Source organism: Homo sapiens, chromosome 4 (genome assembly GCF_000001405.40).
Source record: "Homo sapiens chromosome 4, GRCh38.p14 Primary Assembly".
Lineage (NCBI taxonomy): Eukaryota > Metazoa > Chordata > Mammalia > Primates > Hominidae > Homo > Homo sapiens.
Genome location: NC_000004.12, coordinates 149040369 through 149328726, shown reverse-complemented (window position 1 = coordinate 149328726; position 288358 = coordinate 149040369). Strand labels below are relative to the sequence as shown.

Here is a 288358-nt window from a genome sequence, read left to right as displayed (position 1 = left end):
TTCACTGTAGCTCATCCTCCCACATTCTAGTCATTGACTCCTTTATCCAACACGTTTTACCCATTCCTCATGTTAATGAGAATACACACATCAGCCTGCAGGAAACGGTATTTGTTCCCTGGCAAATTTAGAGGTTCGTGAAAACCAAACAAGAAGAAAATCCAGAGGGAATGGTGAGACCAAAAGGCTCAATTTCCTTTAATCACACTTCTGACTCTTTTTTGGTCCTTTAGCAGATGGACTTGGGTTTATTTAGGGGATTGTTGAAATCCCTAAAAGATGGGTGCCGTTGGGGTAGAGTTATCCACAGGGACAAAGCTTAGAGCAAAACAAATGTCTTACTTCCTAGGAACTGAAAATGTCAACAGGATAAGCTTAAAAATCAATCTGCTCATTCGCAGAAAGGATCAGAAAAAGTGTAAAGTGATCACAGATGCTCAATTTTCAGAGCAGACATGGTGTGGATTGAAAGAAGAAAAAGTACTCTTGCTAACCACCCAGATTCACTTTTCTCTAGACTGAGGAAGCAGTGTTTGTGAGAAGGCAAGGCTAATACGTATTTCTCAAGGAAAAACTGAAAAATTCACTTGTTTGGCATAAAGGTCGAAAGAATACAACAATACTAATAAGAGCAATTGAAAATATATGTCAGGAGTGCTTCGCATATCAGGAAGTAGCTGTTTATATAACATCTCATTTAATCCTTGCAATACTCTATGTGAGGTACATATTATTACTCCTATTTTGTGGACATATAATTAATGTTCAGGGAAGCTAGTAAACAAGAGTCTGAACTTCAAATCCTATCTGGACTTTTTGTGTTATTATGATTGCCATTCATCAGGGTTTTTCAACGTCAGTACAAGTGACATTTTTGGCCATATAATTCTTTGTGGAGAAGGATTGTTCTATGCATTGTAGGATATCTACTATCATCTTTGTGTTTTGTTAAGACATTTATGGTACTATGAAGAGATGGTAGTACTTCCACACTTGTGACAACCAAAAACACCTTCAAACATTGCCAAATAACTCCTAGAAGTAAAATTACCCACGGTTTAGAGCCATTTCCTGTATCAAACTATTACAAAAAAGAATTATTGTTGGTAAAGATTAAACCTGCCCAGAATTATAGGCAGATTTGAGGTTTATAGATATTACAGGTTTTGTCTGGCATAGAAAAAGAAGGACATATCAGTCATACTCAATAAGAATCCAGGCACTTGCTAAAGCCACTCACAAGAAAGCAACTTTGGACCAAGAATATCTACTGGGCTGTTTGGAGAGGTTATAGTCACACAAAAAAAGCCATGGCTCTATCCTCATCATGTAGGAGGAAATAATGTGATATAGCAGCAAAATAATAGGATTTGAAGTTTGATGAACCTGGGTTTGAACATATGTAGATGTTTTATTTATAGTCCTGTTTGAGTGATCTTGGCAATAATTACTTACACCTGCCAAGCTTTGATTTCTTCATCTATAAATATGAAAACTTTACTCTTTTTCATGTTTCAAGTTCTTAGAGGCTTACATACAAACATGAGCGTATGTGATATACAGTATAGAAATTGGCACAAGTGCAAGCAATTGTTCCATCTATATTAATATAAACTGACTTATGACCAAGAATATTTATAAACTTGCATCTGTATGTTATAACCCCAAATATTAAGACTGATATTCTCATTAGATGTTATGTAACAAAACTTAACAAAAGTCTGAATCTGAACTGCTGTGTGTACAAGCAAAATTGGCCACATTCTTCTAAGTGACAAATGGTTCTGTAAGCAGAATTCACAAGAGACAATTTTGACTTTGAGAACAGTGGGCAGTAATGGGGTGTCACCGACAACTTGGGAAAGAGGCATCAAAGTTGGCTTTTGAGAGTTAAAGTGTAAAATCACAATGGGTCAGAGCATAGATGACCAAACATTTTATACAGCAAATGACTCCCAGGCAATCAAGACAAAAAACATAACCTGATTAAATATACTGGAAAGTCTAGAGATAAATAGCATGTCCTATCTTCAGGAAGTAGGGTGAGAATTTGTGGGCCAGAAGAAGCACAAAAGGAGAATCATTTTTGTAGTGCCACATGTCTTGGGAGAGAAGACTTGACTCCAGCAAACTCCAGGAGTTTTGGACTTATTAGCAAGGCTATCTCCAGAGAGGGATGCATAAAGCCATATTAGCATAATTCTTCCAACATTTCATTTATTCATTTGATAAATATTTATTGTATTCCTACTATGTATTGTTACTGAAATGCCAGCAGTTTGGTCTAGGTCCTGTTGCTCACTGCATGGAAAGCCAATCACTGAGATGATGAGTATCACCAGGGAAGAAAGCTTTAATTGGGTCCTGTAGCCAAGGAGATGGGAGATCAATCTCTAATTTGTCTCCCTGCCTGGCTAAAAACAGGGTTTTATATAGCAGGCAAGAAATGTAACAATGTGTGGGAAGGCAGGAATTAGGGAGGGGTAAGGAAGAGGAATTGGTCAGCAGAAAGCAGGTGATAGGACAGGGAGTCATGATAGGTGAGAGGCCTAGCATCACCTTGTCCAGGTGTCATGATCTGGTAAGTTTCCTTGATACATCAGGAGACTTGATGGTTGGTTTCCTGAGAAAAGAACTCAGATAAGACAAACGTAACTTTCTCAGGTTTTAAGACTGGGAGGATCAATTTCTACATTAAGGTTTAATTTCTAGAAAAACTCTAATTTTATCCCTTAGAATCAGCCCTTACAATCTCACATGCCCACCTTTTCCACAATAGTCTGTGGGCCTAGAGGGATTGAATAGTTTTAATTTTTGGCCTGTGTTTTACAAAAGCAGTTCATTTTAATTATCATCTTCTCCTGGTTCTAAAGAGGAGGCTTTGACTACTATCAAGGCTCAAGATTTAGCAGGAGTCAGTACCTCTTTTACAGTCAGAACTCTGTCACTTAACAGCACAAGGATTAGTTAACAGGACATTTATACACCAGAAAGTCCTATCATTTTTCTCTAACATGTCACAAAACACTGATTTAGTGTCTAATCAGCACATGAACCATTGTATTAAAGTGGTCAGGTTACTTCTTGCACATATCTAATTGCTAGCATTCCGCTGACAGAACTGTGACCAAACACATTAAAAACATGGGATAGGGCCTATATCAAACTTATCAAAGTAAGACAATTAACTTTTCTCTCCATCAAAAAAAAAAAAAAGGTAAATGCAAACATCAGTTTTGGAAATTCAGTATGAGGATAAATAACCTCCTTTCACTTAAATACTGTACAACAGGGGCAAAGTAAGAACAAGCACACAATGATGTCTTTTCAGCTATTTTAAAAGAGCATCATCACACACTTCCAAAATAGATTGGCTTCTAGATGTAGTACTGACAACTGATTAGGCAACTTTCACCATTAGAATCTTCAAACAAGTGCTACACTTGTACATATTTTATTTTCAAGTATGCATATGAAAGCCTAACAGTAATAAAAGGCTTGGGATCAAAAATTATGAGAAAGTCTCACTTTCAAAAATTACTACTTAATCCAAGTGAATTTCACTTAATTTTAATAATGGTAAACACAACTAAAGTAGTTTGAGAGATATCCTAGTCAATATAATTTCCTTAAGGACAAGTCTAATAATTTCTGAACATTAAAACTTTGTACCCATATCACAGTTTTTCTTCATTACTTGAAGGAAAAGATCTGAAACCACTCAAGTTATGAATTCAATTAAATTATCTTGGAAATAAGCACTACTTAAACATTTCTACTCTTAGCTACCTTTCCAAATAACAAAATAATAATGTACTATTTCTGCTCAAAACTTATAAAAATAAGTCTTTTATTTTATTTTATTGCCAGGAAACTTAAAGCTATTATAGGTCTCTAGATCATCAGAGGTAACAAAATCCAATCAGATTTGAGATGGCTGTTGCGCTCTATCAACTTTTGCAGGTTTGACAAAGGTAGCTTAGGAACTTTAGATAAATAGAGCAAATAGTGAACTTTGGAAATGCATCTGGCTATTCATAGACCCAAATACAAGCCTGTCATTAGAAACTAAAAAACACCAATGGTATTATATGTTTATATATGAGTAAAGCCCAAAGGAGAACAAACGGCAAAGAAATGAAATCAGTATTGTGAAAATGGCCATACTGCCCAAAGTAATTTATAGATTCAATGCTATTCCCATCAAACTACCATTGACATTCTTCACATAATTAGAAAAAACTATTTTAAATTTCATATGGAATCAAAAGAAGACCTCGCATAGCCAAGATAATCCTAAGCAAAAAGAACAAAGCTGGAGGGATCATGCTACCTGACTTCAAACTATACTACAAGGCTATGTAACCAAAACAGTGTGGTACTAGTACCAAAACAGACATATAGACCAATGGAGCAGAACAGAGACCTCAGAAATAACACCACAGATCTACAACAATTTGATCTTCAACAAACCTGACAAGAACGAGCAATGGGTAAAGGTTCTTCTATTCAGTAAATTGTGCTGGGAAAACTGGCTAGCCATATGCAGAAAACTGAAACTGGACCACTTCCTTACACTTTGTACAAAAATTAACTCGAGATGGATTAAAGACTTAAATGTAAAACCCAAAATCATAAAAACCCTAGATGAAAACCTACGCAATAGCATTCAGGACATAGGCGTGGGCAAAGACTTCATGACTAAAACACCAAAAGCAATTGCAATAAAAGCCAAAATTGTCAAATTGCATCTACTTAAACTAAAGAGCTTCTGCACAGCAAGAGAAAATGTCAGAGTGAACAGGCAACCTACACAACGGGAGAAAATGTTTGCAATCTATCTATCTGACAAAGGTCTAATATCCAGAATTAACAAGGAACTTAAACATATTTACAAGGAAAAAACCCCATCAAAAACTGGGCAAAGGATATGAACAGACACTTCTCAAAAGAAGATATTTATGTGGCCAAAAAACATATGAAAAAAAGTTCATTATCACTGATCAACAGAGAAATGCAAATCAAAACCACAATGAGATACCATCTCAAGCCAGTTAGAATGGTGATTATTAAAAAATCAGGAAACAATAGATGCTGGAGAGGCTGTGGAGAAATAGGAATGCTTTTACACTGTTAGTGGGAATGTAAATTATTTCAGCCATTGTGGAAGACAGTATGGCAGTTCCTCAAGGATCTAGAACCAGAAATACCATTTGACCCAGCAATCTTATTGCTGGGTATATACCCAAAGGATTATAAATCATTCTACTATAAAGACACGTGCACACATATGTTTATTGCAGCACTATTTACAATGACAAAACATGGAACCAACCAAAATGTCCATCGATGATATACTGGATAAAGAAAATATGGTACATGTACACCATGGAATACTATGCAGCCATATAAAAAGGAATGAGATCATGTCTTTGCAGGGACATGGATGAAGCTGGTAGCCATCATCCTCAGCAAACTAATACAAGAACAGAAAACCAAACACTGCATGTTCTTACTCATAAATAGGAGTTGAACATTGAGAACACATGGACACAGAGAGGGGAACAACACACACCAGGGCCTGTTGAGGGGTTGGGGGAGAGAGGAGGGAACTTAGAGGATGACTCAATACGTACAGTAAACCACCATGGCACACATATACCTATGGAACAAACCTGCATGTTTTGCACATGTATCCTGTTTTTTTTAAGAAATGAATAATAATAATAATAAATAACCACAATATTATTTCACCTGAAAAAAAGGAAATTAAAAGCAAAAACAAATATATGGGAAACCAACCTCCAATTTTTCTCCTACTCAGTTTACCTTGGAGGCTACAGCATTAACCAGACCCTACAAATACATATGATGAATATTTTGTTCCTGATACATGAATTCAGGTTTTTAAGTCCACCAACATCACTATGCATTTTGTACAATTAAGAAATTTACTTCAGGTGTGTGACCAGTAAGTATTTGAGTGCTAGTACTATTTATGCACAATAATAAATACAGTGTGAAAGAAAGCAGTGCAAGCATTTATGTGAAATTTGGCTCCATGCTAAAACTGGCATCATGATTAGCTATATTAAAAAATAATTGCTAAACTGCCAATGTATTTCTTTACAACTTTTCATATTTTACCTTCATTAAGATGAAGAGCTTTAACTATAAGCAATGTTAATTAGCCAAGTTTCTCCAATTTTCTGTCAGGTTTTAAAGAATATTTGATAATCTAAAATTTTTCAACTTTCTATTTTTCTCCATATGTACGTAAGGATAGACACACAGAGAATCAGAAAAAAAAAAACCCTGCCTATGACTTACACAGACCATCTATGACATGCATGGACTTTCTGTTTTGTCCTACATTTTCTCTTTTTAAAATAACCAGTTCATTTTAGTTTAGGACAAAAATTAACCATACAAGATTTTTTTCTCATAAAAATATCTTTTCTTTATAACCTTTCTTACCCAAATACATCTTTATATCCTTAACTAGAAAGTCACCATTTTGCAACCATGATGGTAATAATTGATTAAGGCAAGAATCATCAATGGATGCTAAGACTAGAAGTTGGGAGTTTAATGAGAAGTAGGGTATATATGTCGTCTCAAAGTATCTTCTCATCAATTATTTATTAATTGCAAAGGAAAAAGTGATAACTTTACAGGGAGAAAACTTGGAGGACATTACTTTAACAAAATGATCAGAGATGATGTATACCAATAATGGGACAAGCCAATGCTTTGTGCCACCTGATGAAGATTCACTGATGAGAACATAACATCACTTATGTACTCCTACCAGACATGCAAAGCCCAAATCTCATCATGAAGAAAGCCTCATCCTACCAAAAAAAGGTCCTGTATTCTTTAAAAAGTCAATGTCATGAATGACAAATACAGTTTGAGGAACAATTCTAGATTAAAAGAAGCATGACAGGTAAATGTAGTCATGATCCTGGATTGGATCCCTGACCAGAAAAACAAAATTACTACAAAGAATATTATTGGAAAAATGGTGAAATTTTCTTAATAATGTAAAATAGATAATGGTATTGTATCATGTTATATTTTCTGATTTTGATGACATCATTGATACAATATTATGATTATGCTGACGAATTTTTCTTGGTCTGGGGAAATCCACAGAGAAGTAAAGAAGTAAAAGGGCCTGAGGTCCCTAATCTACTCTCAGTGGTTCTGGAAAATCCATGAATGACAGAAAGAGAGAAAGTGATAAAGTGTAACAAAATGTAAGCAGTTGGTGAATCTGGATAAAGGGTATATAGAAGTTTTTTGTACTATTCATGCACATTTTCTATAATTATGAAATTACTTCAAAATAAAAGTTTAAAAAATTATTGAGAACCAATGTATAGTAGTTGGAATGCTGAGGGAAGATCTTGCCCAGGGGCGTAATGACTCAAAAACCAGAGAAGGAATGTTTTAAGGAGGAGGATGCCAAGTTGCTGAAAGATCAAGCGAGGGTGGACTAAGAATTGGCCATGGGATTTAACAACATGGAGTCCTAATTGGAGTGGGTTCAAGAGAGAATGGAAGGCTGGGGAGACTGCAGAGACAGCAATATAGACAACTTTTCAGAGTTTGTCAGGAAGAGAGCAGAACCATGGAGCTATTGGTGAAGAGAGATAGGTAATCAAAAAGCATATTGTTGACTATTGGATTATTATGGTATATTTCCACACTATAACTGCTCATGGTCCGATTTCTGCTTACCAAGAACCCTTCTAATATGTATTTAGCTTGCATGGAGGTCTACATGCAAGAAATTTGAGTATTTTGGTTTCATTGTAGATATTATTCATTGTAAAATAGCAAATTGTTATTCTAATTTTATATGTGAGCTGATAAATATGATTATGTCCCTCAGCTATACATAAAATCAAATCATGTTTCTGCTGCACACAGAGCTTTTGGGGGTCAAGTAGAGGGATGTGTCTAATTTTGCCATGTTCTTTTAGAAGTGCATTGAAACTTTCAAAGGTACAGTAAGTTGGCTACATAAATTCTATAACATTAGAGTCAGTTCTACTTGTTCTGCAACAGTGTAAAAACAACTTTTCAAGAAAAAAAAGACAACTACCACCTACTGTAATTACACCTCAGTAATTGTGACTCTTAAACACTTTCACCATAACAAGCTTATATCTGAGCATACAAGTTCACTGGTCACTCTTTGCACCATGGGGAAATCACTGGGATAATGAATGTCTCTTTGTGAAGCCTCTTGTGAGACAATCTGCCTGCTTTTTCTTTTGGCAGCACCAGTCCAACTTCACTTTGAGGCTAGGATTTCAGAATGATTTTTCCACTGTAGCCATGTGATGTTTGCAATATCTTGCAAAACCTTACTTGAAAATATTTTAGTAAAAATTTTGACAGAAGCCTCAATGTTTTGTTTTTTTCTTTTATTTAACCAAGGAAAACCTTCATCGATACCATTATAAATTCACTTTGTATAATTTTAATGTGCTTGTCTTACTGGATTATTAATTTTAGAATGATATAGTCATTTAAAAGAAAAAAATGTAAGTAAATTTAGAATAATTTACATAATTGCTACCTATTCATTGAGAATTTACCAACTGCAAAGAAGATACTGTAAGCTTTAAGGTATATCATTATTAGAAAAAAATCCTATGGTTTAGGTTGTTATTATCACATTACAAGAAATGAGACGATTGTGGCTTAACTTGAAGCAACTGAAGCACAATTTGAAATGAGCTGGCCCCAACTGCTTTTTCCACTCTGCACATTGCTTCTCTACCATAATAATTTGCCTATCCACAGCTGTATCTAATCTGATTTTACTTCCTTACTCTTGCTCCTTGTGAATATCCACTGAGATTTTTACATTCCAGGAGAGAGAGCCTAAGATTCTAATACATTCAATTTACAAATGGTCTTTAAACTTGAATCTAAAGAAATTTGAGAGAAAAGAAATTCAAATGGTTTAATCAGAGGACTATATCGAAAAGGAAATCAAAACTAAGATAAAATCTCCATGTTGAGTGATATCTTCCACTGACCACTTGCCTTCTCAGCAATATTGAATTAATCGTGCTATGCTGCAGGTGCAGATGTGTTAGACATTTATTTGTGGTATCTACCTAATTTTCAGGAAACAGTCTATAATTAGAAAGTATTAGCATTCTGTACACTATGCAAAGCAGATAAGATCCTAATGTACCTTTTCATTTGGGAAAATAATGGCTAGAAATATAGTTACTGAAAATGAATGGTGGCCTAGAATCATATTCATTTTCCCCTTTGTTAATAGTAGTTAAGCTCCATAGTCACAGTATATTAACTTGTGCGTTTTCAGCTTCTCTGCTGGGGATAACAAAACTCAAAAGATTCTCTGCTTCAATTAGCAAATTTTATTTTTATAAAATGGAAAATGTTTGACAATTTTTGTCTTACAATTAACTCTTGATGGGGAGACACAAAGTTACTTGTAGACTTACCTAAGCAATGATTTTTATTCAAAAATGTCCCAATGTACTACTTTTTTTGTGAGAAGAACTTAATAACAAGAAGCATCATAGTGAAAAAAATTAAAGAAAGAAATGCATTTATTACTGGACCAAAGAAAATTCAGCTGATCTAAAATGAAGTTATTATTGCCATACATATGATTTTGTTTGTATTTGGTCAAATCTGTATATATTTCAATTTAAGTGACAAATGAATCTTATGAAGGAGGTTTTTATATAAAAGCAAAATAAGAATTAATGATTATTAAAACAGTAAGACAGTTTCTATCTGACTTTAAGGTACAAACATGCAAACATGATAAACTAAGGTAGACTTTTGTTGACTTTTGTAAATTCTTTTTTTCTGCTCAGTGTTTTAAACAATACCTTCATCATTTGAAAGTATTAATGTAGCTTTCAAAGATGACTGAATTACATCCAGGAAAAGATATACATTGAAAATGTCAAAATCTGAATTATGTAAAATATAAAATCTACATAGTTTACATGTTTTCTCATTTGTAGCTAGTTAGCACAATCTAAATTTATGACTATAGCTTTATCATAGTTATCAATATAAACCAATTATTTAAAAATATTATAAAAACACAATATACAGTAAATAAATATTTTTTCATTAGAAAGTGTGGTCAATTATTTCAATTCCTCTCTCATATGCCATTCATAGTTCTAGGCACTTGGAATATGTAAGTGAGCCAAAGATAATGCTCCCTACTATCGTGGGGCTTACTTAAATTCCAATAGGAAGAGATAGGCAACTAAAAAAATATAACAAGGCTGGGTGTGGTGGCCTGTAATCCCAGCAATTTGGGAGGCCAAGGCAGGAGGATTGCTTGAGCCCAGGAGTTTGAGATCAGCCTGGGAGACCTGCTGAAACCCCATCTCTACAAAAAATTCAAAAATTAGACCAGCATGGTGGTGCACACCTATAGTCCCAGCTACTTGGGAGACTGAGGTAGAAGGTTGGATTGAGCCTGGGAGGTCAAGGCTTCAGTGAGCTGTGATTGCACCACTGTACTCCAGCAGGGAGAAATATATATATATATATCTCACTATATATGTATATATCTCACTATATATGTATATATCTCACTATATATATATATATATATATATGTAAACTTTATAATGTTCAAAAGCAATACATTCTATAGACCAAAATACAAATATAGCCCATAAGATGGATTATGATGGAAGGACAGTATTAACTTGGATGGCCAGATAAGGTCTTATTTAAAAGGTGCCATTGGAGCTTACTTGAAAAAGGTGATAGATTTCTGTCAACTCTTGGACTAAGAGCAGACTGGGTAGAGGGAACAGGTAGTACAAAGACCTGCAGGAAGAGGCATACTAGCATATCTGGGTATAATAAGGAGACCTACAGTGTTGGAGTGGAGTGAGAGAGGGAACAGCACTAGGTGATGAGATCAGAGATGTGCATTTTGAGGGATGGAGGCAGCATCATGGATGGACTATCATGATAATTAGACTCTTTGCTTCTTGTGACCTGGAAGCTATTACAAGATACTGAGCAGAAGGGTGAAATAATCCAACTTCCTTTTTAAGAGGATCACTGTGGTTCCTGTGTAGAGCATGGACCATAGGGATGCCAGGGCAGAGGCAGTGAGGTAAGTTAGGAGGCCCCACAGTGATCAGATGAGAGGTTACAGTAGTAGCATGGAGGGGTCAAAGTCATCCAATTCTGAATAGACTTTTTAATGAGCCTTGTGTTGCCCTATGAGGAACAAGTTAACAGAGGGTTGTAATTTTGTGAAAACAAAATATATGCAAGTGAAATGATTTTTAAAAATACAGTATAACTAATAAACCCTGAAATAGCATTAGTTTTGGGGGGGAGTATGTGCATGTGTGGTGGGGTGGAATAACCACTGAATGTCCACTGGGTTCTAGTTGTAGCTCTGTCATTAACTAGCTAAGTGATTTGAGGCAATAGTAACACAATGACCTCTCTTGGCCCCATTTTCTCATCATGTAAAATACTGAGTTTAGATCAATTGATTTCTAAGATGCCCACTATATTAAATGTTTTATAATACATGATCTAAGTTGACTCATATAACAGATATTTATTGATTATAGCCTATTAATAAGACATGGAGCTTATGGCTTTTATTAAAAATATGTGAAAGTGATGAAAATTTCAAGAACAAGGATAGTTAATAGGAATGTGTTCATGCAGAAAGTCACTAGACCCATTTAAGGGATTTTTACCAACTCTTTAGACTCATACGGTTATCTAACTAACATCTTAGAGTTGTATAGAAGTTTTGGTATTTTTCCAAAATATTATATGATGTGATGTTAACTTGATTAATTTTGGTATGATTCCTCAAAATCATGTATTCACAGATTTCAAATCGAATTTTGTATACCTACCAAAATCATCAAAATTTTATTAAAATTAGGCTTATATAAAACTAATTTATATACGGTTATATAAAACTAGCATCTTAGAGTTGTATAGAAGTTTCGATATTTTTCCAAAATATTATATGATATGATGTTAACTTGATTAATTTTGGTATGGTTCCTAAAAATCATGTATTCACAGATTTCAAATCAAATTTTGTATACATACCAAAATCATCAAAATCTTATTAAAATTAGGCTTATAAAAATATATTCATCTTAGAATATATTAATAACTTACTGTTTATGAAAAAACAAGTTTATATGCACTACCCACTAATCTATTAAAATTGCATGAAAATTACATAATTTGAAATTGTTTTCACAATTTACTTTGAAAAATATAAATATTCATTACCTCTGGATTTAACAAGTGAAATGTGGTAAACTGTTTAGCACTTCTCTAAAACTACATAACCATGTAGTATTATTTTTTCCAAATATCTTATGCTAAATAAACTATGTGTCAACTGGTAAAATACCTCACTTGTTAGCAATAATGGAGGAAGTGTACTTGTTCCATGTGTGACCAGTCCAAATTTTCAACTCCATTTCTGTTAATATGAAGATTCTAATATTTGTTAACATGCCTTGTTCTCCTTTCGTGAGCAAACACTTGAGTTCTTTTATATATGAACTCAAGAAACTCAGATTCTTACATCTTCATGAGATGTTCAGAAACTCTACATACTTTATATTTTTAATAATAGATTTCCCACACATTTTTTTCAATTGTTTTTATTTTACATAAAATGACACTACTTGCAGAAAAATCCCTAATTTTTGTATCTTCCTACTTTCTTTAAATTTAGTTCTTAGAAAACCATAAATGCTTTATTTGTACATGCAAATATGTGTCTAATTTATTTTGATATTTTTTCTAATGTGCTGAGATGGTTTGGATTTGTGTCTCTGCCCAAATCTCATGTCAAATTGTAATCCTCAGTGTTGGAGGGGGGACATAGTGGGAGGTGATTGGATCATGGGAGCAGATTTCCCTCTTGCTGTTCTTGTGATAGTGAGTGAGTTCTCATGAGATCTGGGTGTTTAAAAGTGTGTAGCACTTCCTCCTTTGATCTCTTCCTTCTTCTCCAGCCATGTAAGATGCACCTGCTTCCCCTTCACTTTCCGCCATTAGTGTTAAGTTTCCTGAGGCCTTCCCAGCCATGCTTCCTGTACAGCCTAAACAACTGTGAGTCAAATCTCTTTTCTTTATAAATTATCCCGTCTCAGGTAGTTGTTTATAGCAATAGGAAAATGGAATAATACATGCATATTAAAATTTTTCTAATGTGTAAAATTCGAATTTATAGGTGTATTAGTTTGTTCTCACACTGCTAATAAAGACATATCTGAAACTGCGCAATTTATAAAGGAAAGAGGTTTAATGGACTTACAGTTCCACATGGCTGGGAGGCCTAACAATCATGGTGGAAGGTGAAGGAGGAGCAAAGGCACATCTTACATGGCAGCAGGCAAAAGAGTGTGTGCAGGGGAACTGCCCTTTATAAAACCATCAGATCTCATGAGACTTACCCACTATCATGAGAACAGCATGGGAAAAATCTGCCCCCATGATTCAGTTACCTCCCACTGGGTCCTTCCCCTGGTAAGTGGGGATTATGGGCACTACAATTCAAGATGAGTTTTGGGTGGGGACATAGTCAAACCATATCAATAGGCTCTTGATTTTCAGTGTAGCTGGGCACACATAGAAAAATGTTTAGCTAGCAAGTTATCTAACACAGTACATTCTAGTTGCATTCTTATAGACCCAATATTACATCAAAAGTAGTTTTTAATTCCTCTTAAAAAAATCAAAAATTACTTGATTTTGAATAGCCTATGTGTAAAAATATGTATGTGTGCACATGTGTGTATGTGTATATATATGCGTGTATGTATATTTAGGATAACATATATTTCTTAGAACAAACTTTCTAATATTTCAAATTTTCACATGAAACAAGTAAAATGTAATGTAGTGATTTTATATTTTATTTTAATAAAAGTTTTCATTCTTAAAATAGAGTATAACAGTACTACATACTTGTTTATTTCTTGTGTCACTAAACTAAAATATAGAAATACCTCTTGTCTTCATGTTCTACTTATGAAAGCTGATATGTATCTATGTGCCAAGTTAATCTTTCAGTTGGTCTATATGAAATTTTAAAAGTAGGTGATGTATCAATAACAGGCTTTTATTTTGTCTTCACTAAAAACCTATGATTTTTTTTATCAATGTGGAAATTGATGTATTTTTATAATTATATATCATTATAAAACAAATAATTTTAAGAACTTTTACATGTATATGAGTAGAATTTATATGCATGAATAATATATGGAAGTCTGTGCTCACATGTTTGAATTAGAAAGCTATAAGACTTCCAAAAATAACCAGTCAATTCCCTTGAATACAAATGTGGCCCTACTTATATAGTGCCTTGAATATCTTTTGCAAAGGATATTTTAAATTTTTGTTAAATAATGAATTATTTTCAGTAATTTTCTCAAAATATCTAAAATAAGTCTTTCCTGATGCAGTTTGAATTATTTTTTTCTCCTCATTGTTAACTCCCACATTCTATAGGCTTTCTTTTAATTTAAAAACTCAAACAGCCCTGGCCTCAATAACCTGTGACCCCATAACAGTTAAATTTCTAGAAATAATTATGATAATTTTAAGCCTCTTCTTATTTATGCTGCAATTTTCCCTCCATAAGTTGTACATCCCTCGTCTTACAGAATTTCTCAGGGTGTTGCTCTGCGTGTGCTCAGAGAACAGTCCCCCATTTGCTACTTCTCTGGCCTCTTGCATAAATCTTCCACTCCTTGCCCTGCTACTTCTATGTAACTACTGATCCCCCAGGTACAAACTTCCCTGCAGAGATCAGTTGTGTGGCTCACACAACCAACACTCTGGCCTGATGAATGGGGCTGTAATGGGTCCTTATGGCATTTTTATCCTTCTGTTGCAGGCATGGTTCATGATTTTTCTTAATGCCCACAATGAATTAAATAAGACTATACTATATAAAACCATTTACTCAGGTTTAGAGTAACAGAGACTAAGTATCATTTTAAAATGCTATTACATGTAACAGGTCTATATTGGATTTAGCTATGGTCAGAGCCTGGAGGCCAAGATCGTCCCTAATTTTCTTTATTGGATGTCTCCCAGCCAGCTTCCAGTCTAACTGCAGCAGGGGCCATGAGGAGAGCTCTAAACATGTTTGTTCCTTGGTGCCTTGGAATTCCTAAGACTTAGAGGAAAAAACGGGGGGCCTCCTTTCTCTCTAACCTGTGGCTTTCCTTTTAAGTTCTCCATTGCTGACCTAAGATTGTTCTCTTCTCTGAATGATTGACATTGGGAAGGTCCATTGCCTTCAGAAAAATTCCAATATATAAACCATACATGTCTTTTCTTGTGCTGTAACTCTTGCTAGAAAAATTATTTCTATGCTTCATCATGCACATTAGTAAATCCCCACCAACTTAGTCTAAAAAAAAATCATGCAGGATAGCAACTGAGTAGCCCCATTGATTTCCTTTAGTCCAATACCGTTCATATTTGTGAAGCTCATGCTTGCCTATATTATCTGCAGTCTTCTGCTTTTTAGATTATGTTTACTATGAACAAATTTTTGACTGAGAACTATCTCTACAAGGACAAGCCATACAATAATTCCTTGATTCTAAGGCATCATGGAGTGAAAGCAAACCCTAAAATAAAGATTTAAATGCAAGTCATTTATTTTGGAAGTGATTTCAAGAAACACTGCTCGGAGACAGAATTGAGGCAAGGAAGGGAAGAAAGTCAAGAAAGAGTTTTTTTTTTCTTTTTTTTTTTTCTTCAATCAAGTTGCTGATGTGGAGAAATGGTCCTCAAAACCACTGGGGAAACTGGGTGACAGTATAAAACATATCCCAGAGTTATCCTTGCCAACAGGATTTACCCTAGCCATCCATTCTTAATTGCTGCTACTCTGGGATAATTGCTCCCAACACTTATAACTTGAAGGGCACAAAGAATGCTTCTGTGGCTGGATATGGTAAAAGTCCTCAGGCAGAGATGAGGTCTTTGCAGTAAACACTTCAATATGTACAAATGTGTGCCAATGGGCTAAGAGATGGACATTGACTGTGTCGCACCAACCAAATTTACTTGTGTCCCAAATTAAGGCTACTCAGTTTTGTCACTGATTCTCTAGGTAATTACTGGTCACAGTTTTCCATAAAAAAGACTTCTAGCAGGAAGATTCGTGGAACAAACATTTTATCCTATTGCAATTGGCCTGGAGACCATAATTGGTATTTACATTTTCTCCTTTACCACCCATTTTATTATCTTTTACCTTGGCCAGTTTTTTTATTAATCTAAGTAATTTTCTTTGTAAGGTAATCTAGACCTTTAGCTCTGAGGGGTCAGAGATCTTGGTTAAAGCTCCAGAGTCTAGTCATGGATGCCCTATTTCCCTGTTCATAGGAATGGGAAACATGAAAGTACCAAGAGGGGCAACAGTGAAGTGATTCCAATGGAATAGTTTTAGATATGTATTCTAGATATTCTGTTTTCAGGTCACATCATACGCTAGCAATTTTATCCTTCATGATCATCAGGGTCAACAACACTGATAGTCTGCCAACTCCTATCCCACTTACTGCTCTATTGGCACAAGGAGCCCAAAACTATTTAGTGAAATCCTTAATGTGTTTCCTCTGGAAGTATCCCTCTTCTGGGAACCAGACCTATTTTCTGCAAGTGGTTCACTGAGAGTGGGATGACAAGGTCACTCTTATTTCTACCCTTTTTTTTTCCCCAGACCACGTGTTCTACCTTTCAAAGACACAGTGCCATATAACAGCTGCTTCAAAATATAGACCACATATTGAAGGACAAGTCCAACCTCATAGGGTATCATCTTCAAGCAGGCATCATAGATGTACATTTAAAGATTATTGTGTTTTCATTCTGACTGTTTCAGGATGAGGTGGTAATAGTAAGAATAGAAGATTGCACAGTCATGTACTCACTATCTTATCTTTTCCACTATAACGTTGGTCCAGGGTAATGTTGCATAGGATTCCTTGATGGTAGATAAATCAGACACTTTGTGAATCCTTTTATGGTGGTGCTGGCTAAGACAATAAAGGTAAGAAAGACAAACTCGTATTCAGAAACTGCATTTATCTCAATAATTCTGAATCTCTATCCCTTTCAGGAAGGAAGTGGCTCAATGTCATCATCTTTCTTCCACGTGATTCCTTGGTCTCTGCTATGGTTTGACTCTTCCCTCAAAAACTCCTGTCGAAATGTAATTGCCAATGTAATTGTATTGGGAGGTGGGACTTTTAAGAGGTGATGAGGTCGTGGGGACTCTTCCTTATGAAAGGATTAATGCTTTAACTTGGTAATGGGTTAGTTAACATGGGAGTGGATTACTCATAAAAAGGTTATGTTTGGCTTCCTTGTTATGCTCACTCACATCCTCCTCTCTCTCATGTATTCTCACCACATGATGCCTTCTGCCACGCCCTTGCCAGATGCCAGTATCATGCACTTGAACTTTTTGGCCTCCAGAACTGTGAGCTGAATACACTTCTCTTCTTTATAAGTTATCTAGTCTGTGGTATTCTGTTATACCAGCAAAAAATGGACTAAGACAGTCTCGTTGAGGGAGGATTCTTTAGAGAATTCCATCTGGCAGGAATAGCCATGAAACACAAAGAACTGCAGATTCTGCTTGCATTTTCTTAGGGCCAGCCACGGACTTCTTTATCTGTATTTTTTCAGTCATTCTTTTTGTAGGCCTTCTGATCAAACAACCAACCACGCCATTCACAGATGTCCAAGTATACCCATACCTCACAAGATTGATGATCAGCTATACTGCTTAAAACTCTGCCCACTGAAATATTGTCTCTTGCCAATGTTTTCAGGACCACCCCTGAGTGGTGCTATGCTGCTGTGGTGCATTTGCAATTCAATTTTGATTGTCAGAGATGCAACCATCCAGCTCATCTGTGAAATAAGTTAGGTTTTGTTCCATCCCCTTCATTATCTAGTCTAGACAATCCTCAACAAAGCCACATTTGTGAGCTAATAGAGAAAGAGTTAGTTGCAACAGAGGTAGGTGACCTAGCGGTGTGGGCCACCTGTTCACATAACTTGCTTTTGCCTTTCTGACCTGATTAAATCTCATTACAAATATGCCATTTCTGTTGTCTGATGGATTGCTTCTGCACCCATCAATCTTATGAGCTGATGGGTCTGGCAATACCCAGCCCATGATAAGAAGCTCCAGTTATATAGTCACTCTACTGAAACATAGTCGCATGGTAAGGTCATTTTTTCAATGTTGACAATATGGTCTTGCTCCAGAAATCTAGGGGAATGCATTGTGATTTTGCTGTCAGGGTTTGCTAGCAAATCCATATGATGTTTTTATCCACCATGGGTAGCCCCTCTAGTAATGTAAGACCTTTCATGTCATGTGGCCAAATAGCAGGATTGTTTGTACTACAGTCTGTATCTGCTACAGAACCCTCTTGTGGCTCAATATAAATTACCAGGCTTCCAAATCACTTGATAAGTGGGTCAGGGCTACATTCCCAAATGTTTGATGTGTTGTCTCCAAAACTCAAAGTCAGCTAATATGCATCATGCCTCTTTCTTAGTTGTAGGTAATACAAGGTGCAAAAACTTGTTTGTTCTTTATGTGGCAGAAAGCAAGAGAATTAGCTTAGCCCTGAAGCAAAACCAAGAATATCTACTGCTGTTTATCTTAGGTGAATGTAGATTGCTTCAGAACCTCCTTCATGATAGGAATTGAAAAAAAAAAAACCACATTTACTAGGTCAATAGCCACACATCGTTTCACTTTCTGTGGTTTTAGTTACCCATGGTCATCCATGGTTCAAATATATTACATACAGTAAGTCATTTTGAGAAAGATACATCACATTCATATTTGGTTTATTATAATTTTTTTATTATTAGTTATTGCTGTTAATCTCTTACTGTGCCCAATTTATAAATTAAACTTTTTCAGCCAGGCGCGGTGGCTCATGCCTGTAATCCCAGCACTTTGGGAGGCCGAGGCAGGTGGATCACGAGGTTAGGAGATTGAGACCATCCTGGCTAACACAGTGAAACCCCGTCTCTACTAAAAATGCAAAATCAAAATTAGCCAGTCGTGGTGGCGGGCACTTGTAGTCCCAGCTACTCGGGAGGCTGAGGCGGGAGAATGGCGTGAACCTGGGAGGCAGAGCTTGCAGTAAGCAGAGATCATGCCGCTGCACTCCAACCTGGGCAACAGAGTGAGACTCCGTCTCAAACAACAACAACAACAACAACAAACAAAAACAAAAACAAAAAAACTTTATCATAAGTATGTATGTGTAGGAAAAAACATAGTGTATATAGGGATCAGTACTATCCATAATTTCAGGCATCCACTGGGCATCTTGGAACATATCCCCCGCTGGATAAAGGGGAACTACAGCATTTCCAGAGGCTGTGTTGATGTGTTCCAGTAAATATATTACATCTTGCAGAGCAGCTGCATTTGGGGCTACTATTTATTTAAGTTCTCAGCAGTTGGATCTCATCTGCCATGATTTATTTAGTTTTTCAAGGCACCAGACTGGTGAATTTCTCGGAAATATAATGGGGCCACTACTTCTGCATTACTTACAATCTTTATAGGAAACATGGATCTTGTATTTACTGAAGATGTGTTTTTGCTTCTGCTTTGTGATTTGGGCTGAGTATGGGGTTGTTTCAGGAGCTTTTTCTTGTTTGTTATTCTACCTATCGCTATAGCCTTTAATGTACAGATTAGGAAACCAATGTGTGGGGTTCTGCAAGCATTGATTATATCCATGCTGATTATACACTCAGAGATTGGACAAATAACCACTGAGAATGTTTATAGATTTCATTTATCACTAGGCCTCCCAAAGTTGAACTCTATCAGGGAGCCATGCGGGTCTTTTGAGTCCTCTAGCTATCAGTGTCAGGTCATTCCCTTTATCCAGAAACCCTTAAAATATCTGGGTGCAATCCCTCTGGTAAATGTCTGTATGTTTCTTTGGGGGTAAATTGGAGAATAAATGCCATGAATATTTATTCAGACATTTGTAGGTTTCTTCCTCAGACTACCTCACCTTCCCTTCAGTCAATGACCTTTGGGTTTGAGAGCCGATTTATGTCTAATAACTGGTCAAATAATCATGTTTTTCTACTCTATTGACTGACATTAGTATTTTCTTACATTCTTTGATGTTTTTTGGCGGCGATATAGAAGTTAAGCAATACATTTGTTAGAAGTCTATCTTCCCTCTCAAAACACTATGGTTTGTTTGTTATCACAGATATCTCATGGTTGGTTCCCCTTGGTAACATTATGGCTTTTCTGCCCATTATGGTAATTGGCTCCAACGATAAAGTGACGTTACTTGACTTGCATTATTGTAGAAGTCTATCATTTTCATTGACATCGTAGGGACCAGTTACTTAACTGTATCATCTATACTGACTGCAAATGATAGTCATTACGGAATTTCTCAACGTTATCAATTCCCCCTTACTAACCTATTTCTTATCATTTGAATAAAGGGAGTTTATTAGCCAAGGTTCTCCAGAGAAATAGAACCAATAGGTGATATTTATTACAGGAATTGGCTCGTACAACTGTAGAGTCCAAGAAATCCCATGATCAGCCATCACAAGCTGGAGAACCAGGAAAGCTGGTGGTGTAATTCAGTCCATGTTCTGAAGGCCTGAGAACCAGGGGAAGTGTTGGTTGTTAAATCCCAGTCTGAAGGCCTGAGAATGAGGAGCAAGATTCTGGAGAACAGGAGAAGATGAATATCCCCGCTTAAGCAAATGGGAAATTTGCCCTTCCACCTTTTTGTTCTATTCAGACCCACTGAATAGAGAGATTGGATGAATCCCACCTGCAATGGTGAGGGCAGATCTTCTGTACACAGTCTACTGATTCAAATGCTATTGTGTGTGTTTGCGTGTGTGTGTGAGAAACACCATCACAGACACACCAGAAATAATGTTTTGCTAGATATTTGGGCATCCCTTAGCGCAGTTGAGTTGACACATGAAATTAACCATTACAAGGGGTATTCCTTGGGCCCTCCTGGAGAAAACGTTCCCCTGTGTCTTACATAAATAATCCATTCTAGCTTACCCACCTCTCTGAGCCTTTGATCCCTTCCTCAATAGTTTGGCAGGGCAGTTCAGATATCTTCACATCAATTACCATCATTTGTCCTATGCTTGAAATAATCAACCCATCTGTCGTTTAGGTCTGGCTGTAGGTGACCTTACCAGAATGCTGAATCTTACCTCATATGAAAGTGCTTCTTTATCAGTGAACTCTCTTTATTCAACCTTTTATCTAGCAGCCTTGGGCTGTCACTCACAATATCCATTCCCAGGCATGTTCTCCCCATTCTTTCCAGAACATTCTGGCCAGATCTCAAAGCTGTTTTGGTGATAATCCTTTTCCTCCAATAACAGAGACTTTTTTTTTCTATCTGACTCTGCTGAGCCTTATCTCTAGTTATTTATCCAGAAGAACTGAGCAAAGATGGGGACAGATTTTCAGCAGGGGAGTCATAGTCTTGTGAGACATCTGCATCAGGTGAAACATTTACATGCTCTCCAACAAAAGGATAATGACATTCTTTAGTAAAGGAGAGGAGTCCTCGTCTGGCCAGCCCAATAATTTCAGGAGAATCTGCAGATTTATGCCTCTCAAATGTATTCACCCAAATGTTCTGATTTCAAGAACTCTCTCAGGACCCTAACTTTAGCAAAGGAAATTTGTAGGTGTTGGGGTTTTAATCTACTGCAGTTAGCAATAGCCAACATACTTTGCAATCCCTATATTACTGTAGATTCTATATCCTTTAAGACTAGAGGTTTTGCATAAGCCAGGAATTCCCCTCTAGCTGTATTCATCTCAATTCACCACACATGACAGCCTCAATAATTAAGGTGCTACAGCACATCAGGAGTCTTAACCACTCACTTACAGCCATCAGTGGTGCCCTTACTTGCCATCTGATTGATGAATGATTGAATTCAAGAGTATCATAATGAGAGTGTTTTCTCAACAAATTCCTGTACTAGCTATTTTAATCTTAGTTCCTCAAGAAGCAGCTCCTGAGACAAGGATTTGAGTGCAAGTAGCTAATTTTGCTGGTGATTTCAGGAAAAAAAGCAAGTTGGGAGAGTGATGAAGTGAGGCAGGGAAGGAAGTAATAAAGGGTGACTTAGCAAGCCAGCTACCACCATGGACAACTGGGGCTTAATTCTTTCCCCCATTAAAAGAAAGAAAACAACTTGGGAACTCTAGAAGACTGTGTAGAACACACCTCAGAGTTACCACAAAAAGACACAAGTGACCTGAGGCATTTATGTACTAGTTTCCTATCACTAGATGATGAAGTAAGTGTGTGTGTGTGTGTGTGTGTGTGTGTGTGTGTGTAAACATCACTCACTCCAGGGTTGCCCTGCATATAGTTCCAGTGTACAACCACAGCCAGAAAAAAAAAAGAAGTTATTGGGTAGAGAATTTGTAGGTTTCTAATAATTCCTATTATTGAAGCACTCTCTTCCCTTCACTTCTAAGGTGGCATACTCTACTGGGTTTGAGAGACCACCACCAAGGTCCAAATTTATTCTTCTAATCCAGTCTTTCATGTACCCTAGATATTTGCCTGTTAGATAGTTCTACTTAGAGTTCTCAAAAGAATTTGAAATTTAATATATCCAAAACTGAACTCATCATCTCTCCACCTTCTAAAATGGTTCCTCCTTCTGGATTCCCTGAATATACGATTTGCACCTCCACACCCATAGTCGCCTAAATCAGAAATCCAAGGTTACTCTAGCCTTGTCTCCCTCACTGTCTCTTCCTACATTTACCAGTCACTCAGAACCACCATTTTATCTTCTAAATATCTTTTTAATCCATATTTTTATCTCCCCCACCCACAATGTTATATTTCAGATCATCATTATTCTTAACTGGATTACTCTTACAAAGACATAATTTGTCTCTCTGCTCTCCACTGAAACTATTCTTCATAGTGTAGCCACTATAATGTTGCCAAGGGCAAATTTGATGAATTGTTTCTAGACTTAAAATCTGAAAGCCAATCCTACTGAGGTAGTGTTCAAGATCCTTTATGATCTGGCCCCCGCTTCTCCCTTTATCGTCAATTCTTGTCACTTCCACTTTTAGAGACTGGAGTTCAGCTCCTAAACTTCTTTCAGATCCTTCCTCTTCTCCAGACTTTCACTCAAATTGTTTCTCTGCCTGTTACCCTCCCTTTCTGCTACTCACTCTGCCTTGGCCTTGTAACTGCTAATAATACATTAGGTCCCAACTTAGACATTGTCTCCTAAAAGTCTTTACTCTTTGATTATCTTGAATGGCTTAATTGGCCACTTACATGCTCCTATTAGTAATCTTTACTTCCTTGTCAAAATTGATCACACTTCCTTGCAATCATTTTAACTCACTTCCTCTTATGTTAAACTATATGATCTGAAGGTCAGTGATCATGTCTTTCTTATTTGCATTAAAAATCTCAGCAACTAGCCATAGCTTCTTGGATATATTAGGCACTTAATAAATATCTGTTTATAAATAGGTTATTTTTTAACTCATTGAAAACTTAGTATGTACAACATCATGTATTTTATAAGATATTTTTCTTAGTCATTTCTGTTTCTTCAGTGCTTAGTACAGTACTTAACATGTAGAATGCACTTGATAAATGTTAACTGACTTGAGAAATTAGGATCTTATAACATTGATTGGTAATGATAGCAAACACTGCACATTACCAGTACTAGACAAAAATACTTAATGAGAAAATGTGTATGGTCATATTTGTGCTCAGGGTATATGTCATTTTCAGTTTGCTAATGGTATCCCTATTCATAATTACATATGCAATGTAATAATATACCATGCAAATTTTATTTCTAAGTGAATGCAGAATGAAGGAATACTTGTTAAATAATGACTGTGAATATTTCCCTAGTTTTGTTGGGGAAATAAATAATTCACATACTCAAACTAAAAAAAATTTGATGAATCTCCATAAAAGCAATGAAAATCATTACCATTCCGAGATTCAGTGGCGTATTTTAAGACAAGAGTTGAAGAGGCATCCTCAGGGAATTATCTTAGCAGGGAAACCAAAGAATTTCCCCTATAAAGTTTTCGCTCCATGGAGCTAAATATTAAATACCTTCATGGTTAGGAAATGTATTCTCCTTTCCACTAGCTAACTATTTCTCTGTGACTTGTATTATCATTTCCTAAATCTGTCATGACATGCTCCTTTAGATTGCAGCTCGAAGGTGCTTCTGTTGCTTTCCTTCTGCCTTGTAAGGAATATCTAATAACTTCCCACCAAATCCTTCATGTCTTAGTTTTCCATGCTGGAAAACATATGGTCTGTTTCATCCAAAGAGAGTTCTTGTCAGGCAATTGAGAGACCAGGATATCCTGTTTTAAACTGAGGTTATCTACTGGGAAATGATACTTTTTGAAAATATCTGTTATTCGGTGGCTTGTCATGGAAATAGTCATGAAATTTGATGAGAGAAAGAGAATATGGTAATAGAGATGCATTTTCTGTTTTCACCATCCTGTGGTTATTGCCATTCTTTCCCCCACTAAAAGAAAGAAAACAAATGATTTTTTGGAAAAGTTCTAAAATAGTACTGTACTAAAGGATTTCAACTGATAGATAAAGTTGTAAGGCTTGGAAACTGGGTGATTGGACAGGTGAGGGGAGTCAGTCCCCTCAACGGGTCATTTAAGAAAGTGAGCACATATTGGAAAGATGTATTTTTGTCATTTCGCATAAGGCAAAAATCCAGGAAGCTTGACTGAGCAACAGTGTCTGCAGTCAGATACAGTATAGTTCTTTCATTAACCTTTGATTGAATTCTGGAGATGGTCCAAGATCTCTTAATGGAGATCTGCGTGAAAACCTGATTCACATTTGTTGAATTTTCCATGTATTTCTAACTGCCAGATCTGGTATCAATGGAAGTGCTGTATATTAAAACCCCCAAAAGTATTTTCCATTGAGATCAGACAGTCACGAACACCTTGATCTTTTTGTCCAATTGTGTCAGATGCCCTGAGAAAAGCAAAATGGCATCCTTTTATGTTAAAACTACTATAGTAATTTTCTTCACGAAAACTAATAAAAATGTGTAGAATTCTCTAGTGTCCACATAGGGCATGTTTAAATGAGTCCCCTTATTTAAAGCTGCTAGACTAGCACACATACTACACAGAGATAATGAAGATTTTATTTGAGAAAAGAATACCAGTATTCTGGCAAAAAAGAAAAATGTTTTATACTATAGTATTTTGAAGAAAGTTCTAAATAAGTTTCTCTTTGATTTTAAATTCTTATAACCTGCAGAGTTTTATTTTACCATGATTAGATTGCCCTTTCATATATTCAGAGTCCTACTGCCCTCAAAAAGCACCTGGGCATATATCCAATGGTCTGTGGGTAACCTTGAATTTAGTAAGTGAATATTTTCAGAGAGTTTAATTCACTTCTAGGTATAATACAATACAAATGGTTAATGAGGTATTAACCATTGCATTAACCATAATTACTGTTTTAAGCAGTGCTTCAGTATTTGCTTTTTTGTTGTTCTTTTTTTCAGTACAATACCAGTACCTTTTCTTTTTTTCTGATACGTGTCTACTTATATACATGAAAGTTATAATTCTGCTAATTCAAATAGGTGTGAGCAATGTAGTCATAGGTCAAATTCCCGTATGACCCCTCCAACTAAAAAAATGTGTATTTCATTGTGTTCTACTCTAATGTGAATTGAGATGTGATAAGCCTTTTTTTTTTCATTTTCTGGTTCTAATTTTAACAGCAACACCTGTGCACATATTCACAAATCTCTGGCATCCCATTTAAAGTGCATATGTTAGAGACTGAAATTCAGTATAGAATAGAGAAGTAGTTAAGTGACAGGGATTGGAGAAATATAATTATTAAGAAAGTTATGTCAGCAGCTCAGTGCTCTTTCTTCAAAGTAAATCCACCACTAGTGAACATATGGGTTTTTTTTTCCTTCTAAGATACATTCACTAATTCTGGACTGTACTTAGACAATTCAGTACAAGTTATTGGCTAATAGCAGGAGCAGAAATATTCTTGGTAATTTAAAGCTATACATGCTAACTATTTCTATCTTCAAATATATAATTTACTTGCCATATGGAAACCTTTCATCAGCACATTGTATAGGACCGCAATAGATTTAATTTTAATTTTCTAAAGTCCTCTGAAATCATCTATTAAACTTAAAAGATTTACATTGGTATTTATGTGTTATATTTAATAATTCATTGTCAACTGGAAGATACTGATACATTTTTATCTGTATTCCAAACTTATCCCACAGGAAAGTTATTGAGGAAAATGTTATCTCACATCAACATTGTAGACTTAAACTGTCATACTCTTTACTTTCAAGGGAGATAGAAGAACCTATGAATATTTCATGGATTCTTTAATATAAAGTATCTGAGAATAATATTTTCTTCAGAATATTTGTTTGAATTGAACAAGAACAAAGATGAGATGCTTATCTACTTCTACAGCATATGTATACTTCAATGGAAGCTATAGTATAATCTACAAAGAGAGACTCTGCAAGAGGAAGACCTTCAATTTCTACACTGTCATACTTTTTTACTCTGAGGAGGCTATTCATTCCTTTAAATCTTATCTCAGAAAGATGTTCAAGCTCTCAAACATCTAGCTTTGCTTATCAGTTGAAATCCACACCATAATTGCAATAAAAATCAATGACACATTTATTTTACTTGAGGCTTATATGCTTGATATGCATCCTGAACGTCTTCCCTCATTTAATATTTTGGAGTATTACAACACAGTCTAGAAATGTGATTCATTTCAATCTAAGCATCCTGACAAGCTTGACCTCAGAATGATCCTGAAATTTACAAGCTAAATAAAATGATTATATTCTAATCTTGGGAATGGGACCAAAACTATATAGATGATGCAGAGGAAGGCAGATTACAGTTTCTTAGAAAATATGAGGCATGGAAAAATCAGGTTTTAGTGTGCTCACAATTATTGCTATTTGACATTGAAATTGCAGAGTCTATCATTGAATTTCAATGTAGGAGGTGCCATAGAGCTCATCTCAATATAATTGATTTTCTACTCATTTTTACCTCATTTTATGTTGTTCAGGCTAATAATAAATGAGTACCTACGAGGTATTTTTTCCTCCTGACATCAAATACATGGTGTTTTCCCAACACCACTTCTCAAACTCTGCAACACTCACTAGGTATCCAACAATTCAGTCCAATTTTTCCACTATCTGGAGTTAGTACAGGCTCCACAGTTTAAGGGCTCAGCCCCACAAGACTGCTCACTGACTTCATATGCCACTTGTAAGTCTAAGCCCACCTGGACTTCTGACTAACTGTCCATAAACCCAGAAGCTCTGTGAACTCCATTGCATAGGGTTTTTTCTGGAGGTAATCATTAGTAAGCATCATTAATAAAATCACAGGCATTGGTGATGAACTCAATCTCTAGCTCCTCTCTCCTCCCCAGAAGTTGGAGGGTTCAAAGCTTTGAATCCAGCCATGACCATTCTGGTGACTAGCCCCCATCCTGACACTATCTGGAGGCCCACCAAGAATGCCCTCATTAGAACAAAGGCTCTCTGTCTTCCTTGTCACCCAGGACATCACTGTTCTCCCCAATCCTTCTTCCACAGGCTTATCCTACTTTTCTTAAAGCCTTTTGATATCCTCCAAATATAGAAGAAATCCAAACTGGCTCCAGGAAAAAAATAAAAATAAACCCAAATTATCATTTGCTCAACCTCACTGGTAACACGTACTTGGAATAAAAACAGTAACATACATTGGAAAAGTTAAAAACAATGAAGGATGCTTTTGAAGGAATACACTTTATTCCTGTTGAAATTTTAATGTAGCATATAATTCTCTGGAGACACTGTGAGGCAGACATCGTCCAGATTTCAGATTTTTAAAAATATCACATTACAGCAGCCAAAATGCTGTTATTTTGGTAATTACTAGCACCTCTGTTTTCTAGGATAATGGAATACAATGTCACCCAGACCATGACCAGAGTCAGTGTTGCCCTCCCTGTAGGCCACCTATAGGGGAGGGTTTGCCCCAAACCACAGGTTTAAACAGTTTGGTCTCTTTAACAGTGTCTCAGTTGTGGTTTACACAACCATCTTCACTTATTATGATCTGTGTCCACCAAAGACGTTTTTAAATTTACCTAAAAGGTAAATTAATAATATGTCATTTCAAATCTAAATACATAAAAAATAAAGTGTCATTTCAAATTGTGCACCAGCATCTGATGTTCAATTAACATCATTATTCTCAATTAAATCAAGTCCCTGCAGCTATCCTCTTGTAAGTGAAATAGCACAATTCACCTAGATATCAGCAAAATAATTACATATTTTTGGCAATATACTAGCACCTTTTAGTCACTCCATTTGATTTTACCACTCATCTTTCTCTCAGATGATAATCAGTGGTGTTTCAAGATTATTATAATAAATGTACTGAAGTTGGGTGATAAGCAATCTTCTCAGGACTTAGCTCTTTAAATGTTTATGTATAGTAGATGCATAGTGATTGATCAAGATCTTTAATAATATGAAACGTGTTTATACCAATAAGAGTTACAAAAATAAACATGTGATACATAGAGAGGAGAATAACATGATAAAATTCAAGTTTAATATGCACTAGGGAGGAAAAGTTTCTCCAGTGTTCAGGCACATATATATATCAAAGACTCCCAGTAATTTAAAACTTTCTTCTCCAAGAAGCTACAACCAGCTACCAAACCTAAAAAGGCCAGTTATCAGAATCATAGTTCCAACCTGGGAAAGCCAGTATTTCCGCTAAAAGTATTTCTTTCATATTAGCAGAATTGGAGTAAAGGAGAGCTCCAAGTCAGAGATGATTTGAGATTTTCTGTAATACAAATCTCTTATAATACAAAAGATAAACTTCCCACTCCTTTATCTGAAGCCCATAAGATAATGCTAATATCAAAACAATATACCAAAAAGAAAAGATGTTGATGAAAATCCTAAATAAAATATTAGCAAGTAGAATCTAGCAGTACATTAAAAGAATAATTCACCATGGCCAAGTGGGGTTCAATCCAGGAATCCAAAACTGAATCAATATTTTAAAATGCATTAATAATACTCAGCATACTAATAAGTCAGAGGAGAAAAAAACAAATGGTGTCTTTAACATATGCCAATATGACATTTGAAAATTTTCCTTACCCATTCTTGATTCAAGAGGAAAATCTGTTAGAGAAATAAGAATAGATATAAATTTACTTCACGTGAAAAAATATTTATGACAACTAAAAGGATCATGGTGAAGACTGAAGCACTTGAAACATATTAATCAGAAATGTCATAGTGATGCCTACAATTACTGGTAATTTAAGACTAAAGAAGAAACATGTAACTTGTTGGTTAAATGGGAAAATATCAGTATTTTATCCACTTATTCCACAAACATTGATTGAGGGCCTGTCAATGCCAGTCATATATTAAGGTATTATATACAATGGTAATTATTAGATACAGTTGACTCTTGAACGACATGGATTTGAACCTCATGGGCCCGCTTATACACACATTTTTTTCAACCAAACAACGATGGAAAATACAATATTCAGGCATGCAAAACCTGTGAATACGGATGGCCAACGTTTCCTATAGGCAGGTTCAACAGGCTAACTTCAGGACTTGAGCATGAGTGGATTTTGGTGTATACAGGCGGTCCTGCAACCAATCCCCTGTGTATTCCCAGGGAAGACTGTACTGCCATGCAAAGATGAACTGGCTGCCCTCATGGAGTTAACATTCAAGGGTGGTAGCTTATTTACAGATTATGTTACAAGTGCATATCTGGAGGGAAAAAACACAACAGATTTTGTATTTTTTAAATTTAGTTGGGTACAAGTTAAATATTAACCTGCAAAAGTTAATAATCAGAAAAGATGACTGAATGAAAATATTCCAAAGAAATAACAAAAACTCATAGAAATATACAAAAAAATAAATACACAGCACCTATTCTTAAAAATGATAAAACATAAGTGTGAGAATTGTATCTTTAAACGGGAGAGACAATCTTTATTGTACAGAAAGACTCAATGCTGTAATGATATAAATCATTAGTCTATACAGTAAATTAAATCTCAATGTGAATCACAACATAGCTTTTTTAAAAACTTCATACATTTTATCTAGATCTATAAATATCTGAGACTTATATGGAAAATGGTGTATGGAAGAATAATCAGGAGGAAATATTCATATCAGATTTTAAATTGTTTTTATAAAGCTACAGTAATTAAAATAATCTACCAGTAAGAGAAAAGATAATCCAATGCTACAAAATAATGAATCAATAAATTAAAATATTTATTGGAATTCACTGTATGATGAAAATGGCATTTCAAATCAGTGGGGAAATGATAATTATTCAATCACTGATGTTTTGAATAGTTATATAGTCATTCAAAAAATTAGAGTTGGATATCTACCTCAAACTTAACACCAGAATAAATTTCAGATAATTAAAGGTTTAGATGTTTAAAAAAAATACAATCATAGATGTATTGGGATGAGATGCAACTGATAACATGAAAATCTTGGCTTAAGGGAGCTTTTACAAGCCTGACATAAAATCTAGAAGTCCTAAAGAAAAGAATGGATACATTTTTACTATATACCATTTTCTTAATTGACAAATAAATATATACATATAGTGTTCACCATGTTGTTTTGAAATATGTGTATATTTCAGAGTGACCAAGTTGAGCTAATTTGCACATGCATTATCTCACATATTATTTTTGTGTCATGAGGGCATATCTTTTTTTATGGTGAGTAAAATCTACACTTTTAGAGATTTTCAAGTATATAATACCTGAATTACTATAATTTGACTTGGTATGGGATGTAGATGTGTAAATTCATAGAGACAGTTGTACAGTGCTATACATCAGACTGTTAGCAGTTTTTATCCTAGGGAATTGGATTCAGAGGAGGAGGACTGAGCAGGGAGAAGAGAGTATTATATGTTCTACTTTATATCCTTTTGTAATGTCTCATTTTTTAATATATAGGGAGCAATAATTATTTTTATTATTAAAAACTACCTACAAAGACTTAAAAATTATTTCCTAAAAAGAAATCTGGAAACAGAACTCTGTTTTCCATGTTTTCTAAGTCTCTTTGAGAAATTTTTTTTTTTCATTTATCCTGGCATGCTGAATTTCTAGCCAAAGTTAACTTTATGAACAAGTTAATAATCTACATTTTGAATTATTTATATGCACTTTGAAGCTTTAAGGCAGGGAGGACAGCTTCATGTTTTCCTCCCCTTCAGATCATAATCCTCCTTCTGACACCATGGTCTTCTCCATATTAATGAGGTCCATAGAGTGGAAAGAATGTTAGATTTCAGGTTCAGGGTGTGCTATCCCCTCTTATCTGTTACCTTTCACATGTTAACCATGAAGGGCAAAAGAAGTGAATTAAACTGACAAATATGTAGTATTCTGGGCCTTAAAGGCAACATAGCACAGGAAAACAAATTTCTGTAGATATTTTAGGAAGGATTCTTGATGAAAGATTTTTTTCCAATTTTGGCCTAGATCGAGGGATAGTCTTCACCCCTACCACCTCTGCCTCCCAGGCTTAGAGTCAGATTTGATCCTTGGGGAGACCTGGGATTTGATTCCAGATCTTTCAGTGGACCATCTTTGGTCCTGGTTCCTACTCAGGCTAGGGGGCCATTTCAATTCTAGTGTAACCTGAGAAGGTTGTTTCTTGTAAAGAAGGGAGGCAGCTTTTATTTTGGCTACTTGCCATGAAGTTAATTCCAAAGAGCATTCAAGTGGATCCAGCCCTGTGAAGTGATTCTTGTTTCCTTGCAGTTCTCCTGACCAGCCAAGACCCACAGCCAAGCAGCCCACCAGACCAGAAGCGTAGGTAGCCCTGGCCAGGCCAAGAATCTCATAGGTTCTTAAAAAAGAATTCACCTGTTCCTCTATCCATTGTGCTAAAATTTGCCTGAAGAAGAATAGCTGTGTGATTTTCTATTTTCTAGACTATGGCTCTAATCTATCAAGTTGTGTTTTGTCTGTGTGCTGAGCAGATCTCAGAATAAAGCAGTTTTTTAAATGTTTTCTAAACATTCTCATTGTTCATTCATTGCCATTCTGTCAAATATTTGGCACATCAGTTGCCCGGAAATCTGACAGGTGTGATGGCATTGATTTGAGTTATTTCCCCCTCTAAATTCTTTGCCAGAGCTCTGATGTGGTAAGAACCATTACACCATGTCTCATCTGTTCCCTGCATTTCAAAAATGCATTCTTCTAAAAGAATGACCAAGTCCTCCAAAGGCTGGAAAAAGAAGTCACTGCTTCACTTCAAAAGTGATCAGGAAACAATAAAGACACTGGTAGAAAACAGGAGAACCAAAAAGAACCAAGCATGTCTTAGCATTTTGCCATGGAAATTCTGCCTGTTTCTAGTTTTGGAATTACTTGCTTCCAGGATGAAAAAGAAAAGACACATAAGATGGAAGGAACACATTCTATTTTAACAACAGACATTGTTATTGTGGTCACGGCAGATGCAGAACTCTACATCAACACTTTTCTAGCTCTGGATAAGCATTTAAATATTGCAAGAACTCACTCCTTCGATGTTATCATTGGGAACCTGAGAGACTTAAGCCACAGGGAGGTAATATAAAATAACACTAGTGTGATCGAATTTCCTTCTTTTTTTTTTTTTCCATTTCCTTTCCTGAAAATCGTTAACATTTGTTTTAGTGCAGAGATCATTTGATGGATTTATCTTGAAGGAAGAATAATGTGGCCAAGGCTTATATGTGTTTTCTTTCTTATTTCTGAAATCCTGTAAAACCCCAGAGTGTGAAAACTTTTATACTGAGACAAAAACTACCAGGAAATGAGAATAGTCTTGTTGGAACAACAGTAGCATAATAATATTGAAGGTGTAGGAAGCCTGACTGCAGCATAGGGTTTAAGAGGTGTATTAGTCTGCTAGTGCTGTTACAACAAAATTCCACAGACTGGGTGGCTTAAACAACAGAAATGAATTGTCTCAAGTTCTGGAGGTTGGAAGTCCAAGATCAAGGTGTTTGCAGGTTTGGTTTCTCCGGAGACTTCTCTCCTTAGCTTGAAGATGGCCATCTTCTCCCTGTGTCTTCACATGGCCTTTTCTCTCTGTGTGCATTTCCCTCGTGTTTCTCTTTCTTCTTGTCAGGACGCTGATCATATTGATTATGGCCCCATCCTAGCAACCTTAATTTAATCACATCTTAAAGAGCTTATCTTGAAATACAGTTACATTCTGAAGTATTGGAGGTTGGGATTCAACATAGGATTTTGCGAGTTGGGGGCACAATTCAGTTTATAACATGGGATGAGAGAACATGGCTCCAATAAAAAGACATTTAAAGAGGAAGAATGTGCCATTAGAGTTAGCAACATTCACAGGCACTAAGGAGAAACTGTGATGACTGATTAGAGCCAGTGAATTGTAGAAGGGAATTCCCTGATTCTTCAGTCATAATATTGGCTCTTCAGCTAGCTGTGAACCTGGAGAATTCTTTAACCTCTTGTAATCATATTAGATACTTCATCAAAATAGGATAAAAATGGCCACTGAACCCACCAAGCATAGATCAAATACATTCTATATTTTAAATTTTAAAATGCAATCTTAAATATAAAGTATTTTTATAGCTGCCAATTCTCTGGGGAAATTCTCTGGAGGAAGTAAATGTTGAGGAACATTTTGGAAGAGGAGAAAAGGGGAAAGCTGCCAGAAAGAAGAGCACATTTTCCGTGGGAAAATTATTTGTATTCATAAAGCAAGTGTTTTTTTGAATAAGGGACAATTTAGAAGACTTGATTCTTTGTAATGAACAACTCAATACACCATCTCTTTCTTAGGCCTTGCAATCTTCATTTTTTTTTAATTTGGGGAACTGGGTAATTGATTAACTTGTTACATGGCCTTAGTCACAGTGCCTTAGTTTCCACATACATAGAATGGAGAAAACAACATCTGCTTAGCCAATTCACAGAAACTTAAATAATAGATGAGAAATTTCTTCAAATTGGTTAAAAAGAAACTGTGCAGTTGGGAAGTGATAATATTTTAAATAACAGAACTAGCCGGTATCCAGCACCCAGCATATGACAAGAGCTGAATAAATGTTCATTGACTGACAATGATGGTTTAAATAAAACACCAAATTTTTAAGAAGAGTGTAATTCCAAGCTGATACTTTTGGAATTGACTTTTCAGTGTCATGTAGGAAAGAGAAATGACAGAAACAGGATAGCCAACTGGGATGCACACGGGCATGATCCAGTTAGGGCCAATCTAAAGGCTATGAAAATTGAGAGGGAAGGGATAACATACTTTGAAAATTAGGGACATCGGCAGATAAGTATAGAAAGAAGGTTAAACAAACCACCAGTCTTGCAATGATAAGGCAATTTTCTTCATTATAGAATTAAAAAGTGTGTTTTTGCAGGCTTTCTTCAAATGCTTATGCAATGCACAATACATTGCTTTGTCTGCAAGATGATTCTATGGAATAATTTTTCCTCTTAGAACTTTTATGGAATTCTGCTCAAATTTTCTCAATTTCACTCTCCATTACCCCTAGTTATGCCCTAGATACCCACACAATAAAGCTCAAAGTACACTTTATTTTCCTTAATACTCAGCTCTTTTGTCTCTCCCTGTCTCCACCAACAAAAAGTGTCCCTTCCTGTATATTTTAATATTTTCCACAGTTTTATTTCTATCTTTATACGTTTATAATCTCTTTCTTGTGCTGAAAATTGACTTGGAGTAGATTTTTAGATCTCATTATAAAATGGGTGTGGAAAATTGCTTCTAAAACTGGTTATATTATGTTCTTTCCTATCAAAATACCCTTACTGTGTTACTTAGCAGTTCTTCCCATCAAGAGATGAATACAGCCCTACCCATAGAATCTGGGCTGGCCTTATTACTTGCTCTGACCCATAGAATGTGGCAGAAGTGAAAGTTCAGGAATTCCAAGTTTAGGCCCCAAGACAGTCTTGATCATTTGCTGTTTCAGAATTCTGACTTGCCAACATGTGGGCTAGCTTGCTGAAAGATAAGACCTTGTGTTGCAGAAATGAGCCATCCCAGCTGACTGTAGATTTGTAAGTCCAGCCAAGCCCAGAAGAACCAGCCAGTTGAGCCTAACTCAAATTGCTGGCCCACAGAATCAGAAGCTACGTAAATACCATTTTAAAGTAGTTCTTTATGCATTGAAAGCTAACTATTACAGTGGGCTACCTGGGATGTTTATGAAGTCTCCTTCTCATTTATTCTGTAAGTAATGTTTGCAGCAATTCTTACATCAGTGTGCTACTGGATAAAGGATGAGTAATACCTTGAAGACATTTCAAACTCCTTAATTTTATTATGTAGTAACATCCAGATACATTTTTTTATTAATGACATTTGGAACATGCCAATATTCTTAAATATGCCAAAGTAAAAGTCCAGAAGTTATATATTTTCATTTAACTTTGCTCTTGCAAACATCTCCTGTAGGTTCAAATATAAAGAGGATCTGTCAGTGAACAGAATCCAGAAAAGGTTAATTTTCTTGATGCTGTCATGGAGAGATCATTGGCTTGGTGCCATTGCTGGTGTGGGGTCATAGCCAATCTGGGAATGAACAGCTGTTGTTATTCAGAAAAATTCAGACAATATTTGGGAAGACATTATTCAGGAGAAATAATTAAGAGAAAAATGAGAAAAAGGCAAACTAAATCAGAATAGCATTTTTAGACTGTAAAAATACCTAATGATTCCAGAATTGTTTAATATGCTTTCCAATATAGTCCAGAGGGAAGGGAGGTAGAAATAAACAGGATTTGTAATGTCCCTAACAAGACATTTATTTGGAGAGCAACATGACGTAGTGACAGAATACAGGATTTGGAGTCAAGAGATGTTGATTCTAAGTTTTTGCTAGGGCAATAATTTTTTTATGTTTTCATACACATGGAAATAAGTAACTTTCAGCTCTGCTTATGACTGTCTTAAAATATATTCACACCATCTTAAAATATATTCATGATTTCTACATAAGGAATCATATATAATTGGTTTATTATTGTCAATTTAAATTTAAATTGAATTAAATATATTTGTTCTCAGTTTTAATTTCTAATATTGTAAATACTGATAGGCATAACCCATAAACAACAATTCTTTGGCATTTTTAGTAACTTTTAAGAACATAAATGAAAACTGAGACAAAAAACATTGAGAACCATTGCTGTAGAGAAAGTTGGGTCAGTTATTATAACATCCATGTTATAGATTGGGAACTAAAGCAATTAAAAATGAATTCTCTTGATGAAGATGACTTATTAGAGACTGATCTAGAATGAATACCTTCTAACTCAAAGTTTCTTTCACATTTTAACTTTACTATTCCCAATACAATTTTAATACTAAAACAATTACATTGTTCAAAATAAATACAATAAAAATATAATTTTTAATTTGTCTGAATTTTTACACAATAGTTTCATATAACCATTAACATAATTAAAATACAAAACAGTTTCATCACAACAAAATATTCCCTCATTTACCCCTTTGTAATCAACCCCCTTCAAGTGATGTATTTTGACTTTTTGAGAATATCATATAAATGAAATCACATAATATTTACCATTTTAAGACTAGCTGCTTTAGCTCAGCATATTGCCTTTGAAGACATCTAAGTTGTGTGTATCAAGGGTTCATTTCTGTTTATTGAGAGTAGTGTTCCATTGTAGGAATGTTTCACCGTTTGTTTATCTATTCACTCACTGATGGATGTCTTGGTTGTTTCCAGTTGGGCCAGTGCCAGTTTGGGCCAGTGTCCAGGAATGCAATTGCTGGGTCATATGGAAATCCTCTAAGAAGCTGCCAAACTGTTTTCCAGAGTGGATGTAATATTTTGCATTCTCACCAGCAATTTATAAAGTTCTAATTGCTCTGCATTCTCACCAGCCTTTGGTATTACCAATATATGTATATATATTTTTTATTTTTAGCCTATTTTACATTTTATACTAAGTATGTAATGGTATCTCAACATTGCTTCAATTGAGGATGTCTTGGATGTTAAACATATTTTAATGTGCTTACATTTCATGTATATATGCTTTTTGGTGAACTATTGCTTCAAGTCCTTCGCTCATTTTTTAATTGGGTTGTTTGATTCTTTTATTGTTGAGGTCTGAGAATTCTTTACATATTCTGAATGAAAATAATAGCCTAGACATATAATTTGCAAGTATTTTCCTAGTCTGGAGCTTATCTTTTCATTCTCTCAATAGTGTCTCTCACTTGCTACCCAAGTTTTTAATTTTGATAAAATTCTGTTTATCTATTTTTTTAATTTGATGGATTACGCTTTTGGTGCCATGTATAAGTACTCTTGGTTAACCCTAAGTCACGCAATTTTATTCTATATTTGTCCTAAAATAAGTTTATATCAGTTTTATGTCTGACATTTGTATCTATAATCCATTATGTGTTAATTTTTGTATAAGGTGTAAGGTTTAGGTTGAAATTTTGTTGTTGTTGTTCATTTGATATACAATTCTTCTGACACCATTTGTGGAAAATACTATTCTTTTCTCAGTGAGTTATCTTTGTTTTTAATTCTTTTTTTCTTTTGTACTTTTTTTAAAAATTTACTTTACGTTCTGGGATACATGTGGAGAAGGTACAGATTTGTTACAGAGGTATACATGTGCCAAGGTGGTTTGCTGCACCTATCAATCCATCATCTAGGTTTTAAGCCCTGCATACGTTAGGTATTTGTCCTAATGCTCTCCCTCCCCTTGCCCCCAGCCCCCAACAGGCCCCAGTGTGGGATGTTCTCCTCCCTGTGTCCGTGTGTTTTCATTGTTCAACTTCCACTTATGAGAGAGAACATGAGGTATTTGGTTTTCTGTTCCTGTGTTAGTTTGCTGAATATGATGCTTCCAGCTTCATCCATGTCCCTGCAAAGGACATGAACTCATTATTTTATGGCTGCATAGTATTCCATGGTATATATGTGCCACCTTATTGCACTAACTAGGACTTCCAATTTAGTATTGAACATGACTGGTGAGAGTAGAAATTCTTCCCTTGTTCTGAGTCTGTACTGGGAAGGCATTCAATATTTTACCACAAACTATAATGTTAGCTATAGTTTTTTTGCAGATGCTCTTTACCAAGTTGTAAAAGTTCCTTTGTTACCAGTTTGCTAAGAGTTTTTATCATAAATTAATCTGAAAGTTTGTCAAATTCTTTTTCCTCATGAATTAATGACCATGTTGTTTTTCTTCCTCAGACTGTAATATGGTGGATACCAATTGCTTTTTGAATACTGAAATTGTCTCACTTTCCTGGCATAAATTTCACTAGGTTGTGGTGTAGCATTCTTTTTATATATTGCTAAATTTGATTTGCTTATATTTTGTTCAGGATTTTTGTATTCATGCTAATGAGGGGTGTTGATCTGTATTTTTTCTTATATTATCTTTATCTATTTTTATCAGAAAAATGCTGGTCTCATAAAATGAGTTGGGAAGCATTCTATCCTCCTCTATTTTTCATTAGGAAGTATGCAAAATTTGTTTTTCCTTAAATGTTTGGCAAAATTCTCCAGGAAACCCGTTAGGGCCTGGATATTTCCTTTTTGGAAGATTTAAAAAAATGAATCAATTTCTTAATGGTTGTAGAGCTATTCAGTTTATTTAATTCCACTTGGGTGAGTTATGGAAGCTAGCAGTTTCAAGGGATTGTGTCATTTTATTTACATTCTCAACGTTATGTGCATAGATTTGTTTTAGTAGTCCTTTGCTATGCTTTGATTGTCTTCAAAATCTGTAGTGATATAACCTGTTTTATTTCTTTCTTTTTTTTTTTTTTTGAGACAGAGTCTCACTCTGTTGCTGGGGCTGGAGTGCAATGGTGCGATCTGCTCACTGCAATCTCCGCCTCCCCAGTTCAAGCAATTTTCCTGCCTCAGCCTCCCAAGTTGCTGGGATTGCAGGTGTCCACCACCACACTCGGCTAATTTGTATTTTTAGTAGAAACTGGGTTTTGCCATGTTGGCCAGGCTGGTCTCAAACTCCTGACTTCAGGTGATCCACCCCCACTCGGCCTCCCAAAGTGCTGGGATTACAGGCTCATTTCTTTATTGGTAATTTGGGTCTTTATTCTTTCCTTGTCAGTTTTGCCTGAGATGTATCAAATTTATTAATTTATTATAAAGAAACAACTTATGTTTTCTTTTTTCTCTATCTTTTTATTTTCAATTTTATTAACTTATTCTTTTTTATTTCATTCTTCCTGCTTGATATGAGTTTGTTTCACTTTTCTCCCTTAAGATAGAAGTTCATTAGCTTGAAGCCTTTCTTTTTTATCCAGTGTAAACATTGAATGCTATAAATGTACAGTTAAACACTGCTTTAACTGCCTCTCACAAATTTTGATATGTTGAAAATATTCTTTTTGTCTTTGAGATGTCCTCTTTGATCTGTAAATTATTTAGAATTATCTTACTTAATATTCAAGAGATTTGAGATTTTCCTGTTAGCTTTCTGTTATCTATTTATAATTTAATTACACTGTGGTCAGAGGACACACTCTGTATTTACTAAAGTTTATTTTATCATCCAGGGTAAGATCCATCTTGGTCAATGTTTCATGTACACTTGAATAATAAAAAAAATGTTTTTGGCTATGAGTTTTATAAATGTCAAATAGATCCAATTGGTTGCTAATGTTTTTCAGTTTTTCTATGTTCTTGGTGATTTTCCATCTGTTGTTTCTACTGATAACTAAGACAAGACTCTTGTCTTAGATGTAGTCTCCAACTACATCTCCAAGTACAATTCTAAATTTGTCTAATTCTTCCTTCAGTTCTGTTATTTGTTTTATGCATGTTGAAGCTTTGTTGTTTGGTGCATATTTACAATTATTATGTATTCTTGGTAAATTTAATTTTCTATTATTATTTAATGTTCTTTTTTTCCTGGTAATTTTACTTGCTCTAAAGTCTATTTTGTATGATATCAATATAGCCATTCTTACTTTCTTTATATTGGTATTTGTACAGTATAGTTTTCTGATTCCTTTACTTTTAATCTAACCATATAATCATATTTGAAGTAAGTTTTTGTAGGCAACACACAATTGGATCAGGTTTTCTTTTATTAAAAAATTCTGACAATCTCTGTTTATTTTGTTTTTCATTAGCTCTCTTAGACCATTTTTGCTGAATGTAATTTTTGATATGTTTGAACTTGGGTCTACCACTTTATTATTTGATTTGTATTTCTTCCCTCTCTTATTTGTTCCTCTGATTCTAGTTTCTTACCTTCTTTTGAGTTAATTGACCAATATAAAAATATAAAAATCCTAAAAAGTATTCTGTTTTACTCTATTTTTTTATTTCTTTGTACAAGATTTTAGTGGTTTCTCTAGAAATTATAATATGTATATAACTTTTCTCAATTTAAAATCAATAGTTTACCAATTGAAGTAGAATGTAGAAAACTTGCCATCATTTAGGTATCCTTACCCCAGCCCCCTTTGTGATATAGTTGTCTAATGTTACATCTACATACCCTGAAAAATATATCAGAGAATGTTATAACTTTTGCTTTCTACTATCAAACATATTAAAAAGAATTCAATAGGAAAATAGCCTATTATATTTACCCAGTTATTTACCATTCTGTTGCAATTCCTTTATTTCTTACCATCCCCAAGTTTCCTTCTTGTATCATTTCCCTCTCTCTGATGAACTTTCATTAGCAATTTCTTCAGTCCTGGTCTGCTTGCAATAAATCCTTTTAGTTTTAATTCATTTGTTAATGTCCTTATTTTACTCTCATTTCTGAAGGATATTTTTGCTTGATAGAGAAATCTGGGTGGGTTTTTGTTTTGTTTTGTTTTTGTCTCACCACATTATTGTTCTCACTTCTGTTTTTTCCTTATGAAAAATGCAGTCATTCAAATCATTGCTATCCTATAAGTAATGTGATTGATATTTTTTTCTGGTTTCTTTTATGATTTTTTTCTTTGCTTTTAGTTTTAAGGAGTCTGATTATAATACATCACTGAATTTCTTTGGGTGTATTCTGCTTAAGGTTTTCTGCACTCCTTAAATCTACAGGTTTATGTTTTTCTCCAAATTTGGAAGTTGTTATTTCTTCTTAAATACTTTTCCAGCATAATTCTCTTTTTCCTCTTCTATTGTGTCTTCAACGATACAAATTTTTAACTCTTTGGCATTGTACCGCAAGTCCTTAAGACTCTGGTCATTCTTTTTTTACAAAGTCATTTTCCAACCTATAATTCAGATTTGATGTACATTTTAAAATCTATCTTCAAGTTTATGAACTATTTGTTCTGTCATTTCCATTCTTCTATCAAGCTCATCCAGTGAGTTTCAAAATCTGATTAAATTTATTTTTCAGTTCTAAAATTCTCTGGTTCTTATTTATATATTTTATTTATTTGGTGAGACTTCTCTCTTTCACTTCATTTTAACAGTATTTGATCTTACTGTCAGAGGACTTTTCTAATAGTTTCTTTGAAGTCATTGTTAGATAATCTCAACATCTGTGTCACCTCAGTGTTGGCATCCGTTTATCTTCTTCTACACACATTGACATTTTCCCAGTTCTCCCTATGCCATGCAATTTTGGATTATATCCTGGACATTTTTACTATTACACTATGATTCTCTGAGTTTTGTGTAAGTCTTCTGGAGAATGTTGATATTTCTGTTTTAGCAGGCAATTGACATGGCTGGTTTCAGATTGCTAGTTCTGACAAGCCTTATAGGAGCTGTAGTCTTAATGTCAATTCCTTGTGCCTTTGCAGAATTATTTGGATTTGCCTATGTGTGTGACATCTGTAGTCATTCTGAGTTATGGGTGATCTATCTTGTAGTTCAGTTCTCAAAGTTGACATTATGCTATTATGTGTCAAAGCCATACACGTGCATCTTGTGGTATTCCTTGAGTTTATAACTACTTTTTCTGGTCACTCTCCTAGCTCCTTCCTCTCTGTGATCGCCCTAGAACTTTTGGCTCCAGAGCTCCCCTTTTCAGTTCAGACAGAAATATGGGGCTTTATTTTTCAGCTCTGTCATGCACTTCCTGCAACTGTGATCATTTCTTGAGCCTAATTGCAGCAAGAAAAGAGAGAAATAAACAAGTGCTTACCTCACCCTTTGGGGTCCAATAACTTCTGATTTTAAAGAAAAGGTATTTTCCTCACTCCATTAGGCTCCTATGCACCCAGTTATCATCGTTATTACTGTTATTGCCACTGCCACCACGAATAGCCCTGGATTAGTTGATGATGGGGTGGAAGGTGGCATGTAGGAGAGAAAGGAGAAAATAAACACCAAAGGGGGATTTCTTCTACTTTCTGAGCATCGAAGACCTCCTTCCCATTTTGCAACCCAAAACTTGAGGGCTTCTCTTGTAGCTCTATGTAACTGCAAGGACATCTATTTCTGAGTTTGGGCTGCATTGAGCTCAAACTGGATGTATCAGAGAAAAAATGATAAGATTATTGGTGATTTAGTGGCACTTAGCATTCTGGTCTTCTTTCTCAATTTGCCTACTACTGTTTACTTTCCAGAGTTCTCAAATACCTGTTGATGCATTCTGTCCATGTTTTATAGCTGCATTCAATAAAAGAGACAGCGTGTAATGCGTGTAATGTTCTTACTCCATCTTACCTGGGACCAGAATTTCAATGAACTTTTTCACAATCACATAAGGCAAGCGCTACAAATGTCTAAGAGGATCTTCAGAGCATCCATTAGGGAAATATGCTAGTTGAACTTTATGCCACAATTTAGTTCTCTGACTTCAGTCTCCATTTGTGATCTTTTACTTTTAATACCTAGTATTATGGTAATTTCTCAGAAGGAGTTTCCCTAGCCTGAATCAGAAGTCAATTTTCCCCTCAATGTCTTACAGTACATTTGGTATCTAATTGGAATGTTTAAATAAAGTTTCATTCAAAGTTAATGATAAAAGAAATAAGTAGATATAGAGTAATATGTGACTAAGATGATGGGTAGGCAAACTAAGGCCTTTTCGTAAGCCACATTTAGCCATATCAATTCATTTATCTATTGTCTATGGCTGTTTTTGTGTTATAACAGTAGAGATAAACAGGTGTGGGAAAGACTGTCTGACTTTTCAATGCCTAAGATATTTACTGTCTTGCCTTTACAAAAAAAGTTTGACAATTATTGAACTAGATTATCTGAACTGCAAGGTATAGATCATTATGGTCAGCTTGGCGCTCCAAGACATTCTTCTATTAAACTTCTAGCCTGACCTCCTATCTGTGAATGGTAGTGTACCCTCTAGATAGTCCTTTAGGGTAATGGGAAGTCTTTCCCTTTTCCTTCTAAAATCCTAATTCCATTCATTCCATTAATACCAATAAGATAACTGTTATTTTTCGACACACTGCTAGATGCTTAGGATACAGTGTGACAAAAGATAGATGTCACACTTAAAATATAAAGTAGCTTATGTATATAATTGAAAGCAACCCATTTCTAACAGCTCCTTATTGATCCTAAATCTATTCTATTAGGCAACATAGAGAAACTCTAATATCTCTTTTACATAATAGCATGTCTGATCAGAAAATATGTTTTATGTTTTTTTAGAATCTTCTCTTTCCCAGGTAAATATTTGCTTTCTTACTTTGTGATCAAGAAATGATGTTAAAAATGCAAGTCTAGTGAGAAATATTCATGCTTGCTGATGTATCTTTGCATTATCTGCAAATGCAGAGAGTACATCTAATTTGTTAGTATGCTGTCCCAAAACATACATAGTGAATTATCCCGGATAATGGATGAAAACCTCCTTTAGTTTCAGAAACTGATAAACATTTCCCATTACACATGTTACATTTCCATTTACTTATGAAGAATAAAATTTAAAATATGCTTATTTCAAAACTGAGAGGAAAGTTTAACAAAACTATTGAGCAACAAAATCACAAGTTGAATTAATCTAATCCCATGAATTGTAATGACTGTTTTCTCGATATTTTATAGGCTCTTCTTGCCTGTCGGCTTCTTCTCAACCATAAAATCGTAGCATTTTCTCTGTAGAAAATATATCCATAATGCAAATCAGGAATAAGTTAATAAATGGCCTAATGTCAGAAGTGCTATAAAGAGAGGTAAAAAGAAGATTGCTGTGGACTTTGTGTATTTTTGCTGTTGTTAAACTTAATTATTTAATTATTTATTTTTTTCTTTACATTCATGAACCAGGAAAGTCAAGAAACCATTTTGTTTGGAGTGTTGGAATCTAGATTAGTTTGAGACTATAATTCATTTAATGGATCAAAGGTTACAAAAATGCCAAATAGCATCTGGATTGGAAAAAAGTTAGAGTCAAGTAAAAATATGACTAAACAAAAGCTGTAGGAAATAGCTGAAAGATGTTCTCTCTAAATTCATGTTGTTTGTAGTGTCCAGCTAAAGTATCTGGGTCTAGATTGGGAAACTTTTCAGGGCTATAAATGATTTTTTTGAAACTGTGAAGCTTTATTTTGTGGTCTGTTACTCCAAGAAGAAACAAAAATTTGGTCATGAATATAAAGAAAACAAAACAATTGGCATGAAGTTGCTTCAATATTTTCATCCCATGACTTCCCCCAAAATTCTCAGCACCATTACATGTTCTATTTGAACACTATGTATTCAGAGACAGAGCTAAACACTGCCAGATTTTGAGACATGAAAATAATATAGATTACTTCTACTTATGAATTTGTCAAATTTTATTCACTGGCTCATTTCTACTATTTCACAAATGACTGTATTTCTCTTTTCATAATCTTTAATCATTTATTTAGTGGTTTTTACTCTTGACGATCCAAGAGAATAAATCAGAAATATGTAGCTTGATGCTTTAAATTTATTTATTTATTTTCCTACTGAATATTCATTTTAGATCAACCGTTTTGTTAATAGAAACACTAGGAATATATGGAATTATAAAGCAGGAGCTGCATACAATTCTCTTACCCTTACAAAAATATTAGAAAAATTAATATGGGGGACTGGGCATAATACTGATATGAAAATAAAGAAGGTTTCATAATAGGACTGACACATACTCTTTTGCGTTCTCTGAAACATATACTTTCCAGAGATGAAAGGAGTATAATTGATCACCATGGGTCCTTTTGGTTCTGGTGTCAAAGAAGCTCAGGGGCAAAGTTAGAGTTCAACTGTACAATTGAGTCAATTTTGCTATTCTTTCTTTTAAAATACAGTGTACCTGCATTCTTTCTTTCCCCTTATATCTTATTTGCTGACTCTGTTCCCCCAATATTATTGTGTTTCTTGTTGCACCTTTTCTATAAGTTACCTTAACTCATTTTTTCAAGAGTAAGGTTTAGACAAATTAAATGTCGAAAAAAATACACAGTGCAATGTCATCACTAGATCGTGACTCGAAAGCCTTGAGTTCAACCATAGAGGTTGTTACATTGAGAAATATTCCTAGCTACTTTTATGAGTTTGATCAGGACTACAATTCTCTCTCTTCAGAGACAAAAACAGGAACTGAGTAGTAGAAAATACAGCTGGGAAGGATGATCTCAGAGCACTTCTAAAATTTTCTCTGAAAATAACACAAATGTTAAAGCAAACAGAAAGTACCAAAGCAGAATTCTATAAGCCTATTGGTACTTTATCTGGTTAATTACCTGGGTAAGAATTCATCATCAACAAATAACCAGAAATGGGAAAATGGCATGTGAATTGTAGTAAAACAAACAATAACTCATTTCATCCCAACATTTCTTATAACCCCTACCTCTGCTGCCTCATAGACATAGACAATTATAATGTAATAACATGAACTCAATTAAAATAGCAGAGTATTTAGGTAGTTGTATGGACTTTAAGGTCAAAATGATGAGGGTTCAAATTTGGTTTTGCCTCTTACTTGTCATAATCCTGGGAATTTTTAAAGGCTTGAACGTTAACTTTTCTCACTATAAATAATAAGGATATTACCTTCATAAGATTGTCATAAGAATTAAATGAGGAGATGTATATATATACATACATATATATATGTATGTTACTATCACAATTTTAAGTGGTCAATAATATTAGCTGCATTCATCTTTATTTAGAAGTACAGAAAAGCATAATCCATCTTTTCTTTATTGTAATGGAATCTAAAGATGTCATTTTTTAGTACAAAGTAGAAGGGAAAATTAAACAAACTTTTTCACATGATTAATGGCTGAGGTGACTACAGGTTAGTTTTACAGACTGATCACAGACTGATCAATGTGGTTGATATTGCACTCATGTTGCTAGGACTGTCGAAGCAACTGATTAAAATATTGCTCCATAATTTATTAGACAACAACACCATCAGGAAAGGATGGCTTACTTCTCCTGAACTTAGACCCCTGGGAAAACTCTGACACCTCTAAAATCAAACAGTATTTGACAGCAGTGTCTGCAAAAACTAGTTCTAATTATTTACTAACAAAAAAAGAAGATTATTTCTTATTGTGCCATGCTGAGAATTATTCTGTAATAAACCGGAAGGACAGAATCACATTTGCATTCCAAAATTATCTGGTTCCTATGCTTTTCTCACATCACCATAATTGTACGTTCACCCGAAATGCTCTTCCATGTCACCCTCAGGATCCATCCTTTCTCTCTCACTCTGACATACACTCTCCCAGACCCCACTTTATCAATATTTGATCATGTGTATTTGTGGATGGAAGCTAGAGTTATCCTCTGATATTTCTGAAAGCAAAACTAATAATCTTCCTTGCTAGAGATTCCTGGCCAATATCCTTTCTTTCAGAAAGCATTGTAGTGTGATCTCACAGGTGAGCCTTTTCTGATCATCCAATAGTTGATGCCCTTTACCTTCACAGTAATTATGCTACCTTAGCATTCATCTTACTAAAAACATCTGGGGAGAACTTAAGTGTGAAAGGCGCAATATGAAACCCAATATTTTTCTTTCGAGGAATATCACTGATTGCAATTTCACAGAAAGGGAATATCTAGCAACTGCAAGTGAGAAAAGAAAAAGAAGTTTAGAAAGATTTATTGAGTAAGGAAAGCCCTCAGAAATCTTCTTTTACAACTAGAGAAGAGCTTTAAGTTCTTTGACACAATGCAATATGACGAACTAAGTCCTCCAATTAAAAAAAAATTCCCATTACAAAACTACAGATTATTTACTAAAATTACAGAACAAGCTCGGTTATTTACAGGAAACTATGACTCTGGTATATGTTTTCCCAACAGTTAAAAGGAGAGAAAAATCTATTTTGGTACTATTAGTTAGCTCACAGCTGGGTTTAATAATGAGGGGTGTTTGGGATATTCGATGTGGTATGTAAGACAAACCCAAGGAGGTTTATTTAACTATGGCCAATGGCCAGAGACAACAAAGATAATGACCAGTGGGAAATATCTATTTCATTCAATTTCCAGAGTCTAGGGAAAAGCTTATGTTATAGAACTTACATGTAATCTAAACGAATCTTTTAGTCACAAATCAACACTTGCTATTTCTTCCCCATGTTTTCTTATTGAAATAAATGGAACTTGCTAGAAAGGGGCTAAGTATCTCAGAAAAGGCAGAAAGAAAAATCCAAGGGAAGGAATAGGTCAGAAGAACCACAAGATTAAGGAGAAAGGGTTGAGAATGAATACATTGATTTTCTTTTTTTAGAAACTTGATTCATTTAGCCAACATGCAGGAGCCCCTTAAATATTAAAAGCACATGAAGGAAAGATAAGCCCAGGTTCTGAGTTTGATGTGCTGAGTATTCCCTTAAAAATACAGTTTCACATTATAGTACATACTGTAACTTAAATTATAATAGTGATTTTATTTTAGAAATCCTAGGATTGCCTACTCTATTGAGAGATGAGAATAATTCACAGTTAATAATATTAGTAATTTTTATTAAAATGTTTACTCCTAATTTCTTGGGAAGTCGATCTTTCATTGTTATTAGAATACTCCCTACAGCCCCAACAATCTCATTTGCTCTTTTAAAATCTATTGGCTCATTTAGCAAAGAAAAGTTCTGTTATGTCTTTTATTGAATTATCAAAAGTTGTCATAATACTTATCAGATTATGCTTTGCTGCTCTAGTTTCCAATTCCCCTTATCTAATTGGAAAGGGAAATGTCATATCTTTCTGTTTTAAATGGCCTTACATGTAGTTTTGCCTGCTTTCTTGTCAAGAAGCTTGTGCTTCTCTCCCTGCATCTGGTTCTGTGAGGACGTTCTGCCTTATATCTTTTTGGTAGAAACAGTGATTAAATCCCCCTTCCCCCTCCTAACTTTAGACAGACATAATCTAATCTGTGTCATACGAAAAGACCAATTAGTCTCGCCCACTCTCCAGCCTTCTGTCCCTCCCCTCTCAGCTGCTACCCTCTTGGCACTCCACCTCTTTTAGGAAGTAGTGATGGGAGCCAAATTTCTAAACTGAATTCATTAGATGAATATGCAGGTCCAGATTGCATAAATGTGCTCACATCCTCAAGTAGAACTCAGACTCAAGACTTCTGACTTTTTCCATGCAGCACATTTCATGTTCGTCAGATTTCCCACTGCAAAACCTCCTCACTGGCTAGAAAGAAAGAAAAGCTGCATGGACTTGAATGAGGGCAAGTGGAAAACCCAGAGCTGGATGACACAAAATACACGCAGAGAATGTCATCTTTTCTTTGATGTAGTAAGTTATTTTTTACAGCCTTTTACAAGTAGTAACCTGCCTACTTCTGACAGGCATAGGTGGCCTGCAGAGTCTAGATGATAAATGGACAAGGCAAACCATTCATAATTCATGTGGAGAGCACTTGCACTACAACCAGTAGGGTTAACCACAATCAGAACGGAACCCTGGAGACCAGACATGGAAACACAGCACAGCTGGTGGTGCACGATTCTGATGAGTGCTATTCCTATATAGCCAGATTGGAGCCACCACGGCTGGAGACAGCACTGCCAAGAAAGCCTGACCCATCTAAGTGTTGTGGGACCAAAAGAGAAAACACGTAAGATCGCTTCATTTTGTTTGTGTTGTCCGAAATGGTTTTCTACTAAAGGAGACATGAACATTCTACAGTAGCTGGTAGTTTAAATTTCAAAACAGATAACTATAAATATTACCTCATGTTACCTGACAGGAAGATTATAGTAACTGTCTCTGGGTAAATCACTAAAATAGACATTGGACTTTTTTTTTTTTTTCAATTTTACGGTGTCCATCAATAAAACCGAAGTCACACTGCAAATGGGCCTACTACTCCATGTTTATTAGGGAATACTATTGTTGACTTCCTGATGTTTTAAAAACACAGGTAGACCCCTTTGGATTAACAGAGAGTTTCCTTATAAATACATAGATATGAGAGTGAGACACAAAGAGGTACAGAAAGAAACAGAGAAAGAGTCTCACTCTGTTGCCCAGGTTGGAGGGCAGTGGTACCATCTCAGCTCACTGCAGCCTCCGCCTCCCAGCTTCAAGCAATTCTTGGGCCTCAGCCTCCTGAGTAGATGGGATTACAGGCATGCACCACAATGCCCAGCTAATTTTTCTATTTTTAGTAGCGACAGGGTTTCACCATGTTGCCTAAGCTGGTCTCTAACTCCTAAATTCTAGAGATCCACCCACGTCAGCTTCCCAAAGTGCTGGGATTACAGGTGTGAGTCACTGTACCTGGCCTAAATGCCAAATATTATACATTTTTTTAATCTAGGGTTTGAGAGGACAGACAATGTAATAATATTTGTTCTGTGTGTCAGTTTGCCCCTCACACTGCAAATTCTAGCTGCCAAGTTCATTGCCATCTGCTCCCAAATCACCACCCACAAGAAGCCCAAAAAGTTATTTAATGTGATTTCACAGCCCATATCCTCATGACTAAGAAAATGTTGGCTGTGACACTATTGACTGTGTTCATACCTGCCTTAAATAGCAGACATAGATTACTGACCTAATCAATTGGATGGAAATCCCCATTATATTGGCAGGAAAACAAAACTATTTTGTTTAAATTTCAAAACAGATAACTATAAATATTATCTCATGTTACCTGACAGGAAGACCACAGTAACTGTCTATGTTATCTAAACTATCTAAAAATTAGATAATATTTTAGTAGAGTATCTTGAGGTCAATTTAGATATGGCCTGAGAGTAAAAACATGGCTACTTGGACATTGAGGCTGTTCTCGTGAAAACATTTCAGAGCACTGCCTCTTTTTCTAATATATTTGACAGTGTAAGTAAGAGTCAGAATTATTTTCTTTCTATTTTTTAAGTGGTTTTTAATCTTTTGTTGCTCAAATTTCAATTTAGTAAATTATCGATATGACCTGTGCAATAAAGTTTGTATGTAATCCCAGTGCAGTGGCAATCAAGGTAGCCTGGCAGTCTGTCTTTCTACAGTAATTTACCATTTCTCTGCATTTTCCACACTGTGACTTGTGCTGCATTACAGGAGCTGCTGAAGCCAGCTGGATCCTTTGTCTTCCCTTGACTTCTGGCCAGCCTCCATTCATATTGCTGCTACCAGAAGATTAAAAAAAAAACTCATAGGTTTAAACAGTCTATAAAACTATGATAGAAAATTATACTTGAGGTATTATTTATCAGCTAGCTCCTAGGAAGCTTCTAACATGTTCTGAACATGCGAAGCACATCATGGAAAACAAAAATGTACATAGCCAAGTTCTTGCCCTCATGGAAGGTTCAATAGAATTGATGATTTGAGGAAATAACCCCAATTTATTATGCATTTGAGCTTCCATAGAAGAGGTGACACATGGTCTGGAGGCCTTCAAGAATTAAATTGCCCACTTGAGGGTGTAAAAATTCAGAGTCTCTCTGAAAAGCTATCATCAACTTTTATCTAAGTTCTGAAAAATGTTCATAGTCTTTGACCAATAATTCCAATTCTAAGAAACAAACAAAAATAAAATAACCTACAATATACAGAAAGAATTATATACAAAGAGGGTCATCATAACACTATTCAGCAGAGTAAAAAGTTATAGCAAGAAATTAAATGTGAAATAACAAATAGGAGAAAAGTTAGATTGCGGCAAATAATATATTTCTGTATATACACCTAGCCTGGATCTTTGCATTAGAAGTATATAAAAATATGAGCTTCAATCATTAGATAATATTTTATAATGTTGTTTTAAATAGCCCCATATTTAGGATCTGGGCAAGGGTGAGGCAAAATAAGTATCTCGGTAGCAACATTTAAGGCAGCGCTCACCCTCTACAGTATTAGCATTTGGACAATGATGAGAGTGAGTCCTTACATTTTGTGACCTGAGCATCTCTCTTGCCTCATCTCAGTTCCAGCCTTGCACAAAGTATTCTGTAGATGTGCCACAATGTTCATAATTGTTGCTCTACTGTTGGGCACTTAGGTCATTGTTAATGTTTTGCTGTTATAAATAACACTATGATGATGTGGAAACAACATTATAGACATTAGATTTTATCATTGCAATACTTTTAAAGTTATAGGGTTTCTTCTTAAAAGGTTTAAGGATTTGATCTATACTGACACATTTCCTCCAGGAAGTTGATAGACATGGAAGTATATATATTCTTCTTCTAGTAGTATATTAGAGTGCTTATATTTTTTACATATTTTAATCTTTGCAATCTGATAGGATAAAAATATGGTTGTTTCCATTTTCATTTTTAGTGTCAGTGACATGAAATATTTAAATGCTTTCTTTTCCACTGTATGTTCATGTGTGCTTATTAGATGCTTATGTTGCTTAGCAATTTTTCTGTCAGTGTCTTTGATTTTCTCTTAAAGATTTGTACATTCTTCACAAATTAAAGCTATATACTCTGCCTCTCAGATATGTTACAAACTTTTTTTTCTTTTGCCATCTAGATTTATTTGCTGTGTTTCACTGTGCTCTATAAATATAGTAAAAAATAATAATAGTTACTACTTTGAGCATTTTGCATCAGGCACTGTTTTCATTCTTTAAGGGTATGTACAATTATTATTATTTTACATTGGATGAAACTGGAGGTACAGAAAGGTTAAGAGGTAAGAGAATATGCCCTAAGTCATTCAACTACTTAGAGGCAGGCCAAATTTCTTATCTAGGAAGTTAGGCGCCTGGTTCTGAACTCTTAAGTGCTACCATACATCATCTCATATGGTAGGATAGACAGTAAGAAAACTACAATTCAGATCTATTGACCATTTATGTTTTACTATCTCTATTGTTTGCTATTTTCTTTTTTTATGGTTTACTCTTCAAATAAGTAGATTAATGATAAATTATATAATCAATGATGTTGGGATATTTGCTATACTCATGCTTTTAAGAAATTAAATGCTTCATCTTATTATATAATAAAGTTTATTCCAGGTGGATTAAAGAGTTAAATGCCAAAAAATTAAATAAATTATGTCTTCTGAGAAAATTACACATTGTATCAACATTATCATTTAATTATATGTATAATTTTTCATAATCTTTTTGTGATCTTTTTATCTGTGGTTATCTGTCTTTTAACAGCACACCTTTCACGTCAATTTGTGAGGAAAACATTAATCTTACTTGTGCCCTATTTGAAAATGACTGACATTGAACAAGGGAAACAATAGCCAACACCATAAACATATTAATTGGTTCAGTTTACACAATCCTGACTGAAAAATTAAAGTTGAGCAAATTTTTCACTAGATGGATGCCAAAAACCATTGCACCCAGAGCAACTGCAGACAAAAGTAGAGCTTTCCATGGAAATTATAAACAAACGATATCAGGAACCTGAAGCGTTTCTTTGAAAAACAGTAACAGAAGATGAAACATGGCTTTACTGGTACAATCCTGGAAAAAAAGCACAATCAAAGCAATGGCTACCAAGAGGTGTAAATGGTCCAGTCATAGCAAAAGTGAACTGGTCATGAGCAAAGCTCACGGCAACAGTTTTTTGGGTTGCTCAAGGCATTTTGCTTGTTGACTTTCTGGAGGGCCAAAGAATGATAACATTTGCTTATTATGAGAGTGTTTTGAGAAAGTTTGCCAAACCTTTAGCAGAAAATGCCCGGGGAAGTTTCACCAGTGTCTTTCTGCACTGTGACAATACTCCTGCTCATTCCTCTCATTAAATGAGGACAATTTTGCAAGAGTTTTGATGGGAAATCATTAGGCATTCACATTATATTCCTGATTTGGCTTGTTCTGACCTCTTTTTGTTTCCTAATCTTAAAAACATCTTCAAAGGGCACCCATTTTTTCTTCAATTAGTAATGTAAAATAGAATACATTGATATGACTAAATTCCTAGGACATCAGTTATTTAGAGACAGACTAAGTGGGTGGTATCATTGCCTATAAAAGTGTCTTGATCTTGATGGAGTTTGTGTTGAAAAATAGTATATGTTTTTAATTTTTATCTTTTAATTCAATTTTCCACAAACTTTATGAAGACCTCCTTGCATACCTTCCATGCTTTCCAATTTTCTGTGTTTTTCACTTTTCATTCAGGCCATCCAGCTAGTGTTTAGCTTAGATTATTTTATTCCTTTAAAAAAATTCAAATAATTAACCCTTGGATTTATATACCACTGGCAGAGTTGCTTAAAGAATCATGAACTATTTCTTAAATAAATCTTGGCTTCTGTTTACCCTGAAACATGTCACACTGAGTTGTACAGATAAGTTGCCGAGCAATTACCAATCAGTATATGTAATTTAGAGCATCTGTCAGTGTTCAAAGCCAATTCTCTATAGGTCTTTCTCATTTCTGTACATCTTTTTAGCATAGGTACAGGGAACCTTTGTTCAGGACCATCTTTTCAAGAATGTTTATACAGCAAACAGCTTTGAAAAATAGAGATAATGTCTCCCTCTGAAACAGCGGTGAGATTTGTTTATTGTGTAGCAAAATAAAGAATATCTCCCTTTAGAACCAAAGTCAGGCAGGTTTCATGGCAGCCCATTATAAAAGATTTGGGTTTGGCTCAGTGTTCTTCAGCTGTGAAGTAAATCCACTGTGTGCACAGCATCCATCTGGCCCACTCTACATCTCCCCAGTAGGACTTGGAGTGCAATGGGAACTGATGCAAACATGGAACTCATAAAGTCCTTTGGGTCTTGCATCTTCTGCCATCATCCATGGAACTCTGATAGGCTAACTTGCTAGTTTGAAGGTAGGATAAAAATCTCAGACTCCTTATAGTTCTTGATCCTGTCTTTATGATTTGTTATTTTATACTTACATTGAAATGGCCTATTTCTTTATATGTCTATTATATCTTAACACAAATGGCATATTTCTCCTGTCTTGAAGTCTATGCATCACTCATTATGCCTCAGCTCCAGTTGCTTTGTACAATTATGAACTTTTCTTTTAGTTATCCTGATGGGCTCCCAAAGTGAAGTTCGTAGCCTTTATTTGACAGCAGACTATCTCATTTGTCCTCAGGATTAGGTGAGAACTCATCCTCAATTTTAACTGTATTGAAATGTGAAAATGTTTTTATTTGCATTGCTCCATAGAACCTCTAAAATTAATTTCAAGGGGTCCACATATTCAATATTTTAAATCAAGTGATCTCAAACATAATCCCATATTTTATTAACATCTATAGAAATGGCTTTGAATGACACAATGAAAAGTTTCTTTTGTTTATAGATTTCTGCCATATTTTGCCTATATTCATTCACTTCTGTGTATATCTTAACCCCTACGTCTTTTTTCTTTTGAACTATTTGTTAATTCATTTGTTGCAAATCTTCATTCCTCATTTTAGTCATAGTATTTCATGGTGTAAATTTGCTTTTAATTGCAGCTTTGACCAGGTTCCATAGATTTTAATATATAGTATCGTCATTATCATTCTTTATATATTTGATAAATTCAGTTTGGTATATTTAATAACCCACAATTTATTTAGAAGGGTATTTAATTTTTAAGTGCTTCATCAATATCAAGAACAAAATCATTTTTGTGATAACCCTTATGATGCAAAATGAAAACATTACCATACTTTACTTTCTCACTCAAATCTTGGTTTTATTTTCATGTAATCTAAGATTATAATTCTGGTTTTTAAAATTCTCACAATGTCACATATCTTATTTTCCAAAAATTAACATTGTCATTTTTACAACCATATATATAACAATTTTTAAACCTTTAAAAATTGATTCAATGTCTACCCTCAGCCAGTTATATTATTATTTTCTTATTCTTTAAATCTATATTTTAACATTTTGGAGCCCAACAGGGCTGAGTTTAAGTCCCAGCTCAGTGGCCATTTACTTTTCTTTGTGTAAATAATAGGCAATCTCCAAAAGAGCAAAACTGTCTTTTATTAGTGGTCAATGGCACTAGGAATCATTCCTTGTGTAGATAATAGGCGATCTCCAAAAGAGGAAAACTGTCTTTTCCTAGTAGTAATGGCGCCAGTGGGGCCTGAGAGAGGAGTGTCATCACACACTCACTGTCTTTTCAAGAACAGACCTGCTTCTTGGAGGAAAAGCCCCCATAAGTTGTCTGCTGTTTTTAAACACCCCGGGCATAGCCTTGATATCTTCAGTCCACAACTGCCAAAGGAAACACCTTCTGCTCTGAAGCTCGCCTTCACCTCCAATCTTCTGCTCTCCAAATGAGATGGTCTTTATAATATCTTGAGTTCTTCTTCCTGGATCCCACGAGGCCACCCCTGTCTCACATAGAAATGAATGGCAACTTGCCCCTGAGTGTCCCTTCTCAGCATGGTTTCACTGTCATTATTGCTCTTGGGAAATCCTCGAAAATTCCACCGTGAGGAGGGTATCTTCCTCAGACATTTTTCTCTTACAGATTTCTCACTCCCCGTTCTCACGTACTCTTGGTTATGTCCATGGTTATTTGAGGAACACTCATATGTTTGTATATGCAAGACATTCTACTCAGAAATCTACATTACTTTACTTTTCCTTGCCTTAATGCCCTGTTATAATTTAAGAGTCAACTAATAATGAAAAAGGACAATATACCTTTTTTCAGGTAATAGTAGTCATCATTTGGAACTGATCATTGCGCTAAGTGCTTTGTATATGCATTATGTGAGGGAATTCAAAACCACCTGTGGGTACATATATGTGTTATTCATATTTAACAGACAGAGCATCTGAGGACTTGAGAGATTGTGTCATTTTCCCAAGGCCACATACGTTATAACTGGCAGATAATATCGCCAGATAATTACGAGGAAATATACAGCAAGGAACATGTAAGCAGAAAAGAGATTTAACACTATTAGAGATTTAAAAAGGAAGGAGGCCACTGTGCATTCGAGGAAACTGGGAAAGGAAGTGGTCCTAAAATTGCACCAACAAGGGTTATGTTTGGAATTACAAAAAAGAGAAAGATGTGTATCCACTGTTTAGACAGAAGGGATGGAAAGCCAGCTATAAGTTAATTTCCCAATGAAGAGCAAGTAAAAGACTGATGCAGCTCTGGCTAAGGAGGGACTGGGCTGAGGAAGATGAATTCCCTTCTCTGATAATCATCTCTGAAGATGCAGGAGCTGGAGAGGATGCAATCAAGTCATGGTTTGAGGAGGCTAAATGTACAGGATGAATTAGCCATAAAGACAAAAGTTGTGAAAACACTTAGGAAGCCTTTGTGTGGAGAAGAGTCTGAACCAAGACAGTGGCCTTAAAAGTAGGGGAGACATTATAAAGGAAAACTCAGGAGTCCTTGTGGGATGATCAGTAATGGGGTACTGGAAGACAGGAAGAATCAAAGATGGACTTCGTAAGACACAAGAGCTGATAAAACATTAAAACACTCAGTCCAATGTCCTCACTTTATAATAGGAGAAGCTGCAGTTGGGAGGGGAAATGCTTACCGAGTCTCCCGGCCTGTGAGTAAGAAGGCTTCATCACCACCAGCCCAATACTCTCTGCTGCCTCACAGAAATACTTGTGTTAACGTCATTCTAAGATCCAGAATGTGGTGAAATGAAATGTATAAAATTGAAGTAGTTCCCCATTTGCTACATCTTTCACAACAAATGCAGCTCTACAGCCTTCCTCACTGTATCTCAAGCCCCACTACAGTTCCCACTACAATGCCTCAAATTTTCTACGTAGTTAGTATTTTAAACCATCTATAGTTTAGTTTCCCTCATCTGAATATGGCCAGGGAAACGCTTTACATAGTACATGAGAACGTTTCTCATATGTATCCAAAGAAGAAAATGTGTAACATATGTATCCAAAGAAGAAAATATATATCCAAAGTGTATTTAGTTAGATATAAGATAAAGATGAAAACAGGACAATTTTGAGCCACCTGACTGAGGATTGGCAGTAGGCAGGTTGTCTTCTTAGTTTTGTTGTGTGTTTATGAACAGGATTTAAATGGCAGATAGCTAAAATACATGATATTATTTCTTAGGTACAAAATAATAGAGCTATGACCTCTCATAAACCAGTCCTAGAGAATGAGGGCTGATAAAGTGGTATGGTATTCAGTGCACTGGAGTTTTCTAAGCACCAGTAATAGAAGGTGAAAGAATCTCTGCACCTGACTCCACACACAACTCACTAAAATCAAGGAGTATTTATGGAATTCTTGAGGCCTGTAAAGCATTTTTTGAAGTGCTGTGGGGCGTTTTAAGATGTACAAAGCAGTGTGTCTGTCCCATGAAAATTTTGGACCTAGTTCTATTCATTCACTGGAAAGGCCATGAGGGAGAAAAATGTTCTTTCAGACTCTAAAGTAAGTAATGAGCAAAGAATAAAGCAAGAGATAAAAGATGGTGTGTCTTCATGTGACTAGGAAACTTTGAAATTTCTGCTTTTACTTAAAACCATACTCATTCTCATAAGCCCCTTAAAAGTGAATAAGAAAGAAAATATTTTACAGTTAGATATTTAATGTCTTCCCAGTGTAAAATGAAACTATTTCTATGGTATTTCATTAGCCTGCTTCATAAGAATGAAAGATTAGGGAGATTTCACTGTTTTATTAAGTACAGCTCCGGAATAGCTAAGGCAGTCATGGGCAATAGCAAAATCTGGCAGAGATGCATATAAACTAGGCAATCATATTAATAGATGTTTCAAAAATTGGATTTCTCTTCTCTATTATATTTTACTTAATTTTTCATGATTAATTCTCCCTCTTGCACACACACAAGGTTTACATTCTGTTAGCTTAGTCATGTGTTAAGAAAAATGGAAAATGGGTGGTCTTATTGGGAAAGGGAAGTGGTGATATTTTCAAATACAAAGAAACAAAATATGTAAGTAGTGAAAAATGTGGTGGACAAGGTGCAAAGATTCTTGGAACTTTTCTGCAAGTCTTCAGGAAGCAACCTCTATATTCACAATGATGTTTCTGTCTTGTCAGCATTTTTTCTTTATTTGTGTTGGACTTTATGACATATCTAAGAATAATAAATAATTTATAAGATGCAATAATGGCCTGGTACATTTCTGGCAGATTTAGAAAAAAATCTTTTCCAATAACTCATTTGATAAACTCTTCAGTTCTTTTCTCTAGAACATTTCACACAACAATGCTTTGTTTTAAGCGTTGTCTATCAATGAGTGGCAAAGCATTCATTATGTATTCAAGCCTACTTTTTTGTCAATCTCTTTCTTGCTTCCTTTTATTTTTCCCATTTAAGTGGTATTTTTCTGGGAGCAATCTGATTTTGGGGATGTAAAATAAAATTAAGCTAGAAAAATATTAACTCTTTAAAATCACATGGAAAATGACAGTCTCTCAAAGCAATAATCAAACATCAAAATACAATGTGATTTAATGCATATTTTATCATTTGCCTACTCATCCCTACCCAGATGCATATACATGGCCATGTAGCTGTTAGACTGCTGGGCTAAGAAAACGGGAATATAAACAATAGAAATTTCCATGTTATTCCTGAGAAATAAGAATCTTTTTGTCTTACCAGGGATTGAATGAATATATATGTACATATGTATACACACACACAAATATATATATACACACATATGTGTGTGTGTGTGTGTGTATATATATATATATATATATATATATATATATATATATATATATATATATATAGTTAGCTTAGTCATGTGTTAAGAAAAATGGAAAATAGGTGGTCTTATTGGGAAAGGGAAGTATATATATATACTTAAGGAGTTGTCTGGCCATTATCCAAAACTAATGCAGTATGTGATTTCTCTCCTCTCTTCACTTTTATAGTTTCTATGGATAATCTCAAACTAGGTGGCAGGGGATCAGAGACGGTTCTTATTCTTATTTCCTATCCTGCAATGTGGGTAGCTTAGCCTGCTGTCCTTTGTGATTAAGGTCATGTTCACACTGTGCTGTCAGCATGTTTAGTGCTGAAGAATGTGTTTCTAGGTAGAATTCTAGGTGCACTAGTGATGCATGTTTTTTGTTCTTTCTCGACCTGTTTGTTACCAAGAATTTCACTTCAAAACTGGCCAGCTGCTATTTGGCCATAGACCCAAGATTTTACATCTCTAAAGTAACTAGAGTTTCTCATGAATGAGAAGGTTCGGGCAAAATATGAATGAAGACAGAAGGGAAAGGCAGCTATATTTAAAGATGACTATGAATCCCAGTGATCATAGGGACATGTGAGGTTAGCAGATTCACATTTAAGAACAAAGGAATGCAGGAAAAGCAGTGAACAGGTGGCTGGCTCCCTTTAAAACAATTCCTAGTTCTTCAGAAGTCAATATTAGCTACGATGTATTCCAGTCATAGATAAGACTTACTAGTTTCATTCCAGGAATGACATAGAAACAAAGACTCTGTACCTCTCTGAAAAGATGGAAAGTTTCTCTTCTTACCCTCAACCATGTACTCTCTTGGGGGCACAGAGAAATCCAATATCTGATCCTTAAGTTCGAGGTTTGGACCTATATACTCATTCCTCAAATCAAAGATGCCATTTATTCTAAGGTGTGCCATTGAGTAATAATTGTTTTTCACACATGCACACAAAGTCAACACTAGCAATATTAAATGTAATATCCAATTAAGAGGTATTTTAGCCACAAACAGTATAATTTTAAAACGTGCTGCTTAGGATTAAGATCAGTTGTTAGTCTCCAGACACAGACATTTTAACTTGAATGCCCCTTATTAATGACATAGGCTCTTTTTTTTTTTTTTTTTTTTTCAGATAGAGTCTTGCCTTGTCGCCCAGGCTGGAGTGCAGTGGCATGATCTTGGCTCACTGCAACCTCCACCTCCTGGATTCAAACAATTTGCCTGCCTCAGCATCCCCAGTACCTAGGATTACAGTTGCGTGGCACCATGCCTGGCTAATTTTTGTATTTTTAGTAGAGACAGGGTTTCACCATGTTGACCAGGCTGGTCTTGAACTCTTGACCTCAAGTGATCCGCCCACTTCGGCCTCCCAAAGTGCTGGGATTACAGGCATGAGCCACTCCACCTGGCCTGACATAGACCCTTATTCATTTATGTATGCATGCATGCATTGAGTCCCTTCTGTTTGTAAGCTCTGCTCTAAGTGTTGGGAGGATTTAAAAAATAAATTAAACTTGACTCCTTAAATACCTTACGGCTTAGAAGGGGACAGATAAAATTATGTTAAGTATATTCCAAGCTGAAAATGGAAGTATCCAAAGCATGGTTGAGAAAAAAACAAGTGCTTGAGAAACAAATTCTAAGTTTTGGTTATTTATCTTAGAAGGCTACTTCTAGTTTGGCTGGGGAAGGGAAGGGAATGGATGAGGACAATCTTCATAGGGAAAGCAGCATTTTCTTTTCCTACACTGTGACTAATGAGTAGAATTTTCTATGTAACATTTTCACTGTAATGATTCCAGTTACCTTTAAAAGTGAATTTCATCAAATCATTGTGCATTGCATGTTTTCAGCCTGAGCTTTACATAATTTATCAAAATGCTATTCATAGTTTCTAGTTGTGTTGTCAGGTGCTGGGCTTTATTTTTATGATGCTATCTTACCATTAGACTATCATTGAACCTGCCTTCTTTAAACACAGATTTACCAAGCGCCCGAGTGTGCTGGTGCTCTGGGTAACTGCGATATAACGAAATCAAAAATATGAGTTTTTTCTTAACCTTGTTTAGGGATTTTGGTTGTGAATTTAAAAGATAAGTAATGACTTAAGACAGTATGTAGTAATAAGAGCTAGCTAGGAAAACTGGAGGAAATACTAAATACTGCAGGAAGGGAAAAATCCATGTTTTCTGGGAAACAATGTTTCATAGACTGTATCTACCAAGAAAGGAAAAAATGTAAAAAGTAAAGAGGTGAGGATGTTCTGTGTCTGGGGATCAGTAAGTTGATCAGCTGGTGGGAAATGTGTTTATGTTGAGATATAGGAAGAGAATTACATAAAAATCAACAATTTTGTGTTGAGCACTTGCCATTTCTCAAGAACTTTCCTAGGCCATGGAGATATATAAAAGTTACTAAGATATTATTTTGTTCCTTAAGACACCTCCAATCTATTAGGAATGACTGCCAAATCAGTAGATAATATCAATATTTTAAATAGTTAGGAAGAGGGGCTCCCCCACACACAAAGAGGACCGCTGAGGACCTTGGATCAGGGAAAGGTGTTTGCAAAGCAGTATTATCGGGAGCAAAGCGATGAATGCCAGATGTAAGGAAAGAGCTAGGAAATGAATGCAAAATCTATTTGTAATGTTTATTTATTTTTCTATTAGATACGACTATTAATATATGAATAAGATACCCTGTATATAACATTCTAACTAAACACTACCTTTAAGTTAAACAGCACGTTTAATCGTCTGTTTTCAGCAGAAAACTATTATATATAAACCAACTCAAGTAAAGCTCACTCTTGGAGTATACATTTTCTACATTTTTGGCTGACATTTCTAGGTCCCTGAGCAGATCTTATTAGCTTGGTGATTTTAATCTCTGCCTTTAAAAAATGAAGGTCTTTCACTCTGAATTCCTTCAGTTGATTTATACCTTCCTTATCCTTTTCATCATGCTGCTGCCTCCCCAGGAATATTAAAAAGTGATTATTGGGCTTGAGCAACACCACAGGCTTCCTTTTGATTTAACAGTCAAATATACACAGGATTTCGTGATCATTTTAAAATTACTTGTAAACTGTATTTATATGCTAAGCTCTTGAAACTGAATAAGCAGCTTCTTGGCCTTGAAAGGAGATTGATGCCACTGTATTTTTTGTCACTTTAGGCAATATTACTTCGAGTGTTTATCGACTGTGGCCCTTACCCAACTACAGTTCATTTAGGCTTGAAAGGAGGCTCTGGAAATGGCACTATCAGTTCTTTTCTGTGTTACATATTCCTAGTTTACAAATAAGCTGACATTTATATTAATCAGTCCTCTAGAGCAACTGTAGCTGAGGAAGGGCTAATACATCATCCCCAAATTGCTACCCAAGTTCTATTCCAAAATCTTTATTGCTGCTGCTGATAAATGGAATAAAGCAAAATAAAAATTTGGAATTTTCAGTGTTCTGATAACTATTGGGAAGACGATGTTACGCAATTGTAGATAAATTTTGAAATCTGCATATATTTAAATAGTTTTGATGAACCAATAATGATGACATGTCATAAAATGCATATTTATCGTGTTTTCCCAGAAGATTATTTTAGATGAATATGAGGTTAATAAGCCCCCTTTTTGGCCCTGGAGTGGCTTCAGGACTCATTGCCCAAGTCTAAGAATGTACAAAACTATATAGCAATGATCAAACTACTTACTGATATTTGGGATGATATTCATTGGCTTACGTAGGCATTTTTCACAAAGGCTTTACATTTCAATTGTCTTATACGAAGTGAAATATCACAGCCAAAAGATAAAAAACCTTCTAACAGAGTCTGAGAAATGTAGGCTTGTTCCTACAGATCATAATGAAGGTAAGACATACAGTAGACTGGTCTTCAATCTTTTAGAGCACTGGAACTTGGGACTGTCTAATGATGTGAAAGCAGGATGCTTAAATCTGTCCATGAGCCTCTGAAACATCACCATAATTAAGTTTCAAGGCTGCACTCCATAGATCACTGAAACAGATATTAGGGTTGAAAAGGTCTCATTGATATGAATGGCACAAGCCATCTAGATGCCCAAGCAGAGATGACAACTTAAATATCATCCTTTGATTAACCCTGAAAGGAATACATCTACCGGGAGGGAGTGAGAGGCCACCTGAAAAAAAGAAAGCTACTGAAAAGTAGGTGGTTCTTCTGATGAAAAGCAGGCTAACAAAGAATAAATTGCAAGACAGGGCAGGAGAATAAAACACAAAGACAAAGAGATGGTATTGCATATATGTAAATACAAGGCCTGAAGGAAAAACAAACAAGCAAAAGAAGTCGTATATTAAACTTTAGGATGCACAACTCTTGTCACCAAGGTCTGCTGAATCTTCTTTCAGACTCCTTTGGGGAAGCTTGCAACTACTACTTTACCAAAATAGCACCTAACTTAAAAAACTATTTCCAGCTACACCTAAAGCTTCAACCTAGCTTCAACTAAAACTGCTTCATCCCACGCTAAGCATGGAGAGACAGGATCGTTATAAAGGAAACATCTAGACTGGAAACAGAGAAAGTCTTTATTTGTGCTTCAGTAGTTGCTTGTTTTTTCTAATATAAGCTTTGCAAACTTGAGCAATTTCTTTAACCCACCTGAACCTCAGTTTCCATTTGTGAGAAAGGTGCAATATTCCTGCTCATCTTGTGCATTAGTGAATATGAATGGGGATTTGAAAACTGCAGTATTGTGCAAACTGAAAATTATTGCTATTAAGAATCAATTTGTTCATAAAGTAATTTTTACTGGGAAGATATTATATATATTAGGAATACCAATGAGAATAACTAACAAATAACTTGATCTTTGGCTTCAACCCATGTCTTTAAAGAGAGTCATTGTATTTATTTCTTTTGCATTGGGTTGACACCTCTAGGTATACGGCCTGAGAGTCTCTCTGGAACCCAGGGACCTTGTGTCTGCAATTTTTAGCACTTGCCACCAGATGGCACAGTGTAGCAAGTAAACACCAACTGACTGCTCCTCAGGTAGGGAAATTGTGCTCCTTCAGCACAGGGAAAAATGATTTATGGAGACATGCTCATGATGGTTATTTTCATGCTGTGCACACTATTTTTAAAAAGCAATAAAAGTAGAATTCTATTGAAACGAATGTGCAAACAACCCATATATCAGGCCATATTTGTTTTCTGTGTCTTATGCATTTTTTTTTGTGTGTTTTTTTTTAAAGGGGTGAATGATTCTATGGTTAGCTCAGTGCCCAGCTTCTCAAGTGTTTCTGCTTTGAGTAAAAGTACTTATGTAGTTCAAGATGATCTTGTGTGATCATAATTGAATTTATACTATGTAGAGTTTGCTGAGTTTTGCTGTCTTTTCAACCTTAGAGGTGCAAATATTTCCCCATATGCCTTGCTTAAATAAATCTATTTTATTTATTTATTTTATTTATTTATCTTGCTGTCTACATTGTATATAATTCAAAAGAAATTCAGATGTTACTCCAGAAGCCTTCAATACTGTTATAAATCTGTTTTGAACTCTCTTGAAGCGGCAAGAAAGTGGCACCAGCATGGGTGGAGAAGATTTTTTTAAACAAGAGCAGCCTTTCCAAACTCTTTTCTGTTTCCCTCAAAACTTTGATCCTCTCCTCTTTCCTCTTACATTCCATATCTACTTTTCTTCCCCGCCTGCCTTCCCCCAAATAGCACCTTTCTCTCTTAGGTCTTAGTTTTTTTTCTAGTCCTTTCCAAGGTAATTTTCATCAGCACTATTAAACCTGAGGTGAGTGGTACAGCATACGATTCTTCTTAGGATGATTTTTTTCCCCTTAATGTGGCAATCTAAGTGGTTGCAGGTAACAAGTGACTAGAACAATCCAAGTTGTTGGAAGTTATGGTCATGAAAAGTCAATTAAGTCTTAATGTCATCCAGAAGTCCACTTTTCCCACATTGCCAAATTCATCAATCCTGGTGTTTAGGAATCAGCTCCTTCTGAACCATGTGAGCAATAGAGGGTTCCCCTCTTCTGGGCTCTGTCACAGTGCCCTATGATACGTTGCTTTACATGGCTTAATATCCTTTAATATGTGCATGTATCTCATGGCCTGATATTGTTTAAGAATGTGCTTGCTGCAAGTAACAGGAAAGCTAGTTAAACTTACCAAGGCCTAAAATATGGAGTTTATGTTTCATACCCAATAAGGAGTCTAGGACAACATGGGCAGCTCTACATTTCATTTGGAAAACTCTTTCATGATAACAAGATGGCTACATGAATGTCAAGCACAAGCCGAGTCTGCTGTTTCATCAGGAATGCTCATTATCCCCAGAAGCCCTGAGCAATTTCTACCCAAGTTTCATTGGCCAAAACTGGACCTGTGACCATTCTGGGTAGCAAGGGCAACTCGGATTGTGAGATGAGCTCTTAGATCAAAGGACCAAAAGACTAGGAAAGGGCCAGGTTAGCTAGCCAATCATCACTGCTAGATTCTCTGCACAAGAGACTGCCAATTAGCCTCCAACATTTGATAAAAGCCTCGAATTTTAACTGAGCACATGAGTTCCTAGAATAAGAGCCTCTCCCACCTTCTCTTGTAGCTCAGAGTGGCCACTTGACTATTCTTACAGAGAGATATAAATATAAATGTATATATGCAAGTCCAAAAAAAGCCATACCATTTTTGGCTTCAGTTTTTATTCTTGGCTTTCTTCTACTCTATTTCTCTTTCTACTGTCTCAAAATCAGATGTGGTGGCTGGAGAAACCATCATGGATTACATGGTGGGTCTTCAGAAAGAAAATTGCTTTTAGCAGGAAAACCAGACAGTAGGAATCTGGGTTGCTGACACAGTACGGAGGATTATATCAGCATTTGACTGTTTGCCTGGGTTTTATTAGAGAGAAATAAACTCCACATTGTTGTAGTGGGTTGAACTGTGGCCTCAAAAATATGTTTCCACATCTTAATTCCTGGGACCTGTGGATATAACCTTATTGGGGTGGGAGTGGGTGGGAAACCTTTGCAAATATAATTAAGTTAAGGATCTCAAGATGAGATCATCCTGAATTTTCCAGGTGAGCCCTAAATCCAATAACAAGTATTTTTATAGGAGTCTTACAAGGAGAGTCACACAGAAAATAGAGGAAGGGACGCAAACACACAGAGGAGATGGAAAGGTGCACAGGGAGCAGAGATTTGGGTAATACAGCCACGTGGAATGACGGAAGCCACCAGAAGTTGCAAGAGGTAAGGAAGACCTCTCCCTCAGAGTCTCTAAAGGGAGCCTGGGCCTGCCAACACCTTGTATTTAAATTTCTGACCTTCAGGACCGTGAGAGAACACATTTCTGTTATTTAAAGTCACCAGCTTTGTGATAATTTTGTGCAGCAACACTAGGAAATAGATATACTTTTTTAAGCTACTACTTTTTCTTAGTTTTCTGCCATTCATAAAGTAATCTAATGCTAAATAACATTTTCGCAAACTATATTGTAAACATCTTTAAATCAAAGATTGCATCTCATAATTATTTATATCTCCTACATAGACTAGAAGAGAGTGTGTGTATGTGTTATTACTAGTGGCACTACTTTTGCATTGCTATCCATTCATAAGGGATTTGGCGTTTAGTAGATACTGCTAGTTTCAAATAAGGCTTGGAAGAATTTCAAGAATTATCATTATTATTGCCTAGCAAAATACATAAGCTAAAGCAAAAGATAGGTGAAAGGTAAGTAAAACCTAGAGTGACACATCTAAGTTTTGGATATGCTAATATGTTGCTATCTATTGCAAGGTTTAGTTTATACTGTGAATGGATTAGACATTTTTTTTTACTCATCAATATTAAATAAAAACCCAGCAGGTTGTCTGTTGTACTTATATTTAACCTGCTTCCCAAGTTAATTGGTTTCCTTCCAGTTTTAGCATCTTGAAGACTTCCTCAGTTTTCTGTCATGCTGGTTTGTGGCTTATTTCACTTAAATACTAATTCACATTTTTGTTGGCTTGTTTTCATTGTAGTACTCAACTAGGTATAGAAATAGTCAATTAGGGCAACCTGATAATTTGCAGAAATGAGAATTTGAGAGTTCTACTGACTTACTGGCCTTTATGAAGGTCACATAAAGTATGAGAAACTTTGAAAGACTTGTCTTAGATTCAAACCTGATTTTGCCGTTGAAAAGCTGAGTCAGGGTCTCAACTGCTATATATGTAAGGGAGGAATATGTATGTACATACACACACATATAAATACACATATATCATATGTAAAGTATTTACTATGAACTAAGTACTTTTCATAAATTACATTATTACATTCTTGTCTCAGTTCTGAAAGGAAGGCATTACTATACACTATCATCAGAGAAAGCTCAGAACCTTGTTTAAATCATTTGCCCAAGATCAAGCACTAGTAAGTAGCAGAACCAGGTCCAACTGACTCCAAAGCATGATGCTGCAAATTTATTCTTAAAATTTTATCTTGGGAAAACATTATTGATTTACCATTTTGTAGAAAGATGAGCTATCACAGGCTTGATGCTGCTAGATAATTACTGGCTTTTCTTTTTTGGAATATGTTCTTTGTGACTATGCCTACTTTACATCTTGTCAATTTAATCCTATCTGCAGATTCTTGGGATTTATCCCATTACTGCCTATCTCTCATTAGAGAATATGAAATTTAAAACTCAATGAATGTTCCCTAAAGCTTGTGACTATTAAACATGGACAATAATTAATTTGTATTTGCTGATATTACTTTTAAAACTACTTGTGTATTTGAAATCTTTCAAAGTCATATTATTGGTTTAACATGTCTTTCCAAATATACATATTTGTATATTATATAATATGTATATTTTCAAAATTAAACAATGGAATTGTTTATGCCACTTCTACTTAATGCACAGACCTTCAACTCTAAATGATGCAAGGTCCATGGTAACCATATTTGGAAGAAAGTTTTGATAGGATAAAATTTCTCCAGGCAACCAGATGAGCAGCAGATCCTTTTCTTGGTGTTCTGGGATCTTGTTCACTGTGCTGAGGGCCATGGTACTTCTGCTTACCTGTGCTCATCTGCCAAGCACACCTTTCAAGATAACAGGAGGAAACTTAAATCCCATCCTTTTCTGAAAATGAACCATACTTGAAGTGCTGGAGATTTTATTTCAAAGAAAAATGGCTACTTCATTCCAGTGCCACACATGAATCCAAAAACCATTTACATCTAGAGACAGCTAAGTGGATAGGAACTTTCATGAAATTAGACTCACCTTTTTCTAGAAATGCAGAAGCAGCCACATGGCTGACAAGATGTTATGTCAAACATTGCAGATGTCCCCTTTCCTTGCAAATATCTCTGTTGGACATTCCAGGAAGTGCAGATTATCAAATGCCAGCTATTTGGAATGCATTCATTTCCTTTTGATTGTCTTGGATATAACTCATAAAATGCTACTGAAAGTCTACACTAATATTTAAATTGTCCAGATCTCCAAGAGTTCAGCTGTCAGGCTAGTAATTGACATACACTCTACCAATGTTTGAATCAATTTATATTAAAAAAATAATGTCTTGTGCCAGTCTAGGTAATTTAAATTTCTATAAAAGAGGACACTAAAAAACTCCCAAATTCTTTAAAGAAATTAAACATTGAAAGGGTTAAGCCTATTAAAAAGTAAAGTGGAACTAAAAACAGACAAGATGCTAGGCCATTCATACATAGCCCAAGGTGGTTTATGGGAAGGACGAATGGCTGTCTGGATAACAAGGGGCTCTCTTTGCCCTAGTGCCAAGTTAGTCCTGAGGAGGGCTCTTCAGGGGGGGCACATTCATTCTTTAAGGCACTAGGAACTCATTTAGTACCCTAAAATGAACTCATTATTTCTTAAAAGCCATGCTGCAGCCCACCTAAAAGTCTTTTATACAGAATCCCACAGTTTAAACTAATTAAATTCTGCATTATTTAGTTTAATGCACATCATTAAAGTCATTTTTCTTCCTTTGGAGTGTGGAGAATTCAAGTAATAATAATGCCTTGTATTTGTAAAGAATTTAACTTATAAAGCTTTTTTCCTCAATTATTATCCTGCCTGACCCTTAAAGCAAGCATATGAAGTTTCCTGTGTATGCAGCAATTCTACAACAAACTACATAAGAGCAAGGGCCAAATCTGTCTTATTCCCTATGAGTACTCGTATCTAGCGGGGGGCCAGGAATGATGATGCAAAAAACACCCAACGCTCACTATTTACCAGGCACTACTCTAACCATTACAACTCAGTTAAATGAGTTGATTTACAGTAGAGTCCTAAGAGGCAGGTAAAAGGGCTGAGTAACTTGACCAATGTCTTGCAACAGGACGTGTGGCTCTCCAAAGTGTCACCTGTTGGCCACTGTGTTCCACCGTGATAATAGCACAGGATAGAACACAAACCTTTGTTGCATGAATGAAGAAATGCAAGGATATGGTGGGCAGACACAATATCATTATTCCCAGTTTAGAAGTAAGGGCACTGAGGCTCAGAGAGAGCATCATTTTCTGTCATACAGCTGGAAGTTGTGCAGCTGGACCTGAATAGGTCATCTGATCCTAGCCCAGTGGTCTTTCCACTGTGTTATTTCTGCTTCTCTCTACTTGTCCATTTACAAGCCACCTTTTAAAAAAATTAGTTACTTCTTTTAGATATTTTAGCTTGTGAGTTTTTTGAAGCTCTTTATGGCACAGGCTCAGTACACTGGATTTTTATTCTGTGAGGCTAATGCTGACTTCCTCAGATATCAGAGTGGCCCACAGACTCCTCAGTGCAGAACAACTTTCTTAATTCTTATCAAATATGTTGAAATAGATCCAATGGTAGGATCTCAAAGCCTCTCTTATTTGGCACCATCTGTATCTTTAACTCAATTCAATGTTGCCTGGGAACAAGAAGTGATTTAACTTTTTGAAAATAAATTGAAATTTTAAAAATGTATTTGGCAAAGTATTTGTTAATCTTTCTATCCAAAGGGGCATTTTAAATTTCCAAATAAATTCAACAATGCAACCATAAACCACATGGGATCCTTACTGGGATTTAGAAGACCAGTTTCTGAGACAGGATGAGCTTGGTTATTGAGGAGGGAAAAGCTCTTTCCCTGTATGTATATTTTCAAAATTAAACAATGGAATTGTTTATGCCACTTCTACCTAATGCATAGAGACCTTCAACTCCAAATGATGCAAGGTACATAATAATTATATTGGGAGGGAAGTTTTGATAGGACAGAATTTCTCCAGCTAGCCAACTGAGCGGCAGATCCATGTCCTGGTATTCTGGCATCTTATTCACTGTGAGGCCCATGGTGCTTCTCACCTGTGTCCTTCTGCCAAGATACACAGCACAAAGGAGAATTTGAATGTTGGTCTCAGAATCACTATTTAGAAAGACTCAGTGATTCTGCCATTTGTAATGGACCACACTTAATTGAAGATTTATGTCTCTAGGTACAAGTTTCAATGTTTGAAAGGCAACAACAACATTCCATGTTTTTGGTTTCTTTCTCTGCAGCAAAATGTGAACAGACAGCAAAAGTCTCTGGCTCCAAAGTCCCTAGTCTCTAAGGAAAGCAAAAACAAAATTCATTTTCCCGTGTTGTCAGCTTAGATTAGCAGTAAAACACTGAAGACATGGCCTGTGGACCATTTTTGTGATGGGGAAGATATCAAAGAATGAAAGAGGGACTCAGGAACAGTGTCTAGGGCTTTGTGGGCAGAAAGGGCCTTCTAGTTCCCTCTCACTCTCCGCCATCCTGCATCTCATGTCAGCCCTGCTCCTCGTGACAGGGTCCATGATCTGAGGAGAAGTGGGTCAGGAGATCAGGATGAACAGGGAGAGTTGTTTACCTGAAGTGGCCAGAAACAACGTAATTCATGGGAAGAACTAACTCCATGGCTGGGAAACCAGGCAGTAGCACTAGTTAGAATTGCATCTGTGGGTAAGCCTTTTTCCCTGTACACTTTTTACCTCTGGTGAAAAGTGGTGAACTGTCCTGTGTCCCTGTTCATATCTAGGCTACTCACTCTATGCTGCACCCAATTTCATTTCTTCTCACCTTCTCAAGGCTTCTGCTCCTTCCTTCATTTATCACCTGTCCTTCATCTATCTCTCATCTCTCTTTCATCTCTCTTTTTCTCTCTTATCTATTTCTCATACCTCTCTCCCCCTGCTCTTCCTTTACTTTCTCTCATCTCTTCTAGGTTAACCCCACCAGCTTACTAACAAGCTGCATTATCTCTAATCTAAGCCACAAAATAAACTAAAACAAACCTCCCTTCACCCCATGTGTTCCTCTAGCTCTTACCCGTTTGCTTCCTTTTATAGTAAAAATCCTCCGAAGAGATGTTGATACTTGGTACCTCCTCTTCCTCACCTTCCCACATGGGCTTACCCCAATCTAGTTTGTCCCCAATACTCCATTAAAACAACTCTTGCTAAATTGCAATCACCTCTGTCACCAGGATCAGGGGGCTAATATCAGATGCAGGATGGCAAAGAGAGAGAGAATGAGAAGGTCTTTGGAATCCCAGTCTCTGTCCTGAGTTCCTCCTATTTCAAGATATCCTCTCCATAGCAGAAATGGTCACCAGGACACATCTTCAGTGTTTTCCATGGCCTTTGTGTTGCCAAATCTGATGATCAATTCCAAGCCTATTGAACTTAATCTATCACACAGTATTTGATGCAGGTGTTTGCTTTATCTACTTTAGTATATTTCTTCCCTGGCCTTTGAAGGACAACACTATCCTAGTTTTTGTCCTACCATTCTCTTTGCTGGTTCCTTCTCTTTTTTTTTTCTAAATGCTGAAAGACTCATTTCCTCTCCTTGGTTCCCCTTCCCCTCCTCTCTTCTCCGCTCACCTCTGTCTTCAAACCCAGAGTTGGTAATGATGCTTGCCTGGAAATGAGAACTGTGAAGTAAAGGGAGTTGTATTCAGTCTCAGCATGTTGCTTTGGGTGCTCCCAGGTCACAGGCCATCTGTAACATGGCATCAGAAGACCTAGGCAGCTACAGTTAGAGTGTGATTGTTTCCCAGCACGCATACAGAACCAGCAATCCAGCACTGTGGAGGAAAGTAAAATGAAGCCTAATTATTACTCCTTGTTTCTGATTTACTGAGAGCAAAGCTGTCCACCTACACATTGCTTGATGGACGCCAAGTGTTTTGCAAACTTCAGAGTAGCTTTTTTTGAAACTTACACTTTGATATGTTTCCCATCAGATCGTTTATGTGACAGAATTCTTGTATTGCTTGGAAATCCTCTGTCTTCTCAGTAAATGTACACACAGTACTGCAAAGAGATAAGATAAATACCCAGTCCTACTTTTATTTTGGGGAGGGTAAGGCTGACTTATCATGCAAGTTCACATGAATTTTTGCAACTGTCAAATAATATATTTATAAAAGAAATGTAAGAACCTAAGAAGTCTTATTATAAAGAATGCCCAAATAATGGGCTAATTTTAATTTTATTCGTAAGTTTCCAAACTGTGTATTCACACCTTCTTCAGGGATGCTAACTTGTCACAAAACAGATTCATTTGAATTTTTTATTCATTACCTGCCTTCCAAAGCATACATAAATTAGCTTTAAAATAGCCAAAAGGCTAGAAGTATTGAAGAAGAGGATAAAGAGAATGAATATCCCAGAGCAGGGTTAAGGATGCATTGTGAGCTGGGACCAGTTTAGGGGATGAGTAAATTCCCTGCATCTGACATTCTCATGATGACAGAATAACAAGACGTTCATGTAAGGGATGGACAACCCAGAACAAAGCCCGCATTGTCTGGGGTCTGGTCTAAAAGTCAGAAAATGGGATGAGATGAAGCCTGGCTTTTCCTGATGAGATTTCAAAGTAGCAAAGATAACCTGCACTTAACTATGAGAGAGAGAGGCAGCCTGGTGTGGTGGTAGAGCACAGATTATGGAGACAGGATGCTTGGTCTTCAATATCAGCCTTGCCGCTTATCAACTGTGTGACCTTGAGCCAGTTAGTTAATCTCTCTGTGTCTCACTTTCCTTATCTATAAAATGAGGATAATAACAGTATCTACTTAATAGGGTTGTTAAGAAGATTAATGAGTCAATATACAGAGTTTCTCAACACTGGTACTGTTGGTATTTTCAGCCAGATAATTCCTTGTTGGGGTTGGGTTGGAGGAGAGGTGGACTGTCCTGTGCATTACAGAATATTTAGCATCATCTCTAGCCTCTATCTATTAGATGGAGTAGCAACACCTCCTCTCAAATTGTGACAACCAAAATTATTTCCAGACATTGCCCCTGGTTTTGAACCACAGAGCTAATATTTTTAAAATTCTTAGAGTAGTGCTCAGCATACAATAAGTGCTATGTAAGTATTTGTTAAATAAAACCAATCGTATAACTGACAGCAATATTTTTAAAACAAGTGATAGAAATAAGGCATAAAGATGGGCTAGACATGCAGAGTAGGTGGAAGAAGATAGGCTGTTGGTCTTTCTCAGTTTATGGATTTCACCCTTAACCAGTTATCAAGTCATGATTTATTAAGAAATGATACCCCTATATGCCTGAGAAAATAACTTAAAATTAAATGATTTCAGGGTTGACTCTCTGAAACCCATGACTGCTGCTAGATTGAAACTTCCCTAATAGCCACTAAGAGCCATTCATTCCTCTATACTCATCCTTTGCATGCAGGTGCTCACCTAGGGCAACATCTGTCTTGCCTAGGTGACTTTCCAATTCTCCTCACACACCTAGCTTTGTAGAATCTCACTTTTTGAATAGCTTTTCCTTACTTCTTATTGAAGTCACTCTGTTCTCTCTAAAAGTAAGCAAAGAATCCCAAACCCTGATGCCTCAGGGGCGAAGAAGGTAATCAAAATGGCAGAAGTGGTTCCAGGAAGAGACACGACTGAGTTCCAGCAGTTGGGTAGCATTGGAGATGGACCCAGGTATTCTCTGTAGAACCTCCCTAGAACCTCATGAAGATGTCAAATGCAACTTGATAAAGTATCAAGTGAGTAACTGTGATTTTCCAGCATCTTTTTTTTTCATTAAATTTTCAGAGGATTTTAAACTTGACACCAATATTTCTTTGGAATTTTGAAGCAATTGTGTGGGAGAATTTTGAGTAACTATACAAAGATAATTCTAGTACTGTTTGCTGTACACCCTTGTAGGCCTATATGCCTGAGAAAATAACTTAAAATTAGCATTTGGATAATGTTTAAAATCTACAATCCAGTGGAACAAATGTATTGACACTAATATATAGACATCTTGCTTACTTTGATACAAATAATGTTTAGCCAATATTTTAACTGTGGGTATTAGGGAAGGAATCTTTATTTATAAATGCATTAAGTCACATTGTAATATTTCAAATAGTAAGGACATAGTTTGCATAGTAATCTTTCACTAGCAGGAACTTCATTCATTTTGAATAGTTTGATAGTAACTAATTGTGCAGAACTGATTGTTAAAGCCAAAATAAGCAATTCGATTATGCTATGGCTGATTAGGCCTCGTCATCCAGACAAGATCTCATAGTCAGTAACTGGTCATACATTGTCTATATACACTAAGTAATTTCATAACCTTATAATTATCATGTCCCACACATCTCAACAATGAGAGAATAAGACCAACTCCCCCAGGGTGATAGCATTTATTGATCATACATTAGGTGTGAAACATTATACTAAGCACTTCATGTATATTATTATATTTAAATCTGACAAAAACCTGTGAGATAGGCATCTGTTTTACAGCTGAGAAAATTTAGGCTCAAAGAGGTTAATTATTTTGCCTAATATTACCAGACACTAAGTTGTGTGAATTATTTTAGATCAAAAACTCCCTTATTACACCAGGCTAATTTCCATCTTAGAATTAAAATAAACACAATGTGGACATGTTAGTTAAAAAAATATATATCAGGTGTATGTTTGTATGTATATGTATTTATATATATAAAAATATAAAAATTTATCTCTGTACATACATATATATGTACACATACACACATACCTATTCATTTGTAGGCACTGTAGACACAAATATGTGACAATTATACAGAAAAGCGTAAGTGACTACCATCGTAGGAGATAGAGGGATGGTTAACATACCAATAAGAGTTAGCACCATCTTGGCACAGAAATTTCAGAAGTGAACAAAATTGACACAAGTCTTGCCTTACAGAGCTTACCCTTCAGCAAGAGTGCAAAGCAGTGCTGAAAACAAAAGTCAAAGAAAAGAATCCAAACTTAAAGAAGCCAAAGTCAATCGCTTTAGCCAAATTTACTTAAGAATGTCACCCATTGAAGGAAGGGTTGGATTGGATGTTAACGTTAGGACCAGGCTTCATTTATAATTAAACCTAAGTAAAATGTATGCAGATCTCATTCCATAGCCATGCCTCCATAGTTTAATTAAGATTTAGTAATGATTCATTCTATTATTTTTATAGATAGTTGCTTAAACCTAGAGACATAACTCAAAATCTCAGGATTCTGGTATGCAAAACAAACAGAAACACTTTTTACATAGTAGTTCCTTAACAAGAATCAATTTTTTTAGAGGGTAAAGGAAAAATAAAGAACAGATGCAAATACAGATGAGATGTAACAAAAGGGAAAAATAGATAGACACACAAATACATTTATTCCAGTTGTGTGGTCAGAGAATAATTCCCAATTTGTAAAGAGACAACATAGTCTGAGAGTGCTCAAATTCTATGATTTCTGAAAATTTATGGCCCTCTGCAAGATTTCTACTGCATCCTATTTTTAACTTTACGGACTTCTTGACCTCCCTCTGTGATATACTATTGCCCATAGGACTAAGCCTACTATAACAAGATAAAATAACACAGTAACTTCTCCTATCCATCTCAATAATATGGTGACTTTCAAACCCAGTTATGAGCACCTAAATGTCAGCTCTGTTAAACATTTCACTTCTGATCATTGTAATTGCTGTTAATAAGTTCATTCAGTATAAAGAAAGATAATGACTTGCCAGGACTTGATATTCAATGACAGAAAAAAACCATAAATTTGTATGAATATTCACGTCTTAGTTTGCCTAATTGAGAGTCTTCATATTTTGTAATTGGCTTAAAATACAACCTTTTAAAGAATATACTTGCTGTTCTGGATCCTATGAGTTTTTGGGAAAAATAATGTGAAGGCAGTTTGAATTAATGAAGAAATACATTATAAATGGCTTTCCTTGTTAGTATATTTGGTTTTGAAATTTGAGTCCTTGACTCAAGGGATTTCATCAACAAAAAGTAGTCCATGTTTGCCTTTGATTCAAGTATGTCCCAGTGTATAATTTTATTGGAGATTTGACTCACAGCCTTACCAAATGATTTTAAGGTCTCAGTACATTTAGTTGGTGATCTAGGAGCCAGCAGACAAACTGAAACTTATCATACTGCTCCTGCAGCTCATCAAAGAGAAAATTAGATGGAGCTGATTGATTGAAGTCCCACAAGAAAGAAAAGAAATTTAAAAACAAACAAACAAAAAAATGGTGGAGATACATACGGATAGAGAATATAGTGATACTAAAGAGAAACATGGCATTAGGAGTCCGACTCTACCTTAAATGATGTCATATTTCAATAGAATTGAAAAGCAGGCACTATTCACAATAGCAAAGATTTGGAACCAACCCAAATGTCCAACAATGATAGACTGGATTAAGAAAATGTGGCACATATACACCATGGAATACTATGCAGCCATAAAAAATGATGAGTTCATGTCCTTTGTAGGGACATGGTTGAAGCTGGAAACCATCATTCTCAGCAAACTATCACAAGGACAAAAAACCAAACACTGCGTGTTCTCACTCACAGATGGGAACTGAAGAATGAGAACACATGGACACAGGAAGGGGAACATCACACACCAGGGCCTGTTGTGGGGTGGGGGAAGGGGGGAGGGATAGCATTAGGAGATATACCTAATGTTAAATGACGAGTTAATGGGTGCAGCACACCAACATGGCACATGTATATATATGTAACAAACCTACACGTTGTGCACATGTACCCTAAAACTTAAAGTATAATAAAAAAAAGAGAGAGAGAAAAAAGAGAAGCAGGAAATATTGTCAATAGATAAATGAAGTATAAAAAAGGTCAATTATCTATAAATTAACCTTGTGTTATGATTTGTTTATGTATCAGTCTGTCTCTCCCCATTGGATGATGGGCAGAAACAATGTCTTCTTCATCTTTCTATATTGAGTGTTTAATTATCTGTTAGAGCTCCATATGCATTAGTTTGATGAGTGAATAAACTTGACCATGTGTCTTTCACACTATTCATGGGGTGGTGAGAAAATACTCGAGCATGCCCTTCTAAGTTGTAGGCCAACTGTCAGCCTCTCTAGCCACGCCAAAGAGCCTCCTCCTGGTGTGCCGATTATTAGTTGCCACAATAATTCTTTGGAAAATATCTGAGGAGAAAATCTTTGCTTTTATTGGTGGACAACATCATGAAGAAGGGTTGGGAAAGAACTCATTTTAGACCAGGCTAGATGATATATCCAAGAACGGGTTCAGAGAAAAATGTTTTCAAGAAAGTAATTCACTTACACAGTCACTTTTCATATGCTATCCTATGCTGTAATAATAATAAAAGCCATCATTAATGGAGAGTTTACTGTGTTCCAGGCACTAAGTTAATAGCTTTATATACTTTATCTCACTGAATCCTCCAAATAGCTCTATTATTTAGAAGAATGTTGTTCATTTGGCTGGGCCTTCCATACCAATATCCTGGCATCCAACATCATGTCTCCTTGTGACCCCTACCAAAAGTTTTCAAAACTTCTACAGAACACAGATGAAGGTCAGATATAACTACAGGGCCACGAGTGGATCCAGAATGTCTAGAAAATTCACAGTTGGGGACAAACTGAAAAATAATTGAATTTATAACAGAAGATATCAAATCTGATTAAGACATTATGAAAAAAGAAAAAGTGAGGACAGTTCTGGGGCCAGAGCTAGTTGGGAATGAACAAAGAATAACCAGAGGAAATTCCTAGAATCATGGACGTCTCTGGTGGGGCTCTCATCAAAGGCCTTTGACGGTACCCACAGATGCACTTTCTTGAATATTAAAAAAGAGCCTCCCCATGAGAGAGGCAAATAAGGTTTTTCTTCCTTCTTGGCTTAGAAGGTGAATTGAAAGCACTGTCCAAGATGCAAATGGAAACATCAAGTATGGTGACTTCTACCACATACATCCCTGATGTACGGCAACAGCATCAGAGTCTCTGCTCAAACAGTAAACTTGGAGAAACCTAACCTGTGAGAATAGAGCTAAGGTGCATTACAAATCTCTTTCATGCCCACCAATTTATTTTCATCAAGCCCCCTCTCAATTTCATTTTGAGCAGGAAAAAAATAAAAAAAACTTATTCAGCAGATTGAATGTGGCACCAATATGGAATCCAGTTCATGGACAAATAAAAGGTCTATAAAGAGGTAATATTTTTAACCTTCTGGAAACTAAGTGGCCTATAACTTCCAAATACATACCTCACATCTGGCTTCCTGAACACCACCACTAATATAGTTTTCTTTGGATGGATAAATAAATCTTCCAATGAGTGAGCCCTACAGAGCATTAAATAAAAAGAGGGCTGCTCCATAAAAAGGGCCTTGGAACTCGGTCAACATAGGAATGAAGTGATGTAGGACAGAGCACACCTGGACTAGTGACAGCAGAACTAGAGAGGCCCTGAACAAGGAGGACAGAAAATACCCTGCAAAGATAAAAGAAATGAAACACCATGAAAAAAGGGTGATACCTACATTAAAACAGCAGAAACTGGTCAAACCAGAGAGGAAGGGTGAGAATTGATCTTAACTGATTGCCTATTATGATTCTGGCACTTACCTGTCATTTTTGTATGTTATCCTATGCTATAATAAGAATAAAAGCCACCATTAATGGAGAGTTTACTATGTCCCAGGCACTAAGTTAATAGCTTTAGATAACTTGTCTCACTGAATCCTCTTAATAACTCTGTTATAACCTCATTTTGCATATGCAGAAACACAGTTTAGAAAATGTTAAGTACCTTGCCCAAGGTCATGCCATAACTAAATGATGAAGGAAGGATTTGATCTTGGGTCTCTGACTCCAAAGCAGATGATATTTCCACATGGTGTCTTCCTGTGTGGCCAAAAGGCAGAGTCACTTATAAGAGATAAACCCTCAAAATAGTGGAAACCATAAAGAACTCATTATTAATTCTTTAAAATAATGTGTATGTCAGCATAGATAATATTATCTTACAATTTTCTATAGCAAGCGGCAGTGATATGCATCTATATGCCAGTTGTATCCAGCATGTGAATTCCAACACTCCTGATCAATCACAATCCTGATTTGCTTCCTGAAGGATCTAAGCTTGGAGTCAACTCTAGAACACTTGCATTGATTGGACTTACTGCAAGGCAGCATATTCTCTCTTATCCACCCCACTTGTTACTCACAGCATGCATTTGCAAGATGTCTGGCCAGGTTTGGGGGTACAATGTGTGAATGTAGAATAGATTTCTTTTTTTTCCTCTGAGTCAATTTTCCCGGTTTCCATGGGGAAAGAGTCCATGCTTTTGGCCTTATTAGCACTGTACCAACTGAGCTCACTGACCCAGATAAATATTGTCTGTCTGACATGTGCTTCAGGAATAATAAATATGCAAAACTATTTTTAAACAGAACTCTGTTCTCAGCTATGGGCATTCACTGAGAGAATCAGAGATTGGAATAACCCCCAACATCAGAGAGCTCCATACTTTTCCCCCAAATCATTCCTATTTGTCTTTGGTCTCTGCCATATGATGTGTGTTCTGTGGTTTTAAGAGTCTAATAATGCTTTGGTTAAGCTAAGGTTAAAATTAGTTTGCATTTGCTGCCCACACAGCAACTGATGGCAGGGAATTTATCCCAGGAGCATGCTGCACAGTGGGAGAAGCTGGCTCAGAAGTGCCAGAGGTAATCTGGGAAGTGGAAGATGTCCATGATGAACATGGAAAGGCACTGTAGATCACTGCCATCACACACACACAAAATCCACTTATTGTTCAAACATAGTGCAAAAAGAGCTGGAAGCTGGGGTTCACAGCTATAGGGAAACAGAGGGGAGAAGAGAAGTTTACACATAAATGCTGATGCTGTGGCAGCAATAAGGAGTAGATTCTAAGTGAGAAAGGGGGCATGGGGCCAATTTTCTTAGGAAAAAAAATTCCACTATTGTTATAGATTTTCCATAAGAGATAGTTTTTCTAGGATCTAGCTTATTCATCTGTGAGTATAAAAATAATGCCATTTTCTTTTTGCATTATGAGATTTATACTTCATTTCTTTTACTCATGAGAATTTGCAACTAAAAAAAAACCTCAATATGCTTCTAATTAACCTGTTTTGTTCACTATTCAAGGGACCTTGCTGCCAAGGCTTTCATTTTGACTTGATAGTAAAATCGTTGACACTATAGGCATAATGCAAGGAATTAAAAATGTAAAGACTACCACTGAAAACCATTTTCTTCTATTGGAGTGTTTTTGTATATGGCCCAGATTACCACTGAACATTTTTGCCTTTAGGTAAGTTTATAATACTTTTTCATTTTAGAAGAAATGTGGAGTTTTTGTTTAGAAATGAGCAATATGAAAGTTAAATTGAATTTGTGTTTCTTAAGCTCAGAATGCTAAAATGCAGTACAAAATTATGAGAAGAGGAAGTCATCAGAAATTTCAGAACTGCTCAGTGTGTAAGACTGCAGAGGCCCAATCATCATAAACTCAAATGCATTTTAATAGTCATTTTCATTTAATGTAAAATTCTGGTTTATTCAAACTGTTTAGCAGCTCAGAGATCACAAGATGTGGCTCTATGACTGTTGTATGCTAATCGGAAAGCAGCTGGGAAACAGAGAGTCATTTGACAGAAGTTCTTTATCTTGGCAAGTTTATGTGGAACTAATCTCAAATAAACCACTGTAGCCCACTACTACAGGGACTTAAAATGTTCTAAAATATTAAACGTAGCACTTTTCCCCTTAGTTTACTGAGCTTTGCTTGGTTAATAATTTAACTAGCAAGCTTCTCTGTCCCCATTGCAAGTCTTTGTTTCTGTTATGCTTGTAGATTTAGAAGGATCTACTCTTTGCATATTCAGTGGCTAAGTCTCTTTTTCACTACAGAAATACTAGTTAAGAAACAGCTTCCACCAATGTATCAAGGTGACCGATGAGAGGAAATGCCGTCCTCCAGCTATCTGCTGAAAATGCAGCACAGACTCTGGCTACACTCACCAAAAATGGGTACAGGATATAGGTGAGGCAAGAAAGAAGGTTTAATTGGACAAAAGAATGTAGACCATCATGAGCAAAAAAACTATATGCCCCCAGAATTCCTGAGCTTCCAGGGCCACTTCTTCATGTTGCAGATGTTGATTGTTAGGACCGTGGAGAGGTAGGGAAGGGATAATTTCCCTCAGCTTCTACATGCAAATATTCCTGTAGCCTGGTAAGGCAGTCTGGGTCTTTTACCCCAGTGGTAAGGTTTGTTTGGCAATACCAACAAGGTAAGGGCTTGAAGTCATCATTAACAAGCTGATATTTAGAGCAGTCGTAGCTTAGTAGTTTAAAGAGTAGTTTAAGAGTTCTGTATGTATACCAGTTAGGACTGAATTTGGCTCTTACAACAAACTTGACAAACAAAGGGATAGATAAAACTGGAGATTATCATTCTCAAATAACAAAAAGTTTAGTTGTAGGTATTTCAGGACTGGTTTGATTACTTAAAGATCTTATAAAAAACCTGCACTCCTAATTTCTTGTTATCATTTTGGTTTGCAATATGACTGTTGAACTTATAAGACATCATGTTTGTGTCTCAGCAGGGACAGAGGGTAACGTCTTCTCCTTGTGAGGTTTGTCTTTGTATCTGGGAAGGAAAGCCCTCCTTAGAAACTTATGCTTACATCTTCTTGACCAGGATTATATTGCGGGTATGTCACTTTTAGTGGAAAGGGGAGCTGGGAATTCATATATTTTGCTAACATGTATCAATGTATCGTGGAGAAAGGTGAAGAAGGATAAGGGGGTTGCAATGGGTGTGGAATAAGCTGGCCACAAAGTAGAAAGTGGAAGGGGACAAACTGTAAGAATATCAAGCATAGATATATATATCTCTCTCTCAAAAGATTGACCAAGTTAAACAAAATAGGAACAAATTCACCCCCAAGAAGACCTGGTGATGTTTTATTTGAAAGTGACATGTCATGAAATGTATGTAGTGTAACTTGAATGGGGTAATAATCTGGAGAAAGATACAAAGATGAGTGAAGAAGGCCTGATTTTATATTTTCTTTTCTTAATTTAGAAATACTTTACCTTCCCTGAATTATGTCTGCTTGTTCATCCTTTTTTGTTCTCATATTGTCCAAAACACATGACATTGTACCTTGAGTTCTACATAAAATACTACAAAATTTCTAGGGCAATAAAAGTTCTAATTTGAGCATGCCTCACATGCAGTGTTCACTGATAAGTGAGGATTATCTGAAAACCCACCATAGTATTATTGATTCCATTACTACAAAGCTCAGACTATACTACATTTGTCAGAGCACAAGTATATCCCGTTACAGAGCTAGATATAGAAATAGAAAGTGCAGTAAGACAGGATAGGCCAGCAGATTCTGGGAATTAAGTGAGCATATTCATTGGAGTGGAACAAGTTGCATGTGGGATGGTGCAGGGTGGGGTCAGTAGCTGCAAGCAATTTGAGAAATGCAGACCTAGAGAGTAGTAGTTTTCAAAGTGTGAGCCCTGGACAAGCAATAGCAACTCCTAGGACATTGTTAGAATGCAAATTCTTGGACCCCACTCTAGATAAACTGGATCAAAACATAGAAAAGAACTCTGCAAGAGGTCACATAGACTTGTCTTGGAGTAGAGATTTAGTGAACTTGAAGAGTAGCAAGATGTCACTCCAAGTTAAGCCACTTTGGCATAAGGATAATTTTGGCTGAACGCAATTGAGAAGAAACAGATATAAGAAGTTAGATGCCCTTCCCCAGTTTGATGAAAAATAAGACATAAGTTTGTAAAGATGTCCCTCCTCTTCCCTCTAGCAGGAAGGACAGAAGTTTATAACCAGAGACAACTCTAGACACATATTAGCCCCAAGATGGTAATAGAGGAATCTATACAACAAACACTAGTATCTAGCTCTTATCTCTCATTAATTCCCTCTATATATTTGCATTCCACAATTTTCCATGCCTAGAAGTTCAAAGTTTTTCTCTTTGTCTTGTCACCTTTCTAAAAAGTATTGTTCTTTTGTTGGGAGACTATATAAACTCAAGTTCTAACCAACCCCTTTCAGTAACTCATCTCTGAGTAACATGTGTATATGTGATGCACATGTTAATAAACTTCTGCTTGTTTTTCTTTTGTTAATTTGTCTTTTGTAAGTCTATCTTACAGGGCCCCATCAATGAATCTAAGATGTATAGAGGAAAATATATTATTTTTCCCCCTACAGATTCTAGACCCAGCAGAAAATTTAGCACGAGCTAAATGTTTCATGATTTCTGAGGTGAGTGGAAGGTGGTAAAAAGAACTTGGGTAAAGACCTTATGACTTGGTGTTTGAGACAAAGCCAAAGCTTAATTATTTTGTTCTGAGTGAAGGTTAGAAAAGGACTGCTATTGACATGAAGTCCTTGCCCATGCCTATGTCCTGAATGGTATTGCCTAGGTTTTCTTCTAGGGTTTTTATGGTTTTAGGTCTAACATGTAAGTCTTTAATCCATCTTAAATTAATTTTTGTATAAGGTGTAAGGAAGGGATAAAGTTTCAGCTTTCTACATATGGCTAGCCAGTTTTCCCAGCACCATTTATTAAATAGGGAATCCTTTCCCCATTGCTCCTTTTTGTCAGGTTTGTCAAAGATCAGATAGTTGTAGATATGCAGCATTATTTCTGAGGGCTCTGTTCTGTTCCATTGGTCTATATCTCTGTTTTGGTACCAGTACCATGATGTTTTGGTTACTGTAGCCTTGTAGTATAGTTTGAAGTCAGGTAGCGTGATGCCTCCAGCTTTGTTCTTTTGGCTTAGGATTGACTTGGCAATGCGGGCTCTTTTTTGGTTCTATATGAACTTTAAAGTAGTTTTTTCCAATTCTGTGAAGAAAGTCATTCGTAGCTTGACGGGGATGGCATTGAATCTATAAATTACCTTGGGCAGTATGGCCATTTTCATGATATTGATTCTTCCTACCCATGAGCATGGAATGTTCTTCCATTTGTTTGTATCCTCTTTTATTTCACTGAGCAGTGGTTTGTAGTTCTCCTTGAAGAGGTCCTTCACATCCCCTGTAAGTTGGATTCCTAGGTATTTTATTCTCTTTGAAGCAATTGTGAATAGGAGTTCACTCATGATTTGGCTCTCTGTTTGTCTGTTATTGGTGTATAAGAATGCTTGTGATTTTTGCACATTGATTTTTTATCCTGAAGACTTTGCTGAAGTTGCTTATCAGGTTAAGGAGATTTTGGGCTGAGATGATGGGGTTTTCTAGATATACAATCATATCATCTGCAAACAGGGACAATTTGACTAAAACACCAAAAGCAATGGCAACAAAAGCCAAAATTGACAAATGGGATCTAATTAAACTGAAGAGCTTCTGCACAGCAAAAGAAACTACCATCAGAGTGAACAGGCAACCTACAGAATAACAACCTGAGTAGCATGTGTTATTCAGGTTGGTATACAGAATGGGAGAAAATTTTTGCAACCTACTCATCTGACAAAGGGATAATATCCAAAATCTACAATGAACTCAAACAAATTTACAAGAAAAAAACAAACAACCCCATCAAAAAGTGGGCAAAGGATATGAACAGACACTTCTCAAAAGAAGACATTTATGCAGCCAAAAAACACATGAAAAAATGTTCATCATCACTGGCCATCAGAGAAATGCAAATCAAAACCACAATGAGATACCATCTCACACCAGTTAGAATGGCAATCATTAAAAAGTCAGGAGACAACAGGTGCTGGAGAGGACGTGGAGAAATAGGAACACTTTTCCACTGTTGGTGGGACAATAAACTAGTTCAACAATTGTGGAAATCGGTGTGGCATTTCCTCAGGGATCTAGAACTAGAAATACCATTTGACCCAGCCATCCCATTACTGGATATATACCCAAAGGATTATAAATCATGCTTCTATAAAGACATATGCACACGTATGTTTGTTGCAGCACTATTCACAATAGCAAAGACTTGGAACCAACCCAAATGTCCAACAATGATAGACTGGATTAAGAAAATGTGGCACACATACACCATGGAATACTATGCAGCCATAAAAAATGATGAGTTCATGTCCTTTGTAGGGACATGGATGAAGCTGGAAACCATTATTCTCAGCAAACTATCACAAGGACAAAAAACCAAACACTGCATGTTCTCACTCATAGGTGGGTATTGAACAATGAGAACACACGGACACAGGAAGGGGAACATCACACACCGGGGACTGTTGTGGGGTGGGGGGAAGGGGGAGGGATAGAATTAGGAGATATATCTAATGCTAAATGACGAGTTAATGGGTGCAGCACACCAACATGGCACATGTGTACATATGTAACAAACCTGCACATTGTGTACATGTACCCTAAAACTTAAAGTATAATAATAATAATAATAATAATAAAAGAAAAGAACTGCTATCACTGGTGACTTGCTGCCATTTCCCATGGCCATCTCCTTGAATTTCTCCTCAGACAACGCTGACAGCACAGGAGAACTAGGTAATTAGAGATCAGACCAATTGTATTAGTCTGTTCTCACACTGCTAATAAAGACGTACCACAGACTGGGTAATTTATAAAGGAAAAAGGTTGGGTTAATGGGCTCACAGTTCCACATGGTCAGGGAGGCCTCACAATCATGGTTGAAGGCAAAGGAGAAGCAAAGGCACGTCTTACATGGAGGCAGGCAAGAGAGCTTGTGTAGGGGAGCTCCCATTTATAAAACCATCAGATCTTTTGTGACTTATTCATTATCATAAGAATAGCATGGGAAAAACCTGCCCCCATGATTCAATTACCTCCCATTGGGTCTTTCCCATGACACATGGGGATTATGGGAGTTACAATTCAAGATTTGGGTGGGGACACAGCCAAACCATATGACCAATTAAATTACAATTTCTGAGGGAGGTTCCCAGGCTTTGGTAACCTTAAGAATCTCTTCAGGAGCTTCAGAATGTGCTGCCAAGGTTGAAAACCCTGCCCCAGGAGCCTCTAGGTAACAACTAATGACTTCAGCTTGGGAAAGGAAAGAGCTATGGAGACAGATATGACATTCTAGCAAGGAGCTAATTGACTACCCTTTTCTCATCTGTAAATTGGAGAAAATAATAGTACACTTAGAAGAGTCTCTAGCACAAAATGTTCAACAACATGTATGTGTCCACATTTCTCATGATAAGGTAAGCTTTGTAAGAATGGAAGAATGGGGATTATTTATGACATTCACCCCAGCAGCGAATCCACTATACAGCACACAATCAACAAAGAGTAAATATTTGTTAAATAAACAGATGAGGCCGGGCATGGTGACTCATGCCTGTAATCCCGCACTTTGGGAGGCCGAGGCAGGCAGAACACCTGAGGTCAGGAGTTTGAGACCAACCTGGCCAACATGGTAAAACCCTGTCTCTACTAAAAATGCAAAAATTAGCCGGGAGTGGTGGCATGCACCTGTAATCCCAGCTATTCGGTAGGCTGAGGTAAGAGAATCGCTTGAACCTAGGAGGTGGAGGATGCACTGAGCCAAGATTGCACCATTGCACTCCAGCCTGGTAGACAGAGAGAAACTCCATCTCAAAAACAAACAAACAAAAAACTTGATGAGTATTTCAGTTTCCCAGGGTTTAAGATGAAAGCTAAGCACATTGCCAATATTCTATTTTCACAGAGATGGAGTGAAGGCAGCTGAGTCTAATCAAAAAAGCTGTTTTGTGAGCTTCTTCTTCTTCTTTTTTTTTTTTTTGAGACAGGGTCCCACTCTGTCACCCAGGCTGGAGTGCAATGGCATGATAACAGCTTACTGCAGCCTCGACTTCCTGGGCTCAAGTGATCCTCCCACCTCAGCCTCTCGAGGAACTGGGACCACAAGCATGTGCCACCACACTGAGCAAATATTTTTTATTTTTGCATAGAGACAGGGTTTCACTATATTTCCCAGGCTGGTCTTGAACACTTGGGCTCAAGCAATCATCCCACCTCAGCCTCCATAAATACCAGGATTACAAGCATGAGCCACCATGCCTGTCCCTGTAATTCTTAAAATATATATATTTTAAATCTACAACTGTGCTGTCCATATAGGAGCCACTAGCTGCATATGGCTAATTGAGCACTTGGCACATGCCTAGTCCAAATGGAGATGTGCTGTAAGTATAAAATATGCACAAGATTTTGGAGGCTTAGTATGTAAATATAACATAAAATATCTGATTAATAGCCTAAGCAACATAGTGAGACTCTGTTTCTACAGAAAATAAAAAAAAAATAGCCAGATAGGGAAGTGCAAGCCTCTAGTCCTTGCTTTTCAGGAGGCTTAGGCAGGAGGATTGCTTGAGCTTAAAAGTTTGAGATTGCAGTGACTCATTACCATGTCACTGCACTTCAGCCTGGGTGACAGAGCTAGACCCCATCTCTATAAAAAATTATATATTAAAATTGTAATATTTTGGACATTGAGTTAAATGAAAATACATTATTAAAATTAATTTCTTCTGTTCCTTTTCCTTTTTCAAAATATATTAGGAAATTTTAGATTACATATGTGGCTTGCTCTTTAGGACTGCTTTATATTACTGTTGGATAGTATTGGTCTAGAAGGCAACAATACTATGATGCTTTGACTTTACTTGATGGCTGTGTCACAGGAAACAATTAAGACAAGAAAATCAGCAAGGCCTTGATATTTTGAGTTAGAGCAGCCCAGTTTTTTTTTTTTTTTTTTTTTTTTTTTTTTTTTTTTTGAGACGGAGTCTCGCTCTGTCGCCCAGGTCGGACTGCGGACTGCAGTGGCGCAATCTCGGCTCACTGCAAGCTCCGCTTCCCAGGTTCACGCCATTCTCCTGCCTCAGCCTCCCGAGTAGCTGGGACTACAGGCGCCCGCCACCGCGCCCGGGTAATTTTTTTTTTGTATTTTTAGTAGAGACGGGGTTTCACCTTGTTAGCCAGGATGGTCTCGATCTCCTGACCTCATGATCCACCCGCCTCGGCCTCCCAAAGTGCTGGGATTACAGGCGTGAGCCACCGCGCCCGGCCTAGAGCAGCCCAGTTTTAACCATAGCCGATTATAGGGAAATTACAAGCAAAAGATATGAAGACACTTAATAAAGCAAAGCAGAAGGCTTTATGAAGTCAGTCATCCAATCTTAGATAACCCTTTCCTGGAAAGCGGTTTTTGTCTAACCTGAGTTTAGTGTCCCCCTACGTGAATATATTAGGCCTGTTATCCATTACAGGCCTTTGGTTAGGAATTATTGACTACATATTGTTTCTCTGAAACATCTGCATCAACACTGTTATTTTAACATCTGTGTTTCTTCATCTGTTTATAATCATGGCAATATTCTTCACAAAATTTGCTTTTTGCTCTTTAAAGATTTTTTACTAAATAAAAGTTTGCCAATGTATTAGATGCATTGATATGTTATCAATGAAACTTCCCCTTTCTGTCCAGGCACTTAAAGTACCAGGCCCTTTTTCGATTGGATTGCTGATGAAGACGAGTGTGTGAGTGTGTGCCTTGCATGCAAACAGACAAATGAAAAAATAATATAAAGTATTATCTAATTCATTATTTTTTGAATCCCTCCTTATCATTGATGATTGTAGGTTTTTAAATTAGTATTAAATTAATTGAGCTGAGGAAGTAATAACATGCTTTTAAAATCATGGTATGTTAGACATTGATAAAATAAGCTTTAAAAATGTATTATGAAAAGAACCTAGTTCTCTCCCCACCCCCACTTTGTAGGTAATAGAAAATGAGACAGTGTTAATAACAATCTAATGCTCAATAACAGCAAAGAGAGGCAACATATCATTATCCATCTGCAATAGAATTATCATTCAGGAAGACTTCTATAATGAGACATATATCCATCTCTCTGTTCATTCTATTCATGGACAAGAAGTCTTGTGCATTCTTAAGTACTTGAAACTTGCTGTCAAAGATCTTTTTAGATTAAGCAAATAATGTGCTTTGAAATACAAGTGATGAACTTGGGGAATTTGATTTTTCTCTCAGATACATAGTAGAAATCTGTGCTTTTAGACTAAAAAGTAAAATGACATAATTTCATGGTCTTATATTCTTCAAGATATGCTATTGATTACTCCATTTTTGAATTGGCTCTGCTCCCTAATAGTTCACTCTTCCATTTTAGTCACTCCTTATTGACTGTTCCTTCTCTGTGTTCTCTAAGGAATTTAAATTTTATGCCAAACTCAAGGAGAACACCATGAAAATTTGACATCACCACGATGTGAAGTAGGGTGAAACCAGAATCCAGCTGACAAACAATGAAGGTCTAAACTTAAAAAGCTGGAGGTAACACAGAGAAAGGGGGATAGATTCCACAAATATTAAGAAAGCCTAACTTTCTTCCATTTCTATCGTGACAGATTGGATATCCTAAACAACCCTATTGAAGACGATAACTAATAATTTAGGCAACATTTTAAAATAATGAAAAAGACAAATTTTAGTATACAACGGAAATGGCAAACACACACACACAACCATACACACACACACACACACACACACTCACACACACCCCTACACACAAAGGATGGAACCAATAGAGGACAAAAAATGAAGTGAAAGTAGGAACTCTGAGAGATCAGCCAGTGCCTAAGCCACTCTGATGACTTCTACAAAACTCTAGTGACCTTGAGTTTTAGTTTCACTGACTACAACATATGTGAAACTTACAGCCTAGAGCAGACAAAAATATAGACTCCGATAAAACTCCCTCACATAAATCTGGGGAACAACAGGACTATATCCTCAGTGTCAGGGTGCCCTGCGGAAGAGGCCAGCAAGGAATCTTGCCTATCTTAATTTTATTGCTACAAGAATATGAAAAATTTACCCCTGAGATATCACAATGCAATCCTTTTATTATGTAAGGCTGTAGCACAAATTCATATCAGCTCAGATAAAGTGACTCCAAATTGGTGGTACTTCTGCAAACAAGGAGAAGCAAACTCAATTCCTCTTTAGAAGATGTAACCTCAGACCAGGCATAAAAGAATATTCACATAAAAAGTTTTAAGGAACCTGAGTTCATAAAGCCATAAACAAAACGAGGATACATGCTCCATGTTGTCAGCAAAAACAATAGAAGGTAGCATCAAACCCACAATGATATTTAAATTGTAAGACAGAGTAAAAATTAATTATCACTAATAGATTTTAACTAATAAAAGAGGAAATTAAATATATGAACAAAGAATGAGCATATAGAACTTACCAATGAAATTTGAAAAATAATAATCAGAAAAAAATTCTGTGCATAAAAACAATAATGACAATTTTAACTCAATAAATAAGTTAAACTATATATTAAACTCAGTTGAAGAGAGAATTAAGGAATTCTGTGAGAAGTTAGAAGAAGTTATCCAAAAAGTAGCCCAGAAAGATATATTTGTTGTCTATAAAGAAATAATCAGAATAAGAAAATGATACTATGTAGAAAATACTACTCAGTTATGGAAAGACAATATGGGAAGCACAGAGTAAGAAAGTAGAAATAAACTTAGAAAGTAATAACAAAAATGTAAACAAATTAAACTCTTAAAAGACAAAGATTGTCAATTATATTTTTTATAATACATTGAGTTAAGTGTGCTTTACTAAGGAAACTCCAAAAATATAAAAATGCCAAAGGATTGAAGATAAAATATAAAAAGTTGTGAGGCAAATACTAATCATAGTGTCTCAAAATCTATAAGGCAAAAATGTTCCAAATTAGAAGCTAAACTTGACAAAGTTATAAATTTTCATGTCTTGTTTTAGGAGCAGATTTAAATTATAAATGATCACAGGTGAAAAAGAGAATTAATGTTCGAGAATAAATAATCAAGCAGACAAAAAATCAGCAAGGATATATGACTTCAAAGAGTTTGATGAGCAAGCTCAACTAATGGATACATGAAATATTATACTAGGCTGGGCACAGTGGCTCCTTCCTATCATCCCAGCACTTTGGGATGCTGAGGTGGGCAGATCAGTTGAGGCCAAAAGTTCGAGACCAGCCTGGCCAACATGGTGAAACCATGTATCTACTAAAAATACAAAAACTTAGCCAGGCGTGGTAGCACACACCTGTAATCCCAGCTACTTGGGAGACTGAGGCACGAGAATCACTTGAACCTGGGAGGCAAAAGTTGTAGTGAGCCAAGATTTCACCACTGCACTCCAGCTGGGCAACAGAGAAAGATTCTGTCAAAAACAAAACAAAACAAAACAAAACAAAACAAAACAAAACAAAAAAACCTATACTTGATGCATAGAAAACACACTTTTTTCAAACACATATCGTATATTTAGGAAAACTGACCATAACCTAGGCAATAAATCAGTCTCAATAAATGTCCCAGAATTTGACAAACAACAATGTAAGATACAAGAATGCTATGTTTTCAAAAAATGCATAAAACTATTTGATAAAATTCAATAACAAAAAGATGACCAGGAAAGATGCTTATATTGAAATTAAAAAATCACATGGATATGCAATTCTTATTAAAGAAAAATACTGAAAATTGGGAAATATTTAAAACTAGTTTTAATGAGAAAACCTCATATCAAAATCTTTGGTATGCAGCTAACAGTGTACATAGAGGGAAATGTAGACTTACACTTAAGCGCTAACATTTTTAAAAGAAAGTCTAAGTATTGAAAAATAAAATACCCAAATTAAGAAGTTACAAGAGGAAAAGAGAAGAGTTTATCTGCCAAAAATAGAAAATGCAAATAAAAGCACAAATAAATGACAAGGAAAATAAACCCGTAATGGAGCAGATCAACAAATTTAAGAGTTGAGTCTTTGAAAACACTAAGAACAGATAAAAACAATGGCAAGATTAATGAAAAAAAAAGAAGAAAAGAAAATACAAACAACATGGACATAAATTGAGTTTATATTTAAAGATACAAATTTGAAGGATCATTACAAGACTTGCCAATAATATAAATGCAATTTAGAAAGTCAACAAAACCTTAAAAGTTGAGTACAAGAAAGAAAATTATAGACCAATCTTTTTCATGAACACAAGTACAAAAATATTCAATTACAATGGCTTTCATTTATATAATACCAAATGTCAAGCATGAATCTAAGGACTTTACTTACATAAACTCACTTAATCATCAAAGCAACCCTATGAAGTAGGTACAAGTATTGTGCTCAATTTACAAATAAGAAGACTGAGACACAGCGAGAAACTTGGTCAAGGTCATACATTAAGTTGCAATGCTGTAATTCAAATTCTGCCAGTTTTGCTCTAGGGTCTACTAAAAAGGCTGTCAAAAACAAGTTTTGGCAAGATGCAGAAGTATTGGCATGCTCATGCATTGCTGGTGGGAATGAAAAATAATATAATTTTTTAGAAAATAATCTGGCCATATCTTATACACATTCACCTTCCCGATGACTCAGGAATTCTACTCCAGGTACTTTCCCAAAAGAAACAAAACATATGTCCAGAAAAGATATGGGGGCTACAAGGTTCAAAATAGCAGCTTCATTCATAATTGCCCTAAAATGGAAACAACCCAATGCCATAACCAGGTGATTATAATAAAATTGCAATATATTCATATGATAGAATACTTAGCAAGAAAAAGAACAAACTACTGATGTACACAACTTGAATAAAAATGCCAGACACCAAAGATTTTATTTACATATATGTTGCAATTTGTATCAAATTCTAGGATAGGCAAAACTAAGATACGGCGATTGAAATCAGAGCAGCCTCTAGCATAAGGAGATGAATTGGAAAGGGACATGAGGAAATGTACTAGTTTTTTGATGCTGTATAACAAAGTACCACAAACTTAGTGACTTAAACAACATCCATTTATTATTTTACAGTTTCTGTAGGTCAGAAGTCTAAGTATGGCATAGCTGGGTCTTCTGCCAAGGGTTGACAAAGTGTTAGCTAGAGCTGCAGTCTCACCTGGAGTCCAAGGTCCTTGTCCAGGTTCTTGTTGTTGCAGGAACAATTTAGTTCCTCACATCTGTAGAACTGAAGTCCATGTTTCTTACTGACTTTCAGATAGAAGTCACACTCTAAATGCCTAAAGTTACCCTCATTTCCTAATCACAGGGACCCTTCTATAGGCAGTTCACAACAAGCCTGATTATTTTTTTATGAATCAGAAGTATGTCCGCTGCTGCTGGCAAGGATGTGGAGAAGTAGGAATGCTTTTACACTGTTGGTGGGAGTGTCAGCCATTGTGGAAGACAATGTGGTGATTCCTCAAGGATCTAGAACCAGAAATACCATTTGACCCAGCAATCCCATTGCTGGGTATATACCCAAAGGATTATAAATCACGCTACTATAAAGACGTATGTTTTTTGCACACGTATGTTTATTGTAGCACATTTACAATAGCAAAGACTTGTAACCTACCCAAATGCCCATCAATGATAGACTGGATAAAGATAATATGGCACATATACACCACGGAATACTATGCAGCCATAAAAATGACTTTACGTCCTTTGCAGGGACATGGACAAAGGTGGAAACCATCATCCTCAGCAAACTAACACAGGAACAGAAAACCAAACACTTCATGTTCTCATTCATAAGTGGGGGTTGAACAATGAGAACACCTGGACACAGGGAGGGGAACATAACACACTTAGGGCCTGTCGTGGGGTGGGGGGTAAGGGGAGGGAGAGAATTAGGACAAATACCTAATGCATGGGGGGCTTAAAACCTAAATGACAGTTTGATAGGTGCAGCAAACTACCATGGCACATATATACCTATGTAACAAACCTGCATGTTCAGCACATGTATCCCAGAACTTAAAATAAAATAAAATAAAATAAAATAAAATAAAATAAAATAAAAATAAAAGCTACCTAATTACAGTAGGCTCATCCTTTTTATTGAAATCGACTGACTAGGGACATTAATTATAACTGCAGAATCTCTTTGTCTATATAACAAAGCATAATAAAGGGAGTGATATTTCATCATATTTGCAGACCTTACCCACATTTGAGGGAGGGAATCATATAGGGTGTGAACCCTAGAGACTAGGAAATTTGGGGGTCATCTAAGAATTCTTCCTACCACATGGAATTTATTGGGGTCTGTACACATTTATCAAAACTGATTAATCTCCACATTTAAAATCTGTATGCTATGTTATATTTAAAATATACTTCAATAATAATAATAATAATGACATAGAATAAACATTATATTTAATGATAAAATATTGAAAGCTTGTTGCCTGATCTGGAAGAAGAAAAGATTTTTCTATCACCAATTCTATTTAACATTGTACTCATGTGCAGGCAACCATCTTGGTCCTATACTTCATCTTCAGGAGACATTGGAGATGGGGAGAAAAACTGACACAAATATGTTGAAACTCATGTTGCTTTTTCTTATTTATTATACTTTAAGTTCTAGGGTACATGTGCCCAACATGCACGTTTGTTCCATAGGTATACATGTGCCATGTTGGTTTACTGCACCCATCAACTCGTCATTGACATTAGGTAATTCTCCTAACGCTATCCCTCCCCCAGCCCCCCACCCCACAAACAAGACCCAGTGTGTGATGTTCCAGTGTAAAAGCGTTCCTATTTCTCCACATCCCCTCCAGCATCTGTTGTTTCCTGACTTTTTAATGATCGCCATTCACACTGGTGAGAGATGGTATCTCATTGTGGTTTTGATTTGCATTTCTCTGATGACAGTGATGATGAGCTTTTTTTCATATGTCTCTTGGCTGCATAAATGTCTTTTTTTTGAGAAGTGTCTGTTGATATCCTTTGCCCGCTTTTTGATGGCATTGTTTGTCTTTTTTCTTTTAAATTTGTTTAAGTTCTTTGTAGATTCTGGATATTAGCCCTTTGTCAGATGGACAGATTGCAAATATTTTCTTTGATTCTGTAGGTTGCCTGTTCACTCTGATGATAGTTTCTTTTACTGTGCAAAAGCTCTATAGTTTAATTAGATCCCATTTGTCTATGTTGGCTTTTGTTGCCATTACTTTCAGTGTTTCACTCATGAAGTCTTTACCCATGCCTATGTCCTGCATGGTATTGCGTAGGTTTTCTTCTACGGCTTTTACGGATTTAGGACTTATATTTAAGTCTTTAATCCATCTTGAGTTAATTTTTGTATAAGGTGTAAGGAAGGGATCCAGTCTCAGCTTTCTACATATGGCTAGCCAGTTTTCCCAGCACCATTTATTAAATAGGGAATCTCTTCCCCATTGCTTTTTTTTGTCAGGTTTGTCAAAGATCAGATGGTTGAAGATGTGTGGCATTATTTCTGAGGCCTCTGTTCTATTCCTTTGGTCTATATAACTGTTTTGGTACCAGTACCATGTTGTTTTGGTTACTGTAGCCTTGAAGTGTAGTTTGAAGTCAGGTAGTGTGATGCCTCCAGCTTTGTTCTCTTTGCTCAGGATTATCTTGGCTATGCAGGCTCTTTTTTGGTTCCATATGACATTGAAAATCGTTTTTTCCAATTCTGTGAAGAAATTCAGTGGTAGCTTGATGGGGATAGCATTGAATCTATAAATTACTTTGGGCAGTATGACTATTTTCATGATATTGGTTCTTCCTATCCATGAGCATGAAATGTTCTTCCATTTGTTTGTGTCCTCTTTTATTTCATTGAGCAGTGGTTTGTAGTTCTCCTTGAAGAGGTCCTTCACATCCCCTGTAAGTTGGATTCCTAGGTATTTTATTCTCTTTGTAGTAATTGTGAATGGGAGTTCACTCATGATTTGGCTCTCTGTTTGTCTCTTATTGGTGTATAGGAATGCTTGTGATTTTTGTTCATTGATTTTATATCCTGAGACTTTGCTGAATTTGCTTATCAGCTTAACGAGATTTGGAGCTGAGACAATGGTGTGTTCTAAATATACAGTCATGTTGTCTGCAACATGACTTCCTCTTTTCCTAATTGAATACCCTTTATTTCTTTCTCTTGCCTGACAGCCCTGGCCAGAACTTCCAATACTATGTTCAATAGGAGTGGTGAGAGAGGGCATCCTTGTCTTGTGCAGGTTTCCAAAGGAAATTCTTCCAGGTTTGTCCAATCAGTATGATATTGGCTGTGGGTTTGTCATAAATAGCTCTTGTTATTTTAAGATATGCTCCATCAAAACCTAGTTTATTGAGAGTTTCTAGCATAAAAGCCTGTTGAATTTTGTCTAAGACCTTTCCTGAATCTATGAGATAATCATGTGGTTTTTGTCATTGGTTCTGTTTATGTGATACATTACATTTACTGATTTGCGTAAGTTGAACTGGCCTTGCATCCCAGGGATGAAGCTGACTTGATCGTGGTAGATGAGCTTTTTGATGTGCTGCTGGATTCAGTTTGCCAGTGTTTTATTAAGGATTTTCACATTGATGTTAGGGATTTTGTTGTGTCTCTGCCAGGCTTTGGTATCAGGATGATACTGGGCTTATAAAATGAGTTAGGGAGGATTCCCACTTTTTCTATTGAATGGAATAGTTTCAGAAGGGATGGTACCAGCTCCTCTTTGTACCTCTGGTAGAATTTGGCTGTGAATCTGTCTGGTCCTGGAGTTTTTTTGGTTGGTAGGCTATTAATTATTGCCTCAATTTCAGAACCTGTAATTGGTCTATTCAGAGATTCAACTTCTTCCTGGTTTAGTCTTGGGAGGGTGTATGTGTCCAGGAATTTATCCATTTCTTCTAGATTTTCTAGTTTATTTGTGTAGAGGTCTTGATAGTATTCTCTGATGGTAGTTTATATTTCTGTGGGATTGGTGGTGATATCCCCTTCATCATTTTTTATTGCATCTATTCATTTCTTCTCTCTTTTCTTCTTTATTAGTCTTGCCTGTGGTCAATCTATTTTGTTGATCTTTTCAAAAAACCAGCTCCTGGATTCCTTGATTTTTTTGAAGGGTTTGGTTTCCATGTAGTTGTGCAGTTTTGAGTGAGTTTCTTAATCCTGCATTCTAGTTTGATTACACTGTGGTTTGAGAAACTGTTTGTTGTGATTTCTGTTCTTTTAGATTTGCTGAGGAGTGTTTTACTTCCAATTATGTGGTCAATTTTAGAAGAGTGTGATATGGTGCTGAGAAGAATGTATATTCTGTTCATTTGGGGTGGAGAGTTCTGTAGATGTCTATTATGTCTGCTTGGTCCAGAGCTGAGTTCAAGTCCTGGATATCCTTGTTAATTTTCTGTCTCATTGGTCTGTCTAATATTGACAGTGGGGTGTTAAATTCTCCCATTATTATTGTGTGGGAGTGTAAGTCTTTTCATAGATCTCTAAGAACTTGCTTTATGAATCTGCTTGCACCTGTATTTGGTGCATATATATTTAGGATAGTTAGCTCTTCTTGTTGAATTGATCCCTTTACCATTATGTAATGCCCTTCTTTGTCTCTTTTGATCTTTGTTCATTTAAAGTCTGTTTTATCAGAGACCGGGATTGCAAACCCTGCTTTTTTTTTTTCCATTTGCTTGGTAGATCTTCCTCCATCCTTTTATTTTGAGCCTATGTGTGTCTTTGCATGTGAGATGGGCCTCCTGAATACAGCACACCGATGGGTCTTGACTCATCATCCAATTTGCCACTCTGTATCTTTCAATTGGGTCATTTAGCCCATTTACATTTAAGGTTAATATTGTTATGTGTGAATTTGATCTTGCTATTATGATGCTAGCTGGTTATTTTGCCCATTAATTGATGCAGTTTCTTCATAGCATTGATAGTCTACAATTTGGTAAGTTTTTGCAGTGACTGGTCCCAGTTTTTCCTTTCCATGTTTAGTGCTTCCTTCAGGAGCTCTTGTAAGGCAGCCATGGTGGTGACAAAATCTCTCAGCATTTGCTTGTCTGTAAAGGATTTTATTTCTCCTTCGCTTATGAAGCTTAGTTTGGCTGGATATGAAATTCTGGGTTGAAAATTCTTGCCTTTAAGAAAGTTGAATATGTCTTGCCCCCAGAGGTGGAATCTAGAGAGGCAGTAGGCCTTGCTGAGCTGCAGTGGGCTCTGTCCAGTTCGAGCTTCCCTGCTGCTTTGTTTACACTGTAAGGATAGAACTGCCTACTCAAGCCTCAGTAATGGCAGACTCCCCTCTCCCCACCAAGCTCCAGCATCCCAGGTCGATCTCAGACTGCTGTGCTAGCAGCAAGCAAGGCTCCATGGGCATGGGACCCACTGAACCAGGCACGGGAGGGAATCTCCTTGTCTGCCAGTTGCAAAGACCATGGGAAAAGTGCAGTATTTGGGCAGGAGTGTACCATTCCTCCAAGTACAGTCACTCATGGCTTCCCTTGGCTAAGAGAGGGAAATCCCTCAACCCCTTGTGCTTCCTGGGTGAGGCAACACCCTACCCTGCTTTGGCTTGCCCTCCATGGCCTGCACCCACTGTCCAACCAGTCCCAGTGAGATGAACCAGGCACTTCAGTTGGAAATGCAGAAGTCACCTGTCTTCTGCGTCAATCTCACTGGGAGCTGTAGACTGGAGCTGTTTCTATTCGGCCATGTTGTAAGCAACCTCATGTTGCTTCTTATGCTGTGTGAAATAATTTTTCTTTGTCTCTGACCCAAGAGTTTCATGTCTTCTGTCAGCATTCATGAAAGAGTAATCTACTAATCCATTAGCTTCTAAATAGGGTAAAATAAAAAAAAATTTTTTTTTGAGGTGGAGTCTCACTCTGTTGCCCATGCTGGAGTGGAGTGACATGATCTCGGCTCACTGCACCCTTTGCCTTCTGAGTTCAAGCTGATTCTCCTATCTCAGCCTCCCAAGTAGCTGGGACTACAGGCGCACACCACCTCACCCAGCTAATTTTTGTATTTTCAGTAGAGACAGGGTTTCGCCATGTTGGCCAGGCTGGTCTTGAACTCCTGACCTCAAGTGATCCACCTGCCTTGGCCTCCCAAAGTTCTGGGATTACAGGCATGAGCCATCATGCCCAGCCAAAATAAAATTATTGAACTAACAGGTATATACCAGTAGAAATGTAAACATACATACACCAGGATGTACAAAAAAATGAATGTAATCAGACTATTAGTGACAGCCACAAATCCAAAACAATGCAAATAGAAGAGTAAATTGTGAAGTATTACCATGTTAACTGAAAACAAATCACACAACTTATAAATTTGGAGAAAGGATTTTATTTCTTATAAAGAGTTATAGGCTGCAAGGTGGCCATCCTGCAGGCTCAGAAGAGTAGCCTCTGGCAAAGACCAGAGACAGGTACTTCAAAGGAGGAGGGGTTGAGGGAGGAGCTTTATGCTGAACCAGTTGCCTAAACATAGGTATCCAACAGCCTGTAGGAGAAGCTATGAATATTCACAAAGGTGGTCCTGAGGCATGTGTATTGAACAAACATGCATGTTACATACAACTCATGTTCACTTTGGAGTGGAGACTGAACATTTAAACGTATTACAATTAGACCCTATACATCAAAAGGTCTTTTCAGGACATGAAGGCACTGACATATGCAGCCTCATGAAACTGTCCAGAACCAATCCATAGTCTCCAGTCTTCTTATCAGGAGACAGTTACTGAAATCAATCTCTTGTCCAATCAAACCTGCAGTTATGGTTTATGGAACAGGGGCTGGAGGGATCAGTTAGTCGGCATCTGGGGAAGGTGCAATTGCTTCAGCATTGCTTATCTCAAGGCCAATGCTTGTTTAGCTGCCAGAGAAAAAGAAAAATCTTGTGGTAGTTGACATAGTTTATTCTTTAAGTGTAGGGGTGTGACATGGTCTTAGGTCATGTTTATAATTTGGTATCTTATTGCCACAAAGAGTTCATTCTATTAACCTCATTTCTATTTTAACATGAATGCTGATCAGTTGTTGTGTCTAAACCACAAAAGGGAGGGGTTATAACGAGCTGCGTCTGACCTTCCATCCTGCTATGGCCAGGAACTCAGTTTTTAAGGTTTCTCTGGGGTCCTCTCGGCTAAAAGGGGGTTCATTCAGTCGGTTTGGGGGCTTTAGATTTTATTTTTAGTTTACAATCACAATGTAATATATTATACAGCAATGAAAATAAATAAGCTAATGCTGCATTGATACATCTCATTAATATAATGTTGAGTTAAAGAAGCCAGTCACATACTATATGATTCTAATCAAATAAAATTTTTAAAAACAAGTAAATTTATGAATTAGATAGAATAGTCATACTTCTGAGGAGAGAAGGTGTTGAGACTGGAAGCATCCTGCAGGTGTCTTCTAGGGTTATGATAATGTATGATAATGTTTGTCTAGGGTTATGATAATGTGTTCTGAATGTCATAGTTCACTGAATGTTACACTTATGATTGTGAACTTTTATATATTTATGTTAGTCTTCTGTTGAAATTTTATTGTAAAAAGGTAACTTTACAATTTCAATAAATACATAAAATACTCTAAAACTAATATACAAAAGATAAGCAAGCTCTTTGTGGAGAATGCTGTGAAACATAATGATGATACAGTGAAGTATACTCACATAAATCAAGACATATGGCATTTATATAGATTGCAATATATAAATTCTATCATGATTTTCTATATATTAATATACATTCTATCAAAATTCTAACAAGATCCTTTCACGTACTCAAATAAGCTGTTGTCGTAACTTGTATGGAAGATCAGTGGACCAAGAATAACCAAACATTTCTTAAGGGAAACAAAGGTGGAGGTGGGATGGATTTTCCTGTCAAATATAAATATATCATAAAATTATATTAAGGCAATTTTTATATTAATGTACAGTCAATCAACAATGAAAAAATAGACTATTCAGGGGCAAATTCATGGACTTGTGAAAATTTGATTTGTAATAAAGTTGGCACCGTATTTTGAATGAAGGGATAAATTGAGTATTCATGTGGAAAGTCTGGCATACTAAATAAATGATAGAGAAATACTGGTTATGATTACCGGAAAAAATAAATTTAGATTCCTACATCACACTACACAAAAATCAGCTTCAGTTGAATTAAGGACATATATAAAAAGCTAATCTATAAAAGTCTTAAAAGAAAATAGAGACAAATTTTTTGTATCTTTCTGGTGGGGTAGGATTTCTTAAACAAAATACAGAAGTGGGATGGCTGGGTCAAATGGTATTTCTAGTTCTAGATCCCTGAGGAATCGCCACACTGACTTCCACAATGGTTGAACTAGTTTACAGTCCCACCAACAGTGTAAAAGTGTTCCTATTTCTCCACATCCTCTCCAGCACCTGTTGTTTCCTGACTTTTTAATGATCGCCATTCTAACTGGTGTGAGATGGTATCTCATTGTGGTTTTGATTTGCATTTCTCTGATGGCCAGTGATCATGAGCATTTTTTCATGTGTTTTTTGGCTGCATAAATGTCTTCTTTTGAGAAGTGTCTGTTCGTATCCTACGCCCACTTTTTGATGGGGTTGTTTGTTTTTTCTTGTAAATTTGTTTGAGTTCATTGTAGATTCTGGATATTATCCCTTTGTCAGATGAGTAGGTTGCAAAAATTTTCTCCCGTTACTGGGTATATACCCAAAGGACTATAAATCATGCTGCTATAAAGACACATGCACACATATGTTTATTGCGGCACTATTCACAATAGCACAGACTTGGAACCAACCCAAATGTCCAACAATGATAGACTGGATTAAGAAAATGTGGCACATATACACCATGGAATACTATGCAGCCATAAAAAATGAAGAGTTCATGTCCTTTGTAGGGACATGGATGAAGCTAGAAACCATCATTCTCAGCAAACTATCGCAAGGACAAAAAACCAAACACTGCATGTTCTCACTCGTAGGTGGGAATTATTGAACAAAGAGAACACATGGACACAGGAAGGGGAACATCACACACCGGGGACTGTTGTGGGGTGAGGGGAAGGATAGCATTAGGAGATACACCTAATGCTAAATGACGAGTTAATGGGTACAGCACACCAACATGGCACATGTATACATATGTAACAAACCTGCACGTTGTGCACATGTACCCTAAAACTTAAAGTATAATAATAATAAAAAAAAAGAAGTGACTAGAGATAAAGAACAATATATTCAAACTTCAGATCATCATAAGACATCATAATGTTAATAAAATTATAAGAGAAAAACTGGGATAAGATAGATAGCTATATATAACTGAAAACAAATTAGCAAGAAATAAAGAATTCCTATAAACCAATTAGAAAACAACCCACAGACCAATAGAAAAAGAAATGAATAAAAGATATGAAAAGGCATTTCTCATATGAGGAGATAAGATTGCCTGGGAGAAGCTGCCCAGCCTCGTTAGTAATCAAGAATTTGTACTTTAAAACTACAATACCACTACTCGAGCTGCTATTTCACCCCTGTAGATTGTCAAAAGTTAAAAAAGTCTGACAATAAGTGTATTGATTAGGATAAGGAGAAATAAAGACTCTACTATATTGATTAAAATATAATTTGGTACAAACACTTTGTTACAGTCAATATTACTTTGTAGATTGACTATGCCCATATCCTATCACCATATATTTGTACTCCCAAAGGCACACATACACAAAGAAATGTAGGAGAACATGATAGTGTTGATAGCAATTGTAAAATTAGGAAACAACCCAAAAGTCCATAAGCCATAAAACAAATAAATTTTACATCATTATACAATGAAATGGTACATAAACTAAATTATATTAATAAATATTAAGAGTATAACTAATTTATAATGCAAAATTATGAATAAAATATAGCTGCACAAATCAAGATGGAAAAATGTCAAATACTTTGAGGAAAATACATTACAGAGGATGCATAATATATTATTATACTTATATAAAGTACAAAATCAGAGAAAAGTAACCATATGTTACATAAAGGTACATATAAGACTTTTAAAACTTTAAGGAAAAGCAGGTAGTGATTAAACACAAACTTCAGGACATTAGAGACCTTTGGAATGAGAGAGTAGAATATATTATGGGAAAGAAATAGGGTCCTCTGTATTTCTGATGTTCTATTTTTCAAACTGGGATTGTGTATACAGTTATTAATACTATTTATGTACATTATTTTGTATATATGATAAAAATAACAGTAACTTTTAAGAAATAAATTAACAACATGCAGGATGTTACATGTGGTAAGAGAGAAAAGGAGTTTATTGTTGACTTTCATTTTTTTTGTTGTTTTTGTGGGTCTGGAGCTTCAGTTTCTTTCCTCCTGGGCTTCTTCACACACTATGCTGCTTGGGCTTTCTCACAACATGGTGCAGGGTTCCAAGAGCAACCATTTCAAGATACAGGCATTGAAGATAGTTTTTTAAAAAAATTTAAGTTGAGGAATACATGTGCAGGTTTTTAATATAGGTAAATTTGTGTCGTGGGGGTTTGTTGTACAGATTATTTTGCCATCCAGCTATTAAGCCTAGTACCCATTAGTTATTTTTTCTGAACCTCTCCCTCCTCCCACCCTCCACTCTCCAATAGGCCCCAGTGTATGTTTTTCCCTTCTATGTGTCCAGGTGTTCTCATCATTTAGCTCCCACTTATAAGTGAGAACATGTGGTATTTGGTTTTCTGTTCCTGTGTTAGTTTACTAAGGATAATGGCCTCCAGTTCCATCCATATTCTTGCAAAAAACACGATCTTTTTCTTTTTATGGCTGCATAGTATTCCATGGTATATATGTACCACATTTTCTTTATCCAGTCTATCATTGATGGGCATTTAGGTTGATTCCATGTCTTTGCTATTGTCAATAGTGCTGCAATGAACACATGTATGCATATGTCTTATGATAGAATGATTTATATTCCTTTGGGGATATACCCAGTGATGGTATTGCTGGGTAGAATGGTATTTCTGTTTTTCGGTCTTTGAGGAATCACCACATTGTCTTCCACAATGGCTGAACTAATTTACACTCCCACCAACAGTATATAAACATTCCTTTTTCTCCACAACCTCACCAGTATTCATGGACTTGTGAAAATTTGATTTGTAATAAAGCTGGCACCAGCTTTATTTATTTAACTTTTTATTAATAACCATTCTGACTGTTGTGAGATGGTATCTCATTGTGGTTTTGATTTGCATTCCTTAATGATTAGTGAAGTTGAGCTTGTCTTCATATGATTCAACAATCATGAATGTATGTCTTCTTTTGAAAAGAGTATGTTCATCTCTGCCCACTTTCTATGGGGTTATTTGGAGTTTTTTTTTTTTTTTATAAATTTGTTAAAGCTACTTATAGATGCTGGATATTAGAACTTTGTTGGATGCAAAGTTTTCAAAATTTTTCTCCAATTCTGTAGGTTGTCTGTTTACTCTGTTAATATTTCCCTTCACTGTGCAGAAGCTCTTAATTAGATCCCATTTGTCAATTTTTGCTTTTATTGAAATTGCTTTTGGCATCTTTGTCATGAAATTTTTGCCTGTTCCTATGTCCTGAATAGTATTGCATAGGTTGTCTTCCAGGATTTTTATAGTTTTGGGCTTTACATTTTAGTCTTTCATCCATCTTGAGTTAATTTTTGTATATGGCATGAGGAAGGGATCCAGTTTCTATTTTCTGCCTATGGCTTACCAGTTCTCCCAGCACCATTCATTGAAGAGAGGATCTTTCCCCCATTGCTTGTTTTTGTCAAGTTTATCAAAATCCAATAGTTGTAGATGTGTGACCTTATTTCTGTGTTCTCTATTCTGTTCATTTGTCTATGTGTCTGTTTTTGTACCAGTACCATCCTGTTTTGGTTACTGTAGCCCTGTAGTATAGTTTGACATTGAGTAACATGATGCCCTCCAGCTTTGTTCTTTTTGCTTAGACTTTGTTCTTTTTACCTTGGCTATTCAGGCTATTTGGACTCCTTTTTCATTCCATATGAATTTTAAAATAGTTTTTTCTAGTTCTGTGAAGAATAATAATGGTAGTTTAAGAGAAATAGCATTGAATCTATAAATTGCTTTGGGCGGTTATGGCTATTCTTACAATATTGATTCTTCCTATCCAGGAGCATGGAATGTTTTTCCATTTGTTGTGTCATCTCTGATTTCCTTGAGCAGTGTTTTGTAGTTCTCCTTGTAGAGATCCTTCACCTCCCTGGTTAGCTGTATTCCTAGGTATTTTATTCTTTTTGTGGCAGTTGGGAATGGGATTGCATCCTTATTTGACTCTTGGCTTGACTATTGCTGGTGTATAGGAATGTCAGCGATTTTTGCACATTGATTTTATATCCAGAAACTCTGCTGAAGTTGTTTACCAGCTTAAGAAGTTTTTGAGCCGAGACGATGGTGTTTTCTAGACAAAGGATTATGTCGTCTTAATTTCAAGTCAAACAGGAAGTGTAGTTTGACTTCCTCTCTTCCTATTTGGATGCCCTTTATTTCTTTCTCTTGTCTGATTGCCCTGGCCAGGACTTCCAAAACTATGTTGAATAGGGGTGGTGAGAGAGGTCATCCTCATTTAGTGCTGATTTTCAAAGGAAATGCTGCCAGCTTTTGCCCATTCAGTATAATGTTGGCTGTAGGTATGTCATAGCTGGCTCTTGTTACTTTAAGGTATGTTCCTTCAATACCTAGTTCATTGAGAGTTTTTAACATAAAGTAGTGTTGAATTTTATCTAAAGCCTTTCCTGAATCTATTAAGATAATCATGTGGTTTGTATTAGTTCTGTGTATGTGATTAATCACATTTATTGATTTGCATATGTTGAACCAATCTTGTATCCCAGTGATAAAACCTACTTGATCATGGTGGATAAACTTTATGATGTGCTGCTGGATTCAGTTTGCCAGTATTTATTTTTTAGGATTTTTGCATGATGTTCATCAAGGATATCAGCCTGAAGTTTTCTTTTCCAATTGTGTCTGTGCCAGGTTTTAGTATCAGGATGATGAGTTAGAATGAGTTAAGAAGGAGTCCCTCTTCCCCATTTTTTTTCAAATAATTTCAGCAGGAATGTATCAGCTATTTTCTGTACATCTGGTAAAATTCAGCTCTGAATCCTTCCAGTTCTGGGCTTTTTTTGGTTGGTATAGGCTATTTATTACTGACTCAATTTCAGAGCTCATTATTGATCTGTTTAGGGATTCAATTTCTCCCTGATTCAGTCTTGGGAGGGTGTGTGTGTCCAGGAATTTATCCATTTCTTCTAGATTTTCTAGTTAATGTGCATAGAGGTGTTTATAATATTTTGTGATGGTTGTTTTTATTTCTGTGGGGTCAGTGGTAATATCCCCCTTGTCATTTCTGATTGTGTTTATTTGAATCTTCTCTCTTTTCTTCTCTTTGAGTCTGGTGAGTGGTCTATTCTATTACTTTTTTTCAAAATACCAGCTCCTGGATTTGTTGATCTTTTGAATGGTTTTGCATGTTTCAGTCTCCATCAGTTCAGCTCTGATTTTGGTTATTTCTTGTCTTATGCTAGCTTTAGGATTTGTTTGCTCTTGAATCTCTAATTCTTTTAGTTGTGAGGTTATTAACTTCAGATCTTTCTAACTTTCTAACTTTTTGATGTGAGAATTTAGTGTTATAAATTTCCCTCTTAACATTGCCTTAGCTGAATCCTAGAGATTCTGGTTTGTTGTATCTTTGTTCTCATTAGTTTCAAAAAACTTCTTGATTTCTGCCTTAGTTTCATTATGTACCCAAAAGTCATTCAGGAGAAGGTTATTCAATTTTCACATAATTGTATGGTTTTGAGTTAATTTCTTAGTCTTAATTTCTAATTTGATTGCACTATGGTCCAATGGATTGTACGCTGTTATGATTTCAGTTCTTTTGCATTTGCTGAGGAGTGTTTTACTTCTAATTATGTAATCAATTTTAGAGTAAGTGCCATGTGGCCATGAGAAGAATGTATATTCTGCTGAATTTGGGTGGAGAATGTAGCTATCTATCAGGTTGCCTTGATTCAGAGGTGAGTTCAGGTCCTGAATATCTTTGTTAATTTTCTGTCTCAACGATCTAATATTGTCAGTGGGGTGTAAAAGTCTCACATTATTATTGTGTGGAAGTCTAAGTCTCTTTGAAGGACTCTAAGAACTTGCTTTATGAATCTGGATGCTCCTGTGTTGGCTGCATATATATTTAGGAAAACTCTTCTTGTTGAATTGAACCCTTTACCATTATGTAATGCCCTTGTCTTTTTTAATCTCTGTTGATTTAAAGACTGTTTTTTTAGAAACTAGGATTACAACCCCTGCTTTTTGATCTCTACCAATTGCTTGTTAGATTTTTCTCCATTCCTATATTTTTAGCCTATGTGTGTCATTACACATGAGATGAGTCTCTTGAAGACAGCATACCAATAGATCTTGCTTCTTTATCCAGCTTGCCACTCTGTGTCTTTTAATTGGAGCATTTAGCCCATTTGCATTTAAGGTTAGCATTGGAATGTGTGGATTTGATTCTGTCATCATGATGTTAGCTGGTTATTTTGCAGACTTGTTTATGTGGTTGCTTTATAGTGTCACTGGTCTTTGTACTTCAGTGTGTTTTTGTAGTGGCTGGTAACCGTCTTTCCTTTCCATACTTAGAGCTTCCTTCAGGAGCACTTGTAAGGCAGGTCTGGTGGTAGTGAATTCCCTAAGCATTTGTCTGTCTGAAAAGGATCCTATTTCTCCCTCACTTATGAAGCTTAGTTTGGCCAAATATGAAACTCTGGGTTGGAATTCCTTTTCTTTAAGAATGTTGAATATTAGCCCCCAATCTCTTCTGGCTTGTAGTCTTTCTGCTGAGTGGTCCACTGTTAGTCTGATGGGTTTCCCTTTGTAAGTGATCTGACCTTTCTTACCAGCTGCATTTAACATTTTCTTTCTTTCATTTCAACCTTGGAGAATCTGATAATATGTGTCTTGGGGATGATACTCTTGTAAAGTATCTTACTGGGGTTCTCTGCATTTTCTGAATTTGAATGTTGGCTTCTCTACCTAGGTTGGGGAAGCAACTTGGAAAATATATATTTCAAGATATCATCTCATGGATGACATTGTGAATATGGATCATTCCTATCCATATTCTCAATTATATTTCTGTTATTTCAGCCATCTCAGTTTGGCTCAGAACCCTTGCTGGAGACATGATGTGGTCACTTGGAAGAAAGAAGATACTCTGGCTTTTTGAGTTTTCACAGTTCTTTCACTGATTTTTTATCATCTTTGTGGGCTTACCTACCTTCAATCTTTGAGGTTGCTGACTTTTGAATTTTTTTAATCACATTTGATGACCTTAAGGGTTTGATTTTGGTATAAGGTGGATTTGACTGATTTGCTTCATTTCTGGAAGATTTTAGGAGACCAACCATCAGCCCCCAACTCCTGGACTGCATGCCCTAATTCTAGGGTACTTGTATTGGGCCCTGACTTTGTTCTCTGTCTCCTCAAAGTTTGGAATCCATTGTGCTGGAGCTGGGGGGTGGGGGGACTGAGATGTAGCAGTTGTGGCAGAGTACCAGCAGGTGCCAGGATGTTTGCCTCCCTCCCTGCAGGCATTCATCACAGTGGCAGAGGCAATGCAACTGGTGGGAGGAGTGTGGGGAAAAGCGGGAGAAGGGCCCTTGCTGGAGACTGTGTGCTGTTGCACTGGAGGTAGTGTTAACTTGGAGTGTGATGTTGGCGGGCATAGGTCTGGGTGCCTTCCCTGTGCCCCATGAGCAGGAATGATCACTCAGGGTAGAGGATGATCTGCTGTTATCTTCACAATGTTAGCGCAAGGGCAGGGCACTTGTAGGGTTGGGTCTTACTGGCTCTGTGCCCACCAAGGCTCTATCTGCAGTGGCAGTCAGGTGGGGGACAGACTGCACTCCTGCATTCTGGTAGGGCAAGGAAAGCAAAACCTGCCCATGCAGATATGAGCCAACAGATTTATGTGAGGAGTTGCCATTGGCCCAGGAAAAGCTGCAGTATGAGGAGGGAGCAGGTGAGCTGGTACATAGCCATAGGGGCCACCTTGCTGGAGCTTTCCACTAGTCAGGCACAGTCCATCAGCTCAGAAACTACACTGTGGGCTCCCAAAACACCCAAGACTACCCTGCAAGCAGGCATGATCAGGCTGGGGCCCCTGGAGAGGTCAGCAGACCAACGGGCGCTCAGGTTGAAACAGCCGCAACTGATGGGCTAGACCACCATGTAAAGATCAGGTCCGACAGTTCCCCTAGGACTAAAATCTCCTATAGGAGCAAGTTGAGCCTAGGAGTTGGCCATCCCTGGCTATGCTCCACAATAGCCACTTCCACACCAAACCCTCTGGGCTCCATGTCAGCTGGTTTACTGCCCCTAACACTTCTCTAAGCAGCTCTCCCTGCCAACTTGAGTGTCTGTGGTGGTGAAGGGATCTTATCCTATCAGGGTTCCAGAGGCCCATGGTGAGAGTGGGTTGCTTCTTGCCAGTTCAACTCCCCTGTTCTGCCAGAGCTATTGTGAACCAAAAATGAGTCCTGGTGCATGGTCATCCCATGCAGGTTCCCAGCTTTCTCCCCTTTCAGCCCAGCTTCTGTGTCTTCCCCCTATCCACTCTCAGCACCTTCCTTCTGAAGATCTGTTAAAAGCACTCAAGTCATCTCAGTGTCCCGGTGGGAGCTGTTCCACCTGATTGCATCTTGTCATCCATCTTGCTCTCCTCCTTTGTCAGTTTCTTAAGGTCTAGTCCCAGAAGCTGACACAATGTCATATTACATTCATCAGGCAGTCAGACTCAGATTAAGGAAAGGGGATATAGGCTTCATCTTTTGACAAGGAAGAGTGTCAAAATACATTGTGACTGTGACTTAAAATCTGCCACCAGTTCACCCATGACCACAAATTAATTTATATTCTACCCACATGCAAAATACACTCATACCCTCCCAACACCCCTCCACTCTCAAGAGCCTTATTTATTACAACATCAAGCTTAGGCTCCAGCTTCAGGATCATGTCATGTACCTCAGGTCCAGGTGCAAATGTGGTTCCTCAGTCACAGCTCCTCTGAAACTGAAGACCTATGGATTAAAGAGACATATTTCTCCACCACCCATACAGCCAGCATAGGACACCCACAATAAATATTCCCATTCACAAAGGGTGAAAATGATTGTGATAGTGGCTGGTTCATGACTGGTGCTGGCATATGCTGCCACTTCCTTATCAGAGCCTGGCCCTGGTCCCCAAGAATGATTAACTGTGGCTACTAGATCTACCCTCTGGGTTCTTGGTCCTGTCCTTTTCCATAATAAAAATGAGTTTGCAACTGAATTTCCTTCTCAGCTGCTTCTTGTCCATAATAAGTTGGAAGCCTAAAAGCTCTTTTCATTTTGTACTATCTCTGTTCTTTAGAGTTAAAGCTGGTAGTGCTTCCTCCAGAACAATTATATTTAAATCTGTAAATTTCTATGACTCTTACTGAGTTCACTCCACTAGATAAAAGTTATATCCCAAAATCTATTTGAGATAAACTCTTTCTATTATGGATAATTGAAGGGCAATGTCCTTAATATTCTTAGAAGTACTACTGTTTGATAGAAAAAGCCTGTGAGGTGTGTCTTTAACATCTTTTGAAAATCTTGTGTCTGCTTGAAAGGCTTTATAAGGCTTTGGCTTAAATCTTATAATTTCTTAACATAGGGTCTTATAAGATCACCATAGATTTGACCTTTTATTGGAAGCCATTTTAATCTGAGAATTTTTTGTTATGTAGAGAAGCTGGGAATAAGAGGCTTTTATTTTTCATGTAGCAGATCTTGGATTATTTATATTTCCTCTAAATTTCCTCAAAAACTCAATGGTTTCTTTTTTAGTACATCTCTGTCCTCTTTAAAGTTATAGTAGACAGCCAGATGAAGCCAAGCAGGACCTTTAACACTTTGCCTGAAAATCTTCTTAGCTAGCTAATCAAATTCAGTAGGCGTGTTCTGTTTCCACATTTCTACAGGTGATGATGTTACCAAACTATCTACCATTATATACCAAGAGTCTCTTTTCTACCAGCTTTCAAAAATATTTTCCTTACTTTATTTTAAACTCTCACCAACATTGTTGTGAAGCCCTTCAGACCTCTACTAACATTCTCTTTAACACTTAAGGCTTTTACTAACAGTCTTCTTGAGATTTTCAAGGCTTCCATAAACAAGTTTCTCAGTGCCCTTCCAGCTTCTGATGGACATCCAGGCCAAAATCAATGCCACAGTTTTTAGGTTTTTGTTACAGCAGAGTACCACTTCTATCACCAATATCTGCATCAGTTTTGTATTGCTGCATAACAAACTACTCCAAAACTTAATGGCTTACACAACAATAATAACTTGTTTTGTTCACAAGTATGCAATTTGGGCAGGGCTCAGTGAGGACAGTTCACCTTTCATCTATACCATATGATGTGGAGCAGCTCACCTAGAGATGGAGGATCCACTTTCAATACTGCTCCTCAAATGGCTGGCAAATTAGTGTTGTCTGTTGATTCTTCTCCAGATAAACCTCTCCACAACCCAGTTTGGGCTTCCTCACAGAATGGCTCCTGTATTCCATTGAACGAGAATAAAAGCTGCCATTTTCTTAAGACCCTGTTCTAGAAATTAGCGGCATATTTTGTTGGTCAAGCATTCAGAGTGAAAAGTTGTAGGAATAGGACATATGCTCCAAATCTCAATTAAAGAAGAGTAAAAAAATTAGAGGTCATAATTACCTTTCTATTTGTCTCCTTTTCATTGTCAAACATTCACAGTTTTTGATCCTTGCTTTCTCCTGTTCCTCATCTATCGCTTATTCTTTAATTTGGTAACCTGGCCTCTAGTAATCCTCAGCTACACTGAAAACTACTCTTTACCTTAGTCATCAGTATTTCTCATCCCATGTCACTAAATTAAAAGGGCGCTTTTCAATTATTTTGTTTGGCATCTCAGCAGTCATTGACATTGTTGTATTCACTTTTCCTTATAAATCTCTCCCTACTGATTTCTGTGTCTCCAAGCCTCTCTTGGTTTTCTCTCTATTCATTTTTTAATAAAGAGGTGTGTTTTTCTTAATTTTGAGTGTGGTTCATAAGCGAGGCTAGCTAAATTACTTTAAGGTCTATGCAAGGACATTTGTGGCAAATTAGTGTGGAAAAACTGATTTGTATTTAATCTAACTCTAAAATTTACAAATGTCATTGCCAATTCAGCTTCTAATGACAGGTTGATATTTAATGATTTTATTGTCTATTTTTGTCTGTCAAATTATTTTTTCTTATGTGCTAGCTATGTAATCAAATGTAATGATAGTTTCTGAAGTGTCATGAAAGTAGTTGATTGAATTCTAAGGTGTTTTGATTTTAAAATTCTTCTGTTCTCACTCTGTGGGTTGAGAGATGCAGGAATTCTCCTAGACCAGATTTCTGACCTGCAGAGCAGAGGCTCAAACATCCTCAAGGAGCAAATCACTAAACTATTAAGCAAGAACTTTGAAAGGAATCAATATTTATAATGGATCTTAATGGCTCACTCATGCTAGAAGGACACAGAAATACTCTTTGTATTTCATACTTATTAAATGTGTGTTTGTTTGCTTATATATTAATCTATTTTTTCTCATAATTAAGACCACATACAAAAATATATTCAATAATAAAAAAAATCACAGGGGGAAATGGTGTATGTTATCCAAAGACGCAATAGCATATTATCTTTATTTAAGACAGATCCTGTGTTTTAAAAAGAAGTGTTATTCTCAATGTAAAGTAAAAGTACGCAAATGTATCATTGGAGATAAGAGGGCTAACATATGCTAATTGACTATGCCTAACAGGAAACATAATTATTTTTGAGATGGGGTCTTGCTATGTTGCCCAGGCAGAAGTCAAACTTCAGGACCCTAGTGATCCTCCTGCCTCAGCCTTCCAAGTAGCTAGGACTAAAAGTGCATGCCATCACACCCAGGAAGAAACATAATTTTGATCTTGAAATAATATATCTACTTAATGCTTTAACCCATTAACAATATTAAAACTTACAAATAATCCAACACTTTTTTTTATTGAACATCCCAGACTACTGCTGGGATACAGTGAACAAAAGTATAAGATCCCAGCCCTGCAGAAACTCACCTGATAGTCATTATAAGTTCTTTGATTAGATAAAAGAAGTAGATCTCTATGTTTTAAACTGTGATATAGACTTTTTAAAAATTTGCTTTTATTTTAGAAGTATATAATAGTTTGTGGAATGTTCTGAGTTAATAATCCATTTTGAAGTACTTCTCGTGTGTAATCTTTTAAAATTTTTATTTATTCTATTTTATTTTGCTTTTGTAATTTTATTTTGTGGTAGGAAATTAAAAGAGCCTAAAATAAAGACAAATACTATATTAATAATATTACTGCTATGCCACAAAAGTTTTCTTACATATTTAGAGACAAGAAATGTTTTCCAACTCAAATAAATTTATATTAAAATATCTTACATGAATTATTAGTATTATTTCATTTCTTTCATGAGCCAACAATGAGGTCATTCTGTAGAGGAACAAGGCCAGATTATTATCTTAGACTCTGCAAAGAGAAAAATATGAAAATCTAAGTATTAGGTAGCACTCATGCTTATTTAGGAAGGAACCCATAGTTCAAAGCAAATAAGTGTTCTTGATTATATTATTAAAGCCCAAAGTAAACAGTAACCTACTTTTCCTTTAAAATTTTATCCAAAATTAATCTAGAAACATTCAATTTCAAACATAAGGGAATAATATAACTGTAATTAGGTTATAATGTCAAAAGTACCCATGCAGAAATTAATAGCTTTACCATTTGTAAGTTAAAAGAATCCTGTCCCATTTTATCTAAAATCAGGCCGGGCATGGTGGCTCATGCCTGTAATCTAGGCACTTTGGGAGGCTGAGGCAGGAGTATTACCTGAGGTCAGGAGTTCAAGACCAGCTTGGCCAACATGGAGAAACCCCGCCTCTACTAAAAATACAAAAATTAGCTGTGGTGGCAGGTGCTTGTAATCCCAGTTATTGGGAGGCTGAGGCAGGAGAATCGCTTGAACCCATGAGGTGGAGGTTGCAGTGAGCTGAGATCGTACCACTGCACTCCAGCCTAGGCAACAGAGTGAGATTCCATCTCAAAAATAAATAAATAAATAAATAAATAAATAAATAAAAATCAATTAAAATATGACTCTGCCTTCTAATATTTTTCATGAAGGGATGATTTTGCTAGTTTTTAATTCATTAATACACTGTAAATTGTCTTTCAAGAGGATCATGAAAATTTTAACTCTTTAGCTAGTCTGGAATTCAGTCTTCCCAAACCCTAAATTCATTTTAGGGAATTCATATAACCATAACTACATTTGAATAGTGATTTAAACCCTATCTCCTCCATATACATTGATTTTTTTCCCCAATTATCAGGTTTCAGCATCATCCAGATTAGATAGTTCCAGAAATCCAGATTGAGAAAAACTATCAAGACAAAAACAAACAAAAAATCCTCCATAGTGGGCTTGAAATGAACCCAAGAGATGAAACTTTCATTTGAATTTTTGCTTTCTTTAAACATCTACTTGCCAACATGATGTGGTGAAGGTCAATTGCTATGAAGAAAGTTAATTTGCGAAAGAATGAAAACCAGTGGAAAAAAATGTTTTCCAAAATAAAGTCCAGAGGCCTAACTAATTTACATTGATTCTATAGGTCTTGTGAGGAAAAAAAGTGGGGGTGGGGGACAAATATGTAATTTGGGGTTAATGTCTGCCAACCTGAATGATGACATTTGTAAGGACTTAATTTTTTAATTGCAGTTAACTGTTGGAAAATGAACTGGCTTTTTTTGTTTTTGTTTTTTTGGCAACTACAATGTATCCCTACATCTTTCTGTGCTTTCTTCTCTCTACAAGAACTGTAGAAGCTTATAAACAATGTTTCCAAGATTCTTTTATTCCTAGGATTCTAGTTGCATTTCCCATTCTGCCAAAAAAAAAAAAAGTTGCTCAAATCTAGTAAGAGACATGGGCCTTGGAAAACAAGAGTTTTGTGGGAGCCTCTGGCGTTAGGCATTGCCCTGTGAATGGCCTATGTGAGCGCTCCAGCAACTGGGACATTTGGTAGCAGTTTGGCACCATTCCTAACCTGGGTGTCCAGAGAAACTTCCTGATTCTTTGGAAACCCATGGTAGTCTGGAGAGCTGATATTGTCCTCTCCATTCTTAAATGATGTTTAATACACCAAACTCCTTAGGTTAAATCGCTTTCTGCTTCGAATATCTAGAAACACTATTTCTTTCTCAATAAAACTCTGACTAAAAAAGAGTACTTGTGGCTTCTATACATTGCGGCTTATCAACAATGACTTGCTTTAATGAATCAGTCTGCCAGAGGCCTAACTAGAAATAAGGAAGGCATGAGAGAGTGAATGCATGCTCACTTGAGCTTTCTGATTCCCTTCTAAAGCTGAATAAATACAACATTCTAATTACTTGAAAGTAATGTTTGTATTGACAAAAAATTCACGTAACATAAATTCATCATTTTAACCTTTTAAAAATATACAATGAATTGATCTTGGTATACTCACAATATTGTACAATCACCTATCTAATTCCAGAGCTTTTTCATCACTCCAAGAGAAACCACATATATGCACTGTCCCTTGGTCATCACTAGTCTACTTTGTGTGTCTGTGGATTTTCCTATTGTTGACATTTCATATAAATGGAATTATACAATAGTGGCCATTTGTGACTGGCTTCTTTCACGTAGCATAATGTTTTCAAGGTTCATCCTTGTGGAAGAATGCATCAGTACTTCATTCCTAAAATGGTTGAATCATATTCTGTTAAGTGGATATACCACATTTGGTTAATCCATTCATCATTTGATGAACATTTGGATTGTTTCCACATTTTGGCTATTATAAATAATGATGCTGTAAATGTTTGAGTATAAGTTTTTCTGTGAACATATGCTTTCAGTTCTCTTGGGTATATATTGAGGCATGGAATTACTGGATCATATGGTAGCTCTGTGTTTAACTCTTTGAGTAACTGCCAAACTGTTGTCCACAGTGCCTGCATCATTTTATAGCCTCACCAGCAATATATGAAAGTGTTTCCACATCCCTACCACACTTGTTATTTTCCTATACATAAATATAGGAAATAGTGTTCAGTGGTACCTCAAATCTCACTGTGGTTTTGATTTACATTTTTCAAATGACTAATAATGTTGAACATTTTTTCATTTACTAATTGGTCATTTGTATATTTTCTTTGAAGGAACATCTATTCAAATACTTTGACAAATTTTTAATTGGGTTGTTTTTCTTTATATTGCTGAGTTATGAGTTCTTGATATGGTCCAGATACTAGATCTTTATCAGACATATAATTTTAAAAGATTTTTCTCCCATTCTGTGGGTTTTCTTTTTACTTTCTTGATAGTGTCTTTTGATGTACAAAAGTTTTTAATTTCAATGAAGTCCAGTTATCTCTATCTACTTTTGTTATTTGTGCTTTTTGTATCATATTTAAGAAGACATTGCTTAATTCAAAGTCAAGAAGATTTACATTTATGTTTTCTCCTAAAAATTGTATGGTTTTGTTTTATACATTTAGATATTTGATACATTTTGAGGAACAAATTCGATACATTTTGAGGAACAAATACTTACTTTCACTGGTATTATTTTGTTTTCTATTCTGTTTATGCTCTCCATTACTACAGATAATTAAGAATTAATTTTATTCTGAAATCCTGCTGATTAAGGAAGCTTTGAAGAATGCAGGTGTCAATGCCAAAAGAGTAAATCCAAGCATAATGACTCAAAAAACAAAGTGCTACTAGTTAAACATAAAAATCTGAAGTCTTTCTTTAATGTTATTTAAAATTTCAAATGCATATATGTTTTTCTTGTATGACATATAATTGTAACATCTGAAGCATTTTTCACACTAGATTAAAAACCCCTAGTCTTTTTTCTTTGATATTCCAACCCCAGCTGTAAGATTCTTATATACAGTACCTAGAAATGGGATCTTTCCCAGGATTCTGGGTTGAAAATTTGTTGCTTTACACAATATAAAATACCAACCATATAATTACATTTTTTTTGTGAATTCAGGAGTTTTCGTCTTGAGTCAGACCCAAAGTTCATCATGCCAGCATTCTGTGAACAGTGGTTTTAAACAGTGTTTTGTTGAAAAGCAATGGTGTAACTTCTCTCAATATCAGCTTTAACAATTATGTATACCCAAATTTTTGTTAAGTAGTCATTTTTAGCTCTGTTATTTGTAATACTCTTCCAATTTTTTCAAAATCACTTAGTTATTGCTATGGTTTGAATGTTTATTCCCTCCAAAACTCATGTTGAAATGTGGCAGTGTTGAGAGGTGGGGCTTTTAAGAGGTGATTGGGACATGAAGGCTCTGCCTTCACAAATAGATTAATTCATTCCTAGATTATTAGATTAATGGGTTATCATGGGAGTGGGACTGGTGGTTTTACAAGAAGAGGAAGGGAGATCTGAGCTTGCATACTCAGTTCCCTTGTCATGTGATGCCCTGTGCTGCTTGGGAACTCTCTGCAGAGTCCCCATCAGCAAGAAGGCCATCACCTGATGCAGTCCATCAACCATGAAATTTTCTGCCTCCATTTCTGTAAGAAAAAAATTATTTTTCTCTTTAAATTACCTAATTTCAGGTATTCTATTACAAGCAACAGAAAACTACTAACACTAAGAGGTAAAGTACTTGACCTCTTAATAGGTCTATGTTTGAAGGAAAGGATTCATCTAATTTAAAATTTGTTGGGTTGGAAATACCTACAGCATATTAATTTGGGGTGATTTGTTCATTCATGGAAATGAATCTGATCACAATTGAGTAACATTTAGAATGAGGAAAAAGGCCAAGGGAAAGTCTGCTTGGGTGTGGAATAGATGTTAATATGTAAGTAGCCAAGAGAGGAAGGGGAGCCAGCAACAAAGTTGAGAAAGAAGAGTTGACATAAAGGAAGAACACTAGAATGTGAAATATCCCACAAGCTGGAGAAAAAAGAAATGCAAAACAACCTTAAATATTAAGAAATTTAAAAACAAGAATGTAGTTAAATGTTAACAATTTCCATTAGACTTTGAATAGTGAGACTAGTGGTAATCTTTGCTTGAATTGCTTATTGTGGTATTGTAGAAGTAGATTCTGAACATGAACACAAAATGAAGTCGGGAGAGCATGCATAGACTTATCTTTATCTTCTTAAAATTGGACTTATTTAGCCTGAGAATACTGGGTAAATTCTGGACTACTAGACCTAGCAACCAGAAAGTGCCTCAATACTTCATCTACTTCAACCCCCATGACTATAATGCAAATAAAGACTCTAGATTCTTTACAAAAGATGATGTAATCAAGCCTCAAAGATTTACCCAATGCCAATAGTTAGTTAATGGCTGAATGGAAAGACTAGGGTACCAGGAAGGGAAGTGCCACCAGAGAACATGAGAAGCACATTTCTGTGGTTGATGGATTTCTGGGGATTCATTTTGCTAAATGTTGTTTTGGAAGTTGGAGCTGTGCAATTGCTCATTGTGTATAACATAATGTAAGGTATTTGGACACTGATAACCTAACACAGTTATGCTCTTTAAAGGTTTAAAATGCATTTTCATCTGTATATTTTAGTTATAATGATATGTTGGACTTTTTAAAATCTAAGCATTTACCCCCTCTTTTGAAAATTTATTGTCTACCAAAGGACACACAGTAGATCTAGCTATCTGAGTTAAATGCCTCTGGTTATGAGCCTCCACAGAACCAGAAGCAGGAACAAAATAAGCCCTTTGTACTGCCTATGGCACCACAATAGAGCAGCTACTTGAGCATCAGTATGTTTTGTTGTACAAGGTCTTTATTAGGTCATAACTAAATATGTGTTAAAGCTTTACAAGAAAGAGAAAAATGGAATAAACCTAATAAGCTAACTCTACACAGTGGAAAAATCCTTGATAAAACAGCTTTTAGAATTCAAGTTATTATAAATTTACATAAAAATACTAAAATAATCTAGAAACCTTCTTGGAACAAGATGGCAATTTCAAGGTAGCTACTTACAGGATTCCATTAAATTTCATCTACTCAGCACTGTAAGTGTATACTAGGGTTTTATTCTGTTAATGGGATTTGCTTTGGTTTTAAGACACATCAGTTTCTTAAAGCACCGTATGTAGAAGTAGGCTCCTGCTGTTTTCAAGGTTTTTGCTTTCCTACCCCACCCAAGGAGGACTTTAAGAGAAAGACTAAATAATGAACACATAGAATATGCATCTATGTGAATATATAGCATATAGAGATACCATTCATTTGTTTAGCATTATTAAACCTCTCTCATATACAAAGCATATATTAGGCATTTGGGGGTGACAGATCCATTCAACTAAACAAATAACTATACAACATCTACTATGTTCCAGACACGAATATAAAGATGATTAATCGTGGTCTTTGTTCATAGGGGTCTGATCATCTCTTTTATATGTACTAACTGAAAAAAGAAAAAGTAAAGCAATCATAGTTGCAGATACGCATACTGTAGTTAGCCACTCAAGGGTTTTATTTGCCATGGCATCTGTGAATTACTAATTCGCTGAAGAAGAATGTGAGCATCTCTCTGCTGCTGGTAGGGAGAGTAGTTAGGCTGTGGTTACAATGGTCTAGGCAGGAAACTGCAAATGCCAGAGACAAAGCAATGGAAGTAGAAATAAAAATGGGGGATTATTCAGTTTATATTTAAGTGTTATTATCAATAGGAATTGGTTTTGGATTAGAGACAGTGAAAAGGTGGACTATTCATGTACTGAATTTCACTTGCATTTGGGGCCTTTTTGATCAAGATCTAGCAGTGGCTTCTTGGGGCTCTTTTACTATTTAAAAATTTGATAACAAATATGTATAATCTCCTAGAGAAAGTAGATATACCAAGAAAATTTTGCACATGATATCAAGAACATTATGTTCTCCTTGAAATCCAGCTATGATCTCTTTTGATCTCAAGCATGGTTTATATAAACTTGGATGATTTGGGATTAAATTCCAACTGAAAGAAAATTAATCTTTTCTGCTCTTCCTTTTTATTATTAACAGGTATACATTCATACAATTATATTTATTTGATCTCTTAGGATGTTTTAGGGTCTTCCCATTTATTAATAGTATGCAACATTTCATATTTTGGTAATTGAAACAACTTTCATGAGCCATGCCCATTATACTAGGTACTGCAGACACATCAGTGATCAGAATAGGTGAGATCCTTTGTCATAAAGACTGCAGCATGATTAGAAATGTGGCATATGCTCTGAAAGATAATTGAGGGGTGGTGTGAGGACATTCTCAGTCTAGAGGTAGAGATGGAGGTAGAGAGGTGACAATGTCAGAGAAGGCCAATCTGGGGTAGTGCATGTGCGTACATGAATGAATAAAATAGTGAATGATAAATGAATAAATGAATATTAAGCCCCTATAAGCTCACCTTTTTAAAAATATGTATGTAACACCTTTATTGAGATATAATTCACAGACCATGCAATTTACCCATTTAAATAAGTACACAATTTAATGGTTTTTAGTATATTCATAAAGCTGAACAACTATCCATCACCACAGTCAGTCTTGGAACATATTCAATACCCCAAAAGGAGACTCATATGTATTTACAGTCACTCCGCATTTCCCTCCAGCCCTGAGCCCCTCCCCCACCATCGGCAGGCACTGTTTTCTGAATCTTCAGATTTGTCTATTCTGGACACTTCATATAAATAAAATAATAAAATATATGGTCTTCTGTGCAGACCATATATTTTCAAGGTAAATGTCTTCAACCTAAATGTCTTCAAGGTTCATGCATGCTGTGACATGCATCAGTACTTCATTCCTTCTTATAGCTAGCTACATAGTATTCAGTTGTATGAAGACACAATATTTTGTTTATCCATTCATCAATTGATGGACATGAGGGTCGTTTCTACTTTTTTGGCTATTACAAATAATGCAGTTGTGAACTTTCATGTACATATTTTTGTTTAGGTATATGTTTGTTTACTTGTTTTCTCTTGAATATATACCTTGGAGTGGAATTGCTAGGTCATGTTAACTCTATTTTTACCCTTTTGACAAACTGCCAGACTCTTTTCCGTACCTTTATTTTAAATCTATTACATTTATCTTATTACTTATTTCTCTTACATTGGGTAATAGATCTTTTCTGAAAAAATTCCACTGTAGTTAAATTATTTGCTCATGGAATCTGTGTGTGTGTGTGTGTGTGTGTATGTCCCCTAAAGGAGCTTGATATTTAATGGCATCTGGCTTTTTAACACATATATAAAGCTCTGATTTAGAAAACGGAAAACCCAGATACCAAAGCTGAGTTCTAACACTAACTTATTATGTGACCTGGATATGACTTCTCACCCATAAGGAAGAAAGAAGTTTTTTTTTTTTTTTTTTTGAGAAAAAATGATCTAGCACAATACACACTGGCTAGTGAAGTACATAAGAAGGAAAATTACATCTGGTGCCCTAGATTACACCATGTTTAGACAAGGATGTCCAGAAAACAAACTAACCAAGTACAGATAAATTAAAATTACTTAAGTGGAAGGTCTAACTGGGATATTTGTCATTTAAATTTGATTTATAATCAAAATACACAAGTAATTCAAAGTGAAACTATCATTTTAATCCATCCACTCTCTTTCCCCAGATATTCTTTGGTCAGAGCTTTAGTTCCAGCTTTTCTGTTGCCACATTTTACCTAAGGGTTAAGCAGAACAGGGAAACAGGTAGGAAGATTAAAGAATCTGAACAATCAGTTAACTAATCAGCCACTTAATGTTGATGTTCAGAATTTTAATGCAGAGTCAAGCATTCAACAATGCTGAAATTCCTGGGAAACCAGGTTAGCTGTATTCCTCGAGCTTAGACGGTGTAACATCTGGTATATAGCTGCCATTACTAGTGGTGGGTTGATTTTGTTTTGTTTTGTTTTGTTTTTTAGATAGGCTGATTCTCCAGCCTTTTATTTTTAAAGGAGATAGACTACCTGGAGATGGGAAAAGATGGGCTGGCAAACTGTAATTTTTGAGCTCTTCCTTGTATGGAAAAGAGGGAGATAATATTCAATTAGTATTCAGCATGCATATATTGACAGCCTAGTGCATGCAAAACATTTGTCTGGGAAAGGTGGTGAGTTCAAAGATAAATAATACCCCCTCCTTCCCAAAAACTTATCATCTGAAGCCCACACATAGTTATTATATATGTTGAAAATGTCTAAAGGTCATCATATCAGTAAATAAAGAAGCTAAGGAAATTCAGAGGAAGGAGAAATGACTCCTGCCAGAAGAATCAGAGAAGGGTTTGAAGAGGGGATTTGGTTCCATTTAAAATGAACCTTGGAGGATGGATCATATTCCATCTGGCAGAGGAGGTAAAGCCATTCTAGCCAAAAGGCACATTAGGAGCAAAGGCATATAAAATAAGAAACTCTATCAGGCCTGTTTGGGTAAGAAGAGTTTTATTCAAAAGTATTCAAGAAAAGCCATAGAAAGGATCTTCCACAAATTCTCTGGATATTTCAAATAACATATGAATTGAACAGCCTTCTAAGAATCTTAAAACTCTTTTTCTGCATGACTTTTGGGGGATCCTTTTCTCTTCATTTATTGTCATCCCACTGGAGTAAAATAGAATCTCAAAAGATGGAAAGGGAGATGGTTATGCTTACCATGTGACTTTATGCAAAGAGAAGAATGTTTCTGTCCAGTGGCAATGCCCACATAACATTCCACTATTAAGCCCTTCTTCCTGAAGACAGGGACATCCAGAAAGTATCTTGGATGAATGAATGAATGAATGAAGAGGAGACCAGCAGACCATGGTTTATGGTACAGACAGGAAGTTTAGAGGAACTTCCTTAGAAATGAGTTGTAACATGTTCTGATACTTGCTCTGTGAAATCCCCTGAAGACTGCTTTTGGGGTACCATAGATCATTTTACTACTTCCTATAGAGACCACAGAATTCATGCAGAGCCTGGAGAGATGAAGACAGAAAGGGAGAAAGATCTTCAACAGTTAAATGTTTGCCAATGAAGTAATTTAGCTCTAAACATGCCATTGCCAATACATGAAACTAAACATTTATATTTTCAGTCTGCTTATTGTTTGGCATTGCCATATTTAGAAAAGCAATAGAAAGATGTTCAACATAAAAAATATAATGTATAATCCAAGAGACAGAAGATATATTTTTATAAATGAATAGAATCTAGAATGTAATATGTGTCAAGAAGCTTTCTATAGACTTCAAATGATGTTGTCTTTGAAAGAAGCTATGAAAAAAAGATAGAATTAAAATGATTTAATCAATTTAGTTAATTAATATTAGTAAAATGATAATTTACTCAATTTAATAAATTAAGTACTTTCATATAGAATTTGGACTTTCAAGTCACTATGGGCTTCAATAATTTAAACTGACCAAATCTACAGATAAATATTAAACCTTTGACTATATTACATAATCTGAAACTGTCAATTATAATTTTCAATCTGAAAGATATTATATAAATTAAGCAATTAAAAAGGTAGTTCTGATGACCTTTGTAACTAAATCGAGTCATAAACACAATTGATAAGAGTTAACTTTAAGATAAATAAACCTGAAAGACAAAGCAAGAAGAAAAACAATTCTGCCTTTTTCTCTGTATGAATTGAAACCATATATAATTTTTAATTGCATAGCATGTGCTCTAACCAGTTGTACAAACTATTTATTAATGTCATACCTTTAGCTGTGGCTGAATTTGTTTGCTTTTTGTTTTTTGCCAGAGCTCAGTATTTTGGCATGTTTTATATCAGAGTTTTCTTATGGTGACACAATATTGCAGATACAGGTGGTGCCTCGTGTTCCTCTTGCAGTTTTATTTCTCTCCTTTATGCAGTGGTAACCACTAAATTGAGTTTAGTGTTCTTCACTTCCATCACTCCTCATTCATTGGATAAATATTTTTTAAAGCCTCTTACGGCCCAGGGTCTCTTCTCTGTCCTGGAGAATACAGCAGTGAACAAAACAGACAACAGTCCCCAGGCTCATGGACTTTATATTCTCATGTGGGAGTGGACAGGCAATATGCAAATAAGGAAGCAAATTATTCTGACAGAGGTGATCATTTTATCTGAAGGATGACGTTTAACACTAAAATTTATCTTCATATAAAGTGCATGGGGCCAATTATATTTATTAGTCTTAACATGTACACCTCAGAGTCGGTCAATGGGATTGTTTGTGAATACTGCCAAGCACCTCTGTTCATGTGTAGTGAAATTTGTATTGCCCTGAAAATTCCTCAGTGTTTATAAATAGTCTAATCTTGAGTGCATAGACCAATTACACAGTCACAAGAGGCACCAAACTTGTTGTACAGTGTCCAAACTTTAGTGAATTCACTTGGCTTGTTGTCAGCAGTCGACATCAGATATCAAGCTTCTGGCAGGAGCCTGCATGAAATCATCTCTTCCACCTTCACTTGACCTCTGCCCAGAGGCTGTAGAGCTCAGCTGTAATGTTTCATAATACATCAAGACACATCAATTCCATGCCAGCCTGCCCACCATCCTGGCTGAGCTTAACTAATAAGTAAAGAAAGCAAGCTGAATTATGAGAAACAATGTTTTCACCCCATTAGGATGTTTATTAGATTTCCTACTTAATATGATTTTTATTTGAGGAAGAAAAAACAGCATCCAATCTAAAATCAAACCCTACTGTCAGCATTTAAAAAATTGTTTTATCTGGGGCAATAGCTCTTTTCTATTTTTACATACCAATCATTATCAGAGGCAAGGTCAAAATTATAGGATATAAAAAATAAATATGAGATGTTTGTATGCTATTTCTTGTCTGCTAAGAAGCAGAGTATACTAGTAAGAAATCTGTACATTTCAGACAGATTTTTAAAATTCCATCTGAAATAGTAAATCTAACTGATATATTGGAAGAGTCATTCATTGAAAACTGTGTTGTTTGATGCCAGTATAAATATACAGACACAACAAGAATAGATTTGGAGCTATTAATCTTGTACCAATCTTAATCAAAGGGCATTAAGATGGGATTTCAACTAAGTGGACTAATAAACAGCAAAACTCCAAACAAAAAATCCTAACCCGAACAAGTTGAAGTAGTTTTATAATGTGTCTGTTCTCTTAGTGATAATCAGGAATGAACAAATATTCACTGAGAATCTACTTTGCATGTGCAAGTCATTTTACTAGTGAAGGTGCCATTATTAAAATGCCATTTTCTTTGCCTGGAGAAACAAAAGGGATGAGCAAAGGATTCTGGAATCTCAGAAGTTTTTGTAACTGTAGAGATCACTTACTGGTTCACCAAGTTGAACAGCTTTTCACTGAAACAACAGGACCTTGCTGTAGTCACTGGGAGGTCTGAGTTTTGGAGAACTCACAAAAGGACTTTCTTCCTTCATTTAGTATGTCTCAGCATTCTGAAGGTTGTCCAACTCTGGGAGCTCACCAAGTTTCATTTCATCCATTAGGCTGGGAGTAAAGAACAAACCTGCAAATTCTGTCAAAACTGGTGATGTATGGCTGCTGAGAAATTCAAATTGCTTTAAGTGTGGGAGCCAACAAAGTAATGTCCAACTACAGGATGAGATCACATCATGCACTCACTCTTTATGTGAGCTGCTTTCTATATGCATGGGGGAGAGCCAAAGCATGAGTTCATTGAAGAAATGGTGAAGAGCTTCTCCTTAACTCTCTAGCTTCCAACATGAATACGACCATAGACCCTACTTTGGATGTCTCTAAACATTGACCTGCACTCCACTTGGTCCTACTAATGATAGGTGAAACAGATGCATGCAGAACAAAGTTCAAACTCAATTTAGATTGCTGATTGGACTGAGATTCCCAGGTGTACTATCATCTTATCAGCCAGGATGGTCAACATTCTCCTCATTTATAAAGTTTGGCTGGAATGAGTTTAAGAATCCTGTTGTAGCAACAGCCTTGAGTGAGTTGTCCAAAATACATATTGTATATGTAATAGCAACAAGTGCATTTTGGAGAAGTAAAACTAAGGTGTTGGTTTATGAGGAGAGTTAAATTTTTTGAGACATTTTGCAAAAGCATTTGGCATATGTAAAAGCATTCAGCTCAGGGCAGTTCGGATGCCTCCTCTCCTCATTTGTACCAATTATTTCTAGATTGCGGAAGACAAACTATGTTCACAAGAGGGGAATGTTATGTCCATTGAAGGATTAAAACAATGTATGGTCATCAGGAAGAGGTTTCAACAAAACTTAGCCTCACATAAAAACAGTTTGGATAACAAAATGTAGTAAAGTACATTTGTGGCTCTTATCTCAAATAAGGCTTTCAAATTTGTATTAGAGTATAAGAGATTCTCAGAATTCATGGGGAATATTCAACATGGGCCTGAAATAGTGATGGAGAGGGGAAATTATGCAAGATAGGGACTGATAGAGAGGCTTTTCATGGAATGGTGATATGACCTCGGCTATCATGCGCCTCCTTTTCCTTTCTTCTTCACAAGCTTGTCCTTGTCCATGCTCTCTCCCCACATCTAAGGCTGCTGAGGAAATTACAGAATGTCCAGTTAAATTTGTATCTTGGATCATTGAAAAATATTCATTCATTGAAAAAATTATATATTGTTTATCTGAAATCAAGTTTAACTGAGCATCCTGTGTTTTTATTTGCTAAATCTTGCAACCCTACCAATATCCCATCCATTCCATCCTGCCCAAGCTTAATAGCAGATGGAGAAAAGGATTGTCATTAATATCAGCCAAGGAATGCTTTGCCAAATGAATCAGGTTGGACTTGGTACCTCTGGTTTTCTGCCCATCCCTATCCTTGCCTCCTCCCCAGGACTGGCAGCTTTTCTCTTAAGTTAATGTTTTGAGTAAAGTACTAAATAAAGTGGTTAAGCCTCTTGTGTTCTAGAAACTGTCACAGGTAAGGGGCCCCTACACTATCTGTGAAGAACACTTATTCTCCATGGGAGGAGTTGATGGGGTCAGCCTTTAGGTTTTTGTTCATTCTTATTCAGCAAAATAGAATCTAGCAAGCACTGCTGTGAAATCACCCTCTTCGTTTGGCTCACTAATATTTGCATATGAATGCTTTGGATATTAAGTAGAATCTTGAGAAAAAAATGAAAACATTGCTGTGTTGCTACTCTCACACATTTACCATGGGGGAAAATGTTTTCAAATATGCATTGCTTTGGACAGATTTATGAGATAACTATAAGAAGAAGAAGAAAAATAAGCCTTATGTATTGTTGTGTACTCACTGAGTATAAGACTGAAAACGCTTGCACTAAAAAATCCATGATTGATTGATGCAAGCCATGGAAATGTGTCAAATTTAACAGCTTTTATGAACTATTTTGCAAATTGCACATATTTTCTTTTCTTATGTAAAAATTTAAATTGGCAATAAATTGTATCTGTTTTAGTCTCAGTAAATTACATAAATAACTTCCATGATATATAGAATTTCTCATGAATGCATCAAATGTTACAATACATTTTCATCTTTACTACATAGATCACATATAGAACGTAGAATGTACCTAGAATGTGAACTGTAAAGATGTTAAAATGTAGCACATACTGGGAAAATAAGCATTCCTTTGCAGATTGGAATGAATGCCTTCCAAGTGATAAGACAAAATACCACAAATCTGCTAATAAATCTGCCAGTAAACTTTCTTTCCAAATGTACAAAGGGAAAACAGTTACCTTATAAAGATTAATACATAAATATGCCTGTTTATTATGCCTCAGAATATCTCTTCTGCAAGTCTCTTTAATGTTCAAATCCAATTCTACCTAATTTTAAGTAATCATTTTTGTTGTCATCTTACTCTTTTCTTACCTGTGAGGCTGTCCCAAAAGTGTCAGCAGCTGCACTTATTTTTTTTTTCAGATCTTTAAACCAAGACTTTTTTTAAAACCAAGTCAGACACAGAAAGACAACTGTCACATGTTCTCACCCATAAGTAGGTGCTAAAACATGTGTACACATGAATAGAGAGGGTGAAATGATAGCCGATAGAGACTAGGAAGGCTGAGGGGGTGGAGGATGAGAAATTACTTAATGGGTACAAAGTACATCATTCAGGTGATGGACATCCTAAAAGCCCTGACTTGACCATTACACAATCTATGCGTGTAATGAAATTGCACTTGTGCCCCATAAATTTATATATTTAAAACAATTTTTTTTCTCATTAGTGTCCATCCGTAAAACTTAAATATTAGAACATATTTCACTTTGCTAACAGAAAAGAGCCAAGGTATTTACTTTGTAACTGTATTTTACTTATGCACGTTACAAATGTACGTTGAGCAGACACTTTTTATTGCCTGTATTAAACTTCTTTTCTTTTAAATTGATTTAGAGGTCTGTTTAAATGTACTTTAAAATTGTAAAATACTTTAGTAAAATTGATAAATATGAATATTTCAGAAATGTGTTTTGTATGTGAAATTACTCAGGTGTCACAGCTGGCTGAGGATGAAATATCCAAAGCAAATGAGCGTGAATTAGATGCTGCCACAAAGATCAAAGGACTGAGGTGGAGAAGAGACAATGATTTTGTCTGATTAGAAAGAGTTTTATGGGCTCATGATCACACACAAAAAAATGTAGCCTAAGTATTTTAACTTTTTGTTTCTGATTTTGTGTTTCTTTTTCTTTCCAAGTCTAAAAAAAGCAGAAGCTGGAAGAGCCAAGGTAGGCTAGGGCAGAACTCTTGGAGCAGAGATGACAACAATAAACTGAGAACAATGCTTGTCCTTTATTAATGGTAAGTGGGGAGGGAGGATTACCTTATTATAAGGGGTTATCAAGAAAAATGAGCTTTAAAAACTCACTGCTCCAGTGCCACAACACTAGACTCTGAGTCTAACCTAACCCTAATTTTTCCCCAAGGGAGAGGGATTTGCCTCTTTGAAATGATTATATTTGGGGGATAAAAAGTGTTCTGTATGGAAAATGAGAGTTAGATAAGTAGTAAGTGATGACAGTTGAAAATTCATGAAAACAGTCCTAAATTGTGCTTAGATTATTTATTTCTTTAAAGCTTTCTCAACGTTTATATAACCTTGTTATGTAGTTGATATAATACATTTCCCTAAGCTTAGCAAAACACCCAGAAAGAAATATGTAGAACTTAACATCTTGACTTTGCAAACCCGTATCTCAGTTTAAAATAGAGCAACAGAAATAAATGCACAATGACCCGTAAATCTATTACTTCCCCCCGACCATTCTCCCTCTCTCGAAGTCCAGTTGTACACTTCTGTGTACCTATCAGACATCTCTGCCCCAAATCTGAACAAATGTTTGGGCGACTGTCTTTGTTCTGTCACTTGCTTTTCCTGCAGTGCTCTGTCCGTCTCCCCTAGTCCTTCCATTCTGTGTATTGTCTCACCAGAGTATTCTGCTCGGCCTCTCCCTGACCATCTTCCCGTTCTCAGCACCACCATATACCCTCCTTCCGGTCCCTCTCAGCTGTCACTTGACCTATTTCAGCACCTTCAACTTAGTCTTCCTGACTCCAGTCAGGGATGTGAACATTCTGTTTGATTAAAGAATCAGACACATTACTAAAAAATTCAATTGCATGTGCAGTTGAGTTGTGAATAATCATTATCATTTAAGCAGATATCCACGTAAAGTGTATTCACAATAATTTCTCAACAAATAACTACGTTGAGTTAGGATTTTCAAGGAGCAGTTTTTGTGGATTCGTAGAGTTTCTGCTATCTGGTAGATCTGACATGCCCTATTTCAGTTCACCCAATTTCATTTAACACTAAACTAAATGAGGGAAAAAACGTCTTTCTAATACAAGATTTTAAAGAAAATTATATGGAAGAATAAACACATTATCTATGCAAAGACTCCATGTTGATAAGTATAATGTAATAGGAAATAATTGAGAAGAAGTGATATATATATATGTTAAAATATTGATTAATCCTATTGAATGACAGACAAATTTAAATAATAAACAAGGGCCTGAAAGACTTTTAAAGTCTTTTGCAAAAAATATGAAGATCAGTAAAAAATTGTTAAATTTTAAAATTCCAACTGAAAAAGATTTTCTATAGTATAGAGTTGAAGAACAGGATACTAGTGCTAACATGCATGATAATAGAGGGTAAATTGACAACTTGGGATGAATACTGATTAGAAAAAAATATGTGATTGTTGGAATCAGTGCAGTTTTATGCCAAGATCTGAATGAAAATTGAGGAATGGCTAGTGTTTTAAACTTTCAACTTCAAAGACTGTTCATAAAATGGAAGATGTAGACAGGTCCGTAATTTACAGGACATATGTAGTTAATGAAAATGTTTCTTGTCTCATTTAAAGAAGTTCCAATAATCTGTCCTTCTGCATATAGGCATTTCTTATTCTCATCCATAATGGATATAAGGCCGGTTAACATTTAACTGGCACACAATTGCAAAGCACTTTGCAAATATAAAATATTATGTAAGTGCCATAGAATCCATTACTTAATACTCAATCTTCAAGCAACAATTAATGAACAATGCAGTATTATAGAATAGTCTTACTAATGGAAATTTAACTTCCCTTTAGCTTTGGAAGATTTCAGAACATTACATAATTGTGTAAAGTCAAACTGAATTTTAATCCATACATTATTTATGCTATTTGGTTGTCTGGCTTTAAGTAGAGACACATATATAATATTTCATACATAGTATTATATACGTATGCATATGTAAAATCTCCCATTTCCTGCATGGGGTAATAATTTTCATTCTAGAATTTATATATTTATGGCCTTACTACTAAACATTTAACTCGTATACGCCCTGTGCTGAGCATTATCTGTAATTTGCAAGAGACTCAGGCTTCTCGAAGCCAGTATCACTAAATGATCCTTCTATGAATAATTCAATGAAAAAATATAATTTTTTAGTCAGATTTTGAGGAGAATTTTATTTGTAAAAAGAGCCCTGGGAAATTGGCAAAGCTGAAGATTGCTATACTGTGACCCAAGACTCTAATACAGGCAGGGGCTACTGTTGTATCACTTGCAAATCCACTCACTGTTTTCACGTTGTTTGAATAGATGAGATTAGCCTCAACAGCTATACCAGTTTTCAATGTTTGGCACTTTCAGTATACTCCTGTCTTTAAGAAAAAAGTGGGAGACAATGGACACAAAGAACTTCAGAAACTTTGTCAGTTCTCAGAACTCCTAAGTGTTGTGCAGGCAGATGAGGTGAAGGTGAATTTCAAGAATGAAGATCTTGAGGCACAGTACCCTTTCAGTGAACTGAACAGATTTGAAAATGTGTGGGCCTCATCATTTTCAACAAAAAGCTGTGCTCATCAGGTTTAAGAAGAAAAGTTTGATCAACCATCTCCTACTGCTTTTGGTATTTTTGTTGCTAAATAGATTTTTAGGTACCTCTAAAGGTGGTAATTTTGTTGGAATTTAGTTGACTTCACTACTAAATTAAACCTAATTTAGGAACTCTTTCATAGTAGTTTTAGGCCACCATTCCAGGACTCTTCAGAAGAAAAGAAGAAATGAAAACATTCTGTTCAACAAAGCCCAGAATATTTCTGCAGCATCTGACCCAAGTGGAATAATTTATTCATTCATTCTGTCATTTATTCATTCAAAAGACATTTATAAATTGCTACTATGTGCCAGCCATTGTGTAAGAAAGTAAACATGATGGGGATGCATTAGAAAGTTCACAGTGGAGATTTAAAAATAAACAACTATCATACAATAGGACAGCTGGAGAGATAGATTTATGTATGACTAGGGGTCTCTAACAACCTGAAAGGTAGGTGGGTGAAGACAAGTTATTCTGAATATGTGACTTTCAGTTTCCAAGAATGAGGCAGAAAAGATATTCTTCTTAGAAGAGATAGAAATATCAACTTTCAGGCAGGAGATAAGATTATAAGTGCACACAAAACTTGTTCTTGGAATGTAGAAGATATATGAAAGAGTAGCAGAAAATATAGCTAGTGAGAGAGGCAGAGATAAGATCACAAAGGCACTTGTATGTAATACTGAGTTTGAACTTTATCATGAAGACACTAAAGAGGCACTAAAGAATAGTTATTGGACGGATGGATGAATAAATGAATATACAAGCGAGACAAGAATACTTTTAATACATTTCCAAAGTGGAATGGAAATCTTTGGTAGCTTTGATGCTCTTATAGGTCTAACACACATATACACACAAACAAACACACATATAAGTGTGTATGTTTATATATCTATGTGTATATATATGTGTGCATATACATACATATATATATATATATATATATATATATATTTAAAATGATCTGTAAACAGCATCAAGCAAAGAACGTGTTCACCATAGTGTCCTGGGCCCTAGAATGGGGGGGCCTGGCACATAGTAGATGCTCAATATATAGTTGCTGATGAAATGTATGAATAAACATATTTTAAGCAGGAAAGGAAGCCATATCTCAGAATATGGAATGGAAAACACTATGGAAAGAGGAGCACCTAGGGAGGATCGGCATGTTAGTGTGGTGATTTGAAGAAGAAATGATGAAATGTTGGATTAGGAGCCTGAAGACTGAAAGGCTGAGAGAGACTATAAAGACACTTGCAGAACTTAATTGAAAATGAGATGATGGAAATCAGGGAGTGATAGAAAAGCAGGATAACTTCTAGGTTTCTTGTTTGGACTAATGAGTGGATTTCAGGCTCTCCCTCAGAGAGGGAATTTAAGAGAATAAAAATATTTGGGATGTGAAAGTAAAATTTTATTTTAGATGTGTTGATTTTAAACTCTCCGTGAGACAGCCGGGGATTTCAAGAAGGTGGCTTGATCTGTAACATTAGGAAATCTGAATTTTAAATGGTAGATGAAGCTAAGGGGATACATATTTTTCCAAAAGAATATTTAAAGAAGAAAAAAGATTGAGTGAGGTGATAGGAAGAGGACTTGCTCTATTTTCTGTAAGTTAGTCCTGAGGTCTTTCTCATGAGAGTGGCCATAAGCTCTAGCTCTGCCCTGACTAGTAATCAAAAGATTCAATCATGGATGTTTACAATGTGCTTCTCATGGGATCCTTTTTTTATCCTGGTAGACACTCTACTGCCTAAGTGTCCAACCCGTGACCAGGTGGCCCTCTCACAGAAAATTCTTTATGCTGGCAAATGCCGTTGCTGCTCTTGTCTGATCTCTGTCTTATTTCTAGTAATGTAGCCACTCTCAATGAGAGCCCTAACTGGGAAAGAAGTTAGGTTTGGGTGTGTTGGTCACATGAGACCCAGAGGAGGCAACTCAACAAAACACATGAAATAACAGAACCATTTTCTTACGCACAGATCCCAGAGAGACAAGGACAGCACCCTTTACAAAGCCAATTGGAAGGGGCATGGAGAGTCAACCAGCAGGTAAGGAGCAAGAGAGATAAGAAGACCTAGGGACCACGGCATTCACTGAGGTCCAAGGCATTATCCAAGCAGTTATCTCTCAGGGAGTTCTGCTTGGTGGGTTTAGAGCAAATAGAAGTGAGTTCTGTGGAGTCACACTGTGACTGAGAGATGGTCACTGTGGCATATCTGCACAGTCCATGCAGGATGCAGGGCCCCATGGGGTGAGTCAAGTAGGTTGTATCTAGCTGTCCTATAGGAAGGTGGTCACCAGAAGATGGTTGTTTTAAGGCAGATATCTAGGTCTACCACTTTGAGGAACTGGAAGGAAGCAGAGAACTGGAAATTGTGTCAATGGTGGCTAAGCCCTGCTTCTGTTAAGAGAAAGTTAAGCTTATATTGAAATGGATGATGAAGCAATATGAAATTACAAGAATTCACTTCAAGACGTCATATAGGAGGTAGAAGAAACATTCAGAGAGGTGGAAGAAGAAACCAGGAAAGTGTGGGGCCTCTGAAGCTAAAGGAGAAAGTAGATACATTTTTATTGTGCATGATGAATTTTAAAGAAAACTGTTAAATACAACGTAGAGACATAAATAAGAATAAAGCAAATAATCAAATAATTGGACTTTTCTTTCTTTAATGATTACAAGGGCCCTAGATTAGATAACTTGTCTAAACAGATCTTTACATAGAAAAGTAACCCAACTTTGATATTCCCTTCTGTTTAATTCACACAAAAGAACAGGAGTTCTCTTTAACCCTGTGTCCCTCTAATATACACGAAGAACCTGGTGACAAAATATTCACAAACTATGGATATAATAGGGAGACCACAGCATTCTTATTATAAGGGCTATAAGATTCAATTTTCCTCCCTGGACACTCCCCCATCTCCACCATCATTTATCAATGCAGTGAAACCAGCATTTATTGAGTACTTATCACGTTACAGGCTCTGAAAACTTTATGCAAATCATGCCATATCTTTTAATCTTGAAAATAATATTTTCTCCAAATAACCAGTTTTGCCCCATTTTACATAAAAGAAAACAGGCACAGTTACTTAGCTGGCAAATGAAAAAGTTGGAAATTGAATATAAGCAGTTAAACTTTAAAGGCTGTACTTTTTCAGCATCATACTATACTTTTTCAGCATCAGCAGAGTAATGATCAAACACCCCTTCAATCAGAATAGTAATTGCAGTTTTTAAAAAGTGTACCTATTTAGCACAATAGTGAACTGTATAATTATATACTCTTTGAGACACTGGAAAATATCCTTGGGAAATGCCTTAGCTTGAGCTCTCTTTCTTTTATACACCAAGAATAAAGAAAAGTTTCACGTTTCAGTTAGGAGGAATATTTCTAGTGATCTATTGCACAGCATGGGTGACTATAGTTAATAATAATGTGTTGTATATTTCAAAATTGTTGGAATGGTAGATTTTAAATGTTCTCATCACAAAGAACTAAGTATGAGAGGTGAGGGTCATATTAATGACCCTGATTTAATCATTCCACAATGTATACCTGTATCAAAATATTACATCGTAACACATAAAAATATATAATTATTATTTGTCAATTAAAATGTAATTTTTTAAAAAAAGATTTAAAGTTATTGATATGTTAAAACATTTTTTTAAGTTTGCTAATGCAATTAAATTACAGTCTATAATTCATCATGCTTTCTCAAGTCCATTTACATTATTTAAATTATGGTTTTCTAGGCATGCTTTTATGTAAAATCTGATAAAATGATGAACTGATCATTTACACTCTCTAATTAGTATTATTACATAACTTTGCTTATAATTGAAAGCTAGTGATTTGTTTTTCAAGATGGTAAATTTCTGACAGACAAGAAAATGAAAATAATACCAGAAGCTAAATTAATTTATTACCATCTATGTTAAACTGAAAAATCTCTGTCAGCATAGAAATCATGTAATCTTGATGGAAAATGATTTTAGGACTAAGGAGAAGAATATAAAAAAGACATAATTCCAAAAGAAAATAAAAATCTAGAGAATTTTTAAAATTTTTATTTTATTATTATTTATTTTATTTATTTTGAAGCGGAGTCTCTCTCTGTCACCCAGGATGGAGTACAGTGTCACAATCCTGGCTCACTGCAATCTCCTCCTCCAGCGTGCAAGCGATTCTCCTGTCTCAGCCTTGCAAATACCTGGGATTACAGGGGCCCACCACCATGCCTGACTAATTTTTTAATCTTTTTGGTTGAGATGCAGTTTCACCATGTTGGCCAGGCTGGTCTTGAACTCCTGACCTCAAGTGATCCACCTGCCTCAGCCTCCCAAAGTGCTGGGATTACAGGCATGAGCCACCGTGCGTGGCCTAGAGAATATTTATTTTTAAGTTGCTTCAACTAAGAAGGTAGATACTATATGTAGACACAAAGTGTTTAGAATTGTTCCAGTTCATAGACAAATGAAGACATATTTTCACTGGATGTAAACACAGATGAGTAAGAATAGGAGAGTGATTCAATAGGAAGAACCATCAATATGAATTGATAAATATTTAATCATGAATAACGCATACATCTCAGATGATGAATAATGAACTGATTATTCTGGACATGAATAGAAACAGGAGAGGAATTTGTTTATCCTAAGTAATATGGGAGGCAGCATTCACTATTTTATGACACCAGGTAGTATTACTTGCTTTTACATCCTGTTAATAAATATGAAGCCCAACATAGCTGTCTTCAGTTTGCAGTGAGGTAAGAATTTTGAAGAGAAAGTGACGTTGATCCTGCTGCAATGATTTCTTTAGAGTTTGACATTGTAGCTCAGCGTATGAAAAGGTGAGTGTCTTCATGATCTGCATCTTCAATGAGGGTGTTTTAAATCATCAGCATATTTAAATAGGAAAGGACATACAGGATCAACATCTTAATTTCTCTGCAATTGCTCAGTGACTTACCCTCTGATTTAACACATGTACCCTTTGTACAGATAGCTATCTGTTTCAGGTCTATGACACTTTTCTTTAGACATGATGTTTCTTCTTTTCTTTTTCTATTTCCTTTTTATTTTTGGGGTGGGGGTGGTGGGGGGGGTTGTCTTTGCTCTGGAGCAATGGTTCTTTGCCAGTGCCTCTCTGCCTACTCTCTCCCCTCTGCTCAACCTCCTCCTTCCTCAGACATTACAGCTTCTTCTAGAGGTAGAGACAGCAGGTGGCGGTGATGGAGAAGGTCTGTTCATACTCAGAATGGGATGGATTTTGGAGCCCTTTTCTCTCTGTCTGAATATTTTGGAACTGTTTTCCATAGTTATGAAGGAATCTTGCTTCCTGGCCCCCACTCACTAACGTTTCCCCCCACCATCCGTCTGTGAGCATTGCTTTGTTTCTGCGATCACTGAACTGAAACCAGTTGAGTGTCAGCACTTATCCCATATGTTCATTAGCAGTGAATCTGTAATTAATTTCTTGTGGTTTAAAGTTAATGAAACTCTGTGTGTGTGTGTGTGTGTGTGTGTGTGCTGTGTTTATGGGTTTTTAAATGACTGCTTAATTATTTTTCTTAGTGTTGCCTACATTCATAATAAAGGGACCTTGTTTTGTTTGGCTGTTTACCAGTAGATTTTTTGTGTTGCATAAATCTACAGTGTAGATCACATCACATGAAAGGAAGAGTTTTACTTTTGAGCTACCTTGTTGATTTTGGGGGCAAAAATATTTTACTGGCACATTAGTAAAACCCATTAAACTATTTCATAGGGAGACTGATACACGTTTTCACATATTTCTAGAAAACCACAGTAAAAATAGACTATGAAAAGCATACAGACTAGTCATGTAATATTAGATATTGTTTAGGCAGGCTTTTCTTAACTTTTTTAGTTGATTGATAGCTGATAAAAAACAAATGATAGATTTAAAAATTAAAAACAGTGCCAGCATAATCCCATTTTATATGTGCACATATATATATATATATATATACACACACAAAACAATACTTTCTACAATGCTTTCTATAGTTTTCTACAATGATCATGTATTATATATGTAATAGGAAATAAAAACAAAAAATACTCTGAATGTAAACAAAAGCATACATCGTGTTGACTTTTCAAAAGACATTAATACTTGATGTTCTTCCTATATATTTTCAACCATACCAGCACTTAAAGAAATAGGAATTTACTAATTTAACAAATATTTATTGAAAGTATACTTTTTACAAAGAAATATGAGAGATTCAAAGACAAACATGGCCTGGGAGGGCTGATGAATGGGCAGTTGCAGTCGGGGGAGTTAATATCGGAGAAGGTGTGCTGGACCTAAAGAAGCACATGCTCAAATTTCTATCACACATAGAATTTTTCAGGACATTTCTATATAATAGCTCTAAGGTGAGAAAGAAACTAACACGTGTTAAACTTTCTTGTCATAAAAAGACTTACACTACAGATTCTAGAAACTCCAGCTATTAGGGAAAATAGCAAAGAACTATGAAATTTTTAACCTAAATATTTGAATATTGAGGAATCAAAATAGGCAGAGGATCTGTTTTACCCCCTTTTTTTTGTTGTTGTTGTTGTTTTTTTTGAGACAGTCTCACACTTTCGCCCAGGCTGGAGTGCACTGGCGCAATCTCGGCTCACTGAAAGCTCCTCCTCCCAGGTTCAAGCGATTCTCCTGCCTCAGCCTCCCGAGTAGCTGGGACTACAGGTGCCTGCCACCACACCCAGCTAATTTTTTGTATTTTTAGTAGAGACAGGGTTTCACTGTGTTAGCCAGGATGCTCTCGATCTCCTGACCTCATGATCTGCCCGCCTTGGCCTCCCAAAGTTCTGGGATTACAGGCGTGAGCTACCATGCCCGACCTGTTTTATCCTTTTCTTGTGATTAACAACATGAGACTAGGAGTCAGAAACCCATGGGTTTAAATGCTGGGTCACTGTTTGCCACCATGTGACTAGGAAGAGGACTTAGCCTTTCTACTCCTCATTTTTAACAAGTTTTGAATGGTTTTTACTGCATAAGTTTGTGGTAAGCATTAAAAGAAAAAATATCCTAAATAATTTATGACAATGCCCAGCCAAAAAAATCATAATAATCAGTCAATAGTTTCAGCATCACCAGTATTTGTATTTTTACTGGCTTGGAGGCAAGTTCCTCATACGTCAAAATAATTGTAACTTTCCCTTTGTGAACCTGAAATAGGAAGTTTCCCATTCTCACAGGGAAAAGGAGCTGTGTAAAGAAAAATCTGGAGAGACGTGCCATTTTGCTGACTGTAAACAAGGGCCAGAGAAATGGCCCTTGTCAGTGATATGCATTACAACAGTCCTCTCTCTTAATTCAGGAAAAGATTCAGCTGCCTATAGTTCATTCTAACCATGCCAAGTGCCTGTCTTTTGGGTTCTGAGTTGTGTGAGTTGTATATCATTCTAGAGTCTAGTTCTGGAGAAATTTCTTTGATATAGGCTATTTCAATTTGTTGTAGTAAGGCAACTCTAATTCAGAAAGGCCAAGGAACACATCATCATTGTAGCAAGAGTCTAGGTAAATTAGGAGGTCGGCGGCGGGGGTGGAACTGTAGCAGATTAATGAGGCTCCTGGTTGCTAGTTGATGCCAAGACCCTGGAAAGACCTGAAGATCTCACTTAAGCATTCCTAAAGAATGCAATGGAAAGAATGGAACATCCACCAGCTTCTTATGCTTCCAAAAAGCAACAAGTCAGAATTATCTTGCCTCAAGCAGTTTGGTAGAAACATCTACTTCCTCTTCAAGCAGTTTGGTAGAAACATCTTCTTCCTCTTCTTAGACAAGAAGATACAATTTCCTAGCCTCCTTTGTTGGGCCTTTGGTACCCTGTGACTGAATTCAGGTCCACAACATGTGGGTGAATGCCATGAAAGCCATTTCCAAGTCTGGCCTTTAAAAATATCTTACACAATCCCCCATCGTCTTTCTTTCCCAGTCTAAGTATCCTTGGGGACTACACATTCTAAATCACACAGCTATGGAATGGAAGAGACTCCTGACCTATACCAGACTTTACATGAAGAAGAAAAATTTCTATACTGTGCTACACCACTGAAATTTTTGAGTTTATATTTGCTATTTCAACATAGCTCAGACTATCCTGGCACATGTAGAGACTGTAACTCTCCAAGTGTCAAGGAGAACGGTTGCGAGAACTACTCGCAGAATCATATTTTTGAAAGCTTAAGTCAGATCATACTTTTTTTATAACCTTCCAGTGACTTCCTCTTATAATTAGAATAAAATCTGAATTCCTGGCATGGTAAGACCCTGCATAACCTGATCCCTGTCTCCCTCTCTGGCTTCCTGGCCTACATTTCCCCTTTGAATTCAACTTTTTGAAATCCTTTGAATAGGCCATGGATGTGTCAGAACCAAAGGTCTGAGCACTGACTATGACTTCTCCCTCAAATGTCTTTGCTTGAGAATCCACAAGGTGGGCTGTTTCTCATCCTTCAGGTCTCTGTCACTTCCCCACTGTTACTCACTCCTGGTGAATTCACTCATGGAGAATTTCTCTCCCTTTATCCTGTATTGTTTTTTTTCTGAATATTTGAAATGTTGTTATCTAATTATTTACTAGTTAATTGTCTGTATCTCTCACCTTTCTCACTAGAATATAAGTCCTGTGAGGTCAGCCACCCCATTTGGATGAAGTCAGACACACCCTGTGTCTAAAACAGTGTCTGACACATAGCATATATTCATGGGTAAATGGTTGCTTACTTAGTGAAAGAAACAAGGTTGTTGGTTTTTTTTTTCACTCTTAAATCCAAGTGGCAATATCACATAAGCGCTATGATTCCATAGGTCTGTGTAACAAACAAACAAACTAAAGGCAACATTACAAGGAGATATATTAGAATATACTTGTACTAGGTTGAATACTGTCCCAGAAAATTTCATGTTCATCTGGAATCAGTGATACAGATGATACAACCCCTTTTGCAAATAAGGCCATTGCAGATATAATCAAGTAAAGATGAGGTCATGCTGGATTAGAGTGGGCTCTTAATCCAATGTGATTGACATCCTTTTAGAAACAGGGAAATTTGGGCACAGAGACACAGACACACAGGGAGAACACCATGCTAAGATGAAGGCAGACCTTGGAGTTAGGGCATCCCAAGCCAAAGACCACCAAAGCTTGCTGGCAGCCACCAGCAGCTAGGAAGAGGCAGGAAAGGATCAGCCTTCAGAGCCTTCAGAGAAAACATGGCATTGTTTGTGTGTTGATTCCAGATGTCCAGCCTCCAGTGAGAGAATACATTTCTGTCACCTTAAGCCACCAAGTTTGTGGGGCTTTATCGCAGCAGCCCCAGTAAGCTAAGCAACAAAACAAACCTCAAAAAGTCTAATTTAAAGCAGGGTGGTATTGACGTAAAGAAATCAGGGTCTTAGAGGAAAAAGGAAGACGCTGAAATCAATTCAGCTGCATAACATTTTTATAAGAAAAAGTAAAATATGAAAACAAAGCAGAAGCAATGTCCATTTTAAAAACTGTATGGCTAGAACTGCATAGCAATTGACCAAAAAAAAAATAAATAAATAAAACTCAAGTGGGGTTATACTAAATTATACTTTTCCTTCTAGAATTACCTTCCCCTTTAATTTAAGTAACAATAAACAAAGCCTTATCCTATTGGACTCCAGGAAAACTAATCTCTCGTCCAAGTATTTCTGAGTATGAGACTCTTTCCATGTGTTCTAAGGGTAGAGTATTCTAGCAGTGTAGCATTCTTTCACAAACTTCACCTCCAAAACATGAATTTGGACATTTTATTATTACTCAGATTGTAGTTGCCTTCATAAGACTGAGGCTGGAAGCTAAAATAATGAAGTGACATTGTGGAAAATAAATTAAAACTAAAAATAAAATATTCTAGTTCCCAGCATCCATGGTTCGTCCCAAGATAATCCTAGAAGGATTTTGTTTATAGGCTGTCCTTCATCGGTTGCAGTCAGCCACCATATTTCTGAGGCAAACCATCCACCCCTCAGGAGAGTATTCTATTCCAAGTCGTCTTGTTTTCAAGTTCACATCCTCCCAGTCAATTCCAACACTAGCACCAGTTGTAGAGGCCTTGCCAGTGAAAGCTACAAATTAGTGTCATGAAAAAATCTCAGCACCAGAAATATACATCTCCCCCTTCTAGAGTAAATCCCAGAGATCATGGCTTTCCCTCTTACAGGATGTAAAATGTAACGACTTCTAACTGAAAATAATACAGAATTTTTAAAAATCTATAGATGAAAGTCTATTTGTTGTATTTGACACAACAAAGTAAATTACAGGACACTGAAAAATTAATATATGCTTAAAATGCCTATGTAATAAAAATAAAATTAACATAAAAAGAAAAAGGGTGTTGGAAATCTTTGGAATAAGATTGATAAGGGGTTGCTATCTGTCATATCAAAAGAACTTTAACATTTACTAGAACAATAGCAAAATATCAAGAGCATATATTTTGTGCAAATTTGTGTAATGGTCTGCTGAATAGGCATGACACAGATATCCGGGAGTTTATTCATAAGGATGGAGACTCAGGTACAACACATAAAGTATAGAGAGGACGAATGGGGATTTTCAAACAAGCGATTTCCCAGGTAAGACACAGAGTAACTGTTTTCTCTGCACAAAATCAGTAGTCTTGAGGGAGAGGAGAAGATGGCAACAGGATTTGCTTCATGAGGCCATAGATAATTGGCACAGTACCTTTTTGTCTCACAGTAAATGGGAGAGTCCAGCACATGGCTAAGGTTAGGCTACTGAACTCCAGTGGGGCTCCCCAAATAATGCTTTAAGGGTGGGAACAACCCTAAAACTGTCCAGGACTCACTACTGAGGCCAAGAAATCTGAGCAGAAAAACTCTCCATCTTTTCAGCCACACCAAGTAAATAGGAAGATGAAGGAACATTGCAAATTGACATTACAAGGAAAAGGAAAGCATTTTGCTTAGTATTTGGTTTTTCCTCATCATTTTACATGGTCTTTTTTTTAGGTTGTTGTGACATTTTTCTGAGTTATAAAATGATTGATAGTCCTTGTAAAAGCTTCAAAGAAAATATAGGAACGTGTAAATAAAAAATAAATATGACTAATAATCCCATTACTTTTTAACTGATAACTTTTTTGCGTTTTATATTTCTATCTAATCATTTCTATTTATACATCTCTACCAATAGCTATAGGGATATGTATAGGAAAAACAACCTTTCCCCCTCTCTACTTGTGCTATGGTTTGAATATGTGTTCCTTCCAAAACTCATGAAATTTAATCCCCAATGTGGCAGTTTTGAGAGGTGGGGCCTTTAAAAGGTGATTGAGTCATGAAGGCTCTGCCTTCATGAATGGGTTAATAATGGGTTGGTGGATTAATGGGTTCTCATGGGAGTGGGACTTCTGACTTTATAAGAAGAGGAAGGGAGACCTGACCTAGCACACTCAGCCCCCTGGCCATATGATGACCTGCGCTGCCTTGGAACTCTGCAGAGAGTCCCTACCAACAAGAAGCCTCTCACTAAATGTGCCCCCTTGACCTTGGACTTTGCAACCTCTATAACTGAAGAAATAAATTTCTTTTTTTAAATAAATTATCCAATTTCAAGTATTATTTCATATGCAACAAAAAAACAGATGAAGACAACTCTTAACCCTTCACTTTTGCTCACCAAAATGTATGAGGATTTTTTTCATGCTGATCAATGCTCCAATTCTCTGCAGACACCAATTAGGTGTCCTACAATTTTTTTTTTTTTTTTTTTTTTTTTTTTTTTGAGACAGAGTCTCGCTCTTATCACCCAGGCTGGAGTGCAATGGCACAATCTCCGGTCACTGCAAGCTCTGCCTTCCCAGTTCAAGCAATTCTCCTGTCTCAGCCTCCTGAGTAGCTGGGATTACAGACACCCACTGCCACGCCCAGCTAATTTTTTGTATTTTTAGTGGAGATGGGGTTTCACCATGTTGGCCAAGCTGGTCTCCAACTCCTGACCTCAGGTAATCCACTTGCTTCAGCCTCCCAAAGTGCTGGGATTACAGGCATGAGCCACCACGCCCGGCCGGTGTCCTATAATTTAACTCACTTCTAACACTATCTACCTGGAGATAGCATCAAATCCTGAGTTAAGGACTCAGGCTCCACAATACTGCCCCCCACTTCAGATGCCACTTGCAAGTCTTAGTCGTCACCAGTGCTTCTGAGCAAGCAGCTATAAAATCAGAAGTTTCCACACCTTCTCGTTGGGGTTGATCATTTAGCAGAATGTCCCCCCAGAACTCAGGAAAACAATTCACTTATTAGATTACTGGCTTATTATAAAAAGCAATGAGAGAAGAGATGAGGAGCTTCCCTGGCCTCTCTGAATATGCCATCCTCCCCGCACCTCTACGTCTTCTCTAACCTGGAATCTCCCTGAATCTGTCCTTTAGGGTTTGCCTCTTTTTATGGGAGCTTCATTACATAGGCATGGTTAATCAAATCATGCCTTGTTGATCATTCTCTAGCTCATCTCCTCTCTCCTAAGGTTAAGAGGTGGGGCTGAAACTTCCAGCTCTCTAATCACATCCTGAGGCTGTTCAGGAGTCCCTAGCCACCAGTCATCTTATTAGCATTCAAAAGGATACTCTTCATTCCAGAGATTCTGAGGGTTTTAGGAACTGGTGCCACAGAACAGGGGAAGAGACCAAATATATATTTCTCATTATGCCACAGCATATATCTGAATGATGTATGTGTATAATATTCCATCATAAGGATATATCTTAATTTAGAGAATCATCCCCCTATTCTTTAGAAATTTTGATTGTCTGCAAGGGTTACTATTATACTTGTATGATATATGTATATAATATATAAAATAATGCAAAATTTCATTATAATGAAATTATATGTAAGTCTCTATACAGCCCTCTCATAATTTTAAAAAATGCATTCCTAAAGCATTTATGCTAAAGTTAATGGCATGAATATTTTGAAAAGTCTTAATAAACATCATTAGAATTCACTCCACAAAATTGCACCAACTTAAATTACTACCTTCAGCAAATGAGAATATCTTTTACTATGCACTTTCCAATACCAGATATTAACATTTTGCTTTCAATTTTTGTTAACTTGATAGTTTAAAAATATGTTTTAATTTTTATTTCTTTATTATTAGTGAGGTAGAACACATTGGATTCTTTTTTTCTGCTATTCAAATTCTGATTGTAAATCAGTAACAGGAGAAATTGTATGATTATAGTACATTAGGAAAAAAATAAAGGAAGCTATTAAATTGGAGTTAATAGATATTCCCAAGTGTTCCACATACAAACAAAATGGGAAACTTGGAAGAACTATAATCTGGACCTTTTTGCACATAAAAGCATAAAAATTACACATAAAAAATTGAACTCTCTAGCATCAAAGACATACTAATATATATAATAAGTTACAATTTATAACAAAAGGTGAATCAGCCCCTGTTAAGGACCCACTGTTGTGTCATTCTAGAGTTGCTATGCTAGGGATGATGTCTAATAAGGGAGGGAAGGATCTGGGTGATAATAAGATGTGGCTGGGGAAGAATGGCTAATTCTGAGTAAAAGTGAATTATCTGCTGTTCTAGATAGCAGTTACAGACTTTTGTAACCATTGAAGGGGAAAAGATTACACAATGTCAAGTTAAAATAGAATCTTTTCTGCCATGCATTACATGTACTTATGTCCAGGATTTACCAGGGATAGAGTTTAAGAACAAGTGTACCATGTAGAAGGCTTTAGGTTAGGATATCTTCCTAGACATGGCAGGGAGAATGGCTAACCATTATCACTGGCTGCAGCTGATTTTGGTTTTGTAAAGATGCCAAAAACATCCATGCTGCCCTATCTTTGTTTGCCTAAAAGGAAGAAAACTGTAGCTTCATCACAAGATAGATGGCAACGTGATTGACAGAAGCCAATGGAAATAGATAACATAATACAATTTACTTTACCGTCGATAAAGATATGGAAACATAACTGCATTAAAGCTGAAGTTGCCCCTACAGTGCATGGACCACAGCAGCACTCCTGATCAAAGTCCCCAATTTCCAGGCATATGTCTTCATGCTAATAACACTTCCTTATCACGGTGGGGACACCACCAAGTCATTCAAGGTGCGTCCCGGTTCTGTCTTTTTTTTCTTTTTTGAAATACCTACACCCTTCCACCCATGCTGGAAAACCTGGCTGTGAGCCTCTCTATCCTTCTGTGAGGTATAAGTAACTGGTAGTGATGTAGGCATGCTGCTGAATATTTACTGTGAGGTGAGTGACTTCAAGACCATTTCCCAAGCACATGATCCCCAGCAGCTCTAGGTTTTATGCTTTCTGCAGGCCTAATTCTAAAGTTATAAAATGACAGGTACACACTGAAAATGTATTAACTTACTGTAGTTTTTTTATTTATTTATTTTTTATTATACTTTAAGTTCTAGGGTACATGTGCAGAATGTGCAGGTTTGTTACATAGGTATATACGTGCCATGGTGGTTTGCTGCACCCATCAACCCGTCATCTACATTAGTTATTTCTCCTAATGCTATCCCTCCCCCAGCCCCCCACACCCTGAAGGCCCTGGTGTGTGATGTTCCCCTCCCTCTGTCCATGTGTTCTCATTGTTCATCTCCCACTTATGAGTGAGAACATGCAGTGTTTGGTTTTCTGTTCCTGTGTTAGTCTGCTGAGAATGATGGTTTCCAGCTTCATCCACGTCCCTGCAAAGGACATGAACTCATCCTTTTTCATGGCTGCATAGTATTCCATGGTGTATATGTGCCACATTTTCTTTATCCAGTCTATCATTGATGTGCATTTGGGTTGGTTCCAAGTCTTTGCTATTGTGAATAGTGCCACAATAAACATACGTGTTCATGTCTTTAGAGTAGAATGATTTATAGTCCTTTGGGTATATACCCAGTAATGGGATGGCTGGGTCACATGGTATTTCTAGTTCTAGATCCCTGAGGAATTGTCACACTGACTTCCACAATGGTTGAACTAATTTACACTCCCAACACTGTAAAAGCGTTCCTATTTCTCCACATCCTCTCCAGCATCTGTTGTTCCCTAGCTTTTTAATTATTGCCATTCCAACTGTCGTGAGATGGTATCTCATTGTGGTTTTGATTTACATTTCTCTAATGACCAGTGATGATGAGCTTTTTTACATATGTTTGTTGGATGCCATAATCGTCTTCTTTTGAGAAGTGTCTATTCATATCCTTTGCCCACTTTTTGATGGGGTTGTTTGTTTTTTTCTTGTAAATCTGTTCAAGTTCTTAGTAGATTCTGTATATTACCCCTTTGTCAGATGGATAAATTGCAAAAATTTTCTCCCATTCTGTAGGTTGCCTGTTCACTCTGATGATAGTTTCTTTTGCTGTGCAGAAGCTTTTTAGTTTAATCAGATCCCATTTGTCTATTTTGGCATTTGTTGCCATTGCTTTTGGTGTTTTAGTCATGAAGTCTTTGCCCATGCCAATGTCCTGAATGGTATTGCCTAGGTTTTCTTCTAGGGTTTTTATGGGTTTTGGTCTTACATTTAAGTCTTTAATCCATCTGAAGTTAATTTTGTGTAAGGTGTAAGGAAGGGATCCAGTTTCAACTTTCTGCATATGGCTAGCCAGTTTTCCTAACATCATTTATTAAATAGGGAATCCTTTCCCCCTTGCTTGTTTTTGTCAGGTTGGTCAAAGATCAGATGGTTGTAGATGTGTGGCATTATTTCTGAGGCTTCTTTTCTGTTCCATTGGTCTATGTATCTGTTTTGGTACCAGTACCAAGCTGTTTTTGTTACTGTAGCCTTGTAGTATAGTTCGAAGTCAGGTAGCACAATGCCTCCAGCTTTCTTCCTTCTGCTTAGGATGGTCTTGGTTATGTGGGCTCTTTTTTGGTTCCAAATGAAATTTAAAGTAGTTTTTTCAATTCTGTGAAGAAAATTAATGGTAGCTTGATCGGGATATCATTAAATCTTTAAATTACTCTGGGCAATATGGCCATTTTGATGATATTTGTTCTTCCTATCCATAAGCATGGAATGTTTTCCCATTTGTTTGTGTCCTCTCTTATTTCCTTGAGCTGTGGTTTGTAGCTGTCCTTGAAGAGATCCTTCACATCTCTTTTAAGTTGGATTCCTAGGTATTTCATTCTGTTTTTAGCAATTGTGAATTGGAGTTCACTCATGATTTGGCTCTCTGTTTGTCTTTTATTGGTATATAGGAATGCTTGTGATTTTTGCACATTGATTTTCTATCCTGAGACTGCTGAAATTGCTTATCAGCTTAAGGAGATTTGGGGCTGAGATGATGTGGTTTTCTAAATATACAATCATATCATCTGCAAACAGAGATAATTTGACTTCCTCTTTTCCTGTTTGAATACCCTTTATTACTTTCTCTTGCCTGATTGCCCTGGCCAGAACTTCCAATACTATGTTGAATAGTAGTGGCGAGAGAGGACATCCTTATCTTGTGCCGGTTTTCAAAGGGAATGCTTCCAGTTTTTGCCCATCCAGTATGATGTTGGCTGCGGGTTTGTCATAAATAGCTCTTATTATTTTGAGATACGTTCCATCAATGCCTAGTTCATTTAGAGTTTTTAGCATGAAGGGCTGTTGAATTTTGTCAAAGGCCTTTTCTTCATCTATTGAGATAATCATGTGGTTTTTGTCATTGGTTCTGTTTACGTGATGGATTATGTTTATTGATTTGTGTATGTTGAACCAGCCTTGCATCCCAGGGATGAAGCTCACTTGATCATGGTGGATAAGGTTTTTGATGTGCTGCTGGATTCGGTTTGCCAGTATTTTATTGAGGATTTTCATATCAATGTTCCTCAGGGATATTTGCTTGAAATTTTCATTTTTTGTTGTGTCTCTGTCAGGTTTTGGTATCAGGATGATGCTGGCCTCATAAAATGAGTTACGGAGGATTCCCTCTTTTTCTATTGTTTGGAATAGTTTCAGAAGGAATGGTACTAGCTCCTCTTTGTACCTCTAGTAGAATTTGGTTGTGAATCCGTCTGGTCCTGGACTTTTTTTGGTTGGTAGGCTATTAATTGCTGCCTCAATTTCAGAACTTGTTATTGGTCTATTCAGGGATTCGACTTCTTCCTGGTTTAGTCTCAGGAGGGTATATGTGTCCAGGAATTTATCCATTGCTTTTAGATTTTTTAGTTTATTTGTGTAGAAGTGTTTATAGTTTCTCTGATGGTAGTTTGTATTTTTGTGGGATCAGTGGTGATAACCCCTTTATCATTTTTATTGCATCTATTTGATTTTTCTTTCTTTTCTTCTTTATTAGTCTGCCTAGTGGTCTATCTATTTTGCTGATCTTTTCAAAAAACCCGCTCTTGGATTCATTGATTTTTTGAAGCGTTTTTCACGTCTCTGTCTCCTTCAGTTCTGCTCTGATCATAGCTATTTCTTGTCTTCTGCTAGCTTTTGAATTTGTTTGCTCTTGCCTCATTAGTTCTTTTAATTTTGATGTTAGGGTGTTGCTTTTAGATCTTTCTTGCTTTCTTTTGTGGGCATTTAGTGCTATAAATTTCCCTCTACACACTGCTTTAAATGAGTTCCAGAGATTCTGGTATGTTGTGTCTTTGTTCTCATTGGTTTCAAAGAATATCTTTATTTCTGCCTTCATTTCGTTATGTACCCAGTAGTCATTCAGGAGCAGGTTGTTCAGTTTCCATGTAGTTGTGTGGTTTTGAGTGAGTTTCTTAATCCTGAGTTCTAATTTGATTGCACTGTGGTCTAAGAGACTGTTTGTTATGATTTCCGTTCTTTTGCATTTGCTGAGGAGTGTTTTATTTCCAATTATGTGGTTGAATTCAGAATAAGTGTGATGTTGTGCTCAGAAGCATGTATATTCTGTTGATTTGGGGTGGAGAGATCTGTAGTTGTCTGTAAGGTCTGCTTGGTCAAGTCCTGGATATCCTTGTTAATTTTCTGTCTCATTGATCTAATATTGACAGTGCAGTGTTAAAGTCTCCCACTATGATTGTGTGGGAATCCAAGTCTCTTGTATGTCTCTAAGAACTTGCTTTATGAATCTGGGGCTCCTGTTTTGGGTGCCTATATATATTGGAGAGTTACCACTTCTTGTTGCATTGATCCCTTTACCATTATGTAATGCCCTTCTTTGTCTCTTTTGATCTTTGTTGGTTTAAAGCCTGTTTTATCAGAGACCAGGATTGCAACCACTGCTTTTTTTTTTTTTTTTTTGCTTTTCATTTGCTTGGTAGATCTTCCTCCATCCCTTTCTTTTGAGCCTATGTGTGTCTTTGCACATGAGATGGGTCTCCTGAATACAGCACACCAATGGGTCTGGACTCTTTATTCAATTTGCCAGTCTGTGTCTTTTAATTGGGGCATTTAGCCCTTTACATTTAAGGCTAATATTGTTATGTGTGAATTTCATCCTGCCATTATGATGCTAGCTGGTTATTTTACCCATCAGTTTATGCAGTTTCTTCATAGCGTCGATTGTCTTTACAATTTGGTATATTTTTACAGTGGTTGGTACTGGTTGTTCCTTTCCATGTTTAGTGCTTTCTTCAGGAGCTCTTGTAGGGCAGACCTAGTAGTGACAAAATCTCTCAGCATTTGCTTGTCTGTAAAGGATTGTATTTCTCCTTCACTTATGAAGCTTAGTTTGACTGGATATGAAATTCTGGATTGAAAATTCTTTTCTTTAAGAATGTTGAATATTGGCCCCCACTCTCCTCTGGCTTATAGAGTTTCTGGCGGGACATCAGCTGTTAGTTTGATGGGCTTCCCTTTGTGGGTAACCTGACCTTTCTCTCTGGCTGCCCTTAATGTTTTTTCCTGCATTTCAACCTTGGCGAATCTGACAATTATGTGTCTTGGGGTTGCTCCTCTTGAGGAGTATCTTTGTGGTGTTCTCTGTATTTCCTGAATTTTAATGTTGGCCTGCCTTCCTAGGTTGGGGAAGTTCTCCTGGATAATATCCTGAAGAGTGTTTTCCAACTTGGTTCCTTTCTCCCCATCACTTTCAGGTACACCAATCAAATGTCGGTTTGGTCTTTTCACCTAGTCCCATACTTCTTGGAGGCTTTGCTTGTTTCTTTTTACTCTTTTTTCTCTAATCTTATTTTCTCACTCTATTTCATTGAGTTAATATTCAGTCTCTGATATCCTTTCTTCCATTTGATCAATTCGGCTATTTGTACTTGTGTATGCTTCACGAAGTTGTCATGCTGTGTTTTTCAGCTCCATCAGGTCATTTATGTTCTTCTCTAAACTGGTTATTTTAGTTAGCAATTCGTCTAACCTTTTTTCAAGGTTCTTAGCTACCTTGCATTGGGTTAGGACATGCTCCTTTAGCTTGGAGGAGTTCGTTATTACCCACCTTCTGAAGCCTACTTCTGTCAGTTCATTAAACTCATTCTCCATCCAGTTTTGTTCCCTTGCTGGCGAGGAGTTGTGATCCTTTGGAGGAGAAGAGGCATTCTGGTTTTTGGAATTTTCAGCCTTTTTGTGCTAGTTTCTCTCCATCTTTGTGGCTTTATCTACCTTTGTTCTTTGAAGTCAGTGACCTTCAGATAGGGTCTCTGAGTGGATGTCCTTTTTGTTGATGTTGATACTATTCCTTTCTGTTTGTTAGTTTTCCTTCTAACATTCAGGCCTCTCTGCTACAGGTCTGCTGAGGCTTGCTGGAGGTCCACGCCAGACCCTGTTTGCCTGCATGTCACTGGTGGAGGCTGCAGACCAGCAAAGATTGCTGCCTGTTCCTTCCTCTGGTAGCTTCATCCCAGAGGGGCAGTTGCCAGATGCCAGCCAGAGCTCTCCTGTATGAGGTGTCTGTTGGCCCCTACTGGGATGTGTCTCCTAGTCAGGATACACGGGGATCAGGGACCCACTTGAGGAGGCAGTCTGTCCCTTATCAGAGCTCGAATGCTGTGCTGGTAGATCTGCTGTTTTCTTCAGAACTGCCAGGTAGAGACTTTTAAGTCTGCTGAAGCTGAACCCACAACCAGCCCTTCCCCAGGTGCTCTGTCCCAGGGAGGTAGGGGTTGTGTATATAAGTCTCTGACTGGGGCTGCTGCCTTTTATTCAGAGATGCCCTGCCCGGAGAGGAGACAGTCTGGCAGCAGCAGCCTTGCTTAGCTGGGGTGGGCTCCACCCAGTTCGAACTTCCTGGTGGCTTTGTTTACACTGTGATGGTGAAACCACCTACTCAAGCCTCAGCAATGGCGGATGCCCCTCCCCTCACCAAGCTCGAGTGTCCCAGGTTGAGCTCAGACTGCTGCTGTGCTGGCAGTGAGAATTTCAAGCCAGCAGATCTTAGCTTGCTGGGCTCCGTGGGGATGGGATTAGCCTAGCCAGACTACTTGGCTCCCTGGCTTCAGCCCCCTTTGCAGGGGAGTGAACAGTTCTGTCTTGCTGGCATTCTAGGCACCACTGGGGTACGAAAAAAAACTCCTGCACCTATCTCAGTGTCTGCCCAAAGAGCCACCCAGTTTTGTGATGGAAACCCAGGGCCCTGGTGGTATAGGCACCGGAAGGAATCTCCTGGTCTGTGGGTTGCAAAGACCTTGGGGAAAGTGCAGTATCTGGGCCAGAGTGCACGGTACAGTCCCTAATGGCTTCCCTTGGCTAGGAGAGGGGGTTCCACGACCCCTTGCACATCTCCAGTGAGGCAACGCCCCACCCTGCTTCACCTCTCCCTCCTTGGGCTGCACCCAGTGTCCAACCAGTCCCAATGAGATGAACCAGGTACCTCAGGTGGAAATGCAGAAATCACTGCCTTCTGCATCAATCTCATTGGGAGCTGCAGACCGAAGCTGTTCCTATTCAGCCATCTTATTGTAGTTATTTTTTAAAAATTCAATCAGGATGAGGAAACTTTCCACTTTCTCAGCATTAATGATGTTTCCTGTGGCGGATATTAGCTATATGTGACCTAAAATTGACTGAAATTTCTATGTCCTTACAATCAAAATCAGTACATTATTAAACCAACTTAAAGTCATCTGTGTTATCTACATGTTGATGATGATTATGTAATATATTAAATAATACACATGAACAATCTGTACAGAGTTTCTGTATTAATATTGTCAAAAATAAATTTTGTGATATCAGTTTTTTATCTTGATGCTCAGAACATCAATAAACCATTTAACAGTCGACCCTGTAATTCAGGAACACCACAAGTAGCAGTCAACTATATTCAGACCTAAAAAGAGTTTTCAAGTCAAAAATTTTTACTAGGGACTTCTAAGCTTGGTTTAGTCACCAAGAAGAGTATGATCCCTTAAAGATAAGTGAATGCTTCAAGCTCATCAATAATAAAATTTAGCCAATGTTTCTTAGTCAGGCAATTTACAGTTATTAGATTGTGATGGTTAATTTTATGTGTCAACTTAACTGGGTTAAGGGATACCCAGAGAGGTGGTAAAGTGTTATTGCTGGGTGTGTGTATGAGGGTGTTTCTGGAAGAGATTAGCATTTAAATCTGAGTAAAAAAGACCTGCTCTCACAAATGTGAGTGGGCATAATTCAATTCCTCATAGGTACCAATGGAACAAAATGGCTGAGGAAGAGTGAGTTTGCCTCCTTTTTTGGAGCACATGCATTCTCTTATGCACACAGACAGCAGAACCCCAGGTTGTTGGGCCTCTGGACTCCGGGTCTTACATGAAGCCTCACCCCTACCCATCCCATCCAGAGTTTTAGGTCTTTGGGCTCAAACTGAATTAAAACACCAACTTTCCTGGTTCTCCAGTTTGCAGGTGGCATATTGTGGGACTTCTCAGCTTCCATAATCACGTGAGCCAAGTCCCATAATAAATCCTCTCTTGTGTATCTATGTATATCCTATGGTTGGTGTTTCTCTGGAGAACCCTGGCTAATACACAGATGATAGGTAAACCTTTAGAAGTGGCTCACACTGACAAAAACATCCATATAGTCCATGACTTTTGATTCTCAGAAAGCAGTTTAACTTCTATGGGTTATCAGCCAATTCAGGTAAATAACATTAACCTATAAAATATATTTTCATTTTAAAATATGAAATCAATATACATTGAAAATATTTAAAATATATACAAATCTTTTAAATGATAGAGCTATGTATACTAAAACATAGCAAGTAAAATATACAAAAATTATCATTTTTTCTAAAAGGAAAACTAAAGAGGAAAGAGTATATATAAAAATGAGTGTATTAAAAGAGAGAGATAATGTTAATTCAATAAAAGAGGTATGCATTATAAAACTGATAAAATGTTCTTGAACAAGGGTCGTGAAGCATTTTTGTAGAGGGAGTAAAAGCAATGAACATAAAATTTCCCCAGAATTTAAGACATTTCTTAATATAATAGAATACAAAAAAAAACTGATTTACAAGGTCAGCAATTAAAGTGTGAAGGAACAAGATATTTGAATGAGGGGGAAGGTAGTTCGAATAACTAAGATCGAAGGGAATTGAGAATTGTAACTGGTCAGGACCAACTAATGGGCTGCCACAGGGATAAGTATTAAGACAGATTTTTGTTCACTTTATACATCAATGACCCAAAAGAGGGCATCTACATTAAGAGGATAAAATCTGCTGACATAGGGATAGTTGGGGTGTTGAAGGGGCATTCACAAAGAGTGCTTAGACGGACTTGGACAGGCTAAAAGCATGGAGTGATAAGTGGCTCTCTCCATTCAATTCTGAAGAAAAAATTCTAGAAACTTAAAACCATAAGAAAATAAAAAGGAATATATATCCTTAAAATCTCTGGAGGCTTGAGCTCTGAAAGAAAGACACTGAGGTAAATCTTTCGTTATGCTTAGAAGTAAAAATATAGGGAAGAAATAGGAAAGTAGGTGTTCAGTATATGGATATTATATCAATAGCCTACAAAATTGTACTTCTGCCGTAAGATTCACATGTCCTCATTTCTCAACCACCCACATCCCCATTTTTTTCTCCTTGACCCCTAACATGCAATGACTCATCATGTTGAGACTGCAGTTACTTTTCTTTTATCTTTTTAGATATTCTGGAGACTAGTAATAATCAGGACAGATGTGGCCATCTATCTACCCTGACCATGTATGTGTGTGCGTGACACAGTTAACCATAATAGGCACAGCAGAATCCCCACAAGGTAGCCCAAGGGTATTTTGCCCCTACTAGTTTTCATAGTTTCTATTAGCATATTTATTATTTATTAATAAGAAGCAGGAGAGAAGTGTAAGACAGTAGTTGAGTAACAGAAAACTAGACAACCCAGTGACTCTTATACACAGAAGACTGGCAGTCCCTGACTATGCCTATGCCCAAGGGGAAGGAATCAGACCAAATCTCTTAAATTCTTGGTACTTGCAATGTAATTGCAGAGTGACTTGTGTTCCACAAATCTAAGCAACAACAACAGAAGTAGATTACTAAATATTATATATCACTACCTATTGATGAATTCTTTAAGTCAAAAATCAAGCCTCTTTTCTGCTCTACATAGAAATCAAAACCAAGATATAGTTATCAACTGTCCTACTCACTTGCCTAAAACATGTTTAGTAGCTTTCCATTCATTACAGGATGATAGTCATACTGTTAGGTAAATAATGAACATTCAGTAATACTTATGAAGCAAGACACCGTGGTTTGAGTTTATTTAGTCTTCACAATAATTCCTCAGGTTAATATAATATTACGCTAAATTTACAGATAAAGAAATCAAGATCCAGAGATATCAAATAATTTTTTTGAGATCTCAGCACTAGAGAGAGATGGAACCTGGATTCCTACCCAGGTCTATCTCATGTCAAAGTCCTTGTTCTTTCCATCACAATTGTGATGTATTTGTGTTTACACCAACAGGTAACAGTCAACTATATTTGGACCAAAAAATGGTTAATAGGAGGCTGGAAGATAGAAAAACAATGCATAAGAAGATAAGATGGTCACATCCACCTACATGCATACCCTCTCCTTACCTTGCTTTGGCATTCCAGGTCTTCATCAACAGGGCTGGCATCTTGTAAATCCTTCATCTGCTTCATGCACTGTATGCACCAATTGAGCTATACTACTGGGTATTTCTCTTGAATGTTCCTTGCTTGTTACAAGCAGTTTGCTGCAAGCAGTCCCACAATCTCCAAATGTCCAGCTCCCCACAGGGGGAACAATTCTCTCCCTCTCCAAATCATGCTACTTATGCTGCTCTTTTGCACTGCAGCTATTCATACACTTCTTGGTGCCCTTCATGTCTGAAAATTTGTACTTCCTGCCCACATCATTAGCACATTGCCTTGAACATGGTAGCTGCTCAATGTGTGTTTGTTGAATGCATACACTTATGTGCTTATGTCAAGTGGTAACCCATATAGAGCTCACCTATCATGCTGAATTTTTTATACTTGATTAACTCCCAGCATGTAAAGCAGAATTACTATTAATCCCAGTATTGAAGGCAGAATTACTGTTGTGAAGTCTTAGACTTTACTTTTTTTTAGTGTTGTATAAAGTTGCAAAATTTGTCAACCTTCTTCAAACACTTTTTCCTTTCCCTTAGATGCTTTTATAACCTAACTTGATATCATAATAGTCTGGAGGAAACTAACTTTTCGGTTAATGGTGCAGGCTCTGTATATTACCTAGATCAAATCCTGGCCGTGGCACTTGTGTTGTGACCTTAGGCAAATCACTTAAACTTTCTGCGCCTCAATTTCTTCATCTGTCAGATGGGTTAGATGAGTACCTACCTTCCCAGAAAATTGCCTGGAACATTAATAATAACACTTAGCAAATATTAGCTCAGACTGAAATAATTGCAAATCTGATTATCTTATTTCCTCCCACTTTGCTCTTCTTTCACTTCATTTATGATCTTTCCTCCTTCAATAGATGGAAAGCTCTAATTTAAGGTTATAAAGAAAATTAAGACGGACTCGTTTTCCACATTGAGTTAAATTAAGCTCACAAACAATTATTGATAATGTACGATGGGTCATGTACTGGCCTGATGCTGGGAGACAAAGAGCAGAGCAGACACGCATATTTACCTCTGACCTTGATCTTACAGCAGAGAAGCAGAGAAGCACCTTTAAAAATCACACTATCTGGTGCTTTAAACAGAGAATTGTTTAGAAAGTGGTCTCCAGATGCCAAAGTAGAATTTATTACTAGAGCTAAGTTCCTTATTCTTAGGCAACAAAATGATTACTTTGTCAATCACTTTGATACCTTTCACCTAAATACCAGCAAGAAGCAGAGTAAAACCCTGAGTTATCATGGCCTTTCCCTGACAGCACATGCTGGCCTTCAGCCTCTAGTGCAACCCACCCATCTATCATAGGAACCACAGATGGTACTCTGCTAAGGGCAAGCAATCTACTTTGTTAAATGTGTTCTGCGCCTCAATTCTAAAGTCTAGGTTTTGGTTTCCCTAGGCTTAGGAGTAGCCCCATGCTAATTATTTTGGAGAATTTCTGTATAAAGCACATTTAACATATCCAAAGATTATTACTTAATGCATGTTCTGAAAGGATTGTTAGAAATACTGTAGAGGACAATATATGTGCTCATTAATATTACTGGTTTAAATAATAAGCTGTCTAAATAAGTATATTGAACATATATAATATGCGCATATTATATATATATATATAATGTATTATATGTACCATATATTTATGGTAGAAAAAGGCATAAATGAATCTATCAGTATTATGGCAAACTCTAAACTAAATACAAAGAAATGTGTATGTGTGTGTGTGTTTGTGTGTGTGTAATTCCCCTCTCCTCCTCCATATAGACATATAGGTCAGTTTTCATTTGTTTTAAGCGGTAAATTGCTAGTTATTATCTATTATGTTCTTCAAGTGGATACAATGTTATGAAAATATTGCAAAATGCAGGAAGCGAGACAAATTGTACATTAGCAAATCTCTTGGTGACTGTCCAGCTTCTTGGCTGTCCTCATTTCCACTGACATCTTAGGACAACCAAGAGTGACCTTCAGGTTCTGGATTCAAGGTCTCTTCTCAGGAAAAGAAGCAAGAGAAAAACCATTTCTTAAAGTTGCTATAGCTTTTTATGAAAGGTTTCCTTATGTTTAATACCATTTAGTAAAATTTTGTGTTTCTCATATGATTGCATAAAAAAGTGGCAAACACCAAGAGTCAAATTGATAATTGTTTTATTTTCATTTTAAGCAATAAAAAATAATTTTATTGATGTAAAGAAACTAAGGCCACACACATGAGAAAAGCAAATTATTTCAACTGACTTCAAATATAATGTGTAGTGGCTATATTTCATTTCTAAGTGGTGAATAGCAATTGTTATATCGATATTTATCTATATTATTGGATTCGCTGAGGCTCAGACAATAGTCCAGATGCCATCACAAATATGCACTGGTTACCATTTACGTCAATGAGAATTTATTGAGCAACATTTAAGGCCAGGAATACAAGGAGTACAAGGACACGTTAATCACATTTAAGAGTTCCCATATTCTTTCCTCAAAGAACTTAGGTGCTTTGGGGAGAAGAAGGCACAGATCTCAAAGCAGGTAACTAATACAAGCCATAGAAAAATAAGTTTATTAGAGCAATATGAGCTTAGGCTTTCAGATGGAGCGAGAAATGTGAGTGGAAATTAGTACAAAAATATTTTGGAATTAAATAAAAGCTGGAAAGGAAAAGAGGAAGAAAGTATTAAATATAAGAGAAAAGGAGGAAGAGCAGCTGCTTCATTAGAATTCGTCTTTAAAAACAAGAGAAATATCTAGAGGGTGAATTCTTAATTTATGTTCCCAATAGACTATGCCATGATAGACAGAAGAGGCTGTGTATACTTTTAGTTCCAATTTGATCCTAAGCACTCAGCACACCTCCTTGGCATGTAGAAATAGGCGCTCAGTAAACATTTGTTGAGTGACTTCTCCCTGTCTTCTACTCCTCTCACACTCAGTAATGCTTCAAGATCATTTAATCTGCTGAATTAAGCTCCCTCTCTTCCTTATCCTATCTTTTAAATGTTATATTAAGTTAAACCAGGTGGAATTCCACTTTTTTAAGTCCAAATGGTTGGAAAGCAACAATTTTATATGGTTCAACCTAGTAATGCAACTAGTATACAGGAGTTCATCTATTTACTCCAAGAAACTAAGACAAACAATTAATTACGTTGAAACAAATGCATGATACATTTTCCCAGGCACAATCTAACAGGAAGGTTTCCCAGAACCTTAATCAAAATGGTTCATAGGACTAAGCGATGTGGCTATTTACAATGTTGACAATTTTATCAACGATTGCTTATGTACTTCAAACCTGAGCCTCTGAGTACATGTAACTGGGTCCTACTTGTGGTTGACTTCCATCATCTGAATGCTCTGTTCAGATACTCTGCTCTTCACTATTTAGCTTTCCTTACTAGAAACTCTTTTAAGATATTAATGCTTTTTAATGCTTTAATTTTGATGTAGTGGATGTATCCTACAGTGACGCTCTTCCTCCTGCTTCTATAAACCATGCATTCTTTTGTACCAGACCTGATATTCAATCTCAGCTTCACTTCCTATTTCACAATCTCTAGAAGTTGGATTGTGACAAGGAGTAATGAACCTCAATAGGCAAAGCAACTATGCTGCCTGGTACTGGGTTAAGAATTATGACAGAACCCTACGTATTCTCATGACAGGAGCATGTATCCTTAATTAATAGAATGACCATGTAATTTATCATACAAATATGGATACCTTTGAGAGTGAAAAGGTGGAACTATTAAAAATTACACCAGAATAACAGACCTAAACAGAGACTGTTCTGGGCAAACCAAGACATCGGGCTATACTACAAATTGAGGATTTTCTGAAGTACTTTCTTTAGAACACATCCTGAGGTGCATTTCTGTGAATAAAATGGGTAATACGATCAAATAACTAACTCACTAGAGAGTGACTTAGATATTAAGAAGGAAAGGTCAAATTTGTTATTATCTACATAGTTTGACCCTCTTTACTTCACATTTCACATCCTATATTTTTGTTTTCTGTGGGACTTTGTGGCAGATGCTACATGTTATTTTCCATGACTTTTGGCAAGATAGTAGTAATTTTTCTGATTTCCTTAAATTTTCTTAAATTCATTTGGAAGGAAAGAAATTTCCCTAATCTGTTATTCCCATAATGCTTAGTACTGGATTATTATTCTTCAGCTACCATACTTTCTTGTTTGATTAGAAAATGAGTAAATTAAAGCAAAATTATGTGTGAATATTTGACAAATTATCTTTAATTATAAGCAACAAGGTATGAAAGGTAACAAATTCAGGCCAAAAGTCAGAACACTCATTTTTAAATTTAATCTCTGCTATTAACCATCTATGAGATGGTAAGTGAGCCCTCATATTCTCAAAGGAAAAAAAAAAACAAGAGGATAGAACATTCTACCTGCCTTCTATGTGCTAGGATTGTGTGAGGCTAGGCATAAATCTCATTTACCCCCTGTAACTGTCCTGTAAAGGTGACACTACATTGTTTATTTGCAAGTTCATAGAAATTTAGTAACTTCCCCCAAACCCTCACCTAGAAAATGATAGGGCAGGATTTGAATCCAGTTTTGTATGCAACGTTCATGCTGCCAGAAGAACATTTCTTTATTTAGCTTGAAAATAAGAATCTTATTAGTAAATCACAATATTGTTGTGATGATTCAAAAATAATTAAATACTAAAATATGTTTCCAAATTCAAACAATGTATAAATTTGGGTATTACTGGTCCTTTTCCTTGTATTCTCTATTCTTTTCTTGAGTCTTTAAATTGGGATTTAAATAAAACTTTTGAAACAGCTATTATATTTTATAAGAAGAGAATGGACTGCGAATATTTTTCCAAGTAGTGTCTAATTTCCTTTGAGTCCAAGTCAAGTGCGAGACCACCATGCTGGGATGGTATCTGTTCCTAGGGGCTCGTGCCATGGGCATTTGCATCTTTCTATTATCACCACTCTAGGTCACCCTGACATTTCAAAACACCTGCTTTGTCTTGTATTTATATTGGAGTCCTTTATTAGACCAAGGTACAGTTTATTTTTAATTATTATGTATTCTGCCTTCATCTATAAGATGACATTCTAGCTAATCAACTACAGCACTACCATTTAAGGCAAGAGAAGAAGGTGAAAGGAGAACAAGGCAATTACAAGGTTAGTCTCTATTTTCAAAGCATTGCCTGAGGCTCCATTCAGGTAATTCCAATTAACTTTTATGGAAAGTTACTCAGCTAAAACTCCAGCAAATGCTACTGTAACTAGATTCAGTGCTCTAGCGCTACATAACTGCTGAGGAATTTAAGCTATAAATTTTTTCACACATACCAAAAACAGTGCTTCCAAGACTGACCTACGTGATATGTTCCCCATGGTCTAATGCAAATTAAGATGACTGTGATATAAAGATCTTCAAGACCAGGGTCATCATGGAAACATTAGCAGACCCTTCACTACCAAAGCCCTGTGGGGGGCCATTAAGATATTTTATGGAAGTGCTAGTGGCAGCCTTAGAGCAAATGGCAAAGAGCAGGAAACATAAGCAACTGTAAAAAGAAAACAAAACAAAAACCCAATAAGAGACAATGAGGACATCATTAAAAACATAAAGGCAATGAAAATGCCTATGGTGTATTTTCCATTATCTGTGACCTTGGGTTGCAGTTTTGGCTCTGTGTTCATTATCAGTTTCAGAAAAATGTCGCCTCATACTCCTCAGCTCACACATTCTTTGTATGATTCCTTAGAAGAGGAGAGACAAAGTCCAAAGCTGGCTGACAAAACACAATTTACTATTCTCATCTGGTAGGAATTTTTTCTCTGCACTTTTCATTATTGTCTCTTAGGGAATCTATCCAGGATGACAAGAAGATAAAAATTAGTTTGAGGCCCATTACCCTGTCTTGAATGTTCATAGCCTCCCAGTGTGTTATTCATATTAACAAATTCAGCTTTCTGCCTCCAAAAGGCAGTCAGTTAGCAAGATTCCACTGAGCAAAAGAGATCTCTTAGCCACAGTTAACCTGTCAGGTTATCATAAATTAGAATCACAGATAACAGTAATCTAGATGTAGAAATGTTACTCAACCTAGATCATGATCCAAATTTGTAGGTGATTTCCAACAACTCCTCTAAAAAATAAATAGGTTTCTTAATTCCTAATATGTTCAGCTTTTTCTTTTGTGTTTTTTAAGTGCAACACCAAAAATATATATGTGCTTTAATTTTAAGTGAAATAGGTATTGTATATTCTAAATAAAGTAATTGGAGTTAATTTCTCAATTCTTCCCATCACAAGGCATTTTATTCCAGGTATCCCAAGGTTAAAGTCGATGCCACCACAGACTACTAGGAAAATATATGTCCCCATTTCTTCCATTTGCTTTGCATGTATAAATACAGTTTTTACATAATCTTTTTGTAGAATACTAAATTAAATGTGACTGTGAAGCCTGTATTTTTCCAATATTTAGTAGTTGTTTGATGAAGTTTGGCAACCTAATTCTCATAAAAATGATTAAGTAGAATTATACTAGCAAGAATCAGCTATCACATAATATTTGTGACAGTGGATAAGAAATAAGATAGTGAATGGGAATTTTTTTTTCTCTGTCTTGTTAATCAGATAACCTTTCTATATGATTCTTACATAATTGAAACTTAGATCCTAAAGAATTAAGCATGAAGTATATTGGGGGTTCTTCTTTGTGATCAGTCTGAAATGGTTTGATTTGTTATCCTTAGAAATACTCTCTTTCTAGGTAAAGTAAAGTATACTAATTTTTTTCTCCATTTCCAATGCTACTCTTCTTACTTAATTTTCTACTGGTACAACTCTAAAGTAAAAAAAATCATTAGATTTGAACTAGAAAATGAAAATTACTTACAGAGATTATTATATTTCTTTTCATTTGAAAAATCTTTCAAAACTGACCTGTAGCATTCTTGAGGCTCATATTCAGTTAATGGTTGAGTCTCTCTCTTTGCACCTAAAAAGATGCATTCGATAAGAATCTTTCTGGAGGGAGAGGGGGCGTTAATTAAAGTTCCTCTCTCCAAAGCAGTCTCATCTTCATTTTAGAATACACATACTAGAGAGAATAGTTAATTTTTTAACTTAGTATGAATCTATTTTGAAAACTACCCCCCTACTTCCATGCTTACACTTGATGTCGAGGTCAGTTGATTCGTGGAAGTTAGAAAGCAGATTGAATAGTCAGAGAATATGGCAGAAATGTGGATGTAGAGAGTCCTTCAACCTTGACCTCAACCACTGGATGAGTAAGAAGCTAGAAGAAATTCATGGAGCCAAATCAAGTACAACATCAGCCAAGAAGACAGCCAGCAGGGACCAGAACCCATAGCCACAGTAGAACAAAGCTAAGGCTGGAATACCAAAAATTGTGAAAATAGATGTAATTTTAAAAAGTTCAAGGTCAAGGCAGATGGTTGAAATCTAGTGTCTCTATAGAAACAATAAGCAAAACCATACCAATAGTGACAGACCAATGTTCAAAGAGGTATCTTGTTTTAATTTCTTGACTTGTAATTGGTTGTGAAAGGCAAACATCAAGCTCACAGTGCCTTATCTGGATTCTGAAGAATGTGTGTGTGTGCATGTGTGTGTGTTCCTGTGTGTAGAAAATAAGAACCCCCTGGCTGGGGTGTAGAAGGGTGGGGAGGGATAGTTACAGAGGAATTATAGCACTTCTCTTTGGGATCAGAATGGGACTGTGCTCACCTCACAGTGTTACCCTTTTCCCCCTGGTCCTCCCAGAATGGCCCAGCTGCTTAGCCACACTACAAAGAAATTCCACGCGCATGTCCTGAAAGACCTCTTGTGGTGAGGCACTGTCTGTCTGCTTTCAGGCTGGGTGCTTTGGCAAAATCCATTCATTCATTAAAGAAAGTAATGCTTTCAACCTCTTTCCCCCTTTCTTTCCAGGAGAGGGAGAGATGCCTCAAATTCTTCTATGGCAACTCACTTTATGTATGCTTTGGAACAGGATATGATAGGAAAGAGGGGGCAGATTAAGTTTATATTTGAAAAATTCCTTCTGCGTGAAATATGTGCCTGCTCTCTCTACTACCAAGTTAATTTTTTCCTCTTCTTTTTCCTTTTTGATTGTTGACTTTTAATCAATTAATAGCAAAACCAAGGAGTTAGGTGGACTGTGACATATATTATCACCCTTATTTTCCCCAAAATGTAGGACTTCTGATAAACTGTTGGAAGATAGAGTTGCTTTTACAAAACATCATAGGTTCCTCACTTCCAGGATAGTGTAGGAGAAAATGTGAATTATATATTGCTTTTCTTTAAGGTTGCAGGCAAGTCATGGATTATTTACACATGGTATATGACTGTCTAGAAAAAGAAACAAAATCAAGAACATTTAAGAACTAATAAAAACATTTAGAAATACTGCCAGATATAAAATTAACCTACAAAATTATACAGCACTGGCAATAAGCAACTAGAAAAATAATTAATAAAAATCATGTACAAACACAGCAAAAATTATAAGGTATATAAGTATTAACTTTATTTAGAAAGCTTAAGATCTTCTTGGAGGAAACTACATTAATAAAAGACAAATAGAAAGACATCTCATGGTTGTAGACAGACGTTGTTTACATTATACAGATGATGCTACCTATGTTCTTCTATAAATTTAATGCAAGGTTAGTTAATATCTATTTAGACATTTGAGGAACTCAGTAAAGTTTCTTAAGTTACTTGGAAAATAGAGATCCACAAATAACTACAATTTGAAAAATGAAAAATTATATATAGAGAAATTGCCTTATCAGGTTTTTAAGATCTATATTCTGAACAGCAAGCAGGTAATCCATGGATCCTGAGCTAGGTGTGCATTTACATGCAGAAAAGACCCAGGGAAGAATCTCACTAACTTTCTTTCAGTTCTCCAAAGAGCATGACCCAAGGAAAGGAGAGAGAATGAAATAGAGGCTGAAAGGCTGAAACTGTGTCACCACTTGTGAGGTAAAGGAATTCCACACTACTGAAAAATGTGAGCTGATGAAGATCAGACTCGTACCAATGAGTTTAGTAACTCCTCTGACCTTGAGGAGTACAGGTAGTGAGGAGGGCAAAGGCTCTCTTACAAGGCCAAGTGTGAAAGTGATGGAAAGTGACAGTGAGAACATGGGGACTGGGGAACATGGGCTTCCCTCTTCATAACATTCATAACATTCTATCATAAGGATGTATCATAAGTCATTGAACCATTTTCAGATTCTTGGAAAATCAATTTGTGTCTAATTTTTTAGCATAAATAATACTGTAATATATTGGTAAATTTAAATCATTGGATACCTGTCTCTGTTTAAATATTGTTTGCAAAAATATAAAAAATAAACAGCTAAACACCTTTTCACAAAGTGTTTCAAATTTAACATGAGCATTTACTTAGCACAGTGACCAAGTTCACATTTGCCCTGAAGATGATTATTACTTTTTTAATTTTAAAAAATTTTTGTATGTTTAGGAGGTACAAGTGCAGATATCTGACATGCATATATAGCATAGTGGAAACTCTGGGCTTTTAGTGTACCCAGATAGTGAACATTGTACCCAATAGGTGATTTTGCAGCTATCACCACCCACCCCCCACACACACCTCCCTGTCCCCTGCCGCCCTACTATCTTTTGGAGTCTCCAGGGTCTACTCTTCCACTCTCTATGCTCATATGTTCCCATTGTTTAGCTCCCAATTATAAATGAGAACATGTGGTATTTGACTTTGTTTCTAAGTCCTTTCACTTTGGATAATGGCCTGAGGAAGGTTATTAGAGTTTACTTTGTCCAGTACCTTTATTTCCATTTGCTTTCTATGAATATTGACTCTAAAGTCAATAGCATGTAGGTGACAGTCAGCAGGCACCCTTTTGATTCATACATTAGCACTTGCACAGACTACTGAGGCCTGCTTGGAATATCCAAATCTTTGCTATGAGAGGACAAGACTCACAAAAGGAACCTCCTCAAGGCTGGCTTCCAGATCAAGGATTTTGCTAATGCCCATAGTCGTTCTAGAAACTGGCCTAAAGATTACAAAACTGCTTTTTTTTTTTCTTAAAATAAAGACTATTCTGTCCCCACCTCAGTATGAAATTTGAACTTATTAGGGCAAATTGAAACAAAGATAATTCCCATACTTAGTCACACTCCTTTCCTCCCTTTCCCCAATGATTTCATCCAAAGCCTACCATTCTCAGCCCAGTTGTCTGTGGAAAAATATTTTAAAATATTAGAGAGACTGCCTCTTGTTGGACTTCTCAAAAAGTATTTGCAGAGCTAAAGTGGTGATTGCTTAAGTTGTTAATACCTATCTTTTATTTCATCCATTCATTTCTTTATTCACTCATTCATTAAACAAATAGTTATTAAGGGCCTTTACATTGTCATTTATAATGTTTGATCCAATGGTGAATAAAACAGACATATTCTGTATCCTATGGAACAGATGTAAAATGAAGAAATAAAGTAATTACAAATTGTAATGAGTGAGAAATATAAATTAAACCCAAAAAAGGAGGTGAGATAGAAAATCATGGAAAGGAATGACTTGGGATGGAGCTCTTTCAATGGTATATCCATATAAGAAAGATCATGTGATATTTTTTCTGATGTAAATAAACACAACCACTTAAAATGCAACAACAAAAATCAAAATATGAATATTGCATGAGAATTATTCACTGTAGTAGAAAAAAAATTGCTACAGTTCTATAAAGTCATCTTGATGTATCAAGTACAATTTCCAAGTTTCTAAGCAAAGACTTGCCTTGACAGGATTATTAGTAGCTGATAACTGTGGATTTGGGCTGTCTCATTTTAGTCATGTCACTTGTGGGACATATTCACCAGGAAGCTATGCCAACTGGCACCATATCAAGAAGATTGAACTGCTCTGGGAAGGAATTCTAAGTATGGTACACCCAAGGACTAGACCCAAGAGGTTTAGCAGAGAAGCTCTGCTGCAGAAGAGCCAAGTCATTAGTATTTATTTCTTAACCATCAACCCTGAGGATTGTGTGTGCATATGTGAGCCATTGAAACTGTGCTCTGAAAGTGTAAACTGAAGACAGTACATACCTGACACAATTTAGAAAAGACAGTGCTTCCTGTATAGATCACAACTATTTTAGCAAAACAGTTATTAAAAATAACTACATTACCTCATGCCTGTAATCCCAGCACTTTGGGAGGCTGAGGCAGGTGGATCACGAGGTCAGGAGATCGAAACCATCCTGGCTAACACAGTGAAACCCCATCCCTACTAAACAAAATACAAAAAAATTAGCCGGGCATGGTGGTGGGCACCTGTAGTCCCAGCTACTCAGGAGGCTGAGGCAGGAGAATGGTATGAACCCAGGAGATGGAGCTTGCAGTGAGCCGAGATAGCGCCACTGCACTCCAGCCTGGGCGACAGAGTGAGACTCCGTCTCAAAACAAAAAAACAAACAAAAACCATACTACATTTTTCAAAATTAACTTATTTATCTAAATACTAAATATGAAGCACAAAAGATGCCTTAGTTCATGTTAAGGACCATATTCTTGTAAAGCTATATAATGTCATTTTTGGAATACAAACTGCATTTGCTCTGAGCTTTCCATGCACGTGCAAAATAAAACACCCCCAGCAAATGCCTGTAGCCACTCCAATATATACCACCTACTGTGGCTTCCCCATATATCAAATACAGCTGAGTTTATTTCAAGATTGTTAAGAATGCATCTCACCCACAATTGTTAAAATGTAAGTTCAGTCCAATAGATGACCTAAATGACCCTTTATTGCTACACAGCTCTTATTACATCCTGTAGAAATCAGCAATGTAAATATTCTGCCCCACGTCAACTAACACAGAAACTGGTGGAGCTAGGTTGCTGGAAATTTTGGCATGGTGTGTAAATTCACAAGAATCCATCAAGCTCTTCTATTATTTATTCTGTAGAATTTGTAGGCAGTCTGTGGAGTAACAGGTGTAGCCCCTATGGGTCGACCACCACCTGAATTATGCATGGGGAAAGGAAAGCAGCACCATATATACTACAGTTTGGTATTGTTCATTTGGGGGAATAATTTTGCCTACAATGGCTGTCTGAAAAATCTTCCTTAGCAATAGTCCATATGTTGTATGAGCAGGTATGTTGGCTAGGGCTGCTTCCTTTGTGCCTGATGAGCAAGAGTTAAACCTGGCGGTCCCACCTACTATTTACTGATTTTTGATTTTGGTCAAGACATTTTTTTTAACTTAGTTAACTTTCAGTTTCATTACCTGAAGAATAAGGAAAACAATATATATGTAAATTATTTATCATTAGTAGAACACTAATAACTGGGTCTTATTATTATTTAAAATGTATTAAGGTCTTAATTATTAGATAGAAGGGACAGGCATAGAACAGCAGTTACTTGTGTTTGAAAATCACTAAAGTCAAATCTTTGTGCCCTCTACATGAAAGGCTGTATATCATGATAAGTTATTGTCATTATGTACTATTTTAGTACATATTTCTGATGTCATTTCTGATTATGAATGGTGATCATGGAGAGTGAGGCTGTGTCATGAAGGGAGAAGAGGAGCAGACTTCCACCCCCTGAAGGGCCTGTCCTAATTCAGACTTGTGATTGGAGACCCAGCAAGTCACAGAACCTCTGTCATTAAATATTATCATTTGGACAGTAAAATGATGATCCAAAGTAGCTTATGAAGGTTACGCAGCTGTTATACTTCACTATATGTATAAGAAACCTCACATGTAAGGAGATTATATGAGGTATAAGAAAGCCTAAGTAACTCGACTGAAGTTTACACTTGTTTATGGAGGAAAGCACTTTGTTATGTCACTATTCATTAGTTACAAGCAATGGAAATGCACAACAATCATAACAATAACAAGTCTAATATTATCTAACATTTACTGAGAATTTGCGCTGTGTCAGGTACACTGCTAAGTGCTTTATGTTTCATTTCCTCATGCAATTCTTATAGTATCCCTAAGAGGCAGGCATGAATATCATTTTGATTTTTCAGAGAGAGAAATTGAGGCTTAATTAGTTTAAGTAAATGGTTCAAGTCTACACCAGGAATAAGAGCTACAGCCAGTTCTGTTTGACTCTAAAATTCAGAATTATAGTTGCTTTTTAAAGTTACCTAGGACAAATGTAACAGGATTATTTACCTCTCTGTAAACCAGATCAACGTTTTTGCTGTAGTGCTCAACACAGTTGAGACACTGACATATGAGAGAAACGAATGCCTACTTTCTTCCAAAAACTAATGGAATGAAATTTTCATAAATCTTGTCAGCTTTGTTTCAAAATTTTCTTACTATGACTCATAAGCATAAAGACCAAAGCTGCCATGAAAGATGGAGAATTAAAGTTGGAAAAACTGCATTTTTGAGTCTCAACAATACTCTCTACTCACTTTATTTTTGTGGCCCTGATTTCTCTGAGACATAAATATTACATTTATGTCTGCGTGGAAAGTACTGCATGAGATGAGGCATTTTTTATTATAAGTTTACCTTTTCCCCAAATGATAAATTATCCCATTCTTAGAAGTCTATTGTGGGCCCAGATGATAACTCATAATCTCACTGTTATTTCCACTTCAGAGCCTATTCTGATCATTGAAAGTTAAAGGGCAAGAGGTTCTGAAGCACCATTTATACCTTCACTTCACAGTAGATGAGTCTTAAAGGCTGGGAGTAGGAAGTCCCAGAGCTAAGGGTGGTTGGGTTGTTAGTTTCTTGCGTGTTTCTTTTCTGGAGATAAGAAGCCAATTATTTTCCCTCCAAAACAAAACAAAACAAAAAACAGTCTTGAGTGAGACACAATAAAGAGCCCCTCCCATTTTCCAGAAAGTTGATAAAAATATCAGAAAAAAATCTGAGCCAAGGAGCCTGAATACAAACGCTGGGCCTGCCAAATGAAAAAGGAGAAGAAGCAGAAGCAGTGACAAGCCAGGAAGAAGTGGCCCAAGTAACAGAGAAAAGGTTGAGAAGGTGAAGGTATGAGGGCTCTAAAAAGGGAAGTGATTCTCTGCATCCTTGAAAGCTCCACCATTCCAAGGTGTGTGAGCACTCCTGCAAGCCAGAAACAGAGAGAACATGAACTCAGCAGTAGCCACAAAACCCCACCTGTTTTAAGCAAGGGAAACATCAAATGATAAGAGAAAAAATAATTAATAACTAAACAAACAAATAAGTAACTATAGACAGAAAGCGTTCTACATAATGAGTGAGAATCTGCCAGGGCAATCTGTAAAATTCCTACCAATAAAATTGTAATATGCATATTAGAGAAGATTTTTCATTTAAATTTTTGTGACACAGCTTGCAAAAGACTTTAACAGAAGACATTCCAATTAGCAGAGAGAGACACACCTCCCAAAGCTCATATTTTTGCTCAAATTTGCACAAAAACAGAATAGTAGAAATATAACTGGAAAAGTCATTGTAATTGAAACTGACTATTAAGCAATTTCAGTCAATGAACTGTGCAATTAGTACTTTTGTTACCAGAAAGCTAGTAGTGGACTGAGGAAATCAGAGAAGACAAAAAGAGTATTTAGAAAAAAAATTTCAGTGTTGAATTAAAGCTGATTGACATTGCAGTTATACTGTATACCGTAGTAGTTATGGCTAGATTGTCTTAGTCAGCTTGGGCTGCCATAACAAAATACCACAGACTGGTGAGTTAAACAACAGATATTTGTTTTCTCACAGTTCTGGGGGCTGGATGTGCATGATCAGGGTGCCAGCAGGATCAGGTTCTGGAGAGGGCTCTCTTTCTGACTTATAGATGGCTGCTTTCTCGTTTTTCCTCTTGTGGCCTTTCCTCAGTGACTGCCAAGGAGAGTGAGCTCTGGTCTCTTTCCCTAATCCTGTCATAAGGGTTCCACTTTCATAATCTAATCTAATTCAAATTACCTTCCAAAGGCCTCATCTCCAAATATCATCACGTCGGGAGTTAGGGGTTGATATGGTTTGGCTCTGTGTCCCCACCCAAATCTAATCTTGAATTGTAATAATCCCCATGTGTTGTGGGAGGCACCCAGTGGGAGGTAATTGGATCATGAGGACAGTTCCTCCATTCTGTTTTCATGATAGTAAGAGAGTTCTCACAAGATCTGATGGTTTTATAAGCCTCTGGCATTTCCCCTGCTGACACTCATTCTCTCCCCTGCTGCCATGTGAAGAGGTGCCTTCTGCTATGATTGTAAGTTTCCTGAAGCCTCTCCAGCCATACAGAACTGTGAGTCAATTAACCCTCTTTTCTTTATAAATTACCCAGTCCCTGATACTTCTTCAAAGCAGCATGAGAACAGACTAATACAGGGGTTTAACATATGAATTTGAAGATACACAAACATTCAGTCCATGACATATATGAATATTTATAATTACTCAATAAAAGCTAAAATCTCTTCAACGGCCTCTACAATAGTCTACATGTGTACGTGATCTGCTTCCTGCCTTCGGTACTTTTTATCCTTCAAAGACACACTGATTTCTTTGTGTGTCTTATCCTTCATCAACAACACTGATGTCTTTGCTGTCCCTCCAACACGTTAACATTACTCTTGGTATTTACACTTGCAGTTCTGCTTACCTGAAATGCCCTTCTCCTAGGTAGCTACTTCATTTGCTCTTCCTTCCAGAAGATGTAGGTTCAAAGGTTATCATACCAGAGATGGTTTTCCCTGAACATCTGATATGAAATAGCAGCCTTGCCTACCCACCCTCACCCTACCTTGATATGCTATCCTGTTTACCAGTTTCATTTTTTTGTATACTTCTCAACATTCTGAGTTGTATATATCCGTTTATCATCTGAGTGTCCTATCAGGGGCCACTGTGTTTTGTTCCCTGCTATATCTCCTAGGTCTAGTTCTATATTGGAGCACAGTTGCATTTAATAATTCTTTGCTGACCTACTGGTAAGTGAATAATGTATGTGCTATGCATATTTTACATACACAAACTTAATGCATCCTCATACTAATTATTGTTACATGAAAGATTCTGGATTATACTTCTTGTAAATGTACCACTCTGCTTTGGGAAAGAAATTTCAGGCAGTGTCATTTCGCCCACATATCAGTTCTTAACAACTTTGGTATGCCACTCACTTAGTCAAAACATAGCCCAGGCAAATGAGAATTTTGTAAAAAGTGTTGCTCACATGCCATACCACTTTTGAACAACAGGCTCTCGATCACTGTTGTTATTTGAAGTTGACCATTCCATACAGTGAACTAAAACTAAACTGTTCTTTAATTCGAAATTTAATAAAGACTACTGAGAGGATTAAAGAGACGACCTGAACTACACAATGAAGTGAAAATGCTCTACACATAGTTTATTAAGGAGGTAACATATCATGGAGAACTCACATAATACAAAATGTAGTACTAATAAAAATGTTCAATTTCTTGGCCAAAGGAACAGCAGAACTCTCTTAAGTAACTCTGGCTAAGTAAATAATCCCTTTTTGGTTCTATCCTGGTCATCAATTGCTATGTCACACCAACTCCCACCCTGCACCCAAAAAAATAAAATCTTAAATGCTAGTGGCTTAAGATAACAGCCACCACTTACTTGGTGCAGAGTAGCAATCTGGGCAGGGCTCAAAGGGGAAGGCTCTTCTCTTTTACATGTGGCATCAGATCATTTGGACACTGGGTGATTCCCTCCCATCATGGCACAGTCACATGGCTGGTGATTTGATGATGGTTGTCAGCTGGAGCTCAGTGAAAGCTCTAGGGCCAGGGGCCTCAGTTTCTCTCAGCTTTAGTCTCCTCTTGTGGGCATCTCTATAGGCTTCTTCTTGGCCTTCTCACATCAAGGTATCAGGGCTTACTGAGAAAAAGTCCTAAGAGAGCAAGGTTGAACAGAATTTTTTATAACCTAGCCTTGGAAGTTACAAAGCATTACTTCTACTGTATTCTATTGAGCAAAGCAGTCATAAAGGTCTGCCTGGGTCCTAGGGGAGGTGGGTGCTAGGGACAGGGATCCCACTACTTGATGGAAGGATGGTCAATGCCATTGTAAATGGAGCATGGGGGATGAAGTATACTGTGGTGTCCATCCTTGGAAAATATAATGTACCATAGGTCCTGGCCTGATTTCTCTTCTTGCATTATCCCAATTCTCCTAACTCTATTTGGTGTTTCCTACACCATGATTTTCTCACACTTATCTGCTGTGGGTTGCTGCTTACTTGTATCTGAGTCTTTGTTATTATTTATAAATGATCCTGATTCTCTGCTTATGTACCAAGCCTTTATTCAACAGTGTTCCTTAGGAGCTTTATTTTATCCAAAAAAATTTTTTAAAGATTTCTACCATTAATTGCTTAGTATTCTGAGAATTCCTTATTTATTTTTGTTGATCCCAAAACTCTACTTAATCTCTCTCTTCCTTAGGCATTTGGTACTCTCTGGCTATTTTTTTCTGAATTCTGTATCTTTTCTCACTTATGATAACAACAAAGAAAGTCATATCCTTCTCCTATTTTGATGAAAAGAAAGTAAGAAAATTGAGATACTTGCTGATTAGGGCTTGAGAAGAAAATGAGTATTTCCCTTCATGTCATATGGGAGCATGACATTTTCTCTGACATTCTGTCAGCTGGCCTTTACCCACATACTTACAGGTACCCCCACAGGGGAGTTTTCCTTTTACAGAAGATTAGGCATCATTACCTTTTCCCTAAATTGAACCTTAAAAGATTGGACTGGCAGCCACCTGGCAGCTCCATGGCTCATCTTCTTCTGCTACCCTCCATGAATTTTCTGTGTAGCCGTGGAAACCACTGGGGTCCTCTTTTACACTGTGGTGTATCACGGAAAATTGGGAGGAGTATGGTTACTACCATCTTTCCCCCGAGTACACCTCACCCTGTCCCTTTAAGGGCTGCTGACATGGGCCTTTCTACTACAGAAAGCTCAAGGCCAGACTCCATGTCTACGTATACTTCCCAAACTTCAGAGACACAGTTCTTCTTCCTCCTGGTGGAAGAAGGATACTGAAAAGGATAAAGTTCTACACTTCGGACTCTCAATGCTCTTCCAGAACCCACTCTTTATGACTGTACTCAGCATTAGTGATGGCACAAAAGAGAAGCTTTGTGTTCTACTGCTCAGCGCACATTCGGCCAGGTTCCTCTTGCAGGGCCTGTCAATCTTTATGGGATTCTCTTAGAGGTTTCCCCCTTTTCATTAAAAGGGGAGAAACCGTACTTTCATTTCATACCCAAACTCAACTCTCTCCCCAAATCTTAATGCCTCTCTCCCCAGTCAGCCTTCCTCTTGCTTTGATCGGGATGATGCCACCAAGTGGAAGGAGTTGTTGGATACACATTTTCTAAACAGGTTCTTCCCCGTAATCCCTGCTAGGAAGATGATGGGGTCCCCGAACATAGAACATGAGGTACATTGGTTCTTGGTTTTGGATCATAACAGCAACTTTAGAAATACATATCCTATTTGACGTCTTATTACATGTATAAAATTTCTCACACACACTACTAATCTATACATTTGCCATTAAGGATCTGGGTTGCAAAATGATACTGGAAAGTCCCAGGCAATGTGAATCTTTAAATGCTCACTTGCATCTCTTACAAATATAAAACTTGATTCCTTAACTAATTCCACAAATGAACCCTTTGTTACATAAGCTGCTTCTGTGGTTGTACCTGGCTCCCCTGAGGTGGACATGTCCTCATTCAGTGTGTTGTTCCTTCCCTTCCCTGGAAATGACTCCTGAAAAAAATAGATTGCACTTCAGAGAGAGTAGGAAAAGCCTCTCTCATACACCTAGGAACTACCAACTCTCTTCTTTGTAGCTACCAACTCCATAGTCTTTCATCCTCATCTTTTTTCACACAAAAAGAGAAAAATAGAGAATCTCCTACAGCAGATGAAGGGTCATACGAAGTTGCAATTTTCTTAACACTCACCTAGCAACAGGCCCAGTGAATTCTTTCCACCATATTTCTCTTGAGTATTATAACATAGACATAACAGTGTGGATAAAGATATAAATGTAGATATATGAAAAAATACATCAGGAAGCTCACTGCTGTGTAAACTCTATAGAGTTTTTCCTATAATACTGATTCCATTTTCCTTCTTTTTTATCTTTCCTACTTTTTTAAGAAAAAGTCATTGTTTTGTTATTGTCACAAAAATTTCTTTAGTTTTCTTTTCAGAGAAAACTAACTGAATGGGTCGAATTCATCCAATATATGACTCTGAAGCCAGACAGTCCTAGATTTGAATTCTGTACAACCTTGGGGTTTTATGTACCCAATAAGGTAGCAGAGTTTATGAAAAATGTATTTGCATGGAAGTGGTTTTTACAACTATCAACTTCACTTCTAAGAGCTCTGCATGGAACGTATAATAGGGAAGTAAAAAGTATAGTGGAGAAGATGTAATTCATTCATTCAGCAAATAATGATCAAGTGCATTCTAAATGCCAGACATACGTTGAAGGCTGAGGTAACAACAGTAAGTAAAAGAGACAAAAATCCTTCTGAGGGCGATCGCATTCTCATGGGAGGAGGTAATAAATGAATTAAAGAAGAAAAATATTGAATGTGTTAGAAGTTCATAAGTGCTAAAGGGATAAAAAGGAAGCATAGTCATCACCAATCCATAATTCAGTGATAGTGGGCTGTTGTGTACCCTAGTGAGATTTGCTTTTCTCCTCTGTGAAAGAGGGTTTGTGTAGATGATCATTAGCTGGCTTTTGGTACTGACATCCTGGGGGACTTTCCTTTCACTCTTTTCTGGTCTAGTTTGTTGGTGCTGAGTTTAGAATGGCCTCCATATAGGGAGTACTCCAGATCCATTCACTAAGGGAGGGAAAGATTTAGGTCAGACTTGTGTCTGGACAACTGATGTGATTCATAAATTTGCAGTAATTGCTTTTAATCTACTCCTTTTTCTTCTTTGGTCCTACAATTCGACTGGATAATCAAGCAACTATATATTAACTTTACCCTACAGACCTTAGACCACCTGTCTGTTTCCTGTTTTCCTGGCCAAGTATCCCTTCGGGGAAAATCTGATTGGAAACACAGCAGGATAAAACTCATTGCTCTCCTTTCTGTGTTCCATCTGTCTCCCCTCTCATCTGGGAGATCCCTTGTTCTCTTCCTCATTATTTCTCACGTTCAAGGCTAAGTTCTCCACCTGTGTGCCTGATCTACTGCTTCCCATCTTCTCCCAGATGTTGCTCCTATAAGTCCTACTCTTTCCCATCACCCCAGTATTTTAAATCTCTTCCTCTACTGACTGTTTCACACAAGCTGAAAATATTACCATGTTTTTCTATAGAACTCTTCACTCCCGGTTGGGTGTGGTGGCTCATGCCTGTAATCCCAGCACTTTGGGAGGCCAAAGCAGGCAGATCGCCAGAGGTCAGGAGTTCGAGACCAGCCTGGCCAACATGATGAAACTCCGTCTCTACTAAAAATACAAAAAATTAGCCAGGCGTGGTGTCAGGCACCTGTAATCCCAGCCTCTTGAGGCAGGAGAATTGCTTGATCCCGGAAGGTGGAGGTTGCAGTGAACCGAGATTGCGCCATTGCACTCCAGCCTGAGCAACAAGAGCAAGACTTCGTCTCAAAATCAAAACAAAATAAAAGAAAACAACAGCAACAACAAAACTCTTAATTCTCTCTAGCTAATGCTCTAATATTCATTTTTAATTCACCAATCATGCCTCTCTGAAAAATAGTCTGCATTTCACATATCCCCCTACTCGTACCCTATGAACTTTTAAGGCAATGATGCAGGCTTCTAACTGTAACTGCATTTGAAAGTGGTTTCAGAAAGGTCTTCACTGATACACTAATTGCCAAGTGTTTTCACCACTCTCTGCCTCATTTGACATTATTAGCCATAATCTTTGTAAATCTCACCCCTTAGTTATTATCTGGGATACCAATCTCTTCTGTAACCCCTCTTGTGTTCTCTCATAGGCCCTTTTTCTGTCTTATTTCTCCCTGAATGTCAATGCTGTTTCTTTCCTACTTCTCTCTTTTCACTTTAAATCTACTTGCTCATTCACTTTAAATCTACTTGCTCAATTTCAGCCACTGCATTATAATACTCAACTCTCCAGATACAAACACCTTTTTTAGAATCTTTATATCTGGTTTCCTCCTGGATAGTTGCATATTTGAATGTGGGGCATTGCCCCCGATATTCTATATCCTTAATAAAACCTACCCCCAAATGAACTCATAACAATCCTCTCCCCCTTGACAAACATGCTGTTTTTATACATTTCCTTTTCTGGTGAAGGGCTACCATCTACTCAAGATTATATTTTTCATATTTCCTGCATTGATACATATGAATCTAGTTATTTATTTTAACTACTTATAGACTATCTGGGTCAAATCCTGTTTCTGCCATTCACTAGTTTTGTGACTTTGGGCAAGTAAATTAACTTCTTCATGTTTGAATATTTTTCATCTGAAACATTAAACTTTTATAAGTAGTATATGAGGCTGTTATTTCATATGTTCATATAGTCATATGTATGTGTGTATATATTCATACACATATATTTACCAACACTAGTTGTTACTAGACATTTTAATTTTTGTCAGTCTTACGCATTTGAAATAGTGTGAAATGGCTGTCTCATTTTAAATGTCTAACCCCCACTGGGCTTTGCATGGAAAAATGAATACCAATTGGGCAAGTGCTTAGGAAAGTGCCTGGCATATAGTAATATCCCAGTAAATGTTACCTAGTGCTTTTATTGGTATTATTATGTATTATTTTTTGATAATTCTACAATACATGATTTTATCCTTTTACTTTTAATGAATTAGTCTCTAAATTTTACCTGTTAAAAGTCTTGTTCCCATTAATATGCTAATCTATTCTCTTTGCAGGTAATTGATTTGGGAATAGGCATATAACCAATGCTCACCAAAGATAGGTCTGGAAATGGTTTCCATACTCCTGTGTCGCAGGAAGATAGGGATTTTATATTCTTCTGGATATTGTCTGTCTGGATAAGATCCATGTTGCTGACACCAAGAAGGAGGCCAGTCTGTGATCTAAGCTGAGGTATTAAGAATGGCAGAATGAGAATTAGAAAGGACTGGATTCTGGAAGACTTGTAGAGCCGCTGCTCATTATAAGCCTGATTTTAATGGTGACAGTAGATTTCCATGGTAATTAAGTCAGTTTTATATAAGGTTCTTGATGCCTATAGTCAAAAGAATTCTAACTACACATTGTCCTATAATAGTTTTTAAAAATTTTATACTTCCACCAACAACATAAAAGGGGTTGTATTTATCCATTGCTTTATGAACACTTGGTATTACCAGCTCTTTTAATTTCTGAAAACTATATGGACGTGAAATTGTAGCTAGTTGATTTGTAATTTAAATCTCTGTGATTTTCTAGGTATATAGTCATATAATTCTTAAAAATCAATTTCTTTATTGATAGTTTCTATCTCATTTCTTTTTCTTCTCTCATTACATTTGCTAACACTTTCTAGTACAGTGTTGAGAAGAAGCAATCATGGTAACAGCAGCTTAAACGAAGTGGAAGTTTCTCTTTCTTACATTTCAAGAGGAGTGGAATCCGTCAGTTTGGGGCTGATATGGTGCCATATGTTGTTAGACACTCATTCCTTTTCCACCCTGGCATCCCTTGTTTCATGGCATCCTGCACATCAGCAGCAACAAGAAGAAAGAAGAATACAAGAAGAAAGAACAAGATCATGGGCCAGGTATGTATTATGGAAGACTCCTGGAAGCTGCAGCATAGAACTTGTATTCATTTGACTAAACTTACGCTTCAAGGCAGATATGTGGGGGAAAAACTAAGGTAGGAGATGTTTCTAATGGTTTGCCATCACTGTATTTGCTTGCTTTTTAGTAATAATTAGGTTAGGAAATTGACTTTCTATTACTACTTTTGTTCATTCTTTCTTTCATATGTTGATTTTTGGATTTTATTAAATGGTGCTGCATTCATTGATACAATGTTTTTCATATTGTCAATTTGGTGCATTACATTAATGTGTTTTCTAAATTTATATCCTCTTACTACTCTCAGAATAAACCATATTTAGTTATGAAATTGTTTTACCTTGCATATACACACATGCACACACAGTAGGAATCAGTTTACTATCTTTGTGTTATTTTGGCATCTATTTCGTAAATGATAAGGCCCAATAATTTTCCTGGTTCTATTATATTTGCAGCATCATTAGCAATCTCATATTAGTTTCATAAAATTAGTGGAGAAACTTTAACATTTTTTCTAAATCCTGGGGAAGTGTTATAAGAAAAGTGTTATCTATTTCTTGATAACTTTCTAAAACACAACAGTTAAAACCTATAGACCTGTTGCTTTTCTTGTATGTAGATTTTTTTCTCTAATGATTAAATATCTTTAATTGCTATAGATTTGTTTAGGTTTTCATTTATAGATGAGTACCTTTTGTTAATTTACACATTTGTAGATAACTAACACTTATTATTTTTTCCCACTTTTTCAGTTTTATTCTATTATTTTTCTAGCCCTTTAACTGTAGTTTAGATAAATAATGTTTAATCTGTCTTCAACTCTATATTAGGTAGAATATGCTATAGTCTGATATAATGAAAATCCAAACTAAATTTTCAGGAATATTTTGAATAAGACTCCAGGCCTCTGAAGACGGCTTAAAAGCTTTAAGAGCTTGAAATATTTTAATTTTGTTCCTCTCCTGTCCCTAAAGAATTGCCCTTATATGCATAGTAGAAGATTACTCAACAGCATAACTGCATTCCAGTCCATAGGTTTGGACAATGAGAGAAGAAAAAGATTTTTTTCTCATTTTTCATTGAGGACATAACTCAGAAAGTGTAATATCACTTCCATTCACTAGGACTAAAGAACAATACTCTCTTCCTCCACTTTGATTGGCTTGCATTGGTTCATTGGTTGCCTACACACACATACACACACACACACACACACACATCAATTTATATAAGTAATTTTAGACATTACATAATTTATCATGGTTGAATGGGTCTAGGTTCTAATCCTGGCTCTACAGCTTTTCAAACTGTAACATCCAAGAAATCATTTAAATTTTCTGAAACTTGTGCTTATCTGGAAAATGACAGTAATAAAACATATCATGAGGTTGTTGAAATGCTGAAAGTAAGGCAAGCGTGCAGTTCAGTGTCTGGCACCTGTTGGCATTCAGTAAATGTGCACTTCTGCATATTTACAGGAAATACTTCAGTAAAGGCATGATTACATGATTCCCAAGAAGTTCAGAAGAAACTGCTGTGTGATTTGCTTGCTATGTTCCTGCTCTGGGGACACAAGACATTGTTTTTGAAAGGTGACAATTCTCTAATCATGGTACACAGAGATAAATACTTTATTTTCCTCCAGGGAGAAAAAGAGATGCAGTAAATGCTTAATGGGTTTTTCTTCAATGCCACAAAGTCAGTAGCTATAAATCTTGAACACAAGTTGAATTGTTTTTGACTTTTTATTTCCTTAGGATGTTTTGACCGCATCATTAAACTCTATCACCTGTCATTGACCTAATTTTATCATGGAGTTCAAAGGATTAAATAAATACTTTAAAAAACAAAAAGGAAACAAAAAAAAAAAAAGAAAAGGAAAAGAGGTTCTATGCAGTTAGTCTGATGTCCCTGCTAATTCCTTTAATTTGCTATTAATTCTTTGTTTTTGCTTGAAAGAGTGCAGATGAAGCTAAAAAACTCTTGACTTTCTTTTATGGCATTGTATTTCCGTAAGAAGGGAGGCTATAAGGAGTCTAGCTCAATTTTTCTTATTTTATTTAATATTTATCAAGAGCAATATCTAAGAATAAGATGAAAAATGCTTGTCACAAACTCATTTAAGTGAATTTTGAAAATGTAGGTTTAGAGGTTCTTGTTATTATCCTTTATCTCACAGATTGGTATACCTAAACCTTAGAATTCAAACATCATCCTGTGCACACTCGCTAGAACAAGTGTTTACTGCACAAAACAGAAATTAGTTAGATGGGATTTTTTTCTCTTGAATGAATATGAAATGAGGCCTAAGAAATGTATTTTTACCCCCCCCGAGAAGCAAGTAATATAACTTGTTTCGTATTATACATTTCTATCCAAAATCTCATCTAGGAAAAAAAATCAGTTAATTCTAAAGTTGATAAGATAACTTCAGGGGAAAGATGAGAACAGATCATGGGAGAAAGACAGAACAGAGTCGGAGAGACACAGCAACAGCCACATGGACAGACAGACAGAGAAAGAGACAATAAGAGGGAGAGAATGACAGAGAGCGAGGCACTTCCCTCTGCATCTAAGTGGTCACTTGCTCCCTTGGTTTGTGTCTGCAGGCTGCCAAGTACAGAGTGGGGGCAGAGAAAGCAAGAGCAAGTAACTTCACAAAATCTCCATAAACTCATTTTAGTTAAAAATTTGCACTTCTTCTATCAAAACATGTTTTTTTTTTTTCTTCTTAAGACTACTCATATAAGGCTAGGTGCAGTGGCTCATGCCTGTAATCCCAGCACTTTGGGAGGCTGAGGCAGGAGGATTGCTTGAAGCCAGGACTTCAAGACCAGGCTGGACAGCACAGCAAGACCCATCTCTACATTTTTATTTAAAGAAGCCAGGCACAGTGATTTATATACCATTGGAAGAACTGAGACATTTGATGTTTGCCTTCGTTTTTTTTTTGCCTTCCTCGATCTGTCTCAGGGGAAGGTGCTATTCCTAGAGAAAAGAACTCAATACCTCCCAAGGCACAAGCAAGGCAAACCCCACCAAAGGCCACATCTAGGCTATTATCTTACAATGATATTTAGTGTTTTCCCCCAGTCAAATGGATCTGGCTTCCAAAGTTTAAATCCAGTTTTACATAAGCAATCTATGCTCTTGATTTCTTTCCCTTAGACTTCCTTTCCACTCACAGCTATCATTATTGGATTTCCTGAGAAAATTGTTTTTTTCCCAAACTAAAATTAACCTTTGTTGAATTAGATTTTCCACAAAATAACATGAAAAGGGCATTTTTTGCAAATATAACTGATTGTTCCAATAGTGGTGGAGATAGCTTGAACTGAGAAAATATGCATACTTTGAGGTAATGGTGAAAAAGAAACAACCTGAAGGGAAGCTTTATTTTGATGAGTAACTTTCTTGATTTACATTCCCACTCTACCACGCTATGTGCAGCTGAATCAAGAGTTGATCTCTTGTAGCCACATTTCCTTCTGCTCATCCCTGCAGTGTGCCTATGACACAGCCATCTGTCACATGGTATGACTGTAACCCCCACTCATTCAGCATTAGCCATACCAAGTGTAATGAAAAGCAGAACAATATCCTCCACACTTAGTTAAAATGTCACGGAAAGCTGTGAAAAACACACACACAGAGTGTTCTGTGTGTCCATTTTTCAGCATGATATATTTTTAGTGTTCTGTAGCCAGGAAGTCTTAATTCAAATCGAAGAAAAATATCAGTGGACTGCATATGGTATACTTCTCAGCATCTTTAAACACATTTGAACTAAACAACATCATCCCCACTGTATTTTCCAGGACTAGACTGTCACTGCTAACATGTACAACCCCTCCATATCAGGGGATGGAAAAGCACAAGGAGGAATCATTGCCGGGCATTTTTCCTACCTTCCTGGATTTTCTCAGGGTTCTCACTAGTCCTTCCTTATCTCCCCCATATCTTATGGGGCCTTGAACTTGAGCCTCTTCTCTTTTATGGTCTTTCCTATTTACATTCATCCCCTACTCTCACCCAGACCCAGGTCTTTAGCGATCATCTATATATTGATGATTCCCAAATTCATATTACCAGCATGACCCTTCCCCAAAATTTAAATTCCTATATCCAGCTCCTGACTTGAATTCTTCACTTGGATGTGGAAGAAGCAGCTCAAACTGAATATGTTAAATATGTCCAGACACCGGCCCCCAAACATGCTTTCCCACCTGAGTTCATGGCAACTTCAATTTTCGAGTTGTTCTGCCTCAAACGTCTTAGTAATCTTTAAATACTTTCTTTTTCTTATAACCTAAACCAAATCGGCAGCAAGTCCCATTGGCTTACCTTAGAATACATCAACAACTCACCCACTTCTATTCACAACTGCTACCATTTGTTCTAAGCCACAACCACCTCTCATGGGCATTCACAGATTGCCCCCAACTGATCTCCATGCTTCCACCCTTCCCTCCCACCGACCACACCCCCTGCAGTCTACTCTCTTCACAATCATCAGTAATGTTTACAGGTAAGTTAAATCGTGTCACTCTTCTTTTCAAAACTGTCCAGTCATTCCTCGTGTCACAGTAAAAGTCATAGTCCTAACATCTTATGTGATTTTTCCTTCACTCCATTACCTTTCTGATTCTTCCGGCCATATTGGCCTCCCTGATGGTCTTATTTGCAAACACACACATTAATTAATTAGGAGGGCAGGAGGAAACTTTGGGAGGTGATGGACATGTTTATTGCATTGATTGATGGTGATGGTTTCACAAGTGTATATTTATCTCCAAATTCATCAAGTTGTATACATTAAATATGTACAGCATTCATTGTCAATTATACTTCAAAAACTGGCTTTTTAAAAAAAGAACCATCACTAATGTTAAAAGTCTTTCACATTTGGTATTCCTACTTGATGCTTAACTTTATCCTTTATTTTAAATTACTTTGTGTGTTGGCTATCCTTGCAACCAGAATGTAGGCTATTTGAGAGCAAGTTTCTTTCTCTCTCTCATTAATTTTGTTCATCCCCAGCACTTAAAACAGTGCCTGGAATATAATGAAAGACAGAAAGAAGAAATATAATGGAAGGAAAAAGAGAAAAAGAAAGAAAGAAAGAATAAAAAGAACAAATGAATGAAGGAAGGAAGAAATAGAGAAAAGAAAGGAAAGAAAGAAAGAAAGAAGAAGAAAATGAAGATGAAGAAAGAGGAGGAGGAGGAAGAGGAAAGGAAGGAAGGGGGGAGAAATAGAGAAAAAGAAGAAAGAGAAGAAGAAAATGAAAACAAAGAATAAGGAGGAAGAGAAGGAAGAGGAGGAGGAGGAAGAGGAAAGGAAGGAAGGAGAAAAAGAAAGAAAAAGAAAGAAAGAAAAGGAGAAGAAGAAGAACATGAAAACGAAGAATAAGTAGGAGGAGGAAAAGGAAAGGAAGGAAGGAAAGAAGGAAGGAAGGGAGAAGGGAAGGAAGAGGAAAGGAAAAGAAAAAGGAAGAAAGGAAAGGAAAAAGAAGAAAGAAATGAAAAGGAGAAGAAGATGAAAATGAAGAATAAGGAGGAGGAGGAAAAGGAAAGGAAGGAAGGAATGAAAGAAGGAAGGAGTGGAGAAGTGAAGGAAAAAGGAAGAAAGGAAAGGAGGAAAGACGGTTTTTTTCCTTCAGTGCTGGAAAAGTAGCCTACTAATGGAAAATGGTGCTTTAATTTTAGGGAGTACTTTTCTTCTTTATGAATATATATATATATATATTAAATGACTCTACTACCCCTTTTTTATTTGCTTCTTCATTTTTCATCTCCCTCTTACCACTGCCTCTCAAAATATTTAGTGAAAGGTGTTGGAAGATGGGGAATGGGGAGCAAAGTGTTGAAAATGGTTTGGGATGAATGAGATTAAGAAGATGTAGTAAACACACATACACACATATGCAGAGATTGCTTCTTCCATTAAGGCAAACCTCACTTCATTAATCCATGTAAAATGTCCCAGGTGTCTTGTTATTCTATTTCTAAAAATTCCAAAATGTAATAGTTTTTAAAAGTATATTTTTAGTAATTCCTAACATTGAAAGCACTGACATAATTTATTGCATGTTGAAAAGGCCACAGGAAATGAACTCCACAAAATGATAGGATAAGCAAAGAACCAATGCTTAACACAACTTTATGCCATGGGCTCCAAGAATGGCAGAATAGATGAATAAACAAAGTAGTATAGAATTCATAATATATTAATGTCAATATGTAAAGTGTAGTCACTATTTAAGAATACAGACTATAGCAGTACAATGTAAAAAATACGTAAAAATGAAGTAATTAGGCTCTTTCATTTATCATAAAATCAAGAAGTGATTTATCCTCATTTCCCTAAATCCTGTGTTTTGAAGAACTAGCTGAATAAATTGCCTCAATAAATACAAAAATTTGTCAAGTTTGAGGAATAGCTAGTACAAAGCTAATGAGTAAAAGTTTATAAGAATATTCTCTATTCCAAAATATGCAAAGTATATATTGCTTAGATAATATATCTAGCTAATGTTCATCAGCAAGTTAGCTTACAAGGAACTATTATTTATCAGTGTATGGCCATTAAGCTCCCATTATAGTGCATAATTTCGTAAAGAGAGTAGAGAATGCGCCAAAGTGTCTGTTGAATTAAACACTCATCCCAAATATGAACAAAATATGTTGATGACTCTTTTTCAAACTCTTACAGTTAAAATTCTTACCTTTTGCATATGGGTGAAGCTAAAGAATACTGGCTTGGAATAATGTTTTTAATGCTTAAAATATAAAGGAAACCAGTATATTGAAATGGTGTCAAAAAATTAAGAAAACATTTATGGTAATATTTCTTATTTAAACATTAAGTAACAAGCAAAATCTAACAATTGGTCTAATGACTACCACAATATTAAAATAGGAATGAGAATAAAATTTCTAAGTATCTATAATAAATACACTGTTATGTAAATATCTTATTTCTATTGGAGACAAAGTCATCGATACTACTAATACGAATGTTTTGGGTTGTCTGCATTCATAATGGTAGGAAATGTCTAAATTTAAGTTATAGGTTAGTAAAAATAAAATGTACCTTTTTCCCATCTAAATCTGCAACCCCCCTAGATTTTCTATCTACATATCTCTTGAGGATGGGGGGAGTCCCTATGTAGGAATGCTTGGTTTAGCACCACTTTTGATTAAATGGTGTTTTCTTGAGCCTGTTAAATGATGCATGTTTTTCTTTTCCTCTTTAAGGATTAATGTTTGGTTAAAATATATACGTATATGCCTTTTGTAAAGATTAACTGTCATTTTAGTTGTGATAGATACTCACTTATCCCAAGGTAGCACATCCATAAGTATATTCATGTTTCTTTCCATGTTTCCTCCCATATTCTCAGTAAAAACTTTGCTGTCCTGTGCATTCTCCAAATTAGGTTGCAGAAAGCATTTGCTTAAATGAAATGCTCATTTGTGATGCTTAATCAAAAGGGGAAAAGCTTTTCCCCAGCTTTTTCTAACTTGACACATGAAATAGCTTAAAGTATTTTCAATGAGACTCATTTATGTGGTTGCTGATTAGTAGCTGGCTGCTTGTTTGGGGTGATTGATACTCATTTCTGGAGAACTAGGAAATGGAGTTTTGCCAAATTTAGAAGCTGACCCACTCTAATGGGGTCTGTAGTTTTGAACTAAAAAAAAATGAGTCTTTGGGTGTTTAAATTTGTTTGCTCTTGGCAAAATACATCTCAAAAGACTTCCTGGAAATCCTATAATTGTTAAAAATTAACCTTAATGACTTCAATGACTTCAATTATATTAAAAAGTTTAGAGTGTTTTTGCTTTTCAATGAAGGTTAATCCCTCGGGAAAATATGTGTGGGTTTATAGTGAACTTCAGATGTATACATGCTATGAAATCTTCAGAAACCCAGAACAGATTCTGAGTCATTAATGCAGGGGTGGTTTGGATCGTAAAGATCTGTCCTCAAATTAGAAGGCCAGAGTATCATCTTAACTTTACTTCTGCTAGTCTGCAGCACTTGTCAGTGACAAGAGTCTTAAGATTCTATGATTGTTTAAATGTGACTTAGAAGGTCTGACACTAACCCAATTTTCCTTAGGGAACTTATTGAGAAACACACAAAGAGAGGCTTTCAACACATCCATCAGGAAAAGATGGAAGTTGATATTGAATGAATCCTCTATGACAATTAATTTTAAATAATGTATGTCCCAAACACCCACAGTATACAAAGTCAAAATTAGTATTTTGGAATATAACCTAAATAAGTAATAGTTTTTCCTTATAAAGCTAATAATCCAAAAAATAAATATCTTTCCAATATATCCACTTCAGATTGTGCTCGTTTAAAATGTTTAATATTTGCAGTCATCCTCATTTATTCAACAAATATGTACTAAACACTTACAATGTCCTAGGCTCCGTGCCAAGTATGCCAAACATAAAAATGGATAAATTACAGGCCCTTCTCTCAGTGAGCTCCCAGGGTAGGGAGAGACTAAGAGTTAAATATTCTTTAAGGACACTAGCTCCTTCCACTTTGGGTAGCTCCACTTCATATCTAGATGTTGTATCCTTGTGCTTTCTTCTTTCTCTTGGAATTAGAGAAAAAATTAGACACCTTTAGTATTCCTGCATTATGTATTTCATAAACTCATGCTACAAAATTAAGGCTAAGAAATATACTTCCCATTTTTACAGAAGCTTGGCATTGGTGTGAGTCACAGACTAAGAGAAAAATCATTCTCCCTATTAGAATCTGCTGATATGAAAATGTCCTTCCTCGGTTTCTTAGCATTTTTCCACTTTAGTCACCAGTAAGTCCTACATCCTAAGAAAGGAAACTGTTTTATAAAGTTTGAAATTTTAATAAATTCAGTTCTTATAAGAGGTTTGACAACGAGGGCAAAAACCTTGAGATGAATACTGTATTGTCAAGAGTGGGCATACTGCGGCTTTATTTAGTCATGCTTTTCCTTGAGTTATTTCTTATCAAGAGAGTTAATTAACAATTGCAGTATTTAATTCAGCCTTAAAAAGAGTCATTAGCCCACTCATCAAGAAAGACTGACAAACTGTTCCTTACTGTTTATGAAATCTTGATTATACCTCAAAGGCTATTCTCACCTCTCCAACAGGCTAACAATCTGTGAAAAGAATTATGGGTAAAAGTGATTTTGGAAATGCTTAGAATGGATCCCAGCTGTGTAGACCAAAAAAGAAAGATAAAAGAGGAAAGAGAGAAGTAGAAAAAGACTAGGCCATGAGAGGAACAATGGAAATGACATAGGAATGCATGATAATGGGAGAAAAGTTCAGCCAAAAAAAAAAAAGCAACTAGTATCAAAGTTAGAGTTTTCAAAGTGCCTGGAACTAAGGAGTAAAACAGATGATGGAGTTTGAAAAAAAAAATTTGGAAATTTATTGACTCTTATAGACTTAAAGAAGCCCTGTAGGACTAAAAATAATTAAGATGAGCCAAGTTCAAGAGACATGAGTTTCCACTGCTCTTTTTATGTAAAAACATTTGAGAAAACCAATTTTTTTAACTAGAGAGTAAAGAAAATTAACAGTCACAGTGCTTGTAGAATAAAAGACAACTTGGAGGATGAGAAAGCAGTGGAAGAAAAAAAAGGAACTCATGTCTCAGTAGCTTTTGGAAATTGAATTGTTGATATGGGGGGCAATAGTTCAAATGAGGTTCACTTTCAACTTTACTATTTAAAAAAGAGGATAAGTTTGCTTGGTTTTGAAGGGGCTGTGAAAATATTGTGTGCTTAAATTGACCTCAGTTTCTGTTAATGTTGGGCCACTGTTTTGTAAAAGGTGATTATTTTTCAGTAGCAGTTTTTGTTTGTTTGCTTCAGTAGCGTGATTATTTTGCAGTGTGTGGGGTCTCAGTTGTTAGGTTGAAGAACTATAAACTATTTTTCAAATTATCATGTACAAAAATGTATGTGCTGACATTGGCACAAACTCTATCCCACAGTTCACTCTATTGTTTTCCTGCTGCTTCTTAACTACTTCTATTTCTTCCCCAAATTTTTAGAATTAATTTTTTAAAAGTTTGCTGTAAACACACACACACACACACACACACACACACACACACACACACACACTTCTTTGTCAAATGGATTCAGCCCCAAAAGAAAGAGAATAAAAGGACAGAGAACACTTTCAATTTATCTTATTGCTACTAGAAAATTTCCATTAGAATTTCACTTTCATTTCACGAGCGTTACTATGAGCCCTTCTAGGTTCTGAAACAATGGAGAGGCCCTCATTTTGAGACTCTATCAGTCTCCTACAAAGTTTTGTTCTCATTTTATGCATTCTGTAATGAACACTAAAAGGATTAAGTCCCCACTGGAGTTTTATTAGCTGGAAGGGAGAATTTTAATTTACTTATTCTAGAATATAGATGCAACTGGGTGTGGTTTTCTACATGACTTAAGAAAAGTAGCTGGTGTCATAGTCTGGGATTCTATGACAGAGTGAAACTGATGTTCTATGAACAAGCTTTCTTAGAGCATTAGCTTCCAGGGATCTTCTGTGGCCAGCAACTTGTCTTGCCCTCTTCAGGGTTCCCTTCTCTAAAGGAAGGGCCCATGAATGATGAAACTGATGTCCTTTCAATTTCAAGAATTTGGAAAGTTATTCGTATCTTTGCTTCTTCAGCTGAGGTTGCCAAAAATTTTCTGTGCTTTCTTCTTACCGTATCTAATATATTAGGTTTAGTCCCCAGTAATACTGGGGTTTTTTAATGAATGTAAACAGTATGACCAAAGGCTTATTTAAGGATATAGGTTTCTGGCTAGAGTGTAATTTCTAAGCCAATTCACTCTTTTTCTGAACATGAGGAAGTTAGTTCATCATACTTGACTGGAACATTTTTATATAATCCCTAGAGTGAGCCTTTTCACTTAGGCTCAACACTAAAGCTCAAACAGGCACCAACTGATGTAAACGTTAAACCTAATTTTACCTAGAGAATGTGCTTGTATGCAGCCTACAAAATATAAGGGAAGTTTGCCCATCAGCTGCTACTCCTGCTTGCTTAGTCTTCGCATGGGAAGACTTTCATCTGACAGAACTAGTTGTCTGTTTCTTCTCAAAATTAAGTTTCCTTAGTGATTTTCCCACCCTCATATTTATAATTATATCTGGTTCACTGAGACATGGAAATCAATAGAGGATGTACTGTTTTTCTCAGGAGGATGGCAGCCAAGTGAGATGTGTAAACCTTAGTCTGTCTCTGCATTTCCCATCCCTGCCCTGTGGCCAGGCTGTAACAGTTAACTCCTTTTTGGTAGTACTCAGTTTCCCCACTAGTAATTTGGCCTCCATTCCTATAATATAATCATGTCTTCTGAGATGAAAAATAAAATAATTTCTGTAGAGTTATGATCTAACAAGGAAGGCATATAGATACAGAGAGAGAATTAATATCGGGGATACAGGGCAGGCAGACATTTTAGAAGATGCCTATATATTTTGTTAATTTCAAACATAGTTCTCCAGTGGAGCAGGAATGCCCATAGAGCCTCTTGCAATCCGAGAACTGTTTGACTGCAGTTTACTCAGAGATTCACCCAAATATAAGGCCAATTATTTGATGATTGTTAGAGTGAATGGATGAATGGCCTATGACAAAGTCACCACCAAAAATCACCACCACCCTCTTACCCTCATGATCTCAAGAGGACATCTAAACTGGCTTAAGGACTTTCTTCTCTAACAAGTCCTAAAATAGATGTGAGAGACAGAGACAGACAGACAGATAGGGACTCAGAGAGATCCTCTCCTTCTAAATTATGGACAACTAGGAACTTGGAGTTACAAAATACATATTATATTCATACAATCCTAAGCCCTTGCAGCTGTGAAGACAGATCTCAGCAATTTTCAGCTCTTAGATATACACATCCTGGGGGAGGGCAGGCCTAAGGTAACATTGTTTTTATTCCCACCTTTGCTGTCCCATGGCCCAGGCTGAACATGATCCAAGAAATGCTAGTTCATCACATTTATAACACAGCTGTGCATAAAATGGGGCCAAAGCGTCACACATCTCAGTTCTGGCCTCTCTCTTTAGAGGTATTTTCTCATAGCCTCATATCCTCACCTCTGGTACCTCCCTTATCCCCCTGAGCCATCTCTACAACAGCAGGACCATGTCTTCCCACATGGAAAGTTCCAGTACCTTTTGTCCTGCAGAAGAGTGTTGCATACAGCATGACTGTGTGGTTTTGTAAGAGCTGTGGATATACATAGTGACATATCTTTCTTGGACTGTACAGTGTGTGAGGGTGGACTCTCTCATGGACACGTTATCCAAGACAGCCTCTGTTCTTTACAGGCAAGAGAGCAGGAGAATACTTGGACGATGCTTCAAAATGTACAGCAAAACCTTGGCTTCCAGTCAAGGACAGAAGGCTGGGGGGCTTAGGAGGAGGTTAAGACTCCCTCAGCATTTATAATATAGACCAGACTTGAATCCATATGGCATTGTAACAGCAATCATTGTGGTTTCACTCTCCAGCCAATTCTGATCTTAGCAGGGAAGGAGTGTTTCTTTTGTTGGGTGTGCCCTTCCTCTTTTCTGAATATTTTGGGGCCTGCATTGCCTATCAAATAGTTGAAAAGATGGAATTGTTCATATGTTACTCAGTTTTCACCGAAGAGTTGAAACTATCAAAAATCTGAGAAACTCATCTTGTTCTTACAAAATTGGCTTATTTCAGGAAGAGCTGAGAACTTTCAGAAAAGGACACATTCAAAAAATGGTATGTCACAAGTGAAATATATTGACAGTCCATAGCTTATCCTTGGGCCTTCCCCTCCCTGGATTCAAATTAAGTCAAATCTTTTCAATAATATTCTCACTGTGGTCCTAGATCTGCCTCTTGGGTAACAAGTAAATAGGTAACAAATCAAATCTCTTTTTCCTTCTCTTTGGCACCCTTTAAGACATAAAGGGGCTATAGGGACACTTTGGCAAAATTTACCAAGATTCTGTATAAACATAAAAAAGAAGGCTAGAATATCGCCATAAAAATGGAATGTCTTGGTTTGCATAGTTTCCAGAAATAAAACTAATTCTAAATATAGTGTATTCTAAATCAGAATAATAGCTTTGAGGTTATTTGAAGACTGAAACATGGAGGAGCCATGATACCACGCAACTTTCTATCATTAGACTCGCTCAGTCTCCTGGCCTTATGAGTCCTTCTCTCATAGGATCCCTGTTACTCTCCCACTGGATAGGGAACAGGGAAGAGGTGGCAGAAAGAAAGGGAGGAGAAGGAGTCGAGAGAAGTAAAGCCCACAAATCCAGGAGAAAGGAAGTGTCTAGAGTGGAATTGGGAATATGGGGAATTAGACTCTGATGCATATGGAATTGTGACTCTCTAATAAACATTTTTTACAGTTGGAAATAACATTGCAGTATAAAGATTTGTATAGAATTCTTTAATAGAAGACCAGAAAATAAAAGGCAGAGTGTGTAGAAGGATTTGCTGAAAATAAATCGGGAGGCAAGAGGGTCTTAAGGTTGTCATTGCTTGTTAGTGCTTGGCTGCCCTGGGAGGCTTGGAAGTGAACACTAATGGCTTATTGGGACAGAAAAGGTTTTCCTGCATCAGCATACTCTTCTTTCTAACCCTAACTCAATCCCCTGGGGGGCGGGGAGTCAAAATCTCCTTTAGTCATTACAAAAAGTATGTTTATTGAGCTATTTCAGGTCACTCGACATTTATCAAACCCCTCAGAAATTTCCTGGTGAAGAAACAGTCCTGTGACTTTAGATAAAAAATTAAAGAAAAATAAAGTTATGGCAAATGGTAACCTCTCACCATGTAATGACAAAAGTGGTTCAAATCCAATTCAAGTCTGTTAAAGGTCCTCAGGGTTTAGTAAGATGTGTCAGCCTACAAGGTGCAAAAGTGAGATTATTGTTTTCCTCACTAGCTAGGAACTGAGGCTATTCTAGAAGCTGAAATAATCATTTGGTAAGAGGTCATTTTTTTTTTCATTTGTTGTTTATTTATTTGTTATTTTTATTTTTTAGAGCAGGGTCTCACTCTGTTACCCAGGCTGGGGTGCCGTGGTGCAATCACAGCTCACTTCAGCCAGGAACTCCCAGGCTCAAGCAATCCTTCCACCTCAGCCCCTCGAGTAGCTGGGACTACAGGCATGCAACCCCATGCTGGCTAATTTTTTTTTTTTTAATTTTTGTAGAGATAGGATCTCGCTATGTCATTCAGGCTGGTCAGAAGTCATGTTCTTAACCACAAAATGTAAGTCAATTGAAATTACAGTTCTGTTTGCAAGGCATGGGATCCCTTTAATGCGCATCATGCTGTAAAGGTAGTTGACAGAAAATATTTAGGTGGCTTCATTCATCACATCCTGCCTAGCTATGTTGTTGTTTGCTAAAGTATGGCAACATTAAATTGAAATGTTTTAACTAGAACTGAGAAAACTTGAAAGTGTCTGCCCATGTAAACACATTTATTTTCCTTAAGAAAAGGAGGAATTTGAGAGGGAAAAGAGAGCGCCAGTCCTGGCCACACTCAGAAACCTGAGGAAGGAGCTCAACTTCTGATTACACCTAAATTGAAAGTATAATGATGCCTTTGTCAGTGTCACTCTGAAAGGAGCATGTTCAAACATGATAACTTTGAAGCCCTCAGTCAATCAGTTTGGACATCAGTTTTTATCTTTTGCCAATTAAGTCACTAGAGTTCTACTTTTTTGCTACAAGCACTGCCAAATTTCTTACCACCCAACAATTATCCCCAAAAACGTGTGAAGAAAGAGATTTGGATGGTGAAAATAAATAAATGATACAAAGTAACTAACTTTTGACCTTGGAATTTTAAATGTAGTCCAATCCACACTGGGGAGAAACATAATTTATACCTGTGTGCAAACATTTATTCTCACCTGTTCTTTCATTCTTCTGGTAAAGAATCCTAGACATTTGTAACATTAGTCAGATGAAAAAATTATATGGAGGTTGGGGGGGTATGCTGAATAAGAGTCCTAAGGTCTAAAAAGGAAAATAAGATTAGTTCTTATGCTAGGCCAGGCGCGGTGGCTGATGCCTATAATCCCAGCACTTTGGGAGGCCAAGGCAGGCAGATCATGAGGTCAGGAGATCGAGACCATCCTGGCCAACATGGTGAAACCCCATCTCTACTAAAAGACAATAAATTACTTGGGCATGGTGGTGCACTCTTGTAGTCCCAGCTACTCAGGAGGCTAAAGCAGGAGAATCGCTTGAATCCAGGATGTGGAGGTTGCAGTGAGCTGAAATTGTGCCACTGCACTCCAGCCTGGCTACAGAACAAGACTCTGTCTCAAAAAAAAAAAAAAAGGATTAGTTCTTATCCTGAAGGCTAGTAGTGAAGACAGAGGCTGTATTAGTTTCCCAGGATTTTCATAACAAAATAGCACATATTAAGTTGTTTAAACAAGAGAAATTTATTTTCTCATAGTTCTGGAGGTTTCTTCTGAGATCTCTCTCCTTGGTTTGCAGATGTCCAGCTTCCTGCTGTGTTGTCACGTGGTCTTTTCTCTGCGTTGACCACTTTTCTAATGTCTCAATGTCTCTTTGTGGCTCCACATTTCCTCTTCTTATAAGGATACCAGTTAGACTATATACCTCATTTTATTTTTATTATCTCTTTAAAATCTTTATCTTCAAATACAGTCACTGTATTAGGCTGTTGTATTGCTATTAAAGAAATACCTGAGACTTAGTAATCTAAAAAGATTGCCCTAGTAAATGTTGTCTGTGGGAACTCTGCCCCTGAAGCAGCCTTCTGCCTGGATACCCAGGCTTTCTCATATATCTTCTGAAATCTACGTGGAGACTGCCAAGCCTCAACTCTTGCAGTATGTGCACTCTCAGGCTTAACACCACATGGAAGCCACCAAGTCTTACAGCTTGCACCCTCTGGAGCTGTGGACCAAGCTGTAACTGGGCTTCTTTGAGCTGAGGCTGGAGCTGGAACAACCAGGATGTTGGAAGCAGTGTCCTGAGACTGTGCAGGGCAGCAAAGGTCCGTGAAATGCCTTTGAGGCCTTTTTCCCATTGTCTTGGCTATTCACACTTGGCTCTTTTTTGGTTATCCAAATCTCTCTAGCAAGTGGTTCCTGCACAGCCTGCATAAATTCTTCTCCTAAAAATGCTTCTTCTTTCCTTGCCACATGGCTAAGCTGCAAATTTTCCAAACTTTTACACTCTGCTTCCTGTTTAAATATAATTTCCAACTTTAAGTCATTTCTTTGCTTCTACATCTGTGCATAGGTTTTCAGAAGCAGTCAGATTACATCCTGAATGCTTTGCTGCTTAGAAATTTCTTCTGCCAAATACCCTAAGTCATCAGTTTCAAGTTCAAACTTCCACAGATCCCTGGGGCATGAACAGAATGTAGCCAAGTTCTTTGCTAAGGCTTATGCCTTCGCAAACATAGGTAACCTTTGCTTTAGTTCCCAATAAGTTCCTCATTTCCATCTGAGACTTCATTAGCCTGGACTTCACTGCCCATATCACTATCAGCATTTTAGTCACAACCATTTAATCAGTCTCTAGGAAGTTATGCGTCTTCCATCAAGCCATCCAAACTCTTCTAACCTCCGGCTATTAGCCGGTTCCAAAGCTGCTTCCACATTTTTGGGTATCTTTATACTGAAATGTCCCACTCCTCAGTATCAATTTTCTGTATTAGGCAGTTCTCGCATTGCTATAAATAAATACCTGAGGCTGTGTAATTTATAAAGAAAAGAGGTTTAATTGGCTCAAGATTCTGCAGGCTGTACAAGAAGCACAGTGCTGGCATCGGCTTGGCTTCTGGGGAGGCCTTGGGAATCTTTAATCATGGAAGAAGGCAAAGAAACAACAGGATTTTCACATGGCCAGAGGAGGAATAAGAGAGAGAGAGAGAGAGCAGACTTTTAAACAGCCAGATCATGCTAGAAGCGACTCACTAACATGAAGACAGCACCAAGGGGATGGTGCTAAGACATTCCTAAGAAATTTGCCCCCATGATCCAATCACCTCCCACCTGAATGGTATTGCCTAGGTTTTCTTCTAGGGTTTTTATGGTTTTAGGTCTAACATTTAAGTCTTTAATCCATCTTGAATTAATTTTTGTATAAGATATAAGGAAGGGATCCAGTTTCAGCTTTCTACATACGGCTAGCCAGTTTCCCCAGCACCATTTATTAAATAGGGATTCCTTTCCCCATTGCTTGTTTTTCTCAGGTTTGTCAAAGGTCAGATAGTTGTAGATATGCGGCGTTATTTCTGAGGGCTCTGTTCTGTTCCATTGATCTATATCTCTGTTTTGGTACCAGTACCATGCTGTTTTGGTTACTGTAGCCTTGTAGTGTAGTTTGAAGTCAGGTAACGTGATGCCTCCAGCTTTGTTCTTTTGGCTTAGGATTGACTTGGCAATGCGGGCTCTTTTTTGGTTCCATATGAACTTTAAAGTAGTTTTTTCCAATTCTGTGAAGAAAGTCATTGGTAGCTTGATAGGGATGGCATTGAATCTATAAATTACCTTGGGCAGTATGGCCATTTTCACAATATTGATTCTTCCTACCCATGAGCATGGAATGTTCTTCCATTTGTTTGTATCCTCTTTTATTTCATTGAGCAGTGGTTTGTAGTTCTCCTTGAAGAGGTCCTTCACGTCCCTTGTAAGTTGGGTTCCTAGGTATTTTATTCTCTTTGAAGCAATTGTGAATGAGAGTTCACTCATGATTTGGCTCTCTGTTTGTCTGTTATTGGTGTATAAGAATGCTTGTGATTTTTGTACATTGATTTTGTATCCTGAGACTTTGCTGAAGTTGCTTATCAGCTTAAGGAGATTTTGGGTTGAGACAATGGGGTTTTCTAGATATGCAATCATGTCATCTGCAAACAGGGACAATTAGACTTCTTCTTTTCCTAATTGAATACCCTTTATTTCCTTCTCCTGCCTGATTGCCCTGGCCAGAACTTCCAACACTATGTTGAATAGGAGTGGTGAGAGAGGGCATCCCTGTCTTGTGCCAGTTTGCAAAGGGAATGCTTCCAGTTTTTGCCCATTCAGTATGATATTGGCTGTGGGTTTGTCATAGATAGCTCTTATTATTTTGAGATACGTCCCATCAATACCTAATTTATTGAGAGTTTTTAGCATGAAGGGTTGTTGAATTTTGGCAAAGGCCTTTTCTGCATCTATTGAGATAATCATGTGATTTTTGTCTTTGGTTCTGTTTACATGCTGGATTACATTTATTGATTTGCGTATATTGAACCAGCCTTGCATCCCAGGGATGAAGCCCACTTGATCATGGTGGATAAGCTTTTTGATGTGCTGCTGGATCCGGTTTGCCAGTATTTTATTGAGGATTTTTGCCTCAATGTTCATCAAGGATATTGGTCTAAAATTCTCTTTTTTGGTTGTGTCTCTTCCCGGCTTTGATAACAGGATGATGCTGGCCTCATCAAATGAGATAGGGAGGATTTCCTTTTTTTCTATTGATTGGAATAGTTTCAGAAGGAATGGTACCAGTTCCTCCTTGTACCTCTGGTAGAATTCGGCTGTGAATCCATCTGGTCCTGGACTCTTTTTGGTTGGTAAGCTATTGATTATTGCCACAATTTCAGAGCCTGTTATTGGTCTATTCAGAGATTCAACTTCTTCCTGGTTTAGTCTTGGGAGGGCGTATGTTTTGAGGAATTTATCCATTTCTTCTAGATTTTCTAGTTTATTTGCATAGAGGTGTTTGTAGTATTCTGTGATGTTAGTTTGTATTTCTGTGGGATCTGTGGTGATATCCCCTTTATCATTTTTTATTACATCTATTTGATTCTTCTCTCTTTTCTTCTTTATTAGTCTTGCTAGCGGCCTATCAATTTTGTTGATCCTTTCAAAAAACCAGCTCCTGGATTCATTAATTTTTTGAAGGGTTTTTTGTGTCTCTATTTCCTTCAGTTCTGCTCTGATTTTAGTTATTTCTTGCCTTCTGCTAGCTTTTGAATGTGTTTGCTCTTGCTTTTCTAGTTCTTTTAATTGTGATGTTAGGGTGTCAATTTTGGATCTTTCCTGCTTTCTCTTGTGGGCATTTAGTGCTATAAATTTCCCTCTACACACTGCTTTGAATGTGTCCCAGAGATTCTGGTATGTTGTGTCTTTGTTCTCATTGGTTTCAAAGAACATCTTTATTTCTGCCTTCATTTCGTTATGTACCCAGTAGTCATTCAGGAGCAGGTTGTTCAGTTGCCATGTAGTTGAGTGGTTTTGAGTGACTTTCTTAATCCTGAGTTCTAGTTTGATTGCACTGTGGTCTGAGAGACAGTTTGTTATAATTTCTGTTCTTTTACATTTGCTGAGGAGAGCTTTACTTCCAACTGTGAGGTCAATTTTGGAATAGGTGTGGTGTGGTGCTGAAAAAAAATGTATATTCTGTTGATTTAGGGTGGAGAGTTCTGTAGATGTCTATTAGGTCCACTTGGTGCAGAGTTGAGTTTAATTCCTGGGTATCCTTGTTAACTTTCTGTCTCATTGATCTGTCTAATGTTGACAGTGGGGTGTTAAAGTCTCCCATTATTATTGTGTAGAAGTCTAAGTCTCTTTGTAGGTCACTCAGGACTTGCTTTATGAATCTGGGTGCTCCTGTATTGGGTGCATATATATTTAGGATAGTTAGCTCTTCTTGTTGAATTGATCCCTTTACCATTTTGTCTTGGCCTTCTTTGTCTCTTTTGATCTTTGTTGGTTTAAAGTCTGTTTTATCAGAGACTAGGATTGCAACCCCTGCCTTTTTTTGTTTTCCATTTGCTTGGTAGATCTTCCTCCATCCTTTTATTTTGAGCCTATGTGTGTCTCTGCATGTGAGATGGGTTTCCTGAATACAGCACACTGATGGATCTTGACTCTTTATCCAATTTGCCAGTCTGTGTCTTTTAATTGGAGCATTTAGTCCATTTACATTTAAAGTTAATATTGTTCTGTGTGAATTTGATCCTGTCATTATGATGTTAGCTGGTTATTTTGCTCGTTAGTTGATGCAGTTTCTTCTTAGCCTCGATGGTCTTTACAATTTGGCATGATTTTGCAGTGGCTGGTACCAGTTGTTCCTTTCCATGTTTAGTGCTTCCTTCAGGAGCTCTTGTAAGGCAGGCCTGGTGGTGACAAAATCTCTCAGCATTTGCTTGTCTGTAAAGGATTTTATTTCTCCTTCACTTATGAATCTTAGTTTGGCTGGATATGAAATTCTAGGTTGAAAATTCTTTTCTTTAAGAGTGTTGAATATTGGCCCCCACTCTCTTCTGGCTTGTAGAGTTTCTGCCGAGAGATCAGCTGTTAGTCTGATGGGCTTCCCTTTGTGGGTAACCTGACCTTTCTCTCTGGCTGCCCTTAACATTTTTTCCTTCATTTCAACTTTGGTGAATCTGACAATTATGTGTCTTGGAGTTGCTCTTCTCGAGGAGTATCTTTGTGGCGTTCTTTGTATTTCCTGAATCTGAACGTTGGCCTGCCTTGCTAGATTGGGGAAGTTCTCCTGGATAATATCCTGCAGAGTGTTTTCCAACTGGGTTCCGTTCTCCCCGTCACTTTCAGGTACACCAATCAGACGTAGATTTGGTCTTTTCACATAGTCCCATATTTCTTGGAGGCTTTGTTCGTTTCTTTTTATTCTTTTTTCTCTAAACTTCCCTTCTCACTTCATTTCATTCATTTCATCTTCCATCACTGATACCCTTTCTTCCAGTTGATTGCATCAGCTCCTGAGGCTTCTGCATTCTTCACGTAGTTCTCGAGCCTTGGCTTTCAGCTCCATCAGCTCCTTTAAGCACTTCTCTGTATTGGTTATTCTGGTTATATATTCGTCTAAATTTTTTTCAAAGTTTTTAACTTCTTTGCCTTTGGTTTGAATTTCCTCCTGTAGCTCAGAGTAGTTTGATCGTCTGAAGCCTTCTTCTCTCAACTCGTCAGTCATTCTCCATCCAGCTTTGTTCCGTTGCTGGTGAGGGACTGCGTTCCTCAGATGGAAATTCAGAAATCACCCATCTTCTGCGTCGCTCATGCTGGGAGCTGTAGACCAGAGCTGTTCCTATTCGGCCATCTTGGCTCTCCACCCCAATCTTCAGTCTAGTCTCAGCTGATAAAACATGTTTAATCATTTACTTAGAAACTAAAAGCAACCAGAAGTCTATATCCTCATCTTCCCCATTCCCCCAGCGTCTCTCACCACATACTCTGTCTTCTTCCTATCACAATGGGTGAAGTGTCTCTTCTATTAAGACCAATCCTTTCACCTGTCATTGGATTTCCATCACCTCTTAAATATGCAAAATCTTTGCTCCCACATTCAATCCTGATTTCTCCTTTATTTTTAGTTTCTTCTATTGGATGATTTCATCAGCATGTAAACATTATATAATATCTCTCATCTTAAAAAACAGCCTCTCCCATAACACCAGGTTTTCCTTCCAGCTTCTCCCATTTCACTGGCCCACTTTTGACAAAACTTCTTGGAAGACATATTTACATTGTCTCCTTCTTTTTTCAAGCCATTCTTCCCTATCTACCAAAATTCTCCTTTCCTGTCTCTTTTGTTGACTGTTCATTCCTTTGGTCCAAAGACCTCCTTTATTCAATTCTACACCCTCTCCTATGTAAAGCCATCCAGTCTCATCCCAGTGAGTAACATCTTTATTCTGGTGGAGCTCTAACCCCAGCCTCTTCTGTGAGTTTCTGACTTGCATGTCCAATTGCCCATTCAACATCTTAAACTTAACATGTCCAAAAATGAATTATTGATATTCCTTTACCCCACACCCAGCTTCTCCACAATGTCCCCATTTAAGTAAAGATACCACTGTTCAGCCATATGCCAGGCAACCTTGGAGCCATCCTTGACTCTTTGCTTTCTCTAACATTCTGTGTACAAATCTGCCAGCAAGTTCCATCTACTCTCCCTTCAGTGTGTGTCTTGAATTAAATTACTGGCATGCAGCTGATAATAGAATTATTAACCGTTGAGAGGCTGAATATGTGAAATGTTTCAGCAATAGAGAAGTTCCAAGGAGGCATCTGAATTTTCAGGTAAGAAACTAAAAGACAGTAATGATGATATATATATGTATTTTCTCTGTTCTCCTAACTCCTGAGGGTATTTTAGTGATTGGATATGGAAAGAAATCACAAATTGCATTTAAAATTGTGAAATTGTAATTCAGTGGTGAGACCATGAATGTATTGGCTTGCTTTTTCATATTGAGCCATTTCCCTAATTTTTGTTTCATTATGTTTTAATTCAAAAGAGCATTTTTGGGTGAATATTATATGCAAACAGGTAGGTGGTAGAAAATGCACAGTGGTGCCTTGAAATTTGAAAAAGGAGATACTATATGAATGCTATGGCTCCTGAGGGACAAATTGTTTCAAAGGGAGCTAAGATTCTATTCTAGGCATTCAGGCAAAGAATAAGAACCCAGAGAACAAACTAGCAACCACCAACATGAGATCCCTCAGCAACCCGCATACCTACTTATATACCATTCCAATGTTTTCAGGTTAGTGGGATGGCCAAAGAAGAGAACAGACCATTCCCACTTCAGGGATTATAGTGAGAAATTAAGTAAGAGCTACTTAATTTTTTACTTAAGTAAAACCTGTCAACTGGTGTTACTTTCTAATGGAAGAAAATAATCCATTTCATACAGCACCTGGCACTCCTATAATCTTCTGTGCTTTGATAAATCTATGTTACCAGGAAAGATAATCTTGTAGCTCTCTGATCACATGGTCTCACTCTCTCGATCCCACTCTCCCTTTCCTTCTCTTTTTCTTCCTTCATCCCTCCCTCCCTTCTGCCCTCTTTTCATTTATCTATCTCTCTATCTATCTTAATTTAAATTTCAAACTAAATTACTTCAAAGTAAGCAATCACAAATTCTTGGACAGGAATCTTATAAATGCTCTCCAGAATATAGCTATCCTAGCTAATTCTAAAAGCTTTCTCTTCAAGAAAGTCCTCAACAAGCTTACTTGCTGAATTTTACACCTGCTTGTTAAAGGTCTTAAGGGTGAGGAAGGAAAGGGGGAAATGGTGAGATAATTTTTTTAATTGAATAAACTAACTTTAAAAGAACTTCTTTCAACCTGCCAAGGTTCTTAGAAAAATGGGATAGCATTTTGTAGTAGGCAACAAATTACATTATTTCCTCTGGTGTTGCTTGTGATAATCACATTACTCTCCAGCAACCCTCCAGGTATTCAGGTGGCTACGAGGTGTAATTCCATAGTAGTTTAAATGCTTCACTGTAATTTATAGTAACCTGAATTAATATCCATTTACTATGAAGTATTAATAAGAAAAATACATGTAGGGGCTTTGTGTAGTACTGTGTTTTTGTACTTTAGGGAAAAGAGAAAACCTTGCACAGTACCACATTCCCTAGTTATTCACAGTGAAAGCTTATTAAACCGCCATTTTGCAGGCCAATAATCTGAGGTTACCAAAGGCTGAGGACACAGTAACAAATGATGAAATATTGGTGGCTTGGCAAAATCATGCAATTGATCATATCAGTCAAGTAGTTGAGAAAGAGCAAAGCAGATGAAGCAAAATGTTTCCAGGATGTATTTGATCACAATGACTTTTGGCACATTTTAAGTCTCCCTTTGATGCTTCTAGCCCCCTTCCTACCCCACTCACTGACCTCACACCAATGACTTGGTGACAATGGAATATGAATGGAAGTGACAATGCTTTGTCATGAGTTCTGCGGTCCCATATTGCCGTTCCTCAATCCACCTGCATCACTGAATAAGTAGGAGCTGGAGCAGAGACCTTCCAGATGGGCTACCCCACAGGGAATGGGTAATGGGGATAAGCAATAAACATTTGTTGTTTTAAGTGACAGATGTTTTGGAGTCATTCATTACTGCAGCATAACTTGGCATAGGTAAATAATACAACCTATTTCAAAGAGGCAAAAATTTTCTCAATTTGAAAAAAAAATAGGATTTAGGTTGCAATCATGTTATTCTACTTACAATGCAAAAAGCCACAGATCTTTATTAAACTTAGCTTCCAGGGAAAACCTTCTTAACATTTCCAAGATCACAAATTCCTTTTTGTAATCTGCAATTTTTATCTTTATTTCAATTGAAATATAAAAGGAATACGACTAATTAATAGTTGTGATGTTATCTGTGGTAAGATGTTAAATGTAACTAAGAATTCAACATTAGGTTTTTATGTTAACAATAGAATTCACAGAGAGATTTCATTTATTTGCATGAACAAACAGTTGAACACTGGGGCAATTTAATTCACCTTTTAGCCAAGGATAGTGGTTCAAAACTAAAGGAAGGCAAAATAAAATCATTAGAATTCTCAAAAGGGAAAAACCTTCTCATTCTGGATGCATAATGTTGGGTGTGTCTTTTATAAATTTGTACCATGTGCTTTGTTCTACCTAGTAATAGAGCCTTACTCTAACTTTTGAATTAGTTGAAGAGGTTATGAAAAAACAGCTATTCCATGGTACTCCCACATGACTGTCTTTTCTAACAAGTGACCCAAACTTACCCAATGCTATTGCCTTACCCAGTTTGGCAGCCTGAATGCAAATTTTCTGAGTAGTATCTGGCAAAATGACTCTTCAAGAGACAAAGAGTAGTCCAATATTTGGTACCATGCCATGCTATACCAGGCCCTGGTTTTTAGACTTTCACCAAATGAGGGGAAATTGACAGCCACAGTGCAGAGATCAGCATGGAGGGCAGGTTCCTGCAGCAGCAATCAAAGCCTGGGCTTGCCACTGTGGCAGCCCTTGGATTTCTCATTCTTTTTTATTAAGCTCAAGCTGTTTTTCAGGGAATTCAAACAACTATGGCTTATATTTCTAGTGAGGAGATAAACTATAGAATTGTGACCCTTCTTTCATAGAAAGAAAACTAAATATGAGTAGTTTCCCACCCCTTCCCACCAAACCTAACCCTATAATATTCCTGCAGCCTGGACACTCGGTCTCTGCTTACTCGTCTCTAGAGTTGGAGAACTTAGCATCTCCTGTGTCTGTACAGCTGGAGCTATTAGAAAGCATATCATTATACGTCACTGTAATCTGGCTGTCTCTTATTTACACTCATTGACCCTAGTTTTATCTCTAGGGTCACACTGAATGAGTTTGATCCCTCTTCCACATGAAAGGGCTGAAATACTTGAAGTCATTCAATATTGCTTCACCTTTCCCAGGGCAAGGACTCTGCCCCAAACAAACCTTCCTCTTTCTAAACAAATCAGTCACTATCCTTCCACAACTACTCATTTGGTAGAATTTCTAATCTACTCACTTTTTTTTTTTTTCTAAGACAGGGTCTGACTTTGTTTCCCAGGCCAGAGTGCTAGTAGCAGGATCATAGCTCACTGTAACCTTGAAGTCCTGGGCTCATGCAGTCCTCCAGCCTCAGGCTTCTGAGTAGCTAGGAGACTACAGGAGCATGCCATCATGCCTGGCTAATTTTTTTTTTTTTTTCACTTGAGACTAAGTCTCGCTTTGTCACCAGGCTGGAGTACAGTGGCACGAACTCGGCTCACTGCAACCTCTGCCTCCTGGGTTCAAGCCATTCTCCTGCCTCAGCCCCCAGAGTAGCTAGGACTACAGGTGCACACCACCACGCCCAGCTAATTTTTGTATTTTTAGTAGAGATGGGGTTTCACCATGTTGGCCAGGATGTTCTCAACCTCCTGACTTCGTGATCCACCTGCCTTGGCCTCCCAAAGTGCTGGGATTACAGGCGTAAGCCACGGTGCCCGGCCTCCTGGCTAAATTTTTTTAAAAAGTTTGCAGAGAAGGGGGTCTCACTTTGCTGCCCAGATCATCTCGAACTCATGGCCTCAAGCAACCCTTCCACCTTGGCCTCCCAAAGCACTGGGATTATAGGCATGTGCCACTGCACCTGGCTTCATCCACCATTTTGATACTCTCCCCAGAATACACTAAGGTTTAACATTATTTTCCTTAAAATAGGAGTCTCTGGGCTCCCTGTACTGAGCCTAATTATCTAGAAAATGCAGAGAAATGTATGCCTTAAGCCTTTCACTCTAGGTATTTGACCAATGGGCTGTGTCAGCAACCACACCCCACTATTGATCCATTAGTGCTACTTATCAAGGAAACTCTTTAAGTCCACTTTGTATGTGTGACTCCTAAACCTTCTTCATTATAGGGTAGTGCCAAGGGAATATTTGACACCAAAGCTTTCAAATCTTAACTTAGTAAGATGAAACTTCACCTTGCTAACATGGTTGGAGAAATCAAAAGACTGAGTATGTAGTCATAATTCCTACCAACTAAAGGTAATTTGAAGATAAGTTTTAGCTATTAGGACCTTTAATGGGATCCACCTAGCCCTATAGGATTGTGGAGAAAGCACTGAGAGCTGCTACCACAAAAGGGTTGTTCCATCCTTGTTCAAATCTCTGGCACCCAATATAAACAAAGCTCTATGGACTTTTTTGCATGTTCACTCCAACTCCATGAAACACGTCTCATAAATGTCTGCTATGTCATTTTCTCAAGCCTTTGGTTAAGACAAAGAAGTCCTAGCAGCAGAAGCATCAACAGCACAACACACAGCCCCTCCACCACAAAGAGAAAAATGAAATTTTATTCTAAAAATACTCCTTACCATCTTATTTCTTGCACAAATATATAGACGCTGACTGTGATATTGTAAACATGACAGTCCCCTCAATGTGAGCTGAATTAATTGATTTATTAGGAGCAAAATAGCTACGTGGGCTGGACTAAATTGGCTTATTAAGGATTCAATTGTACTAATTGCTTACATAGTGGGCAAAGGAACAAAGGGAGGAGGAGAGAAAGAGAGGCAAGTGCCTGTTGGAGAGATCCTTGCTAGTCAGTCCACAGTGAAGGAGAATGCCCTACACCTCAGTGGCTTATGTAAAGCTACTGGGCTCCTGCAAGGAAGCAGGAATTTAGAATACCATGTTAACCCAGCTAAAGCTCCAAAGAAAAATCTATCGTGTTACAACTAGTCACTTGTCTTATTCTGCCTGCACAGATATTGGTGCATAAACACTAAGAAAAAATAAGGCTCTCCTTTCTCACTTATAAGAGCGTAGGTTCTCTGAAAAGAAAAGAATCCTGGCTCTGAGCTGAGGGAAAGCAGGAAAGGCCTGAGGTGACTAGGTGGTGTGTTAGGGCAAGTTTAGAGTTTCCCCAGGCACAGAGATTATGGAGAAGCCATGCCAAAGACAGCTTAATCATGGTACAGAGCATAGATTTTGGAGTCAGAGAGAACTGGGTTTGAGCTTCTGTTCTGTCATTTTCTGTCTGTTCTTATGCAACTTACTTAGTTTTCCTGAGCCTCAGTTTCCTGTGCCTACCTCACAGAACTTTACAGAGATGCATATGAGAGAATATTTGAAGGTGGTTTTTATCATGCCTGGCACATAATAAACATTCAATAAATGAAATCATTTTTTAAATGCCTCCGTGATTGTCAGAAGAACAATTTTATATAATCCACTCTAGAATCTCTTCCAGATCCAAAATTCTATCAGTCTCCATCTGTACAGTTAATTAGAATCACAGAATGTTAGAGCTAAAAGGGACCTTAGAGATCATCTATTTCAACCTTCTTGCATTACATATGGAAAAACTAAGGTCCAGATTAAAGATTAAGTGCTTTAGCCACACTCCTAAAATTATTCTTATCAAGAGAAACTAAATCTTAAATTTTAACTAATTAAAATTATATTTCAAAAAAAGTGCTTTGCATGTCCTATGCACTTCAGCTTTCATCTATAGAGCTCTACAAAGGTGCAAATCACTCAATTAAGGTGCAAATCACCACTGTGGTGTAGGTAAGTATTAATTATCATTACTTATTTAATAGGTATTAAGCACCCACAAGTAAAACTCAAAACATAAAAAATAACCCTTGCCTCATGATGTTTGCTCATAGATGTTTCAGGTTAGCTTTGCCTTCCTTCCCACCCGCCCTACCAATATCTATCTCTCTATAAATGAGCCTCAGTATCACTGGGGTTGATAGCCTTTGTTAGTACTGAGCATCTGTTGTGCGCCTTCATTGTTGGCTCAAGACCTTAGGTGGGAGTAAAGCCTCTCTGGCCTTGTGTTCAGCTGTGAGTTTGCACTGGTCACTCGTGATTATGGGGCCTGTTGTAACTGCGTAAATGGACCTAGTAGAGTAACATTCGCCAATACATCATCCTCTTCAAGGCTTCCATATCCATTTAGGAAATTGCCTCTTCCTGGTGCCTCAGGTTCATTGTGCTATTATAGTATTTAAAAATAACCAGAGAGGATATTACTCAGATGATAGAGGTTGGTTGTTTTCGTCTCTCTATTGAGAGCAGATTTTTATTTTAAGTTATTTGATGATGGCAGGAAGGATTTCAGGCAAAACAAGGCAAATATCTTGACCGAGGAGGACCAAGAGAAGTGAAAACTTCATCCCCAGAACCATTATACAGCTCCATTTGCACCTTTCTGTGCGGTGGTTTATAAGTAGCCTGTTGAGAGGCAGGGAGTAGATGGCTCCCTTGAGGTTCCTTTGAGCACAATGATCACATGCTCTGTTATAATATCCCAGGAGACCTTGGATAAATAAAACTATGACTTGAAAAGTATTTCCTTCCCCTTGTTCACATGGAAGACAAATATGTCAACCACATCCTCCCCTGATATGCTCTTTCCTTTTCTGAGAAAAAAAGAACCTAAGAAGAAATGACACTTTTTCCCCCAAAGAAAAGGACCTCTCTTTAGACTAAGCAGAGTAGAAAAGAAGGTAGATATTATATAATATTTCTCAACCAAGAGAGATAAAATGAAGCCTTAGCCCCAATATTGCTACTGCAGGAATCTAGCTGAGACTCAAGGCTGGTGATCCTGACTCATGAGCTCCTGGTGTCTGGGGTACTGCAGGAAAAATTACAACAGAAAATGAAGGCTGGGCTTGATTTTAGGATTATAGGGGGTCAGAAATAAGCCAGTGTTTATGTTGCCTACAAAGAGCTTAATAGCTATAGTGCTTGAACTTTTGTGTTTATTTTAAAAAATGCCAGCAAACAACATTCTTTCATTTTTCTCTGCAATAACTGTTGGTTGTTTCAAATCCCTTCGTGAATGTATTATGGAAAACTGGGACAGAGTTTTCCCCTTGTTAGCTAAGTGCAGGCCTGCTGAGGTTTTATGTTAGAAAATAAGATTTTCTTTAAAGGAAATATACAGTAGAAACCTAAACCATCAAGCACAAAATCATGTAGCCCAGAAATGCATGCCTGTTCATATCTTTTTTGCCAAACCCTCTACCTTCCATTTATTGTATGCACACTATAAAGCCAAACAATATTAGTTTTAAAGGTATAATATGTTAATGGGTTCAACTTCGGGTTTTTTTGTCGTTGCTGTAATTTTTTGAGACAGAGTCTCACTCTGTTGCCCAGGCTGGAGTGCAGTGGCACCATCTTGGCTCACTGCAACCTCCACCTCCCAGTTTCAAGTGATTCTCGTGCCTCAGCCTCCCGAGTAACTGGAATTACAGGCACTCACCACCCCACCTGGCTAATTTTTTTTGTATTTTTAGTAGAGATGGGTTTCACCATGTTGGTCAGGGTGGTCTCGAACTCCTGGCCTCAAGTGATCTGCCTGCCTGGGCCTCCCAAAGTGCTGGAATTACAGGTGTGAGCCACTGGGCCCAACAAATGGGTTCAACTTTAGAGCAGTTTAGCTTTCTTTGCTCTGAAATGAATTTATTTCACAAAATACTTTATTAAGCGTTCATATGAATTTATATTTTTGTACTCTTATTTATGATCTGCTGGCCACAATATAGTCTTTTACACAGAATATACTGAATGTATGTTATATTTGCTTTCCTGTGTTAACACAGGATATATATACATATATATGTATTTGTTAACACAGGATATACATACACATATTTGTTTACACAAATATATATGTTAACACAGGAGATATATATATATACATTCACACACATACATACATACACACACATATAAAATATATTGAAAATACTTGAAACCCTAGTAAGTCTTCCAGTCCCTTAAAAATTTATGTACGCTCTTGGCTTGACAATCAGCTTTTTGGTGGCAAATGCATGAAATCTGGAGTTAGACTGAGGTTTGAATCATGTCTTGGTACTCACATAATCTCTGAGTCTTGAATCCCTAATTCATAAAATGTATCTATCAAGATCCACCTCTGTAATCCCAGCACTTTGGGAGGCCGAGGCAGGCCGGATCACGAGGTCAGGAGATCGAGACCATCCTGGCTAACAGGGTGAAACCACGGCTCTACTAAAAATACAAAAAATCAGCCGGGCGTAGTGGCGGGCGCCTGTAGTCCCAGCTACTCGGGAGGCTGAGGCAGGTGAATGGCGTGAGCCCAGGAGGTGGAGCTTGCAGTGAGTCGAGATCGCGCCACTGAAAGCACTCCAGCCTGGGCAACAGAGCGGGACTCTGTCTCAAAAAAAAAAAAAAAAAAAAATCCACCTCATAAAGTTGTGGGGAGTATTAAATGAAGTAACTGGCACATAGTTCCAAGCTCACTCATGCTATCTAATCAGCTTTTAATCAATAGTAGTTGTTGCTAATATTTTCAAAACTCTACAATAAGGATCTATTCTGAAACCTATATATACTCTGCCTGCACAAACTCTTGAGTGCTAAAATTTTATGGAGAAAGACCCATGAAAATAATCCTAGACTTCCTGACCTTAAAAGGTTTTCAGTGATGAGTGTTTAAAAAAAGTCAAATATTTAAAGGCTGTTTGTTCTATATTATCTCCACTAATTAATCAATGCAAAGCTTTTGTATGACAAGCCACATGTCTCAGCCAAATATCTAGCCTTTGCGTAGTGACATTACAATGGACAGTCGTTTATTTTTCTATGCTGTGATGTTTTCATTTTTTCGTCCTTGAACAAGTTAATACAGTATTAACCACAAATAATAGTTCATCGAATTTTTGTCTCTCTAGAAGAGGAGTAAGCTTGTAATGGTCCTATGCTCTGTGACCAATAAGAGTAAAGAAAATTCTTCCTGAACAGGCAATTTTCTCAATACAAAAATATAAGTAAATTATTACAGTTGTTCTCCCACCTTAAAGAGTGATTGGGATCTGACAGAAATACAGGTTTAGCAGAAGATTGCACCCTTTGATGGGAGAGGTTACTGTCATGTTTAAAATTAAAAAATACATATTTTAACTTAACGATAAATGTACATTTCATGTGGTCTCTGGCATTTTTGAGCTTTTAACTTCAAAAAAATAGGTGGACTGGTAATTGAGAAGGGGGGAATACAATGTAATTTTTTTAAAAGAGCATTTTTTAATATTCTGGGTATTGCAAAGATCTAACTCTCTAGAAATTATATTTTCCATGACATTGTAAGTTCTTTGAAGGCATAGATATTTGTTTTATTTGCTGATGTATTCCATGCATCTAGAGCAGCAAGTCCTGGCTAAAAGATGCTCAGAAATTGCCCATGGAATGAATGACTAATAATCACTTAGATCAGAATGCAACTATATATTGTGTGCATATTACCAATAGTTAACTACTAAGGGAGAAAAACAATTCTTGCTTTATTTATCTCTCTGTTCTTTGAGATTTTCCTGCTATTACACTTGAAGATTAACCAAAATATAAAGTACTGCCTCATGGGTGTGATCACACTGCCTTCCAGCTCCTTTGATGGTCTCACCTGCGGCCCGCCCTTGTCATCAGCCTGGGACTTAACTGCAAGTTCTGCATTACTTTTTAATTGCAGATTTTCTTACCAAACATATTCCAAGTTTGTTTTTTAAAAAGGTGGAAAAACAAATTTGGAGGTCTCAAAACAGCAGATATGAATTTAGGAGCTTATTTTTTATGCTTACTCCTCTGTCTAAATACCACAGATTAATTTCAACATTTGTGGAAAACCAGATACACACCAAGCATTGTGCTAGATGGAAATGAGGGTATGTAATTGTAGACAGAAGGTTTTCTAAGCATTTAACAATAGTCAGTTCTCAGTTCTCTTTGGTGTTCAATTGCAGTGCTTTGTCACACCTTAAATATTAGCATGTGTATTCAATAAATGTATACATATATACATACGTACATATATAACATATATGTATATATTCTTTGTCTAAGAACAAAGAATAGCTAATTTGTGTATTTTTTGAATAATGGGATAATAAAGTCCCAAATTTGGAATGCCTCAGATATTGAAATGTCATGATGTAGTGTAAATAACTCTTTCAGTAATCCGGAAGAAGCCATTTTACCAGCAACTTTTTGAAGACTTCATCTTTAGGTTCTTTCTTTTTCCTTGGTATGTGAGACATTTGTATGCTTCTCACAACCACACATAATTCCTAGTCCTCATCCTCTGTACTACCAAGCTGAGAAATGTTGGGAGTCCAGAATCATTACGCAAACCACACAGCTGCTGTCATATCCCTTGCCTCTATAATTTCCCCTGATTGATATATTTGTGCTCAGAATGGATAATCCATCATTTTAAAAGGTTAATATAAAATGCTCACAATGGCAATTTTCTTTGTATTTGGTTTAATTCTATCTTCTCCCACTCTCCCTTATTTTGTTCTGTTCTTCAGGACTGGGCTTCCTTATCCCTCTCTGAAAAGCACAGTTGGAAATGTTTGCCTGTTACCCATCAAACACAATATGGTTGTAGTAGAAACAAAGGACATTCAGCCACAAGAATGACTGGGACAGACACAAAGACAAATATCTAATGAATTGGGACTAAAAGCAGCAGAACAAAATGAGAACTTTTTCCAGATTGACTATGATTTACAGTCAAGCACTTAGAATACCTTGTAGCATCCTTCTTATCCTTTGATGTGAAAAATCTCCATTTCTCATGCATTCATTAATAACTTCAGCAAACTTATATGAGCCATCTTGCTGCCGTCAGGGACTGTGGAATATACTGGGGACCAAAAAATTAATAAATCAAATATGTTTTCTATCTTTGAGGAACTCAAATTAGTGGGAGAAATATATGCATAAATAGATAATCACAATGCAATTATATACATGTAATGGTATTAAGTCATCTACAGGGACATTGCACCAAAAGTAATGAACTCTGCCTGAGGAAGTAAAGAAAAGCACCAGAAAAGAGGTGGTATTGAACTTGGCTTTAAAACAAAAGTACAAATGATATCTTACATGGAAAGTGGGCTGGTCCCATGATGCCAAGTTAAGAACATCTAGAATGCAAGCTGTGGGGGAAATTGATACAATGCTGGGAAGGGGGAATGAGGCAGTACTGCATTGCTATGGAGTTTCCATTTAGTTGTAAAATCAAGGGTTTCAAAGCAGGGATTAATATTGCCTTTTTTAGAAACAGCTCTAATGCTAGAAGGAGGAAAGAGGTGGGAGAAATAAGGACCTGCTGGGAGGCAGAAGTGTTAGGAGTCATTTGTTTTCTCTTTTTCCCATGTTGCCATTCATTCAGCGAAGCATTGTCATATATTATTTTGTCATCTCAAAGTCATTAGAGGCTTATTTTATTGCAGAACAAAGCAGAATTGTCTTATTTAAAGCCCAAGCCTGGCATGGAAGAATGAGTTGTCTTCTCTAACATTCCAAACGCAAGGTGATGTGTGTGTTTCACAAAGAATCATTCATAGATATTAGTCAATTCTTCCTAAGGTAGCAGCCTCTGGAAGCAACATCACACAAATCCCATTTCTGCTGCCTCCTAGCTCCCTCAGGTACTGTCTGATATTATCCAAAAAGAACTGCACGTTATTTTTAGATACTTCCCAAAACTTTCTCAAGGACCTCAAGAGACCTGTTGCAGGTCTAAATCATTATCTCCTTCCATCTGCTCTCCTCTTCCCCTTCTCTTCTCTCCTGTGACTCCTCTATCCTTTTCTCAGATTCTGGAGGTTCTCCAGCTTTCCATTTTGTATTCCTTTGGGAGTCTTTGATTGTGCTTAGTCCTAAGGCATGGATATATGCAGCATCCAATGGGTAAAAAATGTTCTTCTTCCCATGTACTTTTTTCTGTCTCCATATTTGTCAGCCACAGAACGCAATAGCCTCTCATCAAGGTTTCATTAGAGACTTCTGAGAAGTGACTAACCATTACTTTATAAAATGAAGTGCTCCATATTTGCTGTGTTTGTTCATGTCTGCCAATTCTGTTAAAAGAACCTTTGAGCTTTCCTTGGGATTTTGTTCCATCACACATGCCCTGAAGAAGGGTATTTCTACCCACAAAATGTGCCCAAATGTCTGCTTCACTATTCTGAACTCTGAGAAGGTCACACAGTGTGACAGTTCTCTCTGCTTCCTGATGAAGGGGAAAAGGCCCCTGATCCCTTTCACCAGGATCCTGAGAGCAAATCCTGAGCCAAATGAACTGCTAAGTGATGCAGTCATTTTGTTACTGAAGATTTCCTAGACTGGCCTCCTGGTTTCACTCCGTATTATTTCTTTAGCTGCTTATTTACTTTTATGTTTCTTTAATCTTTCTAATTGAAACTTAGAAAACATCATGATCCTTTTTACTGGAGAACCAATATTCTAGTGGAAGGCTTTAGAATTCAATCATATTAATTCACAACTTTGCTTCCCTTAAAATCATTATTTTTACTATTATCAAAATTACACATGCACATAACTCCGAAAGTCAAACAATCCTGCAAGTCTTCGAGTTAAAAAACATCAGTTCCCTGCCCCCAAATCTTCCAAAGCTTCATCCCTAGTTTCTGGAAAAAGCCACATTCAGCTTTTCTATTTTCCTTCATATTTCTGAATAACATGCTTATATACTCTTATTTTTATTTTTCAATTTTCCGAGAATGTCTGTAACTTTTCTTCATCATATAAAAGATGAAGATTTCGCTCTCTTAAAGACTTTCTGCTCATCTCCCACACACATGATTATCTCACAATTCTTGCTCAAATCCATCTTCAAGTTCACTTTATTATTAACGTATACATAGTAAGACATGTAAAATGCTTTCATTATATTTTCTTTTGTATACTACTATCCAATGTGGTTCTACCTCTTTGCAATCCTGCCAATAGTGTATGAGAAATCAGTTGATTCACATCCTCATCAGCACCTGGTATTGTCAGATTTTATTTTTAATGTTTTCCAAAGTCAGCCCATAGTGTACCATGAATCATTGATTCAGGAAGAGCTGGGATGTGCAAAGAGGCCCTTGCTGTCTGATGGTTTGGATATTCCCCAATTAAAAACTCCTGATAAGTGGGTATTTATTCAGATCTTCTTTGGCTAGTTTTCTTATGCCTTTTAAATATTTTAAAAAATATTTCCTTTTCCTTTTATTCTTTTTAGTGAATGCATATTTTGTAGATGATTTGGTTGAAGGAGAAAGCCACATGTTTGGAGAGGGGAATGCATTCCTGATGATTCACAGTCACTTCTCTTTTGTCCATCCTCCAGCTCTGCCTCCAAATATGATATACTGGGCCCAGCAGTTGTCACTTTAGCTCAAAGTAACACCCCAATCACAGCAAATCTTACTGTGCTAAAACATTCTCCACCATAGATAACATAAGGAGATACTTCAATTTCAATTCTACCTTTTAGGCTTTAGCCTTTAGAAAGTCTTGAGTTCACTGAAGCACTATAAGATGTTAGCCAAGTAGTTAACTAGGACTGGCAGGTGCTAACTATCTATAAATACTTGAAAGCAAAATTTGCCTCAGGTAAACTTCACGGAGCAGACAACTTGCCTGAGGAGTCTAAGTTGGCTACACAAATAATACTCCAGGACCAATATAACCCCTACCATAGAATTCCCAGGATCAAAAATGAAATAATATATTTTGCTAGTTTCCAAAATTTTCTACTGCTTTGGAGTTGCACTAAACCTTAACACATAATGATACAGAAGAGAATAATTGCTTGTAAATGCCATGCTAGTGATCAAATTGTCTACACATAGTTCTACCCAAGAAGAAAGTCTCTTTTTAGTGATTAATACTTCTCGGTTTCATGCTTTAATCTGTTTTGTGCTGCTATAATAGAGTACTTGAGACTAGGAAATTTATAAAGAATGGAAATTGATTTCTCACTGTTCTGGAGGCTAGGAAGTCCGAGATCAAGGCACTGACGGATTTGGTGTCTGGTGAGGATCCAATGCCCACTTCCAAGATGGCACTTTGAACGCTGCATCTTCCAGAGGACAGAAACACTGCTCCTCACAAGGCAAGAGTGGAATGGCAAAAAGAGAGAGCCCACTCCTGAAAGCCTCCTTTTTTTCTGGAGACTGAGTTTCACTTTTGTTGCCCAGGTTGTGCAGTGGCGCGATCTCGGATCACTGCAACCTTCCCCTCCTGGGTACAAGCGATTCTCCTGCCTCAGCCTCCTGAGTAGCTGGGATTACAGACATGTGCCACAACACCCAGCTAATTTTTTGTATTTTTAGTAGAGATGGGGTTTCTCCATGTTGGTCAGATTGGTCTTGAACTCCCGACCTCAGGTGCTCTCCCTGCCTCAGCCTCCCAAAGTGCTGGGATTACAGGCGTGAGCCATCGTGCCCTGAAAGCCTCTTTTTAAAAGCATTAAACCACCCATAAGAGTAAAGCTCTCTTTGTCTAATCACCTCTTAAAGCTCCCACCTTTTAATACCATCAGAATGGCACTTAATTTCAATGGGCGTTTTGGAGAGGGCAAACATTAAAATCATAGCACATGTGTATGCATATTATATTCATCATATACTGTGACAATTTTGAGAATTTCAAGAAGGAAATATGTCATAGGTAAAATGTCTGGCTCATAAAACATAACCATCACCAAAAACACAACTAAAAAGAAGCAATATAATTATTAATAATAATTTGGTTGTATAGTACCTGTATTTTCTCTGCACTGATGATTATTCATGCTTGGTTCTAAAGATATTAACAACATTAATAATATCGATATCTTTTCTTTCTAAACCCACAGAATACGTTTACATTTTTGAAAATGTTGACCAAATTACTCCAGGTCTTAAAATATTGATAGAATTTTTTTATCTTTTCCACATGATGCTCACTCCATAACCCTTTGCTTACATCTTTAACCATCAGCAACAAACAGGAGGCGCTCATGTCTCTTCAGGATCAGAAAGGAAAAAGCAGAAGGTAACTAGGCATTTCTTTATGACTTTTAAGAAAAGTCTGAATTTGTGTCATTTTGTGATATGGTTGTACAACACAAAACTATTATTCAACTGAATGACAGAAATATCAGCAAAATTTGTCTTTTTCAATCAAATATCACTGAAGTTAAAAAAAATCAAGTTACCTAAGTATCACATAAACACAGTTTAGGACTCTAAGATGGAATATAACCTCTGCCTGATGCCAAGAAATTACAGAGTTGAGCAGCGTCATGCCTCTTACCCAGCCTAATTTTTGGAAGTTTCCCAGGTTTGACTCCATTTTATTGCTGGTTTCACTTCTATAGATAATTCAGTAATCCTTTATTTGTTCTGTGATCTTGTTTTATTTTTGCAAAAGCACTGCAGTTTCCCTTTAAAATGATTTTTGTGATGTTGTGCACCAAAATCATCTTAACACATACACATAATATTCTGGGATACATAAAAATGATGATGACATATTTTGGCTTGTATTTTTTTTTAGAAGTGAGGAGGTTTTTCTAAACTAGAATATAAATGATGGAGTTTATATATTTAAAAAATGTCTAAATGTGTTTTTTAATGAGGCATTTCTGTATTTCCCATGGCAATTTGAGATAATCACTGTGTACAATCTTTTAAAACAATTTTCCACATTTATTTTTAATTAAACTTGAGTAGGCTGAAAAATCTCTCAATTTACCTTCAAATGAACACTCTATTTAATTCAAGTCTACTCCCATCCCCCACTAAAGCTCTGGCCAAGCAATGAGGTGAACAACGTTCTCATTAGTTTTTAAATATGGATGTGTGGGCATTTTCTCTACTGGTACAATTAAAGTTATAATTCTTTGCTTCTGGCGTTGTGATAAAGTAATATTTTAAGGATTGACCTTGAGTAACATATATCATTGTAATTGTTTTCCCTTCTTTTAAATCAGAATTATAGATGTTACAAAGAAGTCACATAGAATTTATTTACTGTGACATTCTAGTTACCAATATTTATTAATCAAATGTCTAATTTTTTGAATGATGTTTTCTATCTGGTTTTGAGGTCCAAAATGGGAGGGGGAGGGCAACCTCTTCATTAGAGACAAGCAGTCTCATCTGATAGCTTTTATGTAAGTGGTAATACTAAGGAAAATGTTGCTGTTAATCATGCTTATGCATCACAATTTTTCCGTGAAGTAGAAGTAAATCCTCGCTTTAAAGGTGAAATAAATGGTATAGAGAAAATTTGAAGTTGCTATCAATAGCTGAAAAACACGCAGTTTCAGAAAACAGTACTGCCCAGTGAGTGAGTTTTTCTTTAGGCTCTCTATCTACTGTGTTCAGAAGAACAGTTTCCAGCGCAACTCATAGACCAAGAAACATCACTGGCTATCCCCATGCCTTGTAAAACAAAAGGTAACGTATCAACCTTTGCCTCATGGGCAATCGACATATAGCAAAGGGCAAAGAAGAATTGATGTGACTGACTAGGAGCTGCCCTCTGTGCTCTAGGAAATGAACTGGGACAATTAATCTGATTTTCCTGCATAACAACAACAAGAGCTCCACTATGCACTGAGAGAGGATTTTATCCAAACGGCTCCAAGTGCACCACTCCAAGGGAATGGCTCATAATTATTTCCTTATTGTCACTCCTGTCCAGAGCAGATGTGAATCATGATCAAAGAGAAAGCAGGTTGCTGATTAATCCATATCAACTGTCATCCAACAGATTCATGGTATAAAATATTACCTGAACTTTTAAAACAAATAACTGTAATTACCATTTAATTGATTTTTAACCTTCAACCACATTTTTCAGTCATAATTTTAACTTAAGTTAGAACAAAACTGAGCTATCAGATGTCTATGAACCCGCAAAGAGGGTACTGCAGGAAAGAAGGAACTCAATTCAAAGCAGGTTAACTTTTATTAACCTTAGCCATTACTCTAATAATATGTTTCCTTCTTCTCACCAAGTGTCTGCGACTAGTCTAATAAAAAAATAAGTCTTCATAGAATAGAACTAAAACAGCCTATCAAATAGTCACCTAATCTAAACCTTAAATTTCATAGATTTAAGACTAAGACCGGGAATTTTAGGCAATGTGCTCAAAGTGACAGAAATAGCATTGAAACTACATCAGCCACTTTATTCTACAAACATAAAAAGTTAGAACCTGAGGATTTCAAGTCATTTTTCCAAGTTTATGGGCTGGTTGGTGGAAGGGCCAGAACTAAAGCTTGGGTCACTTCCAGGTTATCCCTAATATATTCTAGACTCAAGGCAAGAATACATATGGAAACTCACATACCATATGTCTAAATACTTAAAAGTTATCAATCAAACTAACAAACTGTTAAATAAAATATGTTCTGTACTTTGTCAACCTGAAATCATCGAAAGGATCGGAATCTAGTTTTAAAGAATTTAATTCAAGCGAAAAGCTGGGAATAGCGATTTGGGAAGCATGGACTCCACAGAAATGGGGTCAGTGCTCCAAAGTTAAAAAGTTAAGTTCTGCTCATCATCACTGGCCATCAGAGAAATGCAAATCAAAACCACAATGAGATACCATCTCACACCAGTTAGAATGGTGATCATTAAAAAGTCAGGAAACAACAGGTGCTGGAGAGGATGTGGAGAAATAGGAACACTTTTACACTGTTGGTGGGACTGTAAACTAGTTCAACCATTGTGGAAGTCAGTGTGACAATTCCTCAGGGATCTAGAACTAGAAATACCATTTTACCCATCCATCCCATTACTGGGTATATACCCAAAGGATTATAAATCATGCTGCTATAAAGACACATGCACACATATGTTTATTGCAGCACTATTCACAATAGCAAAGACTTGGAACCAAGCCAAATGTCCAACAATGATAGACAGGATTAAGAAAATGTGGCACATATACACCATGGAATACTATGCAGCCATAAAAAATGATGAGTTCATGTCCTTTATGGGGACATGGATGAAGCCGGAAACTATCATCCTCAGCAAACTATCGCAAGGACAAAAAACCAAACACCACATGTTCTCACTCATAGGTGGGAATTGAACAATGAGAACACATGGACACAAGAAGGGGAACATCACACACCAGGGACTGCTGTGGGGTGGTGGGAGGGGGGAGGGATAGCATTAGGAGATATATCTAATGCTAAATGACAAGTTAATGGGTGCAGCACACCAACATGGCACATGTATACATATGTAACAAACCTATACGTTGTGCACATGTACCCTAAAACTTGAAGTATAATAATAATAATAATAATAAAAAGTTAAGTTCTTACTACTGTAGGCAGAAAACAAAGACACTTAGAAGGATATAACATAGTTTATACGAGGCTGGTCGATGACTAACAACAATATAATTAAAGTTTGTTTTCTTTTCTGTCCAGTTTATTTTCTCTCCTTTTTTTACAGCTTGTTTTCTTTTTCTTTCTAATTTAAGAGTGTATTTAACATTCCATCCTAAACAATGTGATAGTCATGAAGTCTTTGTGTGAGAGAGGAAAGAGTAGCTGATCTATAATAAAGATTGACATTTAAGAGGGAAGTGGTCTTCCCTGGTACCCTTTAGTCATTTATGACATTTACACAATAATGTAGGTAAGGAAGAAGGCTAATCTGTAATCAGAAAAATAAAGACTGTCACTGTCTCGGTTACAGCTGCCAGTTTACATGACCCAGGTCCCATAATCACATTCCCTTAAGGCTCAAAATATTTTAAAGTTCCAACAGTTTTGATGTTCAAATTACTTATTTTCACAGTTTTTCCCATTCATCAAGATCTTTTGAAGAGACTATCGTAGATGAATTCAATGGTTTGACTTCTTTTATGTTCAGAATTTGAGTCTCACTTTACTAGGAAGCCTCATTGCTAGGATATCATGTCCCATGGCAAGAGATGACTGGACAAGATATGAAGCTGATGGACTTTAGGCTGAATTTAAAGCAACATGAAGGAAGTAACTCTGTGGCCTGAGTGAGGCTAAACAGCTATATATTCAATGAATGCAATTCTTTGGGAAACCATTATTTTAGTCTTTTCAGTCATGCATTGGTTCCATTGTAAACAAATGCTGTAACAACAGTGTTGACACAAACAGGCCAAAACACAACATGCAATTATAATTCCTAGAATAAGTAACAGATTTTGCCACCAATTTCCTTAGGATCCAATTTAGCGACCTAGGGAGTGTTTAGAGAAGATTTTAGGTATGAAAGTTTGGTTATTTGGGTTTTCATACCAGTCATTAATTTAGTGGTATTATTTGATTTATCTGGGATATAGACATAAAGTTCAGTTTTTATGATAAGGCAAGTTCCCTCTTGGGCTGCAGTGACTATGTCTAAAGCCATACAGTTCTGTAATACAGCCTTTCTCATAAGAATAACTTCCCTGTTTAATAATGAAATACCCATGTGCCCATCATTTAGGGTTTTGTGTATAATTGGTTAAGACCTCTCCATGCCAAATGACATAATCAAAATCCAGTTGTGGTACAAAAATGGAAGCTAAAAATCATAGCAATGGAACACAGAATGAACCCAACAAGATTGTAAATGAGGAAAATTTGCAAGTTTTTATAGTGTATGTCAACTTTGTGCCCAAGCATAACCCAAGGAACATCCTCTAAACCATCTGAGAGTAATCTTGGCCATAGGTTACTGCCACACAGCCAAGATGTTTCACTTGGAACTAATCAGTAAATAGTCATTGTGTCCTTTCAGTGGCATGTCAATCAGTACTTTGTAATATAATGGTGTGGATACACCATGTTTTGGGGATCTATATCTCTGGTGCAATTGGACCAGGTATCTTTGGTATGATTTCTTTTTTCCCAACATTAAGAGGTTAGTTGACTTATGCTGACCAAAGGAGAGGGTAAGCCAGATAAAAACATCCCAAATTTGTGTTATACCATCTTGACATTGAGTTATCTTATTTCTCAACTGGGGAAGCATCAGTGTTAAAGCTAATAAACTATATCTTCTACTGAGAAACTCTTCCCATGCACTTTATTCTGTATTATTTATAGGCCTGTGATGTACATTATCTTTAGCCATACTAGTGTTAAGCACCAATGACTTTTTGAGAAACACAAATATATTTCTGATATTCTATCCAATCTCATCCTTGGAAAGGAGATACCTACCATAGAAGGCCAGAATTACTGGACAGGGGCATGAGGCTGCAGACCCACCAAGCATCCTTTTGTAATCTACTAGTATAGTCTTGAACCCACTACAAAAGAGGTTTGCTTTATGGAAAACAGCTAGTGATGGTAGTACCAAGACATAACAACTAGGATGAAAAGAAAGAAGTTTAGCGGGAGCTTGTAAAAGAGAACCTTTCCCATCTATTATCAATTGATACCATTAAGCATTCTTTTAAATACAGGTCTAATTCAGGGCCTTGGGAAAGCTGACCCTGATGTCAGCTTTCTAATCACCTCTGATATCTTTATCTAGTCCCAGTGTCACTTATCTTAACTTGAAGATCATCTGGCAAAACAGTCTATTTAGTAGGTTCAACTTTTTTTTTTTTTTTGAGGCAAAGTCTCACTCTGTCACCCAAGCTGGAGTGCGGTGGCATGATTTCAGCTCACTGCAACCTCTGCCTCTGGGGTTCAAGCGATTCTCCTGCCTCAGCCTCCCGAGTAGCTGGGACTACAGGCGCGTGCCACAACATCTGACTAAATTTTTGTATTTTTAGTAGAGATGGGGTTTCACCATGTTGGCCAGGATGGTCTTGATCTCCTGACTTCATGATCCGCCCACCTCGGCCTCCCAAAGTGCTGGGATTACAGGTGTGAGCCACCACGCCCGGCCCAGTAGGTTCAACTATGATGAAAGATGTGAATCCAGGAGTCTATGCCTTCTAGTTTAGTAGCACAAGGATTAGTAAAGAATACCTGGTAAGGTCCATTTTATCTTGGTTGGAGAGAGTCCTTGAAGAGATGTCATTTCCGGTAGACAAAGGGTCCAGGTTGAAGCCCCTGGTTCTTGAGATTTTTGTCTCTGCGAGCTTACTGTGAAAAGATTCTTTTACCAATTCATATTTTTTAGTTAATTGTTTCACAAAACCATTAGAATACGTGAGTATATCTCCTTTTACTAATAAAGAGGCACAATTTCCAGGAGATATTTCCCTAAGTCTACCTCTTATAACTTCAAATGGAGATAACTAGTGTTTATTGAAGAGTGAATCTTAGGTTTAGCAAAACTTTTAAGGAGCTTTTGGCCACCAAATTTTAAAAGCCTCAGTTAATTTTGGTAGTTGAGTTTTAATTATCTTGTTTGTATATTCTGTTAATCCAGATGACTGGGGTTAATAAGCACAATGAAAATGTTGGGAAATAGGCCCGATTCTACATATTGATTGAATGATTTTTCCAGTAAAGTCAATGTCTCTGTCACTATGAAGTCCCAGAGGAAATCCTCAGGTTTAGAATAATTTTTTTCTAAAAGTATTTTCCTTACTGCTAATGCTATTGCTTTTCTGTATGGAAATACCTCTACCCAAATGAGAAAATATGCAAATCATTACCAGGACATATTTGTAGCCTTGTGACGGTGGCAGCTGAATAAAATTTAGTTGCCATATTTCAAAGGGAGCTCAGGTAAAGAAAAGTGTTCTTGGGAATCACGTAATGGTTTTCTTGGATTATACTTTGGCAAATATGACAGCAATTATATGCCTTACAAGCTGTAGTCAAAAAAGGTTTCCAATAATATTATTTTCTTCAAGCAACCATTTTGTCAAGACTCCAGTGAGTTAGATCATGTACAGAAGTTAAAAACGATAACTGTAATTCAGCAGGAAGTATGGGCAAGTCATTTTGCCCATTTAATACCTCACCTTCTGGGGAGTATTTTCCCCCTTTTGTTTTCCAAACTTATTGTTCTGACTTTGGGGCACCGTATTAAATTAATTTTACATCAACTTTGGGTGCTTTTTAAAAAGTTACTATAGGTTGGTTTTCCTGTTTAGATGTGTTTGGAGCAATTCTCTTTATTATCTTTTCAGTTGGCTGTTTTCCTCTGCTTTCTGGAGTATCTGATTTGAATGACCTGGAATTTGAGTAAAAGCCAGTGATTTTGGCAATATGGGTTTCAGTAGTTGTGAAATAAGATGTCTATTTTTTATGGATTGTCCTGAAGAGGTTAATAACCATCTTTGTTTCCATAATATTCCAAAAATAATGGGCTATTCCAAAAGCATACCTACTGTCTGTATAAATATTAGTGGATATTACTTTTGCCAATCAATAAGCCCTAATTAATGTTATTAATTCTGTTTATTGAGTTGAGGTGGATTTCAGAATATGGGTACTTTCTATCTCTTCAGTTAAAGACACTATAGTGTATCCAGCTCTGTAGACTCGAGATTTATCTTTTAAGTAAGATCCATCTGTAAACCTAACAATATCAGTATTGGTAAGGTGGGGGAGGGTCTCTCATTGGTCTGACCTGAAAGAAAGAAGTTGATCAGTTAGGGTTATGGAGTCATGTATCATCTCATCTAAAAATTAAGGCAACACAGTTGCAGGGGTTAGATGGTTACACCTAGAGATAATGATGTGAGGAGCTAAAAGAAGCAGGACCTTATGTGAGACCAATCTACTAACTAAGAAATGTTCAGTATGATGTGAGTTCAGCAATACATCCCCAGAATGAGGGGAATGGCTCAAGTAGTTCATTTTCTCTTTATTATTAGTGCTAATTCTTCATCTAGCTCATTTATAAAGCTAGAATTGAGGAGTTAATCATTCTGACGATTAGCATAACTTGCCTCAGATAAGCCTGAATATTGTGTAAACACCTTTTCAAAGCTTTCAAAATATGACATTACCAACTCATCTGGATTTTGTCAACATTGTTGTATTTTATGCCAGTCAACTACCTTTTAGAAGACTAAAGGCAGGGCTGTAAGCAAAACCTTTGCAGTTTCACAAGCACTCCTGTGGTATTCTTCTGAACATTTATGGAAATCTTCTAGGAGATTTCTCCAGGGGGCCTTATCTGTCCAATCTTTAGTCTTACTTTCTAAAACTAACATGTGAACTAGTTGATATAAATTCAAATAGTCAGGATCATAAGCTTGAATACTTAGTTAAAATTGTTTAGCAAAGCCAATAGAATCCTGATGAATGTCAGGAAATTCCTTAACTATGCCTTCAAATTCTACCTTTGACCATGGTTGATAAAGTAAGGCAGGTCCCTTCTTGCCCCACTACCAGGCATTGGCTGTTCATGAAACTGAGCCAGAACAGCAGAGGCAGGGGAGGACGAAAGGAAGGCTGTTGAGGGTAAAGTAATTCAGATGGTAAAGGGTAAAGAGAAAGGGGAAGTGAGGATGGGGAGGGGAAGCTTCTAAGGGAGGAGTAGAAGCTTCCAGAAACTTTTAAAGTGCAGAAATTGTTTTAAACAATCTTTCATTTTTCCTCCACAAAGAAGTAACTTTATTAGAACCTTCTTTGGATGCTTCCAAATACCATTGGAAATAACTCTCACAATTATTTTGTTTTATCTTAGAGCCAGCTTTTTCTAATTAAGCATGCAAGTAAGTTATTAATACTTTAGGTATTTCAAAGGTACCTCAACTTGGCTATTGTAATTTAGGTTCATCACAGGTTATATGAGACCATTTTAAAAAATAATTACAAGAGGTGACATCATAAGTATTGCATATGAATCTAGCTGGAGTTTGCAAAGGCAGATCTCTTGTTAAGGAAGACTTGGCTTTAGATGGCTGATTGCCTGTAATTTGTATTCTCTTTTTAAGTGACCACAAAGCTGAAAGGGAAAGATATTTTGCATTAAATGTACCGCTTTTGGGAATAGCTCTCCAAAGTGTCACCCTTGGGTTGATTCTCCCCTCCTATATGTTGTGTTGAAACCCAGGAATTCTGGGCACTAAAAGCACTGGGAGATTAGCCCTTTTTGTGGAGTATCTTCCTATATGTCCTTCTTCGGGGATTCCCTAGGGGACCAATGCTTGTCAGGAGCTATAAACTCTGACACTCTCACAAGACCTTAGTCACCTAAGGTGTTTTCTGCCCAGGAGAATCACTGTCCTTTCATCTTTGGCACTTATCACATTCTCATAAAGGTTTTTTTTTTAAATAGATTTTCAGTCACTCAAAAGAAGAATTTAAATATGCCAAGTTGAACCAAGCTTCAAAACCTGGCTAGTTTGAAACTTTCATTCTTGCTTATGCCAGAGACATTTATTCCCTCCTACTAAAGAGAAACAGCTTTATCTTTAACCAGGTTTTGAAAGAAAGAAAATGTTGCAAATTTTAGCAAGTAAAGTGAACAAAATCTTAACCTCAAAGAAAACTGAAACCACAAACCTGCTAACAGCAGCATCTCCAGAGAAATAACAAACAAAATTCCTTTCTTAAAGCAGTAGAGCTTCAATTCCAGCCCTGTTGAGCATAGAATCAGGTTGCTTGAATGAAGTCTGGATCTCACCTAAGCCAGGGACATTAAAAACCAGAGAGGGGCTCCACCAAGAGCTCCCATAAACTCTGGTGAAAGACAGTTGGACAGAAACAGTTCTGCAGGTACCAGGTGCTGATTAACGAAGCAACAGGAGTCAAAGGAAAGGGCCTACTTTGGATGCCATCTGAGTCACCATTTTCTTCAACCAGAAATAATTGAAAGAGTCAGAATCCAGTTTTAAAACATTTATTCAGGCAAAAAGATGGGAATGGCCATCCAGGAAAGACGAATTGCAGAGAAATGGAGTTAGTACTCCAAAGTTAAAAATTAAGACCAGCTGGGCATGGTGGCTCATACCTGTAATCCCAGAACTTTGGGAGGCCGAGGCAGACAGATCATTTCAGGTCAGGAGTTCGAAACCAGCCTGACCAACATGGTGAAACCCCATCTCTACTAAAAATACAAAAAAAAAAAAAAATTAGCTGGGTGTGGTGGTGCATGCCTGTAGTCCCAGCTACTCGGGAGGCTGAGGCAGGAGAATCGCCTGAACCCAGGAGGCGGAGGTTGCAGTGAGCCAAGATTGAACCACTGCATTCCAGCTTGGTCAACAGAGCAAGACTCTGTCTCAAAAAAAAAAAAAAAAAAAAAAAAAAAGTTAAGACCTTGCTTATATAGGCAGAACACAAAGAAATTTAGAAGGATTATAACATTTTCTATACAAGACTAGTTTTTGACTTACAACAAGTTAATTAGCTACAGTTTGTTTTCTTTTCTGTACAGCTTATTTTAATTTTCTTTCTAATTTAAAGAGGGATTTAACATTTCATCCTAAACAATGTGATAGTCATGAAATCTTGGTGTGAGAGAGGAAAGAGAGAAGTTAATCTTTAAAGAAGATCAACATTTAAGAGGGAAGGGGACCCTTTAATCATCTACAACATTTTACGCCCTTCGGTCATTTATGACTGGCACCCTTTAGTCATGACATTTTATACAACAATGTAGGTAAGGAAAAAAGCTAATCTGTAATTAGAGAAACAAAGATTACAGCTGTCTAGGTTATAGCTGCCTGTTTACATGACTTGGGTTCCATAATCACAGTCCCTTAGGGCTCAAAATATTTTAGAGTTCCAACAGCTTAGATTTTGATTTTCTTATTTTCACAACTCCTACTTTGACAAACATACATCATTATGATGTGGAAGGCTAGGTTTGAAGCAAGTCTTTAGACTCCTTAAAGTGCATGCAGAGAGCCAGCCCCTGGTACCCAGCCTCTGCTCTGCAGCCTACCATATTTTTCCACCCCTGGCTCCAACTCATTCCACTCTAGGCCTCACAGACATACGTGTAGACAATGCAGCTAGCAGTCTAGGCATGTCTGAGTCCCATCTCTCTACTTCCCTCACTCTCTTGGCCACCCTTTGGGCTCCTAGGTCCAGGAAAGAGGTCTTCCCAGGTCAACAAGCTGATTCATGACTCTTAAGTGTATTTCTTAAGTGTATTTCAAGATACCCATTACCCAGAGAATGGTCTAGTGGTAGTGGTGAGTGAGATGGGTGCTGCCTCTGGATGGACACACACCACTGGCCCTGAAGACAACTAACCATAGATAGAGAGAGTAAGGTTAGAGTTGGAGCTTGCAAAATATGGAGGCCTACAGCAGGGGCCTTTCTTGCTCAGATACCAGGGAAGCACTCATCTCTTTATCTCAAAGTCCTGTGTTTTTACTCTTTACCAGGATAACCCTCTGAGACATAATTGTTCAAAACATTTTATTATCCTTCAAAAAGATAATTTAGAACATCTTAATTTCTCATCCTATTTTCTATTTTAATCAAAACTGATCAACAGTGTTGGACTGACTAGTTTCATAACTTTTTCCAAAATAAAATGCATTTCAGCTGTTTACAATCATTTTAAATCCCAACTGCATATACCATTATCAATGAACACATCTTCTTTTTAATAGACTATGAGACAAGCTAATTTAAGATTCCAAATGATTGGAGGAATTCATAAAACTGGGAAGTCTTATAGAAATATCAAAGAATTTCAATATGAAATATATGGTAAAAGGTTAAAATAAGTGGTAATTGTTATGGTTTAATAAATGATGGGCTGAGAGATAAATTAATAGTCATCTTTAATTTGATGAATGATACTAAATTATCTCTCTGACTTCTACTGTGGGCAGTGCCAAAATTTTGAACAGTAAAAATTAAATCAATGATCTAGATTTTTCTAATTGTATAAATTCTCATTACAGACATCACCCACAATCCACACATACCCACCCACATGCACATATCTCAATAATTTAATCTGTTACTCTTACCTGGATATTTGCCTGTATGTAGTTATCACTCTCCCTTTTCAAATACTATTTCCTCAAACCATTCCACTTCCCCTTTACCTAGAGGGAAAGCAGGTAGATAAAAATGCTAGATTCTTTAGAGTTCACAAAAGTCTTTTCCCCAGTTCTCTCTTAACTTTATGATACCCTATGAAGTAGATATTATTCCCAATTCACTGATGAAAAAATTGAACATTAATGACATGAAAGAAACTGAATAAGCCACAGAACAATTATATGGGAAGGCAAGGACTCAATCAAGAAATGAGTACATGCCCAGTGTCCCTTTGTTTACATCATGTGTTTCTCAAACAAAAAACATCAACTAACTCCTGAGTAGTGAGCACCAATATAGAGATAAGAATGTTTTGAAGGATTTCATACTTAAGCAACATCCAGTTAAAACTGAACTTCAAACTATTAGTTTGGTGCAAAAGTAATTTTGGTTTTTGCCAACTGAATAGCAAACCACAATCACTTTTGCACCAACCTAATATAAGAGATTGTTGGAGAATCACAAGCTGCATTTGCGCCAATCCTCTGAATTCCTGCCACCCTTGTTTCAAGCTTTCTCAAACACACCTGTTGCTGATACTCACCTCTTCATCTATATTTGTTCTTTGTGTGTCAGTTGTTAGTTTATTCTGACTCCCTCCCATTACCTTTTATGTGCTCTGATAATACCTGCTTTGTTATTATTTAGTGAGAAAACTGATGCTAAGAATGAGTAATTGCCTTCTTTAAAGACCACACAACTGGGAACTGTTAGATCCAGAGCCATATGACTTCCACTGTATTGGGCCGGTGGAAAATGCAAAAATGGATAATCTACAAAAACCAGGAAATAATATCATAAAACCCATATTGTCATAACTGCTACAGTTGATTGCTTGCATCTTAAATTTGAAAATTCCTCAGAAATCTAGTTAATAAATTAGGCCTTAACTAACTAGGGAAAGAAACAACAGCTGCTGATGTACTATAGCCATGTTCTTCAGCCTTTTCAAATATAAAGGCCTTATTTTAAAGTAAATATTTAAAAAAATATTGATCACTACATGATAGTAGTTAAACTTTTAGTATTCACTGATTACAAATATTTTTAAAACCCACAACAAATTCAGGCACATTTTAAACTAAATTTGCGTTTCAATGGTCTATTATACCTACATACATTAAAAATGGGTGATATAATAAAACATGTAGAATTTTAAATACATGTTGCTAAGTGAGAGGCTCCATATTATATGATTCTATTTATATACATCCTGGAAAGGGCAAAATTATGGAGGCTATAGAAAGATCAATGGTTACCAGGTATTTAGGGAGAGAGAAGGAAGGCTGAATAGGTGAAGCGCAGGGGATTTTGCGGGGCTGTGAAACTATTATGATGCTATAATGGTGAGTACTTGGCACAAGGCAAGTACTATAGAATTTCACCCCACAAATAGTGAATTAATGTATGTAATTGAAAAATAATTTAAGAGGTGGAGTGATCTGAGAATGTGACAGAACATCTAACTTTATTACAAATGTATGAAACAACCACTCTGGAGGAAATAGGTGAGAAAGTGCTGATCAAAATAACTTTGGAAATAAGACGAATGTATAAAACTGAAGACAAGAAAAACTGTATGTAAGCACAATATTCCAGTTTAAAAAGTTGTTTGGCTTGGAAGTATGGGTTAACCATTCTACTACTGCTATACATGTACAATGAAATTGAACAATTATGTAAATGGCAGGTAGTGGGAACCAGGTATCTTACTGTGGGGGGAAATTTACAGATAGGCAAGGGGAAGAGGGAGAATGATCCATGTGGCAATAAATTAGAGTTGAAGATATCAATATGAAATCATTTTTAGTTTAATATACACACATATGGTTGCATATAGAAGTATTTATACATGTACATTTATACAAGTGTTAGTGTACACACGTATATTTTCTTTTTCTGTCAGGTAAGATGGTCTGGAAACAATACAGTAGCAATGAGCACACTTAGAGCCCAGATTTTGGTTTCTAATACCATTCTCCAATAAAAAGATCTTCTTTGAGAAATAGCTAACTGTAGTACTAGGGAAGGGAATATATAAGATGAGCCTAGAGCATATTGTAGTAAGAAGTCAGAAGTCAGAAAGTAAGAACTCATCACACACACACATTCAATGCTGGGAGACAGGAGCCAACTGAAAGAGTTCCAATGGCCAAAGCTGGAGCAAGTTGAGCCTGGAGCATTGCATCTTTTAGTGTCAGAAAATAAGAAAGTACTAAAAACATCACACACACACACACACACACACACACACACACAGATGGAACAGAGAAGCCAACTGAAGGAACTGCTAATGGCCAAAGATGAAGCAAATTGAGCAATAAAATAAAATATATTATATTATAATCCAAACTTAAATATCCATGAATCTACATTCATATTAATAAATGATTTAATATAAAATTAAATGTAGGAGAAGAGACAAATTTCCCATGCAGAATGACTGAATAATTTATGTAGATAAACCACCCCCAAGAAGGTGAAGCATAACTCCACACTCCTTAAGTGTGGGCTGCATATACTGATTTCTTTCCAGAGTACAGAATGGTAAGGAGGGGAAAAGAGTAGCTTCATACTGAAGACACCTGACAAATGAGTGAGAAATTTTATTTATTTGGTCACTCAATAACTCTTGGTATACATATTTATTTACAGATGCTGTTTAATAGCTGTGTAACTCCATGACCTATATCTTGGATACTCCTTTGTTTATAGGGAAAATAATGCAATGTTCTGAGAAGGTTAAAATCCCATTGAAACAAATATTAGAATTTCTGCTTCTAATCATGATGTGGTAACTGGTACCAGACTTGCCTCCCCACCAAAAGTAACTATATCACTAGAAAAACTATATGAAATTGGCAGCCCAAGACTGTAATGCTTTAGAGAAGGAAACCACATGAACTGAGCTCCATATTTTCTGGCATTTTTGCTTGAGAGTAATTTCTGGAGGGGTAGTATAAAGAAAGAAGGGTGGAGCAATGATCAGAGTTCAGACATAATGAAGTGCCATAGTGTGGGGCAGGGTACCAGAATGTAGGGAGCTATGCAAAGGGTGGCCCAAATCCCTGTGAGGCATCTCTATGGGTTTTGGCCAATGGCTTGGCTGTGCATACACAAGCCTAGACAATCTGAGGCCTCATAGAAAGTAGCTTCTGTGAGTCTGAGAGCTGAACAGGGATAGCAGAGCTATAATGGATAGAAGAGTTAGCACAGATAATGCAAACCTAAGAGATACTGGTGCTCCAGCCAAACCACAGTAAACTATACTGAGATCTTTCTTCATTCAGTTTATATCCCAGAAAAGCCATGCTTACAAGTAAAAACCACACCTTTGAGTAAGGGCCATACTCTAGGACTAAGAACTAAGGATAAAACCTAAAGAATCCCATCTTAACAAACAATAAGCCTAGCCTGAGAAGCTCTAAAGAATCTAACAATAATTTAACTGTCTTCCAGAATAAAATGGAATGTTCTTTAAGAAGACAGAATAATCCAGAATCTGCATCTTTAACAATAAACAATATAAATTTTTTAAAAGATTATGCAGCTTAAAAAGGAGAAAATTGAGATGCATAATCAACGAAAAAGCCAATGCAAACAGGCTACAAGATGGCTCAGAAGTTAAAATTTGCAGAAAAAATCTTTAACAAACTTGTCCAAGGATTTAAAGAAAAATATGGACACAATGAGTGAACAAATGAGGAATCTCCACAGATAAATGTAAAAGAATGTTAAAAAGCCAAAAGGAAATTCTATAACTACAAAGTACAATATCTGAAATAAAAAAAAATATTGAATGGGATTAACAATAGATTACAGATAGCAGAAGAGATGATTAGTAAATTTGAAGAGACTAATAAAAATATTAAAATCTGAAAAGTACAAAGGAAAAAGCCTGAACAAAGAAAAAAGCCTTATGTATCCGTGAAGCATCAAGCAGTCTAGTATACATACAACTGGAGTCCTACAAAGAGAAGAGGAGGAGTCTGGTGGAAAAAAAATGATTAAAAAAAATAATGGCTAACAGTTTCACAAATTTTAACAAAACAAAAACTACAGATTCAAAATGTTTAGTGAAGCCTCAAAAAGAAAACCACATTTGAGCCATCATAGTCCAATTCCTCAAAACCAATTATAAAGAGAAATGCCTTGATAGACTGTATTAGTTTTCTATTGCTATGTAACAAATTACAACAAACATGGGAACCTAAAAACAATACTCATTTATTATCTCACAGTTTTTTAGGTTGGAAGTCTGGGTGGGCTCAGCTGGGTTCACTACTGACGGTCTCAAGAGGTCAAAATCAAGTTATTGGCAGAACTGAGATTTTATCTGGAAGTTCTTGGGGAATAATTCTGTTCCAAGTTTATTCAGGTTTTTGGCAGAATCCAGTCCCTTGTGGTTGCATGTCTGAGATTCTTGTTTCCTTTTGGCCTGTCATTCAGAGGCTGCTCTCTGATCCTAGAAATTACCACTATTTCTTTTCATGTGGTCCCTTCCATAGTCAATACCAACAATGGCACATCAACTCCTTCTCACACTGAATCTCTCTGACTTCCTCTTCCACATGTTTACATTTGGCTTACCCAGACAATCCCCAGATTGATTAACTTAAGGTCAACTGATTAGTAACCATCATCAAGATTACTAATATCTTTTGCCCTGTAATGTAACAAAGTCAGGGCATGATATCTCATCATATTCACAGTCCTGAGAATAAATATGGCAAATTTCAGGGGCAAGGAAGAATTTTAGTACTCTGCATGCCACAAGTGAGAAAAGAAACCTTGTTTAAAGGTAAATAATTATGACTGATTTCTTATAGGAAAAAATATATGACAGTAGACAATAAAAAAGTACCTTTAAGACAGAAAGAAAGAAAACAAAAAACTGCCAACCCTAAATTACATATCCAGCAATACATCCTTTAATAAGAATATATTAAAATCATAATTCTTAGATAATAATATTAATATAGCCTTATGAATTTATGAGATAAAATTTAAAAAACATTTTTATGTAACTAAAATCAGAGAAAATTCATGAGATTGCACTATAATAAATGTTAAAAGAAGTTGTTCAGGCTGCAGGGAAATGATGCCAGACTAAATTCACATCTGCAGGAAGAAACAAAGAAAATTAAATATGGTAAATATGTGGTCAGATATAAAAACCTATATTTTTTCTTACAATAATTTCTTTAAAAGACAACTGGCTTTTTGGAATAGTGCCAAACACACTATAGGCCATGGGCCAAATCCAGCTCTTGGCTTGTATCTGTATGGCCTGATACTAAGAATTTTTTTAATTTTTAAAGGATTACAAAAGCAAAATATAAGAATGAATCAAAAACAACAACCAAAAATAATAATATGCATTCAGGACATATATGGACATCAAAGCCTAAAATATTTACTACCTGGCACTTAAGGGAAGTTTGATGACCTTCTTTTTTAGAGCAAAAAATGTAATAATAATAACATTTCATTATAGAGATTATAATAAATATTGTAGTTACATATATAACAACAGGAGCATGAAGGATGGAAAAAAGTAAATGAAATTATATTGTTGAGAGATTCTTACATTTTATGTGAATATTAAAATCGCAATGTTAACTATAGGAAAACTGTGATAAGAATGTATATTGCCGGGGGTGGAGCCAAGATGGCCGAATAGGAACAGCTCCAGTTTACAACTCCCAGCGTGAGCGATGCAGAAGACGGGTGATTTCCGCATTTCCAACTGAGGTACTGGGTTCATCTCACTGGGGAGTGACGGACAGAGGATTCAGAACAGTGGGTGCAGCACAGCGAGCGTGAGCCGAAGCAGGGCGAGGCATCACCTCATCCAGGAAGTGCAAGGGGTCAGGGAACTCCCATTCCTAGTCAAAGAAAGGGGTGACAGATGGCACCTGGAAAATCGGGTCACTCCCACCCTAATACTGTGCTTTTCCAATGGTCTTAGCAAATGGCACACCAGGAGATTATATCCCGCACATGGCTTGGAGGGTCCTATGCCCATGAAGCCTAGCTTATTGCTAGCACAGCAGTCTGAGATCAAACTGCAAGGTGGCAGTGAGGCTGGGGGAGGGGCATCTGCCATTGCCAAGGCTTGAGTAGGTAAACAAAGGGGCGAGGAAGCTCGAACTGGGTGGAGCCCACTGCAGCTCAAGGAGGCCTGCCTGCCTCTGTAGACTCCACCTCTGGGGGAAGGGCATAGCCAAACAAAAGGCAGCAGAAATCTCTGCAGACTTAAATGTCCCTGTCTGACAGCTTTGAAGAGAGCAGTGGTTCTCCCAGCACGCAGCTGGAGATCTGAGAACTGACAAACTGCCTCTTCAGGTGGGTCCCTGACCCCCAAGTAGCCTAACTGGGAGGCACCCCCCAGTAGGGGTGGACTGACACCTCACATGGCCGGGTACTCCTCTGAGACAAAAGTTCCAGAGGAGCGATCAGGCAGCAACATTTGCTGTTCACCAATACCCACTGTTCTGCAGCCTCCGCTGCTGATACCCAGGAAAACAGGGTCTGGAGTGGACCTCCAGCAAACTCCAACAGACCTGCAGCTGAGGGTCCTGACTGTTAGAAGGAAAACTAACAGAAAGGACATCCACACCGAAACCCCATCTGTCCATCACCATCATCAAAGACCATAAGTAGATAAAACCACAAAGATGGGGAAAAAACAGAGCAGAAAAACTGGAAACTCTAAAAATCAGAGTGCCTCTCCTCCTCCAAAGGAACACAGCTCCTCATCAGCAATGGAACAAAGCTGGAATGACTTTGACAAGCTGAGAGAAGAAGGCTTCAGAAGATCAAACTACTCTGAGCTAAAGGAGGAAGTTCGAACCCATGGCAAAGAAGTTAAAAACCTTGAAAACAAATTACATGAATGGCTAACTAGAATAACCAATGCAGAGAAGTCCTTAAAGGACCTGATGGAGCTGAAAAACATGCCACGAGAACTATGTGATGAATGCACAAGCTTCAGTAGCCGATTCGATCAACTGGAAGAAAGGGTATCCATGATGGAAGATTAAATGAATGAAATGAAGCAAGAAGAGAAGTTTAGAGAAAAAAGAATAAAAAGAAATGAATGAAGCCTCCAAGACATAAGGGACTATGTGAAAAGACCAAATCTACGTCTGATTGGTGTACCTGAAAGTGACGGGGAGAATGGAACCAAGTTGGAAAACACTCTGCAGGATATTATCCAGGAGAACTTCCCCAATCTAGAAAGGCAGGGCAACATTCAAATTCAGGAAATACAGAGAATGCCACAAAGATACTCCTCGAGAAGAGCATCTCCAAGACACACAATAGTCAGATTCACCAAAGTTGAAATGAAGGAAAAAAATGTTAAGGGCAGCCAGAGAGAAAGGTCGGGTTACCCACAAAGGGAAGCCCATCAGACTAACAGCTGATCTCTCGGCAGAAACTCTACAAGCCAGAAGAGAGTGGGGGCCAATATTCAACATTCTTAAAAAAAAGAAGTTTCAACCCAGAATTTCATATCCAGCCAAACTAAGATTCATAAGTGAAGGAGAAATAAAATCCTTTACAGACAAGCAAATGCTGAGAGATTTTGTCACCACCAGGCCTGCCTTACAAGAGCTCCTGAAGGAAGCACTAAACATGGAAAGGAACAACTGGTACCAGCCACTGCAAAAACATGCCAAATTGTAAAGACCATCGAGGCTAGGAAGAAACTGCATCAACTAACGAGCAAAATAACCACCTAACATCATAATGGCAGGATCAAATTCACGCATAACAATATTATCCTTAAATGTAAATGGGCTAAATGCTCCAATTAAAAGACACAGACTGGCAAATTGGATAAAGAGTCAAGACTCATCACTGTGCTGTATTCAGGAACCCCATCTCACATGCAGAGACACACATAGGCTCAAAATAAAAGGATGGAGGAAGATCTACCAAGCAAATGGAAAACAAAAAAAGGCAGGGCTTGCAATTCTAGTCTCTGATAAAACAGACTTTAAACCAACAAAGATCAAAAGAGACAAAGAAGGCCATTACATAATGGTAAAGGGATCAATTCAACAAGAAGAGCTAACTATCCTAAAAATATATGCACCCAACACAGGAGCACCCAGATTCATAAAGCAAGTCCTGAGTGACCTACAAAGAGACTTAGACTCCCACACAATAATAATGGGAGACGTTAACACCCCACTGTCAACGTTAGACAGATCAACGAGACAGAAAGTTAACAAGGATATCCAGGAATTGCACTCAGCTCTGCACGAAGTGGACCTAGTAGACATCTACAGAACTCTCCACCCCAAATCAACAGAATATACATTCTTTTCAGCACCACACCACACCTATTCCAAAATTGACCTCACAGTTGGAAGTAAAGCTCTCCTCAGCAAATGTAAAAGAACAGAAATTATAACAAACTGTCTCTCAGACCACAGTGCTATAAAACTAGAACTCAGGATTAAGAAACTCACTCAAAACCAATCAACTACATGGAAACTGAACAACCTGCTCCTGAATGACTACAGGGTACATAACGAAATGAAGGCACAAATAAAGATGTTCTTTGAAACCAATGAGAACAAAGAAACAACATACCAGAATCTCTGGGACACATTTAAAGCAGTGTGTAGAGGGAAATTTATAGCACTAAATGCCCACAAGAGAAAGCAGGAAAGATCTAAAGTTGACACCCTAACATCACAATTAAAAGAACTAGAGAAGCAAAAGAAACACATTCAAAAGCTAGCAGAAGGCAAGAAATAACTAAGATCAGAGCAGAACTGAAGGAAATAGAGACACAAAAAACCCTTCAAAACATCAATGAATCCAGGAGCTAGTTTTTTGAAAAGATCAAAATTGATAGACCACTAGCAAGACTAATAAAGAAGAAAAGAGAGAAGAGTCAAATAGATGCAATAAAAATTGATAAAGGGGATATCACCACTGATCCCACAGAAATACAAACTACCATCAGAGAATACCATAAACACCTCTACGCAAATAAACTAGAAAATCCAGAATAGATGGATAAATTCCTGGACACATACACCCTCCCAAGACTAAACCAGGAAGAAGTTGAATCTCTGAATAGACCTATAACAGGCTCTGAAATTGAGGCAATAATTAATAGCTTACCAACCAAAAAAAGTCCAGGACCAGATGGATTCACAGCCAAATTCTACCAGAGGTACAAGGAGGAGCTGGTACCATTCGTTCTGAAACTATTCCAATCAATAGAAAAAGAGGGAATCCTCCCTAACTCATTTTATGAGGTCAGCATCATCCTGATATCAAAGCCTGACAGAGACACAACAAAAAAAGAGAATTTTAGACCAATATCCTTGATGAACATTGGTGGAAAAATCCTCAATAAAATACTGGCAAACCGAATCCAGCAGCACATCAAAAAGCTTATCCACCATGAACAAGTGGGCTTCATCCCTGGGATGCAAGGCTGGTTCAACATAAGCAAATCAATAAATGTAATCCAGCATATAAACAGAACCAAAGACAAAAATCACATGATTATCTCAATAGATGCAGAAAAGGCCTCTGACAAAATTCAACAACCCTTCATGCTAAAAACTCTCAATAGATTAGGTATTGATGGGACGTATCTCAAAATAATAAGAGCTATCTATGACAAACCCACAGCCAATATCATACTGAATGGGCAAAAACTGGAAGCATTCCCTTTGAAAACTGGCACGAGACAGGGATGCCCTCCCTCACCACTCCTATTTAACATAGTGTTGGAAGTTCTGGCCAGGGCAATCAGGCAGGACAAGGAAATAAAAGGTACTCAAATAGGAAAAGAGGAAGTCAAATTGTTGCTGTTTGCAGATGACATGATTGTATATCTAGAAAACCCCATCGTCTCAGCCCAAAATCTCCTTAAGCTGATAAGCAACTTCAGCAAAGTCTCAGGATACAAAATCAATGTGCAAAAATCACAAGCATTCTTTTATACACCAATAACAGACAAACAGAGAGCCAAATCATGAGTGAACTCTCATTCACAATTGCTTCAAAGAGAATAAAATACCTAGGAACCCAACTTACAAGGGATGAAAAGGACCTCTTCAAGGAGAACTACAAACTACTGCTCAATGAAACAAAAGAGGATACAAACAAATGGAAGAACATTCCATGCTCATGGGTAGGAAGAATCAATATTGTGAAAATGGCCATACCTCCCAAGGTAATTTATAGATTTAATGCCATCGCCATCAAGCTACCAATGACTTTCTTCACAGAATTGGAAAAAACTACTTTAGAGTTCATATGGAACCAAAAAAGAGCCCACATTGCCAAGTCAATCCTAAGCCAAAAGAATAAAGCTGGAGGCATCACGCTACCTGACTTCAAACTATACTACAAGGCTACAGTAACCAAAACAGCATGGTACTGGTACCAAAACAGATATAGACCAATGGAACAGAACAGAGCACTCAGAAATAATGCCGCATATCTACAACTATCTGATCTTTGACAAACCTGACAAAAACAAGCAATGGGGAAAGGATTCCCTATTTAATAAATGGTGCTGGGAAAACTGGCTAGCCATATGTAGACAGCTGAAACTGGATCCCTTCCTTACACCTTATACAAAAATTAATACAAGATGGATTAAACACTTAAATTTTAGACCTAAAACCATAAAAACCCTAGAAGAAAACCTAGGCAATACCATTCAGGACACAGGCATGTGCAAGGACTTCATGTCTAAAACACCAAAAGCAATGGCAACAAAAGCCAAAATTGACAAATGGGACCTCATTAAACTAAAGGGCTTCTGCACAGCAAAAGAAACTACCATCAAGAGTGAACAGGCAACCTACAGAATGGGAGAAAATTTTTGCAATCTACTCATCTGACAAAGAGCTAATATCCAGAATCTACAATGAACTGAAACAAATTTACAAGAAAAACACAAACAACCCCATCAAAAAGTGGGCAAAGGATATGAACAGACACTTCTCCAAAGGAGACATTTATGCAGCCAAAAGACACATGAGAAAATGCTCATCATCACTGGCCATCAGAGAAATGCAAATCAAAACCACAAGGAGATACCATCTCACACCAGTTAGAATGGTGATCATTAAAAAGTCAGGAAACAACAGGTGCTGGAGAGGATGTGGAGAAATAGGAACACTTCTACACTGTTGGTGGGACTGTAAACTAGTTCAACCATTGTGGAAGACAGTGTGGCGATTCCTCAGGGATCTAGAACTAGAAATACCATTTGACCCAGCCATCCCCTTACTGGGTATATACCCAAAGGATTACAAAATATGCTGCTATAAAGACACATGCACACGTATGTTTATTGCGGCACTATTCACAATAGCAAAGACTTGGAACCAAGCCAAATGTCCAACAATGATAGACTGGATTAAGAAAATGTGGCACATATACACCATGGAATACTATGCAGCCATAAAAAATGATGAGTTCATGTCCTTTGTAGGGACATGGATGAAGCTGGAAACCACCATTCTCAGCAAACTATCGCAAGGACAAAAAAACCAAACACCACATGTTCTCATTCATAGGTGGGAATTGAACAATGAGAACACATGGACACAGGAAGGGGAACATCACACACTGGGGCCTGTTGTGGGGTGGGGGGAGGTGGGAGGGATAGCATTAGGAGACATACCTAATGTTAAATGATGAGTTAACGGGTGCAGTACACCAACATGACACATGTACACATATGTAACAAACCTGCACATTGTGCACATGTACCCTAAAACTTAAAGTATAATAAAAAAAGAAGATATACAAATAATCAATAAACACATGAAAAAAATAATGTGTATTGTAATTTCCAGAGCAATCACTAAAAAAATACAGTCATATCTTTAGAAAGCCAAAAGAGGAATCAAAATAGACCACTAAATAATCTTTTATGTACATAAACTAAATCTCAGGAGTAGAACAAAATGGAAAAGAAAATAGATTAGAAAATTGGAAAGCAACTAGAAACATAGTAGAAATAAGTCTAGCCATATCAATAATTTTATTATAGTTGGACTAAACACTCAAAAAGCAAAGTCTGCCAGACTGCATAAAGATCAAGACTCAATCAAATGTTACGTGCAAACTACATGCTTTACATATAAAGATATAAATAGGTTGAAAATAAAAGGTTGGTGCAATGGACTGAATTGTGTGCCCCACAAAATTCATATGTTGAAGCCTTAACCCCTCCCCCACCATGTGACTATATTGGAAAGAGAGTGTTTAAGGAGGTAACTAAGGTTAAATGAGGTAATAAGGATAGAGCGCTTATTCAATAGAACTGGTATCCTTATAAAGGGAAAAAGACATCAGAGATCTATCTCCCCCTACCATGTAAGCATACAGCAAAAAAGAGGCCATCTGCAGAGAAAAAGACCTCCTTACCAAAAAACGAACTCTGCCAGGTCTTGATCTAGGACTTTCAGCCTCCAGAATTTTGAAGAAAATAAATTTCTGTTGTTTAAGACATTGAATCTATGTTATGCCACCCCATAACAAAATGCAGTTCAAAAAAGGTATACAACACAAACAGCAAGAATAAGGAAGATGATGTGGGTATGTTAATAACAGGCATCAAGACAAAGTATGTTACAAGAAATAAAGAGAGACATTTCAAAATGATAAGAGTTGCCTCCTTAGGAAGACATAATATTATAAATGTGCATACACTAAATACAAAACCAAAAACTGATGAAACTAAAGGGAGAAATAAACACACGTTGTTAGGAATTTTACTACTCTTTTCTCGATAATTGATAGAACAAGTAGATACAAATCAGCAAGGCTACAGAAGATTTGAACAACACTGTGAACCGCCTTGACTTTATTAACATTCATGAAACACCCTACCCCAAAATAAAAGAAAGAACATTATTTTTAAGTACACATGAAATATTCACCAAGATACTCCATAGGCCATATCCTGGGCCATAAAACTAGTCTCAATAAACTAAACATATTAAAATCATACAGTATGGTGTCTGATAAGGGTAGAATTCAATTGCATATCAATAACATTAACATCTCTATAAAGGCCCAACTATCTGGAAATTCACGCCACACTTCTAAATAAACTAGAATTTAAAATACAGGATATTGAAAATTAGATGTTTTGTAACTACTAAAGAAATTAGATTTCTAATCAAATGTCTTTATGCACACACACACACACACACACACACCAGCATAAATGTTTTCATTAGTGAGTTATATCAAATCCTCAGGCAAGAAACAATACCATTCTGATACACATTTTTTCAAAAATTAGAACAAAGATTATTTTCCAACTAGTTTAAATGAGGCCAGCATACCTGTGATACCAAAACCTGACAGAAACATTATAAGTAAAGAAAATTGCAGGTTAAAATCTCTTAGAAATATTGGTAAACTAATTATCAGCAAATTGATTGATTCCAGCAATATATAAAGAGAATAATAAATCATAAGTGAGGTTAATCCTAAAAATGCAAGGTTGGTTTAACCTTTGAAACAATCAGTGTAATATGCTGCATTTACAAAATGGAGGGAAAAATATTATCATCTCAGATAGATGCAGAAAAATATTAGACAAAATCCAATACCCATGTTTTATTTTTAAAATTAAAATCCTAGCAGGCTTTTTATTTTTTTAAATTAAAGAGAGTTGAAAGCCAATTCTAATATGTGTATAGAAATTCAAAGATCCTAGAATAGCCAAGACAAATTTGAAAAAGAGCAAAGTTAAGGGATTAATACTGCCTTATTTCAAGATATATTCTAAAGTAATAGTAACCAAGACAGTATAGTATTGATGTACAGGAAGGCTAATATATTAGTGGAACTGTAAAGAGACTTCAAAAATAGACCCACGGATTTACAGTAAATTCTACCTTTATAAAGGTGCCAATGAGGATATAAGTTTTTTTAATAAATGGTGTTTTAAAATGAATAAAGCATATGGAAAACACAAATCATACCTTTCACCATAACCAATAATTAATTCAAGAGGGAACTCAGGAACATTCTAATTCCAGTCTTTTCATTATTTTAAAATATACAATAAATAATTAACTATAGTTGCCCTATTGTGCTACTGAACATTAGATCTTATTCCTTCTATCTAACTGTAATTTGTACCCATTAACCATCCCTAACACAAAGAAATGACAAATGCTTGAGGTGATGGATACCCCAATTACCCTGATTTGATCATTGCACATTGTATGCTTGTATCAAAATATCACATGTGCCCCATAGACATGTACAACTTTTATGTATCTATAATAATTAAAAATTTTTAAAGGAATTCAGTGGGTTCACATAATTTAAGGGGTTTTCAAATTTTGTTTTTGATTTGTTTTTGTTTATTGTTTTTGTTATATTTATTTTAAAATAAAATCTAAATCTATAAACCTTCTGAAAAAGAAGTTTTAGGCAGCCAGCCACAGTGGCTCACACCTGTAATCCCAGTACTTTGGGAGGCCGAGGCAGGCAGATCACAAGGTCAGGAGTTTGAGACCAGCCTGACCAACATGGTGAAACCCCGTCTCTACTAAAAATACAAAAATTAGCCGGGCATGGTGGTGTGTGCTTGTAATCCCAGCTACTCAGGAGGCTGAGGCAGGAGAATCGCTTGAACCCAGGAGGCAGAGGTTGCAGTGAGCCGAGATCACACCACTGCACTCCAGCCTGGGTGACAGAGCAAGACTCCGTCTCAAAATAAATAAATAAATAAATAAAGGCAAATAAATATCTTCATAACATGGTAGTAGGCAAATTTTTCTTAGGCATTATGAAGAAAAGCAATAGCATAAAAGAAAAAATGATAAATTAAGCTTCATTAAAATGTAAAACGTTAGCTCATCAAAAGACACCATTAAGAAAGTAAATAGGCAAGCCGCAGACCGGGAATACATATATAGGTCTGAGAAAGTACTTATATCTAGAATATTCAAATAATTTCTACAAATAGAAATGAAGAAGAAAAACAGAAAAAAAATGGGCAAAAGACTTAGACACTTTGCAAAAGAAAATATACAAATGGTGAAAAAGTACACAAAAATTTTCTCAGCATCATTAGGGAAATGCAAATGAAAATCTACTAGAATCACATTCTGCACACCTGCTCCAAATGGTAAAATGTGAGACAGATGATACAGAATGTTAGTGAGAATATGGACAAACTGGACCTCTCAGACATTGCTGGCAGGAATAATAAATGCTATAATTTCTTTGGAAAACTCTTTGGCAGTTTATTATAAAAGTTAAATATATACTTACCCTGCAACCCAACAATTACACTCTTATTTATTTACCCAATAGAATTTAAAACAAAAATCCAAAAGAGTCTTCCACAAGAAAACTTGAAATAACTTTGTTTGTAATAGCCCCAAACTGGAAACAACCCAAAGTCCATCATAGGACAATGGATAAATAATTATCCATTATGCCAATTATGGCATATCCACACAAAGGAATGCTTCTCAACAATAAGAAAAGAATAAACCACTAGTATACCAAATAATATCAGTGAATCTCAAAACTGTCATGACCAAAGGAAGCCAAACATAAAAGATTACATGCTGTTTGATTAGACTTATGTAAAGTTCAAGAATATGAAGATAAAAATCAAAACAGGAGTAGCTTATGAGGTGTGGGGAGTTATTGGATAAAAATAGTGGAAACTATCTGGGGTAATGAAATTGTTTTATATCTTGACTAAGGTGTTTAATTTGTCAAAGTTCATTGAATTATACATCGAAGATATGTATATTTCTCTGCATGCAAATTTTACCTAAATTTTTGAAACTCACGACGTAAAAGTTGAATAAATACCATCTTCCAAGGCCTTGGGTAACATATTTAGACACACGACTACACGTGAGCAAAGTAACGAGCAGAAAATCTAAAAAGAGTAGGCAGAAAAGTTAGACAGTGTCATGCCAATACCGCCCAAGCTGTTTACAGCCTGTCTGTAAAAGGTTTCTCACAAGTGGAAAAACAGACAGGCCCTGTATTTGCACTGCCAACTTTGATTATGGAGGACACCATGGGGATTGGACAATCTGCTGCCATTACTTTCCCTCATCAGTAAACCACTTCAAGGATATCCAGCAGGTAATCTTTGAAAAAATCTTTGCAAAGCAAATATTCCAGAGAAACATTGACAGCTCTGGTCCCATAAAAGGCTATATAAAGAACCACTCAATGGGAAAAGCTGTTGATGAATTTGAAAGACTGTTCAGGGTATCTGGTGAGAACAGAGTGTGAGTCCAGACGGAAGAAGTAAATCAAAGTACACGACCAGATTGAGATTTTTTAAATCTGAACCATGATGATGGCCTAAATCTTGCCTTTCTTAGGAGAAAAGTGCTGTAACCAAAGGGGCCTCTCAGGGAACTTAAAGACACACACCAAACTTTGAAGAAAAGAATTAGCAAGACAAAAACAGCCGGTATTATTTTTGAATAGTTTTACCAGTAAAATAGACACCTATAGTCACTTCAAAACTAAATTAAAATACAAGCAACTAGTTTGTGGGAGCTCTATGCCAACAGCAGGGCAATTTCAAGGCTGAATTTGATTAGTGCACTGGCCAGGAATGGAAAAAGATGCAAAATGTCAAGAGATGATGAAATGATACAATTACAACATTCATCAGGGTAAAAGAAGGAGTGAGACGCAAGATGGTGACAAAAAAAAGCCCTGCCTGGAGAGGTTTTATCACTGTCAACTAATAGCCAGAGCAGTTTTTGATACGTGCTGGCCATGTTTGTAGGATCTCTGGTTCTTGGATTCTTAGTGAGATGAACATGCTGACCTCACTGACCATGCTTATAAATATAATTCACAGTCTACTAGTTTAACTGAAGCTGTACTTCAATTTTAGAAAGTCATTTCTTTGCAAAAGAAAAAAATTAGTATGTGTGAAGATGTAATCAGCATCAACAGGGTTCAATTAACATCCCCCTCTCCTTCATTTTAAACGAATGGAAGGGGGTAAGCTTGAAACTGCATTTGTAGTTTTATGCAATTTTACTCCTTCGTAGTACATAAAAACCACATTCTCTACTGTGTCTTTTTAAAAAAATCTAAGCTCAAGTGCCACTGAGGAAAGACAGCTAGAGCTGATTGAAATCTAAAAGCAACCAAGCCTCAAATGCCTTAGCAGTCTTCATTTTGTCATAGTATGAGTGCTACTGTAGTTAAGAAAGGGCATTTAGCAATTGTAACTGCATGAAGTTCAAGCCGGGATAGTGAATTAGAGAAGTTCACAGCCAGGATCTAGGCTGATAGAAAATGAAATGTTTTCTAGAACACAGGTGGTCACTGGGAGCTGGCCCTCAGGGACCTGTGTCATAAATGCCTGCTCCTTCCTTCCCTTCCCTGGGGGCTTGTGGTCAGACGAGGCTGGACTGCCCCTCTCTGACCAGAACAAGCTGGATATTCTCAGCCAGCCCACAGACTCAAAGGACCTCAAGGAAAGGGAAATGCAAGGCTTGTCTCCCTGTTCTCTCCAGTCACAAGAAGGATGAATCCTGCCCTGAATTGCTCAGAATAAAGGATGCTTTTTCGCTAGGGACAGTATTAGTGGCTGGAGGCTTTCACTATGTGGAGAAAGATGCTCAAAGATCAATAGCATGGAATTGGGGGAAAAGACAGTCTTTCTTTCCTTTGCTCTCTCTATAAATTCCGTCTCCTATGCTGCAAGGCCTCATAGTTGTTCTTCTTGGGAATAATTTCCATCACTGTATTTCAAAGTAAACCTTGTCCTGATGCTCTCTGAAGCCCTCAGATGGACAGTTCTTGGAATCTGGGTGCTCTTCTCTCTGGATGCATTCTGTTAATTTCTCACCACCTCAGAGATGCATTCCTCCTGCACCATCCTCCACAAACAATAATGATGATGATACTAATAAAGCCTAAGACAAGAAATTGAGCCAGCTCTGAACTAGACATTGGGAGGAAACTTTCCAGCCTGCCCTTTCTCTTGTCTCTTGCTAGTCTTCTGCCCGTATCTAGATTAGCTCACTATCAAATTGCATTGAGATTGAGGACTCAAGCCTTAGCCACTAATTACTTTACTATTTCACCTAGGGTGATGTCTAGAAGAGGTCTCTCCTCTGAACTCCACAACTGTAAGGCCTATTTCATCCTTGATGTCTCCATTTGGTGTCTTACAGGTGCTTCAAACTTAATATGTCCAAAATAAAACTCTCCTTCTCTCCACCCAACCTATTTTTATCTCATTCTTCTCCATTTTAGTAAATGGCACCTAGTTGTTAAGGGCAGACTTACGAATTATATTTTATCTCTTTCTCTTTCATACCCATCCCATTTCTAATCTTTCTCAAAAAGTCTTGCTCATACTACCTGCAAAATATATCTTGAGTTTGCCACTTCCAGACGAGGCCAGCATTGCATTATCTCTTGCCTTGTCTTGTCTTGACTATGAGGTAATAGATGTTTTTTGTTTTAAGCCACTAAGTTTTGTAGTAATTTGTAACACAGCAATAGATAACAAATAGAGTTTACTCATCTATAAAATGTGCATAATAATACTTAACTTGCAAAACTGTTGTGAGGATTAAAAATAATCTATCATAAGCATCTTGCATGTCATAGGTATTCAATAAAGAGCTGAACTTGAAAATGAAATACAGTCCAATGAGAAATTGGAAGGGAACGCTGCCCCCAAACTCCTGGGCAGTCGAAGAATGCTTATTGATATTATGTAAATATTTTCCATCTAGCAAGGGTAAAAAATTTCCTGAAAAGCTCAAGTGAAAATGTATTTTATACTCCATTCATGTATTTCCTATATTTTATTTTCTCTTTCAGAAAATGTAAACTCCTTGAATATGTTCATCATCCTATTATGTTGATCACCATCATCAACAATAAACACTTGCTGAGTGTGTTATGCTCAGTTTTGCACACAGTTCCCAAGAACCTCCAGGATTAAGAATGCTCATTCCCACACCTATAATCCCAGCATTTTGGGAGGCCAAGGCAGGCAGATTGCCTGAGCTCAGGAGTTCGAGACCAGCCTGGGCAACACGGTGAAACCCTGTCTCTACTGAAAAATACTAAAAAATTAGCCAGGTGTGGCAGCATGTGCCTGTAGTCCCAGCTATTTGGGAGGCTGAGGCAGGAGAATTGCTTGAACCTGGGAGGCAGAGGTTGCAGTGAGCCGAGATTGTGCCGCTGCACTCCAGCCTGGGTGACAGAGTGAGACTCCATCTCAAAAAAACAAAACAAAACAAGAGAAAAAAAGAATGCTCATTCTTCACAGCCCATTCCCAACAACTACTATAAACCCTATTGGAGCTGTTGAAGGCTAGAACAATCAGTGAACTCACGTAAATTGTGCTTTGTTCTGGGATTTCTCCCATTTATTTTGGACATTACAACCCTTTGTTTTGAGGGACTATTACCCCTCCCATTCCAACCATAAGTGTCTCTGCTCTTTCCTCTTCCCTACTCCTCCACTCCTCAGAAGTGGTGGGCATAGGACCCAAACTGATCAGAAGCCTTCCCTGGGACTTTTCAAATTGAGAAAGGGGCAAATAAGGGAAGTGGAGCATTGCTACTGCTAACAGTCATGACTAGAGCTTTGTGGAACAGGTTGGTCTGAAAGAATGACGTTGTCATAGAAATGAGAGAGAAACTGACACAAAATGCTCTGAAGCATTCCAGTCTCTGAAGCTTGCCTTACCCTTCTCTCTGCAGTAATTTATTTACATGCATCAATATATTCCACTTTGTGCTGTATCAAATTGGGTTTCTGTCCCTTGATATCCAAAGAACCTTGACTAATGGAGCTAGGCATGCCAAGAATGAACCTGGAGGTACTAGAAGGGTAAGTGGACACTCAGTCCAAATTTGGATGGAATGTTGAATTTGATGAGGTGCCCTTATTCAGCTATAATTAAAAAGTAGGAGGGGAATCTATACCAATTCAAAATGTAAATTATTCAACTTATCTTCTGAATACATTTGTAATAATTGCTCTTTAATGAAGTAGAGCCCACATAGTGAAATCTGCACACATCATGAATATGCAGCTCAATGAATTATCCCAAAAACGGACATACTAAGGAACCATTATCCAGATTAAGAAAAAGTGTCACTATTACCCCAAATGCACCCCTTAGTATTAGTGTGCTGAGAGATCAAAGGAGGTTGCTTTGATCTCATCTGAAATTAAGCTAGAGGGGCCTCAGAGAGCCACGTGAGCTTGATATAGGCCCCTGGAGTTTAAGTGACATCACAACTGGCATGTAGTAAGCCCTAAAGAAGCTCGGGCTGGAGGTGTGATGGAAGCTGCTCCTTCCTGAGCACAGACTTAACAGAGCCAAGTTGAGAATGAGTGCATCACATGCACAGACGGCAGGGCAAAGGTGGGTGCCTTCCCAACACCAGAAGCGGGCTTTGTGAAAGGTCTTGAGTCCATCAAAACTGAGTTTGTTTTAAAAAGAATCCCACTCAAGAATGACTTGAGAGGCAAAAGACCCCTAAAATGAGATGAAACATAAAAGCCTAGAAGTTGTGAGACGATAATGGAGATTGCCGGTGGGAGGACCAGCATGGCTTAACTCATGGCAGACGCAGTCGGGGCAGTGAGTGAGAGATGTTCTCAGAATGTGCAAACATGTTACACGGGAGAGTCCTCAACACAGAATCAAGCAGGGAGAAGGAGACAGGAACAAGGCTGCTTTTATATGACACTCATATTATACTCTAACAAGTACAACTTGTTTGACAAAACAGATTCGGGCACGTGTATTATCTTCCTTACTCAATGGTAAACAGTCTGAAAACAAGTGTGTTTTGTTCACTCCCACCTGTACCATGCAGATGAATACATTACATACTTACTGGTCAGCACACTGAAGTGAGTTTTGATTCACTGCCTGTTAAGTGAAGATACACAAAGTGTCAAACACAGATGGAGCAAGAGGAAGGCTAGAAAATGAATGTGAACACAAGAGTTATTCAGCACTTCCAGAGATCTAATGCTATTTGTTGCTCTTCCTCTTTTTTTGTCTTTCTATTCCCTTTCCATACCTCCATGACTAGAAGCTGGGGTGGCAGCAGCCCAGGACATGTGTCAAGCCAGGAGCTGAGGAGAGAGCAGCAGAGTCAGGGCAAAGTTGCTGGCCTGCAGGGAGGGTCACACATGGGCCCTGAGCAGAGGAGGAGGCATGGAGGGTGATGAGAGCAGAGTTTCTCACTATTGGAGAAGGGATTTGCAAATCTGGGAAAGGTAGGAGTAGACATAAAAATGTGTGTGCATTCATGTATGTGTGTGACATGTATAATTATGTATATTCCCAGATATTTATTTTCTAGTTCTGTTTCTGAGAGGGCCTCTGAGCAACTCCAGAAGCAATAAGCATAGTGAGGGCCCAGATCATGACTCCTAGAAACCTTCTTCCACTAAAACAAACAAGGAGGCCTCAGAAAAATGGCTGATTCAGGGCTAGGACAAGGAAAGTACAAGATACACCTATAACATCTTTTTTGTGGCAAAATGTAAGGAAGTGCTCAAAGAATGAAAGGGACATGTCAGAAGGACACAGGAGCCCAGCAAGAGCCTGTCACTGACAAATTTTGGAAAATTTGAGCATCAAAATAAATAATTATAGAAACAGATTGCAGCCCTTTGAATAAGATAGAAATCTCGAAGAATATTCTGGCCTTAAAAAATAAATGAAGAAAGAAATTTACATGAATTTTCCTTAAATTAGTATACCAAATAGTAAGGGTGGAAGAAATAATGGAAACAGAGTATACCACATCAGTGGTTGTTGATCCAGGTGGTAGTCTTCCAACAGATGCTTAGGCTGGAAGCTAGAGGTTTGATGAGGAGCAGGATGTTGATAGTCTCGGAGTATTTCTCTTCAAAATACTTTTCAGTTACAAAAGGAAACACGGGGACTTTAAGGTGAAGAAATCTGACAAACATCCACTTGGATGTGATCAACGTTAACATCATCGGCTGTGGGACAGATCAACTCCATGTGGCCCTGATATGGATTCACTGAGATGAGCTCAGCATCATTTCTATGGTATTCCTACAGGAATGCACAGCTTGAGACTGGACACAAAGAAGAATCCAGCAGACAAATTGAAGGACAGCTCACAGAACCAAACTGTCAAGATCCTAAAAGACAAGGAAAGATGAAGAAACAGTTGCACATTAAAAGAGATAAAATACACATGACAACTAAAGGCAATATGTGATTCTGAACTGAATCTTGAGCCAGAATGGAAAAAGAGACCTTGTTGAGGTACTTGGAAAAAATTTAATATGCTTCATTGACTAGATGTTATTGTTGCATTAATATTGATTTACTGATTTGGGTGGTTGCAGTGTGGTTATGTAGGTGTCTGCCAACTCTCAACACCTTGTTTTGGAGATTTACATACTGCTGTTTTTAAGGGAAAATGGGGTATTAACACTGCAACTTGCTCTTGAATAGTTCAGCAAAGGAATAGTATATGGGGGAGTGGGGGTGGGGGGAGGAGGGAGGGAGAAGAAAAGGAAGGAGAAACAAAGAGAGAGAGAAAATGTGATGAATACAACAAAATGTTTACAGAAGAGTAAGACTGAAAGAGATACAGGAGTTTTTTGTTCTGTTGTTGCAACTTTTCAGAAAATATGAAATTACTTATGAAATTACTTCAAAATAAATTATTAAAACATTTAAAATATTATTTTAATTATTTATGCTTACATATTGTCATTTATTTGATTCATATGACAAGCTTATTAATTGTTATGAGTTGAATTGCATTTTTCCAATATTCATATGCTGAGGTCCTAACCCCCAGTACCTCGGAATGTGACTTTATTTGGAAATGAGTCATTGAGGATATCAGTAGTTAAGTCAAGATGAGGTCACATTGGATCAGGTGGGCCCCTAATCAGCTATGACTAGTGTTCTTGTTAAGAGGAGAAATTTGGAGACAGACATGCACACAAGGAGAGTGCCATCTGAAGATAAGGAGAGAGCCAAGAGATACCAAAGATTTCTAGAAAACCACCAGAAGCTGGGGCAAAGGCAGGGGACATATTTTTTCTTACAGTCTTCAGAGGGAACCAATGCTTATGATTCCTTCCTCTCAGGCTTCTAGCCTCCAGAATTGTGGTAAAATAGTTTCTGTTGTTTAAGCCACTCAGACGGGGCCACTTTATTACAACAGCCGCAGCAAACTAATACACAATCTCTGAAAGCCTACGGAAATGAAATGAAATGACAGTGTTACACAATAAGATGCAAAAATTAGGAGGGACTTTAAGACAGTTTCTTTGGATTAGGAAAAGAAGATAATTACCTGATATTCCTTTACTTATTCAATTAATGTTTGCATATTTTTAATGTGACAACCTCTGTTGTAACTACAGGGACACAATAGCCACTATACAGGCAAAGCTCTTACTTTCATGGAGCTTATATTCTAATGGAGGAAGGGGGATAATAAACAGGTGGTCATAAGTGAAGAAATATAAAATAAAAAAGGATGAGGAGCTGTAGAATAATAAAACCTACTATTTTAGGGGGGTCAATCTGAGAAGCCCTCTCAAAAACTCAAATAAAATGAGGGGATGGGAAAGAGCTTTCCACTAGCCAGAACAGCAAGTGCAAGACAGGCAGGAATTTGGAGTATTGAGGAACAGCAGGAAGGCCATTGTAGCTGAAGCAGAATAAGAGATGGGAAGAGTAATTAGAGATTGCACTGGAAAAGTAGCCAAGGATGAGATCATGGAAGAACTTTAGAGCAAGGATTTTAAATTTTATTCCAAGTGTCAAGGAAAGCCATTTCAGCGTTTTAAGCACTAGAATGATGTAAATAGATTTATATCTTCAAAGGGTTCCTGTGGCTGCTATAAACAGCCTGTAGGAGGCTTGCATAGAATAAGGAGGCTGCTTGGGGGCCTGGGCTCAGGAACTTCTGTTTGCTCCTCCAGACCCTCTCTGTACCTGTCTCCACTCTGGGTCCCTAGAATCTGACCTTTCTGTGCTATGTCCGAGTTTCCTTGACTTCAGCTCATGGGAGCAGCCAGCAGAACACTGAGAAGAGAATGTGGCTGGTGCGTTAAGCCTCCCTGCTCCCTCCCTGCTAGGTTGCTGAGGGTTGGCTGCATCTCCCTACCAAGGCCACAGCCGCTGTCAGCCCCTAATTTCCCTGAATTTTGGTATCTGCTCGCTCCCTTTGTCCCTTCAGGGTTTTGGGTGAAAATCACTTCCTATTGATAGAACATTTCTTTATTGGTTTCCCTAACCCTACCTTCACCTTTTCAAATAATCTCCTTAGCTTCTCTCTCTAATTCATCAGTTTGTGTGTACTATCTTTTAACCCTGCCAGATCCCGGGCTGACACTGAGCTATTGCAGTAATCTGATGTTTTCTTGGAGTAAAGTGGTATCAGTTAAGGTATAAAGACGTTGGATTTGGAATGTATCTGGAAGGTGGAGTTCATGGTATTCGATGATGGATAGGCTATGGGGCATAAAAGAGAAATAAAAGAGGATGATTATAAATTTTGGCTTGAATGACCAGAGCACAGTGGAGAATTTAAAAGCAGCTTTTGCAGATAAAAAGAATTCAATTGTGTGCACAATAATGTAGAATGTTAGACAGTCAAGTTTTAATGTTGAGTGGGTAGTTGCTGTTGAAGAAAAAGGCCAAAATTGGAGACTGGCCTCCCTCCAGTCACCATGGAGCAATAGGGGCTGGACTTATCCTCTAACCTCAAACAATGAACAAATCGAAAAAAATATATGAAACAACAGTTTTTAAGACACTTGACACCAGGCAAACAAAGGACAGTGAAACTGAGGAAAGAAACCAATGGGATGAGGTGTACAATTGCCCTGGGTTACTTCCTTGAGAGAGTTTACATGCTCTGACACAGGAAAGAGGAACCCAAGTAAAGCCTGGAAGATTCTGAGTTGAGGAGATGGAGTGGAGAGTGCTGGGAGGCCAAGGAGGTGGAGTTCACAGGACAGAGTAGCAGAGAGGAGAGAGTACACAGAAAGAGAATTCCAGAGATCCACATAGGGTTCCCCTCAGGTATTTAGCAAAGTATAGATCCATTCATGTATGTGAGGAAATTATCCAAGGCTGGAGAAAGGACCACTTGAAAAATAATTGGAACTCATACAGGACCAGAAATAGTGCCTGTCCCAACCAGCCGGAATAAAAACTTCATTGTTTATAGGCAATGGGTAGAGTACACAAAAGGCCTTCCCTCAGTAGTGGGGATTAATAAACCCTGGACTGAGCACTTGTCTTGTCTCATTTAGCAAATCTTCAAAGCAAGATTTGAAAAGATCAAACTGTTTGCAAGAACTAAGTAACTGAGTATATCCCAGAACTAAGCTCAAGAATACTTGCAGGAAACAAAAATGTGTCCAACCCTCAACAAGTTAAAATTTACAATGACCCATCAGCAATCAATATAATCAATATTACCTGTCTAAATTCAGACAGATACAGATGTTAGAATTAGAAGACAAGGATGTTAAAACAGTTTTTTAAAACTGTATTCCATATGTTCAAAAGGTTAAATAGAGAGAAAATTTGAGGGAAAAACAAACTTGTTGAGGTGATAATTACAATGTGAGAAATTTTAAAAAAAAATAGTGCTGCATGGGATTAATAGCAGATTACACATTATGGAAGAAAACATTAGTGAACTTACAGCCATAGCAATAGAAACTATGCAAAAGAAGAAAAGGAGTAAGAAATAATGAAAGGATTAGTGAGCTGTGGAATGACTTCAAGTGGTCTAATTTGCCTTTAATTGAAGTCTCCTAAAGAGAGTAGAACAGAAAGAATATTAGGAAAAGTCATGGAAAAATGTTTCCAAATTGCATGAAAACCTATATACCTGAGAATTCAATAAACTCAATCACAAGAAACATGAAGAAAACTATACCTAGATACATTATAATCAAATTGGTTAAAACCAGTAATAAAGAACAATCTAAACACAGCCATAGAAAATATATAGAGAACCTACTAAAGAACGAATTTAACAATGACACCAGATTTCATATCAGAGACAAAAGCAAATGAGAAGACAGCAGAGTAACATTTTTATTAAAATGAAGAATGCAGATACAAATTGACAGTCAACAACTTTTAGATGATATATAAAACTATGGAAACTAAGAAGTGAATGACAGAAAAAAAGAGGATAAAGAGAGTGGAAAAAGAGGAATGAACAAGTAATAATGAAAAACGGCTAATACCTATAAGAAAGAAGTTGACGTGAGACACTTAGAGGCTGACTTTTTGAGAACTGATAACACTCTACTTTTGTTCTTGACCGATAAAGCCAACAATTCTTAATATCACTTAAGAATAAGTAAGAAACAATAGTATGAGATCAATTTGCAACTGTTTAGGGGGCAAAATTTTGCTACTATTTTTATTTTCATGCTCAGAAGAGCCACATGAGGTAGATTTTTTGCTGTTTTGGCGATTGTTCAAAAAGAGACTTTTGTTTTTCTCTTTCTCATGTCTCCAAAAGGTTATGACACATTCATCAGATTCATTGAGCCCTCTGATGTTGTCCTTATCTGAAATGACTCCTAGAAATCCTTAAATTAATCCATTTTGTTCAAAGATAAGGCTTTTAGTTTTAATTATGAAATTAAAACCAAATTTGGAATCCGTATAACAAATGGCATGGCTTCTCTTAGAAGTAAATTCTGAAAGGAAAAACAATTTAGGAAAAATATTCAGGTTTGTTGTGATTATGACTGGGCTGTCAAAAATTGAAAAAGGGAGAAGAATGAGAAAGACGGTAGAAGAGAATAGATAAGGCAGGCTGGTGGCCACTACAAAGCCAGCCTCCATACTCCACAATGCAAACAAGAACTCAACCAGAAGCTAGAACCAGGGGACCTTGGTTTGGTTTGTGCCTCAAAGAGGGAAAGAAACTGTAGTGGCCAAAAAATAAAAAAGGAAGTCAGCCACTTTAAATGTATCAGACTACGTATTTTCAAATTTGTAAGTATGAATATGATATTTAAAAATATTTTTTATACAGAGCAAAGTCAAAGCAGAAACTTGACTGTATTCTCTATTCACTCTCATTGTCCGTAATGATGGTTTTGTTTTCTGAAATTATACTATTCTTCTTTAACTTGTGTGAATATCGATGTATTTTATAGCATATTTTTAACTATTCCATCACAAGGCAATTCTACCAAGGCCTAATTTGAAAGTAAAGCAATTCTATCACTTTGTCTGTGACTACTTCATATCTTTCTCTTTCCTTTTTCTTTATTCCCTCTCAATATTTATCCATCTCCCTTTCTCCTGCTCTCACGCTCTCTCTGTATTAGTCCGTTTTCTTGCTGCTAATAGACATACCTGAGACTGGGTAATTTATAAAGAAAAAGAGGTTTAATGGATTCACAGTTCCACTTGGCTGGGGAGGCCTCACAATCATGGCGGAAGACAATGAGCAAAGGGACATCCTACACAGTGGCAGGCAAGAGAGAATGAGAGCCAAGTGAAAGGGGAAATCCCTTATAAAATCATCAGATCTCCTGAGACTTATTGAGTACCAGGAGAACAGTATGGGGGAAACTGCCCCCATGATTCAATTGTCTCCCACCAGGTCCCTCCCACAATATGCATGTGGGAGCTACCATTCAAGATGAGATTTGGGTGGGGACACAGCCTAACCATATCACTCTCTCTCTCTTTTACAGTGAAAAAGAAATAATTTATGTGGCATTAGAGGCAAAGCAAGCCCCTAGGGATGCACAAGGGAAAGAGAACAAAGCTAGCAATCATCCATTACATCATGTGAGTGTAGCTAATCACAGTTTCTTTCTTTTACTTGCAGCAAACATGACCAGAATTGTAGAGAAAATAGTGCACTTAAAAATAATGGCTTTAAGAAGAGTCATGTTTTTATCAGTTCAGTTGAAAAGACACAGTATTAGATTCTATAGTGGCAATTCCCTAAGGCAAAGAGAGGAAATTCCACTTTTGGAAACATTGAAAATATCACTACTATTAAACTATTTTAGAAAATATGGTTGAGCACTTCATCTAAAGATCCAGTTCATATCACAGCTATCTTAAGCAACTGCATTTGAGAGCAATAAGTGATCCCCTGAAAAAGACCCAGTTGGCCCTGTTCCAAGTGGGTCATGTCATTTCAAATCACAGAATCTTAGACCTAAGAGAATTTTAGAATGTATCTATTCCAATCTTCCAATGAATTAAAGAATCCATTCTATAATATCTTTTATAAATGCTAATCGCATCTCCATGTGAACTGCCCCCAAAATAGGAAACTCACTGCCTTACAAGGTAACACATATCAGTTTTTTGAATGATGTTAATTGTAGAAATGTCTTTTCTTAATTTTTTTAATCTTTTAAAATTTTTTTAAATTTTTTTTTTTAGTCTTTTTTATATTTAACTAAAATCTACCTTCTTGCAGCTTCTATTCTCAGGAAAAGATAGTAAGCATCAGCACTGGTCTCTCTGCCCTGGGAACTGTTCTAGAGCTCCAAATTCGGAGATACCCATCTGGCCAGCATTGGATAGGCAATGCAGATGCCAGAAGAGAGTGTGGGATTCAGGATACTGGAGAACAGGGATTCAGGACACTTTAGAATCTGGGTAGTAGAGAGTCACAGCTAGGATGATCACATAATTTATATATAAACCAAGACACATTTTTGTCTTTTTCTAATTTAATATTTTAAAATGTTTATGGGTGCATAGTAAGTGTATATATTTAAAGGGTACATGATATGCTTTGATACAGGCATATGATGTGTAAAAATCACATCAGGGTAAGTGGAGTATCCATCACCTCAAGCATTTATCATTTCTTTGTGTTAAAAACAATCCAAGAATACTCTGCTAGTTATTTTTAAATGTACAATAAATTTTTGTTGACTCTAATCACTCTGTTGTGATATCAAATACTAGATCTTATTCATTCTTTCTATTTGTTTGTATGTATTAACCATCCTCACTCTCCTCTACCCCACCCACACCCTTCCCAGACTCTGGTAACCATCATTCTACTCTCTAGCTCCATTAGTTCAATTGTTTCAATTTTTAGCTCCAACAAATTAGTGAGAAAATGTGAAGTTTGACTTTCTGTTCCTGATTTATTTCACTTAACATAATAACCTCCAGTTTATCCATGTTGTTGCAAATTATAAGATCTCATTCTTTTTTATGGATTAATAGTATTGCCTTGTGTATATGTACCACATTTTTTTATCCATTCATCTGTTGATGGACACTTAGGTTGCTTCCAAATCTTCTGCTATTGTAAATAGTGCTTTAGTAAACTTGGGAGTGCAGATATATCTTCAGTATATTGATTTCCTTTCTTCTGGGTATATACCTAGCAGTGAAATTGGTAGGTCATATGGTAGTTCTCTTTTCAGTTTTCTGAGGAGCTTCCATACTATTCTCCATTCTGATTGTACATTCCCATCAACAGTGTACAAGAGTTCCCTTTTCTCCACATCCACACCACCGTTTGTTATTGACTATCCTTTCGATGAAAGCCACTTTAACGGGGTGAGATGATATCTCACTGTGGTTTGGTTTGCATTTCTCTGATGATCAGTGATGTAGAGCACCTTTTTATATACCTGTTTTCCATTTGTATACCTTCTTTTGAAAAATGTCTATTCAGATATTTTCCCCATTTTTAAATAAAATTATTACTTTTTTTCTAATTGAGTTGTTTGAGCTTCTTATATGTTCGGGTTATTAATCCCTTTTTAGATGTATAGTTTGCAAATATTTTCTCCCATTCTGTGGGTTTTCTTCACTTTGTTCATTGCAGAAGCTCTTTAACCTGATACAACCCCATTTGTTCATCTTTGCTTTGGTTTCCTGTGCTTGTGGGGTATTTATTATTCAAGAAATCTTTGCCCAGACCAATGTACCAAAGAGTTTCACCAATGTTTCCTTTTTGTAATTTCACAGTTTCAAGTCTTAGCTTTAAGTCTTTAACCCATTCAGATTTGAATTTTGTGTGTAGTGAGAGATAGGGGTCTAGTTTAATTCTTCTGCATATGGATATCCAGTTTTCCAAGCACAATTTATTGAAGACACTGTTCTTTCTTTCTGCAAAATATGTTTTTGGCACCTTTGTCAAAAATGAATTCACTGTAGATGTATGGATTTGTTTCTAGGATCTCTATTCTGTTCCATTTGTCTATGTGTCTGTTTTTATGACAGTATCATGCTGTTTTGGTTAGTATAGCTCTATAATATAATTTGACATCAGGTAATATGATTCCTCCAGTTTTGTTCTTTTTGCTTAGGATAGCTTTGTCTATTCTGAGTCTTTTGTAGTTCCACATAAATTTTAGGATTGTTTTTTTCTATTTCTGTGAAGAATCTCATTGGTATTTTATAGGGATTGCATTGAATCTGTAGATTGCTTTGGGTAGTACGAACATTTTAACAATATTGAGTCTTCCAATTAATGAACATGAAATCTCTTTCCTTTTTAGGGTGTTCTCTTCAATTTTTCTCATCAATGTTTTACAGTTTTCATTATAAAGATATTTCACTTCTTTGGTTAATTCCTAGGTATTTAATTTCATGTGTGGCTATCATGAATGGGATGACTTTTTTATTTCTATTCCAGATTGTTCACGTTGGCATATAGAAATGCTACTGATTCTTGTATGTTGATTTTGTATCCTGCAACTTTATTGAATTTGTTTATCATTTCTAATAGTTTTCTGGTGGTATTTAGGCTTTTACAAATATAAGATCATATTATCTGCAAACAATGATAATTTGATTTCTTCCAGTCTAATTTGGATGCCTTTTATTTCTTTCTGTTGTCTGATTGCTCTAGCTAGGACTTCAGTACTATGTTGAATAACGGTGGTGAAAATTGTCATCCTTGTCATGTTCCAGATCTCACAGGAAAGGCTTTTAATTTTTCCCTGTTTAGTATGATACTAGCTGTGGGTCTGTCATATACAGCTTTTATTATGTTGGAAGTATGTTTCTTCTACACTCAGTTTTTGGGTTTTTTTTTTTTATCATGAAGGGATGTTGAAAATTATCAAATGCTTTGAAATAATTATATGGATTTTGTTCATTCTGTTGATATGATGTATCCATTTATTTATTTGCATATATTGAACTATTCTTGCATCCCTGGGATAAATCCCACTTGGTCATAATAAATGATCTTTTTAATGTGTTGTTGAATTCAGTTTGCTAGTTTTTGGTTGAGGATTTCTGCATCAATGTGTGTCAACGACTTTGCTTGTTGTTTTCTTTTTTTAATGTTTCTTTGTTTGGTTTTGGTATTAAGATATTACTGGCCTCATAGAATGAGTTTGGAAGTATTCCCTCTTCTATTTTTTAGACTAGTTTGAGCAGGATTGGTATTAAAATTCAGCAGTGAAGTCATTGGGTGCTGGGTTTTCTATATTGGGAGACTCTTCATTACAGTTTTGATCTCATTACTTCTTATTGGTCTATTCAGGGTTCGGATTACTTCATGGTTTAATCCCGATAGGTTGTATGTGGGTAGGAATTTATCCATTTCTTCTAGGTTTCCCAATTATTGGCATATAGATATTAAGTAGCCCACTAATAATTCTGTGAATTTCTGTGGTATCAGATGTAATGTCTCCTTTTTCATCTCTGATTTTATTTATCTGGGTCTTTTTTTTCTTTAGTGTTGCTAAAGTTTTGTCAATTTTATTTTTTTAAAAAAACCTTTTGTTTTATTACCTTGTGTGTTGTTTTTTATTTCAATTTCATATATTTCTGATCTTATCTTTATTATTTCTTTTCTTCTAATTTTGGGTTTGGTTTGCTCTTGCCTTTCTAGTTCTTTAAGATGCACCATTAAGTTGTTTATTTGACAGTTTTCTACTTTTTTGATGTAGGTACTTATTGTTATAAACTTTCCTCTTAGTACTGCTTTCTCTGTATCCCATAGGTTTTGATATGTTGTGCTTCCATTTTCATTTGTTTCAAGACACTTTTAAGTTTTATTTTTAACTTTTTCATTTACCCACTAGTCATTCAGGACCATATTGTGTAATTTCCATTTGCTTGTATAGTTTTCTAAGTTCCTCTTATTTATAATTTTTAGTTTTATTCCCTTGTGGTCAGAGAAAATACTTGATATGATTTCAATTTTTTGAAATCTTTAAGACCTGTTTTGTGGCCTAACATGTGGTCTATCCTTGAGAATGATCCATGTACTGAGGAGAAGAATGTGTGTTCTACAGTCATTGGGTGAAATGTTCTGTAAATATTTATTAGGTCCCTTTGATCTATGGTACAGATTAAGTCCCATGTTTCTTTTTTGACTTCCTGTCTGGGAGACCTGTCCAATGCTGAAAGCTGGGCCTTAAAGTCACCAAATTGTATTGATTTCTTATCTCTTTTAGTTTTAATAATATTTGCTTTGTATATCTGGGGACTCCAGTATTGGCTACATATATATTTAAAATTGTGATACTCTTCTTGAATTTTACCCCTTTATCTTTGTATAATGACCTTCTTTGTCTCTTTTTGTAGTATTTTTCTTGAAATCTTTTTGTCTGCTCTTTTTTGGTTTCCATTTGAATAGAATATCTTTATCCATCTCTTTATTTTCAGCCTACGTGTGTCTTTATAGACAAGATGTGTTTCTTGAAGACAACATATCACTGGGTCTTGTTTTTTTATCCATTCAGCCACTCATTGTCTTTTGATTGGAGAGTTTAGTTCATTTACATTAAATGTTATTATTAATAAGGACTTGCTACTGCCATTTTGTTATTTGTTTTCTGATTGTTTTATCTACCTGCCTTCCTTCCTTCCTTCCTCTCCCTCCCTCCCTCCCTCCCTCCCTCTATTCCCCCCCTCTCCCTCTTTTGCTTTCTTCCTGTCTTCTGTTTTGTGAAGGTTATTTTCTCTGGTGGTATGTTCTAATTTCTTGCTTTTTTATTTTTTGTATATCTCTTGTAGGTTTCTTAATTTAAGGTTGCCATAAGGCTTGCAAATAAAATCTTATAACCCATTATTTTAAGCCAATGGCAACACTGATTACAAAAGCAAAGAGAAAACTAATAAAAACTATACTTTAACTTCATACCCCCTCCTCACTTTTTAACTTTTTGTTGTTTCTATTTATGTCTTATTATACTGGGCTTTAAAAAGTTATTGTAGTTATTTTTGATAGGTTCATCTTTTAGTCTTTCTGCTCAAGACATGAGTCATTTATACATAATTACAGTGTTATAATATTTTGTGTTGGTCTGCGTACTTACTACTACCAGTGAGTTTTGTACCTTCAGATGATTTCTTATTGCTCATCAATAGCCTTTTCTTTCAGACTGAAGAACTCCCTTTAGCATTTCTTGTAGGCTAGATCTGGTGTTGATGAAATCCCTCAGCTTTTGTCTGGGAAAGTCTTTATTTGTTGTTCATGTTTAAAGCATATTTCCACTGGATACAGTATTCAATGATTAAAATGCTTCCCTACAGTACTTTAAATATGTTATGCTACTCTCTCCTGGCCTGTAATGTTTCCACTGAGAAGTCTGCTGGCAGACATATTGGATCTCCTTTGTATGTTGCTTCTTTTCTCTTGCTGCTTTTTTAGAATCCTTTATTTATCTTTGACCTTTGGGAGTTTGTTTATTAAATGTCTTGAGGTAGTCTTACTTGGGGTAAATCTACTTGGTGTTCTGTAACGTTCTTATACTTGAATATTGATACTTTTATCCCAGTTTGGAAAATTCTGTTATTTTCCTTTGATAAATGTTTTACCCTGATCTCTCTCTGCCTCCTCTTTAAGGTCAATAACACTTTTGAGGCTATTTTCTAGATCTTGCAGGTGAACTTCAGTCTTTTTTTTCTTGTTTTCTGTCTCTTCTGTGTTTTTTAAAGCCTGTCTTCTAGCTCACTAATTCTGTCTTCTGCTTCAATTCTGCTATTAAGAAATTTTGATGCATTCTTCAGTATGTCAATTGAATTTCTCAGTTCCAGAAATTCTGTTTGATTGTTTTTAATTATTTCACTGTCAAATTTATCTTTTAGGATTCTGAATTCCTTCTCCATGTTATTTTGAACTTCACTGAGATTTCTCAAAACAGCTATTTTGAATTCTCTGTCTGAAAGGTCACATATTTCTGTCACTCTGGGATGGGTCACTAGTGACTTATTTCATTTGGTGAGGTCATGTTTTCCTGGATGGTTGTGATGCTTATGTATTTTCATCAAAGTATGAGTATTGAAGAGTTAGGTATTTATTATAGTCTTCACAGTTTGTACCCATCCTTTTTGGGAAGGCTTTCCAAGTGTTCAAAGGGAATTGAGTGTTGTGATTCAAGTCTTTGGTTACTGCAGCCTTATCCGCAATAGGGGGCACCCCAAGCCCAGAAATGCTGTGACCTTTGCAGACTCATATAGATACAGCCTTGGTGGTCTTGGGTAAGATCCAAGAGAATTCTCCAGATTCCCATGCAGATACTCATTCTCTCCCCTTAGTTTCTCCCAAACTAATGGAGTCCCCCTCCATGCTGAGCTGCCAGGAGCTGGAGGAGAGATGGCACAAGCAACCATGTAGCCACCACCACTGGGACTGCACTGGATCAGACCTGAAGACAACATGTCACTTGCCCAAGGCCTACAGCAACCACTGCTTGGTAACCACCAATGTTCCCTCAAGGCCCAGGGGCTCTACAATCAGCAGCTGGTAAATCCTAACAGGCTTGTATCCTTACCTTCAAGACAGTGAGCTCCCCTCTGGCCCAGGGTGGGTCCAGAAAAGCTATATGGGAGCCAGGACCTGGAGTTGGGAACCGTATTAGTCCATTTTCACACTGTTACCACCTGAGACTGGGTAACTTATAAACAAACGAGATTTAATTGACTCACAGTTCTGAATACCTGGAGAGACCTTAGGAAACAAGGGGAAGGAAGGTACATCTTACATGGTGGCAGGAGGAAGACAGAGTGTGAGGAAGTGCCACACTTTAACATCATGAGCTCTTGTGAGAACTCACTCACTATCATGAGAATGGCATGGGGGAAACTGCCCCCATGATCCAATCACCTCCCACCGGGTCCCTTCCTCGATATGTGGGGATTACAATTCAAGATGAGATTTGGGTGGGGACATGGAGCCAAACAATATCAGAAACCTTAGGGATCTACCTCGTGCTCTATTCTACTCTGGTTGAGCTGGCATCCACACATCAAGACAAAGTACTTCCCACTCTTCTCTCATCTTTTCTCAAGCAGAAGAAACCCCTTTCCCTGTGGCCAGCACCACCCCAGGCTGGTGGTGAGCACTGCCTGGCTACTGCACACAGTAGCCTAAGGGCTCTTCAGTCAGCTTGTGATGAATGCTGCCAGACCTAAGAATCTCCTTTCAGGATAATGGATTCCCTCTGGCTTAAGGTGGGTACAAAAATGCTGATCAGGAGCCAAAGCCTGGAATTGGAGGCCTCAGGAGCCCTCTTTGTGCTCTACCTCACTGTGGCTGAGCTGGTACCCAAGCTGCAAGACAAAATCCCCTTTATGATTCCCTATGTTTTCCTCAAGCAGAAGAAATCTGCCCCCTACCCCCCACGCTGGGCCCTGCCCCATGGCCACCACAGCTGGGAGTGTGCTGGGTCACACCTGAAGCCCACACTGCACTGGGTCTCATCCAGGGCTCATAGTGAGTACTGCTTGGCAACTGCTGATGTTTATTCCAGGCCCAAGGGCTCTTTGGTAAGCAGGTAATGACTCCTTCCAGGACTGGGTCCTCCCCTTCAAGGCAGCAGGTTCCCTTCTGGGCCAGGGTGTGTCTAGAAATATCATCTCAGAGATAGGGCCTGAAATGGGAGTCTCAAGACTCTGTCTTGTGCCCCATCCTACTTTGGCTGAGCTGGTATCCAAGCTGCAAGACAAAGTTATCTTTGCTTTGCTCCCCTCCCCTCCCCTCCCCTCTCCTCTCCTCTCCTCTCCTCTCCTCTCCTCTCTACAGTGGAAAGAAGGGGTCCCTCTCAGAGCTGTAAGCTGAATTGTCTGGGGTTAAGGGAGGGGTGAAACAAGCACTCCCTTGGCCACCCCAGCTGGAGTCCCACTAGGTTGTGTGCACCTTAAGTCCATTGGCTCCAAACCCAGCGTAGCACCAAGATTTGCCCAGGAATTGCAGTCATTGTTGCCTAGACTGCCTTTCAAGTTTATTTAGGACCCCAGCAGCTTTAGCCTGTGGTGGTGGGGCTAGCCATAACTCACATTCTAACTGCTGGGATGGGTTATTCCCCTCTGGCTAGGGTTGCTCTAAATATTCCCTTTGTGGGCACCAGCCAAATTCTGCCCTGTATTGCTTTCTGCTGTAACAAGGCAGCGCTAAATTCAATGCAAAGTCTCATAATCACTGTGCTCTCCTCTGAAGCACACAGATTCTCTCCACACCACGTGGCTGCTGCCAGTGATACAAAAGTGGTGATGTCGGTGATACAAGACTGTCTTTCCTACCTTCTTCAGTGCCCCTTTCCTTGATATGATATTCAAGTCAGGTATCATGATTGCTCACCTGATTTTGTTTTTTATGAATGTGCTTTCTTATGTGGATAGTTGTTCAACTTGGTGTTCCTTTTGGGGAGAGGTGGGTACAATTGCTGGAGGGTTCTATTCAGCCATCTTGCTCTGCCTCCTCCTCAACCAAGACATTTTGAGAGTGAGAGAGGTGTTATGAGCAATCATACCAGGACAACAGGCATGAACTGATACTCCCTCAGGTTACATGAGCATACTACTTAAGAAAAATGTTCCTAGGACAGAAACAATTCTATGTGTTCACCAAAACATTTCATTTTCCTCCTGGACAAAAAAAAAAAAAAAAAAAAAAAAAAAAAAAAAACACTTTATTTGCTATCATTACCACTCCAAACATACACAAACACACACACTCACAAACACAGCAGATAGATACATTGAGTCATGAGACATAGATTAGATAGATAGATAGATGGATAGATAGATAGATAGATGATAGACAGATGATAGATAGAGTTATGATTATAAGTCATGGGCAACTTGGTGTGAGCTGAAGTGATGCTCTCTGTTTCAGGCACAGCCATAAAACATCCTGAGTCATATTAGGACAGTCCCCATTGACTCCTTGATGATGGAAACATACAGTGAAACGAGTCAGGATTCTGAGTTTCCTGCTTGGAAGAGAGCCACCAAGGAGAGCCACTGACCAGGAACCTCCTCATGAGACTCTGCATGAGCAAAAAATAAATCTTTGTGGTATTAAAGCTCTGTGAGTTTCAGGTTATCTTTTATATTTTATAGTAGTTATCATACCCTGAGTAGCACAGATCCGAAGCATGGAAATAACAAGATCAAGCATTCCGGGTTCCATTTTTTTAATTCTACTTTATAGGGTTTATCCTTAGAAAAACCCTCTATCATCCTTAGGGAAATATTATGGGTGTACTACTCAATAAAGCAAAACTATTTATTATAACATGAAATTTAAAACAATCTAAGTGTCAAAAATATACATTGTTTAGAAATGTGGTAGATTTGTAGGATGAAATATTATAAGAACATTAAAAATGAAGAAAAAATAGACACATATTTTGTGACAAAGTTAGCCTATCTAATGCCTTACATTTACATCTATGCATAGAAAATGTATTGAAAATATATGTTCCAAAATGTTAACAGTGATTACTGTAAGTTGTGGATGTGATTTTTATCTCTTTTTTTGTTATTTTGTTTTTTTAATATTAAAATTATGAATCCACATACACATATAATGTCTATAATCAGATATTTGCAAATTCTCACAGACAACAACTAGGTGAAATTCAAGAGTGGACAGAATAGAACCATGGAGTATTCAGTGCCAGGGAAATGGCCATCAGGAGCCAAGGAACAAGAAACTACTTCTGGAAAGAAGAGGCACACAGGTACCTGTAACAAAGCAAACAAACACAAAAGACTAAATGTGGAGCCATTGTCTCAGTCCCACCTGCTTTCACCTATCTAAGAGCTGATAATGACCCAGTTTTTTAATTTGCTATTGATAACTACAAAGAACTGAGTAACTGAGGGGTAAATTCAGAGACTACAAACAGACAGTTTTCTGGCAGAAGCATTTACCTGAAACTAACCTTACTTATGGGGTTAAGAGTAGAATGGCAGGAGAAAAGATTGGATATCATCTTCCTGCATTGCTAAATATCAATAAGCTTATTTATTGCAACATGTTTTGATCCAAAATGATAATGCAATAAGTATCTCCCTTGAATCTCAAAGGGAAAACAGAAAATGACAGATTCCTCTTAAATTTTTTATTGTTCTCAGTTTAATAATACATCAACAGAAACAATTTTTATGCATTCAACATTCAAATCATGTCCTTTAAGTCTTTTCAGACTAAAAACTATATCTTTGCAATATGAGTACTCTAGAGAATAACATCAAAAGTTAACAAAAATGTATCAGTATTCCCAATTTGCAAACATGGTATGTAACTAAAGAAATATATTCAGGGTTTTGTCTGTCTGCTTATTTATTTGACTGTTTTAAAATTCATCTTTATCTAGTTTCACTTCTTTCAGCAATAGGCTGAAAGAAGTTTGTTTCCCATTCTTCTTTGTGACTTGTCAGAGGTTTTAAAGAGTGATAATCCAGAAACAAAAGTCAGGGAAATTAAACACTCTAGCATTTCAATGAAGGATTTAGCAAATCCCCTTTTATAAATGTTTGGAAATTCTGGCAATTAAGTAAGAAGTACTATAGGCTGAATTTCACCACCAAGACATTTTTATAGGTATTATACCAATAGGCAACATGGTGAAACCCCACCTCTACTAAAAATAAAAAAATTAGCTGGGTGTGGTGATGTATGCCTATAGTTCCAGCTGCTTGGGAGGCTGAGGTAGGAGGATCACTTGAGCCTGAGCAGTTGAGGCTGCAGTGAGCCATGATTGTGCCACTGTACTCCAGCCTGGGTGAAAAAACAAGACTCTGTCTCAAAAAAGAGAAAATATTATAGCTATGCTATATTTCAGTCTTTGGGGATATTGTTAACATATATCATGATTTCTGATTGTAAAATAGATCATACTTCATTCAGGAATCTCATTATGTAAAGCATTTCAAACCACAAAACCATGTTCTTTAAAGTAGGAAGTTTATGAGGGGTTTTTGTTTCTTTATTTTTATCTTTTTAAAATCTTATCTCTGTAAGACAAAATAAATGAAAAGATGTCCCATGTTCATGGGTTGAAAAAAATTAATATTGTGAAAATGTCCATACTACTCAAAGCAATCTACAGATTCAATGCAATTTCTATCTGAATTTCAATGACATTTTTCACAGAAATCAACAAAAAAAATTCTAAAATTCACATGGAACCCCAAAAGGTCCCAAATAGCAAAGCAATCTTCAAGCAAAAAGAATAAAGCTGAAGATATCACATTACCTAATTTCAAAATATACTACAGAGTTACAGTGACAATGACAGCATGGAACTGCCATTAAAAACAGACATACAGAACAATGAAACAAAATGAAGAGCCCAGAAATAAATTGACACATTTATAGTCAATTGTTCTTAGACAAAGTTGTCAAGAACACACAATGGGGAAAGGACAGTTTCTTCAATAAATGGTGTTGGGAAAACTGGATATCCATGTATAGAAGAGTAAAATCAGATCCTCACATTGCACCATCTATAAAAACTGGGTCAAAATGATTAGAGACTTAAATGTAAAATCTGAAACTATAAAACTACTAGAAGATAACATAGAAAAAACATCTTAACATTGGTGTGTGGGCAAATTTTTTTTGGATATGACCCTAAAGGCACAGGCAACAAAAGCAAAAAATATACAAATCAGATTTCATCAAACTAAAAAGCTTATACACAGCAAAGGAAATAATTAACAGAGTGAAAAGGCAATCTATGGAATGGGAGAAAATATTTACAAACTGATAAGGGATTAATACCCCAAGTCCGTAAGGAACTCACAAAACTCAATAGCAAGAAAACAACCCAGTTAAAAAGTGGGCAAAGGAGCTGAACAGACATTTCTCAAAAGAAGACATACAAATGACCAATAGGTATATGAAAAAATGCTCAACATTTTTGTTGAGCATTATTGCAAAAATCAGAGAAGTTTCTCTAATGATCAGGGAAATGCAAATTAAATTCACAATGAGATATCACCTCTCAACTGTTAGAATGACTGTTATCAAAAAGACAAAATAGCAAGTGTTGGTGAGGATGTGGAGAAAAGAAAACCCTTGTGCACTGTTGGTGAGAGTGAAAATTGCTATAGCCATTACGGAAAACAGTATAGAGTTTCCTCCAAAAATTAAAAATAGCACTACCATGTGATTCAGCAATTCCATTCTTGGGTATAGAGCCAAAGGAAATGATATCAATATCTCAAAGAGATATCTGCACTCCCATGCTCATTGCAGTACTATTCACAGTGGCAAAGATAGGGAATCAACCTAAATGTTCAATGACAAATAAATGGATAAACAAAATGTCTCTTATACATATACAATGGAATATTACTCAAACTTAAAAAAGAGGAAGCCGGGCACGGTGGCTCACGCCTGTAATCCCAGCACTTTGGGAGACCAAGGTGGGTGGATCACGAGATCAGGAGATTGTGACCATCCTGGCCAACATGGTGAAACCCTGTCTCTACTAAAAATACAAAATTAGCCAGGTGTGGTGGTGCGCACCTGCCGTCCCAGCTACTCAGGAGGCTGAGGCAGGAGAATCGCTTGAACCCAGGAGGCAGAGGTTGCAGTGACCTGAGATCATGCCACTGCATGCCAACCTAGGTTATAGAGCGAGACTCCATCTCAAAAAAAAAAAAAAAAAAAAAAACACCATGCAAAGTGAAATAAGTCTAGCACAGAAGGACAAATACCGCATGATCTTACTTTTCTTCACATCATCACCAGCACCTGTCTTGTCTTTTTGATAGCATTCATTCTAACAGTGGAATCTAAAGAAGTCAAGCTTGTAAAAGCAGAGAGTAGATTAGTGGCTGTCTAGGGGCTGGAGGGTGGGGAAAATGGGGAGATGTTGGTCAAAGTGCACAAAGTTTCAGTTATACAGGATAAATAAGTTCTAGAGATCTAATGTACAGCATGGTGACTACAGGTTATATCATTGGGTTGTATACTTGAAATTTGCTAAGAGAGTAGCTCTCACCACACACACACACTTACACACAAAATAGATATAACTATGTGAGATGATATGTATGTTAATTAGCATGGCTGTGGTAATCATTTCACAATGTATAAAGCATGTTGTACACTAGACATATATACAATTTTTATTTGTCAATAATACTTCAATAAAGCTGAAAAAAATCCTGTCTCTTAATTATTGTAGAGAAAGTTACTGTAGTCTGCTACACATGGTGATGGTATACTTCATATAAAGTCTTGGTGGCCAAATGTTTTCAATAAGGATGGAGGAAAGAGGGTTATGTAGATCACCACTGAGTGATCTCTCAGTTTCCTTGTGTGTAGCATGATTTGTTCTAATAAATTGTATGTTTTATAAGGTACCAATTATTTTAAAAGCATTTAAATGCAATTGTGCAAATATCTGTAGTGTGTCTAAATATGTACACTTTTCAATGATTTTATTCTTTTGAAGTTAAAAAGGTCTTATGTCCAGAAATAAATTCATTCTCAGATATTTTTAATTTCAAATTTATTGCTAATAAAATTCAATGAAACATTTTCTCCAAGCTGCCTTACATAAACAATTCCCATTGATTATTTCACTGGAAGCAGTGCAGGCAGTTATACCCTCTGCAGCATTTTGGGGGATGATGGGGGCAGGGGTTCTTCACTGACAAGGCATTGAGTCATGAATCTGAACAGTGCTTCTTGTCTGGACACCAAGATGAACGGATTAACAGAACTGGTGCTAGAAATCCAAAAAATATATATCTTCAAGCAAGTCCAAAGCTATAGCATCCCTTTCAGGGCCAAACTGAGACATATGGGCACACAGGGCATGCTAATAATTTGGCACTGCTTCCAACTGATAGTCTTTGAACATGGAACATATATTAACAGACAGGCTGAGCACTGAGAGAAGCAAGAGCAAAAAAGTGTTGGTTCAGATATCAGACTCTCCTTCAAACTGCAGAGCAATTCAGGGTACGTTCCCCACTCAAGGAACAAACGTTCTCTAGAGGGCACTTTAGAAGAAAATAAATGTTTCTTTGAAAGCATTTTAGAGACCATCAAGTGATCATTTCTTACTTGAACATGCCTCTGGAGGTCACATTTCCCATCATTTCTGGTTAATGAATATTATTTAGCACCTACTTTGTTTCAGGCACCCTGCTTAGCTGGGGCTACAAGGGTAAGGGAGCAGCTTATCATATGGTGTCTTCCAATCATCTGCAATTCCTCCCTGAGAGGAGCTCTGGAAAATGCGATTTGCTACAGCTCCCAGCATTTTCACTCAGCTAGAGTGGCCTCACAGACATTTCAGTGCCCCTGGTGCTAGCTCTGCCGACCTATTCCTTATTCTGGCTCTGAGCATACTACTTCTCTATAGACAGAAATAGCTTGACCTTCAAGAAACCATTCTTATATTTCCTCTCTGCCAAGCTAATTTAAATAACAACACAGGAATGGGCCATCATTACCGTGTTTTACTAACAACTTGGAGTTGGCTTTGCAAAGCTCTGTGAAGTCAGGTGGCAGGGATGGCATCTGAGGTGTAGGAGGGCCTGAGACCAGGGTTCCTCAAGCCTGGTGTGATTGGGCCATGTGGGCTGTGAGGGTTTGCAGACTTTCACTGAATCTTTTTCCCAGGTAACATAGAAAGACAGGTGGACCACCAGGATTTTATGCAAGCCACTGTTTAACTCTCTTACTGTAAGTGGTTCCTTTGACATCATCTATATTGCTGGGGAAAGACTTCCAATGGGTTTATAGATTTGAAATCTGTAACTCAGGAATGGTACAACAAATGGGCCAACAAGCAAAAAGCATAATGCCTGTTCCCCCTCCTCTTATTCCCAAAGAGTTCAGAACAGATAAACAGTGACTTGTATAACAGGAGTTTTAGAGGTGGTAGAAATGCCTTTTGCCGTATCATATTGTCTCCTTCATGGGCATAATACCAACTGACACTATTTGCTGAGGTTGAACCAATTCTTGAGGCTTGCTTTTGTGGCTTCTCCTGCAGAAGCAATCCTTTGGTACACAAATGTATTGTTTTGTGCTTTCAAGTACAATCCTTCACTCACTATTTTAACCTTAAAGCAATGGTTAATTTACTCCATTGAGATCATACACTAATTTTAGCAATTTTCATTGCCTTGGTTTCATGGAAGAATCATAAAATAAGGTTTAAATTTCCAATACAAAAATTATTTTCATTCTGTAGAAGGAGGCCATTTTTTACATTAGTTAATCTGTACTTCTTGGCTTACTTGAACAGAACAAAAATGCAGCACACCTATAAACGAGTAAAACTGGAATTTCCTCCTTCTTAAGAAAGTAAATCACAAGCATTCTTAAGCCCCAGGGAGGTGTGTTATGTATACATTTTTGGCTGTAACATAGCTCTACTATGGAACATTAATTTAAAAAGCAATAGGACCTTCATATTACAGTCAAACAATCTGTACATAACTTGCTTTCTCGTTTTTGCACATCATGCCTCAGCCCCCTCTAGTATCCCTCTCTTCCCTGATTCCAACTAAGGCTCCATGTTTACTGATGTGAGTTTTTTCTTTTTTTCTGATTTCACATTCCCCACGACATTTAACTTGAACTAAGAGGTTAAATATGCCACCTCCTCACATACGTGCCCTCAAAATGTGAAGATTTAAAGACTGGGCTGGGCTTATGAATCAGGAATGCAAATTATCAACCAAATGACAACTGTTAACTGAAGTCTCAAAGAAATTGTGCCTGTTTAACAGCTAGGTAGCTAATAACTATACTTATCTAAACATGACTTGGGTTTTTATTCATTGTTGTATATAAACAGGGATGGGGACAGCGCGAGAGAAGTTTTTCAATGTGGTAATTATTTTTCAGTTTCTTCGTTGTTCTTCTACATGTTGTGATATTCTGCCTCCCAAATTCTGGAAACAACTCCAGTGATTTGATAGGAATGTCGTTCATGCAAACAGATGGAGTATTTGAGAGAATAAATAAAAATATTCAGTGAAATTTCCATGCAGAAGTAGCATACCTTCTGCGAAACATCAATAATGGATTGATAGTTAATACTAACATTGTGAAATTATCAATTATCAATAATATCCAAATTACTTTTGCTTTAAAATAAGAAAAAATTATTTGATGCTTTGGAGTTGGGGAGGTAGTAGTTAATAAATTTTTTTAATTTAATAAAACATATATGCAACTGACACATGACCTCTGAAAATAAATAAAGCAGCCAAATGATCTCTATATCCTTCTGGTGCTGTTGGGTAGATGCCAAAGTGCAGTGCAGCTGGTAGAAATGCATCTGTGCTCGCCAAATATCATTGCTGCATATTCACTCATGAATGCAGAAGCTCCAGCACATCCAGAGACTGCTGGACAAATAGGCCAGACCCACACTGCTTGCACAGACATTTAGTTTCAATCACATATAGATTCCCTTACACTGATGTGTATTTGTGTGTGTGTGAGCACAATATTACTGAACCAAATTGTTCACTTAAAGTTAAATCTTCACATGCAATTACCACAGTACCATATATGCAATACAGTAAGCACCAAGTAAATACCAATTAAGGTTGATGAGATGGATGGATATAAAAAAGATTGACTGCTTCCATGATGTGGAAAATGGTGTAATCAATACATTAGCTATGCAAATCTGAAAAAAATTATACTTCTGTGAACATCTATGCACACAACTGCTCAAGTTACAGTTGGAATATGACAAATGTCAAATGATATTGTTAATTTTCAAATTTCATAATGGAAGTAAAATATCTGAAATTCATAGTTTCTAAAACTGCACCAAAATATAAGAAATAAAAGATACAGTCCTGACTTTGTAATTATTGTGCTACCAAATATGAAAAAATGGTATACACAAAATGCAGTTTTCAAATAGGTTTTATTACAATCTGAGAAATTTGTATGCTTACATCTCTGTGGTGCGAGGGACAGAAATGCTCAAATATTTCAAACCACTGAAAATTCACATCCAATATATAACAAAAAGAAAAGATTAAATTGTGAATTAAGAGTAAGAGAAATAGACTTTGTGAAGAGGAAAATATTTTTCTAGATTGCCAGAGCATGTGTGGTTTGCACTTTCATGTTTTCCTCATACTGTTTAAAACATCAGATTTTAAAGACAATGTGACTGTATTCATTTGTTTCCATAGATTCATGTCATTACCACATAGTATTTTAGAAAAACTTTTATATGCAATTGTCTGTGAATTTATAACCAATCATGTAATGAGAGAATTTTAAATACATATGCTCATTTTAAATAACATTTCTGGATTTAAAAATATATGGACACGTGAGTAAGATGTTTATAACCTTCACTGTGCTCTGGCTAAGCGTTTAGTGTATTTAACATGGAATAAATGCTAGTCGTGTGCTCAGAAACACACAAATGACTACAACATGCATCCGTATTTAATGATGGAGTCCCACTCTTTGCAGCTATAAATAACTTGTCTGCAAGAAATATGAATGAATGGAAAGATAAAGCTTGTGTTTTGCAACTTGATGTGTACAGGATCCCAGCCATAATCACTTATTCCACAATCCATATCACTGCAGAAAAACTTGCTTCGTGAATAGCACACAGCTTCTGTGTGCAAGTAAGACCCTTGGGTTAGCTACTCTGGAAGTTCAAGTTACACTGCTTCATTTGCCTGCCTTTTCACTGCTTTCCTTCAGCTGTGTGAACTATTTCATTTTGACATTTTAAATACCAACCTCCTTAAGATAAAATGTGACTGGGTCCTTTGGAGTGCTTCCTGGCATGGATCCTCTTTGCAAAATGGATGTGCTTTAATAATAGATATTATTCTAAAGCTACCACTGGGCTCCTACCTTTAGCAAATGTCTGAAAGAATTACAGACCTTTATTTTGGTAGTTGCCAAGCTGAGCACTGACCAACCTGGAGGGGGAAGGAGAAGTGGAGGATAAGTATGCCATATATTTACTTACTTATTTATAAAATGGAAAGAAGAAATATTAGATAGAGCCTAATGTATTACTACCTATGACCAAGTTGCTGCTGCTATCCAAGTCAGCTTTTAAAAGTAATAGAAGCAATATATTTTAGTCTTTTCATTTGCTTTTGCCTGGTATTTCTGTGAATGTTCTCCTGTGTTAACCGTAGAATCATCTCCTAATGCCACACTGGGATGTCTGGTAATATCTATAATTTAGAACAGCATATGAAGAATAACAGGCTATTGACATTGTTCCTGCAACCCCTATTACTATACGTTCCAAAATACTATATGTAGGTCCTAAAGAAACAGGGGCTAGAGACAGCATCCAGGGTTTCCAATGTGAAGATGACAGATTGCTCTAATACAGACATGACAGGCAGTGTAATTTCTAAAAAATCTAATCTCATGTTGCGTCTGAAAGGAGTATACAGGAGTTACCCAGCGGCCAAACAAAAATAAAAAATAAATAAATAAGAGGGAAAGATAAAATCTTATGAAGCATTTTTTTCCCACAGCATTTTTCTGAAGCAATAGCAAGGAGAAAAAGCTATCCTGACATAAAAAATAGATCTAAAACACGCAGTGGCTGAGGAAGGTGGTGAAAATGCAATTGAACACGAGGCAGCTAAAGAGACAGGGCCAACACTTTTGGAATAGCAAGCAGTTTGGTTAAACAATAAACAACATATAATTGAAGACTGCTCCAAAGAGCTTGCCTCTGGACTGTGCTGTCTCTATTTACTGAACACACGCCTGCCATTGGTCTGTGCTGAGCAGACCTGGCACTCAGGTGACCTGACTTTGACTTTGAGAGTCCCCTAAGAAAACTAATCCCAGACAGGCTTAAGGAGAATCTCAACATCTCACTCTGTCTCCTTTCTCCTGCTATCTTGACACAATAGGTTAAAACTGGAGGATTTTCATATTACCTTGTTTTTCATTTTGAAACAGAATATTTTGAAGCTGTATAAAAATATGTCAATTTCCTATTGTAAATACTACAGGTATAAACATTTAAAACAGACATACGGATCATGCTTAAATGGATATTTTAAGTGCAACTATTGGAGGGAAAGTACTCATATCAGTAATATTGCTTAAAATAAAATTCCCAAGCATTTCTTCAAGGAGAATTTGGGGTTAACTAGCATAAGGGGAGATTGCAGAGAATGCAAGAGCCAGGCATTACAGGCAGGAACTATGTAACCCACTGCCCCCGCTCATGCATCTGCTGGATCTCAGAAACTCAGACTTGCATTTTAAAAGCTGTGTCTTTCCTATAGCCATCATGGGCTGACACCAGGGCCTGGTGGCATCACATGCACTGCCAACAATTGGTGAGACTGTGGGAGGATAAAATGAAACACACAGACCTATCAACCTCTTTAACCACCAGGCCTGCAAGATGTTCATAGTTGAGCTTGTATCTTCCCATCTGTCTCCTTGAAGTGAAATTATTTTCATCAAAAAGAAAAAAAGTATTCAGTGTTCATAGTGAGGAAAAAGTGCCTGGTCGAGAGTGTGTTTATTTAAAAAGAAATTAATTCCTAGCCAAAAAAAAAAAAAGAGGTGAATCAGTTAGTTTTGATGGAGATAACAAGAAGTAGCAACGAGCTACTTAAAAAGTTATTAAAAGAATACACTTTCCCTCAAAACTATACCTTAAGTTTATTTTTTATTCCCTTTCCCTAGTGTGGTATTTTCATTAACAGTGGAAAAGCCAACCATGAAGTCCCAGAGACAAGCTTCCTTTCAGTTTCTTAATTCAACTCAAACATACACTGAGGCTAATGTACCTGGCAGAGTGGAGGAGATGGAGAAGAGGCCTTCACAAAAGGGTAGGAAAATCTGCAGGAGAGGATAGGCATAATTAGTGACCTCTCAGCAAGGCAGACCCCCAGCCAGTCACAGGGAAGTTCTCTTCATATCCTGATGTGTCATGACTAAGCCTGTCTCTGGAACTATTAAGCTGGTTCCCCACTGGGTCCCTGTTCGCCTCAATGAAGGTGCTCAAAAGCAAGTTCCACCAAGAGCAAGCAGCTGAGAGATGAAGGAGAAGCTAAAGATGCTGTTCATCCGTAAGCCAGATGAGCAATACTAGAATATTTAATATTCAGTCTCAGCCATTTTTCCAAAAATAATAATATCAGAAAGGAAATTGTCTTCACATTTCACAGACATAAAACTTAGATTATCCTATTAGGAAGATTAAATATTGTAATGATACAATTCTTCCCAAATCAATTTCTATCTTCAAAATGCAGTCCCCAAAAATTCCCAATGGAATTTATTTTGTAACTTTGGAAAACTTACTGAAAAATACATCTGAAAAAATAAACAGTGAGGAACTATCCAAAATAATGAAAAAGATGAATTAAATATTGGGACAAGAGGACTTATTCTGTTATAAGAGCCAATAATTTAAATGGGTAGGTAGGTAGATGGATAGATAGATAAATATACATACATACATGCATAGATACAAAGATGCATAGGTGCATAGATAATAGATACAATCTGAGCTGGATTGTCAGTGTTCAATGTTCAAAAAAAATCTATAAAAATTGGAAGAAACTACTACTAAATATTGAATTGACCTCAGGATATGGGGAAAAAGTTTTAAACATAAAAGTAGTTGAAGAGTTTGCATCTTGGAACTAGATATCTGCACATTACATGTTCTTTATTGTCATAAAAAATAAAAATAATACCAGCCAATCACTAAAAGGGTTTGAATAATCCAGTGGAAATGCGTAGCTTGCTAACGACTGTAAACTAGCCACAAAGAGTGCAATTTCCACGTCCCTGAGAATATAACTAAAACCCAAGCTTCTCATTTGTGTTTCAAATTTGATAAAGCATTTTTATGGCATGACAGTCACAGACCAGTTGGCTATTTAGCCTTTGGGTCATGTATGGAGGATGCGAGTTGTAGGATTCCTACTCTGTAGTAATGTTAGACACCTGAAGGTAAGCAGAGCTTAAGGGCAAGGCAGGAGAACCTCCTCCCACTGAGGAGGAAGGCCTGAGACAAGGTGAGGGAGTGGGAGTGGAGGCTACTTCCCAGAGGAGGGCAGTGTGTAGGTCAAGCTGGCGGCAGAGCAGGGAGTTGAGAAACAGGGAAGACGAGTGCAGCAAGGGAGGCAGAGCAGGACCTCAGGGAAGGAGGCAGAGGGCCAGCTTAAGCTTTCGGGCCTTTATTCACCGTCAATGGACAGGCTCTGCTGGTTGTAGAGGGTAGAGCCAGGGTGGAAGTGAAATTATGAGGGTTTCCTCCAGAGTCCTTTTCCAGTATTTTCCCTCACCTTCTTCTGTTACCTGTCTTGTTTTGGCTCAAAGCAGCAATGACTTAAGAAAATCCATTTATAACTATCAGCATTTTCAATGATCCAGCAAGATACTTCTCTGCTTTATTTTAAAGATCTTGGATGATGACTTTTATCAATGGCCTAAATATACAGCCCTTGAATAATATGCTCTATTCTCTGGAACACTATTATCTTCTGTCACAAATGCAGTATTTCTCTTCCTGTTCAGTATATTCACTAAGATTTTACATATATTTTATCATGTTCATCTTTTTATTTTATAACTTACTTCCCCCGCTCCCCAATCCTTAATCCTAAATATCTAGGACTTAAAGTTTGCATAGTTATCTTTCCTACCAACCATACATGTCCTTCTCTCCCCTTTCTCTTTCTATAGCCTCACTTATATAGCTTTACATTCTTAAGTGAGATTAGATGTGCACAAATATATATATATACACACACATTTTATCTTTTCAGATTTCTTTTCTATTTGGATCTCTGCCAACCCTATATCCCCATTTTACATTTCAGTGAATTAATTCAGGGGCTGAAATTGTTCTCCCTGGTGTTTTATGTCTTCTGTCTAGCTCAAATTCACTAGTGAAGTATAAAAACTTTATCTTGTCCTTTAAAAAAGAAGAATTGGTGGGTGATGCAAAGCATGTTTAGGAACCAAGGCAGCAGTAAACAAGATAGGCAGCAACCTGCTACCTTCTAGGGATCAGCTCTGTGGGGTGTCCCTAGTCCCTGCTAGGAAGTGGTCTCCCCTGCATTCCCCACCTTCCATCTAAGGCACTTGCTGGCCTTAGATGTTCCTTCAGTGATTCGTGATTTAGGAAATCCCTTCTCAACCTTCCCACACTGCTTCAACCCTTCGTTCCTATCAAGCGAAGAATTTGTGGTCTACCGTTTTTCTCTTTATCGTGGTGGATAATTCAAATACTACACAAAGGTGTAAAGAAAAGACTATAATATTAATGAAAATTGATTTTAAAGAATTAACCCAGCCTCTCTGTCACTCATCAATATGTCCAATTGTCAGCTGGACTTTACTTTTATAAACATGGTTACAATTGCTACCATCAAAAATACTTTGCATAAGTACAGCTAATGTAGCTGTAGGGCAATATTTAGTGTAACAGCTGGTCTTAAACAGACACAGGTATTTGAAAGAGTAGAGGCTGAAATACTAGCGTATCAAGGGTTGCCTCTCTTTCATAATCCCAAATGGATTCCTGGCTTGGTAATTAAAGAAAATAATATATTTTACCTGATCTTAAACCTTCATTTTCCCTGAATTAAATAGACAATTTTCTTCTCAGTCTGAAGGAAAGTCCTGCAGTTTCCAACCTATTGTAAACGACGTATGTTGGTCTTTACATGCTCAAAAATAGGCACACGCAGGCTGAAAGAGCCAATGGAAAGACCCAGAATTCTTATTTCTGTAATCATGGTTTGGCGCAAACAGGAAGCTATAGAAGTTGTGTGTGCACAGAATTCTGCTTTTGGAATAAAGCAGCTCAGACGACAAAAGAAAGACATCAATGTGTAGAAGCCAATATAATTTAGATTAGCTAATTCTCAAAATACATTTCCTTAAATTATTTTTGATTTAATAGCTCCCTATCTAATACCAATGAATTTCTTAATTTTCTTCTAGCATTGAAACAAACTCAAATGAGTTTGGTTGTCTTTATTCTGCTTGTGTATAAGGAAAAAACATCGTTAATTATATATTTGGATATATACACAGAAAAGTTTCCATCATGCTCACTGGAAGAGATGTCCCATCTTCAACAGCACAGAAAGGCAAAAACTAGAATTATGTCATATGTACAATTATTAATCCAGGTTGGCAATTTAGAGAGACAGTGTGGTCTAGCTGATAGAACACCAGATGGTGAGGCATGGGACCTGGTTTCTATTCCCAGTTTCTTCACTGTTAGATGTTTGGCAAGGGATTTCTCTCTGTGTCTGTCTTCCCATGTCAAAGTGTTTATAATTCCTACCCTCTTTTGTCCTCACAGGTACGATATGAAAGGCAGCCCAGAAAATGGCTAAGGATTCTCAAAAAGGTATTAATAAATATAAAGGTGTTTTCATGTTGAAGTGTTATCTGACTTTCTACCTCACTCTCATTGAGTTCCAAATGCTTCCTCACCACAGCAGGTGGGTAGCTAGTTTGCTTGTGGTTGTTGACAAGCTCGGTCATGGTAACATTGGCTCAGGCTTGAAAATAGATTTCAAAACTCTTTAGCCTTCAAATATGTATCACTTATTTACTTTGTACTATTTCCCTGATACCTTCCTAACTTAACTCCTTTCTTTTATAATAATATCCACCTTCAACAACTCAACCAGGGCAAGGAAGGCATCTTTATTTTGCAGTCAATGCTAAGTTTATTAGCTTTTGCTAAGTCTGCAGGACTGCGGTGGATACAATAGGGAATAGAGAAAGTCTAATACATCTTTCTCCATGAGAAATGATACAGTCAAATTTGGGAAGTAGACCTAACACAGATGAAACCATTAGATTAATTACTTGGTATTAACTATAAAATATAACAAGAGTTTACAGAAATAAAAACTGTAGTGGACTAAAAGGAAGGCTTCACAGAGTGTATGGAACTTGATCTGGGCAAAATTAATAGGATTTGGGTCAGAAAAGAGAACAATAGAGGGCCATTCTGGAAACTCGAAGTAAATACAGGAAGGCAGAATTAATTAAGGATTAGAGGGAAATGGGTTTCACATAGATGCTATAGCTCCATTACAGAACACCTGGTTAATTATGGAAATTTTTATGCTCATAGGTTTTAAATAACCTTTTGGAAGTTTTCAAAAGAAGAATATCCTGATGAAAGGATTGATTTGGGCAAATTAGCCATGAAATGAATATTATGCAGGATGGCCTTGGGAAGGTCTGGATGTTGGGAGACCAAGGGAAGGAGAAGTGAAGTAGAAGGAGAATATTCAACAGGCATTTTTAGAAAAGAAATGACCCTATGATTAAGATCTGGTTTAAATAGAATAAAGATGCTCAGAAGAAAGAATGGGCATGAGTACCAAGAATTCCAAGATAGGAAGAATAGCCTTCCCACATCGGGGGTACGATATTTTAGTTAATAGCATGAGGGGTTGAGTAATCATAGATACATGGAGAACCAAACTGATGGGTTTAGTGAGAAAACATGACAATTGGCATATTCAGAGAGGGACATTCCAAGGGAAGTGTTCATCTGAGGAATGGTCCTATGTAATAGTCTGGAAAGGAACCACACAAGAATGAAGTGATCAGCATAAAGCAGACAGGGATTTGCAGTCACTGTGAGATGCAGGAATCTAATGTGAAGTCATTTGGGGGTGTATTAGTCAGGGTTCCCTAGAAGGACAGAACTAATAGGATATATATATATATGTGTGTGTATGTGTATATATATACACACATATATATACATATATGTGTACATATATGTATATATATACACACACATATATATGCACATATATATACACACACATATATACACATAGATATGCATATATATACACATATATATACAGAACTAATAGGATATATATATCATATATAAGGATATATATAGGATATATATAGGATATATATATCCTATATATAAGGATATATATAGGATATATATATCATATATAAGGATATATATAGGATATATATATCATATATAAGGATATATATAGGATATATATATCATATATAAGGATATATATAGGATATATATATCATATATAAGGATATATATAGGATATATATATCATATATAAGGATATATATAGGATATATATATCATATATAAGGATATATATAGGATATATATATCATATATAAGGATATATATAGGATATATATATCATATATAAGGATATATATAGGATATATATATCATATATAAGGATATATATAGGATATATATATCATATATAAGGATATATATAGGATATATATATCATATATAGGATACATATAAACTAATATATAAACTATATATTATAAACTAATACATCTATATTATAAACTAATATATACTAATATATAAACTAATATGATATATAAACTAATAAGATATAAACTAATATATATATGATATATATATAAACTAATAGGATATATATATATGAGCTAATAGGATATATACATATTATATATATAATATATATAAAGTAGAGTTATTAAGTATTAGCTTACATGATCTCAAAGTCCAACAATAGGCCTCCTGCAAGCTTGGAGGAGCAAGGAGAGCCAGTTCAAGTCTCAAAACTGAAGAACCTGGAATCTGATATTTGAGGGCAGGAAGCATCCAGCATGGGAGAAAGATGTAGGCTGGGAGGCTAGGCTAGCCTCACCTTTTCACGTTTTTCTGCCTCCTTTATATTCGCTGGTAGCTGATTAGATTGTGCCCACCAGATTAAGGGTGGGTCTGCCTTCCCCAGCCCACTGGCTCAAATGTTAATCTCCTTTGGCAATACCCTTGCAGACACACCCAGGATCAATGCTTTGCATCCTTCAATCCAATCAAGTTGATGCTCAGTATTAACCATCACAAGTCTACCCCTTGTCAACTTGAACCCATATACATCTGAGATCATACATAGTCTTCAAATAAAGACAATCATAAGGTCATAATTTAGCTAATGTAATACAAATATCCTTTGTACAACCAGAAATGAACCAACCCCCAACCCAAATACTATTACATAAAGTTAACAATACTTAAATGCGGATATGAAGTCAATAAATCTTATGTCACATGGTAAAGGAAAAATAAATAAAATGAAGATACTTTCTTAGTACAAGCACATACATGCACAAACATGTTTTTAACAAAAGAAGGAGGAAATACTCATGACTGTTACAGTCCTCATTTCTGCAGCTGGTCATGTGGTCGTCACTGGTTTTGATGACTACCTTATTCTACTACCCATTCTGTATTCCCAGCAAGCACCTCAACAGGTCGTGGTGTTTTTCCTGGTGGAGTGACCCAAACCTTCATTCCTGAGGGGTCTGGATCATTTGTAGTCCTGCCTGGATTGGGCTGTTTTAGTTTCCTATTGACCTTAATCACAAGGTATGGTAATACTAAGAGACACCCTAATGGATCTCCTGTATTCCATGCATACTCTTCCTTACCTCCATTATGGAGTAGTAGACTGATTTCATCTTGATAGTCCAGGTCAATCACCCCAGCCAACACTGTAACTCCCTTCTTAGCCTGTTGACTTAAAGGTAGGAGGAGCCCAAAGTGTCCAGGTGGCAATCTTAATTTCCAGTGTCTCCTGGTGGCAGTGTTCCTCCCTCTGGAACTAAGACCGCTAGGCCAGCAGAACAGGAAGTAAAAATTTTGCTAGTGGATCACTAAGGGTGATGGTGAATGGTACCACTTCCACTTCCACCCCTTGATTCCTGGACCAGTGAATCCTGGCTATGGGAGAAACAGTATCATATGTTGGATGCTGATTCAGAGCATACATGGCCTTCTGGAGAGCTTTTCCCCAGCCCTGCAAAGTATTGTTACCTAGTTGGCATCATAATGTGACTTCAAAAGGCCATTCCACCATTCTATCAATCCAGCTGCTTCAGGATGGTGGGGGACATGGTAAGACCGTGAATTTCATGAGCACGAGCCCATTGCCACACTTCTTTAGCTGTGAGGTGAGTGCCTTGATCAGAAGCAATGCTGTGTGGAATACCATGATGTTGGATAGGCATGCCGTGAGTCCATGGATGGTACTCTTAGCAGAGGCATTGCGTGCAGGATAGGCAAACACATATCTTGAGTAAGTGTATATTCCAGTGATGACAATCCTCTGCCCTTTCCATGATGGAAGAGGTCCAATATAATCAACCTGCCACCAGGTAGCTGGCTGATCACCCTGAGGAATGGTGCCATATCGAGGACTCAGTTAGTCTCTGCTGCTGGCAAATTGGGCACTCAGCAGTGGCCAAAGCCAGGTCAGCCTTAGTGAGTGGAAGTCCATGTTGCTAACCCCTTGCATAACCTCCATCCCTGCCACCAGAGCCACTTTGTTCATGGGCCTATTGGGCGATGACAGGGGTGTCTATGGAAAAAGGCTGAGTGGTGTCCACAGAACAAGTCATCCTATCTACTTGATTATTAAAATCCTCCTCTGCTGAGGTCACCCACTGGCGAGCACTCACATGGGATACAAATATCTTCACAGTTTTTGACCACTCAGAGAGGTCCATCCACATACCCCTTCCTCAAATTTCTTTGTCACCAATTTTCCAATCATGCTTCTTCGAAGTTCCTGACCATCCAGCCAAACCATTGGCTACAGCCCGTGAATCAGTGTATAATTGCACATCTGGCCATTTCTCCTTCCATGCACAGTGCACAACCAGGTGCACTGCTCAAAGTTCTGCCCATTGGGAAGATTTCCCTTCACTGATGTCCTTCAGGGATGTCCTAGAAAGGAGCTATAGTGCGCAGCTGTCCACTTTTGGTTGGTGCCTGCATATTGTGCAGAACCACCTGTGAACCAGGCCCTAGTCTCCTCTTCCTCTGGCAGCTGATCATAGGGAATCCCCCATTAGCCATCAGTGCAGGCTGGTAAAGAGAAGGCAGGGTGGCAGGAGTGGAGAGCATGGGCATTTGAGCCACGTCCTCATGTAACTTGTGCCTTCATGACCTGCTCAAGCCCGATCACGTATATACCACTTTCATTTGATGATGGAATACTGCTGTGCATGACCCACTTCATGGTTAGGTGAATCAGAAAGCACCCAGTTCATAAGAGGCAGTTCAGGTCGCATAGTGACTTGATGACCCATACTCAAACATTCAATTTCCACCAAAGCCCAGTAACAGGCCAAGAGCTGTCTCTCAACAGGAGAGTAGTTATCTGCAGAATATGGCCAGGCCTTGCTCCAAAGTCCTAGAGGTCTCCGCTGTGATTCACCTATGCGGGCCTGCCAAAGGCTCCAAACAGCATCCCTATCTGCCACTGACACCTCAAGCACCATTGGATCTGCTAGGTCATATGGCCCAAGTGGCAGAGCAGCTAGCACAGCTACTGGACCTATTGCAGGGCCTTCTCCTGTTTGTGGCCCCACTCAAAACTGGCAGCCGTTTGGGTCACTCGATAAATGGGCCAGAGTAACATACTCAAATGAGGATTGTGTTGCCTCCAAAATTCAAATAGGCCCGCTAGGCTTTGTGTCTCTTTCTTGGCTGTAGGAGGACCCAAATGCAGCAACTTATCCTTCACCTTAGGAGGAATAACTCAACAAGACCCACACCACTGAACCCCTAGAAATTTTACCGAGGTAAAAGGTCCCTGCATTTTAGTTGGATTTATTTCGCATCCTCTGGCATGCAAATGTCTCACCAATAAGTCCAGGGTGTTTGCTACTTCTTGTTCACTGGATCCAATCAGCATAATGTCATCAATGTAATCAACCAGTGAGATACCTTGTGGAAGGAAAAAGCGATCATGGTCTCTCAGAATAAGATTGTGACACAAAGCCAGAGAGCTGACATACCCCTGAGGTAGGACAGTAAAGGTATATTGCTGGCCTTGCCGGCTGAAGGCAAATTGCTTCTGGTGGGCATTATGGATAGGAATGGAGAAAATGGCATTTGCCCAGTCAAAGGCTGCATACCAGTTACCAGGAGATGTGTTAATTTGTTCAGGCAATGAAACCACCTCTGATACAGCATCTGCAATTGGAGTCACACTTGGTTAAGCTTATGATAATCCACTGTCATTCTCCAAGATCCATCTGTCTTCTGCACAAGCCGAATGGGAGAGTTGAACAGGGATATGGTGGAAATCATCACCCCTGCGTCTTTCAAGTCCTTGATGGTGGTACTAATCTCTGCAGTTCCCCCAGGGATGCGATATTGTTTTTGATTTACTATTTTTCTAGGTAGAGACAGCTCTAATGGCTTCCATTTGGCCTTTCCCACCATGACAGCCCTCACCCTACCAGTCAGGGAGCCAATGTGGGGGTTCTGGCCAGCTGCTAAGAATGTCTATGCTAATTATGCATTCTGGCACTGGGGAAATGACCACAGGATGAGTCCAGGGACCAAATGGATCCAGTGGAAGTTGGACCTGAGCTAAAACTCCATCAATTACCTGACCTCCATAAGCCCCTACTTTAACTGGAGGACCACGATGACAGTGTGGGGTCCCTGGAATCAACATCAGCTCAGAGCTAGTGTCCAGTAGTCCCTTAAATGTCTGATTGTTTCCCTTTCCCCAGTGCACAGTTACCCTGGTAAAAGCCCAGAGGTCTCCTTGGGGAAGAATGGGAGAAAGATTCACTGCATAAACTGACAGTGATGTAGTGGAGTCCTTCCTCAAGAGGACCCAGCCTCCCCTTCATTCAAGGGGTTCTGGGTTTATAAACTGGTTCAAGTCTCGAAATTGATTGAGCGGCCATGATTCTCTGTTTTTTGTTTTGTTTTGTTTTATTATACTTTAAGTTTTAGGATACATGTGCACAACATGCAGGTTTGTTACATGTGTGTACGTGTGCCATGTTGGTGTGCTGCAGCCATTAACTCGTCATTTAGCATTAGATATATCTCCTAATGCTATCCCTCCCCCTTCCCCCCACCCCACAACAGTCCCCAGTGTGTGATGTTCCCCTTCCTGTGTCCATGTGTTCTCATTCTTCAATTCCCACCTATGAGTGAGAACATGTGGTGTTTGGTTTTTTGTCCTTGAGATAGTTTGCTGAGAATGATGGTTTCCAGCTTCATCCATGTCCCTACAAAGGACATGAACTCATCATTTTTTATGGCTGCATAGTATTCCATGGTGTATATGTGCCACATTTTCTTAATCCAGTCTATCATTGTTGGACATTTGGCTTGGTTCCAAGTCTTTGCTATTGTGAATAGTGCCGCAATAAACATACATGTGCATGTGTCTTTATAGCAGCAGGATTTATAATCCTTTCGGTATATACCCAGTAATGGGATTGCTGGGTCAAATGGTATTTCTAGTTCTAGATCCCTGAGGAATTGCCACACTGACTTCCACAATGGTTGAACTAGTTTACAGTACCACCAACAGTGTATAAGTGTTCCTATTTCTCTACATCCTCTCCAGCACCTGTTGTTTCCTGATGATCGCCATTCTAAATGGTGTGAGATGGTATCTCATTGTGGTTTTGATTTGCATTTCTCTGATAGCCAGTGATGATGAGCATTTTTTCATGTGTTTTTTGGCTGCATAAATGTCTTCTTTTGAGAAGTGTCTGTTCATATCCTTTGCCCACTTTTTGATGGGGTTGTTTGTTTTTTTTCTTGTAAATTTGTTTGAATTCATTGTAGATTCTGGATATTAGCCCTTTGTCAGATGAGTGGGTTGCAAAATTTTTCTCCCATTCTGTAGGTTGGCTGTTCACTCTGATGGTGGTTTCTTTTGCTGTGCAGAAGCTCTTTAGTTTAATTAGATCCCATTTGTCAATTTTGGCTTTTGTTGCCATTGCTTTTGGTGTTTAAGACATGAAGTCCTTGCCCATGTCTATGTCCTGAATGGTATTGCCTAGGTTTTCTTCTAGGGTTTTTATGGTTTTAGGTCTAACATTTAAGTCTTTAATCCATCTTGAATTGATTTTTGTATAAGGTGTAAGGAAGGGATCCAGTTTCAGCTTTCTACATATGGCTAGCCAGTTTTCCCAGCACCATTTATTAAACAGGGAATCCTTTCCCCATTTCTTGTTTTTTTCAGGTTTGTCAAAGATCAGATAGTTGTAGATATGAGGCATTATTTCTGAGGGCTCTGTTCTGTTCCATTGATCTATATCTCTGTTTTGGTACCAGTACCATGCTGTTTTGGTTACTGTAGCCTTGTAGTATAGTTTGAAGTCAGGTAGCGTGATGCCTCCAGCTTTGTTCTTTTAGATTCTCTGTTTTTATAATTCAAATTAGTCTTTTGTCCATTCAACCTAGAAGTTTTCTCCTTATATAAATTAAGTGTCAATGCAGTTGGCTTCCTATCAATTTTACTTCTAGGAACACTGTGATGAATTAGCCAGTGCCAGAGCCCTACAGAAGTCAGACTATTCTGATTGCTGCTTTGTCTCTGCTGTCCATTCCAGTAGCTATGCCCACCTTGTCTTTGACACTTGAGTGCTGCCACTTGGCCTCTGCCACCTTGGGATACAATTATTCCCATTGTACTTAAATTTTGTAGTTGACTGACTGTGGTTCCCACTGTTAGATCTGACTTACAGAGAAGAGCAATTACAGGGCTCTTCAAAGATGCAGGTGTTGCCCTCACAAATCTATTTTGTAAGGCATTGGTCAAGAGTATGTCTTCTGGACCCTCCCAGCTGAGATGAGTAGGTCTAAAGTGACTAACCCATTCCAGCATTCCAATCTCCCTAAGCCTTTTGATCCCTTCCTCTACATTAAGCTAACGGAGATTAGGCATTTCCAGCTCATTCA

The 288358-nt window shown here is 37.0% G+C and overlaps 3 long non-coding RNA genes across 3 annotated transcripts, besides 2 other annotated features; 2 read left to right on the top strand and 1 right to left on the bottom strand.

The window, feature by feature from the left end:
* Positions 1-50603: 50603 nt before the first annotated feature.
* LINC02355 (long intergenic non-protein coding RNA 2355) lies at positions 50604-174432 on the bottom strand. The gene is made up of 13 exons (NR_125887.1): positions 174108-174432; positions 173002-173275; positions 126171-126364; positions 124575-124834; positions 123513-123820; positions 114196-114283; positions 113840-114076; positions 112150-112324; positions 110707-110762; positions 72632-72723; positions 72329-72494; positions 68665-68750; positions 50604-50862 (listed from the first exon to the last, which is right to left on the bottom strand). It is a non-coding gene; the product is annotated as a long intergenic non-protein coding RNA 2355 (long non-coding RNA).
* On the top strand, positions 64302-80152 carry LOC107986320 (uncharacterized). The gene is made up of 4 exons (XR_001741885.1): positions 64302-64409; positions 66492-66628; positions 74250-74437; positions 79758-80152. It is a non-coding gene; the product is annotated as an uncharacterized LOC107986320 (long non-coding RNA).
* Positions 144613-145125: an enhancer, noted in NCBI's record as "NANOG hESC enhancer chr4:150104754-150105266 (GRCh37/hg19 assembly coordinates)". NCBI's record gives its function as "activates a minimal SCP1, AML or CMV promoter by ChIP-STARR-seq in primed H9 embryonic stem cells {active_cell/tissue: H9 hESC(primed)}" and the evidence as "EXISTENCE:reporter gene assay evidence [ECO:0000049][PMID:30033119]".
* Positions 174433-174561: 129 nt separating the features above from the next.
* On the top strand, positions 174562-180934 carry LINC02430 (long intergenic non-protein coding RNA 2430). The gene is made up of 4 exons (XR_001741884.2): positions 174562-174834; positions 178325-178502; positions 178945-179178; positions 180682-180934. It is a non-coding gene; the product is annotated as a long intergenic non-protein coding RNA 2430 (long non-coding RNA).
* Positions 233124-234323: an enhancer, noted in NCBI's record as "BRD4-independent group 4 enhancer chr4:150015556-150016755 (GRCh37/hg19 assembly coordinates)". NCBI's record gives its function as "activates an origin of replication core promoter dependent on BRD2, P300/CBP, MED14 and CDK7 cofactors, and independent of BRD4, by STARR-seq in HCT116 cells {active_cell/tissue: HCT116}" and the evidence as "EXISTENCE:reporter gene assay evidence [ECO:0000049][PMID:35650434]".